Genomic DNA, 285,086 nt, shown 5'->3' on the forward strand with positions numbered 1-285,086 from the left:
CGCTCCTTCTGCCCCTGACTGGACGGGGAACCTGTCAGTCTCCCGCCTAAACCCCACCCCCTTGGCGCTGCTGCCTGCCCCTGACTGGACCGGGATCCTGTCAGTCTCCCGCAAGCACCCCACCCCCTTGGCGCTCCTTCTGCCCCTGACTGGACGGGACCCTGTCAGTCTCCCGCCAGAACCCCACCTCCTTGGCTCCCCTGCCAGCTCCTGACTCGGACCAAAAGCTGCCCGTCGTCAACCAGAACCCCGCATCCCTAGCTCCCCTGCCTGCCCCTGCCTGGACCAGGAACCTGTCAGTCTCCCGCCTAAACCCCAGCCCCTCGGCGCTCCTTCTGCCCCTGAGTGGACGGGGAACCTGTCAGTCTCCCGCCAGAAACCCACCCCCTTAGCTCCCCTGCCTGCCCCTGCCTGGACCGGGAACCTGTCAGTCTCCCGCCAGAAACCCACCCCCTTAGCTCCCCTGCCTGCCCCTGCCTGGACCGGGAACCTGTCAGTCTCCCGCCAGAAACCCACCCTTTAGGCTCCACTGCCTGCCACAAATTGGACCGGGATCCTGTCAGTCTCCCGCCTAAACCCCACCCCCTCGGCGCTCCTGCCCCTGACTGGACGGGGAACCTGTCAGTCTCCCGCCAGCACCCCACCCCTTTAGCGTTCCCCTGCCTGCCCTTGACTGGACGGGGAACTTCTCAGTCTCCCGACTAACCCCACCCACTTCACGGTGCTGCCTGCCCCTGACTGGACCGGGATCCTGTCAGTCTCCCGCCAGCACCCTACCCCTTTAGCGTTCCCCTGCCTGCCCCTGACTGGACGGGGAACCTGTCAGTCTCCCGCCAGCACCCCACCCTCTTGGCGCTATTTCTGGCCCTGACTGGACGCGGAACCTGTCAGTATCCCGCCTAAACCCCTCCCCTTTAGCGCTACTGCCTGTCCCTGACTGGACCGTGATCCTGTCAGTTTCCCGCATAAACCCCACCGCCTTGGCGCTCCTTCTGCCCCTGACTGGACGGGGAACCTGTCAGTCACCCGCCTAAACCCCACCCCCTTGGCGGTGCTGCCTTCCCGTGACTGGACGGGGAACCTGTCAGTCCCCCGCCTAAACCCCACCACCTTGGCGCTCCTTCTGCCCCTGACTGGACGGGGAACTTGTCAGTCTCCCGCCTAAACCCCACCCCCTTGGCGGTGCTGCCTGCCCCTGACTGGACCGGGATCCTGTCAGTCTCCCGCCAGCACCCCACCCCCTTAGCGCTCCTGCTGCCCCTGACTGGACCGGGAATCTGTCAGTCTCCCGCCTAAACCCCACCCCCTTAGCGCTCCTGCTGCCCCTGATTGGACGGGGTACCTGTCAGTCTCCCGCCAGCACCCCAGCCCCTTGGCGCTCCTTCTGCCCCTGACTGGACCGGGAATCTGTCAGTCTCCCGCCAGCACCCCACCCCCTTGGCGCTCCTTCTGCCCCTGACTGGACCGGGAATCTGTCAGTCTCCTGCCAGCACCCCACCCCCTTAGCGCTCCTGCTGCCCCTAACGCGACCCGGAAGCTGCCGGAGGGCGCCTCATCCCGCCCTCTGCACTGCCGCTAATGACTTTTTCCAGTGCGCGCTCAGAACGCCACCTCCTTCCTCGCCGGTGGCTGCCTGGCCTCCCTGGACGAGTGAGGCGCAGGTCTAGGTTCAGAACCTCGCCCTCTGCCCGGCCCTGAGTGGCTCTGCTGGATGAGGAGGAACAGTGCGGCCTGTCCCGCCCGTGCTGGGCGCGGGCAGGCAGCGTGGCAGAAGACAGGTTCTGGGCTCCTCCTGCGCGTTCCTCCTCCCAGACAAGGGCAGGCAGGGCCAAGCTACAGGGCGAGGTTCTGGCGGACGGACAGGCGGGTACGCGCCCGCTCAGGGGCTGCCAGGGACGTGCGGGACCCAGACCCGAAGCTGCCCCGTCCGGTCCGAGCTGGACATGGGCGGGACGACTGCCGCGTGGTGCGCGCAGACGTCACTTCCCGCGTCCAGTCAGGAGCCGCGAGGGGCGTGGCTCGAGGCGGTTCCTTTCCACACCATTTCCGCCCCGAGCCGCAGAAACAGGGCGACACAACCACTCAGCATCTGATTGGCAACGGAGTCTGAGACCGCGTGAAGCCAATGGCTGCCCGACCTGTCACTCAGACGAGCCCAGCCGCAGAGCGCCCTGCCGCTGAGGCTTTGGGGAGTTGTAGTCTCCCCGGTCCACCCTGTCCAAGCAGAGGGTGGCTGGGCAATGTGAAACCAGGAAATATGACCCGGATAAAAGGAAAATGATAGCTCAGGTCAGGAAAATTAGGCCTCACAGCTTTTTTTCAAAGAAGAGAAAGAAGACAGCTGGGTTGAAACACGGTTCCTTTCCACACCATTTCCGCCCCGAGCAGACGCCTCCGAAACAGGAAGCACACACCCACCCCACGTCTGAGTGGTCCGGAGTCTGAGACCGGGGAAGCCATTGGGTCGGCTACCTGTCACTCAGGCCAGTACAGCCCACACGTAGAGCGTCGCCGCCGCCGCTGAGGCTTCGGGGAGGTGTAGTATCCCCGCCCGGCTCTGTGTAAGCCGGAGGGAATCCATAGACTCGGATGGAGCCTTAGGAACCCAGATAGAGCCTTAGGAACTCGGATGGAGTCTTAGGGACCCGGATGGAGTTCAGAGACTCGGATGGAGCCTTAGGTACCCGGAAGGAGCCTTGAGACCCGGATGCAGCCAGAGACTCGCATGGAGCCCAGAGAACCCGATGGAATCCAGAGACCTGGAGGTGGCCCTGGGGACCCGGATGTGGCAATGGGGACTTGGATGTGGCCCGGAGACCCTGGTGGAGCCCAGAGACCTCGATGGAGCCTTAGGGACCTGGAGTGATCCTAGAGACTCGGAGGGAGCCTTATACACAAGATGGAGCCTTAAGAACCCGGATGGAGCGCAGAGAGTCGGATGGAGTCCAGAGATTCGAATGGAGCCCAGAGACCCAGATGGACACCAGAGACCCGGATGGAGCCCAGAGACTCGTATGGAGCCCTGAGACTAGGATGGAGCCCAGAGAAGAGGATGGAGCCTTAGGGACCCGGATGTAGCTCAGAGACCTGGAGAGAGCCCAGAGACTCGAATGGAGCTCAGAGAGCCCGATGTGGCCCAGAGACCCGGATGGAGCCCAGAGATCCGGATGGAGCCCAGTGACCCCGATGTGGCCCAGAGACCCGGATGGAGCCCAGTGACCCGGATGGAGCTCAGAGAGCCCGATGTGGCCCAGAGACCCGGATAGAGCCCAGAGACTCGGATGGGGCCCAGAGACCTGGATGGAGCCCAGAGACTCTAATGGAGCCCAGAGACCCAGATGGAGCGCAGTGACCCGGATGTGGCCCTGGAGACCCGGGTGGAGCACAGAGACCGGAATGGATCCTTAGCGACCCGGATTGAGCCCAGAGACCCGGATGGAGCCTTAGGGACGCGTATGGAGCCTTAGGGACCTGGATGGAGCCTTAGGGACCTGGATGGAGCCCAGAAACCCGGATGGAGTCTTAGGGTCCCGGATGGATCCCACAGACCCTAATGGAGCCCAGAGACCCGGATGGAGCCTAGAGACTCGGATGGAGCCTTAGGGACCCGGATGGAGCCTTAGGAACCCGGATGGATCCTAGGGACCTTGCTGGTGCCCAGAGACTCGGTTGGAGCCCAGACTCGGATGGAGCCTTATGGACACGGATGTAGCTCAGAGACCTGGAGGGAGCCCAGAGACTCGGAGAGAGCCCAGACACCCAGATGTTGCCCAGAGACCCGGATGGAGCCCAGTGACCCGGATGGAGCCCAGAGAGCCCGATGTAGCCCAGAGACCTCTTGGTGGCCCTGGGGATCCAGATGTGGCCCTTGGGACCCGGGTGGAGCCCTGGGACCCAGATGTAGCCTTGGAGGGAGCCCTGGAGACCCGGATGTGGCCCTGGAGACTTGGATGTGGCCCTGGACCTGGATGGAGCCCTGGAGACCCCAATGTGGGCCTGGAGACCCAGATGTGACCCTAGAGATTCTGATGTAGCCCTAGAGACCCGAATGTAGCCCTGGACACCTGAATGTGGCCCTGAGGATCCGGATATGCTGTGGAGATACGAATGTTGCCCTGGAGACAGGGGTGGAGCCCTGGAGACCCGGATAGAGCCCTTGAAACCCGAATGTGGCCCTGGAGGGAGCCCTGGAGACCCGGATGTGGTTCTGGAGACCCGGATTGGGCACTGGAGACCCCTATGTGGCCCTGGAGACCCGGGTGGAGCCCTGGAACCCAGATGTGGCCCTGGAGGGAGCCCTGGAGATAATGGATGTGGCCCTGGAGACTCGGATATGGCCCTAGAGACCCGGATATAGCCTTAGGGACCCGGATGGAGCCCAGAGACACGGATGGAGCCCAGAGACCCGGATGGAACCTTAGGGACCCAGATGGAACCTTAGGGACCCGGATGGAGCCCAGAGACTCGAATGGAACCCAGAGACACAGATAGAGTCCAGTGACCTGGATGGAGCCCAGTGACCCGGATGGAGCCCAGGGACCAGGATGGAACCCAGAGACCCGAATGGAGCCTTAGGGACAGGATGGAGCCTTAGGGACCCGGATGGAGCCCAGAGACTTGGATGGAGCCCAGAGACCCGGATGGTGCCTTACGGACCTGGATAGAGCCTTACGGACCCGGTTGGAGCCTTAGGGACCCGGATGGAGCCTTAGGGATCGGGATGGAGCCCAGAGACCCAGATGGTGCCTTAGGGACCCGGATAGAGCCTTACGGACCCGGTTGGAGCCTTAGGGACCCGGATGGAGCCTTAGGGATCAGGATGGAGCCCAGAGACCCGGATGAAGCCCAGAGACCCGGATGGAGCCCAGAGACTCGAATGGAGCCCATAGACTCAGATGGAGCCTTAGGGACCCGGATGGAGCCCAGAGACTTGGATGGAGCCCAGAGAACCGGATGGTGCCTTAGGGACCCGGTTGGAGCCTGAGGGACCCGGATGGAGCCTTAGGGATCGGGATGGAGCCCAGATACCCAGATGGTGCCTTAGGGACCCGGATAGAGCCTTACGGACCTGGTTGGAGCCTTAGGGTCCCGGATGGAGCCCAGAGACCCGGATGGAGCCCAGAGACTCAAATGGAGCCCATAGACTCAGATCGAGCCTTAGGGACCCGGATGGAGCCCAGAGACCCGAATGGAGCCTTAGGGACTGGATGGAACCTTAGGGACCCGGATGTGGCCCAGAGACCCGGATGGAGCCCAGAGACTCGGATGGAGCCCAGAGACCCAGATGTATCCCAGAGAACTGGATGTGGTCCTGAAGACACAGATGTGGCTCTGGGGACCCGGAAGTGGCCCTGGAGAACCGGAAAGTGGCTATGGGGACTCGGATGTGGCCCTTGGGCCCCGGGTGGAGCTCTGGGACCCAGATATGGCCCTGGAGGGAGCCCTGGAGATCCGGATGTGGCCCTGGACGCTGGTGTGGTCCTGGAGACCCGGGTGTGGCCCTGGAGACCTGGGTGTGGCCCTGCGGACCCAGATGTGGCCCTGGGAAACCCAGGTGGAGCCCTGGGAGACTGGATGTGGCCCTGGGGACCCAGATGTGGCCCTGGGGACCCGAATGTGGCCCTGGAGACCCAGGTGGAGCCCTGAGAAACAGATGTGGCCCTGGAGGGAGCCTTGGAGACCTGGATGTGGCCCTGGAGACCTGGATGTGTCCCTGGGAGACCCAGATGTGGCCCTGGGGACCTGGATGTGGCCCTGGAGTCCTGGATGTGGCCCTAGACACCTGGATATGAACCTGGGAGACCTGCATGTCGCCCTGGATACCCGGATGTGGCCCTGGGGATACGGATGTGGCCTTGGGGATCTAGGTATGGCCCTGGAGACCCGGGTGTGGCCCTGGAGGCAAGGTTGGGGCCCTGGAAGGAGTCCTGGAGACCCGGAGGTGGACCTAGAGACCCGTATGTGGCCCTGGAGACCCTGACGGAGCCCTGGGTCCCAGATGTGGTCTTGGAAACCCGGATGTGGTCCAGGGGAAACAGATGTGGCCCTGGGGACCCGGATGTGGCCCTGTAGACCTGAATGTGGCCCTGGAGACCCAGGTGGAGCCCTGAGAAACAGATGTGGCCCTGGAGGGAGCCTTGGAGACCTGGATGCGCCTGGAAACTGGATGTGGCCCTAGAGACCCGGATGTGCCCTGAAGACCCGAATGGAGCCCTGGAGACACAGATGTGGACCTAGAGACCCGGATGTGGCCCTGGAGACTCGGGTGGAGCCCTGGGACACAGATGTGGCCCTGGAGGGAGCCCTGGAGGCTCGGATGAGGCCTGGAGACCAGGATGTAGCCCTAAAGAATCGGATTTGGCCCTAAAGACCCAGATGTGGCCCTAGAGACCCAGAAGTGGCCCTGGAGACCCGGAATTGGCCCTGGAGACCCGGAATTGGCCTTGTGGACCTGGATGTGGTCCTAGAGACTCGGATGTTGCCCTAGACACCAGGATGTGGCCCTGGGCACACGGATGTGGTCCTGCGGACCTGGATGTGGCCCTGAAGACCTGGGTGTGGCCCTTGAAATCCAGTTGTGGCCCTGGAGACCCGGATGTGGCCCTGGGATACCACAATGTGGCCCTGGAGACCGGGGTGGGGCCCTGCATGGAGCTCTGCAGACCCAGATGTGTCCCTAGAAACACGGATGTGGACCTAGAGACCCAGAATTGGCCCTGGAGACCCGGAAGTGGCTCTGCAGACCCGGATGTGGCCCATGAGACCCAGATGTCGCCCTGGAGACCTGGATGTGGCCCTGGAGATCCGGATGTGGCCCTGGAGACCTGGATGTAGCCCTGGAGATCTGGATGTGGCGCTAGACACCCTGATGTGACCCTGGGAGACCTGGATGTGGCTCTGGACACTGGGATGTGGCCCTGGGTACCCGGATATGGCCCTGGAGACCTGGATGTGACCCTGAGGACCCAATGGGGCACTGGAGACCAGGGTGTGGACCTGGAGACCCGGGTGTGGCCCTGGAAACCTGGGTGGGGCCCTGGGGACGCGGATGTGGCCCTGGGGACCCAGGTGGAGCCCTGGGAGACCTGGATGTGGCCCTGGGGGACCCAGGTGGAGCCCTGGGAGACCCAGATGTGGCCCTGGGGACCCGGATGTGTCCCTGGAGACCCGGATGTGGCCCTGGGGACCCGGATGTGGTCCTGGAGACCTGGATGTGGCCCTGAAGACCCAATGGGGCACTGGAGACCCAGGTGTGGACCTGGGGAACCGAGTGGAGCCCTGGGAGACCTGGATGTGGCCCTGGGGACCCGGATGTGCCCCTGGAGAACCGGGTGGAGCCTTGGGACACAGAAGTGGCCCTGGAGGGAGCCCTGAAGACCTGGATGTGGCCCTGGAGACCCGGATGTGGCCCTGGAGACCCCGATGTAGCCCTTGAGATCCGGATGTGGCCCAGGAGACCCGGATGTGGCCCTGGAGACACTAAAGGAGCCCTGGGGACCCCGATGTAGCCCTCGGGACCCAGATGTGACCTGGGGACCCGGTGAAGCCCTGGGAGACCTGGATGTGGCCCTGGAGACAAGGATGTGGCCCTGGAGACCCGGATGTGGCCGTGGAGTCCCGGATGTGGCCCTGGAGACCTGGGTGGAGCCCTGGGACCAAGATGTGGCCCTTGAGTGAGCCCTGGAGACCTGGATGTGGCCCTGGGGGATCGAGATGTGTCCCTGGAGAGCCGGTTGCGGCCCTGAAGACCCGGATGTGGCCCTAGGGACCTGGATGTGGCCCTGGGACCCGGGTGTCGACCTGGGAACCGGATGTGGCCCTGGGAGAACCAGATGTGGCCCTGGAGACCTTATGTGGACCTGGATGGAGCCCTGGATGGGAGACCCGGATGTGGACTTGGGATGTGGACCTGGGGGACCCGGATGGAGCCCTGGGAGACCCGGATGTAGCGATGGAGACCCGGATGTGGCTCTGGAGACCCGGACGTGGACCTGGAGGCACGGAAGTGGCCCTAGGGACCCGGATGTGGCCCTAGAGACCCGGGTGTGGCCCTAGAGAGCCCCATGTGACTCTGGGGACCCGGATGTGGCCCTGGGATCCCGTATTTGGCCCTGGAGACCCAGAGTGACCCTGGAGACCTGGATGGTGCCCTGGAGACCCGGATGTGGCCATGGAGAGAACCCTAGAGACCTGGATGTGGCCCTGAGCATCCGGATGTGGCCCTGGAGACCCAGATGTGGCCCTGGAACCTGGGTGAAGCCCAGAGACTCGGATGGAGTCCAGAGACTTGGATGGAGCCCAGAGACCCGGATAGAGCCCAGAGTCTCGGATGGAGCCCAGAGACTCGGATGGAGCCCAGAGATCCGGATGGAGCCTAGAGACTTGGATGGTGTCCAGAGAGTGAGATAGAGCCTTATGGCTCGGATGGAGCCCAGAGACCCGGATGGAGCCCAGAGACCCGGATGGAGGCTTAGGGACTGGATGGAGCCTTAGGGACCCGGATGGAATCTTAGGGACTCAGATGGAACCCAGAGACCAGGATGGAGCCCAGAGACCCGGATGGAGCCTTAGGGACCCTGATGGAGCCCAGAGACCCGGATGGAGCCCAGAGACCCGGATGGAGCCCAGAGACCCAGATGGAGCCTTAGGGACCCCGATGGAGTCTTAGGGATCCGGATGGAGCCCAGAGACCTGGATGGAGCCTTAGGAACCTGGATGGAGCCCAGAGATCCAGATGGAGCCCAGAGACTTGGATGGAGCCCAGAGACCCGGATGGAGCCCAGAGACCCGGATGGAGCCCAGAGACCTGGATGGAGCCTTAGGAACCTGGATGGAGCCCAGAGATCCAGATGGAGCCCAGAGACTTGGATGGAGCCCAGAGACCCGGATGGAGCCGAGATATGTATGGAGTCCAGAGACTCGGATGGTGTCCAGAGAGTGAGATAGAGCCTTATGGCTCGGATGGAGCCCAGAGACTTGGAGGGAGCCCAGAGACCCGGATGGAGCCCAGAGACCCGGATGGAGGCTTAGGGACTGGATGGAGCCTTAGGGACCCGGATGGAATCTTAGGGACTCGGATGGAACCCAGAGACTCGGATGGAGCCTTAGGGACCCCGATGGAGCATTAGGGACCCGGATGGAGCCCAGAGACCCGGATGGAGCCCAGAGACCCGGATCGAGCCTTATGGACCCGGATGGAGCCTTAGGGACCCAGATGGAGCCCAGAGACTCGGAAGAGCCTTAGGGAACTGGATGGAGCCTTAGGGACCCGGATGGAGCCTTAGGAACCCAGATGGAGCCCAGAGACTTGGATGGAGCCCAGAGACCTGGATGGAGCCCAGAGACCCGGATGGAGCCTTAGGACTTGGATGGAGTCTTAGGGAATCGGATGGAGCCCAGAGACTCGCATAGAGCCCAGAGATGTGGATGGAGCCTTAGGGACCCAGATGGAGCCCAGAGATACGGATGGAGCCCAGAGACCTGGATGGAGCCCAGAGACCCGTATGGAGCCCAGGGACTCGGATGGAGCCAGGAGTCTCGGATGGATCCTTAGGGACCTGGATGGAGCCCAAAGACCCGGATGGAGCCCAGAGACTCGAATGGAGCCCATAGACTCAGATGGAGCCTTAAGGACCTGGATGGAGCCCAGAGACCCGCATGGAGCCTTAGGGATGCGGATAGAGCCTTAGTGACCCAGATGGAGCCCAGAGACTCGGACGGAGCCCAGAGACCAGGATGGAGCCCAGAGACCAGGATGGAGCCTTAGGGACCCAGATGTAGCTCAGAGACCTGGAGAGAGCCCAGAGACCCGGGTGGCGCCCTGGGACCCAGATATGGCCCTGGAGGGAGTCCTGGAAATCCGGATGTGGCCCTGGACCCTGGTGTGGCCCTGGAGACCCGGGTGTGGCCCTGGGGACCCAGATGTGGCCCTGGGGATCCGTATGTAGCCCTGGGAAACCCGGGTAGAGCCCTGGGAGACCGAATGTGGCCCTGGGGACCTGAATGTGGCCATGGAGACCTGGATGTGGCTCTGGGGACCCGGATGTAGCTCTGGACGCGGGTGGAGCCCTGGGACGCAGATGTGGCCCTGGAGGGAGCCCTGGAGACCTGGATGTGGCCATGGAGACCCGGATGTGGCCCTAGACACCACGATGTGGCCCTGGGGGACCCGGATGTGGCCCTGGAGACCCGGATAGAGCCCTGGGGAACCGGATGTGGCCCTGGAGACCCGGATGTGACCCTGGGGACCTGGATGTGGCCCTGGAGATCGGGGTGGAGCCCAGAGACTGGGATGGAGCCCAGAGACTCGGATGGAGCCCAGAGACTGGATGCAGCCTTAGGGACATGGTTGGAGCCCCGAAACCCGGATGGAGCCCAGAGACCCGGATGTGGTCCAGAGACCTGGATGGAGCCCAGAGACTCGGATGGAGCCTTAAGGACTTGGAAGGAACCTTAAGGACCCGGATGTAGCCTTAGTGACCCTGAAGGAGCACAGAGACCCGGATGGAGCCTTAGGGACCCGGATGTTTCCTTAGGGACCCGGATGGAGCCCAGAGATACAGATGGAGACCAGAGACCCCGATGGAGCCCAGAGACCTGTGTGGAGCCCAGAGACTCGGATGGAGCCAGGAGTCCCGGATGGAGCCCAGAGACCCGGATGGAGCCCTAGGGACCCAGATGGAGCCCAGAGACCTGGATGGAGCACTTAGACCCGGATGTGGCCCTGGGGACCAGGATGTGCCCCTGGGGACCTGGATGTGTCACTGCGGACATGAGTGGAGCCCTGGGGAGCCGGATATTGCCCTGGAGACCCGGATGTGGCCATGGGGACCCGGGTGTGGCCCTGGGATCCTGGTGGAGTGTGACTGGCTGCCAGTGGAGTCGGGGAGAACCCCCCCAGTGTCACTCAGGGCTGATTGACAGCCACCAGATGACAGAGCCCACCCCCTTGTCAGTGAACGGTGACTGACAGTGCAGGGAGACCCGGAGGTAGCCCCTGGGTTCCTCCACCAGCTCGCTCTGTCTTTTGACGGAACAATAAAAATCGTTTAAAATAAATGACTGGGACTGTGCCTAGGATGAGTTTATTCCATGAACAGGAAGCAGAGAAAGCCGGGGACGGCCGATTCTAGAATGTTCCGGAGCTTTCTAGAAATTCTGGGACGATCCAGACCATCTTGGATCAATCCAGAACGTTCTAGAATGTCCGGAGCATGCTAGCGCATTCGCATGTGGGAGGAGATGGTGAGGCGATCAGGGGCGGTTCTGGAATGGTCTAGAACGTTCTGGCACCTTCTCCAAGGGAGGCGTCCTCAGGGTGGACAGGTGTCTGTTGGAGAGAGAGGAAAGCCGAGTCAGCGCTGAGTCAGCGCTGAGTCAGCGCCGAGTCAGCCCGGAAGCCGCCAAGGCCTCACCTGTGTCGGCCACACGCCGGATGTACTTCCGCGGGATCCCATTCTGCTCCGTGAGCCTCGTGTAGTCGTCCAGCGCGTCATCGTTTATGAAATTCAATTTGGCTGTGGCAAGAGTGGGCGCCGACTGAGTACGCTCGCTTTAGTGTGCGCCTACTGCATACACTCGCTTTAGTGACTGTATACGCTCACCCCATCTAGCGAGCACCAACTGTATATGCTAGCGTTAGTGGGCACCGACTGTATATGCCCACCATGTCTAGTGGGCACTGACTGTATACACCCGCTTTATCCAGTGGGCACCGACTGTATATGCCTGGCCATGCAGCCCCCCTTTCCCCGTATACAGTCGGGCTCAGACTCTCGGGTCGTGGTGCGTATCCCTAGCGGGCACCGGCAGTGTACATGTGTGTGTGAGGGGGGCTCACCAGTGAGGAAGCTGAGGCGGCTGGTGGTGCCGCCGGATGCCATGTTATTGATGAAGACGATGAGGCTAGTGGGATCCAATTCCTGGAACTGGAAGGAGGTCTGGCCCTCGACTGTAGGGAGAGAGGTGGGTGTTCTGGATGTGCCGGGGCATGCTGGGACATTCTAGCGCATTCTGGAACATTCTAGAACATTGAGGAACTGGAGCATTCTGGGACATTTGCAACATCCTGGAACATTTCTGGGAACATTCTCGAACATTCTGGAACACACCGGACATTCCCTGGGGTCATCTGGAATTGTCTGGAACTTTCCGAAATGCTCTGTACTCACAGTCAGTGGTGTAGATGCCGTCTGCGTTCTTCTGGGCCACAACCGTGTGCGGGGTGCATACCTCGTTCTTCCTGAAGGAGAGACCGGGAACATGGCCGCTCGCTGTGGGCTCAACTGCTCCTGTCTGCTCTCCCTCTGGGCTCGCCTGGTCCACCATGGCCTGCTCTTTGACTCTGGGATCGGCTGGTCCTGTCTGCTCTCTCTCAGCTCCATTACTCCCCTCTAGCCCACCTGTTCTCTGACTCTGGGCTCAACTGCTCCTGTCTACTCTTTCTCTCTCTGGGCTCGGCTGGTCCACCATGGCCTGCTCTTTGACTCTGGGATCGGCTGGTCCTGTCTGCTCACTCTCAGCTCCATTACTCCCCTCTAGCCCACATGCTCTCTGACTCTGGGCTTAACTACTCCTGTCTGCTCACTCTCCCTGGGCTCGGCTGGTGCCCCCTGGCTTGCTCTTTGACTCTGGGCTCAAGTACTCCTGTCTGCTCTTTCTCAGCTCCATTACTTCCCTCTAGCCCACATGCTCTCTGACTCTGGGCTCAACTACTCCTGTCTGCTCTCCCTCTGGGCTCGCCTGGTCCACCATGGCCTGCTCTTTGACTCTGGGATCGGCTGGTCCTGTCTGCTCTCAGCTCCATTACTCCCCTCTAGCCCACATGCTCTCTGACTCTGGGCTCAACTACTCCTGTCTACTCTTTCTCTCTCTGGGTTCGGCTGGTCCACGATGGCCTGCTCTTTGACTCTGGGATCGGCTGGTCCTGTCTGCTCACTCTCAGCTCCATTACTCCCCTCTAGCCCACCTGTTCTCTGACTCTGGGCTCAACTACTCCTGTCTGCTCACTCTCCCTGGGCTCGGCTGGTGCCCCCTGGCTTGCTCTTTGACTCTGGGCTCAACTACTCCTGTCTGCTCTTTCTCAGCTCCATTACTCCCCTCTAGCCCACATGCTCTCTGACTCTGGGCTCAACTACTCCTGTCTGCTCTCTCTCTCTCTGGGCTCGGCTGGTCGCCCTGGCCTGCTCTCTCTCTCTCTCTCTGGGATCGATTGTGCTTGGTGGCGCCTGTCTTCCCCGCTCTCTGGGCTCGATTGCTCCCCCCTGGCTGTCTTTGGCCTCGGCTTGTCTCCCCTGGCCCCGCCCCTCACTTGACGTAGAAGAAGACGTTCAGGGCGTTGCAGTCCTCGTTGCACTCCATCTCGCGGAACAGCATCCGGAGTGGCCCATCCTTCAGGATCATTTCCAGGTTGTTGGAGGCCATGGCGGAGGTGCGCCAGGGCCCGGAGAGCTGGGGAGGTGAAGAAATGACGCGCATTAATGATACGGCTGAAGAAACAACACGAAGTAGTGATGCGAATTAGTGATGCGAAGTAATGATGTGAAGAAATGATATGAATTCATGACGAGAATTAATACTGGGAACTAATGATGCAAATTAATGATACCTGGGCGGGGTCGACGTCCGCACAGGCCACGCCCACCGTGAGGGCGAGGAGGAGAGCCTTCGTCACCGTCATCTTCATCACCATCGTCTTCGTCGTCGTCTGAGCCGGCGGGGACCGGGCGTCTATTTATTGCCAGGGCTGGGGGAGGAGTTGGCGGGGCCGAAGGTTGTGCAAACATCCTGGTGGATACCAGGGACGTTCCGGAACGGTCAGTGCTCCCAGGGAATTCTGGGAGAGTCTGTCGTGCGTTCTTGGGCCTTGGAATTTTCCAGAACCCCTGGTGCGTGTTTCCAGGATTCCAGAATGTTCTAGAATGCCCAGGGAATGTCCTTGGAATCGCGAGGAATTCTGTGGAATGTTCCGGAACGTTCTAGAACACGTCCAGAGAGCCCGGTGCACGTCCTCGGGGCCTTAGAGTATTCTAGAGCACCTGGTCTTGGAGTGTTCCGGAATACTGGTGGATGACGTAGAATTTTGTAGAATGTTCGTAGGATGCCCTGGACCGCTTGGAGAGTGTCTTTGGGGTCTTGGAATGTTGTAGAATGTTCCAGTATGTTCCAGAGAACCCAGCGAGCGTCCTGGGGGGTCTGAGACCCTCTGCCGATGTGCTGGAAGTTTCCGCAGCCCCGGTGGGCACGGGATGTCACGTCAATGTCCGCAGGGCCAGGCCGGCACCAGGACACCCGTCACACCCAGCCGGGAAACTTCTACTCAGACCCGTATCCCAGAATCCCCCCAGACTCACTTGGTGATGTTCTGGTACATTCTAGAACACCTCGGAAAAATTCTAGGGATCCCGGAACATTCTAGAACGTCCTAGGATGTTCCAGAACCTGGATTTTTTATTTTATTTTATTTTTTTTAGCTTTTTTCGTGCCCAGGCACCCAGACATGACCTTGAGAGCTCCAGGGAGGTCACTGTAGCTTCTGTCTCTCGATGGGAAAAACCGACTTGACCGGTTCTGCGTTGTGTAATCCTCTAATCTGGTTTTCTGCTCCACTCCACGGCTCAGGCTGGCTCTTCTCTCAGGGAGAGGAGGGTCATCAACGTGGCGTGTAGAGCACGCTGGACAAGGCAGATTCATAACTACGAAGTTTGCTCATCTTCTAATACCAAGACCCCCAATATCTCAGTTATTTTTTAATTTTTTTTTTGACAGGCAGTCAGATCCATCGGAAATGCCTTGAAAACATGGTCGTGTATAGACACGTTTGCTTCTTGAAAGGGTTTGCAGCTTCGTCGTCAGTACTGTCTCCTCAGTGACTTTAGAGCAGGAGAGAACAGGACACAGCGGACACTCTGAACAGCAACTTCAGTGAGTGAGTGATGAAGTGCCCAGACGAGGGAGGCGCAGTGGGTGACACGTCGATTCAGAAACGAGAGCAACTAGCCTGGGATTACCATGAGTGTGTTGGCAGAAGAATTAAAACTTGAAATAAGACTCCCGAAACGTACGCACGGTCTTCACCACCTTGAACGAGTCTTGGTTTTTGCTGATAGCCTCTTTTTTTTTTTTTGACAGGCAGGAGTGGACAGTGAGAGACAGAGAGACAGAGAGAAAGGTCTTCCTTTGCCGTTGGTTCACCCTCCAATGGCCGCCGCGGCCGGCGCACCGCGCTGATCCGATGGCAGGAGCCAGGTGCCTCTCCTGGTCTCCCATGGGGTGCAGGGCCCAAGCACTTGGGCCATCCTCCACTGCACTCCCTGGTCACAGCAGAGAGCTGGCCTGGAAGAGGGGCAACCGGGACAGAATCCGGTGCCCTGACCGGGACTAAAACCCGGTGTGCCGGCGCTGCAGGTGGAGGATTAGCCTGGTGAGCCGCGGCGCCGGCTTGTATGATTATTTTCATAAACTATGCTTTGAACAGGGACACAAGTGATTGAGCACAAGCCATGCAGTGTCCTCTGAGCCACTCAGTGATAGGTGAGGGTCTCCGTCCTTTATAGACTTCAAGTTGTGAGCCAGGTGTTAGTGTCTGAAGGCACACTACATGAAGAGGTAGGGAGAGATCACCTGTTGTGGGCCACTTTGTAAACCATCTTGAATGTCACACACTTGCCATCTGACCAGATGTGTGCACTGTCTGTTCTTCCCTAGTTTCTGCACCCAGCTGGACTTTCACATTCAGATATGGCGGAGAAACCACTCCCTTAGGATCCACTGAGTGCCCCTGACTGGATCAGGAACTGTCGCAGAGTGACAGGTTCTGGGTCAGTCAGGGGCAGGCAGGAGAGCTAAGGACTTGGGGTTCCTGCCGCAGACTGACAGGTTCCCGGTCCTGTCAGGGGCAGGCAGGGGAGCCAAAGACGGCGTTTCTGGCCCTAGACTGGCAAGCTACCAGTCCCATCAGCGGCAGGCAGGGGAGACAAGGAGGTGGGGTTCTGGCCCCAGACTGACAGGTTCCCAGTTCCATCAAGGGCCGGCAGGGGATCCAAGAGGTGGGGTTGTAGTCCGAGACTGTCCGGTTCTCAGGCCAGAAAGAGGCAGTCAGGGGAGCCAAGGAGGTGGGGTTCTGGCCGCAGAATGACAGGCTCTGGTTCCAGTCAGGGGCAGGCAGAGTAGTGTAAGAGGATGGTGTTCCTGCCACAGACATACAAGTTCCCTGTCTAGTCAGGGACAAGCCGGGGAGCTAAGCATGTGGGGTTCTGGCCGCACATGGACAGGCGTTCTGGCTAAGGTTCTGGCAGCAGCATGACAGGTTCCTGGTCCCATCGCGGGCAGTCAGGGGAGCCAAGGAGGTTGGTTCTGGCCACAGGAGGACAGGTTCAGGTCTATCAGGGGCAGGCAGGGGAGCTGAGGACATGGGGATCTGGCCACAGGCTGACAGGTTCCCGTTGCTGTCAGGGGAGCCCAATGAGGTGGGGTTCTGGCTACAGAGTGACAGGTTCCTGGCCCCCTCAGGGAAAGTCAGGGGAGCCACGCAGGTTAGGCTCTGGTCGAGACTGACAGGTTCCGAGTCCCGTCACAGGTAGGCAGGGGAGCCTAAGGAGGTGGGGTTCTGGCCACAGGTGACAGTTGCGGGTCCATCAAGGGTAGGTAGGGGTGCTGATGGGGTGGGGTTCTGGCTGCAGACTCACCAGTTCCTGGTCCAGTCAGGGGCGGGCAGCGTAGCCTACGGAGGTGGGGTTCTGGCCACAGAATGACAACAGGTCTCTGGTCCCATCAGGAGTAGGCAGGGAGCTAAGGACATGGGGTTCCTTCCGCAGACTGACTGACAGATTCCAGGTCCAGTCAGAGGCAGGCAGGGGAGCTAAGGGGTGGAGTTCTGGCCACAGACTGACAGGTTCCCGGTCCAGTCAGGGACAGTCAGAGGAGCCAAGGAGGTGGGGTCTGGCCAGAGGCTGAGAGGTTCTGGGTCCATTAGGGGGAAGTCAGTGGAACCAAGGATGTGGGGTTCTGGCCGCAGAGTGACGGATTCCACCTCCATCAGGGGCAGGCAGAGGAGCTAAAGCGGTTGGTTTCCGGTCACACACTGACAGGTTCCCATGCTGTCAGGGGCAGTCAGCGGAGCCAATGACATGGGGTTCTGTCAGCAGGCCGACAGGTTCCCGGTCCCGTCAGGGCCACTCAGTGGAGACTAAGGGTTGGGCTCTGGCTGCTGACCGACAGGTTCCTGGTCCCCTCAGGGGCAGGCAGGTGAGCCAAGGACGTGAGATTCCTGCCGCAGATGGAAAGGTTCCCAGGTTTGGCCACAGACGGAAAGGATCCTGGACCAAAATGTCCAGGCATGAGAGCTAAGGGGGAGTGTCTGGTCGCAGGCTGACAGGTTCCCTGTGCACTATGGCAAGGGGTAAGGTGAAAAGGTCATTAAGGTGAAGAGGTCATGTCAAGATAGCCACTGAGGGAAAAAGGTCATGCCAAGATGGCCGCCGAGGAGAAAAGGTCATGCCAAGATGGCCGCTGACCACAGAAATTGCCTGGCACCAGGCCGTGATTGGATGGCTTCTGAAACCACATGACAACAGAGGAAACCACACGACAACAGAGCCTGACTGACAGCCAGCCGGCCGTGATTGGATGCTTTCAGAAACCACATGACAACAGAGCCTGACTGATGGCGGGCCGTGACTGGATGGTTTCAGAACCTGCCTGGCACCAAGAGCCTGCCTGGCCACAGGCTGTGATAGGATGGCTTTGGAAACCGCCTGGCCACAGGCTGTGATTGGTGAGGGCCTAGACCGCCCCTTGACTGGATGGGCTGTCTTGGCCATAGAAGCAGCTGTAGCAACTGAAATAAACGAGTCAGTCTGCTGGCTGCCCGCCTCAGGACTGCTCTCACCCGCCTCCCGGCGTCCGTGCGGTGACTCCGCACCTCTTGCCCCCACCACGCTCATCCTCTCAGACCGCATCCTCTCAGGAAGAAGTAAACGTCCACAGTTTCTTGGCTCACCCGAGTGCCCCTGACTCGCCGAACGGGAACCTGTCAGTCTGTGGCCAGAACCCCACCTCCTTATCTGCTCTGCCTGCCCCTGCTGGACGAGGAATCTTTCTTTCTGCAGCCTGGACCCCACCTCGTCTCCTCTGCCTGCCCCGATGGGACCCGGAACCTCCAAGTCTGCAGCCAGAACCCCACCTCCTCAGCTCCCCTCCCTACCCCAGTGGACCTGGAACCTGTCAGTCTGCCACTCAAACCACAGCTCACTGGCTCCCCTGACTGCCACTGACGGGACCGGGAAGCTCTCAGTGGACGACCAGAAACCCACCACCTCAGCTCCTCTACCTGCCCCTGATGGACCCGCAACCTGTCAGTCTCCCGCCAGAACCCCACCTCCTTGGGTCCCCTTCCTGCCCTTGACTGGACCAGGAACCTGTCAGTTTGCGCCCAAACCCCAAGGCCTTAGCTCCCCTGCCGGCCCACAACTGCACCGGGAAACTGTCACTCTGCCGCCAGCACCCCACCCCCTTGGCGGTCCTGCCTGCCCCAGACTGGACGGGACCCTGTCAGTCTCCCGCCAGAACCCCACCTCCTTGGCTCCCCTGCCAGCTCCTGACTCGGACCAAAAGCTGCCCGTCGTCAAACAGAACCCCGCATCCCTAGCTCCCCTGCCTGCCCCTGCCTGGACCGGGAACCTGTCAGTCTCCCGCCAGAAACCCACCCGCTTAGCTCCCCTGCCTGCCCCTGCCTGGACCGGGAACCTGTCAGTCTCCCGCCAGAAACCCACCCTTTAGGCTCCACTGCCTGCCACAAATTGGACCGGGATCCTGTCAGTCTCCCGCCTAAACCCCACCACCTCGGCGCTCCTGCCCCTGACTGGACGGGGAACCTGTCAGTCTCCCGCCAGCACCCCATCCCTTTAGCGTTCCCCTGCCTGCCCTTGACTGGACGGGGAACTTCTCAGTCTCCCGACTAACCCCACCCACTTCACGGTGCTGCCTGCCCCTGACTGGACCGGGATCCTGTCAGTCTCCCGCCAGCACCCTACCCCTTTAGCGTTCCCCTGCCTGCCCCTGACTGGACGGGGAACCTGTCAGTCTCCCGCCAGCACCCCACCCTCTTGGCGCTATTTCTGGCCCTGACTGGACGCGGAACCTGTCAGTATCCCGCCTAAACCCCTCCCCTTTAGCGCTACTGCCTGTCCCTGACTGGACCGTGATCCTGTCAGTTTCCCGCATAAACCCCACCGCCTTGGCGCTCCTTCTGCCCCTGACTGGACGGGGAACCTGTCAGTCACCCGCCTAAACCCCACCCCCTTGGCGGTGCTGCCTTCCCCTGACTGGACGGGGAACCTGTCAGTCCCCCGCCTAAACCCCACCACCTTGGCGCTCCTTCTGCCCCTGACTGGACGGGGAACTTGTCAGTCTCCCGCCTAAACCCCACCCCCTTGGCGGTGCTGCCTACCCCTGACTGGACCGGGATCCTGTCAGTCTCCCGCCAGCACCCCACCCCCTTAGCGCTCCTGCTGCCCCTGACTGGACCGGGAATCTGTCAGTCTCCCGCCTAAACCCCACCCCCTTAGCGCTCCTGCTGCCCCTGATTGGACGGGGTACCTGTCAGTCTCCCGCCAGCACCCCTGCCCCTTGGCGCTCCTTCTGCCCCTGACTGGACCGGGAATCTGTCAGTCTCCCGCCAGCACCCCACCCCCTTGGCGCTCCTTCTGCCCCTGACTGGACCGGGAATCTGTCAGTCTCCTGCCAGCACCCCACCCCCTTAGCGCTCCTGCTGCCCCTAACGCGACCCGGAAGCTGCCGGAGGGCGCCTCATCCCGCCCTCTGCACTGCCGCTAATGACTTTTTCCAGTGCGCGCTCAGAACGCCACCTCCTTCCTCGCCGGTGGCTGCCTGGCCTCCCTGGACGAGTGAGGCGCAGGTCTAGGTTCAGAACCTTGCCCTCTGGCCGGCCCTGAGTGGCTCTGCTGGATGAGGAGGAACAGTCCGGCCTGTCCCGCCCGTGCTGGGCGCGGGCAGGCAGCGTGGCAGAAGACAGGGTCTGGGCTCCTCCTGCGCGTTCCTCCTCCCAGACAAGGGCAGGCAGGGCCAAGCTACAGGGCGAGGTTCTGGCGGACGGACAGGCGGGTACGCGCCCGCTCAGGGGCTGCCAGGGACGTGCGGGACCCAGACCCGAAGCTGCCCCGTCCGGTCCGAGCTGGACATGGGCGGGACGACTGCCGCGTGGTGCGCGCAGACGTCACTTCCCGCGTCCAGTCAGGAGCCGCGAGGGGCGTGGCTCGAGGCGGTTCCTTTCCACACCATTTCCGCCCCGAGCCGCAGAAACAGGGCGACACAACCACTCAGCATCTGATTGGCAACGGAGTCTGAGACCGCGTGAAGCCAATGGCTGCCCGACCTGTCACTCAGACGAGCCCAGCCGCAGAGCGCCCTGCCGCTGAGGCTTTGGGGAGTTGTAGTCTCCCCGCTCCACCCTGTCCAAGCAGAGGGTGGCTGGGCAATGTGAAACCAGGAAATATGGCCCACAGATGGTAAAAGGAAAATGATAGCTCAGGTCAGGAAAATTAGGCCTCAGAGCTTTTTTTCAAAGAAGAGAAAGAAGACAGCTGGGTTGAAACACGGTTCCTTTCCACACCATTTCCGCCCCGAGCAGACGCCTCCGAAACAGGAAGCACACACCCACCCCAGGTCTGAGCGGTCCGGAGTCTGAGACCGGGGAAGCCATTGGGTCGGCTACCTGTCACTCAGGCCAGTACAGCCCACACGTAGAGCGTCGCCGCCGCCGCTGAGGCTTCGGGGAGGTGTATTCTCCACGCCCGGCTCTGTGTAAGCCGGAGGGAATCCATAGACTCGGATGGAGCCTTAGGAACCCAGATAGAGCCTTAGGAACTCGGATGGAGTCTTAGGGACCCGGATGGAGTTCAGAGACTCGGATGGAGCTTTAGGTACCCGGAAGGAGCCAAGAGACCCGGATGCAGCACAGAGACTCGGATGGAGCCCAGAGAACCCGATGGAATCCAGAGACCTGGAGGTGGCCCCGGGGACCCGGATGTGGCAATGGGGACTCGGATGTGGCCCGGAGACCCTGGTGGAGCCCAGAGACCTCGATGGAGCCTTAGGGACCTGGATTGATCCTAGAGACTCGGAGGGAGCCTTATACACAAGATGGAGCCTTAAGAACCCGGATGGAGCGCAGAGAGTCGGATGGAGTCCATAGATTCGAATGGAGACCAGAGACCCGGATGGAGCCCAGAGACCGGAATGGAGCCTTAGGGACCCGGATGGAGCCCAGAGACTCGGATGGAGCCCAGAGACTCGGATGGAGCCCTGAGACTAGGATGGAGCCCAGAGAAGAGGATGGAGCCTTAGGGACCCGGATGTAGCTCAGAGACCTGGAGAGAGCCCAGAGACTCGAATGGAGCTCAGAGAGCCCGATGTGGCCCAGAGACCCGGATAGAGCCCAGAGACCCGGATGGAGCCAATGACCACGATGTGGCCCAGAGACCCGGATGGAGCCCAGTGACCCGGATGGAGCTCAGAGAGCCTGATGTGGCCCAGAGACCCGGATAGAGCCCAGAGACTCGGATGGGGCCCAGAGACCTGGATGGAGCCCAGAGACTCTAATGGAGCCCAGAGACCCAGATGGAGCGCAGTGACCCGGATGTGGCCCTGGAGACCCGGGTGGAGCACAGAGACCGGAATGGATCCTTAGCGACCCGGATTGAGTCCAGAGACCCGGATGGAGCCTTAGGGACGCGTATGGAGCCTTAGGGACCTGGATGGAGCCTTAGGGACCTGGATGGAGCCCAGAAACCCGGATGGAGTCTTAGGGTCCCGGATGGATCCCACAGACCCTAATGGAGCCCAGAGACTCGGATGGAGCCTTAGGGACCCGAATGGAACCTTAGGGACCCGGATGGAGCCTTAGGAACCCGGATGGATCCTAGGGACCTTGCTGGTGCCCAGAGACTCGGTTGGAGCCCAGACTCGGATGGAGCCTTATGGACACGGATGTAGCTCAGAGACCTGGAGAGAGCCCAGAGACTCGGAGAGAGCCCAGACACCCAGATGTTGCCCAGAGACCCGGATGGAGCCCAGTGACCCGGATGGAGCCCAGAGAACCCGATGTAGCCCGGAGACCTGTTGGTGGCCCTGGGGACCCAGATGTGGCCCTTGGGACCCGGGTGGAGCCCTGGGACCCAGATGTAGCCTTGGAGGGAGCCCTGGAGACCCGGATGTGGCCCTGGAGACCTGGATGTGGCCCTGGACCCGGATGGAGCCCTGGAGACCCCAATGTGGGCCTGGAGACCCAGATGTGACCCTAGAGATCCTGATGTAGCCCTAGAGACCTGAATGTAGCCCTGGACACCTGAATGTGGCCCTGAGGATCCGGATGTGGTGTGGAGACACGAATGTTGCCCTGGAGACAGGGGTGGAGCCCTAGAGACCCGGATAGAGCCCTTGAAACCCGAATGTGGCCCTGGAGGGAGCCCTGGAGACCCGGATGTGGCCCTGGAGACCCCTATGCGGCCCTGAGGAACCGAATGTGGCCCGGGAGACCCGGGTGGAGCCCTGGAACCCAGATGTGGCCCTGGAGGGAGCCTGGAGATAATGGATGTGGCCCTGGAGACTCGGATATGGCCCTAGAGACCCGGATGTAGCCTTAGGGACCCGGATGGAGCCCAGAGACTCGGATGGAGCATCAGGAACCCAGATGGAGCCCAGAGACCCGGGTGGAACCTTAGGGACCCAGATGGAACCTTAGGGACCCGGATGGAACCCAGAGACTCGAATGGAGCCCAGAGACACAGATAGAGTCCAGTGACCCGGATGGAGCCCAGAGACCCGGATGGAGCCCAGAGACCCGAATGGAGCCTTAGGGACCCTGATGGAGCCCAGAGACCCGGATGGAGCCCAGAGACCTGGATGGAGACCAGAGATTTGGATGGAGCTCTGGGACCCAGTTTTAGCGCTGGAGGGAGCCCTGGAGACCTGGATGTGGCTGTGGAGAGCCGGCTGGAGCCCTGGGGAGCCAGATGTGGCCCTGGAGACTCGGATGTGGCCCTGGGAAACCCAGATGCGGTCCTGGAGACCCAAATGTGGCCCTGGAGACCCAGGTGTAGCCCTGGGATTCAGATGTGGCCCTGGAGACCCGGATTTTTACATGGGGACCAGGATGTGGCCCTGGAAACCTGGATGGAGCCCTGGGGACCTGATATGACCGTGGAGACCCGGATGTGGCCCTGGAGATCCGGATGTGGCCCTGGAGACCCTGATGTAGCCCTAGAGGCCCGGGCTTGCCCCTGAGACCCCTATGTGGCCCTAGAGACCTGGGTGTGCCCCTGAGACCCCTATGTGGCCCTGGTAACCCGGATGAAGCCCTAGAGACCCGGATGTGTCCCTGGAGACCCGGATGGAGCCCTAGAGACCCGGATGTGGCCCTGAGACCCGGATGTGGCCCTGGAGACTTGGATGTGGCCCTGGAGATCCGGGTGTGGCCCTGGAGACCCCGATGTGGCCCTGGAGACACGGGTGGGGCCCTGGAGGGAGCCCTGGAGACCCAGTTGTGGCCCTAGAGACCCGGATGTGGCACTGGAGACCCGGATGTGGTCCTGGAGATCCGGATGGTGCCCTAGGGACATGGATGTGACTCTGGGGACCGAATGTGGCCCTTGGAGACCTGGATGTGGCCCTGGAGACCCGGATGTGCCCCTGGAGATCTGGATGTGGCCCGGAGACCCGGGTTGAGCCCAGAGACCCGGATGTGGCCCAGAGACCTGGATGGAGCCCAGAGACCTAAATGGAGCCCAGACCCGGATGGAGCCCAAAGACCCGGATGGAGCCCAGAGACTCAGATGGAGCCCAGAAACCCGGATGGAGCCCAGAGACCCAGATGTGGCCCTGAGGAACCGGATATGGCCCTAAGACCCCGATGTGTCCCTGGAGACTCAGATCTGGCCATGGAGACCTGGATGTGGCCCTGGACACCCAGATGGAGCCCTGGGGACTCGGATGCTGCCCTGGGGACCCGGATGTGGCCCTAGAGATATGGATGTGGCCCTGGGGGACCCGGATGTGGCCCTGGGGGACCCGGATGTGGCCCTGGAGACACGGATGTGGCCCTAGAGATGGGGATGTGGCCCTGGAGACCCAGAAGGAGCCCTGGGTACCCGGATGTGTCCCTAGAGACCCGGGTGGAGCCCTGGGGACTCGGGTGTGGCCAGGGGACCGGATGTGGCCCTGGGGACCCGATGGGGCACTGGAGACCCCGATGTAGCCCTGGAGACCCAGGTGGGGCCCTGGGGACGCGGATGTGGCCCTGGGGACCCGGTTGGAGCCCTGGGACACAGAAGTGGCCCTGGATGGCGCCCTGAAGACCCGGATGTGGCCCTGGAGACCAGGACGTGGCCCTGAAGCACCAGATATGGCCCTAAGACATTGATGTGTCCCTGGAGACTCGGATATTGCCATGGAGACCTGGATGTGGCCCTGGACACCCAGATGGAGCCCTGGGGACCCGGATGCAGCCTTGGGGACCCGGATGTGGCCCTAGAGATGGGGATGTGGCCCTGGAGACCCGGAAGGAGCCCTGGGGACCTGGATGTGGCCCTGGAGACCCGGGTGTGGTCCTGGAGACTCAGGTGTGGCCCTGGGGACGCAGATGTGGACCTGGGGATCCGGATGTGTCCCTAGAAACATGGGTGGAGCCCTAGGAGACCCGGATGTGGCCCTAGAGACCCGGATGTGGCCCTGGGGACCCGGATGTGGCCCTGTAGGGATCCCTAAAGACCCGGATGTGGCCCTGGAGACCCGGATGTGGCCCTGGAGACCTGGGTGGAGCCCTGGGATTGAGATGTGGCCCTGGAAACCTGCATGGAGCCCTGGGGATCCGGATGTGACACTAGACATCCGGATGTGGCCCTGGGGACCCGGATGTGGCCCTGTAGCGTTCCCTAAAGACCCAGATGTGGCCCTGGGGACCCGGATGTGGCCCTGGAGACCCGGGTGGGGCCCTGGAGGGAGCCTTGGTGACTCGGATGTGGCCCTAGAGACCCAGATGTGTTCCTGGAGACCCGGATGGAGCCCTAGAGACCCGGATGTGGCCCTGGAGATCCGGGTGTGGCCCTGGAGACATGGGTGGGGCCCTGGAGACCCCGATGTGGCCCTGGAGACCCCGATGTGGCCCTGGTTACATGGGTGGGGACCTGGAGGGAGCCCTAGAGAACCGGCTGTGGTCCTGGAGACCCGGATGGTGCCCTAGAGACCCGGATGCGGCCCTGGAGATCCGGATGTGGCCCTAGTCACCCAGATGTGACCCTGGGATCCCTGATGTGGCTCTAGACAATCAGATATTGCCCTGGGGCCGGAAGTGGCCCTGGAGACCCGGGTGTGGCCCTGGAGACCCAGATGGTACCCTAGGGACATGGATGTGACTCTGGGGACCGAATGTGGCCCTTGGAGACCTGGATGTGGCCCTGGAGACCTGGATGTGCCCCTTGGAGACCTGGATGTGGCCCTGGAGACCTGGATGTGTCCCTGGAGACCTGGATGTGGCCCTGGGGACCCGGATGTGGCCCTGTAGACCCGAATGTGGCCCTGGAGACCCAGGTGGAGCCCTGAGAAACAGATGTGGCCCTGGAGGGAGCCTTGGAGACCTGGATGTGGCCCTGGGGACCTGGATGTGTCCCTGGGAGACCCAGATGTGGCCCTGGGGACCTGGATGTGGCTCTGGAGTCCTGGATGTGGCCCTGGGGGACCTGGATGTGTCCCTGGGAGACCCAGATGTGGCCCTGGGGACCTGGATGTGGCCCTGGAGTCCTGGATGTGGCCTTAGACACCTGGATATGAACCTGGGAGACCTTCATGTCGCCCTGGATACCCAGATGTGGCCCTGGGGATACGGATGTGGCCTTGGGGATCTAGGTATGGCCCTGGAGACCCGGGTGTGGCCCTGGAGGCAAGGTTGGGGCCCTGGAAGGAGTCCTGGAGACCCGGAGGTGGACCTAGAGACCCTGACCTAGGTGGCCCTGGAGACCCTGACGGAGCCCTGGGTCCCAGATGTGGTCTTGGAAACCCGGATGTGGTCCAGGGGAAACAGATGTGGCCCTGGGGACCCGGATGTGGCCCTGTAGACCCGAATGTGGCCCTGGAGACCCAGGTGGAGCCCTGAGAAACAGATGTGGCCCTGGAGGGAGCCTTGGAGACCTGGATGTGCCTGGAAACTGGATGTGGCCCTAGAGACCCGGATGTGCCCTGAAGACCCGAATGGAGCCCTGGAGACACAGATGTGGCCCTAGAGACCCGGATGTGGCCCTGGAGACTCGGGTGGAGCCCTGGGACACAGATGTGGCCCTGGAGGGAGCCCTGGAGGCTCAGATGAGGCCTGGAGACCAGGATGTAGCCCTAAAGAATCGGATTTGGCCCTAAAGACCCAGATGTGGCCCTAGAGACCCAGAAGTGGCCCTGGAGACCCGGAATTGGCCCTGGGGACCCGGAATTGGCCTTGTGGACCTGGATGTGGCCCTGGAGACTTGGATGTGGCCCTGGGCACACGGATGTGGCCCTGGGCACACGGATGTGGTCCTGCGGACCCGCATGTGGCCCTGAAGACCTGGGTGTGGCCCTTGAAATCCGGTTGTGGCCCTGGAGACCTGGATGTGGCCCTGGGATACCACAATGTGGCCCTGGAGACCCCAATGTGGCCCTGGAGACCGGGGTGGGGCCCTGCATGGAGCTCTGGAGACCCAGATGTGTCCCTAGAAACCCGGATGTGGACCTAGAGACCCAGAATTGGCCCTGGAGACCCGGAAGTGGCTCTGCAGACCCGGATGTGGCCCATGAGACCCAGATGTCGCCCTGGAGACCTGGATGTGGCCCTGGAGATCCGGATGTGGCCCTGGAGACCTGGATGTGCCCCTTGGAGACCCGGATGTGGCCCTGGAGACCTGGATGTGTCCCTGGAGACCTGGATGTGGCCCTGGGGACCCGGATGTGGCCCTGGAGACCCGAATGTGGCCCTGGAGACCCAGGTGGAGCCCTGAGAAACAGATGTGGCCCTGGAGGGAGCCTTGGAGACCTGGATGTGGCCCTGGGGACCTGGATGTGTCCCTGGGAGACCCAGATGTGGCCCTGGGGACCTGGATGTGGCCCTGGAGTCCTGGATGTGGCCCTAGACACCTGGATATGAACCTGGGAGACCTGCATGTCGCCCTGGATACCCGGATGTGGCCCTGGGGATACGGATGTGGCCTTGGGGATCTAGGTATGGCCCTGGAGACCCGGGTGTGGCCCTGGAGGCAAGGTTGGGGCCCTGGAAGGAGTCCTGGAGACCCGGAGGTGGACCTAGAGACCCGTATGTGGCCCTGGAGACCCTGACGGAGCCCTGGGTCCCAGATGTGGTCTTGGAAACCCGGATGTGGTCCAGGGGAAACAGATGTGGCCCTGGGGACCCGGATGTGGCCCTGTAGACCCGAATGTGGCCCTGGAGACCCAGGTGGAGCCCTGAGAAACAGATGTGGCCCTGGAGGGAGCCTTGGAGACCTGGATGTGCCTGGAAACTGGATGTGGCCCTAGAGACCCGGATGTGCCCTGAAGACCCGAATGGAGCCCTGGAGACACAGATGTGGCCCTAGAGACCCGGATGTGGCCCTGGAGACTCGGGTGGAGCCCTGGGACACAGATGTGGCCCTGGAGGGAGCCCTGGAGGCTCAGATGAGGCCTGGAGACCAGGATGTAGCCCTAAAGAATCGGATTTGGCCCTAAAGACCCAGAAGTGGCCCTAGAGACCCAGAAGTGGCCCTGGAGACCCGGAATTGGCCCTGGGGACCCGGAATTGGCCTTGTGGACCTGGATGTGGCCCTGGAGACTTGGATGTGGCCCTGGGCACACGGATGTGGCCCTGGGCACACGGATGTGGTCCTGCGGACCCGCATGTGGCCCTGAAGACCTGGGTGTGGCCCTTGAAATCCGGTTGTGGCCCTGGAGACCTGGATGTGGCCCTGGGATACCACAATGTGGCCCTGGAGACCCCAATGTGGCCCTGGAGACCGGGGTGGGGCCCTGCATGGAGCTCTGGAGACCCAGATGTGTCCCTAGAAACCCGGATGTGGACCTAGAGACCCAGAATTGGCCCTGGAGACCCGGAAGTGGCTCTGCAGACCCGGATGTGGCCCATGAGACCCAGATGTCGCCCTGGAGACCTGGATGTGGCCCTGGAGATCCGGATGTGGCCCTGGAGACCTGGATGTGCCCCTTGGAGACCTGGATGTGGCCCTGGAGACCTGGATGTGTCCCTGGAGACCTGGATGTGGCCCTGGGGACCCGGATGTGGCCCTGGAGACCCGAATGTGGCCCTGGAGACCCAGGTGGAGCCCTGAGAAACAGATGTGGCCCTGGAGGGAGCCTTGGAGACCTGGATGTGGCCCTGGGGACCTGGATGTGTCCCTGGGAGACCCAGATGTGGCCCTGGGGACCTGGATGTGGCTCTGGAGTCCTGGATGTGGCCCTGGGGGACCTGGATGTGTCCCTGGGAGACCCAGATGTGGCCCTGGGGACCTGGATGTGGCCCTGGAGTCCTGGATGTGGCCCTAGACACCTGGATATGAACCTGGGAGACCTGCATGTCGCCCTGGATACCCGGATGTGGCCCTGGGGATACGGATGTGGCCTTGGGGATCTAGGTATGGCCCTGGAGACCCGGGTGTGGCCCTGGAGGCAAGGTTGGGGCCCTGGGAGGAGTCCTGGAGACCCGGAGGTGGACCTAGAGACCCGTATGTGGCCCTGGAGACCCTGACGGAGCCCTGGGTCCCAGATGTGGTCTTGGAAACCCGGATGTGGTCCAGGGGAAACAGATGTGGCCCTGGGGACCCGGATGTGGCCCTGTAGACCCGAATGTGGCCCTGGAGACCCAGGTGGAGCCCTGAGAAACAGATGTGGCCCTGGAGGGAGCCTTGGAGACCTGGATGTGCCTGGAAACTGGATGTGGCCCTAGAGACCCGGATGTGCCCTGAAGACCCGAATGGAGCCCTGGAGACACAGATGTGGCCCTAGAGACCCGGATGTGGCCCTGGAGACTCGGGTGGAGCCCTGGGACACAGATGTGGCCCTGGAGGGAGCCCTGGAGGCTCAGATGAGGCCTGGAGACCAGGATGTAGCCCTAAAGAATCGGATTTGGCCCTAAAGACCCAGATGTGGCCCTAGAGACCCAGAAGTGGCCCTGGAGACCCGGAATTGGCCCTGGGGACCCGGAATTGGCCTTGTGGACCTGGATGTGGCCCTGGAGACTTGGATGTGGCCCTGGGCACACGGATGTGGCCCTGGGCACACGGATGTGGTCCTGCAGACCCGCATGTGGCCCTGAAGACCTGCGTGTGGCCCTTGAAATCCGGTTGTGGCCCTGGAGACCTGGATGTGGCCCTGGGATACCACAATGTGGCCCTGGAGACCCCAATGTGGCCCTGGAGACCGGGGTGGGGCCCTGCATGGAGCTCTGGAGACCCAGATGTGTCCCTAGAAACCCAGATGTGGACCTAGAGACCCAGAATTGGCCCTGGAGACCCGGAAGTGGCTCTGCAGACCCGGATGTGGCCCATGAGACCCAGATGTCGCCCTGGAGACCTGGATGTGGCCCTGGAGACCTGGATGTGGCCCTGGAGATCTGGATGTGGCCCTGGGGACCCGGATGTGGCCCTGGGGACCCGAATGTGGCCCTGGAGACCCAGGTGGAGCCCTGAGAAACAGATGTGGCCCTGGAGGGAGCCTTGGAGACCTGGATGTGGCCCTGGGGACCTGGATGTGTCCCTGGGAGACCCAGATGTGGCCCTGGGGACCTGGATGTGGCTCTGGAGTCCTGGATGTGGCCCTGGGGGACCTGGATGTGTCCCTGGGAGACCCAGATGTGGCCCTGGGGACCTGGATGTGGCCCTGGAGTCCTGGATGTGGCCCTAGACACCTGGATATGAACCTGGGAGACCTGCATGTCGCCCTGGATACCCGGATGTGGCCCTGGGGATACGGATGTGGCCTTGGGGATCTAGGTATGGCCCTGGAGACCCGGGTGTGGCCCTGGAGGCAAGGTTGGGGCCCTGGGAGGAGTCCTGGAGACCCGGAGGTGGACCTAGAGACCCGTATGTGGCCCTGGAGACCCTGACGGAGCCCTGGGTCCCAGATGTGGTCTTGGAAACCCGGATGTGGTCCAGGGGAAACAGATGTGGCCCTGGGGACCCGGATGTGGCCCTGTAGACCCGAATGTGGCCCTGGAGACCCAGGTGGAGCCCTGAGAAACAGATGTGGCCCTGGAGGGAGCCTTGGAGACCTGGATGTGCCTGGAAACTGGATGTGGCCCTAGAGACCCGGATGTGCCCTGAAGACCCGAATGGAGCCCTGGAGACACAGATGTGGCCCTAGAGACCCGGATGTGGCCCTGGAGACTCGGGTGGAGCCCTGGGACACAGATGTGGCCCTGGAGGGAGCCCTGGAGGCTCAGATGAGGCCTGGAGACCAGGATGTAGCCCTAAAGAATCGGATTTGGCCCTAAAGACCCAGATGTGGCCCTAGAGACCCAGAAGTGGCCCTGGAGACCCGGAATTGGCCCTGGGGACCCGGAATTGGCCTTGTGGACCTGGATGTGGCCCTGGAGACTTGGATGTGGCCCTGGGCACACGGATGTGGCCCTGGGCACATGGATGTGGTCCTGCGGACCCGCATGTGGCCCTGAAGACCTGGGTGTGGCCCTTGAAATCCGGTTGTGGCCCTGGAGACCTGGATGTGGCCCTGGGATACCACAATGTGGCCCTGGAGACCCCAATGGGCCCTGGAGACTGGGGTGGGGCCCTGCATGGAGGTCTGGAGACCCAGATGTGTCCCTAGAAACCCGGATGTGGACCTAGAGACCCAGAATTGGCCCTGGAGACCCGGAAGTGGCTCTGCAGACCCGGATGTGGCCCATGAGACCCAGATGTCGCCCTGGAGACCTGGATGTGGCCCTGGAGATCCGGATGTATCCCTGGAGACCTGGATGTAGCCCTGGAGATCTGGATGTGGCGCTAGACACCCTGATGTGACCCTGGGAGACCTGGATGTGGCTCTGGACACTGGGATGTGGCCCTGGGTACCCAGATATGGCCCTGGGGACCCGGATGTGGCCCTGGAGACCTGGATGTGACCCTGAGGACCCAATGGGGCACTGGAGACCAGGGTGTGGACCTGGAGACCTGGGTGTGGCCCTGGAAACCTGGGTGGGGCCCTGGGTACGCGGATGTGGCCCTGGGGACCCAGGTGGAGTCCTGGGAGACCTGGATGTGGCCCTGGGGGACCCAGGTGGAGCCCTGGGAGACCCAGATGTGGCCCTGGGGACCTGGATGTGTCCCTGGAGACCCGGATGTGGCCCTTGGGACCCAGATGTGGCCCTGGAGACCCGGATGTGGCCCTCGAGACCTGGATGTGGCCCTGAAGACCCAATGGGGCACTGGAGACCCAGGTGTGGACCTGGGGAACCGAGTGGAGCCCTGGGAGACCTGGATGTGGCCCTGGGGACCCGGATGTGCCCCTGGAGAACCGGGTGGAGCCTTGGGACACAGAAGTGGCCCTGGAGGGAGCCCTGAAGACCTGGATGTGGCCCTGGAGACCCGGATGTGGCCCTGGAGACCCCGATGTAGCCCTTGAGATCCGGATGTGGCCCAGGAGACCCGGATGTGGCCCTGGAGACACTAAAGGAGCCCTGGGGACCCCGATGTAGCCCTGGGGACCCAGATGTGACCTGGGGACCCGGTGAAGCCCTGGGAGACCCGGATGTGGTCCTGGAGACCCGGATGTGGCCGTGGAGTCCCGGATGTGGCCCTGGAGACCTGGGTGGAGTCCTGGGACCAAGATGTGGCCCTTGAGTGAGCCCTGGAGACCTGGATGTGGCCCTGGGGGATCGAGATGTGTCCCTGGAGAGCCGGTTGCGGCCCTGAAGACCCGGATGTGGCCCTAGGGACCTGGATGTGGTCCTGGGACCCGGGTGTCGACCTGGGAACCCGGATGTGGCCCTGGGAGAACCAGATGTGGCCTTGGAGACCTTATGTGGACCTGGATGGAGCCCTGGATGGGAGACCCGGATGTGGACTTGGGATGTGGACCTGGGGGACCCGGATGGAGCCCAGCGAGACCCGGATGTAGCAATGGAGACCCGGATGTGGCTCTGGAGACCCGGATGTGGAGCTGGAGGCACGGAAGTGGCCCTAGGGACCCGGATGTGGCCCTAGAGACCCAGAAGTGGCCCTGGAGACCCGGAATTGGCCCTGGGGACCCGGAATTGGCCTTGTGGACCTGGATGTGGCCCTGGAGACTTGGATGTGGCCCTGGGCACACGGATGTGGCCCTGGGCACACGGATGTGGTCCTGCGGACCCGCATGTGGCCCTGAAGACCTGGGTGTGGCCCTTGAAATCCGGTTGTGGCCCTGGAGACCTGGATGTGGCCCTGGGATACCACAATGTGGCCCTGGAGACCCCAATGTGGCCCTGGAGACCGGGGTGGGGCCCTGCATGGAGCTCTGGAGACCCAGATGTGTCCCTAGAAACCCGGATGTGGACCTAGAGACCCAGAATTGGCCCTGGAGACCCGGAAGTGGCTCTGCAGACCCGGATGTGGCCCATGAGACCCAGATGTCGCCCTGGAGACCTGGATGTGGCCCTGGAGATCCGGATGTGGCCCTGGAGACCTGGATGTGCCCCTTGGAGACCTGGATGTGGCCCTGGAGACCTGGATGTGTCCCTGGAGACCTGGATGTGGCCCTGGGGACCCGGATGTGGCCCTGGAGACCCGAATGTGGCCCTGGAGACCCAGGTGGAGCCCTGAGAAACAGATGTGGCCCTGGAGGGAGCCTTGGAGACCTGGATGTGGCCCTGGGGACCTGGATGTGTCCCTGGGAGACCCAGATGTGGCCCTGGGGACCTGGATGTGGCTCTGGAGTCCTGGATGTGGCCCTGGGGGACCTGGATGTGTCCCTGGGAGACCCAGATGTGGCCCTGGGGACCTGGATGTGGCCCTGGAGTCCTGGATGTGGCCCTAGACACCTGGATATGAACCTGGGAGACCTGCATGTCGCCCTGGATACCCGGATGTGGCCCTGGGGATACGGATGTGGCCTTGGGGATCTAGGTATGGCCCTGGAGACCCGGGTGTGGCCCTGGAGGCAAGGTTGGGGCCCTGGGAGGAGTCCTGGAGACCCGGAGGTGGACCTAGAGACCCGTATGTGGCCCTGGAGACCCTGACGGAGCCCTGGGTCCCAGATGTGGTCTTGGAAACCCGGATGTGGTCCAGGGGAAACAGATGTGGCCCTGGGGACCCGGATGTGGCCCTGTAGACCCGAATGTGGCCCTGGAGACCCAGGTGGAGCCCTGAGAAACAGATGTGGCCCTGGAGGGAGCCTTGGAGACCTGGATGTGCCTGGAAACTGGATGTGGCCCTAGAGACCCGGATGTGCCCTGAAGACCCGAATGGAGCCCTGGAGACACAGATGTGGCCCTAGAGACCCGGATGTGGCCCTGGAGACTCGGGTGGAGCCCTGGGACACAGATGTGGCCCTGGAGGGAGCCCTGGAGGCTCAGATGAGGCCTGGAGACCAGGATGTAGCCCTAAAGAATCGGATTTGGCCCTAAAGACCCAGATGTGGCCCTAGAGACCCAGAAGTGGCCCTGGAGACCCGGAATTGGCCCTGGGGACCCGGAATTGGCCTTGTGGACCTGGATGTGGCCCTGGAGACTTGGATGTGGCCCTGGGCACACGGATGTGGCCCTGGGCACACGGATGTGGTCCTGCAGACCCGCATGTGGCCCTGAAGACCTGCGTGTGGCCCTTGAAATCCGGTTGTGGCCCTGGAGACCTGGATGTGGCCCTGGGATACCACAATGTGGCCCTGGAGACCCCAATGTGGCCCTGGAGACCGGGGTGGGGCCCTGCATGGAGCTCTGGAGACCCAGATGTGTCCCTAGAAACCCAGATGTGGACCTAGAGACCCAGAATTGGCCCTGGAGACCCGGAAGTGGCTCTGCAGACCCGGATGTGGCCCATGAGACCCAGATGTCGCCCTGGAGACCTGGATGTGGCCCTGGAGATCCGGATGTATCCCTGGAGACCTGGATGTAGCCCTGGAGATCTGGATGTGGCGCTAGACACCCTGATGTGACCCTGGGAGACCTGGATGTGGCTCTGGACACTGGGATGTGGCCCTGGGTACCCAGATATGGCCCTGGGGACCCGGATGTGGCCCTGGAGACCTGGATGTGACCCTGAGGACCCAATGGGGCACTGGAGACCAGGGTGTGGACCTGGAGACCTGGGTGTGGCCCTGGAAACCTGGGTGGGGCCCTGGGTACGCGGATGTGGCCCTGGGGACCCAGGTGGAGTCCTGGGAGACCTGGATGTGGCCCTGGGGGACCCAGGTGGAGCCCTGGGAGACCCAGATGTGGCCCTGGGGACCTGGATGTGTCCCTGGAGACCCGGATGTGGCCCTTGGGACCCAGATGTGGCCCTGGAGACCCGGATGTGGCCCTCGAGACCTGGATGTGGCCCTGAAGACCCAATGGGGCACTGGAGACCCAGGTGTGGACCTGGGGAACCGAGTGGAGCCCTGGGAGACCTGGATGTGGCCCTGGGGACCCGGATGTGCCCCTGGAGAACCGGGTGGAGCCTTGGGACACAGAAGTGGCCCTGGAGGGAGCCCTGAAGACCTGGATGTGGCCCTGGAGACCCGGATGTGGCCCTGGAGACCCCGATGTAGCCCTTGAGATCCGGATGTGGCCCAGGAGACCCGGATGTGGCCCTGGAGACACTAAAGGAGCCCTGGGGACCCCGATGTAGCCCTGGGGACCCAGATGTGACCTGGGGACCCGGTGAAGCCCTGGGAGACCCGGATGTGGTCCTGGAGACCCGGATGTGGCCGTGGAGTCCCGGATGTGGCCCTGGAGACCTGGGTGGAGTCCTGGGACCAAGATGTGGCCCTTGAGTGAGCCCTGGAGACCTGGATGTGGCCCTGGGGGATCGAGATGTGTCCCTGGAGAGCCGGTTGCGGCCCTGAAGACCCGGATGTGGCCCTAGGGACCTGGATGTGGTCCTGGGACCCGGGTGTCGACCTGGGAACCCGGATGTGGCCCTGGGAGAACCAGATGTGGCCTTGGAGACCTTATGTGGACCTGGATGGAGCCCTGGATGGGAGACCCGGATGTGGACTTGGGATGTGGACCTGGGGGACCCGGATGGAGCCCAGCGAGACCCGGATGTAGCAATGGAGACCCGGATGTGGCTCTGGAGACCCGGATGTGGAGCTGGAGGCACGGAAGTGGCCCTAGGGACCCGGATGTGGCCCTAGAGACCCGGGTGTGGCCCTAGAGAGCCCCATGTGACTCTGGGGACCCGGATGTGGCCCTGGGATCCCGTATTTGGCCCTGGAGACCCAGAGTGACCCTGGAGACCCGGATGGTGCCCTGGAGACCCGGATGTGGCCATGGAGAGAACCCTAGAGACCTGGATGTGGCCCTGAGCATCCGGATGTGGCCCTGGAGACCCGGATGTGGCCCTGGAACCTGGGTGAAGCCCAGAGACTCGGATGGAGTCCAGAGACTTGGATGGAGCCCAGAGACCTGGATGGAGCCCAGAGACTCGGATGGAGCCCAGAGACTCAGATGGAGCCCAGAGATCCGGATGGTGCCTAGAGACATGGATGGAGCCCAGAGAGTGAGATAGAGCCTTAGGGGCTCGGATGGAGCCCAGAGACCCGGATGGAGCCCAGAGATATGGATGGAGCCCAGAGACTCGAATGGTGTCCAGAGAGTGAGATAGAGCCTTATGGCTCGGATGGAGCCCAGAGACCCGGATGGAGCCCAGAGACCCGGATGGAGGCTTAGGGACTGGATGGAGCCTTAGGGACCCGGATGGAATCTTAGGGACTCGGATGGAACCCAGAGACTCGGATGGAACCTTAGGGACCCCGATGGAGCATTAGGGACCCAGAAGGAGCCCAGAGACCAGGATGGAGCCCAGAGACCCGGATGGAGCCTTAGGGACCCTGATGGAGCCCAGAGACCTGGATGGAGCCCAGAGACCCGGATGGAGCCCAGAGACCCGGATGGAGCCCAGAGACCCGGATGGAGCCTTAGGGACCGCGATGGAGTCCTAGGGATCCGGATGGAGCCCAGAGACTCGGATGGAGCCCAGAGACCTGGATGGAGCCTTAGGAACCTGGATGGAGCCCAGAGATCCAGATGGAGCCCAGAGACTTGGATGGAGCCTTAGGAACCTGGATGGAGCCCAGGGACCCGGATGGAGCCCAGAGACCTGGATGGAGCCCAGAGACCCGGATGGAGCCCAGAGACCTGGATGGAGCCCAGAGACCCGGATGGAGCCCAGAGACCTGGATGGAGCCTTAGGAACCTGGATGGAGCCCAGAGATCCAGATGGAGCCCAGAGACTTGGATGGAGCCCAGAGACCCGGATGGTGCCTAGAGACATGGATGGAGCCCAGAGAGTGAGATAGAGCCTTAGGGGCTTGGATGGAGCCCAGAGACCCGGATGGAGCCCAGAGATATGGATGGAGCCCAGAGACTCGAATGGTGTCCAGAGAGTGAGATAGAGCCTTATGGCTCGGATGGAGCCCAGAGACCCGGATGGAGCCCAGAGACCCGGATGGAGGCTTAGGGACTGGATGGAGCCTTAGGGACCCGGATGGAATCTTAGGGACTCGGATGGAACCTAGAGACTCGGATGGAGCCTTAGGGACCCCGATGGAGCATTAGGGACCCAGAAGGAGCCCAGAGACCAGGATGGAGCCCAGAGACCCGGATGGAGCCTTAGGGACCCGGATGGAGCCCAGAGACCAGGATGGAGCCCAGAGACCCGGATGGAGCCCAGAGACCCGGATGGAGCCTTAGGGACCCCGATGGAGTCTTAGGGATCCGGATGGAGCCCAGAGACTCGGATGGAGCCCAGAGACCTGGATGGAGCCTTAGGAACCTGGATGGAGCCCAGAGATCCAGATGGAGCCCAGAGACCTGGATGGAGCACAGAGACCTGGATGGAGCCCAGAGACCCGGATGGAGCCCAGAGACCTGGATGGAGCCTTAGGAACCTGGATGGAGCCCAGAGTCCAGATGGAGCCCAGAGACTTGGATGGAGCCCAGAGACCCGGATGGAGCCGAGATATCTATGGAGTCCAGAGACTCGGATGGTGTCCAGAGAGTGAGATAGAGCCTTATGGCTCAGATGGAGCCCAGAGACTTGGAGGGAGCCCAGAGACCCGGATGGAGCCCAGAGACCCGGATGGAGGCTTAGGGACTGGATGGAGCCTTAGGGACCCGGATGGAATCTTAGGGACTCGGATGGAACCCAGAGACCCGGATGGAGCCTTAGGGACCCCGATGGAGCATTAGGGACCCGGATGGAGCACGGAGACCCGGATGGAGCCCAGAGACCCGGATGGAGCCTTAGGGACCTTGATGGAGTCTTAGGGACCTGGATGGAGCCCAGAGACTTGGATGGAGCCTTAGGAACCCGGATGGAGCCCAGAGACCTGATAGAGCCCAGATATCCGGATGGAGCCTTAGGGACCCAGATGGAGCTCAGAGACCTGATGGAGCCTTAGGAATCCGGATGGAGCCCAGAGACTTGGATGGAGCCCAGAGATTGAGATAGAGCATTAGGGGCTCGGATGGAGCCCAGAGACCCGGATGGAGTCTTAGGAACCTGGATGGAGCTCAGAGATCCGGATGGAGCCCAGAGACTCTGATGGAACCCAGAGACTTGGATAAAGCCTTAGAGACCTGGATGGAGCCCTGGAGACCCGGATATGGCCCTAGGGACCTGGATGTGGCCCTGGGACCCGGGTGTGGACGTGGGGACCCGAATGTGGCCCTGGGAGAACTGGATGTGGCCCTGGGGACCTGATGTGGACCTGGATGGAGCCCTGGGAGACCCCGATGTGGCCTTGGCAACCCGGATGTGGACCTGGGGGACCCGGATGGAGCCCTGGGAGACCCAGATGTGGCCCTAGAGACCCGGGTGTGGCCCTGGAGACCCCCATGTGACTCTAAGGACCCGGATGTGGCCCTGGGAGCCCGTATGTGGCCCTGGAGATCCGGATGTGACCCTGGAGACCTGGATGGCGCCATAGAGAGCCAGATGTAGTGATGGAGACCTGGATGTGGCCCTGGAGAGAGCCCTAGAGACCCGGATGTGGCCCTGATCATGCTGATGTGGCCCTGGAGACCCAGATGTTCCTGGAGACCTGGATGGAGCCCTGGAGACCTGGATGTGGCCCTAGACCCGGATGTGGCCCTGGAGAACCGGTAATGGCCCGAGACACCTGGATGTGGCCCTGGGGACCCCGATATGTCCCTTGGGGAACCGGATGTGGCCCTGGGTCCCGTATGTGGAGCCCTGGGAGACCCGATGTGGCCCTGCAGACCCGGATGGAGCTCAGAGACCCGGATGGAGCCCAGAGACTCGGATGGAGCCCAGAGACTCGGATTGAGCCAAGAGACCGGATAGAGCCTTAAGGACTCGGATGGAGCCCAGAGACCCGGATGGAGCCTTAGGGACCCCGATGGAGTCTTAGGGACCCGGATGGAGCCCAGAGATCCGGATGGAGCCATAGGAACCCAGATGGAGCCCAGAGACCCAGGTGGAGCCCAGAGACCCAGATGGAGCCCAGAGATCCGGATGGAGCCTTGGGGACCCGGATGGAGCCCAGAGACCCAGATGGAGCCCAGAGACCAGGATGGAGCCCTAGGGACCCAGATGGAGCCCAGAGACCTGGATGGAGCCCAGAGACCCGGATGGAGCCCAGAGACTCGCATTGAGCCCAAAGACCCGGATGGAGCCTTATGGACCTGGATGGAGCCTTATGGACCCAGATGGAGCCCAGAGTCTCGGAAGAGCCTTAGGGAACTGGATGGAGCCTTAGGGACCCAGATGGAGCCTTAGGAACCCGGATGGAGCCCAGAGACTTGGATGGAGCCCAGAGACCTGGATGGAGCCCAGAGACCCGGATGGATCCTTAGGGACTTGGATGGAGTCTTAGGGAATTGGATGGAGCCCAGAGACTCGGATGGAGCCAGGAGTCCCGGATGGATCCTTAGGGACCCAGATGGAGCCCAGAGATATGGATGGAGCCCAGAGACCTGGATGGAGCCCAGAGACCTGTATGGAGCCCAGAGACTTGGATGGAGCCAGGAGTCCCGGATCGATCCTTAGGGACCTGGATGGAGCCCAAAGACCCGGATGGAGCCGAGACTCTAATGGAGCCCAGAGACTCAGATGGAGCCTTAAGGACCTGGATGGAGCCCAGAGACCCGCATGGAGCCTTAGGGATGCGGATGGAGCCTTAGGGACCCAGATGGAGCCCAGAGACTTGGGCAGAGCCCCGAGACCAGGATGGAGCCCAGAGACCCGTATGGAGCCCAGAGACTCAGATGGAGCCAGGAGTCCCGGTTGGATCCTTAGGGACCTGGATGGAGCTCAAAGACCCACATGGAGCCTTAGGGATGCGGATGGAGCCTTAGGGACCCGAATGGAGCCCAGAGACTCGGGCAGAGCCCCGAGACCAGGATGGAGCCCAGAGACCAGGATGGAGCCTTAGGGACCCGGATGTAGCTCAGAGACCTGGAGAGAGCCCAGAGACCCTGGGTGGAGCCCTGGGACCCAGATATGGCCCTGGAGGGAGCCCTGGAGATCCGGATGTGGCCCTGGAGACCCTGGTGTGGCCCTGGAGACCCTCGTGTGGCCCTGGAGACCTGGATGGAGCCCTGGGGAACCGGATGTGGCCCTGGAGACCCGGATGTGGCCCTGGGGACCTGGATGTGGCCCTGGAGATCGGGGTGGAGCCCAGAGACTCGGATGGAGCCCAGAGACTGGATGCAGCCTTAGGGACACTGTTGGAGCCCCGAAACCCGGATGGAGCCCAGAGACCCGGATGTGGTCCAGAGACCTGGATGGAGCCCAGAGACCTGGATGGAGCGTTAAGGACTCGGAAGAAACCTTAAGGACCCGGATGTAGCCTTAGTGACCCTGAAGGCGCACAGAGACCCGGATGGAGCCTTAGGGACCAGGATGTTTCCTTAGGGACCCAGATGGAGCCCAGAGATACAGATGGAGACCAGAGACCCCGATGGAGCCCAGAGACCTGTATGGAGCCCAGAGACTCGGATGGAGCCAGGAGTCCCGGATGGAGCCCAGAGACCCGGATGGAGCCCTTAGGGACCCAGATGGAGCCCAGAGACCCGGATGGAGCACTTAGACCCGGATGTGGCCCTGGGGACCAGGATGTGCCCCTGGGGACCTGGATGTGTCACTGCGGACATGAGTGGAGCCCTGGGGAGCTGGATATTGCCCTGGAGACCCGGATGTGGCCATCGGGACCCGGATGTGGCCCTGGGATCCTGGTGGAGTGTGACTGGCTGCCAGTGGAGTCGGGGAGAACCCCCCCAGTGTCACTCAGGGCTGATTGACAGCCACCAGATGACAGAGCCCACCCCCTTGTCAGTGAACGGTGACTGACAGTGCAGGGAGACCCGGAGGTAGCCCCTGGGTTCCTCCACCAGCTCGCTCTGTCTTTTGACGGAACAATAAAAATCGTTTAAAATAAACGACTGGGACTGTGCCTGGGATGAGTTTATTCCATGAACAGGAAGCAGAGAAAGCTGGGGACGGCCGATTCTAGAATGTTCCGAAGCTTTCTAGAAATTCTGGAACAATCCAGACCATCTTGGATCAATCCAGAATGCTCTAGAATGTTCCGGAGCATACTAGCGCGTTCGCAGGTGGGAGGAGATGGTGAGGCGATCAGGGGAGGAATCATTGTGCAGGAGGGGCGGTTCTGGAATGGTCTAGAACGTTCTGGCACCTTCTCCAAGGGAGGCGTCCTCAGGGTGGACAGGTGTCTGTTGGAGAGAGAGGAAAGCCGAGTCAGCGCCGAGTCAGCGCCGAGTCAGCCCGGAAGCCGCCAAGGCCTCACCTGTGTCGCCCACACGCCGGATGTACTTCCGCGGGATCCCATTCTGCTCCGTGAGCCTCGCGTAGTCCTCCAGCCGGTCGTCATTTATGACTCTCAATTTGACTGTGGCAAGAGTGGGTGCCGACTGAGTACGCTTGCTTTAGTGTGAGCCTACTGCATACACTCACTTTAGTGGCTGTATACGCTCACCCCATCTAGCGAGCGCCAACTGTATATGCTAGCGTTAGTGGGCACCGACTGTATATGCCCACCATGTCTAGTGGGCACTGACTGTATACACTCGCTTTATCCAGTGGGCACCGACTGTATCCCCCCTTTCCCTGTATACAGTTGGGCTCAGACTCTCGGGTCGTGGTGCGTATCCCTAGCGGGCACCGGCAGTGTACATGTGTGTGTGAGGGGGGCTCACCAGTGAGGAAGCTGAGGCGGCTGGTGGTGCCGCTGGACCCCATTTTATTGATGAAGACGAAGAGCCTAGCGGGATCCAATTCGTGGAACTGGAAGGAGGTCTGGCCCTCGACTGTAGGGAGAGAGGTGGGTGTTCTGGATGTGCCGGGGCATGCTGGGACATTCTAGCGCATTCTGGAACATTCTAGAACATTGAGGAACTGGAGCATTCTGGGACATTTGCAGCATCCTGGAACATTTCTGGGAACATTCTCGAACATTCTGGAACACACCGGACATTCCCTGGGGTCGTCTGGAATTGTCTGGAACTTTCCGAAATGCTCTGTACTCACAGTCAGTGGTGTAGATGCCGTCTGCGTTCTTCTGGGCCACAACCGTGTGCGGGGTGCATACCTCGTTCTTCCTGAAGGAGAGACTGGGAACATGGCCGCTCGCTGTGGGCTCAACTGCTCCTGTCTGCTCTCCCTCTGGGCTCGCCTGGTCCACCATGGCCTGCTCTTTGACTCTGGGATCGGCTGGTCCTGTCTGCTCACTCTTAGCTCCATTACTCCCCTCTAGCCCACCTGCTCTCTGACTCTGGGCTCAACTGCTCCTGTCTACTCTTTCTCTGGGCTCGGCTGGTCCACCATGGCCTGCTCTTTGACTCTGGGATCGGCTGGTCCTGTCTGCTCACAGCTCCATTACTCCCCTCTAGCCCACATGCTCTCTGACTCTGGGCTCAACTACTCCTGTCTGCTCACTCTCCCTGGGCTCGGCTGCTCCCCCCTGGCTTGCTCTTTGACTCTGGGCTCAACTACTCCTGTCTGCTCACTCTCAGCTCCATTACTCCCCTCTAGCCCACATGCTCTCTGACTCTGGGCTCAACTACTCCTGTCTGCTCACTCTCAGCTCCATTACTCCCCTCTAGCCCACATGCTCTCTGACTCTGGGCTCAACTACTCCTGTCTGCTATCTCTCTCTCTGGGCTCGGCTGGTCGCCCTGGCCTGCTCTGTCTCTCTCTGGGATCGATTTGGCTTGGCGGCGCCTGTCTTCCCCGCTCTCTGGGCTCGATTGCTCCCCCCTGGCTCTCTGTCTCTGGCCTCGGCTTGTCTCCCCTGGCCCCGCCCCTCACTTGACATAGAAGAAGACGTTCAGGGCGTTGCAGTCCTCGTTGCACTCCATCTCGCGGAACAGCATCCGGAGTGGCCCATCCTCCAGGATCATTTCCAGGTTGTCGGAGGCCATGGCGGAGGTGCGCCAGGGCCCGGAGAGCTGGGGAGTGTAGGACCCCAAAAGCGGTGTCCTCTTGTGACGACCCCAGAAACACAGACTCCAGACCAGACGATGCAATAGAGCAGGAGGTAATTTTTATTTCATTTGCGCAAATGGGCCCCCTACTGCTGCAAGCAGCAAGCAAGCGAGAGGAGCCCCGAGCAGCTATCTCACACAGCTTTTAAGGGGCAAAACCACAAAATTAACATACCATAGGGTGGCGTAAGTTTATTGGGTAACTACAAGGGGAGGAGGTCGTCGAGGAGGAGGAGAGAACAGAAACCGGGGCTACGTGCCCTACGTGTCTAAGCTTGGACAAGGGGAGGGGGTCCTTGAAGAGCAGAAAGGGGTGGCTACGTGCCCTACGTGTCTCGTGGTTTCTTTGTTAAGCTTGAACAAGCACAGGGGAGGGGGCTTATGTGCATACCAGGATGTTCTGTCGCCCTTATCTCTGGCTAGTAGCCCTTATCTCTGGCTAGTAGCTATCTGCTTTCTCTGTGAACTTAGTTTACTCCCCATTTCCCAGGACTGTTTTATTAAGGCCATTTTATGGCGGCTCTCGGCCGCTCCTTTCAGGGAGGTGAAGAAATGACGCGCATTAATGATACGGCTGAAGAAACAACGCAAAGTAGTGATGCGAATTAGTGATGCGAAGTAATGATGTGAAGAAATGATATGAATTCATGACGAGAATTAATACTGGGAACTAATGATGCAAATTTATGATACCTGGGCAGGGTCGATGTCCGCACAGGCCACGCCCACCGTGAGGGCGAGGAGGAGAGCCTTCGTCACCGTCATCTTCATCACCATCGTCTTCGTTGTCGTCTGAGCCGGCGGGGACCCGGCGTCTATTTATTGCCAGGGCTGGGGGAGGAGTTGGCGGGGCCGAAGGTTGTGCAAACATCCTGGTGGACACCAGGGACGTTCCGGAACGGTCAGTGCTCCCAGGGAATTCTGGGAGAGTCTGTCGTGCGTTCTTGGGCCTTGGAATTTTCCAGAACCCCTGGTGCGTGTTTCCAGGATTCCAGAATGTTCTAGAATGCCCAGGGAATGTCCTTGGAATCGCGAGGAATTCTGTGGAATGTTCCAGAATGTTCCAGAACACGTCCAGAGAGCCCGGCGCACGTCCTCGGGGCCTTAGAGTATTCTAGAGCGCCTGGTCTTGGAGTGTTCCGGAATACTGGCGGATGACGTAGAATTTTCTAGAATGTTCGTAGGATGCCCTGGACCGCTTGGTGAGTGTCTTTGGGGTCTTGAAATGTTGTAGAATGTTCCAGTATGTTCCAGAGAACCCAGCGAGCGTCCTGGGGGGTCTGAGACCCTCTGCCGACGTGTTGGAAGTTTCCGCAGCCCCGGTGGGCGCGGGATGTCACGTCAATGTCCGCAGGGCCAGGCCGGCACCAGGACACCCGTCACACCCAGCCGGGAAACTTCTACTCAGACCCGTATCCCAGAATCCCCCCAGACTCACTTGGTGATGTTCTGGTACATTCTAGAACACCTCGGAAAAATTCTAGGGATCCCGGAACATTCTAGAATGTCCTAGAATGTTCCAGAACCTGGATTTTTTTAGCGTTTTTCGTGCCCAGGCACCCAGACGTGACCTTGAGAGCTCCAGGGAGGTCACTCTAGTTTCTGTCTCTCGATGGGAAAAACCGACTTGACCGGTTCTGCGTTGTGTAATCCTTTAACCTGGTTTTCTGCTCCACTCACTCCATGGCTCAGGCTGGCTCTTCTCTCAGGGAGAGGAGGGTCATCAACGTGGCGTGTAGAGCACGTTGGACAAGGCAGATTCATAACTACAAAGTTTGCTCATCTTCTAATACCAAGACCCCCAATATCTCAGTTATTTTTTTTTTTATTTTTTTTTTGACAGGCAGTCAGATCCATCGGAAATGCCTTGAAAACATGGTCGTGTATAGACACGTTTGCTTCTTGAAAGGGTTTGCAGCTTCGTCGTCAGTACTGTCTCCTCAGTGACTTTAGAGCAGGAGAGAACAGGACACAGCGGACACTCTGAACAGCAACTTCAGTGAGTGAGTGATGAAGTGCCCAGACGAGGGAGGCGCAGTGGGTGACACGTCGATTCAGAAACGAGAGCAACTAGCCTGGGATTACCATGAGTGTGTTGGCAGAAGAATTAAAACTTGAAATAAGACTCCCGAAACGTACGCGCGGTCTTCACCACCTTGAACGAGTCTTGGTTTTTGCTGATAGCCTCTTTTTTTTTTTTTTTTTTGACAGGCAGGAGTGGACAGTGAGAGACAGAGAGACAGAGAGAAAGGTCTTCCTTTGCCGTTGGTTCACCCTCCAATGGCCGCCGCGGCCGGCGCACCGTGCTGATGCAATGGCAGGGGCCAGGTACTTCTTCTGGTCTCCCATGGGGTGCAGGGCCCAGGCACTTGGGCCATCCTCCACTGCACTCCCGGGCCACAGCAGAGAGCTGGCCTGGAAGAGGGGCAACCGGGACAGAATCCGGTGCCCTGACCGGGACTAAAACCCGGTGTGCTGGCGTCGCAGGTGGAGGATTAGCCTGGTGAGCCGCGGCGCCGGCTTGTATGATTATTTTCATAAACTATGCTTTGAACAGGGACACAAGTGATTGAGCACAAGCCATGCAGTGTCCTCTGAGCCACTCAGTGATAGCTGAGGGTCTCCGTCCTTTATAGACTTCAAGTTGTGAGCCAGGTGTTAGTGTCTGAAGGCACGCTACATGAAGAGGTAGGGAGAGATCACCTGTTGTGGGCCACTTTGTAAACCATCTTGAATGTCACACACTTGCCATCTGACCAGATGTGTGCACTGTCTGTTCTTCCCTAGTTTCTGCACCCAGCTGGACTTTCACATTCAGATATGGCGGAGAAACCACTCCCTTAGGATCCACTGAGTGCCCCTGACTGGATCAGGAACTGTCGCAGAGTGACAGGTTCTGGGTCAGTCAGGGGCAGGCAGGAGAGCTAAGGACTTGGGGTTCCTGCCGCAGACTGACAGGTTCCCGGTCCTGTCAGGGGCAGGCAGGGGAGCCAAAGACGGCGTTTCTGGCCCTAGACTGGCAAGCTACCAGTCCCATCAGCGGCAGGCAGGGGAGACAAGGAGGTGGGGTTCTGGCCGCAGAATGACAGGTTCCCAGTTCCATCAAGGGCCGGCAGGGGATCCAAGAGGTGGGGTTGTAGTCCGAGACTGTCCGGTTCTCAGGCCAGAAAGAGGCAGTCAGGGGAGCCAAGGAGGTGGGGTTCTGGCCGCAGAATGACAGGCTCTGGTTCCAGTCAGGGGCAGGCAGGGTAGTGTAAGAGGATGGTGTTCCTGCCACAGACATACCAGTTCCCTGTCTAGTCAGGGACAAGCCGGGGAGCTAAGCATGTGGGGTTCTGGCCGCACATGGACAGGTTCCCGGTCCATATGGCCAGGCAGGGAAGCTAAGGCGTTCTGGCTAAGGTTCTGGCAGCAGCATGACAGGTTCCTGGTCCCATCGCGGGCAGTCAGGGGAGCCAAGGAGGTTGGTTCTGGCCACAGACTGACAGGTTCAGGTCTATCAGGGGCAGGCAGGGGAGCTGAGGACATGGGGATCTGGCCACAGGCTGACAGGTTCCCGTTGCTGTCAGGGCAGCCCAATGAGGTGGGGTTCTGGCTACAGAGTGACAGGTTCCTGGCCCCCTCAGGGAAAGTCAGGGGAGCCACACAGGTTAGGCTCTGGTCGAGACTGACAGGTTCCGAGTCCCGTCACAGGTAGGCCGGGGAGCCTAAGGAAGCGGGGTTCTGGCCACTGGTGACAGTTGCAGGTCCATCAAGGGTAGGGAGGGGTGCTGATGGGGTGGGGTTCTGGCTGCAGACTCACAAGTTCCTGGCCCAGTCAGGGGCGGGCAGCGTAGCCTACGGAGGTGGGGTTCTGGCCACAGAATGACGACAGGTCTCTGGTCCCATCAGGAGTAGGCAGGGAGCTAAGGACATGGGGTTCCTTCCGCAGACTGACTGACAGATTCCAGGTCCAGTCAGGGGCAGGCAGGGGAGCTAAGGAGTGGAGTTCTGGCCACAGACTGCCAGGTTCCTGGTCCAGTCAGGGACAGTCAGAGGAGCCAAGGAGGTGGGGTTCTGGCCACAGACTGACAGGTTCCCAGTCCAGTCAGGGACAGTCAGAGGAGCCAAGGAGGTGGGGTTCTGGCCACAGACTGACAGGTTCCTGGTCTAGTCAGGGGCAGGCCTGGGAGCTAAGGGGTGGAGTTCTGTCCGCAGACTGAAAGGATCCCAGTCCCATCAGGGGGACTCACTGGAGCCTCAAGGTTGGGGTTCTGGCTGCAGACTGATGGGTTCCCGGTCCCATCAGTGGCAGTCAGGGGAGCCAAGGAGGGTGGTTCTGGCCTCAGAGTGACACGTTTCGGTCCAGTGACGCCAGGAAGGGGAGTTAGCTACGTGTGGTTCTGGCCACAGACTGACAGATTCCTGGTCCAGTATGGTCAGGCAAGGGAGCTAAGGGGGTGGAGTTTTGGCCGCAGACTGACTGGTGCCCGGTCCTGTCAGGAGCACTCAGCAGAGACTAGAGGGTGGGGTTCTGGCTGCAGACTGACAGGTTCCTGCTCCAGTTAGGGGCAAGTCAGGGGAGCAAAGAAGTTAGGGTTCTAGTGGCAGACTGACACATTCCGGGTCCATCTGGGGCGGGAAATGAGCCCAGGAGCTGGGCTTCTAGCCGCAGACTTACAGGTACTGGGTCCAACAGAGGCAGGCAGTGGAGCTAAGGATGTGGGGTTCTGGCTGCACACTGACAGGTTCCCGGTCCAGTCAGGGGCAGGAAGGGCAGCTAAGGACATGGGGTTCTGGCCGCAACTGACAGGTTCCCAGTCGCGTCAAGGGCAGGCAGGGGAGCCAAAGTGGGTGGGGTTCTGGCCACAGACTCACGGGTTCCATTTCCAACAGGGGTAGGCAGTGGAGCTAAGGATGTGGGGTTTGGCTGCACACTGACAGGTTCCTGGTCCAGTCAGGGGCAATAAGGGGAGCTAAGGACATGAAGTCTGCATGCAGACTGACAGGCTCCTGGTCCCATCAGGGGCAGCCAAAGGAGCTAAGGATGTGGGGTTCTGGCGGCAGACTTACAGGTTCCATGTGCGTGTGGAGTAGGACAGGGAGGCACGGTGGTGAGGTTCTTTCTGCAGACTACAGGTTCCAGGTCTATCAAAGGCGGGCGGGCAGCTAAGGACGTGGGGTTCTGGCCACAGACTGACAGGTTCCCGGTCCTGTCAAGAGCACTCAGTGGAGCCAAGCTGGGTGGGGCTTTGGCTGCAGACTGACAGGTTCCTGGTCCAGTCAGGGGCAGGCAGGGGAGCCTAAGGAGGTGTGGTTCTGGTCACAGTCTGACAGGTTCCTGGTCCTGTCATGGGCAGGCGAGGGAGCTCATGGTGTGGGGTTTGGGCTGCAGACCGACAGTTCCCCTGTCCAGTCAGGGGCAGGCAGGGAACCAAGAGGTGGGTTTCTGGCCGCAGACCAACAGGTTCCCATTCTCCTCGGGGGCAGGCAGGGGAGCTAAGCAGGTGCAGTTCTGGCGGCAGACTGACAGGTTCCTGTGCCAGTCAGGGGCGGGCAGGGGAGCCCAGGAGGTGGGGTTCTGGCGGGAGACTGGCAGGTTCCGGGTGCCGTTAGGGGCGTCAGGAGAGCTAAGGGGCTGGGTTTTGATAGCAAACTGACAGATTTCTGGTTCAGTCAGTGGACCCGCGAGGGAGCGAAGGGTGTGGGGTTCTGGCTGCAGACTGACAGGTTCCCTGTCCAGTCAGGGGTACTCAGTGGAGCTTAAGGGGGTGGGGTTATGGTGGCAGACTGACCGGTTCCTGGTCGTGAATGGATAGGCAGGGGAGCTAAGGGGGTGGAGTTCTGAACAGACTGAGGTTTCCTGGTCCCATCAGGGGCAGGCAGGGGAGCTGAGGATGTGGGGTTCTGGCCACAGACTGACGAGATCACAGTCCTCTCAGGGGCATGCTGGGGAACTAACAAGGTGGGGTTCTATGTGCTGACTGACAGGTGTCCGGTCCTGTCAGGGGCACTCAGTGGAGCCTAAGAGGGTGGGGGTTCTGGCTGCAGACTGACAGTATGGACGGCCCAGTATGGACAGGCAGGGGAACTAAGGACCCTGGTTTCCTGCCGCAGCCTGACAGTTCCAAGTACCGTCAGGGGCATGTGGGGAGCTGGCGAGTGGGGGTTCTAGATGCTAGCTAACAGGTTCCTCATCCAGTCAGGGGCATTCAGTGGATCCTAAGGCAGTGGGTTTCTGGCTGCAGACCGAGAGGTTCCCCGTCCCATCAGGGGCAGGCAGGGGAGCTAAGGGGGTGGGGTCCTGGCGGCAGACTGACAGGTTCCCCGTCCACTCGAGAGCAGGCAGTGGAGCCTCAGGGGGTGGGGTTCTGGGCGCAGAATGACGAGTTCACAGCCAATGGCTCCCCCCGTCTCAGACGCGGGGACCAATCAGACGCTGGGCGGGCGTGTGCTTCCTGTTTCAGCGGCTCGGGGCGGAAGTGGTGTTGAACCGCGATTCCACACAGCTCTCTTCTCTCTTTTCTTTTAAAAAAAAAAGCTCCTTGATCTAATTTTGCTGACCGAAATTATCATTTTGCTTCTATCATCTGTGGGCCATATGTCCTGGTTTCACACCGTCCAGCCACAGTAGGCTTGGACAGGGAGGAGCGGGAAGACTACAACTCCCAAACGGCTCAGCGAGAGCGTCGCTTTGCGTCTGGGCTGGACTCGCCTGGGTGACACGTCGGGCAGCCAATGGCTTCCCCCTGTCTCAGACCCGGGGGCCAATCACAGGCCGGGTTGGTGTGTGCGTCCTGTTTCTGCGACTCGGTGCAGACATGGTCTTGAAAGGAACCCCGTTTCAACACAGATCTCTCCCTTTCTTGGAAAAAAAAAAAAGGCTCTATGATCTAATTTTCCTGACCTAAGTTATCATTTTTCTTTTATCATCTGTGGGCCATATTCCCTGGTTTCACATTGTCCAGCCACGCTCGGCTTGCACAGAGCGGGGCGGGGAGACTTCCACCTCCCCGAAGCCTCAGCGGCGGCGGCGACGCTCTACGTGTGGGCTGTACTGGCCTGAGTGACAGGTAGCTGACCCAATGGCTTCCCCGGTCTCAGACTCCGGACCACTCAGACGTGGGGTGTGTGTGTGCTTCCTGTTTCGGAGGCGTCTGCTCGGGGCGGAAATGGTGTGGAAAGGAACCGTGTTTCAACCCAGCTGTCTTCTTTCTCTTCTTTGAAAAAAAGCTCTGAGGCCTAATTTTCCTGACCTAAATGATCATTTTTCGTCTGTCACCTGTGGGCCATATTTCCTGATTTCACATTGTCCAGCCGCCCTATGCTTGGACAGGGCGGAGCGGGGAGACTACAACTCCCGGAAGCCTCGCCGCCGACCTCGCCCTCCGTCTGGGCTGGACTCACCTGGGTGACACGTCAGGCAGCCAATGGCTTCCCCCTGTCTCAGACCCGGGGGCCAATCACAGGCCGGGTTGGTGTGTGCGTCCTGTTTCTGCGACTCGGGGCGGACATGGTCTTGAACCCAGCTCACTTCTCTCTTTTCTTATTTTTATTTTATTTTATTTTTTTAATTCTATTTTATTTTATTTTATTTTTTGAAGGCAGAGTGGACAGTGAGAGAGAGACAGAGAGAAAGGTCTTCCTTTGCCGTTGGTTCACCCTCCAATGGCTGCTGCGGCCGGCGCACCGCGCTGATCCGATGGCAGGAGCCAGGTGCTTTTCCTGGTCTCCCATGGGGTGCAGGGCCCAGGCACTTGGGCCATCCTCCACTGCACTCCCGGGCCACAGCAGAGAGCTGGCCTGGAAGAGGGGCAACCGGGACAGAATCCGGCGCCCCGACTGGGACTAGAACCCGGGTGCCAGCGCCGCTAGGCGGAGGATTAGCCTAGTGAGCCGCGGCGCCGCCTTTTATTTTTTTGACAGGCAGTGTGGACAGTGAGAGAGAGAGACAGAGAAAGGTCTTTCTTTTGCCGTTGGTTCACCCTCCAATGGCCGCTGCGGTGGGGCGCTGTGGCCAGTGCACAGTGCTGATGCGATGGTAGGAGCCAGGTGCTTAACCTGGTCTCCCATGGGGTGCAGGGCCCAACACTTGGGCCATCCTCCACTGCACTCCCGGGCCACAGCAGAGAGCTGGCCTGGAAGAGGGGCCACCGGGACAGAATCCGGCGCCCCGATCGGGACTAGAACCCGGTGTGCCGGCGCCGCAAGGCGGAGGATTAGCCTAGTGAGCCGCGGCGCTAGCCTTCTCTCTTTTCTTGAAAATAAAAGCTCTATCATCTAATTTTCCTGACCTAAGTTATCATTTTTCTTTTATCATCTGTGGGCCATATTCCCTGGTTTCACATTGTCCAGCCACGCTCGGCTTGCACAGAGCGGGGCGGGGAGACTACAACTCCCAGAAGCCTCAGCGGCGGCGGCGACGCTCTACGTGTGGGCTGTACTGGCCTGAGTGACAGGTAGCCGACCCAATGGCTTCCCCGGTCTCAGACTCCGGACCGCTCAGACGCGGGGTGGGTGTGTGCTTCCTGTTTCGGAGGCGTCTGCTCGGGGCGGAAATTCTATATGTAAGAGCTGAGAAAGCTTTCTTTTCTTTCAAAAAAAAAAAAAAGCTGTGAGGCCTAATTTTCCTGACCTGAGCTATCATTTTCCTTTTACCATCTGTGGGCCATATTTCCTGGTTTCACATTGCCCAGCCACCCTCTGCTTGGACAGGGTGTACCGGGGAGACTACAACTCCCCAAAGCCTCAGCGGCAGGGTGCTCTGCGGCTGGGCTCGTCTGAGTGACAGGTCGGGCAGCCATTGGCTTCACGCGGTCTCAGACTCCGTTGCCAATCAGATGCTGAGTGGTTGTGTCGCCCTGTTTCTGCGGCTCGGGGCGGAAATGGTGTGGAAAGGAACCGCCTCGAGCCACGCCCCTCGCGGCTCCTGACTGGACGCGGGAAGTGACGTCTGCGCGCACCACGCGGCAGTCGTCCCGCCCATGTCCAGCTCAGAACAGACCGGGCAGCTTCGGGTCTGTGTCCCGCACGTCCCTGGCAGCCCCTGAGCAGGCGCGTACCCGCCTGTCCGTCCGCCAGAACCTCGCCCTGTAGCTTGGCCCTGCCTGCCCTTGTCTGGGAGGAGGAACGCGCAGTAGGAGCCCAGACCCTGTCTTCTGCCACGCTGCCTGCCCGCGCCCAGCACGGGCGGGACAGGCCGGACTGTTCCTCCTCATCCAGCAGAGCCACTCAGGGCCGGGCAGAGGGCGAGGTTCTGAACCTAGACCTGCGCCTCACTCGTCCAGGGAGGCCAGGCAGCCACCGGAGAGGAAGGAGGTGGCGTTCTGAGCGCGCACTGGAAAAAGTCATTAGCGGCAGTGCAGAGGGCGGGAGGAGGCGCCCTCCGGCAGATTCCGGGTCGCGTTAGGGGCAGCAGGAGCGCTAAGGGGGTGGGGTGCTGGCTGGAGACTGACAGGTTCCCGGTCCAGTCAGGGGCAGAAGGAGCGCCAAGGGGGTGGGGTGCTGGCGGGAGACTGACAGGATCCCCGTCCAGTCAGGGGCAGAAGGAGAGCCAAGGGGGTGGGGTTTAGGCGGGAGACTGACAGGATCCCCGTCCAGTCAGGGGCAGGCAGCACCGCCAAGGGGGTGGGGTTTAGGAGGGAGACACACAGGATCCCCGTCCAGTCAGGGGCAGAAGGAGCGTCGAGGGGGTGGGGTTCAGGCGGGAGACTGACAGGTTCCCCGTCCAATCAGGGACAGAAGGAGCGCCAAGGGGGTGGGGTGCTGGCGGGAGACTACAGGATCCCGGTCCACTCAGGTGCAGCAGGAGCGCCAAGGGGGTGGGGTTTAGGAGGGAGACTGACAGGTTCCCCGTCCAGTCAGGGGCAGCAGGAGCCCCAAGGGGGTGGGGTGCTGGCGTGAGACTGACAGGATCACGGTCCAGTCAGTGGCAGGCAGCACCGCCTAGGGGGTGGGGTTTAGGCGGGAGACTGACAGGTTCCCCGTCCAGTCAGGGGCAGAAGGAGCGCCAAGGGGGTGGGGTGCTGTCGGGAGACTGACAGGATCACGGTCCAGTCAGGGGCAGGCAGCACCGCCAAGGGGGTGGAGTGTAGGCGGGAGACTGACAGGTTCCCCATCCATTCAGCGGTAGAAATAGCACCAAGAGGGTGTGGTTTAGGCGGGAGACTGACAGGTTCCCCGTCCAGGCAGGGGCAGGCAGGGGAGCTAAGGGTGTGGGCTTCTGGCGGGAGACTGACAGGTTCCCCGTCCAGTCAGGGGCAGAAGGAGCGCCGAGGGGCTGGGGTTTAGGCGGGAGACTGACAGGATCCCGGTCCAATCAGGGCCAGGCAGGGGAGCTAAGGGGGTGGGTTTCTGGCGGGAGACTGACAGGTTCCCGGTCCAGGCAGGGTCAGGCAGGGGAGCTAAGGGGGTGGGGTTCTGGCGAGAAACTGACAGGTTCCCGGTCCAGGCAGGGGCAGGCAGGGGAGCTAGGGATGCGGGGTTCTGGTTGACTACGGGCAGCTTTTGGTCCGAGTCAGGAGCTGGCAGGGGAGCCAAGGAGGTGGGGTTCTGGCGGGAGACTGACAGGGTCCCGTCCAGTCTGGGGCAGGCAGGACCGCCAAGGGGGTGGGGTTCTGGCAGCAGAGTGACAGTTTCCCGGTCCAGTTGTGGGCCGGCAGGGGAGCTAAGGCTTGGGGTTTGGGCGCAGACTGACAGGTTCCTGGTCCAGTCAGGGTCAGGAAGGGGACCCAAGGAGGTGGGGTTCTGGTGGGAGACTGACAGGATCCCCGTCCAGTCAGGGGCAGAAGGAACGCCGAGGGGGTGGGCTTTAGGCAGGAGACTGACAGGTTCCCCGTCCAGTCAGGGGCAGAAGGAGCGCCAAGGGGGTGTGGTTTGAGCGGCAGACTGACAGGATCCCGGTCCAGTCAGGGGCAGGCAGCACCGCCAAGGGGGTGGGGTTTAGGCGGAAGACTGACAGGTTCCCCGTCCAGTCAGGGGCAGGCAGGGGAACGCTAAAGGGGTGGGTTTCTGGCGGGAGACTGATAGGTTCCCCGTCCAGTCAGGGGCAGAAGAAGCGACGAGGGGGTGGGGTTTAGGCGGGAGACTGACAGGATTGGGGTCCAATCAGGGGCAGGCAGTAGAGCCTAAAGGGGTGGGTTTCTGGCGGGAGACTGACAGGTTCCCGGTCCAGGCAGGGGCAGGCAGGGGAGCTAAGGGTGTGGGCTTCTGGCGGGAGACTGACAGGTTCCCCGTCCAGTCAGGGGCAGAAGAAGCGACGAGGGGGTGGGGTTTAGGCGGGAGACTGACAGGATTGGGGTCCAATCAGGGGCAGGCAGTAGAGCCTAAAGGGGTGGGTTTCTGGCGGGAGACTGACAGGTTCCCGGTCCAGGCAGGGGCAGGCAGGGGAGCTAAGGGGGTGGGTTTCTGGCGGGAGACTGACAGGTTCCCCGTCCAATCAGGGGCAGAAGGAGCGCCAAGGGGGTGGGGTTTAGGCGGGAGACTGACAGGTTCCCCGTCCAGTCAGGGGCAGAAGGAGCGCCAAGGGGGTGGGGTTTAGGCGGGAGACTGACAGGTTTCCCGTCCGGTCAGGGGCAGAAATAGCGCCAAGAGGGTGCGGTTTCTGGCGGGAGACTGACAGGTTCCCCGTCCACTCAGGGGCAGAAGGAGCGCCGAGGGGCTGGGGTTTAGGCGGGTGACTGACATGATCCCGGTCCAATCAGGGGCAGGCAGGGGAGCTAAGGGGGTGGGTTTCTGGCGGGAGACTGACAGGTTCCCGGTCCAGGCAGGGGCAGGCAGGGGAGCTAGGGATGCGGGGTTCTGGTTGACGACGGGCAGCTTTTGGTCCGAGTCAGGAGCTGGCAGGGGAGCCAAGGAGGTGGGGTTCTGGCGGGAGACTGACAGGGTCCCGTCCAGTCTGGGGCAGGCAGGACCGCCCAGGGGGTGGGGTTCTGGCGGCAGAGTGACAGTTTCCCGGTCCAGTTGTGGGCCGGCAGGGGAGCTAAGGCCTTGGGGTTTGGGCGCAGACTGACAGGTTCCTAGTCCAGTCAGGGGCAGGAAGGGGAACCAAGGAGGTGGGGTTCTGGCGGGAGACTGACAGGTTGCGAGTCCATCAGGGGCAGGCAAGGGAGCTAAGAACATGGGGTTATGACTGAAGATTGACAGGGTCCGGTCTAGTAAGGCCAGGCAGGGGAACAAAGGAGATATGGTTCTGACTGCAGACTTACATGTTCCTGGTCCTTATGGCCTGGCAGGGAGGCTAAGAGTGTGGGGTTCTGGCCTCAGACTCACAGGTTCCTGATCCACTCATGGGCAGGCAGGGGAGCAAAAAGTTGGTGTGATGGCCACAGACAGACAGGTTTCCAGTCCCATCAGGAGCAGTCTGCGGACCTAAGGATGTGGGGTTCCTGTTACAGATTGACATGTACAGTCAATGCTACTCAGCACAGCCACAGGAAGTTGGGTTCTGGGCACAGGCTGTCAGGTCTAGGTACCATCAGGGCCACACAGGGCAGCCTCAGGGAGTGAGGTCCTGGCAGCAGACTGACAGGTTCCCGGTGAAGTCAAGGAAGTGGATTCTGGCTTCAGTACAGTAGAGATTGCTGAACAAAGTAACTCCCTGCATCCAAAGCTTCTGTGCTGTAAGCCCCCCTGTGACTCCCTGTATCCAAAGCTTCCATGTTGTATGTAACTCCGTTTTCCTGCTGATGTAGCCCTTTTTCCCTTTAAAAACTCTCCCTAAGAAAGATCGGGGCCTCACTCCTTCCTCTGCTGTGCTGGTTGGTTGGATGGGGTCCCTGTCGCGGCTTGTACTCCTGAATAAACCTTGCTTTTGCAGTTCGGTGTGATCGACACTCTGGGGGTCTCTGCAGGGATCTAATGATCTGGGCACAGCATACTTTTTGGTACCCAGCAGTTGAATTATTAATAAAGACCCTCCACGACATTGAGAAACTGAGGACTGGATGACTTCAATGCTGAACATGATCCAAAGAAAAATTGATTCCAATTGTTCTCAAGCTTTTGAAAACATGGATATTATCCCAGACTCCTTTTATGAGGCCAGCATCACCTAATTCTAAAACCAGACAAAGATACAATAAGGAAAGATAATTATAGAGCAATGTCTGATGAATATAGATGCAAAAGTCCTCAACAAAGTACGATATAATTAAATCCAACAATGTATCAGCAAGAATGTGCATCAGGACCAAGTCAAATTTATTCCTGGCATGCAGGAATCATTCAACTTATGAAAGTTTAGTAAAGAATGTAGCTAGAAAGAAGGGAAAACTTCTAATTTAGGCATTTTATCCATTTTATTTAACCAAAATATTTGCTGCGACAAGACTTTGCAACATGTGTATTGTGTAAATTATCTGTGAATGTTTTATTTTAACTTGTTTTGCAGGGAGGAAAACCAACATTAGGCAGAAAGTCATATTTGCATTGCTAAGAGACAAGTCCTCTTATGATGTCACAGTAACTCAGGACCATGGTGATGGCTGACATCAGCTAGTCTTGTGTAAGTCTACTAAAGCAACATTTGAGGCCTCAGTTCTCAAAACCAGGCAGAAGCCAAAGAAAAATTTATTTGAGATGGCCCAGGTTCCCTCAGAAGTTCAAGGTGTCTCTCCTCAGAGTGGAACAACTGATTCAGAAAACACCACTGAAGCTCCAGGCTGGTATCCCACAATTGATAATGACTTGGATTTAAGGTCTGTAGTTGAAGAAAATGCCTTTCAAGCTTTATCTGAAGGACCCTTGATAAAAAGACCACGCTATACACTTTGTATGTCTGACACCCCAGAAGGGAATGATTTTGTTTCTCTGACCTTTCCTGTAAAACTTTGGAAGATAGTTGAAAGTGATCAATTTAAGTCAATTTGGTGGGACGAAAATGGGACTTCTATTGTGATAAATGAAGAATACTTTAAGAAAGAAGTGTTGGAAAGAAAGACCCCTTTTAAGATATTTGAAGCAGACAGCATGAAAAGTTTAGTTCGACAGCTTAACCTTTATGGATTTAGAAAAATACGACAAGATTTCCAAAGCTCTGCATCCCTGACTGACTTTCTGGAAGAAGAAAACAACATACCTGTTTTTAGCAAGGTATTCAACATATTCACTTACAACTAATGTAGGCATCACAACTAAGTTTAGTTTGTACCTCACTTAATATATTTATTTATGGAGTAAGACACAAAGTTTAAAATTAGCTGGATCAACATTAAATTTTTATGAGAAGAAAGTTTGAAATTCAAAAATATAAGCAATGTTACTAGTTATTTTGAATCTTATCAATGAGCTCCACACAAAGAAGTTAAGGTCAGTTTAGTGGAACGGTTATCATATTTAAATGTTTGCTAACTTTTACATTTAGGAATAATCAAGTTTTATTTGTTGTAATTATGTTGAACCTGATATTTTAGATTTAATAATTTTATCTATTCATTTATTCATAGATTGCATATATTCATATATATTAATTTGTGACTCTTGGTTTGAAGTATCACTAAATGCTTTCTCCTTTGGTTTCAGTTACAGTTCTATCAGAATCCAAATTTTAAGCGAGGATGTCCCCAACTTCTAGTAAGAATGAAGCGCAGAGTTGGGATTAAACACACATCTCCACCATCTGCTTCTTTAGTTCACAATCTTGACAAGACATACCACAGTGCAGGCGAGTATGTGCATACTCAAAATCCTAGCTCATCTACAGAAACTAATGAAGAAAGGTTACTTTCAACTTCTACAAATTTAAATGTGCCTCCTACTAGCCACAGAATTGCTAATTCAAATGATCCAGTGACAAGTAATATTTTGACTCCATCATCAACTTTAATTGCACCATCAGTACAATTTGTAACAAATCAACATGCTCTTTTAAATCAAATGACCACTTCTCATAGGCATTCATATAGCACCTACTCTCAAGCACATGGCCATATCCTGAATGTTGTGACAACTACAACTTCTATTTCCCAATTTCAAATATTGTCTCCTGTACAGAATAATTATTTTGGACTGATGGCAAACCGTCCTGTTTTTGCACCTAGACATCCTTCTTTAGCAACAATTGTGGGTCCTTTTTCTAGCACGTTAACAGCAAGCAATCCATGGTTCACTATGCCAATGATAGCTAGTAGAACTGCTGCCTCCCCGCCAATGTCAACTAATCAACCATCCTCAATATACCAATATCCTAATTTTAACTGACCTTCGACTAAATGAAAATTAGACACGGAAAGGTGTTATGTTCATCAGTTCTGAAAAAATAACTGAAATTCTATTACTTGAACAATAAAATGACATGTTCAACTTTATGATTTTTTTTCTTTTCAAAATATAGTTTTATAGTAAATATTTTATATTGACAGGAGGCTAGTCTGCTATTAGTTGTATAGTTTATGAAGTTCCAGTCATTTGATATAAACTTCACATTGAATATTTGAAAGTTAACTTTATTTCATTTTATATTTTATAAAGAAATGTATTAATACATTGCATTCTCAGGGTCAAAGCAAATGCATTAATAATTGCTAGAACATAATTCTATTCAATTTTTTTAAGTTAGTCTGTTTTTTTTTTGTAGCTTTTATTTAATCAATATAAATTTCCCAAGTACAGCGTATGGATTACAATGGCTTCCCCCCCATAACATCCCTCCCACCCGCAACCCTCCCCTTTCTCTCTCCCTCTCCCCTTCCATTCACATCAAGATTCATTTTCGATTCTCTTTATATACAGAAGATCAGTTTAGCATACATTAAGTAAAGATTTCAGGCCAGCGCCGCGGCTCACTAGGCTAATCCTCCGCCTAGCAGCGCCGGCACACCGGGTTCTAGTCCCGGTCGGGGCGCCGGATTCTGTCCCGGTTGCCCCTCTTCCAGGCCAGCTCTCTGCTGTGGCCAGGGAGTGCAGTGGAGGATGGCCCAGGTGCTTGGGCCCTGCACCCCATGGGAGACCAGGAAAAGTATCTGGCTCCTGGCTCCTGCCATCGGATCAGCGCGGTGCGCCGGCCGCAGCGCGCCGGCCGCGGCGGCCATTGGAGGGTGAACCAACGGCAAAGGAAGACCTTTCTCTCTATCTCTCTCTCTCACTGTCCACTCTGCCTGTCAAAAAAAAAAAAATTAAAAAAAAAAGATTTCAATAGTTTGCTCCCACACAGAAACATAAAGTGAAAAATACTGTTTGAGTATTAGTTATAGCATTAAATCTCAATGTACAGCACACCAAGGACAGAGATCCTACATGAGGAGTAAGTGCACAGTGACTCCTGTTGTTGACTTAACAAATTGACACTCCTGTTTATGGTATCAGTAATCACCCTAGGCTCTAGTCATGAGTCGCCAAGGCTATGGAAGCCTTTTGAGTTTGCCGACTTCGATCTTGTTCGGACAGGGTCATAGTCAAAGTGGAAGTTCTCTCCTCCCTTCAGAGAAAGGTACCTCCTTCTTTGATGGCCCATTCTTTCCACTGGGATCTCACTCACAGAGATCTTTCATTTAGGTGTTTTTTTTTTTTTTCCAGAGTGTCTTGGCTTTCCATGCCTGAAATACTCTCATGGGCTCTTCAGCCAGATCTGAATGCCTTAAGGGCTGATTCTGAGGCCAGAGTGCTGTTAGGACATCTGCCATTCTATGAGTCTGCTGTGTATCCCGCTCCCCACATTGGATGGTTCTCTCCCTTTTTGATTATATCAGTTAGTATTAGCAGACACTAGTCTTGTTTGTGTGATCCCTTTGACTCTTAGACCTATCAGTGTGATCAATTGTGAACTGAAATTGATCACCGGGACTAGTGAGATGGCATTGGTACATGCCACCTTGATGGGATTGAATTGGAATCCCCTGGTATGTTTCTAACTCTACCGTTTGAGGTAAGTCAGCTTGAGCATGTCCCGAATTGCACATCTCTTCCCTCTCTTATTCCCACTCTTATGTTTAACAGTGATCACTTTTCAGTTAAGTTTCAGCACTTAAGAAGAATTGTGTGTTAATTACAGAATTCAACCAATAGTAATAGAACAAGAAAAGAAAAAATACTAAAATGGATAAAGTATTACATTGTACATCAACAGTCAGGACAAGAGCTGATCAAGTCACCGTTTCTCACAGTGTCCATTTCACTTCAACAGGTTTCCTCTTTGGTGCTCAGTCAGTTGTCACCGATCAGGGAGAACATATGATATTTGTCCCTTTGGGACTGGCCTATTTCACTCAGCATGATGTTTTCAAGGTTTCTCCATCTTGTTGCAAATGACTGGGTTTCATTGTTTTTGACTGCTGTATAGTATTCTATAGAGTACATGTCCCATAATTTCTTTATCCAGTCTACTGTTGATGGGCATTTGGGTTGGTTCCAGGTCTTAGCTATTGTGAATTGAGCTGCACTAAACATTAATGTGCAGACAGCTTGTTTGTTTGCCAATTTAATTTCCTTTGGGTAAATTCCAAGGAGTGGGATGGCTGGGTTGTATGGTAAGGTTATATTCAGGTTTCTGAGGAATCTCCAGACTGACTTCCATAGTGGCTTGACCAGTTTGCATTCCCACCAACAGGGGGTTAGTGTCCCTTTTTCCCCACATCCTCGCCAGCATCTGTTGTTGGTAGATTTCTGAATGTGAGCCATTCTAACTGGGGTGAGGTGAAACCTCATTGTGGTTTTGATTTGCATTTCCCTGAGTGCTAGTGATCCTGAACATTTAGGTTTTCTGTCTTCCTGGTTCAATTTAGGTAGATTGTATGTGTCCAGGAATCTCTCCATTTCTGATAGATTTCCCTGTTTGCTGGCATACAAGTCTGTGAGTCTAATTGGAGATCCTCTGAGAGTAATCTGACGTTTCTCTCTTGCACATTTTAGGATCTTTTCTTTATGTTTCACTGTGGTGAGTTTAATTACCACGTGTCGTGGTGAGGATCTCTTTTGGTCATGTTTATTGGGGGTTCTATGAGCTTCCTGTACTAGGATGTCTCTGTCCTTCTCCACACCCATAAAGTTCTCTGCTAGTATCTCACTAAAAAGGCCTTCTAATCCTTTCTCTCTCTCCATGCCTTCAGGAACTCCTAGAACTCGAATGTTGGTTTTTTCAATAGTATCCTGTAGATTCCCAACAATATTTTTTAGATTTCTAATTTCCTCTTCTTTTCTTTGGTTTGACTGTATGTTTTCCTGTGCTCTGTCTTCTAAGCCCAATATTCTCTCTTCTGTTTCACTGACTCTGTTTTTAAGGCTTTCTAATGTGTTTGTCATTTGATCTATTGAGCTCTTCATTTCATTTTGGTTTCGCCTCACTATCACACTTTCCTGTTCTACTAGTTTCTGTGTTTCATTTTGATTCTTCCTTAAAATTTCATTTTCATGAGAGAGATTTTCAATCCTGTCCAGTAAGGATTTCTGTAGTTCAAGGATTTGCTTTTGAAAACTTCTAAATGTTCTTATCATAAATTTTTTGAAATCTCTATCTTTCATTTCTTCTATCTCATCATCTTCATAATCTTGAATTGGGGTGTCTTGTTCATTTTGGGGGTGCCATAATGTCTTCCTTGATCTTGTTTCCTCGGTTTCTGCATTTGTTGCTTGGCATTGTGGATACTCTTTGGATGCTTCTTCCCTTGCTGTGGTGTTTTTTTCTTGTTATACTATGACTGTATTAAGTGGACTGTCTGCTTTTGATGGAGCCTTAGAGGCTTGAGATAGGTGTGGCCTGAGAGCCTGTTTGGTTCCTCAGGGTTAAGGGTATGCCAAAGGTGACACTCCCAGGTTAGGCATGGTAAATCTCTCTCTTTTTTTATTTATTATTTTTTTATTCAGAAGGGAAGTAATGCTGCACAGCTAAGCAGAATTGAAGGTAGTCAGCGTCCAATCTCTGGCTCCTGTGGGTATAACATTCATCTGCTCTTTCCCAAGGACCACACAGGTAATCAGTAGAGGGATTTGTCTGTGGAGAAAATCCTGAACAATCATACAACATTGAGTGGGAGAGAGGACCATCAGTACACACGGGTTGGGAGTAGAGCCACTGATGTTAGAGTAGAGGCTGTGATTACAAAGGAATGAGGCCCCAAGTGGGCTAGACAGGGTCTAGAAGAGTTACTAGTGGAGGACCTAAGGAAGCTGCTGTCTAAGCCACAAATAAGTTCTCTGATTGAGAGGCAAATAGAACCTGACAGAAGGGGCTTGATAATCTGCTGGGCTTTATGGTCCTGTCAGTTATGAGGCCCAGACTCATCTATCTCTTTACATGGGGTACATTTTAAGAGAGGTGTGAACCTCCTTGGGGAAGGCACCCTGTTGACTTCCATTACCAGCTGGCCTGGGAGGAGAGTTGGCCAGGTAAAGGCAGATGGCATCTCCAACAGGAAATTTACAGTTCTGCCTGTAATGTTGCAGACCCTGCTTGGCCACCCCTTCAGCAGCAGTGGTCACCTTGGAAGCTGGGCTGAGTGAAAGACTTTTCAGCTTAGAGCCAATAAGATCCATGACTCTCACCTGGGTATCCTTCAACTCCAGGGCAGGTCCATTTCCAGTGATCCAACTCTTGGCTGGCAGAGCTGCCAGGGCTCTTAATGAGCTGATTTCTATTAAAGTCCAGGCTTACCTCATTGAAAGCCACTGTGGTGGGCTGGCGCCGCGGCTCACTAGGCTAATCCTTCGCCTTGCAGCACTGGAACACCGGGTTCTAGTCCTGGTCGGGGCGCCGGATTCTGTCCCGGTTGCTCCTCTTCCAGGCCAGCTCTCTGCTGTGGCCCGGGAGTGCAGTGGAGGATGGCCCAGGTGCCTGGGCCCTGCACCCCATGGGAGACCAGGTTAAGCACCTGGCTCCTGCCATCGGATCAGCGTGGTGCGCTGGCCGCAGCGCGCCAACCATGGCGGCCATTGGAGGCAAAAGGAAAACCTTTCTCTCTGTCTCTCTCACTGTCCACTCTGCCTGTCCAAAAATTAAATAAATAAAAAAAATAACTTATAAAGTGTTACTCAGGTTCTATGTCAATTTCTCCAGGTTTAACTCGTCAACTAATTTTCTACTGCCAAATTTTATGTGCCTGGAGAGCAGGCACTGGGTCTGCTTCTACACCAAAAGACAGTGTATGACATTAGAAAGATAGATCATTAATTAATGTTCAAAAATACACAAGGGTCAATGAACTCATGGGATAGTAGGACTGATGGATAGTTGGACTAGTGGGTGGATGGAAGGATAGTTGTGTGGATGAATGGGTGGTTGTATGTGAGTGGATGAATGGGTGGATAGGTAGGTGACTGGTTGTGGATGGATGGGTAGTTGTTATGTTTGGATGAGTTGGTATGTTCATGAGTGTATGAATGGGTGGATAGGTAGGTGACTGGATTCTTGGATGACTTGATCAGATGGACTGAGAAGAAGCCAAGAAGTCTAGGAGGCTTAGGATTTCATGGAGATGCTTGACAGGATTCTGTGAGAATTTTTCCTCAAGTGGCTAAATGCAGATTTTCTAATCATCACTTAATATATGCAGAGCATATGTATAGAGGGTATTATCATGATCTAAAAGGACTAGAGTAGAAATGGAAGCTTCTAGTACATGTCATAATATGACTGTATTGTAACTTCAAATGATGATCAGAGGGCCCTGGAACAACCTGTCATAAAATAGGCACATCAGATGGCTTCTGGATCTTTAAAGTGGCTTGCTGTAAAGGCACTCTCCAATTGTCAGTCATATACAAAAGTCATACCATGGAATTATATTGAAATACCCTAGAGACCCCAACAATTATCAAGCTGAATAATCTCACATTAACATAGTACTTAAAGAGTTGGAAATGTCTTTCTATATGTATTTACTCATTTAATTTTCCCACCTTTTTGTGAGGCATGCACTAATCTCATTTTACAATGAAAATCGAGCATCAGATAGGTTGAGAGATATGCTTTAATAATGGATAAAACTGTTTACATGAATGAAGTCAAGGGCCATTTGTGTCTTTTCATCCTATATTGAGTGCCTTTTCTCTTTCCTGATACCTGTGGGTAGAGGAAATGTATAGTACAAAGTGCACACTGCAAAATCAATCCATGCAGGACTGATAAGTCAATGGGCAACACTGGGAACTTAAGTTTTTTGTCATACATTGTCTCATGTACAACACATCCCTATTTTTTTCCAGAGAACACACAGGAATGGAGAACAAAGTGTTCCATCCCAACCTCATTATTCTTTTGGCAAACCCAATAAAATTCTCTCCTCCTACAGAATCTGACAGGCACACAGATGAATGCACCAGTTCCTAAAGAAATTCTTTCTTTACTGTTCTGACATACTGAGTGTCCAGGCTTGCAAAATACCAGAGTGGAATGTACCCTGGCCCTTGCCTATACTGCTGCTGGCTCCTGACTTCAGAGCAGCACAGCACCGGCTGTTGTGACCATCTGGGGAGTGAACAAACGGTTCTCTGTCTCTCTCTCTAACTCTGCTTCTCAAATAAATAAAATCTATAAATTAAAAAAAAAAAAAGAAAGAAACCTGACAGAGTACTACAACCAAACCCACAGTCAGTCACAGGCAGGCATGGTCAATGAAAACTTAGACACAGAAAGCTAGAATTAATCAAACCCATACACACATAGCCACTCGAACCTGAGACAGACAAGTCAGAACAAATCTAAAGGAGAGAAAACAGCTCTGAGAGGCAGTAACACAGACGCAGCCATGGGCAATAAAACCTGAAACAGAGAGAAGGTAGAATCAGTTGAACCCACAGACTAACAGACGGGGGTAAGGCTAATGAAACCTCAGACAGACATACAGAAGTCAGAAAGTGGCACAGAGGCAGCCATGAGCAATCAAACTTGAGACAGTTACAGAGAGAGGTAGAGACAGAGAGAGAGGTCTTCCATCCACTGGTTCACTCCCTAGATGGCCACAACAGCCACAGCTGAGCAGATCTGAAGCCAGGAGCCAGGAGATTCCTCCGGGTCTCCCATGCGGGTGCAGGGGCCCAAGCACTTGGGCCATCTTCTACTGCTTTCCCAGGCCACAGCAGAGAGCTGGATCAGAAGAAGAGCAGCTGGGACTAGAACCAGCACCCATATGGGATGCCGGCACTGCAGCGGCGGCTTTACCCACTATGCCACAGCACTGGCACCATAAATTTATATTTTTCATTTCATTTCTTATTAATGTTGTGAAGTACACTGCCATTCTGCTGGGTATTTCAATTCAGAATAGTGTTACAATCCCAAGAGAGGCTCTCAGGGAAGTTTCCTGCTCACCCATCCATTCATTAAGCTGCTCAAGCTGCAACCATAGCAAGTTCCTGGGGACACTACAGGACCTTGTGCACTTGCTGCAACCACCTGGGAGACACACAAACCACATGGCTGAATCATATTTGTTTGCCAATCAATGGCAGAAAACTTTAAACAGTAAAATAACATGAGAGAAAACTGTTTATAAAGTTTTTCTCAGAGAAAATGCCTATGACAACTTGTAACCATGCATCTTCCAAATATTCCAAATGAGAACCGGTATGTTCTGAAGACTGTTTGAACTGTGAACACGTGATCTTTTTTGTATATCATGGGAGAAAACTTCCTGTAGCAAACGGATAAATGGTACACAGATGATAGAAAAATATCCATGAATGAAAGATATTTGCACTACTATGAGTATGACAGCTCAATTTATGATACCTCACATATAGAATCAATCAACTTATCCATCAACTCATGCTGAATTTTAAAATTCTGTTAAATATACACTATGGAATACTACTCATGCATAAAAAGGAATGAAAGCCTGTCTTTTTAACAAAATGGATGTGACTTGAGATCATGTTGCGTAATGAAATAAGGCAGTTCCTAAAAGACAAATATGTTTTATCTGATATACAGTACTCAGTGCAAAAACAATGCATAAAAATGAAACTTACATGTTTTTCATTGCTTTTTGAAGCAATAAGGAAATGTCCATCTCAAGCTCACCTTTTAGCTTTGGGTGGTTTGGGAATGGAATACAGGTGAATTCTATAGCAGTATATTATCATTTCAAATCCTTTCTTCTCAGCACCTGCAATCCTCAACTATTTTCTCCTCTCTCCTTGTCTCCTTTACTTCTGCATGTTTCCAACCATGGAGTCCCTCACCTTATTAACAATTCTGTCATCACACCCTGCCTTCTGGGGTTGGGCAGTTCCCTTGCCCTCTGGGAAAAGTGATGCCTTACTGCATTCTGAGATAATAAAGCTCCATTGTGTTCTTGGAAAATGAGGTTCCAGTCTTCTTGTGAAGACTGATGTCCCATTACATTGAAAATGACAGGAAGTTTTGTGTACACAGGAAGAATACCATACTCCAAGTTCAGGAAAAGATTTACAATTTTTTGGTTTAAAAAATTTACTAAGAAGTTAGTTTTCCACTTAAATACTGAATTCATCTGTTTATGAAGCTTAAAACTGGATTACAATGGATGACTGTTATAAATAAAATTTCACCTTTTAACATACTTTTCATAGAGTAAAAAATACTTGATGTACCTTACCATCTTGACAATTTTTCCATGCATGCTAAAGAAAATGGCATCAATTACTATGCTACTTCTTCCAGTTTCAATATACTATTTCTGGAGCCACAAGTCTTATAAATTCAAAACTGTAACATACATCCTTATTTTGAAAACTGCATTTTACAAATGGACTTACAAGGATGAAAACAAATAGTTACAAAAATATAAAAGGTAACAAACTCAGTATAAAAATACTTAAGCTGACACCATTCCAAAGTATATTTTGATCATTCTTAAATGTTATAGAGACCATAAATATATTTCTGAAAGATACAGAACAAGTCCATAGACTATAGAAATTAGTTAAATACTATTCCAGACAAATCTATGACTTTCAATTTTGATTTTCAATTCTGATTAAACATCAATTTCTTGCAACTGTGACTGTCAATGGTAGAAAAGGCATTTCTTTCTCTTTTTTAAAAATGTTTTATTTCTAAGTCTCATTATATAAAAAATAAAGAATTAATATGTCACCTAAGATGGTTCAACATCAATTTTTAAAGAAATATAGTATAGTAAATACATTAAAAAAAAAACGGAATTAAGACAATTTGTTTTAATAAACAATACTCATGGTAAATAAAGTTCTATTCTTCTTAAGTTGATGGTCAAAATTCCCAGTTAATGTCTTCAGAAAATGAAAACTAAATTCAATTTAGATCTGTAAATGAAAAGAAAGAGACCCATGAAGAAATAATTATTGTAACATAGGAATCTCTTCAGGATTACATGTCAAATTCCTTTTAAATGAAATAGATTATACATTAGATTTTCTCAATTCCTATCTACTATTAGTAAAATCTTTCTGTTTCAGATGTTCTACTATGGGAAATATCCTTAAAAGTTCAGTATACCCTTCTGTCCTTTAACAATTAGATGAGGCACAGTCCTACCCAAATCTGTTCTCTGAGTGATTAGTCACAGGAGCAAAATTATATAACCTATAAACCTCCCAGAAAAATGATCCAGAAGTTGTTAGGATTTTAGGTAATGAAGGAAAAGTAAAATCTTATAAAAATGCACAAATCTACCCTGAATCCATGATAGTTACACTTTTGATGCTTGACAAAGAAATTAACTGTTAATACTTTCTACCCTTGGGAATCCATCGTATCTAGGATCTGCAAAGGAAGTTCTGTATGTTTTAAGATAGATTAAGATATATAGTATAAAGTATATATTAAACTTATATAAAACCAGCAGATTACTTTGTGTTTAAAATTTTTTAATGCACATACACAAAGATACTAGCCTTCATAATTTTTGGAAACTCTGGTTATTATATTGCATGAACTTGGTCAAAAACAACTGCAAAAAATCATTTTGTGTTTTTCTATGTGTGCATTGTTTGTGTGTGCAACTATGCAGATTTTTTTTCTGAACTATTTTTGTTGCACTGTGGTAAGAAAAAATCTAGATTGAAATGTAAGCTATATAGTTATTTTAATAGATAAACAGAAAATCAGGATGTTTCATTTAAATTGAGTTAACAACAGAACAGTAGCAAGGCATTCAGTTCTGTGTCCTCATCACTTTTTTAAGTTTGCACAAAATAAGCATGCAACAAGACCAAACCAAGGATCTGGGCAATAACAATGCCTCACAAAGAAATTAGTATTTTCCTATTACATGCTCCATAATATCTGTCTCCACAATCAGGCTTTAAGAGTCTGCAGTAGGGCCAGCACACTGTGGAATAGTGGGCTAAGCTTCTGCCTTGAAGAGCAGTATCCATGCTGCTCCGTATCTGATCCAGCTACCTGCTAATGGCCTGTGAAATCCAGCTAAAGATGGCCCAAGCAGAAGGCCCTGCCACCCATATGGGAGATCCAAATGAAGCTACCTAGACCAGCACTGGCTGCTGCAGCTATCTGCAAATGGAAGATCCTGTCTCTCTCTGTCTCTCTTCACATCTCTTTCAAAATAAGTAAATTAGCCCCTGCACCACATGGAAAAAGCTCCTGGCTCCTGGCTTCAGCTCAGCACAGATGCAGCCATTGCAGACATTTGGGGAGTGAACCAGAAGATGGAAGACCTCTGTCTCTCTCTCTCATACCTCTCTGTAACTCTGCATCTCAAATAAACCTTTAAAAAAATGCAGCAATTTCAGTATCACTAAGTTAGTTCAAACAAAAATCTTCTACTATTTTATTTAACAGAAATATCTATTTAGATACTCTGCTTATACAAACTGTAACCATGCAATATCCACTGGGAAAGTTAATAATTACTTTTCAGAAAGTGCTTGTCCAAGTATAAACACCTAGATTGGCTAGATTGTTTCTAATAATATATTCAAATTCACAGCATTTCCATTATGCATTAAGCACTAAACATTATTAGCAAACACACCCCCTCAACTTTTAGGGTCATGTACTTACATCATCAATGTCTTCATCATCATCTCCAATATCATCAAACTGGATTTCATCATCATCTCCAGGACCAAATGTATCAGTTTCATTGATTTTAGCTAAATAAATAATAAATGCATAAAAAACATTCATTACACAATTAAAATGTTATTAAAATGAGTAACCGCAAGAGTCTTATTATAGGCCAACCTTCCATTCAACCAAAGTTCTGCTATTAGGAGCAAAATATATTGCTTTATGAAGCTATATAAAGCAATCTAACAACAAAATCCCCCAGAAATTCATCTATTCCTAAGTCATTACAACAGAGAATATATGTGCTGCACTTTTGTTCAGTGCAACATAATTTTAATAACATTTTAAAAATTTAACAATTTTAAAAACATCAAATGAGTATGACTAAACAACATGTAGTCACATGAAGTATAAAACATCATGAGATTAAAACAACTAGTTCTACAACTACTGGAGAAACTTAGCAAACCAGAGCAAGATTTAGTCAAATCATGTTTATCATTTAAGAAATAACAGTGACGCACAGCTGGTGCTGTGGCATACTGGGCTAAGCATCTGCCTGCAGCGACACCATCCCATATGGGCACCAGTTCGAGTCCTGGCTACTCCATTTCTGATCTAGCTCTCTGCTCTGGCCTGGGAAAGCAGTTGGAGATGGCTCAAGTCCTTGGGCCCCTGCACCCACATGGGAGACCCAGAGGAAGCTCCTGGCTCCTGGCTTCAGATCAGCACAGCTCTGGCCATTGCAGCCAATTGGAGAGTGAACGAGTGGGTGGAGGACCTCTCTCTCTCTGTCTCATCTCTATGTCTCTCTGTAATTTTGTCTTTCAAATAAATAAATAAATCTTTTTAAAATAAATACATAATAAAAGAGAAAAGGAGGTGCTAGACTAATTCACAGACATCGGCACTTCCTCAAATGCAAAGAATTTCAATTGATTTTCAGATCTTTCTCTGTGTCTCTCCCTCTCACTGTCTGCAACTCTACCTCTCAGATAAATAAATAAAATCTTTTTAAGAAAATGAAAACTATGAGTCGGCTGAGAAATGTTAAATGGAAAAATGCTAATAATGTGTTACTTTGACAGACGTTTATACAAATCCAGGTTTCAAAGTTTTGCAAACTTACAAACTCACCAGAAAGTGTATATATTTAATGTCACAGACAACTCCATGAAAATTCCTTCAACTAAACACAAAGAATGAAAATATCTATGACATAGCCGGCACCGCGGCTCAGTAGACTAATCCTCCGCCTTGCGGCGCCGGCACACCGGGTTCTAGTCCCGGTCTGGGTGCCGGATTCTGTCCCGGTTGCCCCTCTTCCAGGCCAGCTCTCTGCTGTGGCCAGGAGTGCAGTGGAGGATGGCCCAGGTGCTTGGGCCCTGCACCCCATGGGAGACCAGGAAAAGCACCTGGCTCCTGCCATCCCATCAGCGCGGTGCGCTGGCCGCAGCGGCCATTGGAGGGTGAACCAACGGCAAAGGAAGACCTTTCTCTCTGTCTCTCTCTCACTGTCCACTCTGCCTGCCAAAATAAATAAATAAATAAATAAATAAATAAATAAAATAAAAATAAAAAAAGAAAATATCTATGACAGAGTAGATTAATAATAATAGACATTACCATGTTCAGGAAGCTCGCCATATGCCTTCAGACTTCTAGCTTCATCTGCATTGTATTTTAAAATTACGTCTGCTTTGTTATCCTTAGAAATAAACAAACTTGTAAAACTCATAACACTGCACTGCTTTTCTTCCTTTACCCACCCGTACTCTAGTAAAAAATTCTAAAACAAATAGAAAAAAATATATAATTTTAAATAATTAAAAATATAGGACATCTGTAATTTCATCTGAATAAAGTAGGACAGGGAAACAATCTTCTATTTTTCATAAATCACTAAAAACAAGCAGTAGTAACAAAACATCATAATGACATACAAAATATTCAGTTTTGAAAAACAACAAATTATGACTTAAGAACAGGTTTTTGGAAAACTAAAGAGGCTGGGACAACCCTCAAATCCTATAGGAAAACTAGATTGAGTTTCAGGTTCCTGGCTTTGGCTTATTCCAGCTTTGACTGCTCTGTGCATTCTGCGAAGTTTTTTTCTTTTTTTTAAAGATTTATTTTATTTATTTGAAAGACAGATATACAGAGAAAGAGGAGGAGACAGAGACGTCTTCCAACGTTGGTTCACTCTCCAGTTGGCTGCAACAGCCAGAGCTGCACCTGGCTCCTGGATCGTGGAGCTCTGGCTGTTGCAGCCAACTGGACAGTGAACCAACGGATGGAAGATGTCTCTTTCTCTGCTTCTCTCTGTAAATCTTTCAAATAAAGGCCTTTCTTTCTCACTCACTGCTTCTGTCTCGGGCTCTCTGTAACTCTGCCTTTCAAATAAATAAATAAATATTTAAAATAAATACATATATAAATAGAAACTGTATTGACCAAGTCTTCTTACAAAAAATAAAAACAAATACACGATTAATAAATTGTAGTAAAAACACTATAGTGTTAAACAAAATGCAAACAGCAGAATGGTTAAAAACACACTGGCCTAGAATTGCCCAACAATGTTAATTCTGTGTTTCCTAACAATTAATGACTTGCTATGGAGGCTGCAACATAAATTTAAACTTAGTTTTTACCTGATACTCTCGGAGACCAATCAAAATAATGTCTGAGGTATTTATCCAAACCTATGAAACAGATTTTACAGCATATTATTTTCATTTGAAGATGATTTTAATGTTAAATGAATCTTTCCACAAAACACATACTACAAAGGGTTTTCCAACAGTTCAGAAAGAAATTAAAAAAGAAATTCTGGTACCCAAAATATGAAATCCACACATAGGAAGTCTCTTCAAAAGTGTTCAAGTGAAATGGATACTATCATTAAACAATGTATACATTTCAAAAGGAATCTATAGGACTTCACATTCAAATTTCTCATACCATTTGCAGTTCTATTTAACTAAAATGTAACACATAAACTGAATGAATTACCCATCTCTTTTGTCACTTTTAAAACTAAAAAATTGTTTTTTTCACATTAACATTTAGTTGAATGTAGTACTGTAGAAATCATTTATCATTTCTATATTAACTATCCAGTAAACATTTACAGCTACAATATATAATTCTTTATACAAATAGAATCTTTTGAGAAGTTTAATTTGTGTTCTCAAATAAATAACTGTTTCGTTTTAAGTCTTTGGCAATTTACAAAATTGAACTGCTTGGCAAACAGTTGTATACCTGAAGTAAAGTAATTCTTTGCAGCAAATTTTATAATAAAAGAAATCTATACACCTACCTTCTTTCTCAATTTTCCTCTAATATGGCATAATCGCTTTACACCATCAAAGCACATTGCTTCTAATCGTCCATTTCCCAGCATTTTGATTACTTGTGCATACTCTGAGGAGAATAAAAGAGTTGCAAAAAATGTTCTTTGTTCTCATAAAAATCTCAGTGATTTTTTTCAAGATTTATTTATTGAAAAGTCAGACTTACAGAGACAGAGAGAAACAGAGCCAGACAGAAATACAGAGAGATTGCCCTTTTGTTGCTTTATTTCCCCAAGGGCCACAAAAAACTCTAGGCTGAGTCATTTTCTACTGCTTCTCTCAACCAACAACATCGGGCCCAATTTCAGTAGAAACAAGCCTAGGAATAAGCAATCTGATACAGTGGGCTGGGTTGCCTATATCACATGCCAAAGTCATCACCGCTCCAGTTCTGATGCAGCTTCCTGTTAATGTACCTGATGACCACACAGGAGAGCTAAATGGTGTTCTTGGCTGCAGGCTTCCACCTACCCAAGCCCTGGCTGTTATAACCACTTGTTGAAAGAAGTGGTGGTGGAAGATGTCGTTCTCCATGTCACCCTCTCTCTTTCTCTCTGTGTTTCAAAGAAATCTTTAAGAACATGAGTGCAACAACAAATGGTAGCTCTTTCTCTTTTTCTCAAAAAAAAAGCCATTCTTTAAAAAAATCTGAGCCTGATTTAATTATTGCACATTTGTATATATGAATCTATTACCATACTATACCACAAAAATATGGGCAATTAAAACAATAATTTTAAAATAAAGAAAAAATAAAAATATGAATGATAGCACACAGCAATCTTCTAGAAATAATCAATAAACAAATAGAAGGGAAACAGATTACAAAATCCTCACAAGAGTAAAATTTCAGAACTCTATGACACAATATTGATGAATTTATAATTATATTTTCATTAATTTGAAAACCTAAATTGTGAAGTTTTCACATGTTAGCTGGTCACTTTTCCTGATTTCTGAGTTAACTGTCCAATGTGCATTTTTTTTAAAGATTTTATTTATGGGGCCAGCGCTGTGGTGCAGTGGTTTAACACCCTGGCCTACAATGCTAACATCCCATTTGAGCACCGGATTCTGTCCCGGTTGCCCCTCTTCCAGGCCAGCTCTCTGCTGTGGCCAGGAAGTGCAGTGGAGGATGGCCCAAGTGCTTGGGCCCTGCACCCCATGGGAGACCAGGAGAAGCACCTGGCTCCTGGCTTCGGATCAACGCGGTGCGCTGGCCGCAGCAGCCATTGGAGGGTGAACCAATGGCAAAGGAAGACCTTTCTCTCTGTCTCTCTCTCACTGTCCACTCTGCCTTCAAAAAAAACCAAAAAACAAAAAACAAAAAAAAACTTAAAGATTATACATTAGCTCATAGCTTCTTGTGAATAAAAACTTCTGTGTAACCCTTTCAAATACATAAATCTTTAAAAAAAAGATTACATTTATCTGAGAGGCAGAGTTATAGACCATGAGAGAGACACAGAGAGAAAGGTCTTTTCCGTTGGTTCACCCTCCAGTGGCCAAAGCGGAGGATTAGCCTAGTGAGCCGCGGCGCCGCCTTTTATTTTTTTGACAGGCAGCGTGGACAGTGAGAGAGAGAGACAGAGAAAGATCTTCCTTTTGCCGTTGGTTCACCCTCCAATGGCCGCTGCGGTCGGTGCGCTGTGGCCAGCGCACCGCGCTGATCCGATGGCAGGAGCCAGGTACTTTTCCTGGTCTCCCATGGGGTGCAGGGCCCAACACTTGGGCCATCCTCCACTGCACTCCCTGGCCACAGCAGAGAGCTGGCCTGGAAGAGGGGCAACCGGGACAGAATCCGGCGCCCCCACCGGGACTAGAACCCGGGGTGCCGGCGCCGCTAGCTGGAGGATTAGCCTAGTGAGCCGCGGCGCTGGCCTTCTCTCTTTTCTTGAAAATAAAAACTCTATGATCTAATTTTCCTGACCTAAGTTATCATTTTTCTTTTATCATCTGTGGGCCATATTCCCTGGTCTCACATTGTCCAGCCACGCTCGGCTTGCACAGAGCGGGGCGGGGAGACTACAACACCCAGAAGCCTCAGCGGCGGCGGCGACGCTCTACGTGTGGGCTGTACTGGTCTGAGTGACAGGTAGCCGACCCAATGGCTTCCCCGGTCTCAGACTCCGGACCGCTCAGACGCGGGGTGGGTGTGTGCTTCCTGTTTTGGAGGCGTCTGCTCGGGGCGGAAATTCTATATGTAAGAGCTGAGAAAGCTTTCTTTTCTTTCAAAAAAAAAAAAAAGCTGTGAGGCCTAATTTTCCTGACCTGAGCTATCATTTTCCTGTTATCATCTGTGGGCCATATTTCCTGGTTTCACATTGCCCAGCCACGCTAGGCTTGAACTGGGCGGAGCGGGGAGACCACAACTCCCAAACGGCTCAGCGAGAGCGTCGCTTTGCGTCTGGGCTGGACTCGCCTGAGTGACAGGTCCGCAAGCCAATGGCTTCACGCGTCTCAGACCCGGGGGCCAATCAGATGCTGGGTGGTTGCGGGCTTCCTGTTTCTGCGGCTCCCGACGGACGTGGTCTTGCAACAAACCACGTTCAACCCAACTCACTTCTCTCTTTTCTTGAAAATAAAAGCTCTATGATCTAATTTTCCGGACCTAAGTTATCATTTTTCTTTTATCATTTTTGGGCCATCTTTCCTGATTTCAAATTGTGCGGGCACACTTGCCTTGTCTGAACGCAGCCCTGAACTACAGCTGCCAGGAGCCCTAGCGGCGGCGGATGCGGCGCTCTACGACTGGGCTGGGCTCGTACGAGTGACAGGTAGCACAGCCTATGGCTTCTCCGGTCTCAGACTCGGGGACCAATCAGAGGCTGGGCGGGCGTGTGCTTCCTGTTTCAGCGGCTCGGGGCGGAAGTGGTGCTGAACCGCATTTCACACAGCTCTCTCCTCTCTTTTCTTTTCAAAAAAGCTCCTTGATCGAGCCGGCGCCGTGGCTCAATAGGCTAATCCTCCGCCTTGCGGCGCCGGCACGCCGGGTTCTACTCCCGGTGGGGGCGCCGGATTCTGTCCCGGTTGCCCCTCTTCCAGGCCAGCTCTCTGCTGTGGCCAGGGAGTGCAATGGAGGATGGCCCAGGTGCTTGGGCCCTGCACCCCATGGGAGACCAGGAAAAGTACCTGGCTCCTGCCATCGGATCAGCGCGGTGCGCCGGCCGCAGCAGCCATGGGAGGGTGAACCAACGGCAAAGGAAGACCTTTCTCTCTGTCTCTCTCTCACTGTCCACTCTGCCTTCAAACTAAGAAAAGAGAGAAGTGAGCTGGGTTCAAGACCATGTTGCCTGCCCCTGACTGGACCGGGATCCTGTCAGTCTGCCGCCAGCACCCCACCCCCTTGGCGCTCCTTCTGCCCCTGACTGGACGGGGAACCTGTCAGTCTCCCGCCTAAACCCCACCCCCTTGGCGCTCCTTCTGCCCCTGACTGGACCGGGAACCTGTCAGTCTCCCGCCAGCACCCCACCCACCCCCTTAGCGCTCCTGCTGCCCCTAACTCGACCCGGAAGCTGCCCGAGGGCGCCTCCTCCCGCCCTCTGCACTGCCGCTAATGACTTTTTCCAGTGCGCGCTCAGAACGCCACCTCCTTCCTCGCCGGTGGCTGCCTGGCCTCCCTGGACGAGTGAGGCGCAGGTCTAGGTTCAGAACCTCGCCCTCTGCCCGGCCCTGAGTGGCTCTGCTGGATGAGGAGGAACAGTGCGGCCTGTCCCGCCCGTGCTGGGCGCGGGCAGGCAGCGTGGCAGAAGACAGGTTCTGGGCTCCTACTGCGCGTTCCTCCTCCCAGACAAGGGCAGGCAGGGCCAAGCTACAGGGCGAGGTTCTGGCGGACGGACAGGCGGGTACGCGCCCGCTCAGGGGCTGCCAGGGACGTGCGGGACCCAGACCCGAAGCTGCCCGGTCGGGTCCGAGCTGGACATGGGCGGGACGACTGCCGCGTGGTGCGCGCAGACGTCACTTCCCGCGTCCAGTCAGGAGCCGCGAGGGGCGTGGCTCGAGGCGGTTCCTTTCCACACCATTTCCGCCTCGAGCCGCAGAAACAGGGCGACACAACCACTCAGCATCTGATTGGCAACGGAGTCTGAGACCGCGTGAAGCCAATGGCTGCCCGACCTGTCACTCAGACGAGCCCAGCCGCAGAGCGCCCTGCCGCTGAGGCTTTGGGGAGTTGTAGTCTCCCCGGTCCACCCTGTCCAAGCAGAGGGTGGCTGGGCAATGTGAAACCAGGAAATATGGCCCACAGGTGACAGACGAAAAATGATCATTTAGGTCAGGAAAATTAGGCCTCAGAGCTTTTTTTCAAAGAAGAGAAAGAAGACAGCTGGGTTGAAACACGGTTCCTTTCCACACCATTTCCGCCCCGAGCAGACGCCTCCGAAACAGGAAGCACACACCCACCCCAGGTCTGAGCGGTCCGGAGTCTGAGACCGGGGAAGCCATTGGGTCGGCTACCTGTCACTCAGGCCAGTGCAGCCCACACGTAGAGCGTCGCCGCTGCCGCTGAGGCTTCGGGAAGGTGTAGTATCCCCGCCCGGCTCTGTGTAAGCCGGAGGGAATCCATAGACTCGGATGGAGCCTTAGGAACCCAGATAGAGCCTTAGGAACTCGGATGGAGTCTTAGGGACCCGGATGGAGTTCAGAGACTCGGATGGAGCCTTAGGTACCCGGAATGAGCCAAGAGACCCGGATGCAGCACAGAGACTCGGATGAAGCACAGAGAACCCGATGGAATCCAGAGACCTGGAGGTGGCCCTGTGGACCCGGATGTGGCAATGGGGACTCGGATGTGGCCCGGAGACCCTGGTGGAGCCCAGAGACTCGGATGGAGCCCAGAGACCGGAATGGAGCCTTAGGGACCCGGATGGAGCCCAGAGACTCGGATGGAGCCCAGAGACTCGGATGGAGCCCTGAGACTAGGATGGAGCCCAGAGAAGAGGATGGAGCCTTAGGGACCCGGATGTAGCTCAGAGACCTGGAGAGAGCCCAGAGACTCGAATGGAGCTCAGAGAGCCCGATGTGGCCCAGAGACCCGGATAGAGCCCAGAGACCCGGATGGAGCCAATGACCACGATGTGGCCCAGAGACCCGGATGGAGCCCAGTGACCCGGATGGAGCTCAGAGAGCCTGATGTGGCCCAGAGACCCGGATAGAGCCCAGAGACTCGGATGGAGCCCAGAGACTCGGATGGAGCCCTGAGACTAGGATGGAGCCCAGAGAAGAGGATGGAGCCTTAGGGACCCGGATGTAGCTCAGAGACCTGGAGAGAGCCCAGAGACTCGAATGGAGCTCAGAGAGCCCGATGTGGCCCAGAGACCCGGATGGAGCCAATGACCCCGATGTGGCCCAGAGACCCGGATGGAGCCCAGTGACCCGGATGGAGCTCAGAGAGCCTGATGTGGCCCAGAGACCCGGATAGAGCCCAGAGACTCGGATGGGGCCCAGAGACCTGGATGGAGCCCAGAGACTCTAATGGAGCCAGAGACCCAGATGGAGCGCAGTGATCCGGATGTTGCCCTGGAGACCCGGGTGGAGCACAGAGACCGGAATGGATCCTTAGCGACCCGGATTGAGCCCAGAGACCCGGATGGAGCCTTAGGGACGCGTATGGAGCCTTAGGGACCTGGATGGAGCCTTAGGGACCTGGATGGAGCCCAGAAACCCGGATGGAGTCTTAGGGTCCCGGATGGATCCCACAGACCCTAATGGAGCCCAGAGACTCGGATGGAGCCTTAGGGACCCGAATGGAACCTTAAGGACCCGGATGGAGCCTTAGGAACCCGGATGGATCCTAGGGACCTTGCTGGTGCCCAGAGACTCGGTTGGAGCCCAGACTCGGATGGAGCCTTATGGACACGGATGTAGCTCAGAGACCTGGAGAGAGCCCAGAGACTCGGAGAGAGCCCAGACACCCAGATGTTGCCCAGAGACCCGGATGGAGCCCAGTGACCCGGATGGAGCCCAGAGAACCCGATGTAGCCCGGAGACCTCTTGGTGGCCCTGGGGACCCAGATGTGGCCCTTGGGACCCGGGTGGAGCCCTGGGACCCAGATGTAGCCTTGGAGGGAGCCCTGGAGACCCGGATGTGGCCCTGGAGACCTGGATGTGGCCCTGGACCCGGATGGAGCCCTGGAGACCCCAATGTGGGCCTGGAGACCCAGATGTGACCCTAGAGATCCTGATGTAGCCCTAGAGACCTGAATGTAGCCCTGGACACCTGAATGTGGCCCTGAGGATCCGGATATGGTGTGGAGACACGAATGTTGCCCTGGAGACAGGGGTGGAGCCCTAGAGACCCGGATAGAGCCCTTGAAACCCGAATGTGGCCCTGGAGGGAGCCCTGGAGACCCGGATGTGGCCCTGGAGACCCCTATGTGGCCCTGAGGAACCGAATGTGGCCCTGGAGACCAGGGTGGAGCCCTGGAACCCAGATGTGGCCCTGGAGGGAGCCCTGGAGATAATGGATGTGGCCCTGGAGACTCGGATATGGCCCTAGAGACCCGGATGTAGCCTTAGGGACCCGGATGGAATCTTAGGGACTCGGATGGAACCCAGAGACCCGGATGGAGCCTTAGGGACCCCGATGGAGCATTAGGGACCCGGATGGAGCCCAGAGACCCGGATGGAGCCCAGAGACCCGGATGGAGCCTTAGGGACCTTGATGGAGTCTTAGGGACCTGGATGGAGCCCAGAGACTTGGATGGAGCCTTAGGAACCCGGATGGAGCCCAGAGACCTGATAGAGCCCAGATATCCGGATGGAGCCTTAGGGACCCAGATGGAGCTCAGAGACCTGATGGAGCCTTAGGAATCCGGATGGAGCCCAGAGACTTGGATGGAGCCCAGAGAGTGAGATAGAGCATTAGGGGCTCGGATGGATCCCAGAGACCCGGATGGAGTCTTAGGAACCTGGATGGAGCTCAGAGATACGGATGGAGCCCAGAGACTCTGATGGAACCCAGAGACTTGGATAAAGCCTTAGAGACCTGGATGGAGCCCTGGAGACCCGGATATGGCCCTAGGGACCTGGATGTGGCCCTGGGACCCGGGTGTGGACGTGAGGACCCGAATGTGGCCCTGGGAGAACTGGATGTGGCCCTGGGGACCTGATGTGGACCTGGATGGAGCCCTGGGAGACCCCGATGTGGCCTTGGCAACCCGGATGTGGACCTGGGGGACCCGGATGGAGCCCTGGGAGACCCAGATGTGGCCCTAGAGACCCGGGTGTGGCCCTGGAGACCCCCATGTGACTCTAAGGACCCGGATGTGGCCCTGGGAGACCGTATGTGGCCCTGGAGATCCGGATGTGACCCCGGAGACCTGGATGGCGCCATAGAGAGCCGGATGTAGTGATGGAGACCTGGATGTGGCCCTGGAGAGAGCCCTAGAGACCCGGATGTGGCCCTGATCATGCTGATGTGGCCCTGGAGACCCAGATGTTCCTGGAGACCTGGATGGAGCCCTGGAGACCTGGATGTGGCCCTAGACCCGGATGTGGCCCTGGAGAACCGGTAATGGCCCGAGACACCTGGATGTGGCCCTGGGGACCCCGATATGTCCCTTGGGGAACCGGATGTGGCCCTGGGTCCCGTATGTGGAGCCCTGGGAGACCCGATGTGGCCCTGCAGACCCGGATGGAGCTCAGAGACCCGGATGGAGCCCAGAGACTCGGATTGAGCCAAGAGACCGGATAGAGCCTTAAGGACTCGGATGGAGCCCAGAGACCCGGATGGAGCCTTAGGGACCCCGATGGAGTCTTAGGGACCCGGATGGAGCCCAGAGATCTGGATGGAGCCATAGGAACCCAGATGGAGCCCAGAGACCCAGGTGGAGCCCAGAGACCCAGATGGAGCCCAGAGATCCGGATGGAGCCTTAGGGACCCGGATGGAGCCCAGAGACCCGGATGGAGCCCAGAGACCAGGATGGAGCCCTAGGGACCCAGATGGAGCTCAGAGATATGGATGGAGCCCAGAGACCCGGATGGAGCACAGAGACTCGCATTGAGCCCAAAGACCCGGATGGAGCCTTATGGACCCGGATGGAGCCTTATGGACCCAGATGGAGCCCAGAGTCTCGGAAGAGCCTTAGGGAACTGGATGGAGCCTTAGGGACCCGGATGGAGCCTTAGGAACCCGGATGGAGCCCAGAGACTTGGATGGAGCCCAGAGACCTGGATGGAGCCCAGAGACCCGGATGGATCCTTAGGGACTTGGATGGAGTCTTAGGGAATTGGATGGAGCCCAGAGACTCGGATGGAGCCAGGAGTCCCGGATGGATCCTTAGGGACCCAGATGGAGCCCAGAGATATGGATGGAGCCCAGAGACCTGGATGGAGCCCAGAGACCTGTATGGAGCCCAGAGACTCGGATGGAGCCAGGAGTCCCGGATCGATCCTTAGGGACCTGGATGGAGCCCAAAGACCCGGATGGAGCCCAGAGACTCTAATGGAGCCCAGAGACTCAGATGGAGCCTTAAGGACCTGGATGGAGCCCAGAGACCCGCATGGAGCCTTAGGGATGCGGATGGAGCCTTAGGGACCCAGATGGAGCCCAGAGACTCGGGCAGAGCCCCGAGACCAGGATGGAGCCCAGAGACCCGTATGGAGCCCAGAGACTCAGATGGAGCCAGGAGTCCCGGTTGGATCCTTAGGGACCTGGATGGAGCCCAAAGACCCGCATGGAGCCTTAGGGATGCGGATGGAGCCTTAGGGACCCGAATGGAGCCCAGAGACTTGGGCAGAGCCCCGAGACCAGGATGGAGCCCAGAGACCAGGATGGAGCCTTAGGGACCCGGATGTAGCTCAGAGACCTGGAGAGAGCCCAGAGACCCTGGGTGGAGCCCTGGGACCCAGATATGGCCCTGGAGGGAGCCCTGGAGATCCGGATGTGACCCTGGAGACCCTGGTATGGCCCTGGAGACCCTGGTGTGGCCCTGGAGACCCGATGGAGCCCTGGGGAACCGGATGTGGCCCTGGAGACCCGGATATGGCCCTGGGGACCTGGATGTGGCCCTGGAGATCGGGGTGGAGCCCAGAGACTCGGATGGAGCCCAGAGACTGGATGCAGCCTTAGGGACACTGTTGGAGCCCCGAAACCCGGATGGAGCCCAGAGACCCGGATGTGGTCCAGAGACCTGGATGGAGCCCAGAGACCTGGATGGAGCCTTAAGGACTCGGAAGAAACCTTAAGGACCCGGATGTAGCCTTAGTGACCCTGAAGGAGCACAGAGACCCGGATGGAGCCTTAGGGACCAGGATGTTTCCTTAGGGACCCAGATGGAGCCCAGAGATACAGATGGAGACCAGAGACCCCGATGGAGCCCAGAGACCTGTATGGAGCCCAGAGACTCGGATGGAGCCAGGAGTCCCGGATGGAGCCCAGAGACCCGGATGGAGCCCTTAGGGACCCAGATGGAGCCCAGAGACCCGGATGGAGCACTTAGACCCGGATGTGGCCCTGGGGACCAGGATGTGCCCCTGGGGACCTGGATGTGTCACTGCGGACATGAGTGGAGCCCTGGGGAGCCGGATATTGCCCTGGAGACCCGGATGTGGCCATGGGGACCCGGATGTGGCCCTGGGATCCTGGTGGAGTGTGACTGGCTGCCAGTGGAGTCGGGGAGAACCCCCCCAGTGTCACTCATGGCTGATTGACAGCCACCAGATGACAGAGCCCACCCCCTTGTCAGTGAACGGTGACTGACAGTGCAGGGAGACCCGGAGGTAGCCCCTGGGTTCCTCCACCAGCTCACTCTGTCTTTTGACGGAACAATAAAAATCGTTTAAAATAAACGACTGGGACTGTGCCTGGGATGAGTTTATTCCATGAACAGGAAGCAGAGAAAGCTGGGGACGGCCGATTCTAGAATGTTCCGAAGCTTTCTAGAAATTCTGGAACAATCCAGACCATCTTGGATCAATCCAGAATGCTCTAGAATGTTCTGGAGCATACTAGCGCGTTCGCAGGTGGGAGGAGATGGTGAGGCGATCAGGGGAGGAATCATTGTGCAGGAGGGGCGGTTCTGGAATGGTCTAGAACGTTGTGGCACCTTCTCCAAGGGAGGCGTCCTCAGGGTGGACAGGTGTCTGTTGGAGAGAGAGGAAAGCCGAGTCAGCGCCGAGTCAGCGCCAAGTCAGCCCGGAAGCTGCCGCAGCCTCACCTGTGTCGCCCACATGCCGGATGTACTTCTGCGGGATCCCATTCTGCTCCGTGAGCCTCGCGTAGTCCTCCAGCCGGTCGTCATTTATGACTCTCAATTTGACTGTGGCAAGAGTGGGTGCCAACTGAGTACGCTTGCTTTAGTGTGAGCCTACTGCATACACTCACTTTAGTGGCTGTATACGCTCACCCCATCTAGCGAGCGCCAACTGTATATGCTAGCGTTAGTGGGCACCGACTGTATATGCCCACCATGTCTAGTGGGCACTGACTGTATACACTCGCTTTATCCAGTGGGCACCGACTGTATCCCCCCTTTCCCTGTATACAGTCGGGCTCAGACTCTCAGGTCGTGGTGCGTATCCCTAGCGGGCACCGGCAGTGTACATGTGTGTGTGAGGGGGGCTCACCCACAAGGAAGCTGAGGCGGCTGGTGGTGCCGCTGGACCCCATGTTATTGATGAAGACGAAGAGCCTAGCGGGATCCAATACGTGGAACTGGAAGGAGGTCTGGCCCTCGACTGTAGGGAGAGAGGTGGGTGTTCTGGATGTGCCGGGGCATGCTGGGACATTCTAGCGCATTCTGGAACATTCTAGAACATTGAGGAACTGGAGCATCCTGGGACATTTGCAGCATCCTGGAACATTTCTGGGAACATTCTCGAACATTCTGGAACACACCGGACATTCCCTGGGGTCGTCTGGAATTGTCTGGAACTTTCCGAAATGCTCTGTACTCACAGTCAGTGGTGTAGATGCCGTCTGCGTTCTTCTGGGCCACAACCGTGTGCGGGGTGCATACCTCGTTCTTCCTGAAGGAGAGACCGGGAACATGGCCACTCGCTGTGGGCTCAACTGCTCCTGTCTGCTCTCCCTCTGGCCTCGCCTGGTCCACCATGGCCTGCTCTTTGACTCTGGGATCGGCTGGTCCTGTCTGCTCTCTCTCAGCTCCATTACTCCCCTCTAGCCCACCTGTTCTCTGACTCTGGGCTCAACTGCTCCTGTCTACTCTTTCTCTGGGCTCGGCTGGTCCACCATGGCCTGCTCTTTGACTCTGGGATCGGCTGGTCCTGTCTGCTCACTCTCAGCTCCATTACTCCCCTCTAGCCCACATGCTCTCTGACTCTGGGCTCAACTACTCCTGTCTGCTCACTCTCCCTGGGCTCGGCTGGTCCCCCCTAGCTTGCTCTTTGTCTCTGGGCTCAACTACTCCTGTCTGCTCACTCTCAGCTCCATTACTCCCCTCTAGCCCACATGCTCTCTGACTCTGGGCTCAACTACTCCTGTCTGCTATCTCTCTCTCTGGGCTCGGCTGGTCGCCCTGGCCTGCTCTGTCTCTCTCTCTGGGATCGCTTGGGCTTGGCGGCGCCTGTCTTCCCCGCTCTCTGGGCTCGATTGCTCCCCCCTGGCTCTCTGTCTCTGGCCTCGGCTTGTCTCCCCTGGCCCCGCCCCTCACTTGACATAGAAGAAGACGTTCAGGGCGTTGCAGTCCTCGTTGCACTCCATCTCGCGGAACAGCATCCGGAGTGGCCCATCCTCCAGGATCATTTCCAGGATGTCGGAGGCCATGGCGGAGGTGCGCCAGGGCCCGGAGAGCTGGGGAGGTGAAGAAATGACGCGCATTAATGATACGGCTGAAGAAACGACGCAAAGTAGTGATGCGAATTAGTGATGCGAAGTAATGATGTGAAGAAATGATATGAATTCATGACGAGAATTAATACTGGGAACTAATGATGCAAATTTATGATACCTGGGCGGGGTCGATGTCCGCACAGGCCACGCCCACCGTGAGGGCGAGGAGGAGAGCCTTCGTCACCGTCATCTTCATCACCATCGTCTTCGTCGTCGTCTGAGCCGGCGGGGACCCGGCGTCTATTTATTGCCAGGGCTGGGGGAGGAGTTGGCGGGCCGAAGGTTGTGCAAACATCCTGGTGGACACCAGGGACGTTCCGGAACGGTCAGTGCTCCCAGGGAATTCTGGGAGAGTCTGTCGTGCGTTCTTGGGCCTTGGAATTTTCCAGAACCCCTGGTGGGTGTTTCCAGGATTCCAGAATGTTCTAGAATGCCCAGGGAATGTCCTTGGAATCGCGAGGAATTCTGTGGAATGTTCCAGAATGTTCTAGAGAGCCCGGCGCACGTCCTCGGGGCCTTAGAATATTCTAGAGCGCCTGGTCTTGGAGTGTTCCGGAATACTGGTGGATGACGTAGAATTTTCTAGAATGTTCGTAGGATGCCCTGGACCGCTTGGAGAGTGTCTTTGGGGTCTTGGAATGTTGTAGAATGTTCCAGTATGTTCCAGAGAACCCAGCGAGCGTCCTGGGGGGTCTGAGACCCTCTGCCGACATGCTGGAAGTTTCCGCAGCCCCGGTGGGCGCGGGATGTCACGTCAATGTCCGCAGGGCCAGGCCGGCACCAGGACACCCGTCACACCCAGCCGGGAAACTTCTACTCAGACCCGTATCCCAGAATCCCCCCAGACTCACTTGGTGATGTTCTGGTACATTCCAGAACACCTCGGAAAAATTCTAGGGATCCCGGAACATTCTAGAACGTCCTAGAATGTTCCAGAACCTGGAGATATATATATATGTATTTTTTTTTTTACCTTTTTTCGTGCCCAGGCACCCAGATGTGACCTTGAGAGCTCCAGGGAGGTCACTCTAGTTTCTGTCTCTCGATAGGAAAAACCGACTTGACCCGTTCTGCGTTGTGTAATCCTTTAATCTGGTTTTCTGCTCCACTCACTCCACGGCTCAGGCTGGCTCTTCACTCAGGGAGAGGAGGGTCATCAACATGGCGTGTAGAGCACGCTGGACAAGGCAGATTCATAACTACAAAGTTTGCTCATCTTCTAATACCAAGACCCCCAATATCTCAGTTTTTTTTTTTTAATTTTTTTTTTGACAGGCAGTCAGATCCATCGGAAATGCCTTGAAAACATGGTCGTGTATAGACACGACTTCTTGAAAGGGTTTGCAGCTTCGTCGTCAGTACTGTCTCCTCAGTGACTTTAGAGCAGGAGAGAACAGGACACAGCAGACACTCTGAACAGCAACTTCAGTGAGTGAGTGATGAAGTGCCCAGACGAGGGAGGCGCAGTGGGTGACACGTCGATTCAGAAACGAGAGCAACTAGCCTGGAATTACCATGAGTGTGTTGGCAGAAGAATTAAAACTTGAAATAAGACTCCCGAAACGTACGCGCGGTCTTCACCACCTTGAACGAGTCTTGGTTTTTGCTGATAGGCTCTTTTTTTTTTTTTTTTTCACAGGCAGAGTGGACAGTGAGAGACAGAGAGACAGAGAGAAAGGTCTTCCTTTGCCGTTGGTTCACCCTCCAATGGCCGCCGCGGCCGGCGCACCGCGCTGATCTGATGGCAGGAGCCAGGTGCTTTTCCTGGTCTCCCATGTGGTGCAGGGCCCAGGCACTTGGGCCATCCTCCACTACATTCTCTGGTCACAGCAGAGAGCTGGCCTGGAAGAGGGGCAACTGGGACAGAATCCGGCGTCCCGACCGGGACTAGAACCCGGCGTGCCGGCACCGCAGGTGGAGGATTAGCCTGGTGAGCCGCGGCGCAGGCTTGTATGATTATTTTCATAAACTATGCTTTGAACAGGGACACAAGTGATTGAGCACAAGCCATGCAGTGTCCTCTGAGCCACTCAGTGAAAGCTGAGGGTCTCCGTCCTTTATAGACTTCAAGTTGTGAGCCAGGGGTTAGTGTCTGAAGGCACGCTACATGAAGAGGTAGGGAGAGATCACCTGTTGTGGGCCACTTTGTAAACCATCTTGAATGTCACACACTTGCCATCTGACCAGATGTGTGCACTGTCTGTTCTTCCCTAGTTTCTGCACCCAGCTGGACTTTCACATTCAGATATGGCGGAGAAACCACTCCCTTAGGATCCACTGAGTGCCCCTGACTGGATCAGGAACTGTCGCAGAGTGACAGGTTCTGGGTCAGTCAGGGGCAGGCAGGAGAGCTAAGGACTTGGGGTTCCTGCCGCAGACTGACAGGTTCCCGGTCCTGTCAGGGGCAGGCAGGGGAGCCAAAGACGGCGTTTCTGGCCCTAGACTGGCAAGCTACCAGTCCCATCAGCGGCAGGCAGGGGAGACAAGGAGGTGGGGTTCTGGCCCCAGACTGACAGGTTCCCAGTTCCATCAAGGGCCGGCAGGGGATCCAAGAGGTGGGGTTGTAGTCCGAGACTGTCCGGTTCTCAGGCCAGAAAGAGGCAGTCAGGGGAGCCAAGGAGGTGGGGTTCTGGCCGCAGAATGACAGGCTCTGGTTCCAGTCAGGGGCAGGCAGGGTAGTGTAAGAGGATGGTGTTCCTGCCACAGACACACAAGTTCCCTGTCTAGTCAGGGACAAGCCGGGGAGCTAAGCACGTGGGGTTCTGGCCGCACATGGACAGGTTCCCGGTCCATATGGCCAGGCAGGGAAGCTAAGGCGTTCTGGCTAAGGTTCTGGCAGCAGCATGACAGGTTCCTGGTCCCATCGCGGGCAGTTAAGGGAGCCAAGGAGGTTAGTTCTGGCCACAGACTGACAGGTTCAGGTCTATCAGGGGCAGGCAGGGGAGCTGAGGACATGGGGATCTGGCCACAGGCTGACAGGTTCCCGTTGCTGTCAGGGGAGCCCAATGAGGTGGGGTTCTGGCTACAGAGTGACAGGTTCCTGGCCCCCTCAGGGAAAGTCAGGGGAGCCACGCAGGGTAGGCTCTGGTCGAGACTGACAGGTTCCGAGTCCCGTCACAGGTAGGCAGGGGAGCCTAAGGAGGCGGGGTTCTGGCCACAGGTGACAGTTGCGGGTCCATCAAGGGTAGGGAGGGGTGCTGATGGGGTGGGGTTCTGGCTACAGACTCACAAGTTCCTGGTCCAGTCAGGGGCGGGCAGCGTAGCCTATGGAGGTGGGGTTCTGGCCACAGAATGACGACAGGTCTCTGGTCCCATCAGGAGTAGGCAGGGAGCTAAGGACATGGGGTTCCTTCCGCAGACTGACTGACAGATTCCAGGTCCAGTCAGGGGCAGGCAGGGGAGCTAAGGGGTGGAGTTCTGGCCACAGACTGACAGGTTCCCGGTCCAGTCAGGGACAGTCAGAGGAGCCAAGGAGGTGGGGTTCTGGCCACAGAATGACAGGTTCCCGGTCCTGTCAGGGGCAGGCAGGGGAGCCAAAGACGGCGTTTCTGGCCCTAGACTGGCAAGCTACCAGTCCCATCAGCGGCAGGCAGGGGAGACAAGGAGGTGGGGTTCTGGCCCCAGACGGACAGGTTCCCAGTTCCATCAAGGGCCGGCAGGGGATCCAAGAGGTGGGGTTGTAGTCCTCGACTGTCAGGTTCTCAGGCCAGAAAGAGGCAGTCAGGGAGCCAAGGAGGTGGGGTTCTGGCCACAGACTGACAGGTTCCTGGTCTAGTCAGGGGCAGGCCTGGGAGCTAAGGGGTGGAGTTCTGTCTGCAGACTGAAAGGATCCCAGTCCCATCAGGGGGACTCACTGGAGCCTCAAGGTTGGGGTTCTGGCTGCAGACTGACGGGTTCCCGGTCCCATCAGTGGCAGTCAGGGGAGCCAAGGAGGGTGGTTCTGGCCTCAGAGTGACACGTTTCGGTCCAGTGACGCCAGGAAGGGGAGTTAGCTACGTGTGGTTCTGGCCACAGACTGACAGATTCCTGGTCCGGTATGGTCAGGCAAGGGAGCTAAGGGGGTGGAGTTTTGGCCGCAGACTGACTGGTGCCCGGTCCTGTCAGGAGCACTCAGCAGAGACTAGAGGGTGGGGTTCTGGCTGCAGACTGACAGGTTCCTGCTCCAGTTAGGGGCAAGTCAGGGGAGCAAAGAAGTTAGGGTTCTAGTGGCAGACTGACACATTCCGGGTCCATCTGGGGCGGGAAATGAGCCCAGGAGCTGGGCTTCTAGCCGCAGACTTACAGGTACTGGGTCCAACAGAGGCAGGCAGTGGAGCTAAGGATGTGGGGTTCTGGCTGCACACTGACAGGTTCCCGGTCCAGTCAGGGGCAGGAAGGGCAGCTAAGGACATGGGGTTCTGGCCGCAACTGACAGGTTCCCAGTCCCGTCAAGGGCAGGCAGGGGAGCCAAAGTGGGTGGGGTTCTGGCCACAGACTCACGGGTTCCATTTCCAACAGGGGTAGGCAGTGGAGCTAAGGATGTGGGGTTTGGCTGCACACTGACAGGTTCCTGGTCCAGTCAGGGGCAATAAGGGGAGCTAAGGACATGAAGTCTGCATGCAGACTGACAGGCTCCTGGTCCCATCAGGGGCAGCCAAAGGAGCTAAGGATGTGGGGTTCTGGTGGCAGACTTTCAGGTTCCATGTCCGTGTGGAGTAGGACAGGGAGGCAGGGTGGTGGGGTTCTTTCTGCAGACTACAGGTTCCAGGTCTATCAAAGGCGGGCGGGCAGCTAAGGACGTGGGGTTCTGGCCACAGACTGACAGGTTCCCGGTCCTGTCAAGAGCACTCAGTGGAGCCAAGCTGGGTGGGGCTTTGGCTGCAGACTGACAGGTTCCGGGTCCAGTCAGGGGCAGGCAGGGGAGCCTAAGGAGGTGGGGTTCTGGCCACAGGATGACAGGTTCCCAGTTCTGTTCGGGGCAGGCAGGGGAGCTAAGGACGTGGGATTCCTGCCGCAGACTGACAGGTTCCAGGTCGAGTCAGGGGCAGACAGGTGAGCCTCTGGTCGCAGACTGACATGACCCGGTGCTGTTAGGGGCAGGCAGGGGAGCCTAAGGAGTTTGGGTTCTGGAGTCAGACTGGCAGGTCCCGGTGCAGGATGTCCAGGAAGGGGAGCAGATGGAGTGGGGTTCTGCTCAGAGACTGAGAGGTTCCTGGTCCCATCAGGGAAAGGCAGAGGAGCTAAGGAGGCGGGGTTCTGGATGCAGACTGACAGGGTTTCAGTTCTGTCTGTGGCAGTCAGGGAAGCCATGGAGGTGGGGTTCTGGTCGCAGACTGACAGGTTCCCAGTCCAGAACGGCCAGGCAGGGGAGCTAAGGGGTGGGGTTTTGGCGGCAGACTGACAGATTCCTGGTCCCATCAGGGGCAGGAAGGGGAGCCAAGGAGGTGGGGTCTGGCCAGAGGCTGAGAGGTTCTGGGTCCATTAGGGGGAAGTCAGTGGAACCGAGGATGTGGGGTTCTGGCCGCAGAGTGACGGATTCCACCTCCATCAGGGGCAGGCAGAGGAGCTAAAGCGGTTGGTTTCCGGTCACACACTGACAGGTTCCCATGCTGTCAGGGGCAGTCAGCGGAGCCAATGACGTGGGGTTCTGTCAGCAGGCCGACAGGTTCCCGGTCCCGTCAGGGCCACTCAGTGGAGACTAAGGGGGTGGGCTCTGGCTGCTGACCGACAGGTTCCTGGTCCCCTCAGGGGCAGGCAGGTGAGCCAAGGACGTGAGATTCCTGCCGCAGATGGAAAGGTTCCCAGGTTTGGCCACAGACGGAAAGGATCCTGGACCAAAATGTCCAGGCATGAGAGCTAAGGGGGAGTGTCTGGTCGCAGGCTGACAGGTTCCCTGTGCACTATGGCAAGGGGTAAGGTGAAAAGGTCGTTAAGGTGAAGAGGTCCTTTCAAGATAGCCACTGAGGGAAAAAGGTCATGCCAAGATGGCCGCCGAGGAGAAAAGGTCATGCCAAGATGGCCGCTGACCACAGAAATTGCCTGGCACCAGGCCATGATTGGATGGCTTCTGAAACCACATGGCAACAGAGGAAACCACATGACAACAGAGCCTGACTGACAGCCAGCCGGCCGTGATTGGATGCTTTCAGAAACCACATGACAACAGAGCCTGACTGATGGCGGGCCGTGACTGGATGGTTTCAGAACCTGCCTGGCACCAAGAGCCTGCCTGGCCACAGGCTGTGATCGGATGGCTTTGGAAACCGCCTGGCCACAGCCTGTGATTGGTCAGGGCCTAGACCGCCCCTTGACTGGATGGGCTGTCTTGGCCATAGAAGCAGCTGTAGCAACTGAAATAAACGAGTCAGTCTGCTGGCTGCCCGCCTCAGGACTGCTCTCACCCGCCTCCCGGCGTCCGTGCGGTGACTCCGCACCTCTTGCCCCCACCACGCTCCTCCTCTCAGAACGCATCCTCTCAGGAAGAAGTAAACGTCCACAGTTTCTTGGCTCACCCGAGTGCCCCTGATTCGACGAACGGGACCCTGTCAGTCTGTGGCCAGAACCCCACCTCCTTATCTGCTCTGCCTGCCCCTGCTGGACGAGGAATCTTTCTTTCTGCAGCCTGGACCCCACCTCGTCTCCTCTGCCTGCCCCGATGGGCCCCGGAACCTCCAAGTCTGCAGCCAGAACCCCACCTCCTCAGCTCCCCTCCCTACCCCAGTGGACCTGGAACCTGTCAGTCTGCCGCTCAAACCACAGCTCACTGGCTCCCCTGACTGCCACTGACGGGACCGGGAAGCTCTCAGTGGACGACCAGAAACCCACTACCTCAGCTCCTCTGCCTGCCCCTGATGGACCCGCAACCTGTCAGTCTCCCGCCAGAACCCCACCTCCTTGGTTCCCCTTCCTGCCCCTGACTGGACCAGGAAGCTGTCAGTCTGCGCCCAAACCCCAAGGCCTTAGCTCCCCTGCCGGCCCACAACTGCACCGGGAAACTGTCACTCTGCCGCCAGCACCCCACCCCCTTGGCGGTCCTGCCTGCCCCAGACTGGACGGGACCCTGTCAGTCTCCCGCCAGAACCCCACCTCCTTGGCTCCCCTGCCAGCTCCTGACTTGGAACAAAAACTGCCCGTCGTCAACCAGAACCCCGCATCCCTAGCTCCCCTGCCTGCCCCTGCCTGGACCGGGAACCTGTCAGTCTCCCGCCTAAACCCCAGCCCCTCGGCGCTCCTTCTGCCCCTGATTGGACGGGGAACCTGTCATTCTCCCGTCAGAAACCCACCCCCTTAGCTCCCCTGCCTGCCCCGCCTGGACCGGGAACCTGTCAGTCTCCCGCCAGAACCCCACCCCCTTAGCTCCCGTGCCTGCCCCTGCCTGGACCGGGAACCTGTCAGTCTCCCGCCAGAAACCCACCCCTTTAAGCTCCACTGCCTGCCACTGATTGGACCGGGATCCTGTCAGTCTCCCGCCTAAATCCCACCACCTCGGCGCTCCTGCCCCTGACTGGACGGGGAACCTGTCAGTCCCCCGCCTAAACCCCACCCCCTTGGCGCTCCTTCTGCCCCTGACTGGACGGGGAACCTGTCAGTCTCCCGCCTAAACCCCACCCCCTTGGCGGTCCTGCCTGCCCCTGACTGGACCGGCATCCTGTCAGTCTCCCGCCAGCACCCCACCCCCTTGGCGCTCCTTCTGCCCCTGACTGGACCGGGAATCTGTCAGTCTCCCGCCAGCACCCACCCCCTTAGCGCTCCTGCTGCCCCTAACGCGACCCGGAAGCTGCCGGAGGGCGCCTCCTCCCGCCCTTTGCACTGCAGCTAATGACTTTTTCCAGTGCGCGCTCAGAACGCCACCTCCTTCCTCGCCGGTGGCTGCCTGGCCTCCCTGGACGAGTGAGGCGCAGGTCTAGGTCCAGAACCTCGCCCTCTGCCCGGCCCTGACTGGCTCTGCTGGATGAGGAGGAACAGTGCGGCCTGTCCCGCCCGTGCTGGGCGCGGGCAGGCAGCGTCGCAGAAGACAGGTTCTGGGCTCCTACTGCGCGTTCCTCCTCCCAGACAAGGGCAGGCAGGGCCAAGCTACAGGGCGAGGTTCTGGCGGACGGACAGGCGGGTACGCGCCCGCTCAGGGGCTGCCAGGGACGTGCGGGACCCAGACCCGAAGCTGCCCCGTCCGGTCCGAGCTGGACATGGGCGGGACGACTGCCGCGTGGTGCGCGCAGACGTCACTTCCCGCGTCCAGTCAGGAGCCGCGAGGGGCGTGGCTCGAGGCGGTTCCTTTCCACACCATTTCCGCCCCGAGCCGCAGAAACAGGGCGACACAACCACTCAGCATCTGATTGGCAACGGAGTCTGAGACCGCGTGAAGCCAATGGCTGCCCGACCTGTCACTCAGACGAGCCCAGCCGCAGAGCGCCCTGCCGCTGAGGCTTTGGGGAGTTGTAGTCTCCCCGGTCCACCCTGTCCAAGCATAGGGTGGCTGGACAATGTGAAATCAGGAAAGATGGCCCACAGGTGACAGACGAAAAATGATCATTTAGGTCAGGAAAATTAGGCCTCAGAGCTTTTTTTCAAAGAAGAGAAAGAAGACAGCTGGGTTGAAACACGGTTCCTTTCCACACCATTTCCGCCCCGAGCAGATGCCTCCGAAACAGGAAGCACACACCCACCCCGCGTCTGAGCGGTTCGGAGTCTGAGACCGGGGAAGCCATTGGGTCGGCTACCTGTCACTCAGGCCAGTACAGCCCACACGTAGAGCGTCGCCGCCGCCGCTGAGGCTTCTGGGAGTTGTAGTCTCCCCGCCCCGCTCTGTGCAAGCCGAGCGTGGCTGGACAATGTGAAACCAGAGAATATGGCCCACAGATGATAAAAGAAAAATGATAACTTAGGTCAGGAAAATTAGATCATAGAGCTTTTATTTTCAAGAAAAGAGAGTAAACCCCACCCCCTCGGCGCTCCTTCTGCCCCTGACTGGACGGGGAACCTGTCAGTCTCCCGCCTAAACCCCACCCCTTTAGCGGTCCCCTGCCTGCCCCTGACTGGACGGGGAACCTGTCAGTCTCCCGCCTAAACCCCACCCCCTTGGGGGTGCTGCCGGCCCCTGACTGGACCGGGATCCTGTCAGTCTCCCGCCTAAACCCCACCCCCTTGGCGGTGCTGCCTGCCCCTGACTGGACCGGGATCCTGTCCGTCTCCCGCCAGCACCCTACCCCCTTGGCGCTCCTTCTGCCCCTGACTGGACGGGGAACCTGTCAGTCTCCCGCCTAAACCCCACCCCCTTGGCGGTGCTGCCTGCCCCTGACTGGACCGGGATCCTGTCAGTCCCTCGCCAGCACCCCACCCCCTTGGCGCTCCTTCTGCCCCTGACTGGACCGGGAACCTGTCAGTCTCCCGCCAGCACCCCACCCACCCCCTTAGCGCTCCTGCTGCCCCTAACTCGACCCGGAAGCTGCCCGAGGGCGCCTCCTCCCGCCCTCTGCACTGCCGCTAATGACTTTTTCCAGTGCGCGCTCAGAACGCCACCTCCTTCCTCGCCGGTGGCTGCCTGGCCTCCCTGGACGAGTGAGGCGCAGGTCTAGGTCCAGAACCTCGCCCTCTGCCCGGCCCTGAGTGGCTCTGCTGGATGAGGAGGAACAGTGCGGCCTGTCCCGCCCGTGCTGGGCGCGGGCAGGCACCGTGGCAGAAGACAGGTTCTGGGCTCCTACTGCGCGTTCCTCCTCCCAGACAAGGGCAGGCAGGGCCAAGCTACAGGGCGAGGTTCTGGCGGACGGACAGGCGGGTACGCGCCCGCTCAGGGGCTGCCAGGGACGTGCGGGACCCAGACCCGAAGCTGCCCGGTCGGGTCCGAGCTGGACATGGGCGGGACGACTGCCGCGTGGTGCGCGCAGACGTCACTTCCCGCGTCCAGTCAGGAGCCGCGAGGGGCGTGGCTCGAGGCGGTTCCTTTCCACACCATTTCCGCCCCGAGCCGCAGAAACAGGGCGACACAACCACTCAGCATCTGATTGGCAACGGAGTCTGAGACCGCGTGAAACCAATGGCTGCCCGACCTGTCACTCAGACGAACCCAGCCGCAGAGCGCCCTGCCGCTGAGGCTTTGGGGAGTTGTAGTCTCCCCGGTCCACCCTGTCCAAGCAGAGGGTGGCTGGGCAATGTGAAACCAGGAAATATGGCCCACAGATGATAAAAGGAAAATGATAAGGCCGGCGCCGTGGCTCAATAGGCTAATCCTCCACCTTGCGGCGCCGGCACACCGGGTTCTAGTCCCGGTCCGGGCGCCGGATTCTGTCCCGGTTGGCCCTCTTCCAGGCCAGCTCTCTCCTATGGCCAGGGAGTGCAGTGGAGGATGGCCCAGGTGCTTGGGCCCTGCACCCCATGGGAGACCAGGAAAAGCACCTGGATCCTGGCTCCTGCCATCGGATCAGCACGGTGCGCCGGCTGCAGCGGCGGCCATTGGAGGGTGAACCAACGGCAAAAGGAAGACCTTTCTCTCTCTGTCTCTCTCTCTCACTGTCCACTCTGCCTGTCAAAAAAAACAAAAAAAAAAAAAAAAGGAAAATGATAGCTCAGGTCAGGAATATTAGGCCTCACAGCTTTTTTTTTTTTTTTTGAAAGAAAAGAAAGCTTTCTCAGCTCTTACATATAGAATTTCCGCCCCGAGCAGACGCCTCCGAAAGAGGAAGCACACACCCACCCCGCGTCTGAGCGGTTCGGAGTCTGAGACCGGGGAAGCCATTGGGTCGGCTACCTGTCATTCAGGCGAGTACAGCCCACACGTAGAGGGACGCCGCCGCCGCTGAGGCTTCTGGGAGTTGTAGTCTCCCCGCCCCGCTCTGTGCAAGCCGAGCATGGCTGGACAATGTGAAACCAGAGAATATGGCCCACAGATGATAAAAGAAAAATGATAACTTAGGTCAGGAAAATTAGATCATAGAGCTTTTATTTTCAAGAAAAGAGAGTAAACCCCACCCCCTCGGCGCTCCTTCTGCCCCTGACTGGACGGGGAACCTGTCAGTCTCCCGCCTAAACCCCACACCTTTAGCGGTCCCCTGCCTGCCCCTGACTGGACCGGGATCCTGTTAGTCTCCCGCCAGCACCCCTGCCCCTTGGCGCTCCTTCTGCCCCTGACTGGACCGGGAATCTGTCAGTCTCCCGCCAGCACCCCACCCCCTTGGCGCTCCTTCTGCCCCTGACTGGACCGGGAATCTGTCAGTCTCCTGCCAGCACCCCACCCCCTTAGCGCTTCTGCTGCCCCTAACGCGACCCGGAACTGCCCGAGTGCGCCTCCTCCCGCCCTCTGCACTGCCGTTAATGACTTTTTCCAGTGCGCGCTCAGAACGCCACCTCCTTCCTCGCCGGTGGCTGCCTGGCCTCCCTGGACGAGTGAGGCGCAGGTCTAGGTTCAGATCCTCGCCCTCTGCCCGGCCCTGAGTGGCTCTGCTGGATGAGGAGGAACAGTGCGGCCTGTCCCGCCCGTGCTGGGCGCGGGCAGGCACCGTGGCAGAAGACAGGTTCTGGGCTCCTACTGCGCGTTCCTCCTCCCAGACAAGGGCAGGCAGGGCCAAGCTACAGGGCGAGGTTCTGGCGGACGGACAGGCGGGTACGCGCCCGCTCAGGGGCTGCCAGGGACGTGCGGGACACAGACCCGAAGCTGCCCGGTCTGTTCTGAGCTGGACATGGGCGGGACGACTGCCGCGTGGTGCGCGCAGACGTCACTTCCCGCGTCCAGTCAGGAGCCGCGAGGGGCGTGGCTCGAGGCGGTTCCTTTCCACACCATTTCCGCCCCGAGCCGCAGAAACAGGGCGACACAACCACTCAGCATCTGATTGGCAACGGAGTCTGAGACCGCGTGAAGCCAATGGCTGCCCGACCTGTCACTCAGACGAGCCCAGCCGCAGAGCGCCCTGCCGCTGAGGCTTTGGGGAGTTGTAGTCTCCCCGGTCCACCCTGTCCAAGCAGAGGGTGGCTGGGCAATGTGAAACCAGGAAATATGGCCCACAGATGATAAAAGGAAAATGATAGCTCAGGTCAGGAAAATTAGGCCTCACAGCTTTTTTTTTTTTTTTTGAAAGAAAAGAAAGCTTTCTCAGCTCTTACATATAGAATTTCCGCCCCGAGCAGACGCCTCCGAAACAGGAAGCACACACCCACCCCGCGTCTGAGCGGTTCGGAGTCTGAGACCGGGGAAGCCATTGGGTCGGCTACCTGTCACTCAGGCCAGTACAGCCCACACGTAGAGCGTCGCCGCCACCGCTGAGGCTTCTGGGAGTTGTAGTCTCCCTGCCCCGCTCTGTGCAAGCCGAGCGTGGCTGGACAATGTGAAACCAGAGAATATGGCCCACAGATGATAAAAGAAAAATGATAACTTAGGTCAGGAAAATTAGATCATAGAGCTTTTATTTTCAAGAAAAGAGAGTAAACCCCACCCCCTCGGCGCTCCTTCTGCCCCTGACTGGAAGGGGAACCTGTCAGTCTCCCGCCTAAACCCCACCCCTTTAGCGGTCCCCTGCCTGCCCCTGACTGGACGGGGAACCTGTCAGTCTCCCGCCTAAACCCCACCCCCTTGGCGGTGCTGCCTGCCCCTGACTGGACCGGGATCCTGTCACTCTCCCGCCAGCCCACCGCCTTGGCGCTCCTTCTGCCCCTGACTGGACGGGGAACCTGTCAGTCTCCCGCCTAAACCCCACCCCCTTGGCGGTGCTGCCTGCCCCTGACTGGACCGGGATCCTGTCAGTCTCTCGCCAGCACCCCACCCCCTTGGCGCCCCTTCTGCCCCTGACTGGACGGTGAACCTGTCAGTCTCCCGCCTAAACCCCACACTCTTGGCGCTATTTCTGCCCCTGACTGGACGGGGAACCTGTCAGTCTCCCGCCAGCACCCCACCCCCTTGGCGGTGCTGCCTGCCCCTGACTGGACCGGGATCCTGTCAGTCTCCCGCCAGCACCCTACCCCCTTGGCGCTCCTTCTGCCCCTGACTGGACGGGGAACCTGTCAGTCTCCCGCCTAAACCCCACCCCCTTGGCGGTGCAGCCTGCCCCTGACTGGACCGGGATCCTGTCAGTCTCCCGCCAGCACCCCACCCCCTTGGCGCTCCTTCTGCCCCTGACTGGACCGGGAATCTGTCAGTCTCCCGCCAGCACCCCACCCCCTTAGCGCTCCTGCTGCCCCTAACGCGACCCGGAAGCTGCCGGAGGGCGCCTCCTCCCGCCCTCTGCACTGCCGCTAATGACTTTTTCCAGTGCGCGCTCAGAACGCCACCTCCTTCCTCGCCGGTGGCTGCCTGGCCTCCCTGGACGAGTGAGGCGCAGGTCTAGGTTCAGATCCTCGCCCTCTGCCCGGCCCTGAGTGGCTCTGATGGATGAGGAGGAACAGTGTGGCCTGTCCCGCCCGTGCTGGGCGCGGGCAGGCAGCGTGGCAGAAGACAGGTTCTGGGCTCCTACTGCGCGTTCCTCCTCCCAGACAAGGGCAGGCAGGGCCAAGCTACAGGGCGAGATTCTGGCGGACGGACAAGCGGGTACGCGCCCGCTCAGGGGCTGCCAGGGACGTGCGGGACCCAGACCCGAAGCTGCCCGGTCCGGTCGAGCTGGACATGGGCGGGACGACTGCCGCGTGGTGCGCGCAGACGTCACTTCCCGTGTCCAATCAGGAGCCGCGAGGGGCGTGGCTCGAGGCGGTTCCTTTCCACACCATTTCCGCCCCGAGCCGCAGAAACAGGGCGACACAACCACTCAGCATCTGATTGGCAACGGAGTCTGAGACCGCGTGAAGCCAATGGCTACCCGACCTGTCACTCAGACGAGCCCAGCCGCTGAGCGCCCTGCCGCTGAGGCTTTGGGGAGTTGTAGTCTCCCCGGTCCACCCTGTCCAAGCATAGGGTGGCTGGACAATGTGAAACCAGGAAATATGGCCCACAGGTGACAGACGAAAAATGATCATTTAGGTCAGGAAAATTAGGCCTCAGAGCTTTTTTTCAAAGAAGAGAAAGAAGACAGCTGGGTTGAAACACGGTTCCTATCCACACCATTTCCGCCCCGAGCAGACGCCTCCGAAACAGGAAGCACACACCCACCCCGCGTCTGAGCGGTTCGGAGTCTGAGACCGGGGAAGCCATTGGGTCGGCTACCTGTCACTCAGGCCAGTACAGCCCACACGTAGAGCGTCGCCGCCGCCGCTGAGGCTTCTGGGAGTTGTAGTCTCCCTGCCCCGCTCTGTGCAAGCCGAGCGTGGCTGGACAATGTGAAACCAGACAATATGGCCCACAGATGATAAAAGAAAAATGATAACTTAGGTCAGGAAAATTAGATCATAGAGCTTTTATTTTCAAGAAAAGAGAGTAAACCCCACCCCCTCGGCGCTCCTTCTGCCCCTGACTGGAAGGGGAACCTGTCAGTCTCCCGCCTAAACCCCACCCCTTTAGCGGTCCCCTGCCTGCCCCTGACTGGACGGGGAACCTGTCAGTCTCCCGCCTAAACCCCACCCCCTTGGCGGTGCTGCCTGCCCCTGACTGGACCGGGATCCTGTCACTCTCCCGCCAGCCCACCGCCTTGGCGCTCCTTCTGCCCCTGACTGGACGGGGAACCTGTCAGTCTCCCGCCTAAACCCCACCCCCTTGGCGGTGCTGCCTGCCCCTGACTGGACCGGGATCCTGTCAGTCTCTCGCCAGCACCCCACCCCCTTGGCGCCCCTTCTGCCCCTGACTGGACGGGGAACCTGTCAGTCTCCCGCCTAAACCCCACACTCTTGGCGCTATTTCTGCCCCTGACTGGACGGGGAACCTGTCAGTCTCCCGCCAGCACCCCACCCCCTTGGCGGTGCTGCCTGCCCCTGACTGGACCGGGATCCTGTCAGTCTCCCGCCAGCACCCTACCCCCTTGGCGCTCCTTCTGCCCCTGACTGGACGGGGAACCTGTCAGTCTCCCGCCTAAACCCCACCCCCTTGGCGGTGCAGCCTGCCCCTGACTGGACCGGGATCCTGTCAGTCTCCCGCCAGCACCCCACCCCCTTGGCGCTCCTTCTGCCCCTGACTGGACCGGGAATCTGTCAGTCTCCCGCCAGCACCCCACCCCCTTAGCGCTCCTGCTGCCCCTAACGCGACCCGGAAGCTGCCGGAGGGCGCCTCCTCCCGCCCTCTGCACTGCCGCTAATGACTTTTTCCAGTGCGCGCTCAGAACGCCACCTCCTTCCTCGCCGGTGGCTGCCTGGCCTCCCTGGACGAGTGAGGCGCAGGTCTAGGTTCAGATCCTCGCCCTCTGCCCGGCCCTGAGTGGCTCTGATGGATGAGGAGGAACAGTGTGGCCTGTCCCGCCCGTGCTGGGCGCGGGCAGGCAGCGTGGCAGAAGACAGGTTCTGGGCTCCTACTGCGCGTTCCTCCTCCCAGACAAGGGCAGGCAGGGCCAAGCTACAGGGCGAGGTTCTGGCGGACGGACAGGCGGGTACGCGCCCGCTCAGGGGCTGCCAGGGACGTGCGGGACCCAGACCCGAAGCTGCCCGGTCCGGTCGAGCTGGACATGGGCGGGACGACTGCCGCGTGGTGCGCGCAGACGTCACTTCCCGTGTCCAATCAGGAGCCGCGAGGGGCGTGGCTCGAGGCGGTTCCTTTCCACACCATTTCCGCCCCGAGCCGCAGAAACAGGGCGACACAACCACTCAGCATCTGATTGGCAACGGAGTCTGAGACCGCGTGAAGCCAATGGCTACCCGACCTGTCACTCAGACGAGCCCAGCCGCTGAGCGCCCTGCCGCTGAGGCTTTGGGGAGTTGTAGTCTCCCCGGTCCACCCTGTCCAAGCATAGGGTGGCTGGACAATGTGAAACCAGGAAATATGGCCCACAGGTGACAGACGAAAAATGATCATTTAGGTCAGGAAAATTAGGCCTCAGAGCTTTTTTTCAAAGAAGAGAAAGAAGACAGCTGGGTTGAAACACGGTTCCTATCCACACCATTTCCGCCCCGAGCAGACGCCTCCGAAACAGGAAGCACACACCCACCCCGCGTCTGAGCGGTTCGGAGTCTGAGACCGGGGAAGCCATTGGGTCGGCTACCTGTCACTCAGGCCAGTACAGCCCACACGTAGAGCGTCGCCGCCGCCGCTGAGGCTTCGGGGAGTTGTAGTCTCCCCGCACCGCTCTGTGCAAGCCGAGCGTGGCTGGACAATGTGAAACCAGGGAATATGGCCCACAGATAATAAAAGAAAAATGTTAACTTAGGTCAGGAAAATTAGATCATAGAGCTTTTATTTTCAAGAAAAGAGAGTAAACCCCACCCCCTCGGCGGTGCTGCCTGCCCCTGACTGGACCGGGATCCTGTCAGTCTCCCGCCAGCACCCCACCCCCTTGGCGCTCCTTCTGCCCCTGACTGGACGGGGAACCTGTCAGTCTCCCGCCTAAACCCCACCCCTTTAGCGTTCCACTGCCTGCCCCAGACTGGACGGGGAACCTGTCAGTCTCCCGCCTAAACCCCACCCCCTTGGCGGTGCTGCCTGCCCCTGACTGGACCGGGATCCTGTTAGTCTCCCGCCAGCACCCCACCCCCTGGCGCTCCTTCTGCCCCTGACTGGACGGGGAACCTGTCAGTCTCCCGCCAGCACCCCACCCCCTTGGCGTTGCTGCCTGCCCCTGACTGGACCGGGATCCTGTCAGTCTCCCGCCAGCACCCTACCCCCTTGGCGCTCCTTCTGCCCCTGACTGGACGGGGAACCTGTCAGTCTCCCGCCAGCACCCCACCCCCTTGGCGGTGCTGCCTGCCCCTGACTGGACCGGGATCCTGTCACTCTCCCGCCAGCACCCCACCCCCTTGGCGCTCCTTCTGCCCCTGACTGGACCGGGAATCTGTCAGTCTCCCGCCAGCACCCCACCCCCTTAGCGCTCCTGCTGCCCCTAATGCGACCCGGAAGCTGCCGGAGGGCGCCTCCTCCCGCCCTCTGCACTGCCGCTAATGACTTTTTCCAGTGCGCGCTCAGAACGCCACCTCCTTCCTCGCCGGTGGCTGCCTGGCCTCCCTGGACGAGTGAGGCGCCGGTCTAGGTTCAGATCCTCGCCCTCTGCCCGGCCCTGACTGGCTCTGCTGGATGAGGAGGAACAGTCCGGCCTGTCCCGCCCGTGCTGGGCGCGGGCAGGCAGCGTGGCAGAAGACAGGTTCTGGGCTCCTACTGCGCGTTCCTCCTCCCAGACAAGGGCAGGCAGGGCCAAGCTATGGCGAGGTTCTGGCGGACGGACAGGCGGGTACGCGCCCGCTCAGGGGCTGCTAGGGACGTGCGGGACCCAGACCCGAAGCTGCCCCGTCCGGTCCGAGCTGGACATGGGCGGGACGACTGCCGCGTGGTGCGCGCAGACGTCACTTCACGCGTCCAGTCAGGAGCCGCGAGGGGCGTGGCTCGAGGCGGTTCCTTTCCACACCATTTCCGCCCCGAGCCGCAGAAACAGGGCGACACAACCACTCAGCATCTGATTGGCAACGGAGTCTGAGACCGCGTGAAGCCAATGGCTGCCCGACCTGTCACTCAGACAAGCCCAGCCGCAGAGCGCCCTGCCGCTGAGGCTTTGGGGAGTTGTAGTCTCCCCGCTCCACCCTGTCCAAGCAGAGGGTGGCTGGGCAATGTGAAACCAGGAAATTTGGCCTACAGATGATAAAAGGAAAATGATAGCTCAGGTCAGGAAAATTAGGCCTCACCGCTTTTTTTTTTTTTTTTGAAAGAAAAGAAAGCTTTCTCAGCTCTTACATATAGAATTTCCGCCCCGAGCAGACGCCTCCGAAACAGGAAGCACACACCCACCCCGCGTCTGAGCGGTTCGGAGTCTGAGACCGGGGAAGCCATTGGGTCGGCTACCTGTCACTCAGGCCAGTACAGCCCACACGTAGAGCGTCGCCGCCGCCGCTGAGGCTTCTGGGAGTTGTAGTCTCCCCGCCCCGCTCTGTGCAAGCCGAGCGTGGCTGGACAATGTGAAACCAGGGAATATGGCCCACAGATGATAAAAGAAAAATGATAACTTAGGTCAGGAAAATTAGATCATAGAGCTTTTATTTTCAAGAAAAGAAAGTAAACCCCACCCCCTCGGCGCTCCTTCTGCCCCTGACTGGACGGGGAACCTGTCAGTCTCCCGCCAGAACCCCACCCCCTTAGCGTTCCCCTGCCTGTACCTGACTGGACGGGGAACCTGTCAGTCTCCCGCCTAAACCCCACACTCTTGGCGCTATTTCTGCCCCTGACTGGACGGGGAACCTGTCAGTCTCCCGCCTAACCCCACCCCCTTGGGGGTGCTGCCTGCCCCTGACTTGTCCGGGATCCTGTCAGTCTCCCGCCTAAACCTCACTCCCTTAGCGCTCCTTCTGCCCCTGACTGGACCGGGATCCTGTCAGTCTCCCACCTATACCCCACCCCCTTGGCGGTGCTGCCTGCCCCTGACTGGTCCGGGATCCTGTCAGTCTCCCGCCAGCACCCCACCCCCTTAGCGCTCCTGCTGCCCCTAATGCGACCCGGAAGATGCCAGAGGGCGCCTCCTCCCGCCCTCTGCACTGCCGCTAATGACTTTTTCCAGTGCGCGCTCAGAACGCCACCTCCTTCCTCGCCGGTGGCTGCCTGGCCTCCCTGGACGAGTGAGGCGCAGGTCTAGGTTCAGAACCTCGCCCTCTGCCCGGCCCTGAGTGGCTCTGCTGGATGAGGAGGAACAGTGCGGCCTGTCCCGCCCGTGCTGGGCGCGGGCAGGCAGCGTGGCAGAAGACAGGTTCTGGGCTCCTCCTGCGCGTTCCTCCTCCCAGACAAGGGCAGGCAGGGCCAAGCTACAGGGCGAGGTTCTGGCGGACGGACAGGCGGGTACGCGCCCGCTCAGGGGCTGCCAGGGACGTGCGGGACCCAGACCCGAAGCTGCCCGGTCGGGTCCGAGCTGGACATGGGCGGGACGACTGCCGCGTGGTGCGCGCAGACGTCACTTCCCGCGTCCAGTCAGGAGCCGCGAGGGGCGTGGCTCGAGGCGGTTCCTTTCCACACCATTTCCGCCCCGAGCCGCAGAAACAGGGCGACACAACCACTCAGCATCTGATTGGCAACGGAGTCTGAGACCGCGTGAAGCCAATGGCTGCCCGACCTGTCACTCAGACGAGCCCAGCCGCAGAGCGCCCTGCCGCTGAGGCTTTGGGGAGTTGTAGTCTCCCCGGTCCACCCTGTCCAAGCAGAGGGTGGCTGGGCAATGTGAAACCAGGAAATATGGCCCACAGATGATAAAAGGAAAATGATAGCTCAGGTCAGGAAAATTAGGCCTCACAGCTTTTTTTTTTTTTTTTGAAAGAAAAGAAAGCTTTCTCAGCTATTACACATAGAATTTCCGCCCCGAGCAGACGCCTCCGAAACAGGAAGCACACACCCACCCCGCGTCTGAGCGGTTCGGAGTCTGAGACCGGGGAAGCCATTGGGTCGGCTACCTGTACTCAGGCCAGTACAGCCCACACGTAGAGCGTCGCCGCCGCCGCTGAGGCTTCGGGGAGTTGTAGTCTCCCCGCCCCGCTCTGTGCAAGCCGAGCGTGGCTGGACAATGTGAAACCAGAGAATGTGGCCCACAGATGATAAAAGAAAAATGATAACTTAGGTCAGGAAAATTAGATCATAGAGCTTTTATTTTCAAGAAAAGAGAGTAAACCCCACCCCCTCGGCGGTGCTGCCTGCCCCTGACTGGACCGGGATCCTGTCAGTCTCCCGCCTAAACCCCACCCCCTTGGCGCTCCTTCTGCCCCTGACTGGACAGGGAACCTGTCAGTCTCCCACCTAAACCCCACTCCCTTGGCGGTGCTGCCTGCCCCTGACTGGACCGGGATCCTGTCACTTTCCCGCCAGCACCCCACCCCCTTGGCGCTCCTTCTGCCCCTGACTGGACCGGGAATCTGTCAGACTCCCGCCAGCACCGCACCCCCTTAGCGCTTCTGCTGCCCCTAACGCGACCCGGAAGCTGCCCGAGTGCGCCTCCTCCCGCCCTCTGCACTGCCGCTAATGACTTTTTCCAGTGCGCGCTCAGAACGCCACCTCCTTCCTCGCCGGTGGCTGCCTGGCCTCCCTGGACGAGTGAGGCGCAGGTCTAGGTTCAGATCCTCGCCCTCTGCCCGGCCCTGAGTGGCTCTGCTGGATGAGGAGGAACAGTGCGGCCTGTCCCGCCCGTGCTGGGCGCGGGCAGGCAGCGTCGCAGAAGACAGGGTCTGGGCTCCTACTGCGTGTTTCTCCTCCCAGACAAGGGCAGGCAGGGCCAAGCTACAGGGCGAGGTTCTGGCGGACGGACAGGCGGGTACGCGCCCGCTCAGGGGCTGCCAGGGACGTGCGGGACCCAGACCCGAAGCTGCCCGGTCCGGTCGAGCTGGACATGGGCGGGACGACTGCCACGTGGTGCGCGCAGACGTCACTTCCCGTGTCCAATCAGGAGCCGCGAGGGGCGTGGCTCGAGGCGGTTCCTTTCCACACCATTTCCGCCCCGAGCCGCAGAAACAGGGCGACACAACCACTCAGCATCTGATTGGCAACGGAGTCTGAGACCGCGTGAAGCCAATGGCTACCCGACCTGTCACTCAGACGAGCCCAGCCGCTGAGCGCCCTGCCGCTGAGGCTTTGGGGAGTTGTAGTCTCCCCGGTCCACCCTGTCCAAGCATAGGGTGGCTGGACAATGTGAAACCAGGAAATATGGCCCACAGGTGACAGACGAAAAATGATCATTTAGGTCAGGAAAATTAGGCCTCAGAGCTTTTTTTCAAAGAAGAGAAAGAAGACAGCTGGGTTGAAACACGGTTCCTTTCCACACCATTTCCGCCCCGAGCAGACGCCTCCGAAACAGGAAGCACACACCCACCCCGCGTCTGAGCGGTTCGGAGTCTGAGACCGGGGAAGCCATTGGGTCGGCTACCTGTCACTCAGGCCAGTACAGCCCACACGTAGAGCGTCGCCGCCGCCGCTGAGGCTTCTGGGAGGTGTAGTCTCCCCGCCCGGCTCTGTGTAAGCCGGAGGGAATCCATGGACTCGGATGGAGCCTTAGGAACCCAGATAGAGCCTTAGGAACTAGGATGGAGTCTTAGGGACCCGGATGGAGTTCAGAGACTCGGATGGAGCCAATGACCCCGATGTGGCCCAGAGACCCGGATGGAGCCCAGTGACCCGGATGGAGCTCAGAGAGCCTGATGTGTCCCAGAGACCCGGATAGAGCCCAGAGACTCGGATGGGGCCCAGAGACCTGGATGGAGCCCAGAGACTCTAATGGAGCCCAGAGACCCAGATGGAGCGCAGTGACCGGGATGTGGCCCTGGAGACCCGGGTGGAGCACAGAGACCGGAATGGATCCTTAGCGACCCGGATTGAGTCCAGAGACCCGGATGGAGCCTTAGGGACGCGTATGGAGCCTTAGGGACCTGGATGGAGCCTTAGGGACCTGGATGGAGCCCAGAAACCCGGATGGAGTCTTAGGGTCCCGGATGGATCCCACAGACCCTAATGGAGCCCAGAGACTCGGATGGAGCTTTAGGGACCCGAATGGAACCTTAGGGACCCGGATGGAGCCTTAGGAACCCGGATGGATCCTAGGGACCTTGCTGGTGCCCAGAGACTCGGTTGGAGCCCAGACTCGGATGGAGCCTTATGGACACGGATGTAGCTCAGAGACCTGGAGAGAGCCCAGAGACTCAGAGAGAGCCCAGACACCCAGATGTTGCCCAGAGACCCGGATGGAGCCCAGTGACCCGGATGGAGCCCAGAGAACCCGATGTAGCCCGGAGACCTGTTGGTGGCCCTGGGGACCCAGATGTGGCCCTTGGGACCCGGGTGGAGCCCTGGGACCCAGATGTAGCCTTGGAGGGAGCCCTGGAGACCCGGATGTGGCCCTGGAGACCTGGATGTGGCCCTGGACCCGGATGGAGCCCTGGAGACCCCAATGTGGGCCTGGAGACCCAGATGTGACCCTAGAGATCCTGATGTAGCCCTAGAGACCTGAATGTAGCCCTGGACACCTGAATGTGGCCCTGAGGATCCGGATGTGGTGTGGAGACACGAATGTTGCCCTGGAGACAGGGGTGGAGCCCTAGAGACCCGGATAGAGCCCTTGAAACCCGAATGTGGCCCTGGAGGGAGCCCTGGAGACCCGGATGTGGCCCTGGAGACCCCTATGTGGCCCTGAGGAACCGAATGTGGCCCTGGAGACCCGGGTGGAGCCCTGGAACCCAGATGTGGCCCTGGAGGGAGCCCTGGAGATAATGGATGTGGCCCTGGAGACTCGGATATGGCCCTAGAGACCCGGATGTAGCCTTAGGGACCCGGATGGAGCCCAGAGACTCGGATGGAGCATCAGGAACCCAGATGGAGCCCAGAGACCCGGGTGGAACCTTAGGGACCCAGATGGAACCTTAGGGACCCGGATGGAACCCAGAGACTCGTATGGAGCCCAGAGACACAGATAGAGTCCAGTGACCCGGATGGAGCCCAGAGACCCGGATGGAGCCCAGAGACCCAAATGGAGCCTTAGGGACCCTGATGGAGCCCAGAGACCCGGATGGAGCCCAGAGACCTGGATGGAGACCAGAGATTTGGATGGAGCCCTGGGACCCAGTTTTAGCGCTGGAGGGAGCCCTGGAGACCTGGATGTGGCTGTGGAGAGCCGGCTGGAGCCCTGGGGAGCCAGATGTGGCCCTGGAGACTCGGATGTGGCCCTGGGAAACCCAGATGCGGTCCTGGAGACCCAAATGTGGCCCTGGAGACCCAGGTGTAGCCCTGGGATTCAGATGTGGCCCTGGAGACCCGGATTTTTACATGGGGACCAGGATGTGGCCCTGGAAACCTGGATGGAGCCCTGGGGACCTGATATGACCGTGGAGACCCGGATGTGGCCCTGGAGATCCGGATGTGGCCCTGGAGACCCTGATGTAGCCCTAGAGGCCCGGGCTTGCCCCTGAGACCCCTATGTGGCCCTAGAGACCTGGGTGTGCCCCTGAGACCCCTATGTGGCCCTGGTAACCCGGATGAAGCCCTAGAGACCCGGATGTGTCCCTGGAGACCTGGATGGAGCCCTAGAGACCCGGATGTGGCCCTGAGACCCGGATGTGGCCCTGGAGACTTGGATGTGGCCCTGGAGATCCAGGTGTGGCCCTGGAGACCCCGATGTGGCCCTGGAGACACGGGTGGGGCCCTGGAGGGAGCCCTGGAGACCCAGTTGTGGCCCTAGAGACCCGGATGTGGCACTGGAGACCCGGATGTGGTCCTGGAGATCCGGATGGTGCCCTAGGGCATGGATGTGACTCTGGGGACCGAATGTGGCCCTTGGAGACCTGGATGTGGCCCTGGAGACCCGGATGTGCCCCTGGAGATCTGGATGTGGCCCAGAGACCCGGGTTGAGCCCAGAGACCCGGATGTGGCCCAGAGACCTGGATGGAGCCCAGAGACCTAAATGGAGCCCAGACCCAGATGGAGCCCAAAGACCCGGATGGAGCCCAGAGACTCAGATGGAGCCCAGAAACCCGGATGGAGCCCAGAGACCCAGATGTGGCCCTGAGGAACCCGATATGGCCCTAAGACCCCGATGTGTCCCTGGAGACTCAGATCTGGCCATGGAGACCTGGATGTGGCCCTGGACACCCAGATGGAGCCCTGGGGACTCGGATGCTGCCCTGGGGACCCGGATGTGGCCCTAGAGATACGGATGTAGCCCTGGGGGACCCGGATGTGGCCCTGGGGGACCCGGATGTGGCCCTGGAGACACGGATGTGGCCCTAGAGATGGGGATGTGGCCCTGGAGACCCAGAAGGAGCCCTGGGTACCCGGATGTGTCCCTAGAGACCCGGGTGGAGCCCTGGGGACTCAGGTGTGGCCAGGGGACCGGATGTGGCCCTGGGAACCCGGTTGGAGCCCTGGGACACAGAAGTGGCCCTGGATGGCGCCCTGAAGACCCAGATGTGGCCCTAGAGACCCAGAAGTGGCCCTGGAGACCCGGAATTGGCCCTGGAGACCTGGATGTGTCCCTGGAGACCTGGATGTGGCCCTGGGGACCCGGATGTGGCCCTGGAGACCCAGGTGGAGCCCTGAGAAACAGATGAGGCCCTGGAGGGAGCCTTGGAGACCTGGATGTGGCCCTGGGGACCTGGATGTGTCCCTGGGAGACCCAGATGTGGCCCTGGGGACCTGGATGTGGCTCTGGAGTCCTGGATGTGGCCCTGGGGGACCTGGATGTGTCCCTGGGAGACCCAGATGTGGCCCTGGGGACCTGGATGTGGCCCTGGAGTCCTGGATGTGGCCCTAGACACCTGGATATGAACCTGGGAGACCTGCATGTCGCCCTGGATACCCGGATGTGGCCCTGGGGATACGGATGTGGCCTTGGGGATCTAGGTATGGCCCTGGAGACCCGGGTGTGGCCCTGGAGGCAAGGTTGGGGCCCTGGAAGGAGTCCTGGAGACCCGGAGGTGGACCTAGAGACCCGTATGTGGCCCTGGAGACCCTGACGGAGCCCTGGGTCCCAGATGTGGTCTTGGAAACCCGGATGTGGTCCAGGGGAAACAGATGTGGCCCTGGGGACCCGGATGTGGCCCTGTAGACCCGAATGTGGCCCTGGAGACCCAGGTGGAGCCCTGAGAAACAGATGTGGCCCTGGAGGGAGCCTTGGAGACCTGGATGTGCCTGGAAACTGGATGTGGCCCTAGAGACCCGGATGTGCCCTGAAGACCCGAATGGAGCCCTGGAGACACAGATGTGGCCCTAGAGACCCGGATGTGGCCCTGGAGACTCGGGTGGAGCCCTGGGACACAGATGTGGCCCTGGAGGGAGCCCTGGAGGCTCAGATGAGGCCTGGAGACCAGGATGTAGCCCTAAAGAATCGGATTTGGCCCTAAAGACCCAGAAGTGGCCCTAGAGACCCAGAAGTGGCCCTGGAGACCCGGAATTGGCCCTGGGGACCCGGAATTGGCCTTGTGGACCTGGATGTGGCCCTGGAGACTTGGATGTGGCCCTGGGCACACGGATGTGGCCCTGGGCACACGGATGTGGTCCTGCGGACCCGCATGTGGCCCTGAAGACCTGCGTGTGGCCCTTGAAATCCGGTTGTGGCCCTGGAGACCTGGATGTGGCCCTGGGATACCACAATGTGGCCCTGGAGACCCCAATGTGGCCCTGGAGACCGGGGTGGGGCCCTGCATGGAGCTCTGGAGACCCAGATGTGGCCCTTGAAATCCGGTTGTGGCCCTGGAGACCTGGATGTGGCCCTGGGATACCACAATGTGGCCCTGGAGACCCCAATGTGGCCCTGGAGACCGGGGTGGGGCCCTGCATGGAGCTCTGGAGACCCAGATGTGTCCCTAGAAACCCGGATGTGGACCTAGAGACCCAGAATTGGCCCTGGAGACCCGGAAGTGGCTCTGCAGACCCGGATGTGGCCCATGAGACCCAGATGTCGCCCTGGAGACCTGGATGTGGCCCTGGAGATCCGGATGTGGCCCTGGAGACCTGGATGTGCCCCTTGGAGACCTGGATGTGGCCCTGGAGACCTGGATGTGTCCCTGGAGACCTGGATGTGTCCCTGGGGACCCGGATGTGGCCCTGGAGACCCGAATGTGGCCCTGGAGACCCAGGTGGAGCCCTGAGAAACAGATGTGGCCCTGGAGGGAGCCTTGGAGACCTGGATGTGGCCCTGGGGACCTGGATGTGTCCCTGGGAGACCCAGATGTGGCCCTGGGGACCTGGATGTGGCTCTGGAGTCCTGGATGTGGCCCTGGGGGACCTGGATGTGTCCCTGGGAGACCCAGATGTGGCCCTGGGGACCTGGATGTGGCCCTGGAGTCCTGGATGTGGCCCTAGACACCTGGATATGAACCTGGGAGACCTGCATGTCGCCCTGGATACCCGGATGTGGCCCTGGGGATACGGATGTGGCCTTGGGGATCTAGGTATGGCCCTGGAGACCCGGGTGTGGCCCTGGAGGCAAGGTTGGGGCCCTGGGAGGAGTCCTGGAGACCCGGAGGTGGACCTAGAGACCCGTATGTGGCCCTGGAGACCCTGACGGAGCCCTGGGTCCCAGATGTGGTCTTGGAAACCCGGATGTGGTCCAGGGGAAACAGATGTGGCCCTGGGGACCCGGATGTGGCCCTGTAGACCCGAATGTGGCCCTGGAGACCCAGGTGGAGCCCTGAGAAACAGATGTGGCCCTGGAGGGAGCCTTGGAGACCTGGATGTGCCTGGAAACTGGATGTGGCCCTAGAGACCCGGATGTGCCCTGAAGACCCGAATGGAGCCCTGGAGACACAGATGTGGCCCTAGAGACCCGGATGTGGCCCTGGAGACTCGGGTGGAGCCCTGGGACACAGATGTGGCCCTGGAGGGAGCCCTGGAGGCTCAGATGAGGCCTGGAGACCAGGATGTAGCCCTAAAGAATCGGATTTGGCCCTAAAGACCCAGATGTGGCCCTAGAGACCCAGAAGTGGCCCTGGAGACCCGGAATTGGCCCTGGGGACCCGGAATTGGCCTTGTGGACCTGGATGTGGCCCTGGAGACTTGGATGTGGCCCTGGGCACACAGATGTGGCCCTGGGCACACGGATGTGGTCCTGCGGACCCGCATGTGGCCCTGAAGACCTGGGTGTGGCCCTTGAAATCCGGTTGTGGCCCTGGAGACCTGGATGTGGCCCTGGGATACCACAATGTGGCCCTGGAGACCCCAATGTGGCCCTGGAGACCGGGGTGGGGCCCTGCATGGAGCTCTGGAGACCCAGATGTGTCCCTAGAAACCCGGATGTGGACCTAGAGACCCAGAATTGGCCCTGGAGACCCGGAAGTGGCTCTGCAGACCCGGATGTGGCCCATGAGACCCAGATGTCGCCCTGGAGACCTGGATGTGGCCCTGGAGATCCGGATGTGGCCCTGGAGACCTGGATGTGCCCCTTGGAGACCTGGATGTGGCCCTGGAGACCTGGATGTGTCCCTGGAGACCTGGATGTGTCCCTGGGGACCCGGATGTGGCCCTGGAGACCCGAATGTGGCCCTGGAGACCCAGGTGGAGCCCTGAGAAACAGATGTGGCCCTGGAGGGAGCCTTGGAGACCTGGATGTGGCCCTGGGGACCTGGATGTGTCCCTGGGAGACCCAGATGTGGCCCTGGGGACCTGGATGTGGCTCTGGAGTCCTGGATGTGGCCCTGGGGGACCTGGATGTGTCCCTGGGAGACCCAGATGTGGCCCTGGGGACCTGGATGTGGCCCTGGAGTCCTGGATGTGGCCCTAGACACCTGGATATGAACCTGGGAGACCTGCATGTCGCCCTGGATACCCGGATGTGGCCCTGGGGATACGGATGTGGCCTTGGGGATCTAGGTATGGCCCTGGAGACCCGGGTGTGGCCCTGGAGGCAAGGTTGGGGCCCTGGAAGGAGTCCTGGAGACCCGGAGGTGGACCTAGAGACCCGTATGTGGCCCTGGAGACCCTGACGGAGCCCTGGGTCCCAGATGTGGTCTTGGAAACCCGGATGTGGTCCAGGGGAAACAGATGTGGCCCTGGGGACCCGGATGTGGCCCTGTAGACCCGAATGTGGCCCTGGAGACCCAGGTGGAGCCCTGAGAAACAGATGTGGCCCTGGAGGGAGCCTTGGAGACCTGGATGTGCCTGGAAACTGGATGTGGCCCTAGAGACCCGGATGTGCCCTGAAGACCCGAATGGAGCCCTGGAGACACAGATGTGGCCCTAGAGACCCGGATGTGGCCCTGGAGACTCGGGTGGAGCCCTGGGACACAGATGTGGCCCTGGAGGGAGCCCTGGAGGCTCAGATGAGGCCTGGAGACCAGGATGTAGCCCTAAAGAATCGGATTTGGCCCTAAAGACCCAGAAGTGGCCCTAGAGACCCAGAAGTGGCCCTGGAGACCCGGAATTGGCCCTGGGGACCCGGAATTGGCCTTGTGGACCTGGATGTGGCCCTGGAGACTTGGATGTGGCCCTGGGCACACGGATGTGGCCCTGGGCACACGGATGTGGTCCTGCGGACCCGCATGTGGCCCTGAAGACCTGGGTGTGGCCCTTGAAATCCGGTTGTGGCCCTGGAGACCTGGATGTGGCCCTGGGATACCACAATGTGGCCCTGGAGACCCCAATGTGGCCCTGGAGACCGGGGTGGGGCCCTGCATGGAGCTCTGGAGACCCAGATGTGTCCCTAGAAACCCGGATGTGGACCTAGAGACCCCGAATTGGCCCTGGAGACCCGGAAGTGGCTCTGCAGACCCGGATGTGGCCCATGAGACCCAGATGTCGCCCTGGAGACCTGGATGTGGCCCTGGAGATCCGGATGTGGCCCTGGAGACCTGGATGTGCCCCTTGGAGACCTGGATGTGGCCCTGGAGACCTGGATGTGTCCCTGGAGACCTGGATGTGTCCCTGGGGACCCGGATGTGGCCCTGGAGACCCGAATGTGGCCCTGGAGACCCAGGTGGAGCCCTGAGAAACAGATGTGGCCCTGGAGGGAGCCTTGGAGACCTGGATGTGGCCCTGGGGACCTGGATGTGTCCCTGGGAGACCCAGATGTGGCCCTGGGGACCTGGATGTGGCTCTGGAGTCCTGGATGTGGCCCTGGGGGACCTGGATGTGTCCCTGGGAGACCCAGATGTGGCCCTGGGGACCTGGATGTGGCCCTGGAGTCCTGGATGTGGCCCTAGACACCTGGATATGAACCTGGGAGACCTGCATGTCGCCCTGGATACCCGGATGTGGCCCTGGGGATACGGATGTGGCCTTGGGGATCTAGGTATGGCCCTGGAGACCCGGGTGTGGCCCTGGAGGCAAGGTTGGGGCCCTGGGAGGAGTCCTGGAGACCCGGAGGTGGACCTAGAGACCCGTATGTGGCCCTGGAGACCCTGACGGAGCCCTGGGTCCCAGATGTGGTCTTGGAAACCCGGATGTGGTCCAGGGGAAACAGATGTGGCCCTGGGGACCCGGATGTGGCCCTGTAGACCCGAATGTGGCCCTGGAGACCCAGGTGGAGCCCTGAGAAACAGATGTGGCCCTGGAGGGAGCCTTGGAGACCTGGATGTGCCTGGAAACTGGATGTGGCCCTAGAGACCCGGATGTGCCCTGAAGACCCGAATGGAGCCCTGGAGACACAGATGTGGCCCTAGAGACCCGGATGTGGCCCTGGAGACTCGGGTGGAGCCCTGGGACACAGATGTGGCCCTGGAGGGAGCCCTGGAGGCTCAGATGAGGCCTGGAGACCAGGATGTAGCCCTAAAGAATCGGATTTGGCCCTAAAGACCCAGAAGTGGCCCTAGAGACCCAGAAGTGGCCCTGGAGACCCGGAATTGGCCCTGGGGACCCGGAATTGGCCTTGTGGACCTGGATGTGGCCCTGGAGACTTGGATGTGGCCCTGGGCACACGGATGTGGCCCTGGGCACACGGATGTGGTCCTGCGGACCCGCATGTGGCCCTGAAGACCTGGGTGTGGCCCTTGAAATCCGGTTGTGGCCCTGGAGACCTGGATGTGGCCCTGGGATACCACAATGTGGCCCTGGAGACCCCAATGTGGCCCTGGAGACCGGGGTGGGGCCCTGCATGGAGCTCTGGAGACCCAGATGTGTCCCTAGAAACCCGGATGTGGACCTAGAGACCCCGAATTGGCCCTGGAGACCCGGAAGTGGCTCTGCAGACCCGGATGTGGCCCATGAGACCCAGATGTCGCCCTGGAGACCTGGATGTGGCCCTGGAGATCCGGATGTGGCCCTGGAGACCTGGATGTGCCCCTTGGAGACCTGGATGTGGCCCTGGAGACCTGGATGTGTCCCTGGAGACCTGGATGTGTCCCTGGGGACCCGGATGTGGCCCTGGAGACCCGAATGTGGCCCTGGAGACCCAGGTGGAGCCCTGAGAAACAGATGTGGCCCTGGAGGGAGCCTTGGAGACCTGGATGTGGCCCTGGGGACCTGGATGTGTCCCTGGGAGACCCAGATGTGGCCCTGGGGACCTGGATGTGGCTCTGGAGTCCTGGATGTGGCCCTGGGGGACCTGGATGTGTCCCTGGGAGACCCAGATGTGGCCCTGGGGACCTGGATGTGGCCCTGGAGTCCTGGATGTGGCCCTAGACACCTGGATATGAACCTGGGAGACCTGCATGTCGCCCTGGATACCCGGATGTGGCCCTGGGGATACGGATGTGGCCTTGGGGATCTAGGTATGGCCCTGGAGACCCGGGTGTGGCCCTGGAGGCAAGGTTGGGGCCCTGGGAGGAGTCCTGGAGACCCGGAGGTGGACCTAGAGACCCGTATGTGGCCCTGGAGACCCTGACGGAGCCCTGGGTCCCAGATGTGGTCTTGGAAACCCGGATGTGGTCCAGGGGAAACAGATGTGGCCCTGGGGACCCGGATGTGGCCCTGTAGACCCGAATGTGGCCCTGGAGACCCAGGTGGAGCCCTGAGAAACAGATGTGGCCCTGGAGGGAGCCTTGGAGACCTGGATGTGCCTGGAAAATGGATGTGGCCCTAGAGACCCGGATGTGCCCTGAAGACCCGAATGGAGCCCTGGAGACACAGATGTGGCCCTAGAGACCCGGATGTGGCCCTGGAGACTCGGGTGGAGCCCTGGGACACAGATGTGGCCCTGGAGGGAGCCCTGGAGGCTCAGATGAGGCCTGGAGACCAGGATGTAGCCCTAAAGAATCGGATTTGGCCCTAAAGACCCAGAAGTGGCCCTAGAGACCCAGAAGTGGCCCTGGAGACCCGGAATTGGCCCTGGGGACCCGGAATTGGCCTTGTGGACCTGGATGTGGCCCTGGAGACTTGGATGTGGCCCTGGGCACACGGATGTGGCCCTGGGCACACGGATGTGACCCGCATGTGGCCCTGAAGACCTGGGTGTGGCCCTTGAAATCCGGTTGTGGCCCTGGAGACCTGGATGTGGCCCTGGGATACCACAATGTGGCCCTGGAGACCCCAATGTGGCCCTGGAGACCGGGGTGGGGCCCTGCATGGAGCTCTGGAGACCCAGATGTGTCCCTAGAAACCCGGATGTGGACCTAGAGACCCAGAATTGGCCCTGGAGACCCGGAAGTGGCTCTGCAGACCCGGATGTGGCCCATGAGACCCAGATGTCGCCCTGGAGACCTGGATGTGGCCCTGGAGATCCGGATGTGGCCCTGGAGACCTGGATGTGCCCCTTGGAGACCTGGATGTGGCCCTGGAGACCTGGATGTGTCCCTGGAGACCTGGATGTGTCCCTGGGGACCCGGATGTGGCCCTGGAGACCCGAATGTGGCCCTGGAGACCCAGGTGGAGCCCTGAGAAACAGATGTGGCCCTGGAGGGAGCCTTGGAGACCTGGATGTGGCCCTGGGGACCTGGATGTGTCCCTGGGAGACCCAGATGTGGCCCTGGGGACCTGGATGTGGCTCTGGAGTCCTGGATGTGGCCCTGGGGGACCTGGATGTGTCCCTGGGAGACCCAGATGTGGCCCTGGGGACCTGGATGTGGCCCTGGAGTCCTGGATGTGGCCCTAGACACCTGGATATGAACCTGGGAGACCTGCATGTCGCCCTGGATACCCGGATGTGGCCCTGGGGATACGGATGTGGCCTTGGGGATCTAGGTATGGCCCTGGAGACCCGGGTGTGGCCCTGGAGGCAAGGTTGGGGCCCTGGGAGGAGTCCTGGAGACCCGGAGGTGGACCTAGAGACCCGTATGTGGCCCTGGAGACCCTGACGGAGCCCTGGGTCCCAGATGTGGTCTTGGAAACCCGGATGTGGTCCAGGGGAAACAGATGTGGCCCTGGGGACCCGGATGTGGCCCTGTAGACCCGAATGTGGCCCTGGAGACCCAGGTGGAGCCCTGAGAAACAGATGTGGCCCTGGAGGGAGCCTTGGAGACCTGGATGTGCCTGGAAACTGGATGTGGCCCTAGAGACCCGGATGTGCCCTGAAGACCCGAATGGAGCCCTGGAGACACAGATGTGGCCCTAGAGACCCGGATGTGGCCCTGGAGACTCGGGTGGAGCCCTGGGACACAGATGTGGCCCTGGAGGGAGCCCTGGAGGCTCAGATGAGGCCTGGAGACCAGGATGTAGCCCTAAAGAATCGGATTTGGCCCTAAAGACCCAGATGTGGCCCTAGAGACCCAGAAGTGGCCCTGGAGACCCGGAATTGGCCCTGGGGACCCGGAATTGGCCTTGTGGACCTGGATGTGGCCCTGGAGACTTGGATGTGGCCCTGGGCACACGGATGTGGCCCTGGGCACACGGATGTGGTCCTGCGGACCCGCATGTGGCCCTGAAGACCTGCGTGTGGCCCTTGAAATCCGGTTGTGGCCCTGGAGACCTGGATGTGGCCCTGGGATACCACAATGTGGCCCTGGAGACCCCAATGTGGCCCTGGAGACCGGGGTGGGGCCCTGCATGGAGCTCTGGAGACCCAGATGTGTCCCTAGAAACCCGGATGTGGACCTAGAGACCCAGAATTGGCCCTGGAGACCCGGAAGTGGCTCTGCAGACCCGGATGTGGCCCATGAGACCCAGATGTCGCCCTGGAGACCTGGATGTGGCCCTGGAGATCCGGATGTGGCCCTGGAGACCTGGATGTGCCCCTTGGAGACCTGGATGTGGCCCTGGAGACCTGGATGTGTCCCTGGAGACCTGGATGTGTCCCTGGGGACCCGGATGTGGCCCTGGAGACCCGAATGTGGCCCTGGAGACCCAGGTGGAGCCCTGAGAAACAGATGTGGCCCTGGAGGGAGCCTTGGAGACCTGGATGTGGCCCTGGGGACCTGGATGTGTCCCTGGGAGACCCAGATGTGGCCCTGGGGACCTGGATGTGGCTCTGGAGTCCTGGATGTGGCCCTGGGGGACCTGGATGTGTCCCTGGGAGACCCAGATGTGGCCCTGGGGACCTGGATGTGGCCCTGGAGTCCTGGATGTGGCCCTAGACACCTGGATATGAACCTGGGAGACCTGCATGTCGCCCTGGATACCCGGATGTGGCCCTGGGGATACGGATGTGGCCTTGGGGATCTAGGTATGGCCCTGGAGACCCGGGTGTGGCCCTGGAGGCAAGGTTGGGGCCCTGGGAGGAGTCCTGGAGACCCGGAGGTGGACCTAGAGACCCGTATGTGGCCCTGGAGACCCTGACGGAGCCCTGGGTCCCAGATGTGGTCTTGGAAACCCGGATGTGGTCCAGGGGAAACAGATGTGGCCCTGGGGACCCGGATGTGGCCCTGTAGACCCGAATGTGGCCCTGGAGACCCAGGTGGAGCCCTGAGAAACAGATGTGGCCCTGGAGGGAGCCTTGGAGACCTGGATGTGCCTGGAAACTGGATGTGGCCCTAGAGACCCGGATGTGCCCTGAAGACCCGAATGGAGCCCTGGAGACACAGATGTGGCCCTAGAGACCCGGATGTGGCCCTGGAGACTCGGGTGGAGCCCTGGGACACAGATGTGGCCCTGGAGGGAGCCCTGGAGGCTCAGATGAGGCCTGGAGACCAGGATGTAGCCCTAAAGAATCGGATTTGGCCCTAAAGACCCAGAAGTGGCCCTAGAGACCCAGAAGTGGCCCTGGAGACCCGGAATTGGCCCTGGGGACCCGGAATTGGCCTTGTGGACCTGGATGTGGCCCTGGAGACTTGGATGTGGCCCTGGGCACGCGGATGTGGCCCTGGGCACACGGATGTGACCCGCATGTGGCCCTGAAGACCTGGGTGTGGCCCTTGAAATCCGGTTGTGGCCCTGGAGACCTGGATGTGGCCCTGGGATACCACAATGTGGCCCTGGAGACCCCAATGTGGCCCTGGAGACCGGGGTGGGGCCCTGCATGGAGCTCTGGAGACCCAGATGTGTCCCTAGAAACCCGGATGTGGACCTAGAGACCCCGAATTGGCCCTGGAGACCCGGAAGTGGCTCTGCAGACCCGGATGTGGCCCATGAGACCCAGATGTCGCCCTGGAGACCTGGATGTGGCCCTGGAGATCCGGATGTGGCCCTGGAGACCTGGATGTGCCCCTTGGAGACCTGGATGTGGCCCTGGAGACCTGGATGTGTCCCTGGAGACCTGGATGTGTCCCTGGGGACCCGGATGTGGCCCTGGAGACCCGAATGTGGCCCTGGAGACCCAGGTGGAGCCCTGAGAAACAGATGTGGCCCTGGAGGGAGCCTTGGAGACCTGGATGTGGCCCTGGGGACCTGGATGTGTCCCTGGGAGACCCAGATGTGGCCCTGGGGACCTGGATGTGGCTCTGGAGTCCTGGATGTGGCCCTGGGGGACCTGGATGTGTCCCTGGGAGACCCAGATGTGGCCCTGGGGACCTGGATGTGGCCCTGGAGTCCTGGATGTGGCCCTAGACACCTGGATATGAACCTGGGAGACCTGCATGTCGCCCTGGATACCCGGATGTGGCCCTGGGGATACGGATGTGGCCTTGGGGATCTAGGTATGGCCCTGGAGACCCGGGTGTGGCCCTGGAGGCAAGGTTGGGGCCCTGGAAGGAGTCCTGGAGACCCGGAGGTGGACCTAGAGACCCGTATGTGGCCCTGGAGACCCTGACGGAGCCCTGGGTCCCAGATGTGGTCTTGGAAACCCGGATGTGGTCCAGGGGAAACAGATGTGGCCCTGGGGACCCGGATGTGGCCCTGTAGACCCGAATGTGGCCCTGGAGACCCAGGTGGAGCCCTGAGAAACAGATGTGGCCCTGGAGGGAGCCTTGGAGACCTGGATGTGCCTGGAAACTGGATGTGGCCCTAGAGACCCGGATGTGCCCTGAAGACCCGAATGGAGCCCTGGAGACACAGATGTGGCCCTAGAGACCCGGATGTGGCCCTGGAGACTCGGGTGGAGCCCTGGGACACAGATGTGGCCCTGGAGGGAGCCCTGGAGGCTCAGATGAGGCCTGGAGACCAGGATGTAGCCCTAAAGAATCGGATTTGGCCCTAAAGACCCAGATGTGGCCCTAGAGACCCAGAAGTGGCCCTGGAGACCCGGAATTGGCCCTGGGGACCCGGAATTGGCCTTGTGGACCTGGATGTGGCCCTGGAGACTTGGATGTGGCCCTGGGCACACGGATGTGGCCCTGGGCACACGGATGTGGTCCTGCGGACCCGCATGTGGCCCTGAAGACCTGGGTGTGGCCCTTGAAATCCGGTTGTGGCCCTGGAGACCTGGATGTGGCCCTGGGATACCACAATGTGGCCCTGGAGACCCCAATGTGGCCCTGGAGACCGGGGTGGGGCCCTGCATGGAGCTCTGGAGACCCAGATGTGTCCCTAGAAACCCGGATGTGGACCTAGAGACCCAGAATTGGCCCTGGAGACCCGGAAGTGGCTCTGCAGACCCGGATGTGGCCCATGAGACCCAGATGTCGCCCTGGAGACCTGGATGTGGCCCTGGAGATCCGGATGTGGCCCTGGAGACCTGGATGTGCCCCTTGGAGACCTGGATGTGGCCCTGGAGACCTGGATGTGTCCCTGGAGACCTGGATGTGTCCCTGGGGACCCGGATGTGGCCCTGGAGACCCGAATGTGGCCCTGGAGACCCAGGTGGAGCCCTGAGAAACAGATGTGGCCCTGGAGGGAGCCTTGGAGACCTGGATGTGGCCCTGGGGACCTGGATGTGTCCCTGGGAGACCCAGATGTGGCCCTGGGGACCTGGATGTGGCTCTGGAGTCCTGGATGTGGCCCTGGGGGACCTGGATGTGTCCCTGGGAGACCCAGATGTGGCCCTGGGGACCTGGATGTGGCCCTGGAGTCCTGGATGTGGCCCTAGACACCTGGATATGAACCTGGGAGACCTGCATGTCGCCCTGGATACCCGGATGTGGCCCTGGGGATACGGATGTGGCCTTGGGGATCTAGGTATGGCCCTGGAGACCCGGGTGTGGCCCTGGAGGCAAGGTTGGGGCCCTGGAAGGAGTCCTGGAGACCCGGAGGTGGACCTAGAGACCCGTATGTGGCCCTGGAGACCCTGACGGAGCCCTGGGTCCCAGATGTGGTCTTGGAAACCCGGATGTGGTCCAGGGGAAACAGATGTGGCCCTGGGGACCCGGATGTGGCCCTGTAGACCCGAATGTGGCCCTGGAGACCCAGGTGGAGCCCTGAGAAACAGATGTGGCCCTGGAGGGAGCCTTGGAGACCTGGATGTGCCTGGAAACTGGATGTGGCCCTAGAGACCCGGATGTGCCCTGAAGACCCGAATGGAGCCCTGGAGACACAGATGTGGCCCTAGAGACCCGGATGTGGCCCTGGAGACTCGGGTGGAGCCCTGGGACACAGATGTGGCCCTGGAGGGAGCCCTGGAGGCTCAGATGAGGCCTGGAGACCAGGATGGAGCCCTAAAGAATTGGATTTGGCCCTAAAGACCCAGAAGTGGCCCTAGAGACCCAGAAGTGGCCCTGGAGACCCGGAATTGGCCCTGGGGACCCGGAATTGGCCTTGTGGACCTGGATGTGGCCCTGGAGACTTGGATGTGGCCCTGGGCACACGGATGTGGCCCTGGGCACACGGATGTGGTCCTGCGGACCCGCATGTGGCCCTGAAGACCTGGGTGTGGCCCTTGAAATCCGGTTGTGGCCCTGGAGACCTGGATGTGGCCCTGGGATACCACAATGTGGCCCTGGAGACCCCAATGTGGCCCTGGAGACCGGGGTGGGGCCCTGCATGGAGCTCTGGAGACCCAGATGTGTCCCTAGAAACCCGGATGTGGACCTAGAGACCCAGAATTGGCCCTGGAGACCCGGAAGTGGCTCTGCAGACCCGGATGTGGCCCATGAGACCCAGATGTCGCCCTGGAGACCTGGATGTGGCCCTGGAGATCCGGATGTGGCCCTGGAGACCTGGATGTGCCCCTTGGAGACCTGGATGTGGCCCTGGAGACCTGGATGTGTCCCTGGAGACCTGGATGTGGCCCTGGGGACCCGGATGTGGCCCTGGAGACCCGAATGTGGCCCTGGAGACCCAGGTGGAGCCCTGAGAAACAGATGTGGCCCTGGAGGGAGCCTTGGAGACCTGGATGTGGCCCTGGGGACCTGGATGTGTCCCTGGGAGACCCAGATGTGGCCCTGGGGACCTGGATGTGGCTCTGGAGTCCTGGATGTGGCCCTGGGGGACCTGGATGTGTCCCTGGGAGACCCAGATGTGGCCCTGGGGACCTGGATGTGGCCCTGGAGTCCTGGATGTGGCCCTAGACACCTGGATATGAACCTGGGAGACCTGCATGTCACCCTGGATACCCGGATGTGGCCCTGGGGATACGGATGTGGCCTTGGGGATCTAGGTATGGCCCTGGAGACCCGGGTGTGGCCCTGGAGGCAAGGTTGGGGCCCTGGAAGGAGTCCTGGAGACCCGGAGGTGGACCTAGAGACCCGTATGTGGCCCTGGAGACCCTGACGGAGCCCTGGGTCCCAGATGTGGTCTTGGAAACCCGGATGTGGTCCAGGGGAAACAGATGTGGCCCTGGGGACCCGGATGTGGCCCTGTAGACCTGAATGTGGCCCTGGAGACCCAGGTGGAGCCCTGAGAAACAGATGTGGCCCTGGAGGGAGCCTTGGAGACCTGGATGTGCCTGGAAACTGGATGTGGCCCTAGAGACCCGGATGTGCCCTGAAGACCCGAATGGAGCCCTGGAGACACAGATGTGGCCCTAGAGACCCGGATGTGGCCCTGGAGACTCGGGTGGAGCCCTGGGACACAGATGTGGCCCTGGAGGGAGCCCTGGAGGCTCAGATGAGGCCTGGAGACCAGGATGTAGCCCTAAAGAATCGGATTTGGCCCTAAAGACCCAGATGTGGCCCGAGAGACCCAGAAGTGGCCCTGGAGACCCGGAATTGGCCCTGGGGACCCGGAATTGGCCTTGTGGACCTGGATGTGGCCCTGGAGACTTGGATGTGGCCCTGGGCACACGGATGTGGCCCTGGGCACACGGATGTGGTCCTGCGGACCCGATGTGGCCCTGAAGACCTGGGTGTGGCCCTTGAAATCCGGTTGTGGCCCTGGAGACCTGGATGTGGCCCTGGGATACCACAATGTGGCCCTGGAGACCCCAATGTGGCCCTGGAGACCGGGGTGGGGCCCTGCATGGAGCTCTGGAGACCCAGATGTGTCCCTAGAAACCCGGATGTGGACCTAGAGACCCAGAATTGGCCCTGGAGACCCGGAAGTGGCTCTGCAGACCCGGATGTGGCCCATGAGACCCAGATGTCGCCCTAGAGACCTGGATGTGGCCCTGGAGATCCGGATGTGGCCCTGGAGACCTGGATGTAGCCCTGGAGATCCGGATGTGGCGCTAGACACCCTGATGTGTCCCTGGGAGACCTGGATGTGGCTCTGGACACTGGGATGTGGCCCTGGGTACCCAGATATGGCCCTAGGGACCCGGATGTGGCCCTGGAGACCTGGATGTGACCCTGAGGACCCAATGGGGCACTGGAGACCAGGGTGTGGACCTGGAGACCTGGGTGTGGCCCTGGAAACCTGAGTGGGGCCCTGGGTACGCGGATGTGGCCCTGGGGACCCAGGTGGAGTCCTGGGAGACCTGGATGTGTCCCTGGGAGACCCAGGTGGAGCCCTGGGAGACCCGGATGTGGCCCTGGGGACCCGGATGTGTCCCTGGAGACCCGGATGTGGCCCTGGGGACCCGGATGTGGCCCTGGAGACCCGGATGTGGCCCCGGAGACCTGGATGTGGCCCTGAAGACCCAATGGGGCACTGGAGACTCAGGTGTGGACCTGGGGAACTGAGTGGAGCCCTGGGAGACCTGGATGTGGCCCTGGGGACCCGGATGTGCCCCTGGAGAACCGGGTGGAGCCTTGGGACACAGAAGTGGCCCTGGAGGGAGCCCCGAAGACCTGGATGTGGCCCTGGAGACCCGGATGTGGCCCTGGAGACCCCGATGTAGCCCTTGAGATCCGGATGTGGCCCAGGAGACCCGGATGTGGCCCTGGAGACACTAAAGGAGCCCTGGGGACCCCGATGTAGCCCTGGGGACCCAGATGTGACCTGGGGACCCGGTGAAGCCCTTGGAGACCCGCATGTGGTCCTGGAGACCCGGATGTGGCCATGGAGTCCCGGATGTGGCCCTGGAGACCTGGGTGGAGCCCTGGGACCAAGATGTGGCCCTTGAGTGAGCCCTGGAGACCTGGATGTGGCCCTGGGGGATCGAGATGTGTCCCTGGAGAGCCGGTTGCGGCCCTGAAGACCCGGATGTGGCCCTAGGGACCTGGATGTGGCCCTGGGACCCGGGTGTCGACCTGGGAACCCGGATGTGGCCCTGGGAGAACCAGATGTGGCCTTGGAGACCTTATGTGGACCTGGATGGAGCCCTGGGAGACCAGGATGTGGACTTGGGATGTGGACCTGGGGGACCCGGATGGAGCCCTGCGAGACCCGGATGTAGCAATGGAGACCCGGATGTGGCTCTGGAGACCCGGATGTGGACCTGGAGGCACGGAAGTGGCCCTAGGGACCCAGATGTGGCCCTAGAGACCCGGGTGTGGCCCTAGAGAGCCCCATGTGACTCTGGGGACCCGGATGTGGCCCTGGGATCCCGTATTTGGCCCTGGAGACCCAGAGTGACCCTGGAGACCCGGATGGTGCCCTGGAGACCCAGATGTGGCCATGGAGAGAACCCTAGAGACCTGGATGTGGCCCTGAGCATCCGGATGTGGCCCTGGAGACCCGGATGTGGCCCTGGAACCTGGGTGAAGCCCAGAGATCCGGATGGTGCCTAGAGACATGGATGGAGCCCAGAGAGTGAGATAGAGCCTTAGGGGCTCGGATGGAGCCCAGAGACCCGGATGGAGCCCAGAGATATGGATGGAGCCCAGAGACTCGAATGGTGCCCAGAGAGTGAGATAGAGCCTTATGGCTCGGATGGAGCCCAGAGACCCGGATGGAGCCCAGAAACCCGGATGGAGGCTTAGGGACTGGATGGAGCCTTAGGGACCCGGATGGAATCTTAGGGACTCGGATGGAACCCAGAGACTCGGATGGAGCCTTAGGGACCCCGATGGAGCATTAGGGACTCAGAAGGAGCCCAGAGACCAGGATGGAGCCCAGAGACCCGGATGGAGCCTTAGGGACCCTGATGGAGCCCAGAGACCTGGATGGAGCCCAGAGACCCGGATGGAGCCCAGAGACCCGGATGGAGCCCAGAGACCCGGATGGAGCCTTAGGGACCCCGATGGAGTCTTAGGGATCCGGATGGAGCCCAGAGACTCGGATGGAGCCCAGAGACCTGGATGGAGCCTTAGGAACCTGGATGGAGCCCAGAGATCCAGATGGAGCCCATAGACTTGGATGGAGCCTTAGGAACCTGGATGGAGCCCAGAGACCTGGATGGAGCCCAGAGACCCGGATGGAGCCCAGAGACCTGGATGGAGCCCAGAGACCCGGATGGAGCCCAGAGACCTGGATGGAGCCTTAGGAACCTGGATGGAGCCCAGAGATCCAGATGGAGCCCAGAGATATGGATGGAGCCCAGAGACTCGAATGGTGTCCAGAGAGTGAGATAGAGCCTTATGGCTCGGATGGAGCCCAGAGACCCGGATGGAGCCCAGAGACCCGGATGGAGGCTTAGGGACTGGATGGAGCCTTAGGGACCCGGATGGAATCTTAGGGACTCGGATGGAACCTAGAGACTCGGATGGAGCCTTAGGGACCCCGATGGAGCATTAGGGACCCAGAAGGAGCCCAGAGACCAGGATGGAGCCCAGAGACCCGGATGGAGCCTTAGGGACCCTGATGGAGCCCAGAGACCTGGATGGAGCCCAGAGACCCGGATGGAGCCCAGAGACCCGGATGGAGCCTTAGGGACCCCGATGGAGCCTTAGGGACCCCGATGGAGTCTTAGGGTTCCGGATGGAGCCCAGAGACTCGGATGGAACCCAGAGACCTGGATGGAGCCTTAGGAACCTGGATGGAGCCCAGAGATCCAGATGGAGCCCAGAGACCTGGATGGAGCCCAGAGACCCGGATGGAGCTCAGAGACCTGGATGGAGCCTTAGGAACCTGGATGGAGCCCAGAGATCCAGATGGAGCCCAGAGACTTGGATGGAGCCCAGAGACCCGGATGGAGCCGAGATATCTATGGAGTCCAGAGACTCGGATGGTGTCCAGAGAGTGAGATAGAGCCTTATGGCTCAGATGGAGCCCAGAGACTTGGAGGGAGCCCAGAGACCCGGATGGAGCCCAGAGACCCGGATGGAGGCTTAGGGACTGGATGGAGCCTTAGGGACCCGGATGGAATCTTAGGGACTCGGATGGAACCCAGAGACCCGGATGGAGCCTTAGGGACCCCGATGGAGCATTAGGGACCCGGATGGAGCACGGAGACCCGGATGGAGCCCAGAGACCCGGATGGAGCCTTAGGGACCTTGATGGAGTCTTAGGGACCTGGATGGAGCCCAGAGACTTGGATGGAGCCTTAGGAACCCGGATGGAGCCCAGAGACCTGATAGAGCCCAGATATCTGGATGGAGCCTTAGGGACCCAGATGGAGCTGAGAGACCTGATGGAGCCTTAGGAATCCGGATGGAGCCCAGAGACTTGGATGGAGCCCAGAGATTGAGATAGAGCATTAGGGGCTCGGATGGAGCCCAGAGACCCGGATGGAGTCTTAGGAACCTGGATGGAGCTCAGAGATACGGATGGAGCCCAGAGACTCTGATGGAACCCAGAGACTTGGATAAAGCCTTAGAGACCTGGATGGAGCCCTGGAGACCCGGATATGGCCCTAGGGACCTGGATGTGGCCCTGGGACCCGGGTGTGGACGTGAGGACCCGAATGTGGCCCTGGGAGAACTGGATGTGGCCCTGGGGACCTGATGTGGACCTGGATGGAGCCCTGGGAGACCCCGATGTGGCCTTGGCAACCCGGATGTGGACCTGGGGGACCCGGATGGAGCCCTGGGAGACCCAGATGTGGCCCTAGAGACCCGGGTGTGGCCCTGGAGACCCCCATGTGACTCTAAGGACCCGGATGTGGCCCTGGGAGCCCGTATGTGGCCCTGGAGATCCGGATGTGACCCTGGAGACCTGGATGGCGCCATAGAGAGCCGGATGTAGTGATGGAGACCTGGATGTGGCCCTGGAGAGAGCCCTAGAGACCCGGATGTGGCCCTGATCATGCTGATGTGGCCCTGGAGACCCAGATGTTCCTGGAGACCTGGATGGAGCCCTGGAGACCTGGATGTGGCCCTAGACCCGGATGTGGCCCTGGAGAACCGGTAATGGCCCGAGACACCTGGATGTGGCCCTGGGGACCCCGATATGTCCCTTGGGGAACCGGATGTGGCCCTGGGTCCCGTATGTGGAGCCCTGGGAGACCCGATGTGGCCCTGCAGACCCGGATGGAGCTCAGAGACCCGGATGGAGCCCAGAGACTCGGATTGAGCCAAGAGACCGGATAGAGCCTTAAGGACTCGGATGGAGCCCAGAGACCCGGATGGAGCCTTAGGGACCCCGATGGAGTCTTAGGGACCTGGATGGAGCCCAGAGACCCAGGTGGAGCCCAGAGACCCAGATGGAGCCCAGAGATCCGGATGGAGCCTTAGGGACCCGGATGGAGCCCAGAGACCCGGATGGAGCCCAGAGACCAGGATGGAGCCCTAGGGACCCAGATGGAGCTCAGAGATATGGATGGAGCCCAGAGACCCGGATGGACCCCACAGACTCGCATTGAGCCCAAAGACCCGGATGGAGCCTTATGGACCCGGATGGAGCCTTATGGACCCAGATGGAGCCCAGAGTCTCGGAAGAGCCTTAGGGAACTGGATGGAGCCTTAGGGACCCGGATGGAGCCTTAGGAACCCGGATGGAGCCCAGAGACTTGGATGGAGCCCAGAGACCTGGATGGAGCCCAGAGACCCGGATGGATCCTTAGGGACTTGGATGGAGTCTTAGGGAATTGGATGGAGCCCAGAGACTCGGATGGAGCCAGGAGTCCCGGATGGATCCTTAGGGACCCAGATGGAGCCCAGAGATATGGATGGAGCCCAGAGACCTGGATGGAGCCCAGAGACCTGTATGGAGCCCAGAGACTCGGATGGAGCCAGGAGTCCCGGATCGATCCTTAGGGACCTGGATGGAGCCCAAAGACCCGGATGGAGCCCAGAGACTCTAATGGAGCCCAGAGACTCAGATGGAGCCTTAAGGACCTGGATGGAGCCCAGAGACCCGCATGGAGCCTTAGGGATGCGGATGGAGCCTTAGGGACCCAGATGGAGCCCAGAGACTCGGGCAGAGCCCCGAGACCAGGATGGAGCCCAGAGACCCGTATGGAGCCCAGAGACTCAGATGGAGCCAGGAGTCCCGGTTGGATCCTTAGGGACCTGGATGGAGCCCAAAGACCCGCATGGAGCCTTAGGGATGCGGATGGAGCCTTAGGGACCCGAATGGAGCCCAGAGACTCGGGCAGAGCCCCGAGACCAGGATGGAGCCCAGAGACCAGGATGGAGCCTTAGGGACCCGGATGTAGCTCAGAGACCTGGAGAGAGCCCAGAGACCCTGGGTGGAGCCCTGGGACCCAGATATGGCCCTGGAGGGAGCCCTGGAGATCCGGATGTGGCCCTGGAGACCCTGGTGTGGCCCTGGAGACCCTGGTGTGGCCCTGGAGACCCGGATGGAGCCCTGGGGAACCGGATGTGGCCCTGGAGACCCGGATATGGCCCTGGGGACCTGGATGTGGCCCTGGAGATCGGGGTGGAGCCCAGAGACTCGGATGGAGCCCAGAGACTGGATGCAGCCTTAGGGACACAGTTGGAGCCCCGAAACCCGGATGGAGCCCAGAGACCCGGATGTGGTCCAGAGACCTGGATGGAGCCCAGAGACCTGGATGGAGCCTTAAGGACTCGGAAGAAACCTTAAGGACCCGGATGTAGCCTTAGTGACCCTGAAGGAGCACAGAGACCCGGATGGAGCCTTAGGGACCAGGATGTTTCCTTAGGGACCCAGATGGAGCCCAGAGATACAGATGGAGACCAGAGACCCCGATGGAGCCCAGAGACCTGTATGGAGCCCAGAGACTCGGATGGAGCCAGGAGTCCCGGATGGAGCCCAGAGACCCGGATGGAGCCCTTAGGGACCCAGATGGAGCCCAGAGACCTGGATGGAGCACTTAGACCTGGATGTGGCCCTGGGGACCAGGATGTGCCCCTGGGGACCTGGATGTGTCACTGCGGACATGAGTGGAGCCCTGGGGAGCCGGATATTGCCCTGGAGACCCGGATGTGGCCATGGGGACCCAGATGTGGCCCTGGGATCCTGGTGGAGTGTGACTGGCTGCCAGTGGAGTCGGGGAGAAACCCCCCCAGTGTCACTCAGGGCTGATTGACAGCCACCAGATGACAGAGCCCACCCCCTTGTCAGTGAACGGTGACTGACAGTGCAGGGAGACCCGGAGGTAGCCCCTGGGTTCCTCCACCAGCTCGCTCTGTCTTTTGACGGAACAATAAAAATCGTTTAAAATAAATGACTGGGACTGTGCCTGGGATGAGTTTATTCCATGAACAGGAAGCAGAGAAAGCTGGGGACGGCCGATTCTAGAATGTTCCGAAGCTTTCTAGAAATTCTGGAACAATCCAGACCATCTTGGATCAATCCAGAATGCTCTAGAATGTTCCGGAGCATACTAGCGCGTTCGCAGGTGGGAGGAGATGGTGAGGCGATCAGGGGAGGAATCATTGTGCAGGAGGGGCGGTTCTGGAATGGTCTAGAACGTTCTGGCACCTTCTCCAAGGGAGGCGTCCTCAGGGTGGACAGGTGTCTGTTGGAGAGAGAGGAAAGCCGAGTCAGCGCCGAGTCAGCGCCGAGTCAGCCCGGAAGCCGCCAAGGCCTCACCTGTGTCGCCCACACGCCGGATGTACTTCCGCGGGATCCCATTCTGCTCCGTGAGCCTCGCGTAGTCCTCCAGCCGGTCGTCATTTATGACTCTCAATTTGACTGTGGCAAGAGTGGGTGCCGACTGAGTACGCTTGCTTTAGTGTGAGCCTACTGCATACACTCACTTTAGTGGCTGTATACGCTCACCCCATCTAGCGAGCGCCAACTGTATATGCTAGCGTTAGTGGGCACCGACTGTATATGCCCACCATGTCTAGTGGGCACTGACTGTATACACTCGCTTTATCCAGTGGGCACCGACTGTATCCCCCCTTTCCCTGTATACAGTCGGGCTCAGACTCTCGGGTCGTGGTGCGTATCCCTAGCGGGCACCGGCAGTGTACATGTGTGTGTGAGGGGGGCTCACCCACAAGGAAGCTGAGGCGGCTGGTGGTGCCGCTGGACCCCATTTTATTGATGAAGATGAAGAGCCTAGCGGGATCCAATTCGTGGAACTGGAAGGAGGTCTGGCCCTCGACTGTAGGGAGAGAGGTGGGTGTTCTGGATGTGCCGGGGCATGCTGGGACATTCTAGCGCATTCTGGAACATTCTAGAACATTGAGGAACTGGAGCATTCTGGGACATTTGCAGCATCCTGGAACATTTCTGGGAACATTCTCGAACATTCTGGAACACACCGGACATTCCCTGGGGTCGTCTGGAATTGTCTGGAACTTTCCGAAATGCTCTGTACTCACAGTCAGTGGTGTAGATGCCGTCTGCGTTCTTCTGGGCCACAACCGTGTGCGGGGTGCATACCTCGTTCTTCCTGAAGGAGAGACCGGGAACATGGCCGCTCACTGTGGGCTCAACTGCTCCTGTCTGCTCTCCCTCTGGGCTCGCCTGGTCCACCATGGCCTGCTCTTTGACTCTGGGATCGGCTGGTCCTGTCTGCTCACTCTTAGCTCCATTACTCCCCTCTAGCCCACCTGCTCTCTGACTCTGGGCTCAACTGCTCCTGTCTACTCTTTCTCTGGGCTCGGCTGGTCCACCATGGCCTGCTCTTTGACTCTGGGATCGGCTGGTCCTGTCTGCTCACTCTCAGCTCCATTACTCCCCTCTAGCCCACCTGCTCTCTGACTCTGGGCTCAACTACTCCTGTCTGCTCACTCTCCCTGGGCTCAGCTGGTCCCCCCTAGCTTGCTCTTTGTCTCTGGGCTCAACTACTCCTGTCTGCTCACTCTCAGCTCCATTACTCCCCTCTAGCCCACATGCTCTCTGACTCTGGGCTCAACTACTCCTGTCTGCTATCTCTCTCTCTGGGCTCGGCTGGTCGCCCTGGCCTGCTCTGTCTCTCTCTCTGGGATCGCTTGGGCTTGGCGGCGCCTGTCTTCCCCGCTCTGTGGGCTCGATTGCTCCCCCCTGGCTCTCTGTCTCTGGCCTCGGCTTGTCTCCCCTGGCCCCGCCCCTCACTTGACATAGAAGAAGACGTTCAGGGCGTTGCAGTCCTCGTTGCACTCCATCTCGCGGAACAGCATCCGGAGTGGCCCATCCTCCAGGATCATTTCCAGGTTGTCGGAGGCCATGGCGGAGGTGCGCCAGGGCCCGGAGAGCTGGGGAGTGTAGGACCCCAAAAGCGGTGTCCTCTTGTGACGACCCCAGAAACACAGACTCCAGACCAGACGATGCAATAGAGCAGGAGGTAATTTTTATTTCATTTGCGCAAATGGGCCCCCTACTGCTGCAAGCAGCAAGCAAGCGAGAGGAGCCCCGAGCAGCTATCTCACACAGCTTTTAAGGGGCAAAACCACAAAATTAACATACCATAGGGTGGCGTAAGTTTATTGGGTAACTACAAGGGGAGGAGGTCGTCGAGGAGGAGGAGAGAACAGAAACCGGGGCTACGTGCCCTACGTGTCTAAGCTTGGACAAGGGGAGGGGGTCCTTGAAGAGCAGAAAGGGGTGGCTACGTGCCCTACGTGTCTCGCGGTTTCTTTGTTAAGCTTGAACAAGCACAGGGGAGGGGGCTTATGTGCATACCAGGATGTTCTGTCGCCCTTATCTCTGGCTAGTAGCCCTTATCTCTGGCTAGTAGCTATCTGCTTTCTCTGTGAACTTAGTTTACTCCCCATTTCCCAGGACTGTTTTATTAAGGCCATTTTATGGCGGCTCTCGGCCGCTCCTTTCAGGGAGGTGAAGAAATGACGCGCATTAATGATACGGCTGAAGAAACAACGCAAAGTAGTGATGCGAATTAGTGATGCGAAGTAATGATGTGAAGAAATGATATGAATTCATGACGAGAATTAATACTGGGAACTAATGATGCAAATTTATGATACCTGGGCAGGGTCGATGTCCGCACAGGCCACGCCCACCGTGAGGGCGAGGAGGAGAGCCTTCGTCACCGTCATCTTCATCACCATCGTCTTTGTTGTCGTCTGAGCCGGCGGGGACCCGGCGTCTATTTATTGCCAGGGCTGGGGGAGGAGTTGGCGGGGCCGAAGGTTGTGCAAACATCCTGGTGGACACCAGGGACGTTCCGGAACGGTCAGTGCTCCCAGGGAATTCTGGGAGAGTCTGTCGTGCGTTCTTGGGCCTTGGAATTTTCCAGAACCCCTGGTGGGTGTTTCCAGGATTCCAGAATGTTCTAGAATGCCCAGGGAATGTCCTTGGAATCGCGAGGAATTCTGTGGAATGTTCCAGAATGTTCCAGAACACGTCCAGAGAGCCCGGCGCACGTCCTCGGGGCCTTAGAGTATTCTAGAGCGCCTGGTCTTGGAGTGTTCCGGAATACTGGCGGATGACGTAGAATTTTCTAGAATGTTCGTAGGATGCCCTGGACCGCTTGGTGAGTGTCTTTGGGGTCTTGAAATGTTGTAGAATGTTCCAGTATGTTCCAGAGAACCCAGCGAGCGTCCTGGGGGGTCTGAGACCCTCTGCCGACGTGCTGGAAGTTTCCGCAGCCCCGGTGGGCGCGGGATGTCACGTCAATGTCCGCAGGGCCAGGCCGGCACCAGGACACCCGTCACACCCAGCCGGGAAACTTCTACTCAGACCCGTATCCCAGAATCCCCCCAGACTCACTTGGTGATGTTCTGGTACATTCTAGAACACCTCGGAAAAATTCTAGGGATCCCGGAACATTCTAGAATGTCCTAGAATGTTCCAGAACCTGGATTTTTTTAGCTTTTTTCGTGCCCAGGCACCCAGACGTGACCTTGAGAGCTCCAGGGAGGTCACTCTAGTTTCTGTCTCTCGATGGGAAAAACCGACTTGACCGGTTCTGCGTTGTGTAATCCTTTAACCTGGTTTTCTGCTCCACTCACTCCATGGCTCAGGCTGGCTCTTCTCTCAGGGAGAGGAGGGTCATCAACGTGGCGTGTAGAGCACGTTGGACAAGCCAGATTCATAACTACAAAGTTTGCTCATCTTCTAATACCAAGACCCCCAATATCTCAGTTATTTTTTTTTTATTTTTTTTTTGACAGGCAGTCAGATCCATCGGAAATGCCTTGAAAACATGGTCGTGTATAGACACGACTTCTTGAAAGGGTTTGCAGCTTCGTCGTCAGTACTGTCTCCTCAGTGACTTTAGAGCAGGAGAGAACAGGACACAGCGGACACTCTGAACAGCAACTTCAGTGAGTGAGTGATGAAGTGCCCAGACGAGGGAGGCGCAGTGGGTGACACGTCGATTCAGAAACGAGAGCAACTAGCCTGGAATTACCATGAGTGTGTTGGCAGAAGAATTAAAACTTGAAATAAGACTCCCGAAACGTACGCGCGGTCTTCACCACCTTGAACGAGTCTTGGTTTTTGCTGATAGGCTCTTTTTTTTTTTTTTTTTTCACAGGCAGAGTGGACAGTGAGAGACAGAGAGACAGAGAGAAAGGTCTTCCTTTGCCGTTGGTTCACCCTCCAATGGCCGCCGCGGCCGGCGCACCGCGCTGATCCGATGGCAGGAGCCAGGTGCTTTTCCTGGTCTCCCATGTGGTGCAGGGCCCAGGCACTTGGGCCATCCTCCACTACATTCTCTGGTCACAGCAGAGAGCTGGCCTGGAAGAGGGGCAACCGGGACAGAATCCGGCGTCCCGACCGGGACTAGAACCCGGCGTGCCGGCACCGCAGGTGGAGGATTAGCCTGGTGAGCCGCGGCGCAGGCTTGTATGATTATTTTCATAAACTATGCTTTGAACAGGGACACAAGTGATTGAGCACAAGCCATGCAGTGTCCTCTGAGCCACTCAGTGAAAGCTGAGGGTCTCCGTCCTTTATAGACTTCAAGTTGTGAGCCAGGGGTTAGTGTCTGAAGGCACGCTACATGAAGAGGTAGGGAGAGATCACCTGTTGTGGGCCACTTTGTAAACCATCTTGAATGTCACACACTTGCCATCTGACCAGATGTGTGCACTGTCTGTTCTTCCCTAGTTTCTGCACCCAGCTGGACTTTCACATTCAGATATGGCGGAGAAACCACTCCCTTAGGATCCACTGAGTGCCCCTGACTGGATCAGGAACTGTCGCAGAGTGACAGGTTCTGGGTCAGTCAGGGGCAGGCAGGAGAGCTAAGGACTTGGGGTTCCTGCCGCAGACTGACAGGTTCCCGGTCCTGTCAGGGGCAGGCAGGGGAGCCAAAGACGGCGTTTCTGGCCCTAGACTGGCAAGCTACCAGTCCCATCAGCGGCAGGCAGGGGAGACAAGGAGGTGGGGTTCTGGCCCCAGACGGACAGGTTCCCAGTTCCATCAAGGGCCGGCAGGGGATCCAAGAGGTGGGGTTGTAGTCCGAGACTGTCCGGTTCTCAGGCCAGAAAGAGGCAGTCAGGGGAGCCAAGGAGGTGGGGTTCTGGCCGCAGAATGACAGGCTCTGGTTCCAGTCAGGGGCAGGCAGGGTAGTGTAAGAGGATGGTGTTCCTGCCACAGACATACAAGTTCCCTGTGTAGTCAGGGACAAGCCGGGGAGCTAAGCATGTGGGGTTCTGGCCGCACATGGACAGGTTCCCGGTCCATATGGCCAGGCAGGGAAGCTAAGGCGTTCTGGCTAAGGTTCTGGCAGCAGCATGACAGGTTCCTGGTCCCATCGCGGGCAGTCAGGGGAGCCAAGGAGGTTGGTTCTGGCCACAGACTGACAGGTTCAGGTCTATCAGGGGCAGGCAGGGGAGCTGAGGACATGGGGATCTGGCCACAGGCTGACAGGTTCCCGTTGCTGTCAGGGGAGCCCAATGAGGTGGGGTTCTGGCTACAGAGTGACAGGTTCCTGGCCCCCTCAGGGAAAGTCAGGGGAGCCACACAGGTTAGGCTCTGGTCGAGACTGACAGGTTCCGAGTCCCGTCACAGGTAGGCCGGGGAGCCTAAGGAAGCGGGGTTCTGGCCACTGGTGACAGTTGCAGGTCCATCAAGGGTAGGGAGGGGTGCTGATGGGGTGGGGTTCTGGCTGCAGACTCACAAGTTCCTGGTCCAGTCAGGGGCGGGCAGCGTAGCCTACGGAGGTGGGGTTCTGGCCACAGAATGACGACAGGTCTCTGGTCCCATCAGGAGTAGGCAGGGAGCTAAGGACATGGGGTTCCTTCCGCAGACTGACTGACAGATTCCAGGTCCAGTCAGGGGCAGGCAGGGGAGCTAAGGAGTGGAGTTCTGGCCACAGACTGCCAGGTTCCTGGTCCAGTCAGGGACAGTCAGAGGAGCCAAGGAGGTTGGTTCTGGCCACAGACTGACAGGTTCCCAGTCCAGTCAGGAACAGTCAGAGGAGCCAAGGAGGTGGGGTTCTGGCCACAGACTGACAGGTTCCTGGTCTAGTCAGGGGCAGGCCTGGGAGCTAAGGGGTGGAGTTCTGTCCGCAGACTGAAAGGATCCCAGTCCCATCAGGGGGACTCACTGGAGCCTCAAGGTTGGGGTTCTGGCTGCAGACTGATGGGTTCCCGGTCCCATCAGTGGCAGTCAGGGGAGCCAAGGAGGGTGGTTCTGGCCTCAGAGTGACACGTTTCGGTCCAGTGACGCCAGGAAGGGGAGTTAGCTACGTGTGGTTCTGGCCACAGACTGACAGATTCCTGGTCCAGTATGGTCAGGCAAGGGAGCTAAGGGGGTGGAGTTTTGGCCGCAGACTGACTGGTGCCCGGTCCTGTCAGGAGCACTCAGCAGAGACTAGAGGGTGGGGTTCTGGCTGCAGACTGACAGGTTCCTGCTCCAGTTAGGGGCAAGTCAGGGGAGCAAAGAAGTTAGGGTTCTAGTGGCAGACTGACACATTCCGGGTCCATCTGGGGCGGGAAATGAGCCCAGGAGCTGGGCTTCTAGCCGCAGACTTACAGGTACTGGGTCCAACAGAGGCAGGCAGTGGAGCTAAGGATGTGGGGTTCTGGCTGCACACTGACAGGTTCCCGGTCCAGTCAGGGGCAGGAAGGGCAGCTAAGGACATGGGGTTCTGGCCGCAACTGACAGGTTCCCAGTCCCGTCAAGGGCAGGCAGGGGAGCCAAAGTGGGTGGGGTTCTGGCCACAGACTCACGGGTTCCATTTCCAACAGGGGTAGGCAGTGGAGCTAAGGATGTGGGGTTTGGCTGCACACTGACAGGTTCCTGGTCCAGTCAGGGGCAATAAGGGGAGCTAAGGACATGAAGTCTGCATGCAGACTGACAGGCTCCTGGTCCCATCAGGGGCAGCCAAAGGAGCTAAGGATGTGGGGTTCTGGCGGCAGACTTACAGGTTCCATGTGCGTGTGGAGTAGGACAGGGAGGCAGGGTGGTGAGGTTCTTTCTGCAGACTACAGGTTCCAGGTCTATCAAAGGCAGGCGGGCAGCTAAGGACGTGGGGTTCTGGCCACAGACTGACAGGTTCCCGGTCCTGTCAAGAGCACTCAGTGGAGCCAAGCTGGGTGGGGCTTTGGCTGCAGACTGACAGGTTCCTGGTCCAGTCAGGGGCAGACAGGGGAGCCTAAGGAGGTGTGGTTCTGGTCACAGTCTGACAGGTTCCTGGTCCTGTCATGGGCAGGCGAGGGAGCTCATGGTGTGGGGTTTGGGCTGCAGACCGACAGTTCCCCTGTCCAGTCAGGGGCAGGCAGGGAACCAAGAGGTGGGTTTCTGGCCGCAGACCAACAGGTTCCCATTCTCATCGGGGGCAGGCAGGGGAGCTAAGCAGGTGCAGTTCTGGCGGCAGACTGACAGGTTCCTGTGCCAGTCAGGGGCGGGCAGGGGAGCCCAGGAGGTGGGGTTCTGGCGGGAGACTGGCAGGTTCCGGGTGCCGTTAGGGGCGTCAGGAGAGCTAAGGGGCTGGGTTTTGATAGCAAACTGACAGATTTCTGGTTCAGTCAGTGGACCCGCGAGGGAGCAAAGGGTGTGGGGTTCTGGCTGCAGACTGACAGGTTCCCTGTCCAGTCAGGGTTACTCAGTGGAGCTTAAGGGGGTGGGGTTATGGTGGCAGACTGACCGGTTCCTGGTCGTGAATGGATAGGCAGGGGAGCTAAGGGGGTGGAGTTCTGAACAGACTGAGGTTTCCTGGTCCCATCAGGGGCAGGCAGGGGAGCTGAGGATGTGGGGTTCTGGCCACAGACTGACGAGATCACAGTCCTCTCAGGGGCATGCTGGGGAACTAACAAGGTGGGGTTCTATGTGCTGACTGACAGGTGTCCGGTCCTGTCAGGGGCACTCAGTGGAGCCTAAGAGGGTGGGGGTTCTGGCTGCAGCCTGACAGTATGGACGGCCCAGTATGGACAGGCAGGGGAACTAAGGACCCTGGTTTCCTGCCGCAGCCTGACAGTTCCAAGTACCGTCAGGGGCATGTGGGGAGCTGGCGAGTGGGGGTTCTAGATGCTAGCTAACAGGTTCCTCATCCAGTCAGGGGCATTCAGTGGATCCTAAGGCAGTGGGTTTCTGGCTGCAGACCGAGAGGTTCCCCGTCCCATCAGGGGCAGGCAGGGGAGCTAAGGGGGTGGGGTCCTGGCGGCAGACTGACAGGTTCCCCGTGCAGTCGAGAGCAGGCAGTGGAGCCTCAGGGGGTGGGGTTCTGGGCGCAGAATGACGAGTTCACAGCCAATGGCTCTCCCCGTCTCAGACGCGGGGACCAATCAGACGCTGGGCGGGCGTGTGCTTCCTGTTTCAGCGGCTCGGGGCGGAAGTGGTGTTGAACCGCGATTCCACACAGCTCTCTTCTCTCTTTTCTTTTAAAAAAAAAAGCTCCTTGATCTAATTTTGCTGACCGAAATTATCATTTTGCTTCTATCATCTGTGGGCCATATGTCCTGGTTTCACACCGTCCAGCCACAGTAGGCTTGGACAGGGAGGAGCGGGAAGACTACAACTCCCAAACGGCTCAGCGAGAGCGTCGCTTTGCGTCTGGGCTGGACTCGCCAGGGTGACACGTCGGGCAGCCAATGGCTTCCCCCTGTCTCAGACCCGGGGGCCAATCACAGGCCGGGTTGGTGTGTGCGTCCTGTTTCTGCGACTCGGGGCAGACATGGTCTTGAAAGGAACCCCGTTTCAACACAGATCTCTCCCTTTCTTGGAAAAAAAAAAAAAGGCTCTATGATCTAATTTTCCTGACCTAAGTTATCATTTTTCTTTTATCATCTGTGGGCCATATTCCCTGGTTTCACATTGTCCAGCCCCGCTCGGCTTGCACAGAGCGGGGCGGGGAGACTTCCACCTCCCCAAAGCCTCAGCGGCGGCGGCGACGCTCTACGTGTGGGCTGTACTGGCCTGAGTGACAGGGAGCCGACCCAATGGCTTCCCCGGTCTCAGACTCCGGACCACTCAGACGTGGGGTGTGTGTGTGCTTCCTGTTTCGGAGGCGTCTGCTCGGGGCGGAAATGGTGTGGAAAGGAACCGTGTTTCAACCCAGCTGTCTTCTTTCTCTTCTTTTAAAAAAAGCTCTGAGGCCTAATTTTCCTGACCTAAATGATCATTTTTCGTCTGTCACCTGTGGGCCATATTTCCTGATTTCACATTGTCCAGCCGCCCTATGCTTGGACTGGGCGGAGCGGGGAGACTACAACTCCCGGAAGCCTCGCCGCCGACCTCGCCCTCCTTCTGGGCTGGACTCACCTGGGTGAAACGTCAGGCAGCCAATGGCTTCCCCCTGTCTCAGACCCGGGGGCCAATCACAGGCCGGGTTGGTGTGTGCGTCCTGTTTCTGCGACTCGGGGCGGACATGGTCTTGAACCCAGCTCACTTCTCTCTTTTCTTATTTTTATTTTATTTTATTTTTTTAATTCTATTTTATTTTATTTTATTTTTTGAAGGCAGAGTGGACAGTGAGAGAGAGACAGAGAGAAAGGTCTTCCTTTGCCGTTGGTTCACCCTCCAATGGCTGCTGCGGCCGGCGCACCGCGCTGATCCGATGGCAGGAGCCAGGTGCTTTTCCTGGTCTCCCATGGGGTGCAGGGCCCAGGCACTTGGGCCATCCTCCACTGCACTCCCGGGCCACAGCAGAGAGCTGGCCTGGAAGAGGGGCAACCGGGACAGAATCCGGCGCCCCGACCGGGACTAGAACCCGGGTGCCAGCGCCGCTAGGCGGAGGATTAGCCTAGTGAGCCGCGGCGCCGCCTTTTATTTTTTTGACAGGCAGCGTGGACAGTGAGAGAGAGAGACAGAGAAAGGTCTTTCTTTTGCCGTTGGTTCACCCTCCAATGGCCGCTGCGGTGGGGCGCTGTGGCCAGTGCACAGCGCTGATGCGATGGCAGGAGCCAGGTGCTTAACCTGGTCTCCCATGGGGTGCAGGGCCCAACACTTGGGCCATCCTCCACTGCACTCCCGGGCCACAGCAGAGAGCTGGCCTGGAAGAGGGGCCACCGGGACAGAATCCGGCGCCCCGATCGGGACTAGAACCCGGTGTGCCGGCGCCGCAAGGCGGAGGATTAGCCTAGTGAGCCGCGGCGCTAGCCTTCTCTCTTTTCTTGAAAATAAAAGCTCTATGATCTAATTTTCCTGACCTAAGTTATCATTTTTCTTTTATCATCTGTGGGCCATATTCCCTGGTTTCACATTGTCCAGCCACGCTCGGCTTGCACAGAGCGGGGCGGGGAGACTACAACTCCCAGAAGCTTCAGCGGCGGCGGCGACGCTCTACGTGTGGGCTGTACTGGCCTGAGTGACAGGTAGCCCACCCAATGGCTTCCCCGGTCTCTGACTCCGGACCGCTCAGACGCGGGGTGGGTGTGTGCTTCCTGTTTCGGAGGCGTCTGCTCGGGGCGGAAATTCTATATGTAAGAGCTGAGAAAGCTTTCTTTTCTTTCAAAAAAAAAAAAAAAAAAAAGCTGTGAGGCCTAATTTTCCTGACCTGAGCTATCATTTTCCTGTTATCATCTGTGGGCCATATTTCCTGGTTTCACATTGCCCAGCCACCCTCTGCTTGGACAGGGTGGACCGGGGAGACTACAACTCCCCAAAGCCTCAGCGGCAGGGCGCTCTGCGGCTGGGCTCGTCTGAGTGACAGGTCGGGCAGCCATTGGCTTCACGCGGTCTCAGACTCCGTTGCCAATCAGATGCTGAGTGGTTGTGTCGCCCTGTTTCTGCGGCTCGGGGCGGAAATGGTGTGGAAAGGAACCGCCTCGAGCCACGCCCCTCGCGGCTCCTGACTGGACGCGGGAAGTGACGTCTGCGCGCACCACGCGGCAGTCGTCCCGCCCATGTCCAGCTCGGAACAGACCGGGCAGCTTCGGGTCTGTGTCCCGCACGTCCCTGGCAGCCCCTGAGCGGGCGCGTACCCGCCTGTCCGTCCGCCAGAACCTCGCCCTGTAGCTTGGCCCTGCCTGCCCTTGTCTGGGAGGAGGAACGCGCAGTAGGAGCCCAGACCCTGTCTTCTGCCACGCTGCCTGCCCGCGCCCAGCACGGGCGGGACAGGCCGGACTGTTCCTCCTCATCCAGCAGAGCCAGTCAGGGCCGGGCAGAGGGCGAGGTTCTGAACCTAGACCTGCGCCTCACTCGTCCAGGGAGGCCAGGCAGCCACCGGCGAGGAAGGAGGTGGCGTTCTGAGCGCGCACTGGAAAAAGTCATTAGCGGCAGTGCAGAGGGCGGGAGGAGGCGCCCTCTGGCAGCTTCCGGGTCGCGTTAGGGGCAGCAGGAGCGCTAAGGGGGTGGGGTGCTGGCGGGAGACTGACAGATTCCCGGTCCAGTCAGGGGCAGAAGGAGCGCCAAGGGGGTGGGGTGCTGGCGGGAGAGTGACAGGATCCCGGTCCAGTCAGGGGCAGGCAGCACCGCCAAGGGGGTGGGGTTTAGGCGGGAGACTGACAAGTTCCCCGTCCAGTCAGGGGCAGAAGGAGCGCCAAGGGGGTGGGGTGCTGGCGGGAGAGTGACAGGATCCCGGTCCAGTCAGGGGCAGGCAGCACCGCCAAGGGGGTGGGGTTTAGGCGGGAGACTGACAAGTTCCCCGTCCAGTCAGGGGCAGAAGGAGCGCCAAGGGGGTGGGGTTTAGGCGGGAGACTGACAGGATCCCGGTCCAGTCAGGGGCAGGCAGCACCGCCAAGGGGGTGGGGTTTAGGCGGGAGACTGACAGGTGCCCCGTCCAGTCAGGGCAGAAATAGCGCCAAGGGTGTGGGGTTTAGGCGGGAGACTGACAGGATCCCCGTCCAGTCAGGGGCAGGCAGGGGAACGCTACAGGGGTGGGGTTTAGACGGGATACTGACAGGTTCCCCGTCCAGTCAGGGGCAGAAGGAGCGCCGAGGGGGTGGGGTTTACTCTCTTTTCTTGAAAATAAAAGCTCTATGATCTAATTTTCCTGACCTAAGTTATCATTTTTCTTTTATCATCTGTGGGCCATATTCCCTGGTTTCACATTGTCCAGCCACGCTCGGCTTGCACAGAGCGGGGCGGGGAGACTACAACTCCCAGAAGCCTCAGCGGCTGCGGCGACGCTCTACGTGTGGGCTGTACTGGCCTGAGTGACAGGTAGCCGACCCAATGGCTTCCCCGGTCTCAGACTCCGGACCGCTAAGACGCGGGGTGGGTGTGTGCTTCCTGTTTCGGAGGTGTCTGCTCGGGGTGGAAATTCTATATGTAAGAGCTGAGAAAGCTTTCTTTTCTTTCAAAAAAAAAAAAAAAAAAAGCTGTGAGGCCTAATTTTCCTGACCTGAGCTATCATTTTCCTTTTATCATCTGTGGGCCATATTTCCTGGTTTCACATTGCCCAGCCACGCTAGGCTTGAACTGGGCGGAGCGGGGAGACCACAACTCCCCAACGGTTCAGCGAGAGCGTCGCTTTGTGTCTGGGCTGGACTCGCCTGAGTGACAGGTCCGCAAGCCAATGGCTTCACGCGTCTCAGACCCGGGGGCCAATCAGATGCTGGGTGGTTGCGGGCTTCCTGTATCTGCGGTCCCGACGGACGTGGTCTTGAAACACACCACGTTCAACCCAACTCACTTCTCTCTTTTCTTGAAAATAAAAGCTCTATGATCTAATTTTCCGGACCTAAGTTATCATTTTTCTTTTATCATTTTTGGGCCATCTTTCCTGATTTCAAATGGTGCAGGCACACTTGCCTTGTCTGAACGCAGCCCTGAACTATAGCTGCCAGGAGCGCTAGCGGCGGCGGATGCGGCGCTCTACGACTGGGCTGGGCTCGTACGAGTGACAGGTAGCACAGCCTATGGCTTCTCTGGTCTCAGACTCGGGGACCAATCAGAGGCTGGGGGGAAGTGTGCTTCCTGTTTCAGCGGCTCGGGCGGAAGTGGTGCTGAACCGCATTTCACACAGCTCTCTCCTCTCTTTTCTTTTAAAAAAAGCTCCTTGATCTAATTTTCCTGACCGAAATTATCATTTTGCTTTTATCATCTGTGGGCCATATGTCCTGGTTTCACACCGTCCAGCCACAGTAGGCTTGGACAGGGAGGAGCGGGAAGACTACAACTCCCAAACGGCTCAGCGAGAGCGTCGCTTTCCGTCTGGGCAGGACTCGCCTGGGTGACACGTCGGGCAGCCAATGGCTTCCCCCTGTCTCAGACCCGGGGGCCAATCACAGGCCGGGTTGGTGTGTGCGTCCTGTTTCTGCGACTCGGGGCAGACATGGTCTTCAAAGGACCCCGTTTCAACCCAGATCTCTCCTTTTCTTGGAAAAAAAAAAATAAAAGCTCTATGATCTAATTTTCCTGACCTAAGTTATCATTTTTCTTTTATCATCTGTGGGCCATATTCCCTGGTTTCACATTGTCCAGCCACGCTCGGCTTGCACAGAGCGGGGCGGGGAGACTTCCACCTCCCCGAAGCCTCAGTGGCGGCGGCGACGCTCTACGTGTGGGCTGTGCTGGCCTGAGTGACAGGTAGCCGACCCAATGGCTTCCCCGGTCTCAGACTCCGAACCGCTCAGACGCGGGGTGGGTGTGTGCTTCCTGTTTCGGAGGCGTCTGCTCGGGGCGGAAATGGTGTGGAAAGGAACCGTGTTTCAACCCAGCTGTCTTCTTTCTCTTCTTTGAAAAAAAGCTCTGAGGCCTAATTTTCCTGACCTAAATGATCATTTTTCGTCTGTCACCTGTGGGCCATATTTCCTGATTTCACATTGTCCAGCCACCCTCTGCTTGGACAGGGTGGACCGGGGAGACTACAACTCCCCAAAGCCTCAGCGGCAGGGCGCTCTGCGGCTGGGCTCGTCTGAGTGACAGGTCGGGCAGCCATTGGCTTCACGCGGTCTCAGACTCCGTTGCCAATCAGATGCTGAGTGGTTGTGTCGCCCTGTTTCTGCGGCTCGGGGCGGAAATGGTGTGGAAAGGAACCGCCTCGAGCCACGCCCTTCGCGGCTCCTGACTGGACGCGGGAAGTGACGTCTGCGCGCACCACGCGGCAGTCGTCCCGCCCATGTCCAGCTCGGACCGGACGGGGCAGCTTCGGGTCTGTGTCCCGCGCACGTCCCTGGCAGCCCCTGAGCGGGCGCGTACCCGCCTGTCCGTCCGCCAGAACCTCGCCCTGTAGCTTGGCCCTGCCTGCCCTTGTCTGGGAGGAGGAACGCGCAGTAGGAGCCCAGAACCTGTCTTCTGCCACGCTGCCTGCCCGCGCCCAGCACGGGCGGGACAGGCCGGACTGTTCCTCCTCATCCAGCAGAGCCAGTCAGGGCCGGGCAGAGGGCGAGGTTCTGAACCTAGACCTGCGCCTCACTCGTCCAGGGAGGCCAGGCAGCCACCGGCGAGGAAGGAGGTGGCGTTCTGAGCGCGCACTGGAAAAAGTCATTAGCGGCAGTGCAGAGGGCGGGAGGAGGCGCCCTCCGGCAGCTTCCGGGTCGCGTTAGGGGCAGCAGGAGCGCTAAGGGGGTGGGGTGCTGGCGGGAGACTGACAGCTTCCCGGTCCAGTCAGGGGCAGAAGGAGCGCCAAGGGGGTGGGGTTTAGGCGGGAGAGTGACAGGATCCCCGTCCAGTCAGGGGCAGAAGGAGAGCCAAGGGGGTGGGGTTTAGGCGGGAGACTGACAGGATCCCCGTCCAGTCAGGGGCAGGCAGCACCGCCAAGGGGGTGGGGTTTAGGAGGGAGACACACAGGATCCCCGTCCATTCAGGGGCAGAAGGAGCGTCGAGGGGGTGGGGTGCTGGCGGGAGACTACAGGATTCCGGTCCACTCAGGTGCAGCAGGAGCGCCAAGGGGGTGGGGTTTAGGAGGGAGACTGACAGTTTCCCCGTCCAGTCAGGGGCAGCAGGAGCCCCAAGGGGGTGGGGTGCTGGCGTGAGACTGACAGGATCACGGTCCAGTCAGTGGCAGGCAGCACCGCCTAGGGGGTGGGGTTTAGGCGGGAGACTGACAGGTTCCCCGTCCAGTCAGGGGCAGAAGGAGCGCCAAGGGGGTGGGGTGCTGTCGGGAGACTGACAGGATCACGGTCCAGTCAGGGGCAGGCAGCACCGCCAAGGGGGTGGAGTGTAGGCGGGAGACTGACAGGTTCCCCATCCATTCAGCGGTAGAAATAGCACCAAGAGGGTGTGGTTTAGGCGGGAGACTGACAGGTTCCCCGTCCAGTCAGGGGCAGGCATGCGAACGCTAAAGGGGTGAGGTTTAGGCGGGAGACTGACAGGTTCCCCGTCCAGTCAGGGGCAGAAGGAGCACCGAGGGGGTGGGGCTTACGCGGGATACTGACAGGAACCCCGTCCAATCAGGGGCAGGCATTGAGCCTAAAGGGGTGGGTTTCTGGCGGGAGACTGACAGGTTCCCGGTCCAGGCAGGGGCAGGCAGGGGAGCTAAGGGTGTGGGCTTCTGGCGGGAGACTGACAGGTTCCCCGTCCAGTCAGGGGCAGAAGGAGCGCCGAGGGGCTGGGGTTTAGGCGGGAGACTGACAGGATCACGGTCCAATCAGGGCCAGGCAGGGGAGCTAAGGGGGTGGGTTTCTGGCGGGAGACTGACAGGTTCCCGGTCCAGGCAGGGTCAGGCAGGGGAGCTAAGGGGGTGGGGTTCTGGCGAGAGACTGACAGGTTCCCGGTCCAGGCAGGGGCAGGCAGGGGAGCTAGGGATGCGGGGTTCTGGTTGACGACGGGCAGCTTTTGGTCCGAGTCAGGAGCTGGCAGGGGAGCCAAGGAGGTGGGGTTCTGGCGGGAGACTGACAGGGTCCCGTCCAGTCTGGGGCAGGCAGGACCGCCAAGGGGGTGGGGTTCTGGCAGCAGAGTGACAGTTTCCCGGTCCAGTTGTGGGCCGGCAGGGGAGCTAAGGCTTGGGGTTTGGGCGCAGACTGACAGGTTCCTGGTCCAGTCAGGGGCAGGAAGGGGACCCAAGGAGGTGGGGTTCTGGTGGGAGACTGACAGGATCCCCGTCCAGTCAGGGGCAGAAGGAACGCCGAGGGGGTGGGCTTTAGGCAGGAGACTGACAGGTTCCCCGTCCAGTCAGGGGCAGAAGGAGCGCCAAGGGGGTGTGGTTTGAGCGGCAGACTGACAGGATCCCGGTCCAGTCAGGGGCAGGCAGCACCGCCAAGGGGGTGGGGTTTAGGCGGAAGACTGACAGGTTCCCCGTCCAGTCAGGGGCAGAAATAGCGCCAAGAGGGTGGGGTTTAGGCGGGAGACTGACAGGTTCCCCTTCCATTCAGGAGCAGGCAGGGGAACGCTAAAGGGGTGGGTTTCTGGCGGGAGACTGACAGGTTCCCCGTCCAGTCAGGGGCAGAAGGAGCGCCAAGGGGGTGGGGTTTAGGCGGGAGACTGACAGGTTTCCCGTCCGGTCAGGGGCAGAAATAGCGCCAAGAGGGTGCGGTTTCTGGCGGGAGACTGACAGGTTCCCCGTCCACTCAGGGGCAGAAGGAGCGCCGAGGGGCTGGGGTTTAGGCGGGTGACTGACATGATCCCGGTCCAATCAGGGGCAGGCAGGGGAGCTAAGGGGGTGGGTTTCTGGCGGGAGACTGACAGGTTCCCGGTCCAGGCAGGGGCAGGCAGGGGAGCTAGGGATGCGGGGTTCTGGTTGACGACGGGCAGCTTTTGGTCCGAGTCAGGAGCTGGCAGGGGAGCCAAGGAGGTGGGGTTCTGGCGGGAGACTGACAGGGTCCCGTCCAGTCTGGGGCAGGCAGGACCGCCCAGGGGGTGGGGTTCTGGCGGCAGAGTGACAGTTTCCCGGTCCAGTTGTGGGCCGGCAGGGGAGCTAAGGCCTTGGGGTTTGGGCGCAGACTGACAGGTTCCTAGTCCAGTCAGGGGCAGGAAGGGGAACCAAGGAGGTGGGGTTCTGGCGGGAGACTGACAGGTTGCGGGTCCATCAGGGGCAGGCAAGGGAGCTAAGAACATGGGGTTATGACTGAAGATTGACAGGGTCCGGTCTAGTAAGGCCAGGCAGGGGAACAAAGGAGATATGGTTCTGACTGCAGACTTACATGTTCCTGGTCCTTATGGCCTGGCAGGGAGGCTAAGAGTGTGGGGTTCTGGCCTCAGACTCACAGGTTCCTGATCCACTCATGGGCAGGCAGGGGAGCAAAAAGTTGGTGTGATGGCCACAGACAGACAGGTTTCCAGTCCCATCAGGAGCAGTCTGCGGACCTAAGGATGTGGGGTTCCTGTTACAGATTGACATGTACAGTCAATGCTACTCAGCACAGCCACAGGAAGTTGGGTTCTGGGCACAGGCTGTCAGGTCTAGGTACCATCAGGGCCACACAGGGCAGCCTCAGGGAGTGAGGTCCTGGCAGCAGACTGACAGGTTCCCGGTGAAGTCAAGGAAGTGGATTCTGGCTTCAGTACAGTAGAGATTGCTGAACAAAGTAACTCCCTGCATCCAAAGCTTCTGTGCTGTAAGCCCCCCTGTGACTCCCTGTATCCAAAGCTTCCATGTTGTATGTAACTCCGTTTTCCTGCTGATGTAGCCCTTTTTCCCTTTAAAAACTCTCCCTAAGAAAGATCGGGGCCTCACTCCTTCCTCTGCTGTGCTGGTTGGTTGGATGGGGTCCCTGTCGCGGCTTGTACTCCTGAATAAACCTTGCTTTTGCAGTTCGGTGTGATCGACACTCTGGGGGTCTCTGCAGGGATCTAATGATCTGGGCACAGCATACTTTTTGGTACCCAGCAGTTGAATTATTAATAAAGACCCTCCACGACATTGAGAAACTGAGGACTGGATGACTTCAATGCTGAACATGATCCAAAGAAAAATTGATTCCAATTGTTCTCAAGCTTTTGAAAACATGGATATTATCCCAGACTCCTTTTATGAGGCCAGCATCACCTAATTCTAAAACCAGAAAAAGATACAATAAGGAAAGATAATTATAGAGCAATGTCTGATGAATATAGATGCAAAAGTCCTCAACAAAGTACGATATAATTAAATCCAACAATGTATCAGCAAGAATGTGCATCAGGACCAAGTCAAATTTATTCCTGGCATGCAGGAATCATTCAACTTATGAAAGTTTAGTAAAGAATGTAGCTAGAAAGAAGGGAAAACTTCTAATTTAGGCATTTTATCCATTTTATTTAACCAAAATATTTGCTGCGACAAGACTTTGCAACATGTGTATTGTGTAAATTATCTGTGAATGTTTTATTTTAACTTGTTTTGCAGGGAGGAAAACCAACATTAGGCAGAAAGTCATATTTGCATTGCTAAGAGACAAGTCCTCTTATGATGTCACAGTAACTCAGGACCATGGTGATGGCTGACATCAGCTAGTCTTGTGTAAGTCTACTAAAGCAACATTTGAGGCCTCAGTTCTCAAAACCAGGCAGAAGCCAAAGAAAAATTTATTTGAGATGGCCCAGGTTCCCTCAGAAGTTCAAGGTGTCTCTCCTCAGAGTGGAACAACTGATTCAGAAAACACCACTGAAGCTCCAGGCTGGTATCCCACAATTGATAATGACTTGGATTTAAGGTCTGTAGTTGAAGAAAATGCCTTTCAAGCTTTATCTGAAGGACCCTTGATAAAAAGACCACGCTATACACTTTGTATGTCTGACACCCCAGAAGGGAATGATTTTGTTTCTCTGACCTTTCCTGTAAAACTTTGGAAGATAGTTGAAAGTGATCAATTTAAGTCAATTTGGTGGGACGAAAATGGGACTTCTATTGTGATAAATGAAGAATACTTTAAGAAAGAAGTGTTGGAAAGAAAGACCCCTTTTAAGATATTTGAAACAGACAGCATGAAAAGTTTAGTTCGACAGCTTAACCTTTATGGATTTAGAAAAATACGACAAGATTTCCAAAGCTCTGCATCCCTGACTGACTTTCTGGAAGAAGAAAACAACATACCTGTTTTTAGCAAGGTATTCAACATATTCACTTACAACTAATGTAGGCATCACAACTAAGTTTAGTTTGTACCTCACTTAATATATTTATTTATGGAGTAAGACACAAAGTTTAAAATTAGCTGGATCAACATTAAATTTTTATGAGAAGAAAGTTTGAAATTCAAAAATATAAGCAATGTTACTAGTTATTTTGAATCTTATCAATGAGCTCCACACAAAGAAGTTAAGGTCAGTTTAGTGGAACGGTTATCATATTTAAATGTTTGCTAACTTTTACATTTAGGAATAATCAAGTTTTATTTGTTGTAATTATGTTGAACCTGATATTTTAGATTTAATAATTTTATCTATTCATTTATTCATAGATTGCATATATTCATATATATTAATTTGTGACTCTTGGTTTGAAGTATCACTAAATGCTTTCTCCTTTGGTTTCAGTTACTGTTCTATCAGAATCCAAATTTTAAGCGAGGATGTCCCCAACTTCTAGTAAGAATGAAGCGCAGAGTTGGGATTAAACACACATCTCCACCATCTGCTTCTTTAGTTCACAATCTTGACAAGACATACCACAGTGCAGGCGAGTATGTGCATACTCAAAATCCTAGCTCATCTACAGAAACTAATGAAGAAAGGTTACTTTCAACTTCTACAAATTTAAATGTGCCTCCTACTAGCCACAGAATTGCTAATTCAAATGATCCAGTGACAAGTAATATTTTGACTCCATCATCAACTTTAATTGCACCATCAGTACAATTTGTAACAAATCAACATGCTCTTTTAAATCAAATGACCACTTCTCATAGGCATTCATATAGCACCTACTCTCAAGCACATGGCCATATCCTGAATGTTGTGACAACTACAACTTCTATTTCCCAATTTCAAATATTGTCTCCAGTACAGAATAATTATTTTGGACTGATGGCAAACCGTCCTGTTTTTGCACCTAGACATCCTTCTTTAGCAACAATTGTGGGTCCTTTTTCTAGCACGTTAACAGCAAGCAATCCATGGTTCACTATGCCAATGATAGCTAGTAGAACTGCTGCCTCCCCGCCAATGTCAACTAATCAACCATCCTCAATATACCAATATCCTAATTTTAACTGACCTTCGACTAAATGAAAATTAGACACGGAAAGGTGTTATGTTCATCAGTTCTGAAAAAATAACTGAAATTCTATTACTTGAACAATAAAATGACATGTTCAACTTTATGATTTTTTTTCTTTTCAAAATATAGTTTTATAGTAAATATTTTATATTGACAGGAGGCTAGTCTACTATTAGTTGTATAGTTTATGAAGTTCCAGTCATTTGATATGAAACTTCACATTGAATATTTGAAAGTTAACTTTATTTCATTTTATATTTTATAAAGAAATGTATTAATACATTGCATTCTCAGGGTCAAAGCAAATGCATTAATAATTGCTAGAACATAATTCTATTCAATTTTTTTAAGTTAGTCTGTTTTTTTTTTTTGTAGCTTTTATTTAATCAATATAAATTTCCAAAGTACAGCGTATGGATTACAATGGCTTCCCCCCCATAACATCCCTCCCACCCGCAACCCTCCCCTTTCCCACTCCCTCTTCCCTTCCATTCACATCAAGATTCATTTTCGATTCTCTTTATATACAGAAGATCAGTTTAGCATACATTAAGTAAAGATTTCAGGCCAGCGCCGCGGCTCACTAGGCTAATCCTCCGCCTAGCAGCGCCGGCACACCGGGTTCTAGTCCCGGTTGGGGCGCCGGATTCTGTCCCGGTTGCCCCTCTTCCAGGCCAGCTCTCTGCTGTGGCCAGGGAGTGCAGTGGAGGATGGCCCAGGTGCTTGGGCCCTGCACCCCATGGGAGACCAGGAAAAGCACCTGGCTCCTGGCTCCTGCCATCGGATCAGCGCGGTGCGCCGGCCGCAGCGCGCCGGCCGCGGCGGCCATTGGAGGGTGAACCAACGGCAAAGGAAGACCTTTCTCTCTATCTCTCTCTCTCACTGTCCACTCTGCCTGTCAAAAAAAAAATTAAAAAAAAAAAAAGATTTCAACAGTTTGCTCCCACACAGAAACATAAAGTGAAAAATACTGTTTGAGTATTAGTTATAGCATTAAATCTCAATGTACAGCACACCAAGGACAGAGATCCTACATGAGGAATAAGTGCACAGTGACTCCTGTTGTTGACTTAACAAATTGACACTCCTGTTTATGGCATCAGTAATCACCCTAGGCTCTAGTCATGAGTCGCCAAGGCTATGGAAGCCTTTTGAGTTTGCCGACTTCGATCTTGTTCGGACAGGGTCATAGTCAAAGTGGAAGTTCTCTCCTCCCTTCAGAGAAAGGTACCTCCTTCTTTGATGGCCCATTCTTTCCACTGGGATCTCACTCACAGAGATCCTTCATGGAGGTCATTTTTTTTTTTGCCACCGTGTCTTGGCTTTCCATGCCTGAAATACTCTCATGGGCTCTTCAGCCAGATCTGAATGCCTTAAGGGCTGATTCTGAGGCCAGAGTGCTGTTAGGACATCTGCCATTCTATGAGTCTGCTGTGTATCCCGCTTCCCACATTGGATGGTTCTCTCCCTTTTTGATTATATCAGTTAGTATTAGCAGACACTAGTCTTGTTTGTGTGATCCCTTTGACTCTTAGACCTATCAGTGTGATCAATTGTGAACTGAAATAAATCACCGGGAGTAGTGAGATGGCATTGGTACATGCCACCTTGATGGGATTGAATTGGAATCCCCTGGTATGTTTCTAACTCTACCGTTTGAGGTAAGTCAGCTTGAGCATGTCCCGAATTGCACATCTCTTCCCTCTCTTATTCCCACTCTTATGTTTAACAGGGATCACTTTTCAGTTAAGTTTCAGCACTTAAGAAGAATTGTGTGTTAATTACAGAATTCAACCAATAGTAATAGAACAAAAAAAGAAAAAATACTGAAATGGATAAAGTATTACATTGTACATCAACAGTCAGGACAAGAGCTGATCAAGTCACCGTTTCTCACAGTGTCCATTTCACTTCAACAGGTTTCCTCTTTGGTGCTCAGTCAGTTGTCACCGATCAGGGAGAACATATGATATTTGTCCCTTTGGGACTGGCCTATTTCACTCAGCATGATGTTTTCAAGGTTTCTCCATCTTGTTGCAAATGACTGGGTTTCATTGTTTTTGACTGCTGTATAGTATTCTATAGAGTACATGTCCCATAATTTCTTTATCCAGTCTACTGTTGATGGGCATTTGGGTTGGTTCCAGGTCTTAGCTATTGTGAATTGAGCTGCACTAAACATTAATGTGCAGACAGCTTGTTTGTTTGCCAATTTAATTTCCTTTGGGTAAATTCCAAGGAGTGGGATGGCTGGGTTGTATGGTAAGGTTATATTCAGGTTTCTGAGGAATCTCCAGACTGACTTCCATAGTGGCTTGACCAGTTTGCATTCCCACCAACAGGGGGTTAGTGTCCCTTTTTCCCCACATCCTCGCCAGCATCTGTTGTTGGTAGATTTCTGAATGTGAGCCATTCTAACTGGGGTGAGGTGAAACCTCATTGTGGTTTTGATTTGCATTTCCCTGAGTGCTAGTGATCCTGAACATTTAGGTTTTCTGTCTTCCTGGTTCAATTTAGGTAGATTGTATGTGTCCAGGAATCTCTCCATTTCTGATAGATTTCCCTGTTTGCTGGCATACAAGTCTGTGAGTCTAATTGGAGATCCTCTGAGAGTAATCTGACGTTTCTCTCTTGCACATTTTAGGATCTTTTCTTTATGTTTCACTGTGGTGAGTTTAATTACCACGTGTCGTGGTGAGGATCTCTTTTGGTCATGTTTATTGGGGGTTCTATGAGCTTCCTGTACTAGGATGTCTCTGTCCTTCTCCACACCCATAAAGTTCTCTGCTAGTATCTCACTAAAAAGGCCTTCTAATCCTTTCTCTCTCTCCATGCCTTCAGGAACTCCTAGAACTCGAATGTTGGTTTTTTCAATAGTATCCTGTAGATTCCCAACAATATTTTTTAGATTTCTAATTTCCTCTTCTTTTCTTTGGTTTGACTGTATGTTTTCCTGTGCTCTGTCTTCTAAGCCCAATATTCTCTCTTCTGTTTCACTGACTCTGTTTTTAAGGCTTTCTAATGTGTTTGTCATTTGATCTATTGAGCTCTTCATTTCATTTTGGTTTCGCCTCACTATCACACTTTCCTGTTCTACTAGTTTCTGTGTTTCATTTTGATTCTTCCTTAAAATTTCATTTTCATGAGAGAGATTTTCAATCCTGTCCAGTAAGGATTTCTGTAGTTCAAGGATTTGCTTTTGAAAACTTCTAAATGTTCTTATCATAAATTTTTTGAAATCTCTATCTTTCATTTCTTCTATCTCATCATCTTCATAATCTTGAATTGGGGTGTCTTGTTCATTTTGGGGGTGCCATAATGTCTTCCTTGATCTTGTTTCCTCGGTTTCTGCATTTGTTGCTTGGCATTGTGGATACTCTTTGGATGCTTCTTCCCTTGCTGTGGTGTTTTTTTCTTGTTATACTATGACTGTATTAAGTGGACTGTCTGCTTTTGATGGAGCCTTAGAGGCTTGAGATAGGTGTGGCCTGAGAGCCTGTTTGGTTCCTCAGGGTTAAGGGTATGCCAAAGGTGACACTCCCAGGTTAGGCATGGTAAATCTCTCTCTTTTTTTATTTATTATTTTTTTATTCAGAAGGGAAGTAATGCTGCACAGCTAAGCAGAATTGAAGGTAGTCAGCGTCCAATCTCTGGCTCCTGTGGGTATAACATTCATCTGCTCTTTCCCAAGGACCACACAGGTAATCAGTAGAGGGATTTGTCTGTGGAGAAAATCCTGAACAATCATACAACATTGAGTGGGAGAGAGGACCATCAGTACACACGGGTTGGGAGTAGAGCCACTGATGTTAGAGTAGAGGCTGTGATTACAAAGGAATGAGGCCCCAAGTGGGCTAGACAGGGTCTAGAAGAGTTACTAGTGGAGGACCTAAGGAAGCTGCTGTCTAAGCCACAAATAAGTTCTCTGATTGAGAGGCAAATAGAACCTGACAGAAGGGGCTTGATAATCTGCTGGGCTTTATGGTCCTGTCAGTTATGAGGCCCAGACTCATCTATCTCTTTACATGGGGTACATTTTAAGAGAGGTGTGAACCTCCTTGGGGAAGGCACCCTGTTGACTTCCATTACCAGCTGGCCTGGGAGGAGAGTTGGCCAGGTAAAGGCAGATGGCATCTCCAACAGGAAATTTACAGTTCTGCCTGTAATGTTGCAGACCCTGCTTGGCCACCCCTTCAGCAGCAGTGGTCACCTTGGAAGCTGGGCTGAGTGAAAGACTTTTCAGCTTAGAGCCAATAAGATCCATGACTCTCACCTGGGTATCCTTCAACTCCAGGGCAGGTCCATTTCCAGTGATCCAACTCTTGGCTGGCAGAGCTGCCAGGGCTCTTAATGAGCTGATTTCTATTAAAGTCCAGGCTTACCTCATTGAAAGCCACTGTGGTGGGCCGGCGCCGCGGCTCACTAGGCTAATCCTTCGCCTTGCAGCACTGGAACACCGGGTTCTAGTCCTGGTCGGGGCGCCGGATTCTGTCCCAGTTGCCCCTCTTCCAGGCCAGCTCTCTGCTGTGGCCAGGGAGTGCAGTGGAGGATGGCCGAAGTGCCTGGGCCCTGCACCCCATGGGAGACCAGGAGAAGTACCTGGCTCCTGCCATTGGATCAGCGCGGTGCACCAGCCACGGCGGCCATCTTGGAGGGTGAACCAACGGCAAAAGGAAGACCTTTCTCTCTGTCTCTCTCTCTCACTGCCCACGCTGCCTGTCAAAAGAAGAAGAAGAAGAAGAAGAAGAAGAAGAAGAAGAAGAAGAAGAAGAAGAAGAAGAAAGAAAGAAAGCCACTGCAGTGGACTGGCCTGTTGGGTCTCTAATGGCAGATCACTGTACAGAGCTACATTTAATAGGCCTTCCACCCATCTTTACATTGCTTCTGAAGCCTAGCTCTCTTCCTTCCAGTTTTTGTTAAACCAGGCCAGAGGATGCAAGTCAAAGGGGGTGCTCAAGTCCCATCTCAAATCTGTAATTTACAGTCTGTAATTACAGACATGTTCTGATAAAGGTTTATTTCATGCCCATGAGGAAAGCTATGTCCTTACTTTACAACCTTTCTGGTCTGAAAGGGAGATTTTGACTGTTTACTGTGCTGATGGCAAAGTAATCCAAGCGATAAAATTATAATTTAAGCTTTAATTTTGGGTATGCTGTTACAGAATATATTTGCCATCCCTTTTATTATATGTAAAGATCAAATCGTGCATCCTAGAGAGTCCTTCAGTATAGTCAGTTTCCTACCTTGAAGAGAATAGAGAAATAAGGGAGCAAGTCCCAGATCACTTGCTGATGGTAACAATATCAAATGAAAACTTCTATACATTTTAATGATACTTGTATTTGGAAACATCTCTTAAATATCTAACATGGTATAGCTTTTTTAGCCAGTAAATTCAAGCACAAACATATAAAAATGGTGGGGGCTGGCACTGTGGCACAGTGAGTTAAAGCCTTGGCCTGCAGTGCTGGTATCCCACCAGTTCATGTCCTGGCTGCTCCTCTTCTGATCCAGCTCTCTGCTGTGGCCTGGGAAAGCAGTAGAAGTTGGCCCAAGTCCTTGGGCCCCTGCACCCACGTGGGAGACCTGGAAGAGGCTCCTGGCTCCTGGCTTTGGATGGGCGCAGCTCTGGCTGTTGCAGCCATCTGGGGAGTGATGCAGTGGGTAGAAGACCCTCTCTCTGTCACTACCTCTCTCTGTAACTCTTTCAAATAAATAAAATAAATCTTAAAAAAAAAAAACTGTGTTAGTTTCTTTCTACCACCAAGTTTAAAACATCTGATCCAGACTCAGGTCACATGAATCAAAATGTATCTGATTAATTTAGCAGTTTAAACTTATGAGCAATCTTTTATCTATAAGCCAATTAAAACAGAGTTCTTAATAAATTATCCCATGTAGACAAACAATATGTACACACATGTAACATAACATACAAGATAGGACAATAAAGCAGCTTCAGTAATAGCTTCTTAAACTCTTTGTTTTTTAAATTACTAATTGATTCAAATTACTTTCTGCTCTAAGTAGCCTGTATTAACCATGCTTTCTCTGAATTGGAACCTGTAGTGCATTATTGGCTTCATCTGTTTACAGAACCATCCCATAGTACTGAATACAATAGAAGTAACTGGAAAAAGTCCATCAGAAGCTATGGGAGGGCAGCTAAACACAGAATCAACAATGTTTTAGTTTCATGAGCAGAAAATCTGATATATAAAACTGTGGATGACAAGACTTCAAATAGCCATGTTTAAAATTATAAACACATCAACCAACAAGAGGCACTTGCTAACTCCACACAGTATTTTCAAAAGCACCTGTAGGATTTTAGAAAGCATCTAATCCTTTTAGACCTCAGGGCCTTTCTCATTAAGATGACCATTAATTTAGTAACACAAGATCATTAAACTTTTTAACATTCAGACATTTATATCAGTAGCATTTTATATTATAAAACTTAAAATTTAGCACCACTTCACATCTTGACAGTACTTCTAATATAATCCAAATAGCCTGATTAGTTGTGTCTCTCTATGATGAGACATATGTCTTTGAAATTTCCAGGAGCACATCTGGAATTGTCAAAGTGTAAATTTTTGGAATTTTGATTTTTTGAATGACTGTCAAGGATGTCAAGAAAGCTCAAAATCTAAAATATCTGGTTGAAATAAAATTCTTTAACATCATGACATTATATAGACCAAATCTGATCCTTGTTACAAGGTGACTATTCAAATGCTTGGAAAAAAAAAAAGCACATATTTAAATAACCCACAGCTCTAAATAAAAACTCAGCTATTTTTAAATAATTAGGATTTAACAGAGACATCAAGGGAACATAATAGATAGCTTTAACTCACTGCTTTAAGAATCATATCCTGGCTGGCACCGCGGCTCACTAGGCTAATCCTCCGCCTAGCGGCGCCGGCACACCGGGTTCTAGTCCCGGTGGGGGCGCCGGATTCTGTCCCGGTTGCCCCTCTTCCAGGCCAGCTCTCTGCTGTGGCCAGGGAGTGCAGTGGAGGATGGCCCAAGTGCCTGGGCCCTGCACCCCATGGGAGACCAGGTTAAGCACCTGGCTCCTGCCATCGGATCAGCGTGGTGCGCTGGCCGCAGCGCGCCAACCGTGGCGGCCATTGGAGGCAAAAGGAAAACCTTTCTCTCTGTCTCTCTCACTGTCCACTCTGCCTGTCCAAAAATTAAATAAATAAAAAAAATAACTTATAAAGTGTTACTCAGGTTCTATGTCAATTTCTCCAGGTTTATTTTAACTCGTCAACTAATTTTCTACTGCCAAATTTTATGTGCTTGGAGAGCAGGCACTGGGTCTGCTTCTACACCAAAAGACAGTGTATGACATTAGAAAGATAGATCATTAATTAATGTTCAAAAATACACAAGGGTCAATGAACTCATGGGATAGTAGGACTGATGGATAGCTGGACTAGTGGGTGGATGGAAGGATAGTTGTGTGGATGAATGGGTGGTTGTATGTGAGTGGATGAATGGGTGGATAGGTAGGTGACTGGTTGTGGATGGATGGGTAGTTGTTATGTTTGGATGAGTTGGTATGTTCATGAGTGTATGAATGGGTGGATAGGTAGGTGACTGGATTCTTGGATGACTTGATCAGATGGACTGAGAAGAAGCCAAGAAGTCTAGGAGGCTTAGGATTTCATGGAGATGCTTGACAGGATTCTGTGAGAATTTTTCCTCAAGTGGCTAAATGCAGATTTTCTAATCATCACTTAATATATGCAGAGCATATGTATAGAGGGTATTATCATGATCTAAAAGGACTAGAGTAGAAATGGAAGCTTCTAGTACATGTCATAATATGACTGTATTGTAACTTCAAATGATGATCAGAGGGCCCTGGAACAACCTGTCATAAAATAGGCACATCAGATGGCTTCTGGATCTTTAAAGTGGCTTGCTGTAAAGGCACTCTCCAATTGTCAGTCATATACAAAAGTCATACCATGGAATTATATTGAAATACCCTAGAGACCCCAACAATTATCAAGCTGAATAATCTCACATTAACATAGTACTTAAAGAGTTGGAAATGTCTTTCTATATGTATTTACTCATTTAATTTTCCCACCTTTTTGTGAGGCATGCACTAATCTCATTTTACAATGAAAATCGAGCATCAGATAGGTTGAGAGATATGCTTTAATAATGGATAAAACTGTTTACATGAATGAAGTCAAGGGCCATTTGTGTCTTTTCATCCTATATTGAGTGCCTTTTCTCTTTCCTGATACCTGTGGGTAGAGGAAATGTATAGTACAAAGTGCACACTGCAAAATCAATCCATGCAGGACTGATAAGTCAATGGGCAACACTGGGAACTTAAGTTTTTTGTCATACATTGTCTCATGTACAACACATCCCTATTTTTTTCCAGAGAACACACAGGAATGGAGAACAAAGTGTTCCATCCCAACCTCATTATTCTTTTGGCAAACCCAATAAAATTCTCTCCTCCTACAGAATCTGACAGGCACACAGATGAATGCACCAGTTCCTAAAGAAATTCTTTCTTTACTGTTCTCACATACTGAGTGTCCAGGCTTGCAAAATACCAGAGTGGAATGTACCCTGGCCCTTGCCTATGCTGCTGCTGGCTCCTGACTTCAGAGCAGCACAGCACCGGCTGTTGTGACCATCTGGGGAGTGAACAAATGGTTCTCTGTCTCTCTCTCTAACTCTGCTTCTCAAATAAATAAAATCTATAAATTAAAAAAAAAAAAAAGAAAGAAACCTGACAGAGTACTACAACCAAACCCACAGTCAGTCACAGGCAGGCATGGTCAATCAAAACTTAGACACAGAAAGCTAGAATTAATCAAACCCATACACACATAGCCACTCGAACCTGAGACAGACAAGTCAGAACAAATCTAAAGGAGAGAAAACAGCTCTGAGAGGCAGTAACACAGATGCAGCCATGGGCAATAAAACCTGAAACAGAGAGAAAGTAGAATCAGTTGAACCCACAGACTAACAGACGGGGGTAAGGCCAATGAAACCTCAGACAGACATACAGAAGTCAGAAAGTGGCACAGAGGCAGCCATGAGCAATCAAACTTGAGACAGTTACAGAGAGAGGTAGAGACAGAGAGAGAGGTCTTCCATCCGCTGGTTCACTCCCTAGATGGCCACAACAGCCACAGCTGAGCCACGAGCCAGGAGATTCCTCCGGGTCTCCCATGCGGGTGCAGGGGCCCAAGGACTTGGGCCATCTTCTACTGCTTTCCCAGGCCACAGCAGAGAGCTGGATCAGAAGAAGAGCAGCTGGGACTAGAACCAGCACCCATATGGGATGCCGGCACTGCAGCGGCGGCTTTACCCACTATGCCACAGCACTGGCACCATAAATTTATATTTTTCATTTCATTTCTTATTAATGTTGTGAAGTACACTGCCATTCTGCTGGGTATTTCAATTCAGAATAGTGTTACAATCCCAAGAGAGGCTCTCAGGGAAGTTTCCTGCTCACCCATCCATTCATTAAGCTGCTCAAGCTGCAACCATAGCAAGTTCCTGGGGACACTACAGGACCTTGTGCACTTGCTGCAACCACCTGGGAGACACACAAACCACATGGCTGAATCATATTTGTTTGCCAATCAATGGCAGAAAACTTTAAACAGTAAAATAACATGAGAGAAAACTGTTTATAAAGTTTTTCTCAGAGAAAATGCCTATGACAACTTGTAACCATGCATCTTCCAAATATTCCAAATGAGAACCGGTATGTTCTGAAGACTGTTTGAACTGTGAACACGTGATTTTTTTTGTATATCATGGGAGAAAACTTCCTGCAGCAAACGGATAAATGGTACACAGATGATAGAAAAATATCCATGAATGAAAGATATTTGCACTACTATGAGTATGACAGCTCAATTTATGATACCTCACATATAGAATCAATCAACTTATCCATCAACTCATGCTGAATTTTAAAATTCTGTTAAATATACACTATGGAATACTACTCATGCATAAAAAGGAATGAAAGCCTGTCTTTTTAACAAAATGGATGTGACTTGAGATCATGTTGCGTAATGAAATAAGGCAGTTCCTAAAAGACAAATATGTTTTCTCTGATATACAGTACTCAGTGCAAAAACAATGCATAAAAATGAAACTTACATGTTTTTCATTGCTTTTTGAAGCAATAAGGAAATGTCCATCTCAAGCTCACCTTTTAGCTTTGGGTGGTTTGGGAATGGAATACAGGTGAATTCTATAGCAGTATATTATCATTTCAAATCCTTTCTTCTCAGCACCTGCAATCCTCAACTATTTTCTCCTCTCTCCTTGTCTCCTTTACTTCTGCATGTTTCCAACCATGGAGTCCCTCACCTTATTAACAATTCTGTCATCACACCCTGCCTTCTGGGGTTGGGCAGTTCCCTTGCCCTCTGGGAAAAGTGATGCCTTACTGCATTCTGAGATAATAAAGCTCCATTGTGTTCTTGGAAAATGAGGTTCCAGTCTTCTTGTGAAGACAGATGTCCCATTACATTGAAAATGACAGGAAGTTTTGTGTACACAGGAAGAATACCATACTCCAAGTTCAGGAAAAGATTTACAATTTTTTGGTTTAAAAAATTTACTAAGAAGTTAGTTTTCCACTTAAATACTGAATTCATCTGTTTATGAAGCTTAAAACTGGATTACAATGGATGACTGTTATAAATAAAATTTCACCTTTTAACATACTTTTCATAGAGTAAAAAATACTTGATGTACCTTACCATCTTGACAATTTTTCCATGCATGCTAAAGAAAATGGCATCAATTACTATGCTACTTCTTCCAGTTTCAATATACTATTTCTGGAGCCACAAGTCTTATAAATTCAAAACTGTAACATACATCCTTATTTTGAAAACTGCATTTTACAAATGGACTTACAAGGATGAAAACAAATAGTTACAAAAATATAAAAGGTAACAAACTCAGTATAAAAATACTTAAGCTGACACCATTCCAAAGTATATTTTGATCATTCTTAAATGTTATAGAGACCATAAATATATTTCTGAAAGATACAGAACAAGTCCATAGACTATAGAAATTAGTTAAATACTATTCCAGACAAATCTATGACTTTCAATTTTGATTTTCAATTCTGATTAAACATCAATTTCTTGCAACTGTGACTGTCAATGGTTGAAAAGGCATTTCTTTCTCTTTTTTAAAAATGTTTTATTTCTAAGTCTCATTATATAAAAAATAAAGAATTAATATGTCACCTAAGATGGTTCAACATCAATTTTTAAAGAAATATAGTATAGTAAATACATTAAAAAAAAACGGAATTAAGACAATTTGTTTTAATAAACAATACTCATGGTAAATAAAGTTCTATTCTTCTTAAGTTGATGGTCAAAATTCCCAGTTAATGTCTTCAGAAAATGAAAACTGAATTCAATTTAGATCTGTAAGTGAAAAGAAAGAGACCCATGAAGAAATAATTATTGTAACATAGGAATCTCTTCAGGATTACATGTCAAATTCCTTTTAAATGAAATAGATTATACATTAGATTTTCTCAATTCCTATCTACTATTAGTAAAATCTTTCTGTTTCAGATGTTCTACTATGGGAAATATCCTTAAAAGTTCAGTATACCCTTCTGTCCTTTAACAATTAGATGAGGCACAGTCCTACCCAAATCTGTTCTCTGAGTGATTAGTCACAGGAGCAAAATTATATAACCTATAAACCTCCCAGAAAAATGATTCAGAAGTTGTTAGGATTTTAGGTAATGAAGGAAAAGTAAAATCTTATAAAAATGCACAAATCTACCCTGAATCCATGATAGTTACACTTTTGATGCTTGACAAAGAAATTAACTGTTAATACTTTCTACCCTTGGGAATCCATCGTATCTAGGATCTGCAAAGGAAGTTCTGTATGTTTTTTTTTTTTTTTTTGACAGGCAGAGTGGACAGTGAGAGAGAGAGACAGAGAGAAAGGTCTTCCTTTGCCGTTGGATCACCCTCCAATGGCCGCCGCTGCAGCCGGCGCACCACGCTGATCCGATGGCAGGAGCCAGGAGCCAGGTGCTTTTCCTGGTCTCCCATGGGGTGCAGGGCCCAAGCACCTGGGCCATCCTCCACTGCACTCCCTGGCCATAGCAGAGAGCTGGCCTGGAAGAGGGGCAACCGGGACAGAATCCGGCGCCCCAACCGGGACTAGAACCCGGTGTGCCGGCGCCGCAAGGTGGAGGATTAGCCTATTGAGCCACGGCGCCGGCCGGAAGTTCTGTATGTTTTAAGATAGATTAAGATATATAGTATAAACTATATATTAAACTTATATAAAACCAGCAGATTACTTTGTGTTTAAAATTTTTTAATGCACATACACAAAGATACTAGCCTTCATAATTTTTGGAAACTCTGGTTATTATATTGCATGAACTTGGTCAAAAACAACTGCAAAAAACCATTTTGTGTTTTTCTATGTGTGCATTGTTTGTGTGTGCAACTATGCAGATTTTTTTTCTGAACTATTTTTGTTGCACTGTGGTAAGAAAAAATCTAGATTGAAATGTAAGCTATATAGTTATTTTAATAGATAAACAGAAAATCAGGATGTTTCATTTAAATTGAGTTAACAACAGAACAGTAGCAAGGCATTCAGTTCTGTGTCCTCATCACTTTTTTAGGTTTGCACAAAATAAGCATGCAACAAGACCAAACCAAGGATCTGGGCAATAACAATGCCTCACAAAGAAATTAGTATTTTCCTATTACATGCTCCATAATATCTGTCTCCACAATCAGGCTTTAAGAGTTTGCAGTAGGGCCAGCACACTGTGGAATAGTGGGCTAAGCTTCTGCCTTGAAGAGCAGTATCCATGCTGCTCCGTATCTGATCCAGCTACCTGCTAATGGCCTGTGAAATCCAGCTAAAGATGGCCCAAGCAGAAGGCCCTGCCACCCATATGGGAGATCCAAATGAAGCTACCTAGACCAGCACTGGCTGCTGCAGCTATCTGCAAATGGAAGATCCTGTCTCTCTCTGTCTCTCTTCACATCTCTTTCAAAATAAGTAAATTAGCCCCTGCACCACATGGAAAAAGCTCCTGGCTCCTGGCTTCAGCTCAGCACAGATGCAGCCATTGCAGACATTTGGGGAGTGAACCAGAAGATGGAAGACCTCTGTCTCTCTCTCTCATACCTCTCTGTAACTCTGCATCTCAAATAAACCTTTAAAAAATGCAGCAACTTCAGTATATCACTAAGTTAGTTCAAACAAAAATCTTCTACTATTTTATTTAACAGAAATATCTATTTAGATACTCTGCTTATACAAACTGTAACCATGCAATATCCACTGGGAAAGTTAATAATTACTTTTCAGAAAGTGCTTGTCCAAGTATAAACACGTAGATTGGCTAGATTGTTTCTAATAATATATTCAAATTCACAGCATTTCCATTATGCATTAAGCACTAAACATTATTAGCAAACACACCCCCTCAACCTTTAGGGTCATGTACTTACATCATCAATGTCTTCATCATCATCTCCAATATCATCAAACTGGATTTCATCATCATCTCCAGGACCAAATGTATCGGTTTCATTGATTTTAGCTAAATAAATAATAAATGCATAAAAAACATTCATTACACAATTAAAATGTTATTAAAATGAGTAACCGCAAGAGTCTTATTATAGGCCAACCTTCCATTCAACCAAAGTTCTGCTATTAGGAGCAAAATATATTGCTTTATGAAGCTATATAAAGCAATCTAACAACAAAATCCCCCAGAAATTCATCTATTCCTAAGTCATTACAACAGAGAATATATGTGCTGCACTTTTGTTCAGTGCAACATAATTTTAATAACATTTTAAAAATTTAACAATTTTAAAAACATCAAATGAGTATGACTAAACAACATGTAGTCACATGAAGTATAAAACATCATGAGATTAAAACAACTAGTTCTACAACTACTGGAGAAACTTAGCAAACCAGAGCAAGATTTAGTCAAATCATGTTTATCATTTAAGAAATAACAGTGACGCACAGCTTGTGCTGTGGCATACTGGGCTAAGCATCTGCCTGCAGCGACACCATCCCATATGGGCACCAGTTCGAGTCCTGGCTACTTCATTTCTGATCTAGCTCTCTGCTCTGGCCTGGGAAAGCAGTTGGAGATGGCTCAAGTCCTTGGGCCCCTGCACCCACATGGGAGACCCAGAGGAAGCTCCTGGCTCCTGGCTTCAGATCAGCACAGCTCTGGCCATTGCGGCCAATTGGAGAGTGAACCAGTGGGTGGAGGACCTCTCTCTCTCTGTCTCATCTCTATGTCTCTCTGTAATTTTGTCTTTTAAATAAATAAATAAATCTTTTTAAAATAAATACATAATAAAAGAGAAAAGGAGGTGCTAGACTAATTCACAGACATCGGCACTTCCTCAAATGCAAAGAATTTCAATTGATTTTCAGATCTTTCTCTGTGTCTCTCCCTCTCACTGTCTGCAACTCTACCTCTCAGATAAATAAATAAAATCTTTTTAAGAAAATGAAAACTATGAGTCGGCTGAGAAATGTTAAATGGAAAAATGCTAATAATGTGTTACTTTGACAGACGTTTATACAAATCCAGGTTTCAAAGTTTTGCAAACTTACAAACTCACCAGAAAGTGTATATATTTAATGTCACAGACAACTCCATGAAAATTCCTTCAACTAAACACAAAGAATGAAAATATCTATGACATAGCCGGCACCGCGGCTCAGTAGACTAATCCTCCGCCTTGCGGCGCCGGCACACCGGGTTCTAGTCCCGGTCCGGGCGCCGGATTCTGTCCCGGTTGCCCCTCTTCCAGGCCAGCTCTCTGCTGTGGCCAGGGAGTGCAGTGGAGGATGGCCCAGGTGCTTGGGCCCTGCACCCCATGGGAGACCAGGAAAAGCACCTGGCTCCTGGCTCCTGCCATCGGATCAGCGCGGTGCGCCGGCCGCGGCGGCCATTGGAGGGTGAACCAACGGCAAAGGAAGACCTTTCTCTCTGTCTCTCTCTCACTGTCCACTCTGCCTGCCAAAATAAATAAATAAATAAATAAATAAATAAATAAATAAATAAATAAATAAATAAAATAAAATAAAAAGAAAAAAAAGAAAAAAAAAAGAAAATATCTATGACAGAGTAGATTAATAATAATAGACATTACCATGTTCAGGAAGCTCGCCATATGCCTTCAGACTTCTAGCTTCATCTGCATTGTATTTTAAAATTACGTCTGCTTTGTTATCCTTAGAAATAAACAAACTTGTAAAACTCATAACACTGCACTGCTTTTCTTCCTTTACCCACCCGTACTCTAGTAAAAAATTCTAAAACAAATAGAAAAAAATATATAATTTTAAATAATTAAAAATATAGGACATCTGTAATTTCATCTGAATAAAGTAGGACAGGGAAACAATCTTCTATTTTTCATAAATCACTAAAAACAAGCAGTAGTAACAAAACATCATAATGACATACAAAATATTCAGTTTTGAAAAACAACAAATTATGACTTAAGAACAGGTTTTTGGAAAACTAAAGAGGCTGGGACAACCCTCAAATCCTATAGGAAAACTAGATTGAGTTTCAGGTTCCTGGCTTTGGCTTATTCCAGCTTTGACTGCTCTGTGCATTCTGCGAAGTTTTTTTCTTTTTTTTAAAGATTTATTTTATTTATTTGAAAGACAGATATACAGAGAAAGAGGAGGAGACAGAGACGTCTTCCAACGTTGGTTCACTCTCCAGTTGGCTGCAACAGCCAGAGCTGCACCTGGCTCCTGGATCGTGGAGCTCTGGCTGTTGCAGCCAACTGGACAGTGAACCAACGGATGGAAGATGTCTCTTTCTCTGCTTCTCTCTGTAAATCTTTCAAATAAAGGCCTTTCTTTCTCACTCACTGCTTCTGTCTCGGGCTCTCTGTAACTCTGCCTTTCAAATAAATAAATAAATATTTAAAATAAATACATATATAAATAGAAACTGTATTGACCAAGTCTTCTTACAAAAAATAAAAACAAATACACGATTAATAAATTGTAGTAAAAACACTATAGTGTTAAACAAAATGCAAACAGCAGAATGGTTAAAAACACACTGGCCTAGAATTGCCCAACAATGTTAATTCTGTGTTTCCTAACAATTAATGACTTGCTATGGAGGCTGCAACATAAATTTAAACTTAGTTTTTACCTGATACTCTCGGAGACCAATCAAAATAATGTCTGAGGTATTTATCCAAACCTATGAAACAGATTTTACAGCATATTATTTTCATTTGAAGATGATTTTAATGTTAAATGAATCTTTCCACAAAACACATACTACAAAGGGTTTTCCAACAGTTCAGAAAGAAATTAAAAAAAAAATTCTGGTACCCAAAATATGAAATCCACACATAGGAAGTCTCTTCAAAAGTGTTCAAGTGAAATGGATACTATCATTAAACAATGTATACATTTCAAAAGGAATCTATAGGACTTCACATTCAAATTTCTCATACCATTTGCAGTTCTATTTAACTAAAATGTAACACATAAACTGAATGAATTACCCATCTCTTTTGTCACTTTTAAAACTAAAAAATTGTTTTTTTCACATTAACATTTAGTTGAATGTAGTACTGTAGAAATCATTTATCATTTCTATATTAACTATCCAGTAAACATTTACAGCTACAATATATAATTCTTTATACAAATAGAATCTTTTGAGAAGTTTAATTTGTGTTCTCAAATAAATAACTGTTTCGTTTTAAGTCTTTGGCAATTTACAAAATTGAACTGCTTGGCAAACAGTTGTATACTTGAAGTAAAGTAATTCTTTGCAGCAAATTTTATAATAAAAGAAATCTATACACCTACCTTCTTTCTCAATTTTCCTCTAATATGGCATAATCGCTTTACACCATCAAAGCACATTGCTTCTAATCGTCCATTTCCCAGCATTTTGATTACTTGTGCATACTCTGAGGAGAATAAAAGAGTTGCAAAAAATGTTCTTTGTTCTCATAAAAATCTCAGTGATTTTTTTCAAGATTTATTTATTGAAAAGTCAGACTTACAGAGACAGAGAGAAACAGAGCCAGACAGAAATACAGAGAGATTGCCCTTTTGTTGCTTTATTTCCCCAAGGGCCACAAAAAACTCTAGGCTGAGTCATTTTCTACTGCTTCTCTCAACCAACAACATCGGGCCCAATTTCAGTAGAAACAAGCCTAGGAATAAGCAATCTGATACAGTGGGCTGGGTTGCCTATATCACATGCCAAAGTCATCACCGCTCCAGTTCTGATGCAGCTTCCTGTTAATGTACCTGATGACCACACAGGAGAGCTAAATGGTGTTCTTGGCTGCAGGCTTCCACCTACCCAAGCCCTGGCTGTTATAACCACTTGTTGAAAGAAGTGGTGGTGGAAGATGTCGTTCTCCATGTCACCCTCTCTCTTTCTCTCTGTGTTTCAAAGAAATCTTTAAGAACATGAGTGCAACAACAAATGGTAGCTCTTTCTCTTTTTCTCAAAAAAAAAGCCATTCTTTAAAAAAATCTGAGCCTGATTTAATTATTGCACATTTGTATATATGAATCTATTACCATACTATACCACAAAAATATGGGCAATTAAAACAATAATTTTAAAATAAAGAAAAAATAAAAATATGAATGATAGCACACAGCAATCTTCTAGAAATAATCAATAAACAAATAGAAGGGAAACAGATTACAAAATCCTCACAAGAGTAAAATTTCAGAACTCTATGACACAATATTGATGAATTTATAATTATATTTTCATTAATTTGAAAACCTAAATTGTGAAGTTTTCACATGTTAGCTGGTCACTTTTCCTGATTTCTGAGTTAACTGTCCAATGTGCATTTTTTTTAAAGATTTTATTTATGGGGCCAGCGCTGTGGTGCAGTGGTTTAACACCCTGGCCTACAATGCTAACATCCCATTTGAGCACCGGATTCTGTCCCGGTTGCCCCTCTTCCAGGCCAGCTCTCTGCTGTGGCCAGGAAGTGCAGTGGAGGATGGCCCAAGTGCTTGGGCCCTGCACCCCATGGGAGACCAGGAGAAGCACCTGGCTCCTGGCTTCGGATCAACGCGGTGCGCTGGCCGCAGCTGCCATTGGAGGGTGAACCAACGGCAAAGGAAGACCTTTCTCTCTGTCTCTCTCTCACTGTCCACTCTGCCTTCAAAAAAAACCAAAAAACAAAAAACAAAAAAAAACTTAAAGATTATACATTAGCTCATAGCTTCTTGTGAATAAAAACTTCTGTGTAACCCTTTCAAATACATAAATCTTTAAAAAAAAAGATTACATTTATCTGAGAGGCAGAGTTATAGACCATGAGAGAGACACAGAGAGAAAGGTCTTTTCCGTTGGTTCACCCTCCAGTGGCCAAAGCGGCCAGCGCACCGCGCTGATGCGATGGCAGGAGCCAGGTACTTCTCCTGGTCTCCCATGGGGTGCAGGGCCAAGCACCTGGGCCATCCTTCACTGCACTCCCGGGCCACAGCAGAGAGCTGGCCTGGAAGAGGGGCAACCGGGACAGAATCCGGCGCCCCCACCGGGACTAGAACCCGGCGTGCCGGCGCCGCTAGGCGGAGGATTAGCCTAGTGAGCCGCAGCGCCGCCTTTTATTTTTTTGACAGGCAGCGTGGACAGTGAGAGAGAGAGACAGAGAAAGGTCTTCCTTTTGCCGTTGGTTCACCCTCCAATGGCCGCTGCGGTCGGTGCGCTGTGGCCAGCGCACCGCGCTGATCCGATGGCAGGAGCCAGGTACTTTTCCTGGTCTCCCATGGGGTGCAGGGCCCAACACTTGGGCCATCCTCCACTGCACTCCCTGGCCACAGCAGAGAGCTGGCCTGGAAGAGGGGCAACCGGGACAGAATCCGGCGCCCCCACCGGGACTAGAACCCGGTGTACCGGCGCCGCTAGCTGGAGGATTAGCCTAGTGAGCCGCGGCGCTGGCCTTCTCTCTTTTCTTGAAAATAAAAGCTCTATGATCTAATTTTCCTGACCTAAGTTATCATTTTTCTTTTATCATCTGTGGGCCATATTCCCTGGTCTCACATTGTCCAGCCACGCTCGGCTTGCACAGAGCGGGGCGGGGAGACTACAACTCCCCGAAGCCTCAGCGGCGGCGGCGACGCTCTACGTGTGGGCTGTACTGGCCTGAGTGACAGGTAGCCGACCCAATGGCTTCCCCGGTCTCAGACTCCGGACCGCTCAGACGCGGGGTGGGTGTGTGCTTCCTGTTTCGGAGGCGTCTGCTCGGGGCGGAAATTCTATATGTAAGAGCTGAGAAAGCTTTCTTTTCTTTCAAAAAAAAAAAAAGCTGTGAGGCCTAATTTTCCTGACCTGAGCTATCATTTTCCTTTTATCATCTGTGGGCCATATTTCCTGGTTTCACATTGCCCAGCCACGCTAGGCTTGAACTGGGCGGAGCGGGGAGACCACAACTCCCAAACGGCTCAGCGAGAGCGTCGCTTTGCGTCTGGGCTGGACTCGCCTGAGTGACAGGTCCGCAAGCCAATGGCTTCACGCGTCTCAGACCCGGGGGCCAATCAGATGCTGGGTGGTTGCGGGCTTCCTGTTTCTGCGGCTCCCGACGGACGTGGTCTTGAAACAAACCACGTTCAACCCAACTCACTTCTCTCTTTTCTTGAAAATAAAAGCTCTATGATCTAATTTTCCGGACCTAAGTTATCATTTTTCTTTTATCATTTTTGGGCCATCTTTCCTGATTTCAAATTGTGCAGGCACACTTGCCTTGTCTGAACGCAGCCCTGAACTACAGCTGCCAGGAGCCCTAGCGGCGGCGGATGCGGCGCTCTACGACTGGGCTGGGCTCGTACGAGTGACAGGTAGCACAGCCTATGGCTTCTCCGGTCTCAGACTCGGGGACCAATCAGAGGCTAGGCGGGCGTGTGCTTCCTGTTTCAGCGGCTCGGGGCGGAAGTGGTGCTGAACCGCATTTCACACAGCTCTCTCCTCTCTTTTCTTTTAAAAAAAGCTCCTTGATCGAGCCGGCGCCGTGGCTCAATAGGCTAATCCTCCACCTTGCGGCGCCGGCACACCGGGTTCTAGTCCCGGTGGGGGCGCCGGATTCTGTCCCGGTTGCCCCTCTTCCAGGCCAGCTCTCTGCTGTGGCCAGGGAGTGCAGTGGAGGATGGCCCAGGTGCTTGGGCCCTGCACCCCATGGGAGACCAGGAAAAGTACCTGGCTCCTGCCATCGGATCAGCGCGGTGCGCCGGCCGCAGCAGCCATGGGAGGGTGAACCAACGGCAAAGGAAGACCTTTCTCTCTGTCTCTCTCTCACTGTCCACTCTGCCTTCAAACTAAGAAAAGAGAGAAGTGAGCTGGGTTCAAGACCATGTTGCCTGCCCCTGACTGGACCGGGATCCTGTCAGTCTGCCGCCAGCACCCCACCCCCTTGGCGCTCCTTCTGCCCCTGACTGGACGGGGAACCTCTCAGTCTCCCGCCTAAACCCCACCCCCTCGGCGCTCCTTTTGCCCCTGACTGGACCGGGAACCTGTCAGTCTCCCGCCAGCACCCCACCCACCCCCTTAGCGCTCCTGCTGCCCCTAACTCGACCCGGAAGCTGCCCGAGGGCGCCTCCTCCCGCCCTCTGCACTGCCGCTAATGACTTTTTCCAGTGCGCGCTCAGAACGCCACCTCCTTCCTCGCCGGTGGCTGCCTGGCCTCCCTGGACGAGTGAGGCGCAGGTCTAGGTTCAGAACCTCGCCCTCTGCCCGGCCCTGAGTGGCTCTGCTGGATGAGGAGGAACAGTCCGGCCTGTCCCGCCCGTGCTGGGCGCGGGCAGGCAGCGTGGCAGAAGACAGGTTCTGGGCTCCTACTGCGCGTTCCTCCTCCCAGACAAGGGCAGGCAGGGCCAAGCTACAGGGCGAGGTTCTGGCGGACGGACAGGCGGGTACGCGCCCGCTCAGGGGCTGCCAGGGACGTGCGGGACCCAGACCCGAAGCTGCCCCGTCCGGTCCGAGCTGGACATGGGCGGGACGACTGCCGCGTGGTGCGCGCAGACGTCACTTCCCGCGTCCAGTCAGGAGCCGCGAGGGGCGTGGCTCGAGGCGGTTCCTTTCCACACCATTTCCGCCCCGAGCCGCAGAAACAGGGCGACACAACCACTCAGCATCTGATTGGCAACGGAGTCTGAGACCGCGTGAAGCCAATGGCTGCCCGACCTGTCACTCAGACGAGCCCAGCCGCAGAGCGCCCTGCCGCTGAGGCTTTGGGGAGTTGTAGTCTCCCCGGTCCACCCTGTCCAAGCAGAGGGTGGCTGGGCAATGTGAAACCAGGAAATATGGCCCGCAGGTGACAGACGAAAAATGATCATTTAGGTCAGGAAAATTAGGCCTCAGAGCTTTTTTTCAAAGAAGAGAAAGAAGACAGCTGGGTTGAAACACGGTTCCTTTCCACACCATTTCCGCCCCGAGCAGACGCCTCCGAAACAGGAAGCACACACCCACCCCAGGTCTGAGCGGTCCGGAGTCTGAGACCGGGGAAGCCATTGGGTCGGCTACCTGTCACTCAGGCCAGTACAGCCCACACGTAGAGCGTCGCCGCCGCCGCTGAGGCTTCGGGAAGGTGTAGTATCCCCGCCCGGCTCTGTGTAAGCCGGAGGAATCCATAGACTCGGATGGAGCCTTAGGAACCCAGATAGAGCCTTAGGAACTCGGATGGAGTCTTAGGGACCCGGATGGAGTTCAGAGACTCGGATGGAGCCTTAGGTACCCGGATGGAGCCCAGAGACTCGGATGGAGCCCAGAGACTCGGATGGAGCCCAGAGACTCGGATGGAGCCCTGAGACTAGGATGGAGCCCAGAGAAGAGGATGGAGCCTTAGGGACCCGGATGTAGCTCAGAGACCTGGAGAGAGCCCAGAGACTCGAATGGAGCTCAGAGAGCCCGATGTGGCCCAGAGACCCGGATGGAGCCAATGACCCCGATGTGGCCCAGAGACCCGGATGGAGCCCAGTGACCCGGATGGAGCTCAGAGAGCCTGATGTGGCCCAGAGACCCGGATAGAGCCCAGAGACTCGGATGGGGCCCAGAGACCTGGATGGAGCCCAGAGACTCTAATGGAGCCCAGAGACCCAGATGGAGCGCAGTGATCCGGATGTTGCCCTGGAGACCCGGGTGGAGCACAGAGACCGGAATGGATCCTTAGCGACCCGGATTGAGCCCAGAGACCCGGATGGAGCCTTAGGGACGCGTATGGAGCCTTAGGGACCTGGATGGAGCCTTAGGGACCTGGATGGAGCCCAGAAACCCGGATGGAGTCTTAGGGTCCCGGATGGATCCCACAGACCCTAATGGAGCCCAGAGACTCGGATGGAGCTTTAGGGACCCGAATGGAACCTTAGGGACCCGGATGGAGCCTTAGGAACCCGGATGGATCCTAGGGACCTTGCTGGTGCCCAGAGACTCGGTTGGAGCCCAGACTCGGATGGAGCCTTATGGACACGGATGTAGCTCAGAGACCTGGAGAGAGCCCAGAGACTCAGAGAGAGCCCAGACACCCAGATGTTGCCCAGAGACCCGGATGGAGCCCAGTGACCCGGATGGAGCCCAGAGAACCCGATGTAGCCCGGAGACCTGTTGGTGGCCCTGGGGACCCAGATGTGGCCCTTGGGACCCGGGTGGAGCCCTGGGACCCAGATGTAGCCTTGGAGGGAGCCCTGGAGACCCGGATGTGGCCCTGGAGACCTGGATGTGGCCCTGGACCCGGATGGAGCCCTGGAGACCCCAATGTGGGCCTGGAGACCCAGATGTGACCCTAGAGATCCTGATGTAGCCCTAGAGACCTGAATGTAGCCCTGGACACCTGAATGTGGCCCTGAGGATCCGGATGTGGTGTGGAGACACGAATGTTGCCCTGGAGACAGGGGTGGAGCCCTAGAGACCCGGATAGAGCCCTTGAAACCCGAATGTGGCCCTGGAGGGAGCCCTGGAGACCCGGATGTGGCCCTGGAGACCCCTATGTGGCCCTGAGGAACCGAATGTGGCCCTGGAGACCCGGGTGGAGCCCTGGAACCCAGATGTGGCCCTGGAGGGAGCCCTGGAGATAATGGATGTGGCCCTGGAGACTCGGATATGGCCCTAGAGACCCGGATGTAGCCTTAGGGACCCGGATGGAATCTTAGGGACTCGGATGGAACCCAGAGACCCGGATGGAGCCTTAGGGACCCCGATGGAGCATTAGGGACCCGGATGGAGCCCAGAGACCCGGATGGAGCCCAGAGACCCGGATGGAGCCTTAGGGACCTTGATGGAGTCTTAGGGACCTGGATGGAGCCCAGAGACTTGGATGGAGCCTTAGGAACCCGGATGGAGCCCAGAGACCTGATAGAGCCCAGATATCCGGATGGAGCCTTAGGGACCCAGATGGAGCTCAGAGACCTGATGGAGCCTTAGGAATCCGGATGGAGCCCAGAGACTTGGATGGAGCCCAGAGAGTGAGATAGAGCATTAGGGGCTCGGATGGATCCCAGAGACCCGGATGGAGTCTTAGGAACCTGGATGGAGCTCAGAGATACGGATGGAGCCCAGAGACTCTGATGGAACCCAGAGACTTGGATAAAGCCTTAGAGACCTGGATGGAGCCCTGGAGACCCGGATATGGCCCTAGGGACCTGGATGTGGCCCTGGGACCCGGGTGTGGACGTGGGGACCCGAATGTGGCCCTGGGAGAACTGGATGTGGCCCTGGGGACCTGATGTGGACCTGGATGGAGCCCTGGGAGACCCCGATGTGGCCTTGGCAACCCGGATGTGGACCTGGGGGACCCGGATGGAGCCCTGGGAGACCCAGATGTGGCCCTAGAGACCCGGGTGTGGCCCTGGAGACCCCCATGTGACTCTAAGGACCCGGATGTGGCCCTGGGAGCCCGTATGTGGCCCTGGAGATCCGGATGTGACCCTGGAGACCTGGATGGCGCCATAGAGAGCCGGATGTAGTGATGGAGACCTGGATGTGGCCCTGGAGAGAGCCCTAGAGACCCGGATGTGGCCCTGATCATGCTGATGTGGCCCTGGAGACCCAGATGTTCCTGGAGACCTGGATGGAGCCCTGGAGACCTGGATGTGGCCCTAGACCCGGATGTGGCCCTGGAGAACCGGTAATGGCCCGAGACACCTGGATGTGGCCCTGGGGACCCCGATATGTCCCTTGGGGAACCGGATGTGGCCCTGGGTCCCGTATGTGGAGCCCTGGGAGACCCGATGTGGCCCTGCAGACCCGGATGGAGCTCAGAGACCCGGATGGAGCCCAGAGACTCGGATTGAGCCAAGAGACCGGATAGAGCCTTAAGGACTCGGATGGAGCCCAGAGACCCGGATGGAGCCTTAGGGACCCCGATGGAGTCTTAGGGACCCGGATGGAGCCCAGAGATCTGGATGGAGCCATAGGAACCCAGATGGAGCCCAGAGACCCAGGTGGAGCCCAGAGACCCAGATGGAGCCCAGAGATCCGGATGGAGCCTTAGGGACCCGGATGGAGCCCAGAGACCAGGATGGAGCCCAGAGACCAGGATGGAGCCCTAGGGACCCAGATGGAGCTCAGAGATATGGATGGAGCCCAGAGACCCGGATGGACCCCACAGACTCGCATTGAGCCCAAAGACCCGGATGGAGCCTTATGGACCCGGATGGAGCCTTATGGACCCAGATGGAGCCCAGAGTCTCGGAAGAGCCTTAGGGAACTGGATGGAGCCTTAGGGACCCGGATGGAGCCTTAGGAACCCGGATGGAGCCCAGAGACTTGGATGGAGCCCAGAGACCTGGATGGAGCCCAGAGACCCGGATGGATCCTTAGGGACTTGGATGGAGTCTTAGGGAATTGGATGGAGCCCAGAGACTCGGATGGAGCCAGGAGTCCCGGATGGATCCTTAGGGACCCAGATGGAGCCCAGAGATATGGATGGAGCCCAGAGACCTGGATGGAGCCCAGAGACCTGTATGGAGCCCAGAGACTCGGATGGAGCCAGGAGTCCCGGATCGATCCTTAGGGACCTGGATGGAGCCCAAAGACCCGGATGGAGCCCAGAGACTCTAATGGAGCCCAGAGACTCAGATGGAGCCTTAAGGACCTGGATGGAGCCCAGAGACCCGCATGGAGCCTTAGGGATGCGGATGGAGCCTTAGGGACCCAGATGGAGCCCAGAGACTCGGGCAGAGCCCCGAGACCAGGATGGAGCCCAGAGACTCAGATGGAGCCAGGAGTCCCGGTTGGATCCTTAGGGACCTGGATGGAGCCCAAAGACCCGCATGGAGCCTTAGGGATGCGGATGGAGCCTTAGGGACCCGAATGGAGCCCAGAGACTTGGGCAGAGCCCCGAGACCAGGATGGAGCCCAGAGACCAGGATGGAGCCTTAGGGACCCGGATGTAGCTCAGAGACCTGGAGAGAGCCCAGAGACCCTGGGTGGAGCCCTGGGACCCAGATATGGCCCTGGAGGGAGCCCTGGAGATCCGGATGTGGCCCTGGAGACCCTGGTGTGGCCCTGGAGACCCTGGTGTGGCCCTGGAGACCCGGATGGAGCCCTGGGGAACCGGATGTGGCCCTGGAGACCCGGATATGGCCCTGGGGACCTGGATGTGGCCCTGAAGATCGGGGTGGAGCCCAGAGACTCGGATGGAGCCCAGAGACTGGATGCAGCCTAAGGGACACTGTTGGAGCCCCGAAACCCGGATGGAGCCCAGAGACCCGGATGTGGTCCAGAGACCTGGATGGAGCCCAGAGACCTGGATGGAGCCTTAAGGACTCGGAAGAAACCTTAAGGACCCGGATGTAGCCTTAGTGACCCTGAAGGAGCACAGAGACCCGGATGGAGCCTTAGGGACCAGGATGTTTCCTTAGGGACCCAGATGGAGCCCAGAGATACAGATGGAGACCAGAGACCCCGATGGAGCCCAGAGACCTGTATGGAGCCCAGAGACTCGGATGGAGCCAGGAGTCCCGGATGGAGCCCAGAGACCCGGATGGAGCCCTTAGGGACCCAGATGGAGCCCAGAGACCCGGATGGAGCACTTAGACCCGGATGTGGCCCTGGGGACCAGGATGTGCCCCTGGGGACCTGGATGTGTCACTGCGGACATGAGTGGAGCCCTGGGGAGCCGGATATTGCCCTGGAGACCCGGATGTGGCCATGGGGACCCGGATGTGGCCCTGGGATCCTGGTGGAGTGTGACTGGCTGCCAGTGGAGTCGGGGAGAACCCCCCCAGTGTCACTCAGGGCTGATTGACAGCCACCAGATGACAGAGCCCACCCCCTTGTCAGTGAACGGTGACTGACAGTGCAGGGAGACCCGGAGGTAGCCCCTGGGTTCCTCCACCAGCTCGCTCTGTCTTTTGACGGAACAATAAAAATCGTTTAAAATAAACGACTGGGACTGTGCCTGGGATGAGTTTATTCCATGAACAGGAAGCAGAGAAAGCTGGGGACGGCCGATTCTAGAATGTTCCGAAGCTTTCTAGAAATTCTGGAACAATCCAGACCATCTTGGATCAATCCAGAATGCTCTAGAATGTTCCGGAGCATACTAGCGCGTTCGCAGGTGGGAGGAGATGGTGAGGCGATCAGGGGAGGAATCATTGTGCAGGAGGGGCGGTTCTGGAATGGTCTAGAACGTTCTGGCACCTTCTCCAAGGGAGGCGTCCTCAGGGTGGACAGGTGTCTGTTGGAGAGAGAGGAAAGCCGAGTCAGCGCCGAGTCAGCGCCAAGTCAGCCCGGAAGCTGCCGCAGCCTCACCTGTGTCGCCCACACGCCAGATGTACTTCCGCGGGATCCCATTCTGCTCCGTGAGCCTCGCGTAGTCCTCCAGCCGGTCGTCATTTATGACTTTCAATTTGACTGTGGCAAGAGTGGGTGCCGACTGAGTACGCTTGCTTTAGTGTGAGCCTACTGCATACACTCACTTTAGTGGCTGTATACACTCACCCCATCTAGCGAGCGCCAACTGTATATGCTAGCGTTAGTGGGCACCGACTGTATATGCCCACCATGTCTAGTGGGCACTGACTGTATACACTCGCTTTATCCAGTGGGCACCGACTGTATCCCCCCTTTCCCTGTATACAGTTGGGCTCAGACTCTCGGGTCGTGGTGCGTATCCCTAGCGGGCACCGGCAGTGTACATGTGTGTGTGAGGGGGGCTCACCCACAAGGAAGCTGAGGCGGCTGGTGGTGCCGCTGGACCCCATGTTATTGATGAAGACGAAGAGCCTAGCGGGATCCAATACGTGGAACTGGAAGGAGGTCTGGCCCTCGACTGTAGGGAGAGAGGTGGGTGTTCTGGATGTGCCGGGGCATGCTGGGACATTCTAGGGCATTCTGGAACATTCTAGAACATTGAGGAACTGGAGCATCCTGGGACATTTGCAGCATCCTGGAACATTTCTGGGAACATTCTCGAACATTCTGGAACACACCGGACATTCCCTGGGGTCGTCTGGAATTGTCTGGAACTTTCCGAAATGCTCTGTACTCACAGTCAGTGGTGTAGATGCCGTCTGCGTTCTTCTGGGCCACAACCGTGTGCGGGGTGCATACCTCGTTCTTCCTGAAGGAGAGACCGGGAACATGGCCACTCGCTGTGGGCTCAACTGCTCCTGTCTGCTCTCCCTCTGGGCTCGCCTGGTCCACCATGGCCTGCTCTTTGACTCTGGGATCGGCTGGTCCTGTCTGCTCTCTCTCAGCTCCATTACTCCCCTCTAGCCCACCTGCTCTCTGACTCTGGGCTCAACTGCTCCTGTCTACTCTTTCTCTGGGCTCGGCTGGTCCACCATGGCCTGCTCTTTGACTCTGGGATCGGCTGGTCCTGTCTGCTCACTCTCAGCTCCATTACTCCCCTCTAGCCCACATGCTCTCTGACTCTGGGCTCAACTACTCCTGTCTGCTCACTCTCCCTGGGCTCGGCTGGTCCCCCCTAGCTTGCTCTTTGTCTCTGGGCTCAACTACTCCTGTCTGCTCACTCTCAGCTCCATTACTCCCCTCTAGCCCACATGCTCTCTGACTCTGGGCTCAACTACTCCTGTCTGCTATCTCTCTCTCTGGGCTCGGCTGGTCGCCCTGGCCTGCTCTCTCTCTCTCTCTGGGATCGATTGGGCTTGGCGGCGCCTGTCTTCCCCGCTCTCTGGGCTCGATTGCTCCCCCCTGGCTCTCTGTCTGTGGCCTCGGCTTGTCTCCCCTGGCCCCGCCCCTCACTTGACATAGAAGAAGACGTTCAGGGCGTTGCAGTCCTCGTTGCACTCCATCTCGCGGAACAGCATCCGGAGTGGCCCATCCTCCAGGATCATTTCCAGGATGTCGGAGGCCATGGCGGAGGTGCGCCAGGGCCCGGAGAGCTGGGGAGGTGAAGAAATGACGCGCATTAATGATACGGCTGAAGAAACAATGCAAAGTAGTGATGCGAATTAGTGATGCGAAGTAATGATGTGAAGAAATGATATGAATTCATGACGAGAATTAATACTGGGAACTAATGATGCAAATTAATGATACCTGGGCGGGGTCGATGTCCGCACAGGCCACGCCCACCGTGAGGGCGAGGAGGAGAGCCTTCGTCACCGTCATCTTCATCACCATCGTCTTCGTCGTCGTCTGAGCCGGCGGGGACCCGGCGTCTATTTATTGCCAGGGCTGGGGGAGGAGTTGGCGGGCCGAAGGTTGTGCAAACATCCTGGTGGACACCAGGGACGTTCCGGAACGGTCAGTGCTCCCAGGGAATTCTGGGAGAGTCTGTCGTGCGTTCTTGGGCCTTGGAATTTTCCAGAACCCCTGGTGGGTGTTTCCAGGATTCCAGAATGTTCTAGAATGCCCAGGGAATGTCCTTGGAATCGCGAGGAATTCTGTGGAATGTTCCAGAATGTTCTAGAGAGCCCGGCGCACGTCCTCGGGGCCTTAGAATATTCTAGAGCGCCTGGTCTTGGAGTGTTCCGGAATACTGGTGGATGACGTAGAATTTTCTAGAATGTTCGTAGGATGCCCTGGACCGCTTGGTGAGTGTCTTTGGGGTCTTGGAATGTTGTAGAATGTTCCAGTATGTTCCAGAGAACCCAGCGAGCGTCCTGGGGGGTCTGAGACCCTCTGCCGACGTGCTGGAAGTTTCCGCAGCCCCGGTGGGCGCGGGATGTCACGTCAATGTCCGCAGGGCCAGGCCAGCACCAGGACACCCATCACACCCAGCCGGGAAACTTCTACTCAGACCCGTATCCCAGAATCCCCCCAGACTCACTTGGTGATGTTCTGGTACATTCTAGAACACCTCGGAAAAATTCTAGGGATCCCGGAACATTCTAGAACGTCCTAGAATGTTCCAGAACCTGGAGATATATATATATGTATTTTTTTTTAGCTTTTTTCGTGCCCAGGCACCCAGATGTGACCTTGAGAGCTCCAGGGAGGTCACTCTAGTTTCTGTCTCTCGATAGGAAAAACCGACTTGACCCGTTCTGCGTTCTGTAATCCTTTAATCTGGTTTTCTGCTCCACTCACTCCACGGCTCAGGCTGGCTCTTCTCTCAGGGAGAGGAGGGTCATCAACATGGCGTGTAGAGCACGCTGGACAAGGCAGATTCATAACTACAAAGTTTGCTCATCTTCTAATACCAAGACCCGCAATATCTCAGTTTTTTTTTTTTTTAATTTTTTTTTTGACAGGCAGTCAGATCCATCGGAAATGCCTTGAAAACATGGTCGTGTATAGACACGACTTCTTGAAAGGGTTTGCAGCTTCGTCGTCAGTACTGTCTCCTCAGTGACTTTAGAGCAGGAGAGAACAGGACACAGCGGACACTCTGAACAGCAACTTCAGTGAGTGAGTGATGAAGTGCCCAGACGAGGGAGGCGCAGTGGGTGACACGTCGATTCAGAAACGAGAGCAACTAGCCTGGGATTACCATGAGTGTGTTGGCAGAAGAATTAAAACTTGAAATAAGACTCCCGAAACGTACGCGCGGTCTTCACCACCTTGAACGAGTCTTGGTTTTTGCTGATAGGCTCTTTTTTTTTTTGACAGGCAGGACTGGACAGTGAGAGAGAGACAGAGAGAAAGGTCTTCCTTTGCCGTTGGTTCACCCTCCAATGGCCGCCGCGGCCGGCGCACCGCGCTGATGCAATGGCAGGGGCCAGGTACTTCTCCTGGTCTCCCATGTGGTGCAGGGCCCAGGCACTTGGGCCATCCTCCACTGCACTCCCGGGCCACAGCAGAGAGCTGGCCTGGAAGAGGGGCAACCGGGACAGAATCCGGTGCCCTGACCGGGACTAAAACCCGGTGTGCTGGCGTCGCAGGTGGAGGATTAGCCTGGTGAGCCGCGGCGCCGGCTTGTATGATTATTTTCATAAACTGTGCTTTGAACAGGGACACAAGTGATTGAGCACAAGCCATGCAGTGTCCTCTGAGCCACTCAGTGATAGCTGAGGGTCTCCGTCCTTTATAGACTTCAAGTTGTGAGCCAGGGGTTAGTGTCTGAAGGCACGCTACATGAAGAGGTAGGGAGAGATCACCTGTTGTGGGCCACTTTGTAAACCATCTTGAATGTCACACACTTGCCATTAGACCAGATGTGTGCACTGTCTGTTCTTCCCTAGTTTCTGCACCCAGCTGGACTTTCACATTCAGATATGGCGGAGAAACCACTCCCTTAGGATCCACTGAGTGCCCCTGACTGGATCAGGAACTGTCGCAGAGTGACAGGTTCTGGGTCAGTCAGGGGCAGGCAGGAGAGCTAAGGACTTGGGGTTCCTGCCGCAGACTGACAGGTTCCCGGTCCTGTCAGGGGCAGGCAGGGGAGCCAAAGACGGCGTTTCTGGCCCTAGACTGGCAAGCTACCAGTCCCATCAGCGGCAGGCAGGGGAGACAAGGAGGTGGGGTTCTGGCCCCAGACTGACAGGTTCCCAGTTCCATCAAGGGCCGGCAGGGGATCCAAGAGGTGGGGTTGTAGTCCTAGACTGTCAGGTTCTCAGGCCAGAAAGAGGCAGTCAGGGGAGCCAAGGAGGTGGGGTTCTGGCCGCAGAATGACAGGCTCTGGTTCCAGTCAGGGGCAGGCAGGGTAGTGTAAGAGGATGGTGTTCCTGCCACAGACATACAAGTTCCCTGTCTAGTCAGGGACAAGCCGGGGAGCTAAGCATGTGGGGTTCTGGCCGCACATGGACAGGTTCCCGGTCCATATGGCCAGGCAGGGAAGCTAAGGCGTTCTGGCTAAGGTTCTGGCAGCAGCATGACAGGTTCCTGGTCCCATCGCGGGCAGTCAGGGGAGCCAAGGAGGTTGGTTCTGGCCACAGACTGACAGGTTCAGGTCTATCAGGGGCAGGCAGGGGAGCTGAGGACATGGGGATCTGGTCACAGGCTGACAGGTTCCCGTTGCTGTCAGGGGAGCCCAATGAGGTGGGGTTCTGGCTACAGAGTGACAGGTTCCTGGCCCCCTCAGGGAAAGTCAGGGGAGCCACGCAGGTTAGGCTCTGGTCGAGACTGACAGGTTCCGAGTCCCATCACAGGTAGGCAGGGGAGCCTAAGGAAGCGGGGTTCTGGCAACTGGTGACAGTTGCAGGTCCATCAAGGGTAGGGAGGGGTGCTGATGGGGTGGGGTTCTGGCTGCAGACTCACAAGTTCCTGGTCCAGTCAGGGCCGGGCAGCGTAGCCTACGGAGGTGGGGTTCTGGCCACAGAATGACAACAGGTCTCTGGTCCCATCAGGAGTAGGCAGGGAGCTAATGACATGGGGTTCCTTCCACAGACTGACTGACAGATTCCAGGTCCAGTCAGGGGCAGGCAGGGGAGCTAAGGGGTGGAGTTCTGGCCACAGACTGCCAGGTTCCTGGTCCAGTCAGGGACAGTCAGAGGAGCCAAGGAGGTGGGGTTCTGGCCACAGACTGACAGGTTCCCGGTCCAGTCAGGGACAGTCAGAGGAGCCAAGGAGGTGGGGTTCTGGCCACAGACTGACAGGTTCCTGGTCTAGTCAGGGGCAGGCCTGGGAGCCAAGGGGTGGAGTTCTGTCCGCAGACTGAAAAGATCCCAGTCCCATCAGGGGGACTCACTGGAGCCTCAATGTTGGGGTTCTGGCTGCAGACTGACGGGTTCCCGGTCCCATCAGTGGCAGTCAGGGGAGCCAAGGAGGGTGGTTCTGGCCTCAGAGTGACACGTTTCGGTCCAGTGACGCCAGGAAGGGGAGTTAGCTACGTGTGGTTCTTGCCACAGACTGACAGATTCCTGGTCCGGTATGGTCAGGCAAGGGAGCTAAGGGGGTGGAGTTTTGGCCGCAGACTGACTGGTGCCCGGTCCTGTCAGGAGCACTCAGCAGAGACTAGAGGTGGGGTTCTGGCTGCAGACTGACAGGTTCCTGCTCCAGTTAGGGGCAAGTCAGGGGAGCAAAGAAGTTAGGGTTCTAGTGGCAGACTGACACATTCCGGGTCCATCTGGGGCGGGAAATGAGCCCAGGAGCTGGGCTTCTAGCCGCAGACTTACAGGTACTGGGTCCAACAGAGGCAGGCAGTGGAGCTAAGGATGTGGGGTTCTGGCTGCACACTGACAGGTTCCCGGTCCAGTCAGGGGCAGTAAGGCCAGCTAGGGACATGGGGTTCTGGCCGCAACTGACAGGTTCCCAGTCCCGTCAAGGGCAGGCAGGGGAGCCAAAGTGGGTGGGGTTCTGGCCACAGACTCACGGGTTCCATTTCCAACAGGGGTAGGCAGTGGAGCTAAGGATGTGGGGTTTGGCTGCACACTGACAGGTTCCTGGTCCAGTCAGGGACAATAAGGGGAGCTAAGGACATGAAGTCTGCATGCAGACTGACAGGCTCCTGGTCCCATCAGGGGCAGCCAAAGGAGCTAAGGATGTGGGGTTCTGGCGGCAGACTTTCAGGTTCCATGTGCGTGTGGAGTAGGACAGGGAGGCAGGGTGGTGGGGTTCTTTCTGCAGACTACAGGTTCCAGATCTATCAAAGGCGGGCGGGCAGCTAAGGACGTGGGGTTCTGGCCACAGACTGACAGGTTCCCGGTCCTGTCAAGAGCACTCAGTGGAGCCAAGCTGGGTGGGGCTTTGGCTACAGACTGACAGGTTCCTGGTCCAGTCAGGGGCAGGCAGGGGAGCCTAAGGAGGTGGGGGGACCGGGCCACAGACTGACAGGTTCCCAGTTCTGTTCGGGGCAGGCAGGGGAGCTAAGGACATGGGATTCCTGCCGCAGACTGACAGGTTCCAGGTCGAGTCAGGGGCAGACAGGTGAGCCTCTGGTCGCAGACTGACATGACCCGGTGCTGTTAGGGGCAGGCAGGGGAGCCTAAGGAGTTTGGGTTCTGGAGTCAGACTGACAGGTCCCGGTGCAGGATGTCCAGGAAGGGGAGCAGATGGAGTGGGGTTCTGCTCAGAGACTGAGAGGTTCCTGGTCCCATCAGGGAAAGGCAGGGGAGCTAAGGAGGCGGGGTTCTGGACGCAGACTGACAGGGTTTCAGTTCTGTCAGTGGCAGTCAGGGAAGCCATGGAGGTGGGGTTCTGGTCGCAGACTGACAGGTTCCCAGTCCAGAACGGCCAGGCAGGGGAGCTAAGGGGTGGGGTTTTGGCGGCAGACTGACAGATTCCTGGTCCCATCAGGGGCAGGAAGGGGAGCCCAAGGAGGTGGGGTCTGGCCAGAGGCTGAGAGGTTCTGGGTCCATTAGGGGGAAGTCAGTGGAACCAAGGATGTGGGGTTCTGGCCGCAGAGTGACGGATTCCACCTCCATCAGGGGCAGGCAGAGGAGCTAAAGCGGTTGGTTTCCGGTCACACACTGACAGGTTCCCATGCTGTCAGGGACAGTCAGCGGAGCCAATGACGTGGGGTTCTGTCAGCAGGCCGACAGGTTCCCGGTCCCGTCAGGGCCACTCAGTGGAGACTAAGGGGGTGGGCTCTGGCTGCTGACCGACAGGTTCCTGGTCCCCTCAGGGGCAGGCAGGTGAGCCAAGGACGTGAGATTCCTGCCACAGATGGAAAGGTTCCCAGGTTTGGCCACAGACGGAAAGGATCCTGGACCAAAATGTCCAGGCATGAGAGCTAAGGGGGAGTGTCTGGTCGCAGGCTGACAGGTTCCCTGTGCACTATGGCAAGGGGTAAGGTGAAAAGGTCGTTAAGGTGAAGAGGTCCTTTCAAGATAGCCACTGAGGGAAAAAGGTCATGCCAAGATGGCCGCCGAGGAGAAAAGGTCATGCCAAGATGGCCGCTGACCACAGAAATTGCCTGGCACCAGGCCGTGATTGGATGGCTTCTGAAACCACATGGCAACAGAGGAAACCACATGACAACAGAGCCTGACTGACAGCCAGCCGGCCGTGATTGGATGCTTTCAGAAACCACATGACAACAGAGCCTGACTGATGGCGGGCCGTGACTGGATGGTTTCAGAACCTGCCTGGCACCAAGAGCCTGCCTGGCCACAGGCTGTGATCGGATGGCTTTGGAAACCGCCTGGCCACAGCCTGTGATTGGTCAGGGCCTAGACCGCCCCTTGACTGGATGGGCTGTCTTGGCCATAGAAGCAGCTGTAGCAACTGAAATAAACGAGTCAGTCTGCTGGCTGCCCGCCTCAGGACTGCTCTCACCCGCCTCCCGGCGTCCGTGCGGTGACTCCGCACCTCTTGCCCCCACCACGCTCCTCCTCTCAGAACGCATCCTCTCAGGAAGAAGTAAACGTCCACAGTTTCTTGGCTCACCCAAGTGCCCCTGACTCGACGAACGGGACCCTGTCAGTCTGTGGCCAGAACCCCACCTCCTTATCTGCTCTGCCTGCCCCTGCTGGACGAGGAATCTTTCTTTCTGCAGCCTGGACCCCACCTCGTCTCCTCTGCCTGCCCCGATGGGCCCCGGAACCTCCAAGTCTGCAGCCAGAACCCCACCTCCTCAGCTCCCCTCCCTACCCCAGTGGACCTGGAACCTGTCAGTCTGCCGCTCAAACCACAGCTCACTGGCTCCCCTGACTGCCACTGACGGGACCGGGAAGCTCTCAGTGGACGACCAGAAACCCACCACCTCAGCTCCTCTGCCTGCCCCTGATGGACCCGCAACCTGTCAGTCTCCCACCAGAACCCCACCCCCTTGGAGGTCCTGCCTGCCCCAACTGGACGGAACCCTGTCAGTCTCCCGCCAGAACCCCACCTCCTTGGCTCCCCTGCCAGCTCCTGACTCGGACCAAAAACTGCCCGTCGTCAACCAGAACCCCGCATCCCTAGCTCCCCTGCCTGCCCCTGCCTGGACCGGGAACCTGTCAGTCTCCCGCCAGAACCCCACCCCCTTAGCTCCCCTGCCTGCCCCAGATTGGACCGGGATCCTGTCAGTCTCCCGCCTAAACCAGAGCCCCTCGGCGCTCCTTCTGCCCCTGATTGGACGGGGAACCTGTCAGTCTCCCGTCAGAAGCCCACCCCCTTAGCTCCCCTGCCTGCCCCTGACTGGACCGGGAACCTGTCAGTCTCCCGCCAGAAACCCACCCCCTTAGCTCCCCTGCCTGCCCCTGCCTGGACCGGGAACCTGTCAGTCTCCCGACAGAAACCCACCCCTTTAGGCTCCACTGCCTGCCCCTGATTGGACCGTGATCCTGTCAGTCTCCCGCCTAAACCCCAGCCCCTCGACGCTCCTTCTGCCCCTGACTGGACGGGGAACCTGTCAGTCTCCCGCCTAAACCCCACCCCTTTAGCGTTCCCCTGCCTGCCCCTGACTGGACGGGGAACCTGTCAGTCTCCCGCCTAAACCCCACCCCCTTGGCGCTGCTGCCTGCCCCTGACTGGACCGGGATCCTGTCAGTCTCCCGCCTAAACCCCACCCCCTTGGCGCTCCTTCTGCCCCTGACTGGACGGGGAACCTGTCAGTCTCCCGCCTAAACCCCACCCCCTCGGCGCTCCTTCTTCCCCTGACTGGACCGGGAATCTGTCAGTCTCCCGCCAGCACCCCACCCCCTTAGCGCTCCTGCTGCCCCTAACGCGACCCGGAAGCTGCCCGAGTGCGCCTCCTCCCGCCCTCTGCACTGCCGCTAATGACTTTTTCCAGTGCGCGCTCAGAACGCCACCTCCTTCCTCGCCGGTGGCTGCCTGGCCTCCCTGGACGAGTGAGGCGCAGGTCTAGGTTCAGAACCTCGCCCTCTGCCCGGCCCTGAGTGGCTCTGCTGGATGAGGAGGAACAGTGCGGCCTGTCCCGCCCGTGCTGGGCGCGGGCAGGCAGCGTGGCAGAAGACAGGTTCTGGGCTCCTACTGCGCGTTCCTCCTCCCAGACAAGGGCAGGCAGGGCCAAGCTACAGGGCGAGGTTCTGGCGGACGGACAGGCGGGTACGCGCCCGCTCAGGGGCTGCCAGGGACGTGCGGTACCCAGACCCGAAGCTGCCCGGTCGGGTCCGAGCTGGACATGGGCGGGACGACTGCCGCGTGGTGCGCGCAGACGTCACTTCCCGCGTCCAGTCAGGAGCCGCGAGGGGCGTGGCTCGAGGCGGTTCCTTTCCACACCATTTCCGCCCCGAGCCGCAGAAACAGGGCGACACAACCACTCAGCATCTGATTGGCAACGGAGTCTGAGACCGCGTGAAGCCAATGGCTGCCCGACCTGTCACTCAGACGAGCCCAGCCGCAGAGCGCCCTGCCGCTGAGGCTTTGGGGAGTTGTAGTCTCCCCGGTCCACCCTGTCCAAGCATAGGGCGGCTGTACAATGTGAAATCAGGAAATATGGCCCACAGGTGACAGACGAAAAATGATCATTTAGGTCAGGAAAATTAGGCCTCAGAGCTTTTTTTCAAAGAAGAGAAAGAAGACAGCTGGGTTGAAACACGGTTCCTTTCCACACCATTTCCGCCCCGAGCAGACGCCTCCGAAACAGGAAGCACACACCCACCCCAGGTCTGAGCGGTCCGGAGTCTGAGACCGGGGAAGCCATTGGGTCGGCTACCTGTCACTCAGGCCAGTACAGCCCACACGTAGAGCGTCGCCGCCGCCGCTGAGGCTTCGGGGAGGTGGAAGTCTCCCCGCCCCGCTCTGTGCAAGCCTAACGTGGCTGGACAATGTGAAACCAGGGAATATGGCCCACAGATGATAAAAGAAAAATGATAACTTAGGTCAGGAAAATTAGATCATAGAGCCTTTTTTTTTTTCCAAGAAAGGGAGAGTTCTGTGTTGAAACGGGGTTCCTTTCAAGACCATGTCTGCCCCGAGTCGCAGAAACAGGACGCACACACCAACCCGGCCTGTGATTGGCCCCCGGGTCTGAGACAGGGGGAAGCCATTGGCTGCCCGACGTGTCACCCAGGCGAGTCCAGCCCAGACGCAAAGCGACGCTCTCGCTGAGCCGTTTGGGAGTTGTAGTCTTCCCGCTCCTCCCTGTCCAAGCCTACTGTGGCTGGACGGTGTGAAACCAGGACATATGGCCCACAGATGATAGAAGCAAAATGATAATTTCGGTCAGGAAAATTAGATCAAGGAGCTTTTTTTTTAAAAAGAAAAGAGAGAAGAGAGCTGTGTGGAATGAATCGCGGTTCAACACCACTTCCGCCCCGAGCCGCTGAAACAGGAAGCACACTCCCGCCCAGCGTCTGATTGGTCCCCGCGTCTGAGACGGGGGGAGCCATTGGCTGTGAACTCGTCATTCTGCGCCCAGAACCCCACCCCCTGTTGCTCCACTGCCTGCTCTCGACTGGACGGGGAACCTGTCAGTCTGCCGCCAGGGCCCCACCCCCTTAGCTCCCCTGCCTGCCCCTGATGGGACGGGGAACCTCTCAGTCTGCAGCCAGAAACCCACTGCCTTAGGATCCACTGAATGCCCCTGACTGGATGAGGAACCTGTTAGCTGGCATCTAGAACCCCCACTCGCCAGCTCCCACATGCCCCTGACGGTACTTGGAACTGTCAGGCTGCGGCAGGAAACCAGGGTCCTTAGTTCCCCTGCCTGTCCATACTGGGCCGTCCATACTGTCAGGCTGCAGCCAGAACCCCCACCCTCTTAGGCTCCACTGAGTGCCCCTGACAGGACCGGACACCTGTCAGTCAGCACATAGAACCCCACCTTGTTAGTTCCCCAGCATGCCCCTGAGAGGACTGTGAACTCGTCAGTCTGTGGCCAGAACCCCACATCCTCAGCTCCCCTGCCTGCCCCTGATGGGACCAGGAAACCTCAGTCTGTTCAGAACTCCACCCCCTTAGCTCCCCTGCCTATCCATTCACGACCAGGAACCTGTCAGTCTGCCACCATAACCCCACCCCCTTAAGCTCCACTGAGTACCCCTGACTGGACAGGGAACCTGTCAGTCTGCAGCCAGAACCCCACACCCTTCGCTCTCTCGCGGGTCCACTGACTGAACCAGGAATCTGTCAGTTTGCTATCAAAACCCAGCCCCTTAGCTCTCCTGACGCCCCTAACGGCACCCGGAACCTGCCAGTCTCCCGCCAGAACCCCACCTCCTGGGCTCCCCTGCCCGCCCCTGACTGGCACAGGAACCTGTCAGTCTGCCGCCAGAACTGCACCTGCTTAGCTCCCCTGCCTGCCCCCGAGGAGAATGGGAACCTGTTGGTCTGCGGCCAGAAACCCACGTCTTGGTTCCCTGCCTGCCCCTGACTGGACAGGGAAACTGTCCGTCTGCGGCCCAAACCCCACACCATGAGCTCCCTCGCCTGCCCATGACAGGACCAGGAACCTGTCAGACTGTGACCAGAACCACACCTCCTTAGACCCCTGCCTGTCCCTGATGGGAAGGGAATCTCTCAGTCTGCAGCAGCCAGAAACCACTCCCTTAGGATCCACTGAGTGCCCCTGACTGGATCAGGAACTGTCGCAGAGTGACAGGTTCTGGGTCAGTCAGGGGCAGGCAGGAGAGCTAAGGACTTGGGGTTCCTGCCGCAGACTGACAGGTTCCCGGTCCTGTCAGGGGCAGGCAGGGGAGCCAAAGACGGCGTTTCTGGCCCTAGACTGGCAAGCTACCAGTCCCATCAGTGGCAGGCAGGGGAGACAAGGAGGTGGGGTTCTGGCCCCAGACTGACAGGTTCCCAGTTCCATCAAGGGCCGGCAGGGGATCCAAGAGGTGGGGTTGTAGTCCTCGACTGTCAGGTTCTCAGGCCAGAAAGAGGCAGTCAGGGGAGCCAAGGAGGTGGGGTTCTGGCCACAGACTGACAGGTTCCTGGTCTAGTCAGGGGCAGGCCTGGGAGCCAAGGGGTGGAGTTCTGTCCGCAGACTGAAAGGATCCCAGTCCCATCAGGGGGACTCACTGGAGCCTCAAGGTTGGGGTTCTGGCTGCAGACTGACGGGTTCCCGGTCCCATCAGTGGCAGTCAGGGGAGCCAAGGAGGGTGGTTCTGGCCTCAGAGTGACACGTTTCGGTCCAGTGACGCCAGGAAGGGGAGTTAGCTACGTGTGGTTCTTGCCACAGACTGACAGATTCCTGGTCCGGTATGGTCAGGCAAGGGAGCTAAGGGGGTGGAGTTTTGGCCGCAGACTGACTGGTGCCCGGTCCTGTCAGGAGCACTCAGCAGAGACTAGAGGGTGGGGTTCTGGCTGCAGACTGACAGGTTCCTGCTCCAGTTAGGGGCAAGTCAGGGGAGCAAAGAAGTTAGGGTTCTAGTGGCAGACTGACACATTCCGGGTCCATCTGGGGCGGGAAATGAGCCCAGGAGCTGGGGTTCTAGCCGCAGACTTACAGGTACTGGGTCCAACAGAGGCAGGCAGTGGAGCTAAGGATGTGGGGTTCTGGCTGCACACTGACAGGTTCCCGGTCCAGTCAGGGGCAGTAAGGGCAGCTAGGGACATGGGGTTCTGGCCGCAACTGACAGGTTCCCAGTCCCGTCAAGGGCAGGCAGGGGGGCCAAAGTGGGTGGGGTTCTGGCCACAGACTCACGGGTTCCATTTCCAACAGGGGTAGGCAGTGGAGCTAAGGATGTGGGGTTTGGCTGCACACTGACAGGTTCCTGGTCCAGTCAGGGGCAATAAGGGGAGCTAAGGACATGAAGTCTGCATGCAGACTGACAGGCTCCTGGTCCCATCAGGGGCAGCCAAAGGAGCTAAGGATGTGGGGTTCTGGCGGCAGACTTTCAGGTTCCATGTCCGTGTGGAGTAGGACAGGGAGGCAGGGTGGTGGGGTTCTTTCTGCAGACTACAGGTTCCAGGTCTATCAAAGGCGGGCGGGCAGCTAAGGACGTGGGGTTCTGGCCACAGACTGACAGGTTCCCGGTCCTGTCAAGAGCACTCAGTGGAGCCAAGCTGGGTGGGGCTTTGGCTGCAGACTGACAGGTTCCTGGTCCAGTCAGGGGCAGGCAGGGGAGCCTAAGGAGGTGGGGGGACCGGGCCACAGACTGACAGGTTCCCAGTTCTGTTCGGGGCAGGCAGGGGAGCTAAGGACGTGGGATTCCTGCCGCAGACTGACAGGTTCCAGGTCGAGTCAGGGGCAGACAGGTGAGCCTCTGGTCGCAGACTGACATGACCCGGTGCTGTTAGGGGCAGGCAGGGGAGCCTAAGGAGTTTGGGTTCTGGAGTCAGACTGACAGGTCCCGGTGCAGGATGTCCAGGAAGGGGAGCAGATGGAGTGGGGTTCTGCTCAGAGACTGAGAGGTTCCTGGTCCCATCAGGGAAAGGCAGGGGAGCTAAGGAGGCGGGGTTCTGGACGCAGACTGACAGGGTTTCAGTTCTGTCAGTGGCAGTCAGGGAAGCCATGGAGGTGGGGTTCTGGTCGCAGACTGACAGGTTCCCAGTCCAGAACGGCCAGGCAGGGGAGCTAAGGGGTGGGGTTTTGGCGGCAGACTGACAGATTCCTGGTCCCATCAGGGGCAGGAAGGGGAGCCCAAGGAGGTGGGGTCTGGCCAGAGGCTGAGAGGTTCTGGGTCCATTAGGGGGAAGTCAGTGGAACCAAGGATGTGGGGTTCTGGCCGCAGAGTGACGGATTCCACCTCCATCAGGGGCAGGCAGAGGAGCTAAAGCGGTTGGTTTCCGGTCACACACTGACAGGTTCCCATGCTGTCAGGGGCAGTCAGCGGAGCCAATGACGTGGGGTTCTGTCAGCAGGCCGACAGGTTCCCGGTCCCGTCAGGGCCACTCAGTGGAGACTAAGGGGGTGGGCTCTGGCTGCTGACCGACAGGTTCCTGGTCCCCTCAGGGGCAGGCAGGTGAGCCAAGGACGTGAGATTCCTGCCGCAGATGGAAAGGTTCCCAGGTTTGGCCACAGACGGAAAGGATCCTGGACCAAAATGTCCAGGCATGAGAGCTAAGGGGGAGTGTCTGGTCGCAGGCTGACAGGTTCCCTGTGCACTATGGCAAGGGGTAAGGTGAAAAGGTCGTTAAGGTGAAGAGGTCCTTTCAAGATAGCCACTGAGGGAAAAAGGTCATGCCAAGATGGCCGCCGAGGAGAAAAGGTCATGCCAAGATGGCCGCTGACCACAGAAATTGCCTGGCACCAGGCCGTGATTGGATGGCTTCTGAAACCACATGGCAACAGAGGAAACCACATGACAACAGAGCCTGACTGACAGCCAGCCGGCCGTGATTGGATGCTTTCAGAAACCACATGACAACAGAGCCTGACTGATGGCGGGCCGTGACTGGATGGTTTCAGAACCTGCCTGGCACCAAGAGCCTGCCTGGCCACAGGCTGTGATTGGATGGCTTTGGAAACCGCCTGGCCACAGCCTGTGATTGGTCAGGGCCTAGACCGCCCCTTGACTGGATGGGCTGTCTTGGCCATAGAAGCAGCTGTAGCAACTGAAATAAACGAGTCAGTCTGCTGGCTGCCCGCCTCAGGACTGCTCTCACCCGCCTCCCGGCGTCCGTGCGGTGACTCCGCACCTCTTGCCCCCACCACGCTCCTCCTCTCAGAACGCATCCTCTCAGGAAGAAATACACGTCCACAGTTTCTTGGCTCACCCGAGTGCCCCTGACTCGACGAACGGGAACCTGTCAGTCTGTGGCCAGAACCCCACCTCCTTATCTGCTCTGCCTGCCCCTGCTGGACGAGGAATCTCTCTTTCTGCAGCCTGGACCCCACCTCGTCTCCTCTGCCTGCCCCGATGGGACCCGGAACCTCCAAGTCTGCAGCCAGAACCCCACCTCCTCAGCTCCCCTCCCTACCCCAGTGGACCTGGAACCTGTCAGTCTGCCGCTCAAACCACAGCTCACTGGCTCCCCTGACTGCCACTGACGGGACCGGGAAGCTCTCAGTGGACGACCAGAAACCCACCACCTCAGCTCCTCTGCCTGCCCCTGATGGACCCGCAACCTGTCAGTCTCCCGCCAGAACCCCACCTCCTTGGTTCCCCTTCCTGACCCTGACTGGACCAGGAACCTGTCAGTCTGCGCCCAAACCCCAAGGCCTTAGCTCCCCTGCCGGCCCACAACTGCACCGGGAAACTGTCACTCTGCCACCAGAACCCCACCCCCTTGGCGGTCCTGCCTGCCCCAGACTGGACGGGACCCTGTCAGTCTCCCGCCAGAACCCCACCTCCTTGGCTCCCCTGCCAGCTCCTGACTCGGAGCAAAAGCTGCCCGTCGTCAACCAGAACCCCGCATCCCTAGCTCCCCTGCCTGCCCCTGCCTGGACCGGGAACCTGTCAGTCTCCCGCCAGAAACCCACCCCCTTAGCTCCCCTGCCTGCCCCTGCCTGGATCGGGAACCTGTCAGTCTCCCGCCAGAAACCCACCCCTTTAGGCTCCACTGCCTGCCCCTGATTGGACCGTGATCCTGTCAGTCTCCCGCCTAAACCCCAGCCCCTCGACGCTGCTTCGGCCCCTGACTGGATGGGGAACCTGTCAGTCTCCCGCCAGCACCCCACCCCTTTAGCGTTCCCCTGCCTGCCCCTGACTGGACGGGGAACCTGTCAGTCTCCGGCCTAAACCCCACCCTCTTGGCGCTATTTCTGCCCCTGACTGGACGGGGAACCTGTCAGTCTCCCGCCAGAAAACCACCCCCTTAGCTCCCCTGCCTGCCCCTGATTGGACCGGCATCCTGTCAGTCTCCCGCCTAAACCCCAGCGCCTCGGTGGTCCTTCTGCCCCTGATCGGACGGGGAACCTGTCAGTCTCCCGCCAGCACCCCACCCTCTTGGCGCTATTTCTGCCCCTGACTGGACGGGGAACCTGTAAGTCTTCCGCCAGAATCCCACCCCCTTAGCTCCCCTGCCTGCCCCTGCCTGGACCGGGAACCTGTCAGTCTCCCGCATAAACCCCACCCTCTTGGCGCTATTTCTGCCCCTGACTGGACGGGGAACCTGTCAGTCTGCCGCCAGGACCCCACCCCCTTAGCTCCCCTGCCTGCCCCTGATGGGACGGGGAACCTCTCGGTCTGCAGCCAGAAACCCACTCCCTTAGGATCCACTGAATGCCCCTGACTGGATGAGGAACCTGTTAGCTAGCATCTAGAACCCCCCACTCGCCAGCTCCCCACATGCCCCTGACGGTACTTGGAACTGTCAGGCTGCGGCAGGAAACCAGGGTCCTTAGTTCCCCTGCCTGTCCATACTGGGCCGTCCATACTGTCAGTCTGCAGCCAGAATCCCCACCCTCTTAGGCTCCACTGAGTGCCCCTGACAGGACCGGACACCTGTCAGTCAGCACATAGAACCCCACCTTGTTAGTTCCCCAGCATGCCCCTGAGAGGACTGTGAACTCGTCAGTCTGTGGCCAGAACCCCACATCCTCAGCTCCCCTGCCTGCCCCTGATGGGACCAGGAAACCTCAGTCTGTTCAGAACTCCACCCCCTTAGCTCCCCTGCCTATCCATTCACGACCAGGAACCTGTCAGTCTGCCACCATAACCCCACCCCCTGAAGCTCCACTGAGTACCCCTGACTGGACAGGGAACCTGTCAGTCTGCAGCCAGAACCCCACACCCGTCGCTCCCTCGCGGGTCCACTGACTGAACCAGAAATCTGTCAGTTTGCTATCAAAACCCAGCCCCTTAGCTCTCCTGACGCCCCTAACGGCACCCGGAACCTGCCAGTCTCCTGCCAGAACCCCACCTCCTGGGCTCCCCTGCCCGCCCCTGACTGGCACAGGAACCTGTCAGTCTGCCGCCAGAACTGCACCTGCTTAGCTCCCCTGCCTGCCCCCGATGAGAATGGGAACCTGTTGGTCTGCGGCCAGAAACCCACGTCTTGGTTCCCTGCCTGCCCCTGACTGGACAGGGAAACTGTCCGTCTGCGGCCCAAACCCCACGCCATTAGCTCCCTCGCCTGCCCATGACAGGACCAGGAACCTGTCAGACTGTGACCAGAACCACACCTCCTTAGACCCCTGCCTGTCCCTGATGGGACGGGGAACCTCTCAGTCTGCAGCAGCCAGAAACCACTCCCTTAGGATCCACTGAGTGCCCCTGACTGGATCAGGAACTGTCGCAGAGTGACAGGTTCTGGGTCAGTCAGGGGCAGGCAGGAGAGCTAAGGACTTGGGGTTCCTGCCGCAGACTGACAGGTTCCCGGTCCTGTCAGGGGCAGGCAGGGGAGCCAAAGACGGCGTTTCTGGCCCTAGACTGGCAAGCTACCAGTCCCATCAGCGGCAGGCAGGGGAGACAAGGAGGTGGGGTTCTGGCCCCAGGCTGACAGGTTCCCAGTTCCATCAAGGGCCGGCAGGGCATCCAAGAGGTGGGCTTGTAGTCCTAGACTGTCAGGTTCTCAGGCCAGAAAGAGGCAGTCAGGGGAGCCAAGGAGGTGGGGTTCTGGCCGCAGAATGACAGGCTCTGGTTCCAGTCAGGGGCAGGCAGGGTAGTGTATGAGGATGGTGTTCCTGCCACAGACATACCAGTTCCCTGTCTAGTCAGGGACAAGCCGGGGAGCTAAGCATGTGGGGTTCTGGCCGCACATGGACAGGTTCCCGGTCCATATGGCCAGGCAGGGAAGCTAAGGCGTTCTGGCTAAGGTTCTGGCAGCAGCATGACAGGTTCCTGGTCCCATCGCGGGCAGTCAGGGGAGCCAAGGAGGTTGGTTCTGGCCACAGACTGACAGGTTCAGGTCTATCAGGGGCAGGCAGGGGAGCTGAGGACATGGGGATCTGGCCACAGGCTGACAGGTTCCCGTTGCTGTCAGGGGAGCCCAATGAGGTGGGGTTCTGGCTACAGAGTGACAGGTTCCTGGCCCCCTCAGGGAAAGTCAGGGGAGCTACGCAGGTTAGGCTCTGGTCGAGACTGACAGGTTCCGAGTCCCGTCACAGGTAGGCAGGGGAGCCTAAGGAGGTGGGGTTCTGGCCACAGGTGACAGTTGCGGGTCCATCGAGGGTAGGTAGGGGTGCTGATGGGGTGGGGTTCTGGCTGCAGACTCACAAGTTCCTGGCCCAGTCAGGGGCGGGCAGCGTAGCCTACGGAGGTGGGGTTCTGGCCACAGAATGACGACAGGTCTCTGGTCCCATCAGGAGTAGGCAGGGAGCTAAGGACATGGGATTCCTTCCGCAGACTGACTGACAGATTCCAGGTCCAGTCAGGGGCAGGCCTGGGAGCTAAGGGGTGGAGTTCTGGCCACAGACTGACAGGTTCCTGGTTCAGTCAGGGACAGTCAGAGGAGCCAAGGAGGTGGGGTTCTGGCCACAGACTGACAGGTTCCTGGTCTAGTCAGGGGCAGGCCTGGGAGCTAAGGGGTGGAGTTCTGTCCGCAGACTGAAAGGATCCCAGTCCCATCAGGGGGACTCACTGGAGCCTCAAGGGTTGGGGTTCTGGCTGCAGACTGACGGGTTCCCGGTCCCATCAGTGGCGGTCAGGGGAGCCAAGGAGGGTGGTTCTGGCCTCAGAGTGACATGTTTCGGTCCAGTGACGCCAGGAAGGGGAGTTAGCTACGTGTGGTTCTGGCCACAGACTGACAGATTCCTGGTCCAGTATGGTCAGGCAAGGGAGCTAAGGGGGTGGAGTTTTGGCCGCAGACTGACTGGTGCCCGGTCCTGTCAGGAGCACTCAGCAGAGACTAGAGGGTGGGGTTCTGGCTGCAGACTGAAAGGTTCCTGCTCCAGTTAGGGGCAAGTCAGGGGAGCAAAGAAGTTAGGGTTCTAGTGGCAGACTGACACATTCCGGGTCCATCTGGGGCGGGAAATGAGCCCAGGAGCTGGGGTTCTAGCCGCAGACTTACAGGTACTGGGTCCAACAGAGGCAGGCAGTGGAGCTAAGGATGTGGGGTTCTGGCTGCACACTGACAGGTTCCCGGTCCAGTCAGGGGCAGTAAGGGCAGCTAAGGACATGGGGTTCTGGCCGCAACTGACAGGTTCCCAGTCGCGTCAAGGGCAGGCAGGGGAGCCAAAGTGGGTGGGGTTCTGGCCACAGACTCACGGGTTCCATTTCCAACAGGGGTAGGCAGTGGAGCTAAGGATGTGGGGTTTGGCTGCACACTGACAGGTTCCTGGTCCAGTCAGGGGCATTAAGGGGAGCTAAGGACATGAAGTCTGCATGCAGACTGACAGGCTCCTGGTCCCCTCAGGGGCAGCCAAAGGAGCTGAGGATGTGGGGTTCTGGCGGCAGACTTTCAGGTTCCATGTGCGTGTGGAGTAGGACAGGGAGGCAGGGTGGTGGGGTTCTTTCTGCAGACTCCAGGTTCCAGGTCTATCAAAGGCGGGCGGGCAGCTAAGGACGTGGGGTTCTGGCCACAGACTGACAGGTTCCTGGTCCTGTCAAGAGCACTCAGTGGAGCCAAGCTGGGTGGGGCTTTGGCTGCAGACTGACAGGTTCCGGGTCCAGTCAGGGGCAGGCAGGGGAGCCTAAGGAGGTGGGGTCCTGGCCACAGACTGACAGGTTCCCAGTTCTGTTCAGGGCAGGCAGGGGAGCTAAGGACGTGGGATTCCTGCCGCAGACTGATAGGTTCCAGGTCGAGTCAGGGGCAGACAGGTGAGCCTCTGGTCACAGACTGACATGACCCGGTGCTGTTAGGGGCAGGCAGGGGAGCCTAAGGAGTTTGGGTTCTGGAGTCAGACTGACAGGTCCCGGTGCAGGATGTCCAGGAAGGGGAGCAGATGGAGTGGGGTTCTGCTCAGAGACTGAGAGGTTCCTGGTCCCATCAGGGAAAGGCAGGGGAGCTAAGGAGGCGGGGTTCTGGACGCAGGCTGACAGGGTTTCAGTTCTGTCAGTGGCAGTCAGGGAAGCCATGGAGGTGGGGTTCTGGTCGCAGACTGACAGGGTCCCAGTCCAGAACGGCCAGGCAGGGGAGCTAAGGGGTGGGGTTTTGGCGGCAGACTGACAGATTCCCGGTCCCATCAGGGGCAGGAAGGGGAGCCAAGGAGGTGGGGTCTGGCCAGAGGCTGAGAGGTTCTGGGTCCATTAGGGGGAAGTCATGGAACCAAGGATGTGGGGTTCTGGCCGCAGAGTGACGGATTCCACCTCCATCAGGGGCAGGCAGAGGAGCTAAGGCGGTTGGTTTCCGGTCACACACTGACAGGTTCCCATCCTGTCAGGGGCAGTGAGCGGAGCCAATGACGTGGGGTTCTGTCGGCAGGCCGACAGGTTCCCGGTCCCGTCAGGGCCACTCAGTGGAGACTAAGGGGGTGGGCTCTGGCTGCTGACCGACAGGTTCCTGGTCCCCTCAGGGGCAGGCAGGTGAGCCAAGGACGTGAGATTCCTGCCGCAGATGGAAAGGTTCCCAGGTTTGGCCACAGACGGAAAGGATCCTGGACCAAAACGTCCAGGCATGAGAGCTAAGGGGGAGTGTCTGGTCGCAGGCTGACAGGTTCCCTGTGCACTATGGCAAGGGGTAAGGTGAAAAGGTCGTTAAGGTGAAGAGGTCCTGTCAAGATAGCCACTGAGGGAAAAAGGTCATGCCAGGATGGCCGCCGAGGAGAAAAGGTCATGCCAAGATGGCCGCTGACCACAGAAATTGCCTGGCACCAGGCCGTGATTGGATGTCCTCTGAAACCACATGACAACAGAGGAAACCACATGACAACAGAGCCTGACTGACAGCCGGCCGTGATTGGATGCTTTCAAAAACCACATGACAACAGAGCCTGACTGATGGCGGGCCGTGACTGGATGGTTTCAGAACCTGCCTGGCACCAAGAGCCTGCCTGGCCACAGGCTGTGATTGGATGGCTTTGGAAACCGCCTGGCCACAGCCTGTGATTGGTCAGGGCCTAGACCGCCCCTTGACTGGATGGGCTGTCTTGGCCATAGAAGCAGCTGTAGCAACTGAAATAAACGAGTCAGTCTGCTGGCTGCCCGCCTCAGGACTGCTCTCACCCGCCTCCCGGCGTCCGTGCGGTGACTCCGCACCTCTTGCCCCCACCACGCTCCTCCTCTCAGAACGCATCCTCTCAGGAAGAAATAAACGTCCACAGTTTCTTGGCTCACCCGAGTGCCCCTGACTCGACGAACGGGAACCTGTCAGTCTGTGGCCAGAACCCCACCTCCTTATCTGCTCTGCCTGCCCCTGCTGGACGAGGAATCTCTCTTTCTGCAGCCTGGACCCCACCTCGTCTCCTCTGCCTGCCCCGATGGGACCCGGAACCTCCAAGTCTGCAGCCAGAACCCCACCTCCTCAGCTCCCCTCCCTACCCCAGTGGACCTGGAACCTGTCAGTCTGCCGCTCAAACCACAGCTCACTGGCTCCCCTGACTGCCACTGACGGGACCGGGAAGCTCTCAGTGGACGACCAGAAACCCACCACCTCAGCTCCTCTGCCTGCCCCTGATGGACCCGCAACCTGTCAGTCTCCCGCCAGAACCCCACCTCCTTGGTTCCCCTTCCTGACCCTGACTGGACCAGGAACCTGTCAGTCTGCGCCCAAACCCCAAGGCCTTAGCTCCCCTGCCGGCCCACAACTGCACCGGGAAACTGTCACTCTGCCGCCAGAACCCCACCCCCTTGGCGGTCCTGCCTGCCCCAGACTGGACGGGACCCTGTCAGTCTCCCGCCAGAACCCGACCTCCTTGGCTCCCCTGCCAGCTCCTGACTCGGACCAAAAGCTGCCCGTCGTCAACCAGAACCCCGCATCCCTAGCTCCCCTGCCTGCCCCTGCCTGGACCGGGAACCTGTCAGTCTCCCGCCTAAACCAAACCCCCTTAGCTCCCCTGCCTGCCCCTGATTGGACCGGCATCCTGTCAGTCTCCCGCCTAAACCCCACCCCTTCGGCGCTCCTTCTGCCCCTGACTGGACGGGGAACCTGTCAGTCTCCCGCCTAAACCACATCCCCTTGGCGGTGCTGCCTGCCCTTGCGTGGACCGGGAACCTGTCAGTCTCCCGCCAGAAACCCACCCCCTTAGCTCCCCTGCCTGCCCCTGATTGGACGGGGAACCTGTCAGTCTCCGCCTAAACCCCACCCCCTCGGCGCTCCTTCTGCCCCTGACTGGACGGGGAACCTGTCAGTCTCCCGCCACCACCAAACCCCTTTAGCGTTCCCCTGCCTGCCCCTGACTGGACGGGGAACCTGTCAGTCTCCGCCTAAACCCCACCCTCTTGGCGCTATTTCTGCCCCTGACTGGACGGGGAACCTGTCAGTCTCCCGCCTAAACCCCACCCCCTTGGCGGTGCTGCCTGCCCCTGACTGGACCGGGATCCTGTCAGTCTCCCGCCTAAACCCCACCCCCTTGGCGCGCCTTCTGCCCCTGACTGGACGGGGAACCTGTCAGTCACCCGCCTAAACCCCATCCCCTTGGCGGTGCTGCCTGCCCCGGACTGGACCGGGATCCTGTCACTCTCCCGCCAGCACCCCACCCCCGTGGCGCTCCTTCTGCCCCTGACTGGACGGGGAACCTGTCAGTCTCCCGCCTAAACCCCACCCCCTCGGCGGTGCTGCCTGCCCCTGATTGGACCGGGATCCTGTCAGTCTCCCGCCAGCACCCCACCCCCTTAGCGCTCCTGCTGCCCCTAACGCGACCCGGAAGCTGCTGGAGGGCGCCTCCTCCCGCCCTCTGCACTGCCGCTAATGACTTTTTCCAGTGCGCGCTCAGAACGCCACCTCCTTCCTCGCCGGTGGCTGCCTGGCCTCCCTGGACGAGTGAGGCGCAGGTCTAGGTTCAGAACCTCGCCCTCTGCCCGGCCCTGAGTGGCTCTGCTGGATGAGGAGGAACAGTCCGGCCTGTCCCGCCCGTGCTGGGCGCGGGCAGGCAGCGTGGCAGAAGACAGGTTCTGGGCTCCTCCTGCGCGTTCCTCCTCCCAGACAAGGGCAGGCAGGGCCAAGCTACAGGGCGAGGTTCTGGCGGACGGACAGGCGGGTACGCGCCCGCTCAGGGGCTGCCAGGGACGTGCGGGACACAGGCCCGAAGCTGCCCCGTCCGGTCCAAGCTGGACATGGGCGGGACGACTGCCGCGTGGTGCGCGCAGACGTCACTTCCCGCGTCCAGTCAGGAGCCGCGAGGGGCGTGGCTCGAGGCGGTTCCTTTCCACACCATTTCCGCCCCGAGCCGCAGAAACAGGGCGACACAACCACTCAGCATCTGATTGGCAACGGAGTCTGAGACCGCGTGAAGCCAATGGCTGCCCGACCTGTCACTCAGACGAGCCCAGCCGCAGAGCGCCCTGCCGCTGAGGCTTTGGGGAGTTGTAGTCTCCCCGGTCCACCCTGTCCAAGCAGAGGGTGGCTGGGCAATGTGAAATCAGGAAATATGGCCCACAGGTGACAGACGAAAAATGATCATTTAGGTCAGAAAATTAGGCCTCAGAGCTTTTTTTCAAAGAAGAGAAAGAAGACAGCTGGGTTGAAACACGGTTCCTTTCCACACCATTTCCGCCCCGAGCAGACGCCTCCGAAACAGGAAGCACACACCCACCCCACGTCTGAGTGGTCCGGAGTCTGAGACCGGGGAAGCCATTGGGTCGGCTACCTGTCACTCAGGCCAGTACAGCCCACACGTAGAGCGTCGCCACCGCCCCTGAGGCTTCGGGGAGGTGTAAGTCTCCCGGCCCCGCTCTGTGCAAGCCTAACGTGGCTGCACAATGTGAAACCAGGAAATATGGCCCACAGATGATAAAAGAAAAATGATAACTTAGGTCAGGAAAATTAGATCATAGAGTTTTTTTTTTTTTTTCCAAGAAAAGGAGAGATCTGGGTTGAAACGGGGTCCTTTTCAAGACCATGTCCGCCCCGAGTCGCTGAAACAGGACGCACACACCAACCCGGCCTGTGATTGGCCCCCGGGTCTGAGACAGGGGGAAGCCATTGGCTGCCTGAAGTGTCACCCAGGCGAGTCCAGCCCAGACGCAAAGCCACGCTCTCGCTGAGCCCTTTGGGAGTTGTAGTCTTCCCGCTCCTCCCTGTCCAAGCCTACTGTGGCTGGACGGTGTGAAACCAGGACATATGGCCCACAGATGATAAAAGCAAAATGATAATTTAGGTCAGGAAAATTAGATCAAGGAGCTTTTTTTAACAGAAAAGAGAGGAGAGAGCTGTGTGAAATGCGGTTCAGCACCACCTCCGCCCCGAGCCGCTGAAACAGGAAGCACACGCCCGCCCAGCGTCTGATTGGTCCCCGCGTCTGAGACCGGAGAAGCCATAGGCTGTGCTACCTGTCACTCGTACGTGCCCAGACCAGTCGTAGTGCGCCGCATCCGCCGCCGCTAGGGCTCCTGGCAGCTGTAGTTCAGGGCTGCGTTCAGACAAGGAAGTGTGCCTGCACAATTTGAAATCAGGAAAGATGGCCCAAAAATGATAAAAGAAAAATGATAACTTAGGTCCGGGAAATTAGATCATAGAGCTTTTATTTTCAAGAATAGAGAGAAGTGAGCTGGGTTGAACGTGGTTTGTTTCAAGACCACGTCCGTCCGGAGCCACAGAAACAGGAAGCCAGCAACCACCCAGCATCTGATTGGCCCCCCCGGGTCTGAGACACGTGAAGCCATTGGCTTGCGGACCTGTCACTCAGGCGAGTCCAGCTCAGACGCACAGCGACGCTCTCGCTGAGTCGTTTGGGAGTTGTGGTCTCCCCGCACCGCCCATTTCAAGCCTAGCGTGGCTGGGCAATGTGAAACCAGGAAATATGGCCCACAGATGATAAAAGGAAAATGATAGCTCAGGTCAGGAAAATTAGGCCTCACAGCTTTTTTTTTTTTTTTTGAAAGAAAAGAATGCTTTCTCAGCTCTTACATATAGAATTTCCGCCCCGAGCAGACGCCTCCGAAACAGGAAGCACACACCCACCCCGCGTCTGAGTGGTCCGGAGTCTGAGACCGGGGAAGCCATTGGGTCGGCTACCTGTCACTCAGGCCAGTACAGCCCACACGTAGAGCGTCGCCGCCGCCGCTGAGGCTTCTGGGAGTTGTAGTCTCCCGGCCCCGCTCTGTGCAAGCCGAGCGTGGCTGGACAATGTGAAACCAGGGAATATGGCCCACAGATGATAAAAGAAAAATGATAACTTAGGTCAGGAAAATTAGATCATAGAGCTTTTATTTTCAAGAAAAGAGAGAAGGCCAGCGCCGCGGCGCACTAGGCTAATCCTCCGCCTTGCGGCGCCGGCACGCCGGGTTCTAGTCCCGGTCGGGGCGCCGGATTCTGTCCCGGTTGCCCCTCTTCCAGGCCAGCTCTCTGCTGTGGCCAGGGAGTGCAGTGGAGGATGGTCCAAGTGCTTGGGCCCTGCACCCCATGGGAGACCAGGTTAAGCACCTGGCTCCTGCCATCGCATCAGCACGGTGCGCTGGTCACAGCGCACCGACCGCAGCGGCCATTGGAGGGTGAACCAACGGCAAAAGGAAGACCTTTCTCTCTGTCTCTCTCTCACTGTCCACTCTGCCTTTAAAAAATAAAAAAAATAAAATAAAATAAAAATAAGAAAAGAGAGAAGTGAGCTGGGTTCAAGACCATGTCCGCCCCGAGTCGCAGAAACAGGAGCACACACCAACCCGGCCTGTGATTGGCCCCCGGGTCTGAGACAGGGGGAAGCCATTGGCTGCCCGACGTGTCACCCAGGCGTGTCCAACCCAGACGGAGAGCGAGGTCGGCGGCGAGGCTTCCGGGAGTTGTCTCCCCGCTCCGCCCTGTCCAAGCCTACTGTGGCTGGACGGTGTGAAACCAGGACATATGGCCCACAGATGATAAAAGCAACATGATAATTTCGGTCAGGAAAATTAGATCAAGGAGCTTTTTTTAAAAGAAAAGAGAGAAGAGAGCTGTGTGGAATCGCGGTTCAACACCACTTCCGCCCCGAACCGCTGAAACAGGAAGCACACGCCCGCCCAGCGTCTCATTGGTCCCCGCGTCTGAGACGGGGGGAGCCATTGGCTGTGAACTCGTCATTCTGCGCCCAGAACCCCACCCCCTGAGGCTCCACTGCCTGCTCTCGACTGGACGGGGAACCTGTCAGTCTGCCGCCAGGACCCCACCCCCTTAGCTCCCCTGCCTGCCCCTGATGGGACGGGGAACCTCTCGGTCTGCAGCCAGAAACCCACTCCCTTAGGATCCACTGAATGCCCCTGACTGGATGAGGAACCTGTTAGCTAGCATCTAGAACCCCCCACTCGCCAGCTCCCCACATGCCCCTGACGGTACTTGGAACTGTCAGGCTGCAGCAGGAAACCAGGGTCCTTAGTTCCCCTGCCTGTCCATACTGGGCCGTCCATACTGTCAGTCTGCAGCCAGAACCCCCACCCCCATTGGCTCCCCTGACTGCCACTGACGGGACCGGGAAGCTCTCAGTGGACGACCAGAAACCCACCACCTCAGCTCCTCTGCCTGCCCCTGATGGACCCGCAACCTGTCAGTCTCCCGCCAGAACCCCACCTCCTTGGTTCCCCTTCCTGACCCTGACTGGACCAGGAACCTGTCAGTCTGCGCCCAAACCCCAAGGCCTTAGCTCCCCTGCCGGCCCACAACTGCACCGGGAAACTGTCACTCTGCCGCCAGAACCCCACCCCCTTGGCGGTCCTGCCTGTCCCAGACTGGACAGGACCCTGTCAGTCTCCAGCCAGAAGCCCACCCCCTTAGCTCCCCTGCCTGCCCCTGCCTGGATCGGGAACCTGTCAGTCTCCCGCCTAAACCCCACCCCTTTAGGCTCCACTGCCTGCCCCTGATTGGACTGGGATCCTGTCAGTCTCCCGTCTGAACCCCAGCCCCTCGGCGCTCCTTCTGCCCCTGACTGGACGGGGAACCTGTCAGTCTCCCGCCTAAACCCCACCCCCTTGGCCGTTCTGCCTGCCCTTGACTGGACCGGGATCCTGTCACTCTCCCGCCAGCACCCCACCCCCGTGGCGCTCCTTCTGCCCCTGACTGGACGGGGAACCTGTCAGTCTCCCGCCTAAACCCCACCCCTTTAGCGTTCCCCTGCCTACCCCTGACTGTACGGGGAACCTGTCAGTCGGTCGCCTAAACCCCACCCCCTTGGCCGTTCTGCCTGCCCTTGACTGGACCGGGATCCTGTCACTCTCCCGCAAGCACCCCACCCCCGTGGCGCTCCTTCTGCCCCTGACTGGACGGGGAACCTGTCAGTCTCCCGCCTAAACCCCACCCCCTTGGCGGTGCTGCCTGCCCCTGACTGGACCGGGATCCTGTCACTCTCCCGCCAGCACCCCACCCCCTTGGCGCTCCTTCTGCCCCTGACTGGACCGGGAATCTGTCAGTCTCCCGCCAGCACCCACCCCCTTAGCGCTCCTGCTGCCCCTAACGCGACCCGGAATCTGCCGGAGGGCGCCTCCTCCCGCCCTCTGCACTGCTGTTAATGACTTTTTCCAGTGCGCGCTCAGAACGCCACCTCCTTCCTCGCCGGTGGCTGCCTGGCCTCCCTGGACGAGTGAGGCGCAGGTCTAGGTTCAGAACCTCGCCCTCTGCCCGGCCCTGACTGGCTCTGCTGGATGAGGAGGAACAGTCCGGCCTGTCCCGCCCGTGCTGGGCGCGGGCAGGCAGCGTCGCAGAAGACAGGTTCTAGGCTCCTACTGCGCGTTCCTCCTCCCAGACAAGGGCAGGCAGGGCCAAGCTACAGGGCGAGGTTCTGGCGGACGGACAGGCGGGTACGCGCCCGCTCAGGGGCTGCCAGGGACGTGCGGGACACAGACCCGAAGCTGCCCCGTCCGGTCCGAGCTGGACATGGGCGGGACGACTGCCGCGTGGTGCGCGCAGACGTCACTTCCCGCGTCCAGTCAGGAGCCGCGAGGGGCGTGGCTCGAGGCGGTTCCTTTCCACACCATTTCCGCCCCGAGCCGCAGAAACAGGGCGACACAACCACTCGGCATCTGATTGGCAACGGAGTCTGAGACCGCGTGAAGCCAATGGCTGCCCGACCTGTCACTCAGACGAGCCCAGCCGCAGAGCGCCCTGCCGCTGAGGCTTTGGGGAGTTGTAGTCTGCCCGGTCCACCCTGTCCAAGCAGAGGGTGGCTGGACAATGTGAAATCAGGAAATATGGCCCACAGGTGATAGACGAAAAATGATCATTTAGGTCAGGAAAATTAGGCCTCAGAGCTTTCTTTAAAAGAAGAGAAAGAAGACAGCTGGGTTGAAACACGGTTCCTTTCCACACCATTTCCGCCCCGAGCAGATGCCTCCGAAACAGGAAGCACACACCCACCCCACGTCTGAGCGGTCCGGAGTCTGAGACCGGGGAAGCCATTGGGTCGGCTACCTGTCACTCAGGCCAGTACAGCCCACACGTAGAGCGTCGCCGCCGCCGCTGAGGCTTCGGGGAGGTGTAGTCTCCCGGCCCCGCTCTGTGCAAGCCGGAGGGAATCCATAGACTGGGATGGAGCCTTAGGAACCCAGATAGAGCCTTAGGAACTCGGATGGAGTCTTAGGGACCCGTATGGAGTTCAGAGACTCGGATGGAGCCATAGGTACCCGGAAGGAGCCAAGAGACCCGGATGCAGCTCAGAGACTCGGATGGAGCCCAGAGAACCCGACGGAATCCAGAGACCTGGAGGTGGCCCTGGGGACCCGGATGTGGCCCGGAGACCCTGGTGGAGCCCAGAGACCTCGATGGAGCCTTAGGGACCTGGATTGATCCTAGAGACTCGGAGGGAACCTTATACACAAGATGGAGCCTTAAGAACCCGGATGGAGCCCAGAGACCCGGATGGAGCCCAGAGACCCTGATGGAGGCTTAGGGACTGGATGGAGCCTTAGGGACCCGGATGGAATCTTAGGGACTCGAATGGAGCCCAGAGACCCTGATGGAGCCTTAGGGACCCTGATGGAGCATTAGGGACCCGGATGGAGCACAGAGACCCGGATGGAGCACAGAGACCCGGATGGAGCCTTAGGGACCCTGGTGGAGTCTTAGGGACCTGGATGGAGCCCAGAGACTTGGATGGAGCCCAGAGAGTGAAATAGAGCATTAGGGGCTCGGATGGAGCCCAGAGACCCAGATGGAGTCTTAGGAACCCGGATGGAGCCCAGAGATACGGATGGAGCCCAGAGACTCTGATGGAACCCAGAGACTTGGATAAAGCCTTAGAGGCCTTGATGGAGCCCTGGAGACCCTGATATGGCCCTAGGGACCTGGATGTGGTCCTGGGACCCGGGTGTGGACATGGGGACCAGAATGTGGCCCTGGGAGAACCGGATGTGGCCCTGGGGACCTGATGTGGACCTGGATGGAGCCTTGGGAGACCCCGATGTGGCCTTGGCAACCAGGATGTGGACCTGGGGGACCTGGATGCCGTCCTTGGAGACGCAGATGTGGCCCTAGAGACCCGGGTGTGGCCCTGGAGACCCCCATGTGACTCTAAGGACCCGGATGTGGCCCTGGGAGCCCGTATGTGGCCCTGGAGATCCGGATGTGACCCCGGAGACCCGGATGGCGCCATAGAGAGCCGGATATAGTGATGGAGACCTGGATGTGGCCCTGGAGAGAGTCCTAGAGACCCGGATGTGGCCCTGATCATGCTGATGTGGCCTTGGAGACCCAGATGTTCCTGGAGACCTGGATGTGGCCCTAGACCCGGATGTGGCCCTAGACACGGATGTGGCCCTGGAGAACCGGTAATGGCCTGAGACACCTGGATGTGGCCCTGGGGACCCCGATATGTCCCTTGGGGAACCGGATGTGGCCCTGGGTCCCGTATGTGGAGCCCTGGAGACCCGAATGGAGCCCAGAGACCCGAATGGAGCCCAGAGACCCGGATGGAGCCTTAGGGACCCCGATGGAGTCTTAGGGACCCGGATGGAGCCTAGACACTCGGATGCAGCCCATAGACGTGGATGGAGCCTTAGAGACCTGGATGGTGCCCAGAGACCCAGATGGAGCCCAGAGACCCGGATGGAGCCTTAGGGACCCGGATGGAATCCAGAGACCCGGATGGAGCCCAGAGACCCGGATGGAGCCTTAGGGACCCCGATGGAGTCTTAGGGACCCGGATGGAGCCTAGACACTCGGATGCAGCCCATAGACGTGGATGGAGCCTTAGAGACCTGGATGGTGCCCAGAGACCCAGATGGAGCCCAGAGACCCGGATGGAGCCTTAGGGACCCGGATGGAATCCAGAGACCCGGATGGAGCCCAGAGACCCAGATGGAGCCAGAGACCGGGATGGAGCCCTAGGGACCCAGATGGAGCTCAGAGATATGGATGGAGCCTTGAGACTCGGATGGAGCCAGAGACCGGGATGGAGTCCAGAGACCCGGATGGAGCCTTAGGGACCCAGATGGAGCCCAGAGATCCGGATGGAGCCATTGGAACCGGATGGAGCCCAGAGATCCGGATGGAGCCATAGGAACCGGATGGAGCCCAGAGACCCGGATGGAGCCCAGAGACCCGGATGGAGCCCAGAGACCCAGATGGAGCCAGAGACCGGGATGGAGCCCTAGGGACCCAGATGGAGCCCAGAGACTCGCATTGAGCCCAAAGACCCGGATGGAGCCTTATGGACCCGGATGGAGCCTTATGGACCCGGATGGAGCCTTAGGAACCCGGATGGAGCCCAGAGACCTGGATGGAGCCCAGAGACCTGGATGGAGCTTTAGGACTTGGATGGAGTCTTAGGGAATCGGATGGAGCCCAGAGACTCGGATAGAGCCCAGAGATGTGGATGGAGCCTTAGGGACCCAGATGGAGCCCAGAGATACGGATGGAGCCCAGACACCTAGATGGAGCCCAGAGACCCGTATGGAGCCCAGAGACTCGGATGGAGCCAGGAGTCCCGGATGGATCCTTAGGGACCTGGATGGAGCCCAGAGACCCGCATGGAGCCTTAGGGATGCAGATGGAGCCTTAGGGACCCAGATGGAGCCCAGAGACTCGGATGGAGCCCAGAGACCAGGATGGAGCTTTAGGGATCCGGATGTAGCTCAGAGACCTGGAGAGAGCCCAGAGACCTGGGTGGAGCCCTGGGACCCAGATATGGCCCTGGAGGGAGCCCTGGAGATCCGGATGTGGCCCTGGACCCTGGTGTGGCCCTGGGGACCCAGATGTGGCCCTGGGGACCCGTATGTAGCCCTGGGAAACCCGGGTAGAGCCCTGGGAGACTGGATGTGGCCCTGGGGACCTGGATGTGGCCATAGAGACCTGGATGTGGCTCTGGGGACCTGGATGTAGCCCTGGACCCGGGTGGAGCCCTGGGACACAGATGTTGCCCTGGAGGGAGCCCTGGAGACCTGGATGTGGCCATGGAGACCGGGATGTGGCCCTAGACACCACGATGTGGCCCTGGGGGACCCGGATGTGGCCCTGGAGACCCGGATGGAGCCCTGGGGAACCGGATGTGGCCCTGGAGACCCGGATGTGGCCCTTGGGACCTGGATGTGGCCCTTGGGACCTGGATGTGGCTCTGGAGATCAGGGTGGAGCCCAGAGACTGGGATGGAGCCCAGAGACTGGATGCAGCCTTAGGGACACGGTTGGAGCCCCGAAACCCGGATGGAGCCCAGCGACCCGGAAGTGGTCCAGAGACCTGGATGGAGCCTTAAGGACTCGGAAGGAACCTTAAGGACCCGGATGTAGCCTTAGTGACCCTGAAGGAGCACAGAGACCCGGATGGAGCCTTAGGGACCCGGATGTTTCCTTAGGGACCCGGATGGAGCCCAGAGACTTGGATTGAGCCCAGAGACCCGGATGGAGCCCAGAGATACAGATGGAGCCCAGAGACCCCGATGGAGCCCAGAGACTCGGATGGAGCCAGGAGTCCCGGATGGAGCCCAGAGACCCGGATGGAGCCCTAGGGACCCAGATGGAGCCCAGAGACCCGGATGGAGCACTTAGACCCGGATGTGGCCCTGGGGACCAGGATGTGCTCCTGGGGACCTGGATGTGTCACTGCGGACACAAATGGAGCCCTGGGGAGCCAGATATTGCCCTGGAGACCCGGATGTGGCCATGGGGACCCGGATGTGGCCCTGGGATCCTGGTGGAGTGTGACTGGCTGCCAGTGGAGTCGGGGAGAACCCCCCCAGTGTCACTCAGGGCTGTTTGACAGCCACCAGATGACAGAGCCCACCCCCTTGTCAGTGAACGGTGACTGACAGTGCAGGGAGACCCGGAGGTAGCCCCTGGGTTCCTCCACCAGCTCGCTCTGTCTTTTGACGGAACAATAAAAATCGTTTAAAATAAACGACTGGGACTGTGCCTGGGATGAGTTTATTCCATGAACAGGAAGCAGAGAAAGCTGGGGACGGCCGATTCTAGAATGTTCCGGAGCTTTCTAGAAATTCTGGAACAATCCAGACCATCTTGGATCAATCCAGAACGTTCTAGAATGTTCCGGAGCATGCTAGCGCATTCGCAGGTGGGAGGAGATGGTGAGGCGATCAGGGGCGGTTCTGGAATGGTCTAGAACGTTCTGGCACCTTCTCCAAGGGAGGCGTCCTCAGGGTGGACAGGTGTCTGTTGGAGAGAGAGGAAAGCCGAGTCAGCGCCGAGTCAGCGCCAAGTCAGCCCGGAAGCCGCCGAAGCCTCACCTGTGTCGGCCACACGCCGGATGTACTTCCGCGGGATCCCATTCTGCTCCGTGAGCCTCGCGTAGTCCTCTGGTGGGTCCTCATTTATGATATTCAATTTGACTGTGGCAAGAGTGGGCGCCGACTGAGTACGCTCGCTTTAGTGTGCGCCTACTGCATACACTCGCTTTAGTGACTGTATACGCTCACCCCATCTAGCGAGCGCCAACTGTATATGCTAGCGTTAGTGGGCACCGACTGTATATGCCCACCATGTCTAGTGGGCACTGACTGTATACACTCGCTTTATCCAGTGGGCACCGACTGTATATGCCTGGCCATGCAGCCCCCCTTTCCCCGTATACAGTCGGGCTCAGACTCTCGGGTCGTGGAGCGTATCCCTAGCGGGCACCGGCAGTGTACATGTGTGTGTGAGGGGGGCTCACCCACAAGGAAGCTGAGGCGGCTGGTCTTGCCTTTGGACCCCATGTTATTGATGAAGACGATTTGCCTAACGGGATCCAATTCGTGGAACTGGAAGGAGGTCTGGCCCTCGACTGTAGGGAGAGAGGTGGGTGTTCTGGATGTGCCGGGGCATGCTGGGACATTCTAGCGCATTCTGGAACATTCTAGAACATTGAGGAACTGGAGCATTCTGGGACATTTGCAGCATCCTGGAACATTTCTGGGAACATTCTCAAACATTCTGGAACACACCGGACAGTCCCTGGGGTCATCTGGAATTGTCTGGAACTTTCCGAAATGCTCTGTACTCACAGTCAGTGGTGTAGATGCCGTCTGCGTTCTTCTGGGCCACAACCGTGTGCGGGGTGCATACCTCGTTCTTCCTGAAGGAGAGACCGGGAACATGGCCGCTCGCTGTGGGCTCAACTGCTCCTGTCTGCTCTCCCTCTGGGCTCGCCTGGTCCACCATGGCCTGCTCTTTGACTCTGGGATCGGCTGCTCCTGTCTGCTCTCCCTCTGGGCTTGCCTGGTCCACCATGGCCTGCTCTTTGACTCTGGGATCGGCTGGTCCTGTCTGCTCTCTCTCAGCTCCATTACTCCCCTCTAGCCCACCTGTTCTCTGACTCTGGGCTCAACTGCTCCTGTCTACTCTTTCTCTCTCTGGGCTCAGCTGGTCCACCATGGACTGCTCTTTGACTCTGGGATCGGCTGGTCCTGTCTGCTCACTCTCAGCTCCATTACTCCCCTCTAGCCCACATGCTCTCTGACTCTGGGCTCAACTACTCCTGTCTGCTCACTCTCCCTGGGCTCGGCTGGTCCCCCCTGGCTTGCTCTTTGACTCTGGGCTCAACTACTCCTGTCTGCTCTTTCTCAGCTCCATTACTCCCCTCTAGCCCACATGCTCTCTGACTCTGGGCTCAACTATTCCTGTCTGCTCTCTCTCTGGGCTCGGCTGGTCGCCCTGGCCTGCTCTCTCTCTCTCTCTCTGGGATCGATTGGGCTTGGCGGCGCCTGTCTTCCCCGCTCTCTGGGCTCGATTGCTCCCCCCTGGCTCTCTGTCTCTGGCCTCAGCTTGTCTCCCCTGGCCCCGCCCCTCACTTGACGTAGAAGAAGACGTTCAGGGCGTTGCATTCCTCGTTGCACTCCATCTCGCGGAACAGCATCCGGAATGGCCCACCCTCCAGGATCATTTCCAGGTTGTCGGAGGCCATGGCGGAGGTGCGCCAGGGCCCGGAGAGCTGGGGAGGTGAAGAAATGACGCGAATTAATGATACGGCTGAAGAAACAACGCGAATTAGTGATGCGAAGTAATGATGTGAAGAAATGATATGAATTCATGACGAGAATTAATACTGGGAACTAATGATGCAAATTTATGATACCTGGGCGGGGTCGATGTCCGCACAGGCCACGCCCACCGTGAGGGCGAGGAGGAGAGCCTTCGTCACCGTCATCTTCATCACCATCGTCTTCGTTGTCGTCTGAGCCGGCGGGGACCCGGCGTCTATTTATTGCCAGGGCTGGGGGAAGAGTTGGCGGGGCCGAAGGTTGTGCAAACATCCTGGTGGACACCAGGGACGTTCCGGAACGGTCAGTGCTCCCAGGGAATTCTGGGAGAGTCTGTCGTGCGTTCTTGGGCCTTGGAATTTTCCAGAACCCCTGGTGGGTGTTTCCAGGATTCCAGAATGTTCTAGAATGCCCAGGGAATGTCCTTGGAATCGCGAGGAATTCTGTGGAATGTTCCGGAACGTTCTAGAACACGCCCAGAGAGCCCGGCGCACGTCCTCGGGGCCTTAGAGTATTCTAGAGCGCCTGGTCTTGGAGTGTTCCGGAATACTGGCGGATGACGTAGAATTTTCTAGAATGTTCATAGGAAGCCCTGGACCGCTTGGAGAGTATCTTTGGGGTCTTGGAATGTTGTAGAATGTTCCAGTATGTTCCAGAGAACCCAGCGAGCGTCCTGGGAGGTCTGAGACCCTCTGCTGACGTGCTGGAAGTTTCCACAGCCCCGGTGGGCGCGGGATGTCACGTCAATGTCCGCAGGGCCAGGCCGGCACCAGGACGCCCGTCACACCCAGCCGGGAAACTTCTACTCAGACCCGGATCCCAGAATCCCCCCAGACTCACTTGGTGATGTTCTGGTACATTCTAGAACACCTCGGAAAAATTCTAAAAAAAAATTCTCTTACTCACCTCGTGAAAGGTACGGGTGGCTTCCACATGGCAGCGGTAGGATGCAGGTGTCCATGAGAAAAGACCAGACTGTGTCCGAGGAGGAGGAGGAGGAGGAGGAGGAGGAGGAGCTGGAGTCTGAGTCGGATGCGGAGGTGGAATGCGACCTGAGCAACATGGAGATCACCGAGGAGCTGCGCCGGTACTTCGCGACGACTGAGAAGCACCGAGAAGAGCGACGTGAGTGCGCGCCTCTGTCTCCTCATCCCTCCTCTCTGCCCCGACATTTGCACTCTTTCTTCCCCGATATGTAAAGCTGTTTTATAGCTCCTCGTTTGGGGCACAGGTAATATTCCAAATCTGGCCCTAAGGCTGGGAACGGTGATGTAACGTTTCCGTTGTATTAGCTTCTAGACTTGTTTGAGTTCAAGGGACCTTCAAAAAAATTTATGGAAAAAGGATTGTGAAAAAACTACACATGGACTTCAATCTTTTTTTGCACCAAAATTCCATTCTCTATGAATTTTTTTTTGACAGGCAGAGTGGACAGTGAGAGAGAGAGACAGAGAGAAAGGTCTTCCTTTTGCCGTTGGTTTACCTTCCAAGATGGCCGCCGTGGCGGGAGCTGTGCCAATCCGATGGCGGGAGCCAGGTGCTTCTCCTGGTCTCCCATGGGGTGCAGGGGCCAAGCACTTGGGCCATCCTCCACTGCACTCCCTGGCCACAGCAGAGAGCCGGGCTGGAAGAGGGGCAACCGGGGCAGAATCCGGCGCCCCGACCGGGACTAGAACCCGGTGTGCCGGCGCCGCAAGGCGGAGGATTAGCCTAGTGAGCCGCTGCGCCGGCCTCTATGAATTTTTAAAAGCATGTTTGGCTTCATCTACTTGAAAGGCAGAGCAACAGCAGAGTGGGGGGGAATCTGCTCTCTGCTGGTTACTGGTCCACCCCCCAAATGCACACAATATACAGGGCTGGGCCAGGCCAAAGCCAGAGTGCCCAGGGGACACCCACATTCTGTTTCAGGATGCCAGTTCTAGTCCCGCCTCCACGTCCATTCCAGCTTCTGCTAACGCTCCTGGGAAGGCAGCAGGTGGTGGCCCAAGTCCTTGGGTCCCTGCCACCCACGTGGAAGACCCCAATGGAGTTCCACTCTCCTGGCTTCAGCCTAGCCCAGCCCTGGCTGTTGTGGACATAAGATTGATTGATTGATTTGAGAGGCAGAGTTATAGGGGCGGGGTTCCATCCATCCACTGGTTCACTCCCCAGATGGTCACAACCACCAGAGCTGGACTGATCCAAAGCCAGGAGCCAGGAGCTTCTTCTGAGTCTCCCACGCGGGTTCAGGGTCCCAAGGACTTGGGCCATCTTCCACTGCTTTCCAAGGCCACAGCAGAAAGCTGGATCAGAAGTGGAGCAGCTGGAACTCGAACCCGCGCCCATACGGGATGCCGGCGCCACAGGCAGAAGCTTAACGTGCTAACACCACAGCCCCAGGCTTATGTCACAGCTTTGGAAAAAGAAAAATGTTGGGCTTATTCCTGCTGTCCTTATCTACAGGTAGGATGACATGTTTTTCCTGCCAGAGATTGGTACTTTTTTAGTGGAAACTATAAGTAAGCATGAAAGCAAACCACAGTCATCTTAAAGGCCATTTGGAATTTTCTGCTTATTTAAAATAAACCGGGATAATTGTCAATTTTAAAAAAAGTGGTGTGAATGAAATGAAAATAAAATCATGAAATGTGTCCTGCAGCCAAAGAACAAAAGGCAGGAGGTAAGTTACGGATATGGTTAACAACCAGCCCTCTTCTTCTGTTTTGCCTTTACCAGGTAGGATTCTAAAGATGTAGGTAATAGGCCGGCGCTGCAGCTCACTAGGCTAATCCTCCGCCTAGCGGCGCCGGCACACCAGGTTCTAGTCCAGGTCGGGGCGCCGGATTCTGTCCCGGCTGCCCCTCATCCAGGCCAGCTCTCTGCTGTGGCCAGGGAATGCAGTGGAGGATGGCCCAAGTGCCTGGGCCCTGCACCCCATGGGAGACCAGGAAAAGCACCTGGCTCCTGCCATCGCATCAGCGCGGTGCGCCGGCCGCAGCAGCCATTGGAGGGTGAACCAACGGCAAAGGAAGACCTTTCTCTCTGTCTCTCTCTCACTGTCCACTCTGCCTGTCAAAAAATAAAATAAAAAAAATAAAATAAAGTAAAAATAAGAAAAGAGAGAAGTGAGCTGGGTTCAAGACCATGTGCGCCCCGAGTCGCAGAAACAGGACGCACACAGGCGAGTCCAGCCCAGACGGAGGGCGAGGTCGGCGGCGAGGCTTCCGGGAGTTGTAGTCTCCCCGCTCCGCCCTGTCCAAGCCTACTGTGGCTGGACGGTGTGAAACCAGGACATATGGCCCACAGATGATAAAAGCAAAATGATAATTTCGGTCAGGAAAATTAGATCAAGGAGCTTTTTCTAAAAGAAAAGAGAGAAGAGAGCTGTGTGGAATCGCGGTTCAGCACCACTTCCGCCCCGAGCCGCTGAAACAGGAAGCGCACGCCCGCCCAGCGTCTGATTGGTCCCCGGGTCTGAGACAGGGGGAAGCCATTGGCTGTGAACTCGTCATTCTGCGCCCAGAACCCCACCCCCTGAGGCTCCACTGCCTGCTCTCGACTGGACGGGGAACCTGTCAGTCTGCCGCCAGGACCCCACCCCCTTAGCCCCCCTGCCTGCCCCTGATGGGACGGGGAACCTCTCGGTCTGCAGCCAGAAACCCACTCCCTTAGGATCCACTGAATGCCCCTGACTGGATGAGGAACCTGTTAGCTAGCATCTAGAACCCCCACTCGCCAGCTCCCCACATGCCCCTGACGGTACTTGGAACTGTCAGGCTGCGGCAGGAAACCAGGGTCCTTAGTTGCCCTGCCTGTCCATACTGGGCCGTCCATACTGTCAGTCTGCAGCCAGAACCCCCACCCTCATTGGCTCCCCTGACTGCCACTGACGGGACCGGGAAGCTCTCAGTGGACGACCAGAAACCCACCACCTCAGCTCCTCTGCCTGCCCCTGATGGACCCGCAACCTGTCAGTCTCCCGCCAGAACCCTACCTCCTTGGTTTCCCTTCCTGACCCTGACTGGACCAGGAACCTGTCAGTCTGCGCCCAAACCCCAAGGTCTTAGCTCCCCTGCCGGCCCACCTCTGCACCGGGAAACTGTCACTCTGCCACCAGAACCCCACCCCCTTGGCGGTCCTGCCTGCCCCAGACTGGACGGGACCCTGTCAGTCTCCCGCCAGAACCCCACCTCCTTGGCTCCCCTGCCAGCTCCTGACTCGGACCAAAAGCTGCCCGTCGTCAACCAGAACCCCGCATCCCTAGCTCCCCTGCCTGCCCCTGCCTGGACCGGGAACCTGTCAGTCTCCCGCCAGGACCCCACCCCCTTAGCTCCCCTGCCTGCCCCTGATTGGACCGGGAACCTGTCAGTCTCCCGCCTAAACCCTAGCCCCTCGGCGCTCCTTCTGCCCCTGACTGGACGGGGAACCTGTCAGTCTGCCGCCAGGACCCCACCCCCTTAGCTCCCCTGCCTGCCCCTGATGGGACGGGGAACCTCTCGGTCTGCAGCCAGAAACCCACTCCCTTAGGATCCACTGAATGCCCCTGACTGGATGAGGAACCTGTTAGCTAGCATCTAGAACCCCCCACTCGCCAGCTCCCCACATGCCCCTGACGGTACTTGGAACTGTCAGGCTGCAGCAGGAAACCAGGGTCCTTAGTTGCCCTGCCTGTCCATACTGGGCCGTCCATACTGTCAGTCTGCAGCCAGAACCCCCACCCTCTTAGGCTCCACTGAGTGCCCCTGACAGGACCGGACACCTGTCAGTCAGCACATAGAACGCCACCTTGTTAGTTCCCCAGCATGCCCCTGAGAGGACTGTGAACTCGTCAGTCTGTGGCCAGAACCCCACATCCTCAGCTCCCCTGCCTGCCCCTGATGGGACCAGGAAACCTCAGTCTGTTCAGAACTCCACCCACTTAGCTCCACTGCCTATCCATTTACGACCAGGAACCTGTCAGTCTGCCACCATAACCCCACCCCCTGAAGCTCCACTGAGTACCCCTGACTGGACAGGGAACCTGTCAGTCTGCAGCCAGAACCCCACACCCTTCACTCCCTCGCGGGTCCACTGACTGAACCAGAAATCTGTCAGTTTGCTATCAAAACCCAACCCCTTAGCTCTCCTGATGCCCCTAACGGCACCCGGAACCTGCCAGTCTCCCGCCAGAACCCCACCTCCTGGGCTCCCCTGCCCGCCCCTGACGGGCACAGGAACCTGTCAGTCTGCCGCCAGAACTGCACCTGCTTAGCTCCCCTGCCTGCCCCCGAGGAGAATGGGAACCTGTTGGTCTGCGGCCAGAAACCCACCTCTTGGTTCCCTGCCTGCCCCTGACTGGACAGGGAAACTGTCCGTCTGCGGCCCAAACCCCACACCGTGAGCTCCCTCGCCTGCCCATGACAGGACCAGGAACCTGTCAGACTGTGACCAGAACCACACCTCCTTAGACCCCTGCCTGTCCCTGATGGGAAGGGAACCTCTCAGTCTGCAGCAGCCAGAAACCACTCCCTTAGGATCCACTGAGTGCCCCTGACTGGATCAGGAACTGTCGCAGAGTGACAGGTTCTGGGTCAGTCAGGGGCAGGCAGGAGAGCTAAGGACTTGGGGTTCCTGCCGCAGACTGACAGGTTCCCGGTCCTGTCAGGGGCAGGCAGGGGAGCCAAAGACGGCGTTTCTGGCCCTAGACTGGCAAGCTACCAGTCCCATCAGCGGCAGGCAGGGGAGACAAGGAGGTGGGGTTCTGGCCGCAGAATGACAGGTTCCCAGTTCCATCAAGGGCCGGCAGGGGATCCAAGAGGTGGGCTTGTAGTCCTAGACTGTCAGGTTCTCAGGCCAGAAAGAGGCAGTCAGGGGAGCCAAGGAGGTGGGGTTCTGGCCGCAGAATGACAGGCTCTGGTTCCAGTCAGGGGCAGGCAGGGTAGTGTAAGAGGATGGTGTTCCTGCCACAGACATACCAGTTCCCTGTCTAGTCAGGGACAAGCCGGGGAGCTAAGCATGTGGGGTTCTGGCCGCACATGGACAGGTTCCCGGTCCATATGGCCAGGCAGGGAAGCTAAGGCGTTCTGGCTAAGGTTCTGGCAGCAGCATGACAGGTTCCTGGTCCCATCGCGGGCAGTCGGGGAGCCAAGGAGGGTGGTTCTGGCCTCAGAGTGACACGTTTCGGTCCAGTGACGCCAGGAAGGGGAGTTAGCTACGTGTGGTTCTGGCCACAGACTGACAGATTCCTGGTCCAGTATGGTCAGGCAAGGGAGCTAAGGGGGTGGAGTTTTGGCCGCAGACTGACTGGTGCCCGGTCCTGTCAGGAGCACTCAGCAGAGACTAGAGGGTGGGGTTCTGGCTGCAGACTGACAGGTTCCTGCTCCAGTTAGGGGCAAGTCAGGGGAGCAAAGAAGTTAGGGTTCTAGTGGCAGACTGACACATTCCGGGTCCATCTGGGGCGGGAAATGAGCCCAGGAGCTGGGCTTCTAGCCGCAGACTTACAGGTACTGGGTCCAACAGAGGCAGGCAGTGGAGCTAAGGATGTGGGGTTCTGGCTGCACACTGACAGGTTCCCGGTCCCGTCAGGGGCAGTAAGGGCAGCTAAGGACATGGGGTTCTGGCCGCAACTGACAGGTTCCCAGTCCCGTCAAGGGCAGGCAGGGGAGCCAAAGTGGGTGGGGTTCTGGCCACAGACTCACGGGTTCCATTTCCAACAGGGGTAGGCAGTGGAGCTAAGGATGTGGGGTTTGGCTGCACACTGACAGGTTCCTGGTCCAGTCAGGGGCAATAAGGGGAGCTAAGGACATGAAGTCTGCATGCAGACTGACAGGCTCCTGGTCCCCTCAGGGGCAGCCAAAGGAGCTAAGGATGTGGGGTTCTGGCGGCAGACTTTCAGGTTCCATGTCCGTGTGGAGTAGGACAGGGAGGCAGGGTGGTGGGGTTCTTTCTGCAGACTACATACAGGTTCCAGGTCTATCAAAGGCAGGCGGGCAGCTAAGGACGTGGGGTTCTGGCCACAGACTGACAGGTTCCCGGTCCTGTCAAGAGCACTCAGTGGATTCAAGCTGGGTGGGGCTTTGGCTGCAGACTGACAGGTTCCTGGTCCAGTCAGGGGCAGGCAGGGGAGCCTAAGGAGGTGGGGTCCTGGCCACAGACTGACAGGTTCCCAGTTCTGTTCAGGGCAGGCAGGGGAGCTAAGGACGTGGGATTCCTGCCGCAGACTGACAGGTTCCAGGTCGAGTCAGGGGCAGACAGGTGAGCCTCTGGTCGCAGACTGACATGACCCGGTGCTGTTAGGGGCAGGCAGGGGAGCCTAAGGAGTTTGGGTTCTGGAGTCAGACTGACAGGTCCCGGTGCAGGATGTCCAGGAAGGGGAGCAGATGGAGTGGGGTTCTGCTCAGAGACTGCGAGGTTCCTGGTCCCATCAGGGAAAGGCAGGGGAGCTAAGGAGGTGGGGTTCTGGACGCAGGCTGACAGGGTTTCAGTTCTGTCAGTGGCAGTCAGGGAAGCCATGGAGGTGGGGTTCTGGTCGCAGACTGACAGGGTCCCGGTCCAGAACGGCCAGGCAGGGGAGGTAAGGGGTGGGGTTTTGGCGACAGACTGACAGATTCCCGATCCCATCAGGGGCAGGAAGGGGAGCCAAGGAGGTGGGGTCTGGCCAGAGGCTGAGAGGTTCTGGGTCCATTAGGGGGAAGTCATGGAACCAAGGATGTGGGGTTCTGGCCGCAGAGTGACGGATTCCACCTCCATCAGGGGCAGGCAGAGGAGCTAAAGCGGTTGGTTTCCGGTCACACACTGACAGGTTCCCATCCTGTCAGGGGCAGTCAGCGGAGCCAATGACGTGGGGTTCTGTCGGCAGGCCGACAGGTTCCCGGTCCCGTCAGGGCCACTCAGTGGAGACTAAGGGGGTGGGCTCTGGCTGCTGACCGACAGGTTCCTGGTCCCCTCAGGGGCAGGCAGGTGAGCCAAGGACGTGAGATTCCTGCCGCAGATGGAAAGGTTCCCAGGTTTGGCCACAGACGGAAAGGATCCTGGACCAAAACGTCCAGGCATGAGAGCTAAGGGGGAGTGTCTGGTCGCAGGCTGACAGGTTCCCTGTGCACTATGGCAAGGGGTAAGGTGAAAAGGTCGTTAAGGTGAAGAGGTCCTGTCAAGATAGCCACTGAGGGAAAAAGGTCATGCCAGGATGGCCGCCGAGGAGGAAAGGTCATGCCAAGATGGCCGCTGACCACAGAAATTGCCTGGCACCAGGCCGTGATTGGATGGCTTCTGAAACCACATGACAACAGAGGAAACCACATGACAACAGAGCCTGACTGACAGCCGGCCGGCCGTGATTGGATGCTTTCAGAAACCACATGACAACAGAGCCTGACTGATGGCAGGCCGTGACTGGATGGTTTCAGAACCTGCCTGGCACCAAGAGCCTGCCTGGCCACAGGCTGTGATCGGATGGCTTTGGAAACCGCCTGGCCACAGGCTGTGATTGGTGAGGGCCTAGACCGCCCCTTGACTGGATGGGCTGTCTTGGCCATAGAAGCAGCTGTAGCAACTGAAATAAACGAGTCTGCTGGCTGCCCGCCTCAGGACTGCTCTCACCCGCCTCCCGGCGTCCGTGCGGTGACTCCGCACCTCTTGCCCCCACCACGCTCCTCCTCTCAGAACGCATCCTCTCAGGAAGAAATACACGTCCACAGTTTCTTGGCTCACCCGAGTGCCCCTGACTCGACGAACGGGAACCTGTCAGTCTGTGGCCAGAACCCCACCTCCTTATCTGCTCTGCCTGCCCCTGCTGGACGAGGAATCTCTCTTTCTGCAGCCTGGACCCCACCTCGTCTCCTCTGCCTGCCCCGATGGGACCCGGAACCTCCAAGTCTGCAGCCAGAACCCCACCTCCTCAGCTCCCCTCCCTACCCCAGTGGACCTGGAACCTGTCAGTCTGCCGCTCAAACCACAGCTCATTGGCTCCCCTGACTGCCACTGACGGGACCGGGAAGCTCTCAGTGGACGACCAGAAACCCACCACCTCAGCTCCTCTGCCTGCCCCTGATGGACCCGCAACCTGTCAGTCTCCCGCCAGAACCCCACCTCCTTGGTTCCCCTTCCTGACCCTGACTGGACCAGGAACCTGTCAGTCTGCGCCCAAACCCCAAGGCCTTAGCTCCCCTGCCGGCCCACAACTGCACCGGGAAACTGTCACTCTGCCGCCAGCACCCCACCCCCTTGGCGGTCCTGCCTGCCCCAGACTGGACGGGACCCTGTCAGTCTCCCGCCAGAACCCCACCTCCTTGGCTCCCCTGCCAGCTCCTGACTTGGAGCAAAAGCTGCCCGTCGTCAACCAGAACCCCGCATCCCTAGCTCCCCTGCCTGCCCCTGCCTGGACCGGGAACCTGTCAGTCTCCCGCCAGAAACCCACCCCCTTAGCTCCCCTGCCTGCCCCTGCCTGGATCGGGAACCTGTCAGTCTCCCGCCAGAAACCCACCCCTTTAGGCTCCACTGCCTGCCCCTGATTGGACCGTGATCCTGTCAGTCTCCCGCCTAAACCCCAGCCCCTCGGCGCTGCTTCGGCCCCTGACTGGACGGGGAACCTGTCAGTCTCCCGCCAGCACCCCACCCCTTTAGCGGTCCCCTGCCTGCCCCTGACTGGACGGGGAACCTGTCAGTCTCCGGCCTAAACCCCACCCTCTTGGCGCTATTTCTGCCCCTGACTGGACGGGGAACCTGTCAGTCTCCCGCCAGAAAACCACCCCCTTAGCTCCCCTGCCTGCCCCTGATTGGACCGGCATCCTGTCAGTCTCCCGCCTAAACCCCAGCGCCTCAGCGGTCCTTCTGCCCCTGACCGGACGGGGAACCTGTCAGTCTCCCGCCAGCACCCCACCCTCTTGGCGCTATTTCTGCCCCTGACTGGACGGGGAACCTGTAAGTCTTCCGCCAGAATCCCACCCCCTTAGCTCCCCTGCCTGCCCCTGCCTGGACCGGGAACCTGTCAGTCTCCCGCATAAACCCCACCCTCTTGGCGCTATTTCTGCCCCTGACTGGACGGGGAACCTGTCAGTCTGCCGCCAGGACCCCACCCCCTTAGCTCCCCTGCCTGCCCCTGATGGGACGGGAACCTCTCGGTCTGCAGCCAGAAACCCACTCCCTTAGGATCCACTGAATGCCCCTGACTGGATGAGGAACCTGTTAGCTAGCATCTAGAACCCCCACTCGCCAGCTCCCCACATGCCCCTGACGGTACTTGGAACTGTCAGGCTGCGGCAGGAAACCAGGGTCCTTAGTTGCCCTGCCTGTCCATACTGGGCCGTCCATACTGTCAGTCTGCAGCCAGAACCCCCACCCTCTTAGGCTCCACTGAGTGCCCCTGACAGGACCGGACACCTGTCAGTCAGCACAGAGAACCCCACCTTGTTAGTTCCCCAGCATGCCCCTGAGAGGACTGTGAACTCGTCAGTCTGTGGCCAGAACCCCACATCCTCAGCTCCCCTGCCTGCCCCTGATGGGACCGGGAAACCTCAGTCTGTTCAGAACTCCACCCCCTTAGCTCCCCTGCCTATCCATTCACGACCAGGAACCTGTCAGTCTGCCACCATAACCCCACCCCCTGAAGCTCCACTGAGTACCCCTGACTGGACAGGGAACCTGTCAGTCTGCAGCCAGAACCCCACACCCGTCGCTCCCTCGCGGGTCCACTGACTGAACCAGAAATCTGTCAGTTTGCTATCAAAACCCAGCCCCTTAGCTCTCCTGATGCCCCTAACGGCACCCGGAACCTGCCAGTCTCCTGCCAGAACCCCACCTCCTGGGCTCCCCTGCCCGCCCCTGACTGGCACAGGAACCTGTCAGTCTGCCGCCAGAACTGCACCTGCTTAGCTCCCCTGCCTGCCCCCGAGGAGAATGGGAACCTGTTGGTCTGCGGCCAGAAACCCACCTCTTGGTTCCCTGCCTGCCCCTGACTGGACAGGGAAACTGTCCGTCTATGGCCCAAACCCCACGCCATTAGCTCCCTCGCCTGCCCATGACAGGACCAGGAACCTGTCAGACTGTGACCAGAACCACACCTCCTTAGACCCCTGCCTGTCCCTGATGGGACGGGGAACCTCTCAGTCTGCAGCAGCCAGAAACCACTCCCTTAGGATCCACTGAGTGCCCCTGACTGGATCAGGAACTGTCGCAGAGTGACAGGTTCTGGGTCAGTCAGGGGCAGGCAGGAGAGCTAAGGACTTGGGGTTCCTGCCGCAGACTGACAGGTTCCCGGTCCTGTCAGGGGCAGGCAGGGGAGCCAAAGACGGCGTTTCTGGCCCTAGACTGGCAAGCTACCAGTCCCATCAGCGGCAGGCAGGGGAGACAAGGAGGTGGGGTTCTGGCCCCAGGCTGACAGGTTCCCAGTTCCATCAAGGGCCGGCAGGGCATCCAAGAGGTGGGCTTGTAGTCCTAGACTGTCAGGTTCTCAGGCCAGAAAGAGGCAGTCAGGGGAGCCAAGGAGGTGGGGTTCTGGCCGCAGAATGACAGGCTCTGGTTCCAGTCAGGGGCAGGCAGGGTAGTGTAAGAGGATGGTGTTCCTGCCACAGACATACCAGTTCCCTGTCTAGTCAGGGACAAGCCGGGGAGCTAAGCATGTGGGGTTCTGGCCGCACATGGACAGGTTCCCGGTCCATATGGCCAGGCAGGGAAGCTAAGGCGTTCTGGCTAAGGTTCTGGCAGCAGCATGACAGGTTCCTGGTCCCATCGCGGGCAGTCGGGGAGCCAAGGAGGGTGGTTCTGGCCTCAGAGTGACACGTTTCGGTCCAGTGACGCCAGGAAGGGGAGTTAGCTACGTGTGGTTCTGGCCACAGACTGACAGATTCCTGGTCCAGTATGGTCAGGCAAGGGAGCTAAGGGGGTGGAGTTTTGGCCGCAGACTGACTGGTGCCCGGTCCTGTCAGGAGCACTCAGCAGAGACTAGAGGGTGGGGTTCTGGCTGCAGACTGACAGGTTCCTGCTCCAGTTAGGGGCAAGTCAGGGGAGCAAAGAAGTTAGGGTTCTAGTGGCAGACTGACACATTCCGGGTCCATCTGGGGCGGGAAATGAGCCCAGGAGCTGGGGTTCTAGCCGCAGACTTACAGGTACTGGGTCCAACAGAGGCAGGCAGTGGAGCTAAGGATGTGGGGTTCCGGCTGCACACTGACAGGTTCCCGGTCCAGTCAGGGGCAGTAAGGGCAGCTAAGGACATGGGGTTCTGGCCGCAACTGACAGGTTCCCAGTCCCGTCAAGGGCAGGCAGGGGAGCCAAAGTGGGTGGGGTTCTGGCCACAGACTCACGGGTTCCATTTCCAACAGGGGTAGGCAGTGGAGCTAAGGATGTGGGGTTTGGCTGCACACTGACAGGTTCCTGGTCCAGTCAGGGGCAATAAGGGGAGCTAAGGACATGAAGTCTGCATGCAGACTGACAGGCTCCTGGTCCCCTCAGGGGCAGCCAAAGGAGCTAAGGATGTGGGGTTCTGGCGGCAGACTTTCAGGTTCCATGTCCGTGTGGAGTAGGACAGGGAGGCAGGGTGGTGGGGTTCTTTCTGCAGACTGCAGGTTCCAGGTCTATCAAAGGCGGGCGGGCAGCTAAGGACGTGGGGTTCTGGCCACAGACTGACAGGTTCCCGGTCCTGTCAAGAGCACTCAGTGGAGCCAAGCTGGGTGGGGCTTTGGCTGCAGACTGACAGGTTCCGGGTCCAGTCAGGGGCAGGCAGGGGAGCCTAAGGAGGTGGGGTCCTGGCCACAGACTGACAGGTTCCCAGTTCTGTTCAGGGCAGGCAGGGGAGCTAAGGACGTGGGATTCCTGCCGCAGACTGACAGGTTCCAGGTCGAGTCAGGGGCAGACAGGTGAGCCTCTGGTCGCAGACTGACATGACCCGGTGCTGTTAGGGGCAGGCAGGGGAGCCTAAGGAGTTTGGGTTCTGGAGTCAGACTGACAGGTCCCGGTGCAGGATGTCCAGGAAGGGGAGCAGATGGAGTGGGGTTCTGCTCAGAGACTGCGAGGTTCCTGGTCCCATCAGGGAAAGGCAGGGGAGCTAAGGAGGTGGGGTTCTGGACGCAGGCTGACAGGGTTTCAGTTCTGTCAGTGGCAGTCAGGGAAGCCATGGAGGTGGGGTTCTGGTCGCAGACTGACAGGGTCCCAGTCCAGAACGGCCAGGCAGGGGAGCTAAGGGGTGGGGTTTTGGCGGCAGACTGACAGATTCCCGGTCCCATCAGGGGCAGGAAGGGGAGCCAAGGAGGTGGGGTCTGGCCAGAGGCTGAGAGGTTCTGGGTCCATTAGGGGAAGTCAGTGGAACCAAGGATGTGGGGTTCTGGCCGCAGAGTGACAGATTCCACCTCCATCAGGGGCAGGCAGAGGAGCTAAAGCGGTTGGTTTCCGGTCACACACTGACAGGTTCCCATCCTGTCAGGGGCAGTCAGCGGAGCCAATGACGTGGGGTTCTGTCGGCAGGCCGACAGGTTCCCGGTCCCGTCAGGGCCACTCAGTGGAGACTAAGGGGGTGGGCTCTGGCTGCTGACCGACAGGTTCCTGGTCCCCTCAGGGGCAGGCAGGTGAGCCAAGGACGTGAGATTCCTGCCGCAGATGGAAAGGTTCCCAGGTTTGGCCACAGACGGAAAGGATCCTGGACCAAAACGTCCCGGCATGAGAGCTAAGGGGGAGTGTCTGGTCGCAGGCTGACAGGTTCCCTGTGCACTATGGCAAGGGGTAAGGTGAAAAGGTCGTTAAGGTGAAGAGGTCATGTCAAGATAGCCACTGAGGGAAAAAGGTCATGCCAGGATGGCCTCCGAGGAGAAAAGGTCATGCCAAGATGGCCGCTGACCACAGAAATTGCCTGGCACCAGGCCGTGATTGGATGGCCTCTGAAACCACATGACAACAGAGGAAACCACATGACAACAGAGCCTGACTGACAGCCGGCCGGCCGTGATTGGATGCTTTCAGAAACCACATGACAACAGAGCCTGACTGATGGCAGGCCGTGACTGGATGGTTTCAGAACCTGCCTGGCACCAAGAGCCTGCCTGGCCACAGGCTGTGATCGGATGGCTTTGGAAACCGCCTGGCCACAGGCTGTGATTGGTGAGGGCCTAGACCGCCCCTTGACTGGATGGGCTGTCTTGGCCATAGAAGCAGCTGTAGCAACTGAAATAAACGAGTCTGCTGGCTGCCCGCCTCAGGACTGCTCTCACCCGCCTCCCGGCGTCCGTGCGGTGACTCCGCACCTCTTGCCCCCACCACGCTCCTCCTCTCAGAACGCATCCTCTCAGGAAGAAGTAAACGTCCACAGTTTCTTGGCTCACCCGAGTGCCCCTGACTCGCCGAACGGGAACCTGTCAGTCTGTGGCCAGAACCCCACCTCCTTATCTGCTCTGCCTGCCCCTGCTGGATGAGGGATCTTTCTTTCTGCAGCCTGGACCCCACCTCGTCTCCTCTGCCTGCCCCGATGGGACCCGGAACCTCCAAGTCTGCAGCCAGAACCCCACCTCCTCAGCTCCCCTCCCTACCCCAGTGGACCTGGAACCTGTCAGTCTGCCGCTCAAACCACAGCTCATTGGCTCCCCTGACTGCCACTGACGGGACCGGGAAGCTCTCAGTGGACGACCAGAAACCCACCACCTCAGCTCCTCTGCCTGCCCCTGATGGACCCGCAACCTGTCAGTCTCCCGCCAGAACCCCACCTCCTTGGTTCCCCTTCCTGACCCTGACTGGACCAGGAACCTGTCAGTCTGCGCCCAAACCCCAAGGCCTTAGCTCCCCTGCCGGCCCACAACTGCACCGGGAAACTGTCACTCTGCCGCCAGCACCCCACCCCCTTGGCGGTCCTGCCTGCCCCAGACTGGACGGGACCCTGTCAGTCTCCCGCCAGAACCCCACCTCCTTGGCTCCCCTGCCAGCTCCTGACTCGGAGCAAAAGCTGCCCGTCGTCAACCAGAACCCCGCATCCCTAGCTCCCCTGCCTGCCCCTGCCTGGACCGGGAACCTGTCAGTCTCCCGCCAGAAACCCACCCCCTTAGCTCCCCTGCCTGCCCCTGCCTGGATCGGGAACCTGTCAGTCTCCCGCCAGAAACCCACCCCTTTAGGCTCCACTGCCTGCCCCTGATTGGACCGTGATCCTGTCAGTCTCCCGCCTAAACCCCAGCCCCTCGGCGCTGCTTCGGCCCCTGACTGGACGGGGAACCTGTCAGTCTCCCGCCAGCACCCCACCCCTTTAGCGGTCCCCTGCCTGCCCCTGACTGGACGGGGAACCTGTCAGTCTCCGGCCTAAACCCCACCCTCTTGGCGCTATTTCTGCCCCTGACTGGACGGGGAACCTGTCAGTCTCCCGCCAGAAAACCACCCCCTTAGCTCCCCTGCCTGCCCCTGATTGGACCGGCATCCTGTCAGTCTCCCGCCTAAACCCCAGCGCCTCGGCGGTCCTTCTGCCCCTGACCGGACGGGGAACCTGTCAGTCTCCCGCCAGCACCCCACCCTCTTGGCGCTATTTCTGCCCCTGACTGGACGGGGAACCCGTATGTGGCCCTGGAGATCCGGATGTGACCCCGGAGACCCGGATGGCGCCATAGAGAGCCGGATATAGTGATGGAGACCTGGATGTGGCCCTGGAGAGAGTCCTAGAGACCCGGATGTGGCCCTGATCATGCTGATGTGGCCTTGGAGACCCAGATGTTCCTGGAGACCTGGATGTGGCCCTAGACCCGGATGTGGCCCTAGACACGGATGTGGCCCTGGAGAACCGGTAATGGCCTGAGACACCTGGATGTGGCCCTGGGGACCCCGATATGTCCCTTGGGGAACCGGATGTGGCCCTGGGTCCCGTATGTGGAGCCCTGGAGACCCGAATGGAGCCCAGAGACCCGAATGGAGCCCAGAGACTCGGATTGAGCTGAGAGACCGGATAGAGCCTTAAGGACTCGGATGGAGCCCAGAGACCCGGATGGAGCCTTAGGGACCCCGATGGAGTCTTAGGGACCCGGATGGAGCCTAGACACTCGGATGCAGCCCATAGACGTGGATGGAGCCTTAGAGACCTGGATGGTGCCCAGAGACCCAGATGGAGCCCAGAGACCCGGATGGAGCCTTAGGGACCCGGATGGAATCCAGAGACCCGGATGGAGCCAGAGACCGGGATGGAGCCCTAGGGACCCAGATGGAGCTCAGAGATATGGATGGAGCCTTGAGACTCGGATGGAGCCAGAGACCGGGATGGAGTCCAGAGACCCGGATGGAGCCTTAGGGACCCAGATGGAGCCCAGAGATCTGGATGGAGCCATTGGAACCGGATGGAGCCCAGAGATCCGGATGGAGCCATAGGAACCGGATGGAGCCCAGAGACCCGGATGGAGCCCAGAGACCCGGATGGAGCCAGAGACCGGGATGGAGCCCTAGGGACCCAGATGGAGCCCAGAGACTCGCATTGAGCCCAAAGACCCGGATGGAGCCTTATGGACCCGGATGGAGCCTTATGGACCCGGATGGAGCCTTAGGAACCCGGATGGAGCCCAGAGACCTGGATGGAGCCCAGAGACCTGGATGGAGCTTTAGGACTTGGATGGAGTCTTAGGGAATCGGATGGAGCCCAGAGACTCGGATAGAGCCCAGAGATGTGGATGGAGCCTTAGGGACCCAGATGGAGCCCAGAGATACGGATGGAGCCCAGACAGCTGGATGGAGCCCAGAGACCCGTATGGAGCCCAGAGACTCGGATGGAGCCAGGAGTCCCGGATGGATCCTTAGGGACCTGGATGGAGCCCAGAGACCCGCATGGAGCCTTAGGGATGCAGATGGAGCCTTAGGGACCCAGATGGAGCCCAGAGACTCGGATGGAGCCCAGAGACCAGGATGGAGCTTTAGGGACCCGGATGTAGCTCAGAGACCTGGAGAGAGCCCAGAGACCTGGGTGGAGCCCTGGGACCCAGATATGGCCCTGGAGGGAGCCCTGGAGATCCGGATGTGGCCCTGGACCCTGGTGTGGCCCTGGGGACCCAGATGTGGCCCTGGGGACCCGTATGTAGCCCTGGGAAACCCGGGTAGAGCCCTGGGAGACTGGATGTGGCCCTGGGGACCTGGATGTGGCCATAGAGACCTGGATGTGGCTCTGGGGACCCGGATGTAGCCCTGGAGCCGGGTGGAGCCCTGGGACACAGATGTTGCCCTGGAGGGAGCCCTGGAGACCTGGATGTGGCCATGGAGACCGGGATGTGGCCCTAGACACCACGATGTGGCCCTGGGGGACCCGGATGTGGCCCTGGAGACCCGGATGGAGCCCTGGGGAACCGGATGTGGCCCTTGAGACCCGGATGTGGCCCTTGGGACCTGGATGTGGCCCTTGGGACCTGGATGTGGCCCTGGAGATCAGGGTGGAGCCCAGAGACTGGGATGGAGCCCAGAGACTGGATGCAGCCTTAGGGACACGGTTGGAGCCCCGAAACCCGGATGGAGCCCAGCGACCCGGAAGTGGTCCAGAGACCTGGATGGAGCCTTAAGGACTCGGAAGGAACCTTAAGGACCCGGATGTAGCCTTAGTGACCCTGAAGGAGCACAGAGACCCGGATGGAGCCTTAGGGACCCGGATGTTTCCTTAGGGACCCGGATGGAGCCCAGAGACTTGGATTGAGCCCAGAGACCCGGATGGAGCCCAGAGATACAGATGGAGCCCAGAGACCCCGATGGAGCCCAGAGACTCGGATGGAGCCAGGAGTCCCGGATGGAGCCCAGAGACCCGGATGGAGCCCTAGGGACCCAGATGGAGCCCAGAGACCCGGATGGAGCACTTAGACCCGGATGTGGCCCTGGGGACCAGGATGTGCTCCTGGGGACCTGGATGTGTCACTGCGGACACAAATGGAGCCCTGGGGAGCCAGATATTGCCCTGGAGACCCGGATGTGGCCATGGGGACCCGGATGTGGCCCTGGGATCCTGGTGGAGTGTGACTGGCTGCCAGTGGAGTCGGGGAGAACCCCCCCAGTGTCACTCAGGGCTGTTTGACAGCCACCAGATGACAGAGCCCACCCCCTTGTCAGTGAACGGTGACTGACAGTGCAGGGAGACCCGGAGGTAGCCCCTGGGTTCCTCCACCAGCTCGCTCTGTCTTTTGACGGAACAATAAAAATCGTTTAAAATAAACGACTGGGACTGTGCCTGGGATGAGTTTATTCCATGAACAGGAAGCAGAGAAAGCTGGGGACGGCCGATTCTAGAATGTTCCGGAGCTTTCTAGAAATTCTGGAACAATCCAGACCATCTTGGATCAATCCAGAACGTTCTAGAATGTTCCGAGCATGCTAGCGCATTCGCAGGTGGGAGGAGATGGTGAGGCGATCAGGGGCGGTTCTGGAATGGTCTAGAACGTTCTGGCACCTTCTCCAAGGGAGGCGTCCTCAGGGTGGACAGGTGTCTGTTGGAGAGAGAGGAAAGCCGAGTCAGCGCCGAGTCAGCGCCAAGTCAGCCCGGAAGCCGCCGAAGCCTCACCTGTGTCGGCCACACGCCGGATGTACTTCCGCGGGATCCCATTCTGCTCCGTGAGCCTCGCGTAGTCCTCTGGTGGGTCCTCATTTATGATATTCAATTTGACTGTGGCAAGAGTGGGCGCCGACTGAGTACGCTCGCTTTAGTGTGCGCCTACTGCATACACTCGCTTTAGTGACTGTATACGCTCACCCCATCTAGCGAGCGCCAACTGTATATGCTAGCGTTAGTGGGCACCGACTGTATATGCCCACCATGTCTAGTGGGCACTGACTGTATACACTCGCTTTATCCAGTGGGCACCGACTGTATATGCCTGGCCATGCAGCCCCCCTTTCCCCGTATACAGTCGGGCTCAGACTCTCGGGTCGTGGAGCGTATCCCTAGCGGGCACCGGCAGTGTACATGTGTGTGTGAGGGGGGCTCACCCACAAGGAAGCTGAGGCGGCTGGTCTTGCCTTTGGACCCCATGTTATTGATGAAGACGATTTGCCTAACGGGATCCAATTCGTGGAACTGGAAGGAGGTCTGGCCCTCGACTGTAGGGAGAGAGGTGGGTGTTCTGGATGTGCCGGGGCATGCTGGGACATTCTAGCGCATTCTGGAACATTCTAGAACATTGAGGAACTGGAGCATTCTGGGACATTTGCAGCATCCTGGAACATTTCTGGGAACATTCTCAAACATTCTGGAACACACCGGACAGTCCCTGGGGTCATCTGGAATTGTCTGGAACTTTCCGAAATGCTCTGTACTCACAGTCAGTGGTGTAGATGCCGTCTGCGTTCTTCTGGGCCACAACCGTGTGCGGGGTGCATACCTCGTTCTTCCTGAAGGAGAGACCGGGAACATGGCCGCTCGCTGTGGGCTCAACTGCTCCTGTCTGCTCTCCCTCTGGGCTCGCCTGGTCCACCATGGCCTGCTCTTTGACTCTGGGATCGGCTGCTCCTGTCTGCTCTCCCTCTGGGCTCGCCTGGTCCACCATGGCCTGCTCTTTGACTCTGGGATCGGCTGGTCCTGTCTGCTCTCTCTCAGCTCCATTACTCCCCTCTAGCCCACCTGTTCTCTGACTCTGGGCTCAACTGCTCCTGTCTACTCTTTCTCTCTCTGGGCTCAGCTGGTCCACCATGGACTGCTCTTTGACTCTGGGATCGGCTGGTCCTGTCTGCTCACTCTCAGCTCCATTACTCCCCTCTAGCCCACATGCTCTCTGACTCTGGGCTCAACTACTCCTGTCTGCTCACTCTCCCTGGGCTCGGCTGGTCCCCCCTGGCTTGCTCTTTGACTCTGGGCTCAACTACTCCTGTCTGCTCTTTCTCAGCTCCATTACTCCCCTCTAGCCCACATGCTCTCTGACTCTGGGCTCAACTATTCCTGTCTGCTATCTCTCTGGGCTCGGCTGGTCGCCCTGGCCTGCTCTCTCTCTCTCTCTCTGGGATCGATTGGGCTTGGCGGCGCCTGTCTTCCCCGCTCTCTGGGCTCGATTGCTCCCCCCTGGCTCTCTGTCTCTGGCCTCAGCTTGTCTCCCCTGGCCCCGCCCCTCACTTGACGTAGAAGAAGACGTTCAGGGCGTTGCATTCCTCGTTGCACTCCATCTCGCGGAACAGCATCCGGAATGGCCCACCCTCCAGGATCATTTCCAGGTTGTCGGAGGCCATGGCGGAGGTGCGCCAGGGCCCGGAGAGCTGGGGAGGTGAAGAAATGACGCGAATTAATGATACGGCTGAAGAAACAACGCGAATTAGTGATGCGAAGTAATGATGTGAAGAAATGATATGAATTCATGACGAGAATTAATACTGGGAACTAATGATGCAAATTTATGATACCTGGGCGGGGTCGACGTCCGCACAGGCCACGCCCACCGTGAGGGCGAGGAGGAGAGCCTTCGTCACCGTCATCTTCATCACCATCGTCTTCGTCGTCGTCTGAGCCGGCGGGGACCCGGCGTCTATTTATTGCCAGGGCTGGGGGAGGAGTTGGCGGGGCCGAAGGTTGTGCAAACATCCTGGTGGACACCAGGGACGTTCCGGAACGGTCAGTGCTCCCAGGGAATTCTGGGAGAGTCTGTCGTGCGTTCTTGGGCCTTGGAATTTTCCAGAACCCCTGGTGGGTGTTTCCAGGATTCCAGAATGTTCTAGAATGCCCAGGGAATGTCCTTGGAATCGCGAGGAATTCTGTGGAATGTTCCGGAACGTTCTAGAACACGCCCAGAGAGCCCGGCGCACGTCCTCGGGGCCTTAGAGTATTCTAGAGCGCCTGGTCTTGGAGTGTTCCGGAATACTGGCGGATGACGTAGAATTTTCTAGAATGTTCATAGGAAGCCCTGGACCGCTTGGAGAGTATCTTTGGGGTCTTGGAATGTTGTAGAATGTTCCAGTATGTTCCAGAGAACCCAGCGAGCGTCCTGGGAGGTCTGAGACCCTCTGCCGACGTGCTGGAAGTTTCCGCAGCCCCGGTGGGCGCGGGATGTCACGTCAATGTCCGCAGGGCCAGGCCGGCACCAGGACGCCCGTCACACCCAGCCGGGAAACTTCTACTCAGACCCGGATCCCAGAATCCCCCCAGACTCACTTGGTGATGTTCTGGTACATTCTAGAACACCTCGGAAAAATTCTAAAAAAAAATTCTCTTACTCACCTCGTGAAAGGTACGGGCGGCTTCCACATGGCAGCGGTAGGATGCAGGTGTCCATGAGAAAAGACCAGACTGTGTCCGAGGAGGAGGAGGAGGAGGAGGAGGAGGAGGAGCTGGAGTCTGAGTCGGATGCGGAGGTGGAATGCGACCTGAGCAACATGGAGATCACCGAGGAGCTGCGCCGGTACTTCGCGACGACTGAGAAGCACCGAGAAGAGCGACGTGAGTGCGCGCCTCTGTCTCCTCATCCCTCCTCTCTGCCCCGACATTTGCACTCTTTCTTCCCCGATATGTAAAGCTGTTTTATAGCTCCTCGTTTGGGGCACAGGTAATATTCCAAATCTGGCCCTAAGGCTGGGAACGGTGATGTAACGTGTCCGTTGTATTAGCTTCTAGACTTGTTTGAGTTCAAGGGACCTTCAAAAAAATTTATGGAAAAAGGATTGTGAAAAAACTACACATGGACTTCAATCTTTTTTTGCACCAAAATTCCATTCTCTATGAATTTTTTTTTGACAGGCAGAGTGGACAGTGAGAGAGAGAGACAGAGAGAAAGGTCTTCCTTTTGCCGTTGGTTTACCTTCCAAGATGGCCGCCGTGGCGGGAGCTGTGCCAATCCGATGGCGGGAGCCAGGTGCTTCTCCTGGTCTCCCATGGGGTGCAGGGGCCAAGCACTTGGGCCATCCTCCACTGCACTCCCTGGCCACAGCAGAGAGCCGGGCTGGAAGAGGGGCAACCGGGGCAGAATCCGGCGCCCCGACCGGGACTAGAACCCGGTGTGCCGGCGCCGCAAGGCGGAGGATTAGCCTAGTGAGCCGCTGCGCCGGCCTCTATGAATTTTTAAAAGCATGTTTGGCTTCATCTACTTGAAAGGCAGAGCAACAGCAGAGTGGGGGGGAATCTGCTCTCTGCTGGTTACTGGTCCACCCCCCAAATGCACACAATATACAGGGCTGGGCCAGGCCAAAGCCAGAGTGCCCAGGGGACACCCACATTCTGTTTCAGGATGCCAGTTCTAGTCCCGCCTCCACGTCCATTCCAGCTTCTGCTAACGCTCCTGGGAAGGCAGCAGGTGGTGGCCCAAGTCCTTGGGTCCCTGCCACCCACGTGGAAGACCCCAATGGAGTTCCACTCTCCTGGCTTCAGCCTAGCCCAGCCCTGGCTGTTGTGGACATAAGATTGATTGATTGATTTGAGAGGCAGAGTTACGGGGGGGGGGGCGGGGTTCCATCCATCCACTGGTTCACTCCCCAGATGGTCACAACCACCAGAGCTGGACTGATCCAAAGCCAGGAGCCAGGAGCTTCTTCTGAGTCTCCCACGCGGGTGCAGGGTCCCAAGGACTTGGGCCATCTTCCACTGCTTTCCAAGGCCACAGCAGAAAGCTGGATCAGAAGTGGAGCAGCTGGAACTCGAACCCGCGCCCATACGGGATGCCGGCGCCACAGGCAGAGGCTTAACGTGCTAACACCACAGCCCCAGGCTTATGTCACAGCTTTGGAAAAAGAAAAATGTTGGGCTTATTCCTGCTGTCCTTATCTACAGGTAGGATGACATGTTTTTCCTGCCAGAGATTGGTACTTTTTTAGTGGAAACTATAAGTAAGCATGAAAGCAAACCACAGTCATCTTAAAGGCCATTTGGAATTTTCTGCTTATTTAAAATAAACCGGGATAATTGTCAATTTTAAAAAAAGTGGTGTGAATGAAATGAAAATAAAATCATGAAATGTGTCCTGCAGCCAAAGAACAAAAGGCAGGAGGTAAGTTACGGATATGGTTAACAACCAGCCCTCTTCTTCTGTTTTGCCTTTACCAGGTAGGATTCTAAAGATGTAGGTAATAGGCCGGCACTGCAGCTCACTAGGCTAATCCTCCGCCTAGCGGCGCCGGCACACCAGGTTCTAGTCCAGGTCGGGGCGCCGGATTCTGTCCCGGCTGCCCCTCATCCAGGCCAGCTTTCTGCTGTGGCCAGGGAATGCAGTGGAGGATGGCCCAAGTGTCGGGCCCTGCACCCCATGGGAGACCAGGAAAAGCACCTGGCTCCTGCCATCGCATCAGCGCGGTGCGCCGGCCGCAGCAGCCATTGGAGGGTGAACCAACGGCAAAGGAAGACCTTTCTCTCTGTCTCTCTCTCACTGTCCACTCTGCCTGTCAAAAAATAAAATAAAAAAAATAAAATAAAGTAAAAATAAGAAAAGAGAGAAGTGAGCTGGGTTCAAGACCATGTGCGCCCCGAGTCGCAGAAACAGGACGCACACAGGCGAGTCCAGCCCAGACGGAGGGCGAGGTCGGCGGCGAGGCTTCCGGGAGTTGTAGTCTCCCCGCTCCGCCCTGTCCAAGCCTACTGTGGCTGGACGGTGTGAAACCAGGACATACGGCCCACAGATGATAAAAGAAAAATGATAATTTAGGTCAGGAAAATTAGATCAAGGAGCTTTATTTAAAAGAAAAGAGAGAAGAGAGCTGTGTGGAATCGCGGTTCAGCACCACTTCCGCCCCGAGCCGCTGAAACAGGAAGCACACGCCCGCCCAGCGTCTGATTGGTCCCCGCGTCTGAGACGGGGGGAGCCATTGGCTGTGAACTCGTCATTCTGCGCCCAGAACCCCACCCCCTGAGGCTCCACTGCCTGCTCTCGACTGCACCGGGAACCTGTCAGTCTGCCGCCAGGACCCCACCCCCTTAGCTCCCCTGCCTGCCCCTGATGGGACGGGGAACCTCTCGGTCTGCAGCCAGAAACCCACTCCCTTAGGATCCACTGAATGCCCCTGACTGGATGAGGAACCTGTTAGCTAGCATCTAGAACCCCCCACTCGCCAGCTCCCCACATGCCCCTGACGGTACTTGGAACTGTCAGGCTGCGGCAGGAAACCAGGGTCCTTAGTTCCCCTGCCTGTCCATACTGGGCCGTCCATACTGTCAGTCTGCAGCCAGAACCCCCACCCTCTTAGGCTCCACTGAGTGCCCCTGACAGGACCGGACACCTGTCAGTCAGCACATAGAACCCCACCTTGTTAGTTCCCCAGCATGCCCCTGAGAGGACTGTGAACTCGTCAGTCTGTGGCCAGAACCCCACATCCTCAGCTCCCCTGCCTGCCCCTGATGGGACCAGGAAACCTCAGTCTGTTCAGAACTCCACCGCCTTAACTCCCCTGCCTATCCATTCACGACCAGGAACCTGTCAGTCTGCCACCATAACCCCACCCCCTTAAGCTCCACTGAGTACCCCTGACTGGACAGGGAACCTGTCAGTCTGCAGCCAGAACCCCACACCCTTCGCTCCCTCGCGGGTCCACTGACTGAACCAGGAATCTGTCAGTTTGCTATCAAAACCCAGCCCCTTAGCTCTCCTGACGCCCCTAACGGCACCCGGAACCTGCCAGTCTCCCGCCAGAACCCCACCTCCTGGGCTCCCCTGCCCGCCCCTGACGGGCACAGGAACCTGTCAGTCTGCCGCCAGAACTGCACCTGCTTAGCTCCCCTGCCTGCCACCGATGACAATGGGAACCTGTTGGTCTGCGGCCAGAAACCCACGTCTTGGTTCCCTGCCTGCCCCTGACTGGACAGGGAAACTGTCGGTCTGCGGCCCAAACCCCACACCATGAGCTCCCTCGCCTGCCCATGACAGGACCAGGAACCTGTCAGACTGTGACCAGAACCACACCTCCTTAGACCCCTGCCTGTCCCTGATGGGATAGGGAACCTCTCAGTCTGCAGCAGCCAGAAACCACTCCCTTAGGATCCACTGAGTGCCCCTGACTGGATCAGGAACTGTCGCAGAGTGACAGGTTCTGGGTCAGTCAGGGGCAGGCAGGAGAGCTAAGGACTTGGGGTTCCTGCCGCAGACTGACAGGTTCCCGGTCCTGTCAGGGGCAGGCAGGGGAGCCAAAGACGGCGTTTCTGGCCCTAGACTGGCAAGCTACCAGTCCCATCAGCGGCAGGCAGGGGAGACAAGGAGGTGGGGTTCTGGCCCCAGACGGACAGGTTCCCAGTTCCATCAAGGGCCGGCAGGGGATCCAAGAGGTGGGGTTGTAGTCCTAGACTGTCAGGTTCTCAGGCCAGAAAGAGGCAGTCAGGGGAGCCAAGGAGGTGGGGTTCTGGCCGCAGAATGACAGGCTCTGGTTCCAGTCAGGGGCAGGCAGGGTGGTGTAAGAGGATGGTGTTCCTGCCACAGACATACAAGTTCCCTGTCTAGTCAGGGACAAGCCGGGGAGCTAAGCATGTGGGGTTCTGGCCGCACATGGACAGGTTCCCGGTCCATATGGCCAGGCAGGGAAGCTAAGGCGTTCTGGCTAAGGTTCTGGCAGCAGCATGACAGGTTCCTGGTCCCATCGCGGGCAGTCAGGGGAGCCAAGGAGGTTGGTTCTGGCCACAGACTGACAGGTTCAGGTCTATCAGGGGCAGGCAGGGGAGCTGAGGACATGGGGATCTGGCCACAGGCTGACAGGTTCCCGTTGCTGTCAGGGCAGCCCAATGAGGTGGGGTTCTGGCTACAGAGTGACAGGTTCCTGGCCCCCTCAGGGAAAGTCAGGGGAGCCACGCAGGTTAGGCTCTGGTCGAGACTGACAGGTTCCGAGTCCCGTCACAGGTAGGCAGGGGAGCCTAAGGAGGCGGGGTTCTGGCCACAGGTGACAGTTGCGGGTCCATCAAGGGTAGGTAGGGGTGCTGATGGGGTGGGGTTCTGGCTGCAGACTCACAAGTTCCTGGTCCAGTCAGGGGCGGGCAGCGTAGCCTACGGAGGTGGGGTTCTGGCCACAGAATGACGACAGGTCTCTGGTCCCATCAGGAGTAGGCAGGGAGCTAAGGACATGGGTGGGGTTCCTTCCGCAGACTGACTGACAGATTCCAGGTCCAGTCAGGGGCAGGCCTGGGAGCTAAGGGGTGGAGTTCTGGCCACAGACTGACAGGTTCCTGGTCCAGTCAGGGACAGTCAGAGGAGCCAAGGAGGTGGGGTTCTGGCCACAGACTGACAGGTTCCTGGTCTAGTCAGGGGCAGGCCTGGGAGCTAAGGGGTGGAGTTCTGTCCGCAGACTGAAAGGATCCCAGTCCCATCAGGGGGACTCACTGGAGCCTCAAGGGTTGGGGTTCTGGCTGCAGACTGACGGGTTCCCGGTCCCATCAGTGGCGGTCAGGGGAGCCAAGGAGGGTGGTTCTGGCCTCAGAGTGACACGTTTCGGTCCAGTGACGCCAGGAAGGGGAGTTAGCTACGTGTGGTTCTGGCCACAGACTGACAGATTCCTGGTCCAGTATGGTCAGGCAAGGGAGCTAAGGGGGTGGAGTTTTGGCCGCAGACTGACTGGTGCCCGGTCCTGTCAGGAGCACTCAGCAGAGACTAGAGGGTGGGGTTCTGGCTGCAGACTGACAGGTTCCTGCTCCAGTTAGGGGCAAGTCAGGGGAGCAAAGAAGTTAGGGTTCTAGTGGCAGACTGACACATTCCGGGTCCATCTGGGGTGGGAAATGAGCCCAGGAGCTGGGGTTCTAGCCGCAGACTTACAGGTACTGGGTCCAACAGAGGCAGGCAGTGGAGCTAAGGATGTGGGGTTCTGGCTGCACACTGACAGGTTCCCGGTCCAGTCAGGGGCAGTAAGGGCAGCTAAGGACATGGGGTTCTGGCCGCAACTGACAGGTTCCCAGTCCGTCAAGGGCAGGCAGGGGAGCCAAAGTGGGTGGGGTTCTGGCCACAGACTCATGGGTTCCATTTCCAACAGGGGTAGGCAGTGGAGCTAAGGATGTGGGGTTTGGCTGCACACTGACAGGTTCCTGGTCCAGTCAGGGGCAATAAGGGGAGCTAAGGACATGAAGTCTGCATGCAGACTGACAGGCTCCTGGTCCCATCAGGGGCAGCCAAAGGAGCTAAGGATGTGGGGTTCTGGCGGCAGACTTTCAGGTTCCATGTCCGTGTGGAGTAGGACAGGGAGGCAGGGTGGTGGGGTTCTTTCTGCAGACTGCAGGTTCCAGGTCTATCAAAGGCAGGCGGTCTGCTACGGACGTGGGGTTCTGGCCACAGACTGACACGTTCCCGGTCCTGTCAAGAGCACTCAGTGGAGCCAAGCTGGGTGGGGCTTTGGCTGCAGACTGACAGGTTCCTGGTCCAGTCAGGGGCAGGCAGGGGAGCCTAAGGAGGTGGGGGGACCGGGCCACAGACTGACAGGTTCCCAGTTCTGTTCGGGGCAGGCAGGGGAGCTAAGGACGTGGGATTCCTGCCGCAGACTGACAGGTTCCAGGTCGAGTCAGGGGCAGACAGGTGAGCCTCTGGTCGCAGACTGACATGACCCGGTGCTGTTAGGGGCAGGCAGGGGAGCCTAAGGAGTTTGGGTTCTGGAGTCAGACTGACAGGTCCCGGTGCAGGATGTCCAGGAAGGGGAGCAGATGGAGTGGGGTTCTGCTCAGAGACTGAGAGGTTCCTGGTCCCATCAGGGAAAGGCAGGGGAGCTAAGGAGGCGGGGTTCTGGACGCAGACTGACAGGGTTTCAGTTCTGTCAGTGGCAGTCAGGGAAGCCATGGAGGTGGGGTTCTGGTGGCAGACTGACAGGTTCCCGGTCCAGAACGGCCAGGCAGGGGAGGTAAGGGGTGGGGTTTTGGCGGCAGACTGACAGATTCCCGGTCCCATCAGGGGCAGGAAGGGGAGCCAAGGAGGTGGGGTCTGGCCAGAGGCTGAGAGGTTCTGGGTCCATTAGGGGGAAGTCAGTGGAACCAAGGATGTGGGGTTCTGGCCGCAGAGTGACGGATTCCACCTCCATCAGGGGCAGGCAGAGGAGCTAAGGCGGTTGGTTTCCGGTCACACACTGACAGGTTCCCATGCTGTCAGGGGCAGTCAGCGGAGCCAATGACGTGGGGTTCTGTCAGCAGGCTGACAGGTTCCCGGTCCCGTCAGGGCCACTCAGTGGAGACTAAGGGGGTGGGCTCTGGCTGCTGACCGACAGGTTCCTGGTCCCCTCAGGGGCAGGCAGGTGAGCCAAGGACGTGAGATTCCTGCCGCAGATGGAAAGGTTCCCAGGTTTGGCCACAGACGGAAAGGATCCTGGACCACAATGTCCAGGCATGAGAGCTAAGGGGGAGTGTCTGGTCGCAGGCTGACGGGTTCCCTGTGCACTATGGCAAGGGGTAAGGTGAAAAGGTCGTTAAGGTGAAGAGGTCCTGTCAAGATAGCCACTGAGGGAAAAAGGTCATGCCAAGATGGCCGCCGAGGAGAAAAGGTCATGCCAAGATGGCCGCTGACCACAGAAATTGCCTGGCACCAGGCCGTGATTGGATGGCTTCTGAAACCACATGACAACAGAGGAAACCACATGACAACAGAGCCTGAGTGATGGCAGACCGTGACTGGATGGTTTCAGAACCTGCCTGGCACCAAGAGCCTGCCTGGCCACAGGCTGTGATTGGATGGCTTTGGAAACCGCCTGGCCACAGGCTGTGATTGGTGAGGGCCTAGACCGCCCCTTGACTGGATGGGCTGTCTTGGCCATAGAAGCAGCTGTAGCAACTGAAATAAACGAGTCTGCTGGCTGCCCGCCTCAGGACTGCTCTCACCCGCCTCCCGGAGTCCGTGGGGTGACTCCGCACCTCTTGCCCCCACCACGCTCCTCCTCTCAGAACAGGTTCCCCGTCCAGTCGAGAGCAGGCAGTGGAGCCTCAGGGGGTGGGGTTCTGGGCGCAGAATGACGAGTTCACAGCCAATGGCTCCCCCCGTCTCAGACGCGGGGACCAATCAGACGCTGGGCAGGCGTGTGCTTCCTGTTTCAGCGGCTCGGGGCGGAAGTGGTGCTGAACCGCGATTCCACACAGCTCTCTTCTCTCTTTTCTTTTAAATAAAGCTCCTTGATCTAATTTTCCTGACCTAAATTATCATTTTGCTTTTATCATCTGTGGGCCAAATGTCCTGGTTTCACACCGTCCAGCCACAGTAGGCTTGGACAGGGCGGAGCGGGGAGACTACAACTCCCGGAAGCCTCGCCGCCGACCTCGCCCTCCGTCTGGGCTGGACTCGCCTGGGTGACACGTCGGGCAGCCAATGGCTTCCCCCTGTCTCAGACCCGGGGGCCAATCACAGGCCGGGTTTGTGTGTGCGTCCTGTTTCTGCGACTCCGGGCGGACATGGTCTTGAAGCCAGCTCACTTCTCTCTTTTCTTACTTTTACTTCATTTTATTTATTTTTTTATTTTATTTTTTGACAGGCAGAGTGGACAGTGAGAGAGAGAGACAGAGAGAAAGGTCCTCCTTTGCCATTGGTTCACCCTCCAATGGCTGCTGCGGCCAGCGCACCGCGTTGATCTGATGACAGGAGCCAGGTGCTTCTCCTGGTCTCCCATGGGGTGCAGGGCCCAAGGACCTGGGCCATCCTCCACTGCACTCCCGGGCCACAGCAGAGAGCTGGCCTGGAAGAGGGGCAACCGGGACAGAATCCGGTGCTCAAATGGGATGTTAGTATTGTAGGCCAGGGTGTTAAACCACTGCACCACAGCACTGGCCCCATAAATAAAATCTTTAAAAAAATGCACATTGGACAGTTAACTCAGAAATCAGGAAAAGTGACCAGCTAACATGTGAAAACTTCACAATTTAGGTTTTCAAATTAATGAAAATATAATTATAAATTCATCAATATTGTGTCATAGAGTTCTGAAATTTTACTCTTGTGAGGATTTTGTAATCTGTTTCCCTTCTATTTGTTTATTGATTATTTCTAGAAGATTGCTGTGTGCTATCATTCATATTTTTATTTTTTCTTTATTTTAAAATTATTGTTTTAATTGCCCATATTTTTGTGGTATAGTATGGTAATAGATTCATATATACAAATGTGCAATAATTAAATCAGGCTCAGATTTTTTTAAAGAATGGCTTTTTTTTGAGAAAAAGAGAAAGAGCTACCATTTGTTGTTGCACTCATGTTCTTAAAGATTTCTTTGAAACACAGAGAGAAAGAGAGAGGGTGACATGGAGAAGGACATCTTCCACCACCACTTCTTTCAACAAGTGGTTATAACAGCCAGGGCTTGGGTAGGTGGAAGCCTGCAGCCAAGAACACCATTTAGCTCTCCTGTGTGGTCATCAGGTACATTAACAGGAAGCTGCATCAGAACTGGAGCGGTGATGACTTTGGCATGTGATATAGGCAACCCAGCCCACTGTATCAGATTGCTTATTCCTAGGCTTGTTTCTACTGAAATTGGGCCCGATGTTGTTGGTTGAGAGAAGCAGTAGAAAATGACTCAGCCTAGAGTTTTTTGTGGCCCTTGGGGAAATAAAGCAACAAAAGGGCAATCTCTCTGTATTTCTGTCTGGCTCTGTTTCTCTCTGTCTCTGTAAGTCTGACTTTTCAATAAATAAATCTTGAAAAAAATCACTGAGATTTTTATGAGAACAAAGAACATTTTTTGCAACTCTTTTATTCTCCTCAGAGTATGCACAAGTAATCAAAATGCTGGGAAATGGACGATTAGAAGCAATGTGCTTTGATGGTGTAAAGCGATTATGCCATATTAGAGGAAAATTGAGAAAGAAGGTAGGTGTATAGATTTCTTTTATTATAAAATTTGCTGCAAAGAATTACTTTACTTCAGGTATACAACTGTTTGCCAAGAAGTTCAATTTTGTAAATTGCCAAAGACTTAAAATGAAACAGTTATTTATTTGAGAACACAAATTAAACTTCTCAAAAGATTCTATTTGTATAAAGAATTATATATTGTAGCTGTAAATGTTTACTGGATAGTTAATATAGAAATGATAAATGATTTCTACAGTACTACATTCAACTAAATGTTAATGTGAAAAAAACAATTTTTTAGTTTTAAAAGTGACAAAAGAGATGGGTAATTCATTCAGTATATGTGTTACATTTTAGTTAAATAGAACTGCAAATGGTATGAGAAATTTGAATGTGAAGTCCTATAGATTCCTTTTGAAATGTATACATTGTTTAATGATAGTATCCATTTCACTTGAACACTTTTGAAGAGACTTCCTATGTGTGGATTTCATATTTTGGGTACCAGAATTTCTTTTTTAATTTCTTTCTGAACTGTTGGAAAACCCTTTGTAGTATGTGTTTTGTGGAAAGATTCATTTAACATTAAAATCATCTTCAAATGAAAATAATATGCTGTAAAATCTGTTTCATAGGTTTGGATAAATACCTCAGACATTATTTTGATTGGTCTCCGAGAGTATCAGGTAAAAACTAAGTTTAAATTTATGTTGCAGCCTCCATAGCAAGTCATTAATTGTTAGGAAACACAGAATTAACATTGTTGGGCAATTCTAGGCCAGTGTGTTTTTAACCATTCTGCTGTTTGCATTTTGTTTAACACTATAGTGTTTTTACTACAATTTATTAATCGTGTATTTGTTTTTATTTTTTGTAAGAAGACTTGGTCAATACAGTTTCTATTTATATATGTATTTATTTTAAATATTTATTTATTTATTTGAAAGGCAGAGTTACAGAGAGCCCGAGACAGAAGCAGTGAGTGAGAAAGAAAGGCCTTTATTTGAAAGATTTACAGAGAGAAGCAGAGAAAGAGACATCTTCCATCCGTTGGTTCACTGTCCAGTTGGCTGCAACAGCCAGAGCTCCACGATCCAGGAGCCAGGTGCAGCTCTGGCTGTTGCAGCCAACTGGAGAGTGAACCAACGTTGGAAGACGTCTCTGTCTCCTCCTCTTTCTCTGTATATCTGTCTTTCAAATAAATAAAATAAATCTTTAAAAAAAAGAAAAAAACTTCGCAGAATGCACAGAGCAGTCAAAGCTGGAATAAGCCAAAGCCAGGAACCTGAAACTCAATCTAGTTTTCCTATAGGATTTGAGGGTTGTCCCAGCCTCTTTAGTTTTCCAAAAACCTGTTCTTAAGTCATAATTTGTTGTTTTTCGAAACTGAATATTTTGTATGTCATTATGATGTTTTGTTACTACTGCTTGTTTTTAGTGATTTATGAAAAATAGAAGATTGTTTCCCTGTCCTACTTTATTCAGATGAAATTACAGATGTCCTATATATTTCTTTTTTTTTTTTGACAGGCAGAGTGGACAGTGAGAGAGAGAGACAGCGAGAAAGGTCTTCCTTTGCCGTTGGTTCACCCTCCAATGGCCGCCGCTGCAGCCGGCGCACCGTGCTGATCCGATGGCAGGAGCCAGGATCCAGGTGCTTTTCCTGGTCTCCCATGGGGTGCAGGGCCCAAGCACCTGGGCCATCCTCCACTGCACTCCCTGGCCATAGCAGAGAGCTGGCCTGGAAGAGGGGCAACCGGGACAGAATCAGGCGCCCCGACCGGGACTAGAACCCGGTGTGCCGGCGCCGCAAGGCGGAGGATTAGCCTATTGAGCCACGGCGCCGGCTCAGATGTCCTATATTTTTAATTATTTAAAATTATATATTTTTTTCTATTTGTTTTAGAATTTTTTACTAGAGTACGGGTGGGTAAAGGAAGAAAAGCAGTGCAGTGTTATGAGTTTTACAAGTTTGTTTATTTCTAAGGATAACAAAGCAGACGTAATTTTAAAATACAACGCAGATGAAGCTAGAAGTCTGAAGGCATATGGCGAGCTTCCTGAACATGGTAATGTCTATTATTATTAATCTACTCTGTCATAGATATTTTCTTTTTTTTCTTTTTTTATTTTTCTTTTATTTATTTATTTATTTATTTATTTATTTATTTATTTATTTATTTATTTTGGCAGGCAGAGTGGACAGTGAGAGAGAGACAGAGAGAAAGGTCTTCCTTTGCCGTTGGTTCACCCTCCAATGGCTGCTGCGGCCGGTGCACCGCGCTGATCCGATGGCAGGAGCCAGGATCCAGGTGCTTCTCCTGGTCTCCCATGGGGTGCAGGGCCCAAGCACTTGGGCCATCCTCCACTGCACTCCCGGGCCACAGCAGAGGGCTGGCCTGGAAGAGGGGCAACCGGGACAGAATCCAGCGCCCCGACCGGGACTAGAACCCGGTGTGCCGGCGCCGCAAGGCGGAGGATTAGTCTACTGAGCCGCGGTGCCGGCTATGTCATAGATATTTTCATTCTTTGTGTTTAGTTGAAGGAATTTTCATGGAGTTGTCTGTGACATTAAATATATACACTTTCTGGTGAGTTTGTAAGTTTGCAAAACTTTGAAACCTGGATTTGTATAAACGTCTGTCAAAGTAACACATTATTAGCATTTTTCCATTTAACATTTCTCAGCCGACTCATAGTTTTCATTTTCTTAAAAAGATTTTATTTATTTATCTGAGAGGTAGAGTTGCAGACAGTGAGAGGGAGAGACACAGAGAAAGATCTGAAAATCAATTGAAATTCTTTGCATTTGAGGAAGTGCCGATGTCTGTGAATTAGTCTAGCACCTCCTTTTCTCTTTTATTATGTATTTATTTTAAAAAGATTTATTTATTTATTTGAAAGACAAAATTACAGAGAGACATAGAGATGAGACAGAGAGAGAGAGGTCCTCCACCCACTGATTCACTCTCCAATTGGCCGCAATGGCCAGAGCTGTTCTGATCTGAAGCCAGGAGCCAGGAGCTTCCTCTGGGTCTCCCATGTGGGTGCAGGGGCCCAAGGACTTGAGCCATCTCCAACTGCTTTCCCAGGCCAGAGCAGAGAGCTAGATCAGAAATGGAGTAGCCAGGACTCGAACTGGTGCCCATATGGGATGGTGTCGCTGCAGGCAGATGCTTAGCCCAGTATGCCACAGCACCAGCTATGCGTCACTGTTATTTCTTAAATGATAAACATGATTTGACTAAATCTTGCTCTGGTTTGCTAAGTTTCTCCAGTAGTTGTAGAACTAGTTGTTTTAATCTCATGATGTTTTATACTTCATGTGACTACATGTTGTTTAGTCATACTCATTTGATGTTTTTAAAATTGTTAAATTTTTAAAATGTTATTAAAATTATGTTGCACTGAACAAAAGTGCAGCACATATATTCTCTGTTGTAATGACTTAGGAATAGATGAATTTCTGGGGGATTTTGTTGTTAGATTGCTTTATATAGCTTCATAAAGCAATATATATATTTTTTTTTTTGACAGGCAGAGTGGACAGTGAGAGAGAGAGACAGAGAGAGAAAGGTCTTCCTTTGCCGCTGGTTCACCCTCCAATGGCCGCCGCTGCAGCCGGCGCACCGCGCTGATCCTGGCAGGAGCCAGGAGCCAGGTGCTTTTCCTGGTCTCCCATGGGGTGCAGGGCCCAAGCACCTGGGCCATCCTCCACTGCACTCCCTGGCCATAGCAGAGAGCTGGCCTGGAAGAGGGGCAACCGGGACAGAATCCGGCGCCCCGACCGGGACTAGAACCCGGTGTGCCGGCGCCGCAAGGTGGAGGATTAGCCTATTGAGCCACGGCGCCGGCTCTAAAGCAATATATTTTGCTCCTAATAGCAGAACTTTGGTTGAATGGAAGGTTGGCCTATAATAAGACTCTTGCGGTTACTCATTTTAATAACATTTTAATTGTGTAATGAATGTTTTTTATGCATTTATTATTTATTTAGCTAAAATCAATGAAACCGATACATTTGGTCCTGGAGATGATGATGAAATCCAGTTTGATGATATTGGAGATGATGATGAAGACATTGATGATGTAAGTACATGACCCTAAAAGTTGAGGGGGTGTGTTTGCTAATAATGTTTAGTGCTTAATGCATAATGGAAATGCTGTGAATTTGAATATATTATTAGAAACAATCTAGCCAATCTAGGTGTTTATACTTGGACAAGCACTTTCTGAAAAGTAATTATTAACTTTCCCAGTGGATATTGCATGGTTACAGTTTGTATAAGCAGAGTATCTAAATAGATATTTCTGTTAAATAAAATAGTAGAAGATTTTTGTTTGAACTAACTTAGTGATATACTGAAATTGCTGCTTTTTTTAAAGGTTTATTTGAGATGCAGAGTTACAGAGAGGTATGAGAGAGAGAGACAGAGGTCTTCCATCTTCTGGTTCACTCCCCAAATGTCTGCAATGGCTGCATCTGTGCTGAGCTGAAGCCAGGAGCCAGGAGCTTTTTCCATGTGGTGCAGGGGCTAATTTACTTATTTTGAAAGAGATGTGAAGAGAGACAGAGAGAGACAGGATCTTCCATTTGCAGATAGCTGCAGCAGCCAGTGCTGGTCTAGGTAGCTTCATTTGGATCTCCCATATGGGTGGCAGGGCCTTCTGCTTGGGCCATCTTTAGCTGGATTTCACAGGCCATTAGCAGGTAGCTGGATCAGATACGGAGCAGCATGGATACTGCTCTTCAAGGCAGAAGCTTAGCCCACTATTCCACAGTGTGCTGGCCCTACTGCAGACTCTTAAAGCCTGATTGTGGAGACAGATATTATGGAGCATGTAATAGGAAAATACTAATTTCTTTGTGAGGCATTGTTATTGCCCAGATCCTTGGTTTGGTCTTGTTGCATGTTTATTTTGTGCAAACTTAAAAAAGTGATGAGGACACAGAACTGAATGCCTTGCTACTGTTCTGTTGTTAACTCAATTTAAATGAAACATCCTGATTTTCTGTTTATCTATTAAAATAACTATATAGCTTACATTTCAATCTAGATTTTTTCTTACCACAGTGCAACAAAAATAGTTCAGAAAAAAAATCTGCATAGTTGCACACACAAACAATGCACACATAGAAAAACACAAAATGATTTTTTGCAGTTGTTTTTGACCAAGTTCATGCAATATAATAACCAGAGTTTCCAAAAATTATGAAGGCTAGTATCTTTGTGTATGTGCATTAAAAAATTTTAAACACAAAGTAATCTGCTGGTTTTATATAAGTTTAATATATACTTTATACTATATATCTTAATCTATCTTAAAACATACAGAACTTCCTTTGCAGATCCTAGATACGATGGATTCCCAAGGGTAGAAAGTATTAACAGTTAATTTCTTTGTCAAGCATCAAAAGTGTAACTATCATGGATTCAGGGTAGATTTGTGCATTTTTATAAGATTTTACTTTTCCTTCATTACCTAAAATCCTAACAACTTCTGGATCATTTTTCTGGGAGGTTTATAGGTTATATAATTTTGCTCCTGTGACTAATCACTCAGAGAACAGATTTGGGTAGGACTGTGCCTCATCTAATTGTTAAAGGACAGAAGGGTATACTGAACTTTTAAGGATATTTCCCATAGTAGAACATCTGAAACAGAAAGATTTTACTAATAGTAGATAGGAATTGAGAAAATCTAATGTATAATCTATTTCATTTAAAAGGAATTTGACATGTAATCCTGAAGAGATTCCTATGTTACAATAATTATTTCTTCATGGGTCTCTTTCTTTTCACTTACAGATCTAAATTGAATTCAGTTTTCATTTTCTGAAGACATTAACTGGGAATTTTGACCATCAACTTAAGAAGAATAGAACTTTATTTACCATGAGTATTGTTTATTAAAACAAATTGTCTTAATTCCGTTTTTTTTTTAATGTATTTACTATACTATATTTCTTTAAAAATTGATGTTGAACCATCTTAGGTGACATATTAATTCTTTATTTTTTATATAATGAGACTTAGAAATAAAACATTTTTAAAAAAGAGAAAGAAATGCCTTTTCTACCATTGACAGTCACAGTTGCAAGAAATTGATGTTTAATCAGAATTGAAAATCAAAATTGAAAGTCATAGATTTGTCTGGAATAGTATTTAACTAATTTCTATAGTCTATGGACTTGTTCTGTATCTTTCAGAAATATATTTATGGTCTCTATAACATTTAAGAATGATCAAAATATACTTTGGAATGGTGTCAGCTTAAGTATTTTTATACTGAGTTTGTTACCTTTTATATTTTTGTAACTATTTGTTTTCATCCTTGTAAATCCATTTGTAAAATGCAGTTTTCAAAATAAGGATGTATGTTACAGTTTTGAATTTATAAGACTTGTGGCTCCAGAAATAGTATATTGAAACTGGAAGAAGTAGCATAGTAATTGATGCCATTTTCTTTAGCATGCATGGAAAAATTGTCAAGATGGTAAGGTACATCGAGTATTTTTTACTCTATGAAAAGTATGCTAAAAGGTGAAATTTTATTTATAACAGTCATCCATTGTAATCCAGTTTTAAGCTTCATAAACAGATGAATTCAGTATTTAAGTGGAAAACTAACTTCTTAGTAAATTTTTTAAACCAAAAAATTGTAAATCTTTTCCTGAACTTGGAGTATGGTATTCTTCCTGTGTACACAAAACTTCCTGTCATTTTCAATGTAATGGGACATCTGTCTTCACAAGAAGACTGGAACCTCATTTTCCAAGAACACAATGGAGCTTTATTATCTCAGAATGCAGTAAGGCATCACTTTTCCCAGAGGGCAAGGGAACTGCCCAACCCCAGAAGGCAGGGTGTGATGACAGAATTGTTAATAAGGTGAGGGACTCCATGGTTGGAAACATGCAGAAGTAAAGGAGACAAGGAGAGAGGAGAAAATAGTTGAGGATTGCAGGTGCTGAGAAGAAAGGATTTGAAATGATAATATACTGCTATAGAATTCACCTGTATTCCATTCCCAAACCACCCAAAGCTAAAAGGTGAGCTTGAGATGGACATTTCCTTATTGCTTCAAAAAGCAATGAAAAACATGTAAGTTTCATTTTTATGCATTGTTTTTGCACTGAGTACTGTATATCAGAGAAAACATATTTGTCTTTTAGGAACTGCCTTATTTCATTACGCAACATGATCTCAAGTCACATCCATTTTGTTAAAAAGACAGGCTTTCATTCCTTTTTATGCATGAGTAGTATTCCATAGTGTATATTTAACAGAATTTTAAAATTCAGCATGAGTTGATGGATAAGTTGATTGATTCTATATGTGAGGTATCATAAATTGAGCTGTCATACTCATAGTAGTGCAAATATCTTTCATTCATGGATATTTTTCTATCATCTGTGTACCATTTATCCGTTTGCTGCAGGAAGTTTTCTCCCATGATATACAAAAAAGATCACGTGTTCACAGTTCAAACAGTCTTCAGAACATACCGGTTCTCATTTGGAATATTTGGAAGATGCATGGTTACAAGTTGTCATAGGCATTTTCTCTGAGAAAAACTTTATAAACAGTTTTCTCTCATGTTATTTTACTGTTTAAAGTTTTCTGCCATTGATTGGCAAACAAATATGATTCAGCCATGTGGTTTGTGTGTCTCCCAGGTGGTTGCAGCAAGTGCACAAGGTCCTGTAGTGTCCCCAGGAACTTGCTATGGTTGCAGCTTGAGCAGCTTAATGAATGGATGGGTGAGCAGGAAACTTCCCTGAGAGCCTCTCTTGGGATTGTAACACTATTCTGAATTGAAATACCCAGCAGAATGGCAGTGTACTTCACAACATTAATAAGAAATGAAATGAAAAATATAAATTTATGGTGCCAGTGCTGTGGCATAGTGGGTAAAGCCGCCGCTGCAGTGCCGGCATCCCATATGGGTGCTGGTTCTAGTCCCAGCTGCTCTTCTTCTGATCCAGCTCTCTGCTGTGGCCTGGGAGAGCAGTAGAAGATGGCCCAAGTGCTTGGGCCCCTGCACCCGCATGGGAGACCTGGAGGAATCTCCTGGCTCCTGGCTTCAGATCTGCTCAGCTGTGGATGTTGTGGCCATCTAGGGAGTGAACCAGCGGATGGAAGACCTCTCTCTCTGTCTCTACCTCTCTCTGTAACTGTCTCAAGTTTGATTGCTCATGGCTGCCTCTGTGCCACTTTCTGACTTCTGTATGTCTGTCTGAGGTTTCATTGGCCTTACCTCCGTCTGTTAGTCTGTGGGTTCAACTGATTCTACCTTCTCTCTGTTTCAGGTTTTATTGCCCATGGCTGCGTCTGTGTTACTGCCTCTCAGAGCTGTTTTCTCTCCTTTAGATTTGTTCTGACTTGTCTGTCTCAGGTTCGAGTGGCTATGTGTGTATGGGTTTGATTAATTCTTGCTTTCTGTGTCTAAGTTTTGATTGACCATGCCTGCCTGTGACTGACTGTGGGTTTGGTTGTAGTACTCTGTCAGGTTTCTTTCTTTTTTTTTTTTTTAATTTATAGATTTTATTTATTTGAGAAGCAGAGTTAGAGAGAGAGACAGAGAACCGTTTGTTCACTCCCCAGATGGTCACAACAGCCGGTGCTGTGCTGCTCTGAAGTCAGGAGCCAGCAGCAGTATAGGCAAGGGCCAGGGTACATTCCACTCTGGTATTTTGCAAGCCTGGACACTCAGTATGTCAGAACAGTAAAGAAAGAATTTCTTTAGGAACTGGTGCATTCATCTGTGTGCCTGTCAGATTCTGTAGGAGGAGAGAATTTTATTGGGTTTGCCAAAAGAATAATGAGGTTGGGATGGAACACTTTGTTCTCCATTCCTGTGTGTTCTCTGGAAAAAAATAGGGATGTGTTGTACATGAGACAATGTATGACAAAAAACTTAAGTTCCCAGTGTTGCCCATTGACTTATCAGTCCTGCATGGATTGATTTTGCAGTGTGCACTTTGTACTATACATTTCCTCTACCCACAGGTATCAGGAAAGAGAAAAGGCACTCAATATAGGATGAAAAGACACAAATGGCCATTGACTTCATTCATGTAAACAGTTTTATCCATTATTAAAGCATATCTCTCAACCTATCTGATGCTCGATTTTCATTGTAAAATGAGATTAGTGCATGCCTCACAAAAAGGTGGGAAAATTAAATGAGTAAATACATATAGAAAGACATTTCCAACTCTTTAAGTACTATGTTAATGTGAGATTATTCAGCTTGATAATTGTTGGGGTCTCTAGGGTATTTCAATATAATTCCATGGTATGACTTTTGTATATGACTGACAATTGGAGAGTGCCTTTACAGCAAGCCACTTTAAAGATCCAGAAGCCATCTGATGTGCCTATTTTATGACAGGTTGTTCCAGGGCCCTCTGATCATCATTTGAAGTTACAATACAGTCATATTATGACATGTACTAGAAGCTTCCATTTCTACTCTAGTCCTTTTAGATCATGATAATACCCTCTATACATATGCTCTGCATATATTAAGTGATGATTAGAAAATCTGCATTTAGCCACTTGAGGAAAAATTCTCACAGAATCCTGTCAAGCATCTCCATGAAATCCTAAGCCTCCTAGACTTCTTGGCTTCTTCTCAGTCCATCTGATCAAGTCATCCAAGAATCCAGTCACCTACCTATCCACCCATTCATACACTCATGAACATACCAACTCATCCAAACATAACAACTACCCATCCATCCACAACCAGTCACCTACCTATCCACCCATTCATCTACTCACATACAACCACCCATTCATCCACACAACTATCCTTCCATCCACCCACTAGTCCAGCTATCCATCAGTCCTACTATCCCATGAGTTCATTGACCCTTGTGTATTTTTGAACATTAATTAATGATCTATTTTTCTAATGTCATACACTGTCTTTTGGTGTAGAAGCAGACCCAGTACCTGCTCTCCAGGCACATAAAATTTGGCAGTAGAAAATTAGTTGACGAGTTAAAATAAACCTGGAGAAATTGACATAGAACCTGAGTAACACTTTATAAGTTATTTTTTTTATTTATTTAATTTTTGGACAGGCAGAGTGGACAGTGAGAGAGACAGAGAGAAAGGTTTTCCTTTTGCCTCCAATGGCCGCCACGGTTGGCGCGCTGCGGCCAGCGCACCACGCTGATCCGATGGCAGGAGCCAGGTGCTTAACCTGGTCTCCCATGGGGTGCAGGGCCCAGGCACTTGGGCCATCCTCCACTGCACTCCCTGGCCACAGCAGAGAGCTGGCCTGGAAGAGGGGCAACCGGGACAGAATCCGGCGCCCCCACCGGGACTAGAACCCGGTGTGCCGGCGCCGCTAGGCGGAGGATTAGCCTAGTGAGCTGCGGTGCCAGCCAGGATATGATTCTTAAAGCAGTGAGTTAAAGCTATCTATTATGTTCCCTTGATGTCTCTGTTAAATCCTAATTATTTAAAAATAGCTGAGTTTTTATTTAGAGCTGTGGGTTATTTAAATATGTGCTTTTTTTTTTTTCCAAGCATTTGAATAGTCACCTTGTAACAAGGATCAGATTTGGTCTATATAATGTCATGATGTTAAAGAATTTTATTTCAACCAGATATTTTAGATTTTGAGCTTTCTTGACATCCTTGACAGTCATTCAAAAAATCAAAATTCCAAAAATTTACACTTTGACAATTCCAGATGTGCTCCTGGAAATTTCAAAGACATATGTCTCATCATAGAGAGACACAACTAATCAGGCTATTTGGATTATATTAGAAGTACTGTCAAGATGTGAAGTGGTGCTAAATTTTAAGTTTTATAATATAAAATGCTACTGATATAAATGTCTGAATGTTAAAAAGTTTAATGATCTTGTGTTACTAAATTAATGGTCATCTTAATGAGAAAGGCCCTGAGGTCTAAAAGGATTAGATGCTTTCTAAAATCCTACAGGTGCTTTTGAAAATACTGTGTGGAGTTAGCAAGTGCCTCTTGTTGGTTGATGTGTTTATAATTTTAAACATGGCTATTTGAAGTCTTGTCATCCACAGTTTTATATATCAGATTTTCTGCTCATGAAACTAAAACATTGTTGATTCTGTGTTTAGCTGCCCTCCCATAGCTTCTGATGGACTTTTTCCAGTTACTTCTATTGTATTCAGTACTATGGGATGGTTCTGTAAACAGATGAAGCCAATAATGCACTACAGGTTCCAATTCAGAGAAAGCATGGTTAATACAGGCTACTTAGAGCAGAAAGTAATTTGAATCAATTAGTAATTTAAAAAACAAAGAGTTTAAGAAGCTATTACTGAAGCTGCTTTATTGTCCTATCTTGTATGTTATGTTACATGTGTGTACATATTGTCTGTCTACATGGGATAATTGATTAAGAACTCTGTTTTAATTGGCTTATAGATAAAAGATTGCTCATAAGTTTAAACTGCTAAATTAATCAGATACATTTTGATTCATGTGACCTGAGTCTGGATCAGATGTTTTAAACTTGGTGGTAGAAAGAAACTAACACAGTTGTTTTTTTTTTTTTTTAAGATTTATTTTATTTATTTGAAAGAGTTACAGAGAGAGGTAGTGACAGAGAGAGGGTCTTCTACCCACTGCATCACTCCCCAGATGGCTGCAACAGCCAGAGCTGCGCCCATCCAAAGCCAGGAGCCAGGAGCCTCTTCCAGGTCTCCCACGTGGGTGCAGGGGCCCAAGGACTTGGGCCAACTTCTACTGCTTTCCCAGGCCACAGCAGAGAGCTGGATCAGAAGAGGAGCAGCCAGGACATGAACTGGTGGGATACCAGCACTGCAGGCCAAGGCTTTAACTCACTGTGCCACAGTGCCAGCCCCCACCATTTTTATATGTTTGTGCTTGAATTTACTGGCTAAAAAAGCTATACCATGTTAGATATTTAAGAGATGTTTCCAAATACAAGTATCATTAAAATGTATAGAAGTGAGCCGGCGCCGTGGCTCAATAGGCTAATCCTCCACCTTGCGGCGCCGGCACACCGGGTTCTAGTCCCGGTCGGGGCGCCGGCTTCTGTCCCGGTTGTCCCTCTTCCAGGCCAGCTCTCTGCTATGGCCAGGGAGTGCAGTGGAGGATGGCCCAGGTGCTTGGGCCCTGCACCCCATGGGAGACCAGGAAAAGCACCTGGATCCTGGCTCCTGCCATCGGATCAGCGCGGTGCGCCGGCTGCAGCGGCGGCCATTGGAGGGTGAACCAACGGCAAAGGAAGACCTTTCTCTCTCTGTCTCTCTCTCTCACTGTCCACTCTGCCTATCAAAAATAAAAAATAAATAAAAAAAATAAAAAAATATTAAAAAAAAAAGACAAAAAATGTATAGAAGTTTTCATTTGATATTGTTACCATCAGCAAGTGATCTGGGACTTGCTCCCTTATTTCTCTATTCTCTTCAAGGTAGGAAACTGACTATACTGAAGGACTCTCTAGGATGCACGATTTGATCTTTACATATAATAAAAGGGATGGCAAATATATTCTGTAACAGCATACCCAAAATTAAAGCTTAAATTATAATTTTATCGCTTGGATTACTTTGCCATCAGCACAGTAAACAGTCAAAATCTCCCTTTCAGATCAGAAAGGTTTTAAAGTAAGGACATAGCTTTCCTCATGGGCATGAAATAAACCTTTATCAGAACATGTCTGTAATTACAGACTGTAAATTACAGATTTGAGATGGGACTTGAGCACCCCCTTTGACTTGCATCCTCTGGCCTGGTTTAACAAAAACTGGAAGGAAGAGAGCTAGGCTTCAGAAGCAATGTAAAGATGGGTGGAAGGCCTATTAAATGTAGCTCTGTACAGTGATCTGCCATTAGAGACCCAACAGGCCAGTCCACTGCAGTGGCTTTCTTTCTTCTTCTTCTTCTTCTTCTTCTTCTTCTTCTTCTTCTTCTTCTTCTTCTTCTTCTTCTTCTTCTTCTTCTTCTTTTTTTTGACAGGCAGCATGGGCAGTGAGAGAGAGAGACAGAGAGAAAGGTCTTCCTTTGCCATTGTTCACCCTACAATGGCCACCACGGCCGGCGCACTGCACTGATCTGAAAGCAGGAGCCAGGTACTTATTCTGGTCTCCCATGGGGTGCAGGACCCAAGTACTTGGGCCATCCTCCACTGCACTCCCTGGCCACAGCAGAGAGCTGGCCTGGAAGAGGGGCAACTGGGTCAGAATCCAGCGCCCTGACCGGGACTAGAACCTGGTGTGCCGGTGCCGCAAGGTAGAGGATTAGCCTAGTGAGCCGTGGCGCCTGCCTGTATGAAGCTTTAAAAGGCCCTGACACAGACTCACTTAAAGGATATCAATGGCTAACAAGAGGGCATCGCACAAAATATCAGATACTATTGTTAGACTGATATAAAGCAACTCTTTTTTTTTTTTGACAGGCAGAGTGGACAGTGAGAGAGAGAGACAGAGAGAAAGGTCTTCCTTTGCTGTTGGTTCACCCTCCAATGGCCGCCGTGGCTGGTGCACCGCGCTGATCCAATGGCAGGAGCCAGGTACTTCTCCTGGTCTCCCATGGGGTGCAGGGCCCAGGCACTTGGGCCATCCTCCACTGCACTCTCTGGCCACAGCAGAGAGCTGGCCTGGAAGAGGGGCAACTGGGACAGAATCCGGCGCCCCGACCAGGACTAGAACCCGGTGTTCCAGTGCTGCAAGGCAAAGGATTAGCCTAGTGAGCCGTGGCGCCGGCCCACCACAGTGGCTTTCAATGAGGTAAGCCTGGACTTTAATAGAAATCAGCTCATTAAAAGCCCTGGCAGCTCTGCCAGCCAAGAGTTGGATCACTGGAAATGGACCTGCCCTGGAGTTGAAGGATACCCAGGTGAGAGTCATGGATCTTATTGGCTCTAAGCTGAAAAGTCTTTCACTCAGCCCAGCTTCCAAGGTGACCACTGCTGCTGAAGGGGTGGCCAAGCAGGGTCTGCAACATTACAGGCAGAACTGTAAATTTCCTGTTGGAGATGCCATCTGCCTTTACCTGGCCAACTCTCCTCCCAGGCCAGCTGGTAATGGAAGTCAACAGGGTGCCTTCCCCAAGGAGGTTCACACCTCTCTTAAAATGTACCCCATGTAAAGAGATAGATGAGTCTGGGCCTCATAACTGACAGGACCATAAAGCCCAGCAGATTATCAAGCCCCTTCTGTCAGGTTCTATTTGCCTCTCAATCAGAGAACTTATTTGTGGCTTAGACAGCAGCTTCCTTAGGTCCTCCACTAGTAACTCTTCTAGACCCTGTCTAGCCCACTTGGGGCCTCATTCCTTTGTAATCACAGCCTCTACTCTAACATCAGTGGCTCTACTCCCAACCTGTGTGTACTGATGGTCCTCTCTCCCACTCAATGTTGTATGATTGTTCAGGATTTTCTCCATAGACAAATCCCTCTACTGATTACCTGTGTGGTCCTTGGGAAAGAGCAGATGAATGTTATACCCACAGGAGCCAGAGATTGGACGTTGACTACCTTCAATTCTGCTTAGCTGTGCAGCATTACTTCCCTTCTGAATAAAAAAATAATAAATAAAAAAAGAGAGAGATTTACCATGCCTAACCTGGGAGTGTCACCTTTGGCATACCCTTAACCCTGAGGAACCAAACAGGCTCTCTGGCCACACCCATCTCAAGCCTCTAAGGCTCCATCAAAAGCAGACAGTCCACTTAATACAGTCATAGTATAACAAGAAAAAAACACCACAGCAAGGGAAGAAGCATCCAAAGAGTATCCACAATGCCAAGCAACAAATGCAGAAACCGAGGAAACAAGATCAAGGAAGACATTATGGCACCCCCAAAATGAACAAGACACCCCAATTCAAGATTATGAAGATGATGAGATAGAAGAAATGAAAGATAGAGATTTCAAAAAATTTATGATAAGAACATTTAGAAGTTTTCAAAAGCAAATCCTTGAACTACAGAAATCCTTACTGGACAGGATTGAAAATCTCTCTCGTGAAAATGAAATTTTAAGGAAGAATCAAAATGAAACACAGAAACTAGTAGAACAGGAAAGTGTAATAGTGAAGAGAAATCAAAATGAAATGAAGAGCTCAATAGATCAAATGACAAACACATTAGAAAGCCTTAAAAACAGAATGGGTGAAGCAGAAGAGAGAATATCGGACTTAGAAGATAGAGCACAGGAAAACATACAGTCAAACCAAAGAAAAGAAGAGGAAATTAGAAATCTAAAAAATATTGTTGGGAATCTACAGGATACTATTGAAAAAACCAACATTCGAGTTCTAGGAGTTCCTGAAGGCATGGAGAGAGAGAAAGGATTAGAAGGCCTTTTTAGTGAGATACTAGCAGAGAACTTTCCAGGTTTGGAGAAGGACAGAGACATCCTAGTACAGGAAGCTCATAGAACCCCCAATAAACATGACCAAAAGAGATCCTCACCACGACACGTGGTAATTAAACTCACCACAGTGAAGCATAAAGAAAAGATCCTAAAATGTGCAAGAGAGAAACGTCAGATTACTCTCAAAGGATCTCCAATTAGACTCACAGACTTGTATGCCAGCAAACAGGGAAATCTATCAGAAATGGAGAGATTCCTGGACACATACAATCTACCTAAATTGAACCAGGAAGACAGAAAACCTAAATGTTCAGGATCACTAGCACTCAGGGAAATGCAAATCAGAACCACAATGAGGTTCCACCTCACCCCGGTTAGAATGGCTCACATTCAGAAATCTACCAACAACAGATGCTGGCGAGGATGTGGGGAAAAAGGGACACTAACCCACTGTTGGTGGGAATGCAAACTGGTCAAGCCACTATGGAAGTCAGTCTGGAGATTCCTCAGAAACCTGAATATAACCTTACCATACAACCCAGCCATCCCACTCCTTGGAATTTACCCAAAGGAAATTAAATTGGCAAACAAACAAGCTGTCTGCACATTAATGTTTAGTGCAGCTCAATTCACAATAGCTAAGACCTGGAACCAACCTAAATGCCCATCAACAGTAGACTGGATAAAGAAATTATGGGACATGTACTCTATAGAATACTATACAGCAGTCAAAAACAATGAAACCCAGTCATTTGCAACAAGATGGAGAAACCTTGAAAACATCATGCTGAGTGAAATAGGCCAGTCCCAAAGGGACAAATATCATATGTTCTCCCTGATCGGTGACAACTGACTGAGCACCAAAGAGGAAACCTGTTGAAGTGAAATGGACACTGTGAGAAATGGTGACTTGATCAGCTCTTGTCCTGACTGTTGATGTACAATGTAATACTTTATCCATTTTAGTATTTTTTCTTTTTTTGTTCTATTACTATTGGTTGAATTCTGTAATTAACACACAATTCTTCTTAAGTGCTGAAACTTAACTGAAAAGTGATCCCTGTTAAACATAAGAGTGGGAATAAGAGAGGGAAGAGATGTGCAATTCGGGACATGCTCAAGCTGACTTACCTCAAACGGTAGAGTTAGAAACATACCAGGGGATTCCAATTCAATCCCATCAAGGTGGCATGTACCAATGCCATCTCACTAGTCCCGGTGATCAATTTCAGTTCACAATTGATCACACTGATAGGTCTAAGAGTCAAAGGGATCACACAAACAAGACTAGTGTCTGCTAATACTAACTGATATAATCAAAAAGGGAGAGAACCATCCAATGTGGGAAGCAGGATACACAGCAGACTCATAGAATGGCAGATGTCCTAACAGCACTCTGGCCTCAGAATCAGCCCTTAAGGCATTCAGATCTGGCTGAAGAGCCCATGAGAGTATTTCAGGCATGGAAAGCCAAGACACTCTGGAAAAAAAAAAAAAAAACACCTAAATGAAAGATCTCTGTGAGTGAGATCCCAGTGGAAAGAATGGGCCATCAAAGAAGGAGGTACCTTTCTCTGAAGGGAGGAGAGAACTTCCACTTTGACTATGACCCTGTCCGAACAAGATCGAAGTCGGCAAACTCAAAAGGCTTCCATAGCCTTGGCGACTCATGACTAGAGCCTAGGGTGATTACTGATGCCATAAACAGGAGTGTCAATTTGTTAAGTCAACAACAGGAGTCACTGTGAACTTACTCCTCATGTAGGATCTCTGTCCTTGGTGTGCTGTACATTGAGATTTAATGCTATAACTAATACTCAAACAGTATTTTTCACTTTATGTTTCTGTGTGGGAGCAAACTGTTGAAATCTTTTTTTTTTTAATTTTGTTTTTTTGACAGGCAGAGTGGACAGTGAGAGAGAGAGATAGAGAGAAAGGTCTTCCTTTGCCGTTGGTTCACCCTCCAATGGCCGCCGCGGCCGGCGCGCTGCGGCCGGCGCACCGCGCTGATTCGATGGCAGGAGCCAGGAGCCAGGTGCTTTTCCTGGTCTCCCATGGGGTGCAGGGCCCAAGCACCTGGGCCATCCTCCACTGCACTCCCTGGCCACAGCAGAGAGCTGGCCTGGAAGAGGGGCAACCGGGACAGAATCCGGCGCCCCGACCGGGACTAGAACCCGGTGTGCCGGTGCCGCTAGACGGAGGATTAGCCTAGTGAGCCGCGGCGCTGGCCTGAAATCTTTACTTAATGTATGCTAAACTGATCTTCTGTATATAAAGAGAATCGAAAATGAATCTTGATGTGAATGGAAGGGGAGAGGGAGTGGGAAAGGGGAGGGTTGTGGGTGGGAGGGATGTTATGGGGGGGAAGCCATTGTAATCCATACGCTGTACTTTGGAAATTTATATTGATTAAATAAAAGCTACCAAAAAAACCAGACTAACTTAAAAAATTGAATAGAATTATGTTCTAGCAATTATTAATGCATTTGCTTTGACCCTGAGAATGCAATGTATTAATACATTTCTTTATAAAATATAAAATGAAATAAAGTTAACTTTCAAATATTCAATGTGAAGTTTCATATCAAATGACTGGAACTTCATAAACTATACAACTAATAGCAGACTAGTCTCCTGTCAATATAAAATATTTACTATAAAACTATATTTTGAAAAGAAAAAAATCATAAAGTTGAACATGTCATTTTATTGTTCAAGTAATAGAATTTCAGTTATTTTTCCAGAACTGATGAACATAACACCTTTCCGTGTCTAATTTTCATTTAGTCAAAGGTCAGTTAAAATTAGGATATTGGTATATTGAGGATGGTTGATTAGTTGACATTGGCGGGGAGGCAGCAGTTCTACTAGCTATCATTGGCATAGTGAACCATGGATTGCTTGCTGTTAACGTGCTAGAAAAAGGACCCACAATTGTTGCTAAAGAAGGATGTCTAGGTGCAAAAACAGGACGGTTTGCCATCAGTCCAAAATAATTATTCTGTACAGGAGACAATATTTGAAATTGGGAAATAGAAGTTGTAGTTGTCACAACATTCAGGATATGGCCATGTGCTTGAGAGTAGGTGCTATATGAATGCCTATGAGAAGTGGTCATTTGATTTAAAAGAGCATGTTGATTTGTTACAAATTGTACTGATGGTGCAATTAAAGTTGATGATGGAGTCAAAATATTACTTGTCACTGGATCATTTGAATTAGCAATTCTGTGGCTAGTAGGAGGCACATTTAAATTTGTAGAAGTTGAAAGTAACCTTTCTTCATTAGTTTCTGTAGATGAGCTAGGATTTTGAGTATGCACATACTCGCCTGCACTGTGGTATGTCTTGTCAAGATTGTGAACTAAAGAAGCAGATGGTGGAGATGTGTGTTTAATCCCAACTCTGCGCTTCATTCTTACTAGAAGTTGGGGACATCCTCGCTTAAAATTTGGATTCTGATAGAACAGTAACTGAAACCAAAGGAGAAAGCATTTAGTGATACTTCAAACCAAGAGTCACAAATTAATATATATGAATATATGCAATCTATGAATAAATGAATAGATAAAATTATTAAATCTAAAATATCAGGTTCAACATAATTACAACAAATAAAACTTGATTATTCCTAAATGTAAAAGTTAGCAAACATTTAAATATGATAACCGTTCCACTAAACTGACCTTAACTTCTTTGTGTGGAGCTCATTGATAAGATTCAAAATAACTAGTAACATTGCTTATATTTTTGAATTTCAAACTTTCTTCTCATAAAAATTTAATGTTGATCCAGCTAATTTTAAACTTTGTGTCTTACTCCATAAATAAATATATTAAGTGAGGTACAAACTAAACTTAGTTGTGATGCCTACATTAGTTGTAAGTGAATATGTTGAATACCTTGCTAAAAACAGGTATGTTGTTTTCTTCTTCCAGAAAGTCAGTCAGGGATGCAGAGCTTTGGAAATCTTGTCGTATTTTTCTAAATCCATAAAGGTTAAGCTGTCGAACTAAACTTTTCATGCTGTCTGTTTCAAATATCTTAAAAGGGGTCTTTCTTTCCAACACTTCTTTCTTAAAGTATTCTTCATTTATCACAATAGAAGTCCCATTTTCGTCCCACCAAATTGACTTAAATTGATCACTTTCAACTATCTTCCAAAGTTTTACAGGAAAGGTCAGAGAAACAAAATCATTCCCTTCTGGGGTGTCAGACATACAAAGTGTATAGCGTGGTCTTTTTATCAAGGGTCCTTCAGATAAAGCTTGAAAGGCATTTTCTTCAACTACAGACCTTAAATCCAAGTCATTATCAATTGTGGGATACCAGCCTGGAGCTTCAGTGGTGTTTTCTGAATCAGTTGTTCCACTCTGAGGAGAGACACCTTGAACTTCTGAGGGAACCTGGGCCATCTCAAATAAATTTTTCTTTGGCTTCTGCCTGGTTTTGAGAACTGAGGCCTCAAATGTTGCTTTAGTAGACTTACACAAGACTAGCTGATGTCAGCCATCACCATGGTCCTGAGTTACTGTGACATCATAAGAGGACTTGTCTCTTAGCAATGCAAATATGACTTTCTGCCTAATGTTGGTTTTCCTCCCTGCAAAACAAGTTAAAATAAAACATTCACAGATAATTTACACAATACACATGTTGCAAAGTCTTGTCGCAGCAAATATTTTGGTTAAATAAAATGGATAAAATGCCTAAATTAGAAGTTTTCCCTTCTTTCTAGCTACATTCTTTACTAAACTTTCATAAGTTGAATGATTCCTGCATGCCAGGAATAAATTTGACTTGGTCCTGATGCACATTCTTGCTGATACATTGTTGGATTTAATTATATCGTACTTTGTTGAGGACTTTTGCATCTATATTCATCAGACATTGCTCTATAATTATCTTTCCTTATTGTATCTTTTTCTGGTTTTAGAATTAGGTGATGCTGGCCTCATAAAAGGAGTCTGGGATAATATCCATGTTTTCAAAAGCTTGAGAACAATTGGAATCAATTTTTCTTTGGATCATGTTCAGCATTGAAGTCATCCAGTCCTCAGTTTCTCAATGTCGTGGAGGGTCTTTATTAATAATTCAACTGCTGGGTACCAAAAAGTATGCTGTGCCCAGATCATTAGATCCCTGCAGAGACCCCCAGAGTGTCGATCACACCGAACTGCAAAAGCAAGGTTTATTCAGGAGTACAAGCCGCGACAGGGACCCCATCCAACCAACCAGCACAGCAGAGGAAGGAGTGAGGCCCCGATCTTTCTTAGGGAGAGTTTTTAAAGGGAAAAAGGGCTACATCAGCAGGAAAACGGAGTTACATACAACATGGAAGCTTTGGATACAGGGAGTCACAGGGGGGCTTACAGCACAGAAGCTTTGGATGCAGGGAGTTACTTTGTTCAGCAATCTCTACTGTACTGAAGCCAGAATCCACTTCCTTGACTTCACCGGGAACCTGTCAGTCTGCTGCCAGGACCTCACTCCCTGAGGCTGCCCTGTGTGGCCCTGATGGTACCTAGACCTGACAGCCTGTGCCCAGAACCCAACTTCCTGTGGCTGTGCTGAGTAGCATTGACTGTACATGTCAATCTGTAACAGGAACCCCACATCCTTAGGTCCGCAGACTGCTCCTGATGGGACTGGAAACCTGTCTGTCTGTGGCCATCACACCAACTTTTTGCTCCCCTGCCTGCCCATGAGTGGATCAGGAACCTGTGAGTCTGAGGCCAGAACCCCACACTCTTAGCCTCCCTGCCAGGCCATAAGGACCAGGAACATGTAAGTCTGCAGTCAGAACCATATCTCCTTTGTTCCCCTGCCTGGCCTTACTAGACCGGACCCTGTCAATCTTCAGTCATAACCCCATGTTCTTAGCTCCCTTGCCTGCCCCTGATGGACCCGCAACCTGTCAGTCTCCCGCCAGAACCCCACCTCCTTGGGTCCCCTTCCTGCCCCTGACTGGACCAGGAACCTGTCAGTCTGCGCCCAAACCCCAAGGCCTTAGCTCCCCTGCCGGCCCACAACTGGACCGGGAAACTGTCACTCTGCCGCCAGCACCCCACCCCCTTGGCGGTCCTGCCTGCCCCAGACTGGACGGGACCCTGTCAGTCTCCCGCCAGAACCCCACCTCCTTGGCTCCCCTGCCAGCTCCTGACTCGGACCAAAAGCTGCCCGTCGTCAACCAGAACCCCGCATCCCTAGCTCCCCTGCCTGCCCCTGCCTGGACCGGGAACCTGTCAGTCTCCCGCCAGACACCCACCCCCTTAGCTCCCCTGCCTGCCCCTGATTGGACCGGGATCCTGTCAGTCTCCCGCCTAAACCCCCAGCCCCTCGGCGCTCCTTCTGCCCCTGACTGGACGGGGAACCTGTCAGTCTCCCGCCAGAACCCCACCTCCTTGGCTCCCCTGCCAGCTCCTGACTCGGACCAAAAGCTGCCCGTCGTCAACCAGAACCCCGCATCCCTAGCTCCCCTGCCTGCCCCTGCCTGGACCGGGAACCTGTCAGTCTCCCGCCTAAACCCCACCCCCTTGGCGGTGCTGCCTGCCCCTGACTGGACCGGGATCCTGTCAGTCTCCCGCCAGCACCCCACCCCCTTGGCGCTCCTTCTGCCCCTGACTGCACGGGGAACCTGTCAGTCTTCCGCCTAAACCCCACCCCCTTGGCGGTGCTGCCTGCCCCTGATTGGACCGGGATCCTGTCACTCTCCCGCCTAAACCCCACCCCCTTGGCGCTCCTTCTGCCCCTGACTGGACCGGGAACCTGTCAGTCTCCCGCCTAAACCCCACCCCCTTGGCGGTGCTGCCTGCCCCTGACTGGACCGGGATCCTGTCAGTCTCCCGCCAGCACCCCACTCCCTTGGCGCTCCTTCTGCCCCTGACTGGACGGGGAATCTGTCAGTCTCCCGCCAGCACCCCACCCCCTCAGCGCTCCTGCTGCCCCTAACGCGACCCGGAAGCTGCCGGAGGGCGCCTCCTCCCGCCCTCTGCACTGCCGCTAATGACTTTTTCCAGTGCGCGCTCAGAACGCCACCTCCTTCCTCGCCGGTGGCTGCCTGGCCTCCCTGGACGAGTGAGGCGCAGGTCTAGGTTCAGAACCTCGCCCTCTGCCCGGCCCTGACTGGCTCTGCTGGATGAGGAGGAACAGTCCGGCCTGTCCCGCCCGTGCTGGGCGCGGGCAGGCAGCGTCGCAGAAGACAGGTTCTGGGCTCCTCCTGCGCGTTCCTCCTGCCAGACAAGGGCAGGCAGGGCCAAGCTACAGGGCGAGGTTCTGGCGGACGGACAGGCGGGTACACGCCCGCTCAGGGGCTGCCAGGGACGTGCGGGACCCAGACCCGAAGCTGCCCGGTCGGGTCCGAGCTGGACATGGGCGGGACGACTGCCGCGTGGTGCGCGCAGACGTCACTTCCCGCGTCCAGTCAGGAGCCGCGAGGGGCGTGGCTCGAGGCGGTTCCTTTCCACACCATTTCCGCCCCGAGCCGCAGAAACAGGGCGACACAACCACTCAGCATCTGATTGGCAACGGAGTCTGAGACCGCGTGAAGCCAATGGCTGCCCGACCTGTCACTCAGACGAGCCCAGCCGCAGAGCGCCCTGCCGCTGAGGCTTTGGGGAGTTGTAGTCTTCCCGGTCCACCCTGTCCAAGCAGAGGGTGGCTGGACAATGTGAAACCAGGGAATATGGCCCACAGATGATAAAAGAAAAATGATCATTTAGGTCAGGAAAATTAGGCCTCAGAGCTTTTTTTTTTTTTTTTGAAAGAAAAGAAAGCTTTCTCAGCTCTTACATATAGAATTTCCGCCCCGAGCAGACGCCTCCGAAACAGGAAGCACACACCCACCCCGCGTCTGAGCGGTTCGGAGTCTGAGACCGGGAAAGCCATTGGGTCGGCTACCTGTCACTCAGGCCAGTACAGCCCACACGTAGAGCGTCGCCGGCGCCGCTGAGGCTTCCGGGAGTTGTAGTCTCCCCGCCCCGCTCTGTGCAAGCCGAGCGTGGCTGGACAATGTGAAACCAGGGAATATGGCCCACAGATGATAAAAGAAAAATGATAACTTAGGTCAGGAAAATTAGATCATAGAGCTTTTATTTTCAAGAAAAGAGAGTAAACCCCACCCCCTCGGCGCTCCTTCTGCCCCTGAGTGGACGGGGAACCTGTCAGTCTCCCGCCTAAACCCCACCCCTTTAGCGCTCCCCTTCCTGCACCTGACTGGACGGGGAACTTGTCAGTCTCCCGCCTAAACCCCACCCTCTTGGCGCTATTTCTGCCCCTGTGGACGGGGAACCTGTCACTCTCCCGCCTAAACCCCACTCTCTTGGCGCTATTTCTGCCCCTGACTGGACGGGGATCCTGTCACTCTCCCGCCTAAACCCCACCCCCTTGGCGCTCCTTCTGCCCCTGACTGGACGGGGAACCTGTCAGTCTCCCGCCTAAACCCCACCCCTTTGGCGGTGCTGCCTGCCCCTGACTGGACGGGGAACCTGTCAGTCTCCCGCCTAAACCCCACCCCCTTGGAGGTGCTGCCTGCCCCTGACTGGACCGGGATCCTGTCAGTCTCCCGCCAGCACCCCACCCCCTTAGCGCTCCTTCTGCCCCTGACTGGACCGGGAATCTGTCAGTCTCCCGCCTAAACCCCACCCCCTTAGCGCTCCTGCTGCCCCTAACGCGACCCGGAAGCTGCCGGAGGGCGCCTCCTCCCGCCCTCTGCACTGCCGCTAATGACTTTTTCCAGTGCGCGCTCAGAACGCCACCTCCTTCCTCGCCGGTGGCTGCCTGGCCTCCCTGGACGAGTGAGGCGCAGGTCTAGGTTCAGAACCTCGCCCTCTGCCCGGCCCTGACTGGCTCTGCTGGATGAGGAGGAACAGTCCGGCCTGTCCCGCCCGTGCTGGGCGCGGGCAGGCAGCGTCGCAGAAGACAGGTTCTGGGCTCCTCCTGCGCGTTCCTCCTCCCAGACAAGGGCAGGCAGGGCCAAGCTACAGGGCGAGGTTCTGGCGGACGGACAGGCGGGTACGCGCCCGCTCAGGGGCTGCCAGGGACGTGCGGGACACAGACCCGAAGCTGCCCCGTCCGGTCCGAGCTGGACATGGGCGGGACGACTGCCGCGTGGTGCGCGCAGACGTCACTTCCCGCGTCCAGTCAGGAGCCGCGAGGGGCGTGGCTCGAGGCGGTTCCTTTCCACACCATTTCCGCCCCGAGCCGCAGAAACAGGGCGACACAACCACTCAGCATCTGATTGGCAACGGAGTCTGAGACCGCGTGAAGCCAATGGCTGCCCGACCTGTCACTCAGACGAGCCCAGCCGCAGAGCGCCCTGCCGCTGAGGCTTTGGGGAGTTGTAGTCTCCCCGGTCCACCCTGTCCAAGCAGAGGGTGGCTGGGCAATGTGAAACCAGGAAATATGGCCCACAGATGATAAAAGGAAAATGATAGCTCAGGTCAGGAAAATTAGGCCTCACAGCTTTTTTTCTAAGAAGAGAAAGAAGACAGCTGGGTTGAAACACGGTTCCTTTCCACACCATTTCCGCCCCGAGCAGACGCCTCCGAAACAGGAAGCACACACCCACCCCACGTCTGAGTGGTCCGGAGTCTGAGACCGGGGAAGCCATTGGGTCGGCTACCTGTCACTCAGGCCAGTACAGCCCACACGTAGAGCGTCGCCGCCGCCGCTGAGGCTTCGGGGAGGTGTAGTATCCCCGCCCGGCTCTGTGTAAGCCGGAGGGAATCCATAGACTCGGATGGAGCCTTAGGAACCCAGATAGAGCCTTAGGAATTCGGATGGAGTCTTAGGGACCCGGATGGAGGTCAGAGACTCGGATGGAGCCTTAGGTACCCGGAAGGAGCCAAGAGACCCGGATGCAGCCCAGAGACTCGGATGGAGCCCAGAGAACCCGATGGAATCCAGAGACCTGGAGGTGGCCCTGGGGACCCGGATGTGGCAATGGGGACTCGGATGTGGCCCGGAGACCCTGGTGGAGCCCAGAGACCTCGATGGAGCCTTAGGAACCTGGAGTGATCCTAGAGACTCGGAGGGAGCCTTATACACAAGATGGAGCCTTAAGAACCCGGATGGAGCCCAGAGCATCGGATGGAGTCCAGAGATTTGAATGGTGCCCAGAGACCCGGATGGAGCCCAGAGACCCGGATGGAGCCCAGTGACCCCGATGTGGCCCAGAGACCCGGATGGAGCCCAGTGACCCGGATGGAGCTCAGAGAGCCCGATGTGGCCCAGAGACCCGGATAGAGCCCAGAGACTCGGATGGGGCCCAGAGACCTGGATGGAGCCCAGAGACTCTAATGGAGCCCAGAGACCCAGATGGAGTGCAGTGACCCAGATGTGGCCCTGGAGACCCGGGTGGAGCACAGAGACCGGAATGGATCCTTAGCGACCCGGATTGAGCCCAGTTACCAGAATGGAGCCTTAGGGACCTGGATGGAGCCTTAGGGACCTGGATGGAGCCCAGAAACCCGGATGGAGTCTTAGGGTCCCGGATGGATCCTTAGGGACCCTAATGGAGCCCAGAGACCCGGATGGAGCCCAGAGACTCGGATGGAGCCTTAGGGACCCGAATGGAGCCTTAGGGACCCGGATGGAGCCCAGAGACTTGGATGGAGCCCAGAGACCCGGATGGTGCCTTAGGGACCCGGATAGAGCCTTACGGACCCGGTTGGAGCCTTAGGGACCCGGATGGAGCCTTAGGGATCGGGATGGAGCCCAGATACCCAGATGGTGCCTTAGGGACCCGGATAGAGCCTTACGGACCCGGTTGGAGCCTTAGGGACCTGGATGGAGCCTTAGGGATTGGGATGGAGCCCAGAGACCCAGATGGTGCCTTAGGGACCCGGATAGAGCCTTACGGACCCGGTTGGAGCCTTAGGGACCCGGATGGAGCCTTACGGATCGGGATGGAGCCCAGAGACCAGGATGAAGCCCAGAAACCCGGATGGAGCCCAGAGACTCGAATGGAGCCCATAGACTCAGATGGAGCCTTAGGGACCCGGATGGAGCCCAGAGACCCGAATGGAGCCTTTGGGACTGGATGGAACCTTAGGGACCCAGATGTGGCCCAGAGACCCAGATGGAGCCCAGAGACTCGGATGGAGCCCAGAGACCCAGATGTATCCCAGAGAACTGGATGTGGTCCTGAAGACCCAGATGTGGCCCTGGGGACCCGGAAGTGGCCCTGGAGAACCGGAAAGTGGCTATGGGGACTCGGATGTGGCCCTTGGGCCCCGGGTGGAGCTCTGGGACCCAGATATGGCCCTGGAGGGAGCCCTGGAGATCCGGATGTGGCCCTGGACGCTGGTGTGGTCCTGGAGACCCGGGTGTGGCCCTGGAGACCTGGGTGTGGCCCTGCGGACCCAGATGTGGCCCTGGGAAACCCAGGTGGAGCCCTGGGAGACCGATGTGGCCCTGGGGACCCAGATGTGGCCATGAAGACCTGGATGTGGCTCTGGGGACCCGGATGCAGCCCTGGACCCGGGTGGAGCCCTGGGACGCAGATGTGGCCCTGGAGGGAGCCCTGGAGACCCAGATGTGGTCATGGAGACCCGGAGGTTGCCCTAGACACCACGATGTGGCCCTGGGGGACCCGGATGTGGCCTGGAGGCCCGGATGGAGCCCTGGGGAACTGGATGTGGCCCTGGAGACCCGGATGTGGCCCTGCGGACCCGGATGGAGTCTTAGGGATCAGGATGGAGCCCAGAGACCCGGATGGAGCCCAGAGACCTGGATGGAGTCCAGAGATTTGGATGGAGCCCTGGGACCCAGTTTTAGCACTGGAGGGAGCCCTGGAGACCTGGATGTGGCTGTGGAGAGCCGGGTGGAGCCCTGGGGAGCCAGATGTGGCCCTGGAGATTCGGATGTGGCCCTGGGAAACCCGGATGCGGTCCTGGAGACCCAGATGTGGCCCTGGAGACCCAGGTGTAGCCCTGGGATTCAGATGTGGCCCTGGAGACCCGGATTTTTACATGGGGACCAGGATGTGGCCCTGGAAACCTGGATGGAGCCCTGGGGACCTGATATGACCGTGGAGACCCGGATGTGGCCCTGGAGATCCGGATGTGGCCCTGGAGACCCTGATGTGGCCCTAGAGACCCGGGTTTGCCCCTGAGACCCCTATGTGGCCCTAGAGACCTGGGTGTGCCCCTGAGACCCCTATGTGGCCCTGGAGACACGGGTGGGGCCCTGGAGGGAGCCCTGGAGACCCAGTTGTGGCCCTAGAGACCCGGATGTGGCACTGGAGACCCGGATGTGGTCCTGGAGATCCGGATGGTGCCCTAGGGACATGGATGTGACTCTGGGGACCGAATGTGGCCCTTGGAGACCTGGATGTGGCCCTGGAGACCTGGATGTGCCCCTGGAGATCTGGATGTGGCCCGGAGACCCGGGTTGAGCCCAGAGACCCGGATGTGGCCCAGAGACCTGAATGGAGCCCAGGGACCTAAATGGAGCCCAGACCCAGATGGAGCCCAAAGACCCGGATGGAGCCCAGAGACTCGGATGGAGCCCAGAAACCCGGATGGAGCCCAGAGACCCAGATGTGGCCCTGAGGAACCGGATATGGCCCTAAGACCCCGATGTGTCCCTGGAGACTCAGATCTGGCCATGGAGACCTGGATGTGGCCCTGGACACCCAGATGGAGCCCTGGGGACTCGGATGCTGCCCTGGGGACCCTGATGTGGCCCTAGAGACACGGATGTGGCCCTGGGGGACCCGGATGTGGCCCTGGGGACCCGGATGTGGCCCTGGAGACACGGATGTGGCCCTAGAGATGGGGATGTAGCCCTGGAGACCCAGAAGGAGCCCTGGGTACCCGGATGTGTCCCTAGAGACCCGGGTGGAGCCCTGGGGACTCGGGTGTGGCCAGGGGACCCGGATGTGGCCCTGGGGACCTGATGGGGCACTGGAGACCCCGATGTGGCCCTGGAGACCCAGGTGGGGCCCTGGGGACGCGGATGTGGCCCTGGGGACCCGGTTGGAGCCGTGGGAGACCTGGATGTGGCCCTGGGGACCCAGATGTGGCCCTGGAGACACAAATGTGCCCCTGGAGAACCGGTTGGAGCCCTGGGACACAGAAGTGGCCCTGGATGGCGCCCTGAAGACCCGGATGTGGCCCTGGAGACCAGGACGTGGCCCTGAAGCACCAGATATGGCCCTAAGACATTGATGTGTCCCTGGAGACTTGGATATTGCCATGGAGACCTGGATGTGGCCCTGGACACCCAGATGGAGCCCTGGGGATCCGGATGCAGCCCTGGGGAACCGGATGTGGCCCTAGAGACGGGGATGTGGCCCTGGAGACCCGGAAGGAGCCCTGGGGACCTGGATGTGGCCATGGAGACCCGGATGTGGCCCTGAGGACCCGATGGGGCACTGGAGACCCGGGTGTGGCCCTGGAGACTCAGGTGTGGCCCTGGGGACGCGGATGTGGACCTGGGGATCCGGATGTGTCCCTAGAAACCCGGGTGGAGCCCTAGGAGACCCGGATGTGGCCCTGGGGTCCCGGATGTGGCCCTGTAGGGATCCCTAAAGACCCAGATGTGGCCCTGGAGACCCGGATGTGGCCCTGGAGACCCGGGTGGAGCCCTGGGATCGAGATGTGGCCCTGGAAACCTGGATGGAGCCCTGGGGATCCGGATGTGACACTAGACATCCGGATGTGGCCCTGGGGACCCGGATGTGGCCCTGGAGACCCGAGTGTGCCCCTGAGACCCCGATGTGGCCCTGGAGACCCGGGTGGGGCCCTGGAGGGAGCCTTGGTGACTCGGATGTGGCCCTAGAGACCCAGATGTGTTCCTGGAGACCCAGATGGAGCCCTAGAGACCTGGATGTGGCCCTGGAGATCCGGGTGTGGCCCTGGAGACATGGGTGAGGCCCTGGAGACCCCGATGTGGCCCTGGAGACCCCGATGTGGCCCTGGTTACATGGGTGGGGACCTGGAGGGAACCCTAGAGAACCGGCTGTGGTCCTGGAGACCCGGATGGTACCCTGGAGACCCGGATGCGGCCCTGGAGATCCGGATGTGACCCTGGGATCCCTGATGTGGCTCTAGACAATCAGATATTGCCCTGGGGCCGGAAGTGGCCCTGGAGACCCGGGTGTGGCCCTGGAGAGCCGGATGGTGCCCTAGGGACATGGATGTGACTCTGGGGACCGAATGTGGCCCTTGAAATCCGGTTGTGGCCCTGGAGACCCGGATGTGGCCCTGGGATACCACAATGTGGCCCTGGGGACCTGGATGTGGCCCTGGATACCCCAATGTGGCCCTGGAGACCGGGGTGGGGCCCTGCATGGAGCTCTGGAGACCCATATGTGTCCCTAGAAACCCGGATGTGGACCTAGAGACCCAGATGTGGCCCTGGAGACCAGGACGTGGCTCTGCAGACCCGGATGTGGCCCATGAGACCCAGATGTCACCCTGGAGATCCGGATGTGGCCCTGGAGACCTGGATGTAGCCCTGGAGATCCGGATGTGGCGCTAGACACCCTGATGTGACCCTGGGAGACCTGGATGTGGCTCTGGACACTGGGATGTGGCCCTGGGTACCCGGATATGGCCCTGGGGACCCGGATGTGTCCCTGGAGACCTGGATGTGACCCTGAGGACCCAATGGGGCACTGGAGACCAGAGTGTGGACCTGGAGACCCTGGTGTGGCCCTGGAAACCTGGGTGGGGCCCTGGGGATGCGGATGTGGCCCTGGGGACCCAGGTGGAGCCCTGGAAGACCTAGATGTGGCCCTGGGGGACCTGGATGTGGGCCTGGGGGACCCAGGTGGAGCCCTGGGAGACCCAGATGTGGCCCTGGGGACCCGGGATGTGGCCCTGGGGACCCGGATGTGGCCCTGGAGACCTGGATGTGGCCCTGGAGACCTGGATGTGGCCCTGGAGACCCGATGGGGCACTGGAGACCCAGGTGTGGACCTGGGGAACCGAGTGGAGCCCTGGGAGACCTGGATGTGGCCCTGGGGACCCGGATGTGTCCGTGGAGAACCGGGTGGAGCCTTGGGGCACAGAAGTGGCCCTGGCGGGAGCCCTGAAGACCTGGATGTGGCCCTGGAGACCCGGATGTGGCCCTGGAGACCCCAATGTAGCCCTTGAGATCCGGATGTGGCCCAGGAGACCCGGATGTGGCCCTGGAGACCTGGGTGGAGCCCTGGGACCAAGATGTGGCCCTTGAGTGAGCCCTGGAGACCCGGATGTGGCCCTGGGGGATCGAGATGTGTCCCTGGAGAGCCGGTTGCGGCCCTGGAGACCCGGATGTGGCCCTAGGGACCTGGATGTGGCCCTGGGACCCGGGTGTGGACCTGGGAACCCGGATGTGGCCCTGGGAGAACCGGATGTGGCCCTGGAGACCTTATGTGGACCTGGATGGAGCCCTGGGAGACCCGGATGTGGACTTGGGAACCCGGATGTGGACCTGGGGGACCCGGATGGAGCCCTGGGAGACCCGGATGTAGCGATGGAGACCCGGATGTGGCTCTGGAGACCCGGGTGTGGACCTGGAGGCACGGAAGTGGCCCTAGGGACCTGGATGTGGCCCTAGAGACCCGGGTGTGGCCCTAGAGAGCCCCATGTGACTCTGGGGACCCGGATGTGGCCCTGGGATCCCGTATTGGGCCCTGGAGACCCAGAGTGACCCTGGAGACCCGGATGGTGCCCTGGAGACCCGGATGTGGCCATGGAGAGAACCCTAGAGACCTGGATGTGGCCCTGAGCATCCGGATGTGGCCCTGGAGACCCGGATGTGGCCCTGGAACCCGGGTGAAGCCCAGAGACTCGGATGGAGTCCAGAGACTTGGATGGAGCCCAGAGACCCGGATGGAGCCCAGAGACTTGGATGGAGCCCAGAGATCCGGATGGAGCCTAGAGACTTGGATGGAGCCCAGAGAGTGAGATAGAGCCTTAGGGGCTCAAATGGAGCCCAGAGACCCGGATGGAGCCTTAGGAATCCGGATGGAACCCAGAGACTTGGATGGAGCCCAGAGAGTGAGATAGAGCATTAGGGGCTCGGATGGAGCCCAGAGACCGGATGGAGTCTTAGGAACCCGGATGGAGCCCAGAGATATGGACGGAGCCCAGAGACTCTGATGGAACCCAGAGACTTGGATAAAGCCTTAGAGACCTGGATGGAGCCCTGGAGACCCGGATATGGCCCTAGGGACCTGGATGTGGCCCTGGGACCCGGGTGTGGACGTGGGGACCTGAATGTGGCCCTGGGAGAACCAGATGTGGCCCTGGGGACCTGATGTGGACCTGGATGGAGCCCTGGGAGACCCCAATGTGGACTTGGGAACCCGGATATGGACCTGGGGGACCCGGATGGAGCCCTGGGAGACCCAGATGTGGCCCTAGAGACCCGGGTGTGGCCCTGCAGATCGGGGTGGAGCCCAGAGACTGGGATGGAGCCCAGAGACTCGGATGGAGCCCAGAGACTGGATGCAGCCTTAGGGACACGGTTGGAGCCCCGAAACCCGGATGGAGCCCAGAGACCCGGATGTGGTCCAGAGACCTGGATGGAGCCCAGAGACTCGGATGGAGCCTTAAGGACTCGGAAGGAACCTTAAGGACCCGGATGTAGCCTTAGTGACCCTGAAGGAGCACAGAGACCCGGATGGAGCCTTAGGGACCAGGATGTTTCCTTAGGGATCCAGATGGAGCCCAGAGATACAGATGGAGACCAGAGACCCCGATGGAGCCCAGAGACCTGTATGGAGCCCAGAGACTTGGATGGAGCCAGGAGTCCCGGATGGAGCCCAGAGATCCGGATGGAGCCCTAGGGACCCAGATGGAGCCCAGAGAGCTGCATGGAGCACTTAGACCCGGATGTGGCCCTGGGGACCAGGATGTGTCCCTGGGGACCTGGATGTGTCACTGCTGACATGAGTGGAGCCCTGGGGAGCCGGATATTGCCCTGGAGACCCGGATGTGGCCATGGGGACCCGGATGTGGCCCTGGGATCCTGGTGGAGTGTGACTGGCTGCCAGTGGAGTCGGGGAGAACCCCCCCAGTGTCACTCAGGGCTGATTGACAGCCACCAGATGACAGAGCCCACCCCCTTGTCAGTGAACGGTGACTGACAGTGCAGGAAGACCCGGAGGTAGCCCCTGGGTTCCTCCACCAGCTCACTCTGTCTTTTGACGTAACAATAAAAATCGTTTAAAATAAACGACTGGGACTGTGCCTGGGATGAGTTTATTCCATGAACAGGAAGCAGAGAAAGCCGGGGACAGCCGATTCTAGAATGTTCCGGAGCTTTCTAGAAATTCTGGAACAATCCAGACCATCTTGGATCAATCCAGAACGTTCTAGAATGTTCCGGAGCATGCTAGCGCATTCGCAGGTGGGAGGAGATGGTGAGGCGATCAGGGGCGGTTCTGGATTGGTCTAGAACGTTCTGGCACCTTCTCCAAGGGAGGCGTCCTCAGGGTGGACAGGTGTCTGTTGGAGAGGGAGGAAAGCCGAGTCAGCGCCGAGTCAGCGCCGAGTCAGCCCGGAAGCCGCCGAAGCCTCACCTGTGTCGGCCACACGCCGGATGTACTTCCGCGGGATCCCATTCTGCTCCGTGAGCCTCGCGTAGTCCTCCGGCGGGTCGTCGTTTATGATTCTCAATTCGACTGTGGCAAGAGTGGGCGCCGACTGAGTACGCTCGCTTTAGTGTGAGCCTACTGCATACACTCGCTTTAGTGGCTGTATCCACTCACCCCATCTAGCGAGCGCCAACTGTATATGCTAGCGTTAGTGGGCACCGACTGTATATGCCCACCATGTCTAGTGGGCACTGACTGTATACACTCGCTTTATCCAGTGGGCACCGACTGTATATGCCTGGCCATGCAGCCCCCCTTTCCCCATATACAGTCGGGCTCAGACTCTCGGGTCGTGGAGCGTATCCCTAGCGGGCACCGGCAGTGTACATGTGTGTGTGAGGGGGGCTCACCCACAAGGAAGCTGAGGCGGCTGGTCTTGCCTTTGGACCCCATGTTATTGATGAAGACGATTTGCCTAACGGGATCCAATTCGTGGAACTGGAAGGAGGTCTGGCCCTCGACTGTAGGGAGAGAGGTGGGTGTTCTGGATGTGCCGGGGCATGCTGGGACATTCTAGCGCATTCTGGAACATTCTAGAACATTGAGGAACTGGAGCATTCTGGGACATTTGCAGCATCCTGGAACATTTCTGGGAACATTCTCGAACATTCTGGAACACACCGGACATTCCCTGGGGTCATCTGGAATTGTCTGGAACTTTCCGAAATGCTCTGTACTCACAGTCAGTGGTGTAGATGCCGTCTGCGTTCTTCTGGGCCACAACCCTGTGCGGGGTGCATACCTTGTTCTTCCTGAAGGAGAGACCGGGAACATGGCCGCTCGCTGTGGGCTCAACTGCTCCTGTCTGCTCTCCCTCTGGGCTCGCCTGGTCCACCATGGCCTGCTCTTTGACTCTGGGATCGGCTGGTCCTGTCTGCTCACTCTCAGCTCCATTACTCCCCTCTAGCCCACCTGCTCTCTGACTCTGGGCTCAACTGCTCCTGTCTGTCTACTCTTTCTCTCTCTGGGCTCGGCTGGTCCACCATGGCCTGCTCTTTGACTCTGGGATCGGCTGGTCCTGTCTGCTCACTCTCAGCTCCATTACTCCCCTCTAGCCCACATGCTCTCTGACTCTGGGCTCAACTACTCCTGTCTGCTCACTCTCCCTGGGCTCGGCTGGTCCCCCCTAGCTTGCTCTTTGACTCTGGGCTCAACTACTCCTGTCTGCTCTCTCTCTCTCTGGGCTCGGCTGGTCGCCCTGGCCTGCTCTCTCTCTCTCTCTCTCTCTCTCTCTCTCTCTCTCTCTGGGATCGATTGGGCTTGGCGGTGCCTGTCTTCCCCGCTCTCTGGGCTCGATTGCTCCCCCCTGGCTCTCTGTCTCTGGCCTCGGCTTGTCTCCCCTGGCCCCGCCCCTCACTTGACGTAGAAGAAGACGTTCAGGGCGTTGCATTCCTCGTTGCACTCCATCTCGCGGAACAGCATCGGGAGTGGCCCATCCTTCAGGATCATTTCCAGGTTGTCGGAGGCCATGGCGGAGGTGCGCCAGGGCCCGGAGAGCTGGGGAGGTGAAGAAATGACGCGAATTAATGATACGGCTGAAGAAACGACGCGAAGTAGTGATGCGAATTAGTGATGCGAAGTAATGATGTGAAGAAATGATATGAATTCATAATGAGAATTAATACTGGGAACTAATGATGCAAATTAATGATACCTGGGCGGGGTCGACGTCCGCACAGGCCACGCCCACCGTGAGGGCGAGGAGGAGAGCCTTCGTCACCGTCATCTTCATCACCATCGTCTTCGTCGTCGTCTGAGCCGGCGGGGACCCGGCGTCTATTTATTGCCAGGGCTGGGGGAGGAGTTGGCGGGGCCGAAGGTTGTGCAAACATCCTGATGGACACCAGGGACGTTCCGGAACGGTCAGTGCTCCCAGGGAATTCTGGGAGAGTCTGTCGTGCGTTCTTGGGCCTTGGAATTTTCCAGAACCCCTGGTGCGTGTTTCCAGGATTCCAGAATGTTCTAGAATGCCCAGGGAATGTCCTTGGAATCGCGAGGAATTCTGTGGAATGTTCCGGAACGTTCTAGAACACGTCCAGAGAGCCCGGTGCACGTCCTCGGGGCCTTAGAGTATTCTAGAGCGCCTGGTCTTGGAGTGTTCAGGAATACAGGCGGATGACGTAGAATTTTCTAGAATGTTCGTAGGAAGCCCTGGACCGCTTGGTGAGTGTCTTTGGGGTCTTGGAATGTTGTAGAATGTTCCAGTATGTTCCAGAGAACCCAGCGAGCGTCCTGGGGGGTCTGAGACCCTCTGCCGACGTGCTGGAAGTTTCCGCAGCCCCGGTGGGCGCGGGATGTCACGTCAATGTCCGCAGGGCCAGGCCGGCACCAGGACGCCCGTCACACCCAGCCGGGAAACTTCTACTCAGACCCGTATCCCAGAATCCCCCCAGACTCACTTGGTGATGTTCTGGTACATTCTAGAACACCTGGGAAAAATTCTCCAAAAAAATTCTCTTACCTCGTGAAAGGTATGGGCGGCTTCCACATGACAGCGGTAGCATGCAGGTGTCCATGAGAAAAGACCAGACTGTGTCCGAGGAGGAGAAGGAGGAGGAGGAGCTGGAGTCTGAGTCGGATGTGGAGGTGGAATGCGACCTGAGCAACATGGAGATCACCGAGGAGCTGCGCCGGTACTTCGCGACGACGGAGAAGCACCGAGAAGAGCGACGTGAGTGCGCGCCTCTGTCTCCTCATCCCTCCCTTCTGCCCCGACATTTGCACTCTTTCTTCCCCGATATGTAAAGCTGTTTTATAGCTCCTCGTTTGGGGCACAGGTAATATTCCAAATCTGGCCCTAAGGCTGGGAACGGTGATGTAACGTTTCCGTTGTGTTAGCTTCTAGACTTGTTTGAGTTCAAGGGACCTTCAAAAAAATTTATGGAAAAAGGATTGTGAAAAAACTACACATGGACTTCAATCTTTTTTTGCACCAAAATTCCATTTTCTATGAATTTTTTTTTCACAGGCAGAGTGGACAGTGAGAGAGAGAGACAGAGAGAAAGGTCTTCCTTTGCCGTTGGTTTACCTTCCAAGATGGCCGCCGTGGCGGGAGCTGTGCCAATCCGATGGCGGGAGCCAGGTGCTTCTCCTGGTCTCCCATAGGGTGCAGGGGCCAAGCACTTGGGCCATCCTCCACTGCTCTCCCTGGCCACAGCAGAGAGCTGGCCTGGAAGAGGGGCAACCGGGACAGAATCCGGCGCCACGACCGGGACTAGAACCCGGCGTGCCGGCGCCGCAAGGCAGAGGATTAGCCTAGTGAGCCGCGGCACCGGCCTCAATGAATTTTTAAAAGCATGTTTGGCTTCATCTACTTGAAAGGCAGAGCAACAGCAGAGTGGGGGGGAATCTGCTCTCTGCTGGTTACTGGTCCACCCCCCAAATGCACACAATATACAGGGCTGGGCCAGGCCAAAGCCGGAGTGCCCAGGGGACACCCACATTCTGTTTCAGGATGCCAGTTCTAGTCCCGCCTCCACGTCCATTCCAGCTTCTGCTAACACTCCTGGGAAGGCAGCAGGTGGTGGCCCAAGTCCTTGGGTCCCTGCCACCCACGTGGAAGACCCCAATGGAGTTCCACTCTCCTGGCTTCAGCCTAGCCCAGCCCTGGCTGTTGTGGACATAAGATTGATTGATTGATTTGAGAGGCAGAGTTACGGGGGGGGGGGTTCTGTCGCTCCCCCTCTTCGTGGAGGAACGACACAGGACCCTGCGCTGTTCTTTCATCTGCTCGGCCCTCCCCGGGTTTGCTGCTGGTTCTTCCCGGGTTGGCTACTGTCCCTTCCACCTCCGTGGAAGGGCAGTTCCCCCTGCCACATTCCCCACTTCCGCAGGGGGGTGGCACACCGCCGGCCGGCTCTCTGGGGGCTGCACAGGTGTTCCCCTTAGATGTTCCCCTTAGATGTTCCTCTTAGATGTTCCTGGTGCATGCCGTCTCTCTCCTCCTTTATAGTCCTCCTCCGCCAATCCTAACTCGTCTGCCCACACCCCGAGTACGCTGCTCTCCTCCAATCAGGAGCAAGTCCTACAGTTTATTGGCTGAACTGGAGGCAGCTGTGTAGAAGCTGTTTTCTTCTCTCCCAGCGCCATATTGTGGGAGAGCAGATGCATAGAATAAGTCTTAATTCCAGTAACAGTCTAGTCCGAGTTGCTCCCCACAGGTTCCATCCATCCACTGGTTCACTCCCCAGATGGTCACAACCACCAGAGCTGGACTGATCCAAAGCCAGGTGCCAGGAGCTTCTTCTGAGTCTCCCACGCGGGTGCAGGGTCCCAAGGACTTGGGCCATCTTCCACTGCTTTCCCAGGCCACAGCAGAGAGCTGGATCAGAAGTGGAGCAGCTGGGACTCGAACCCGCGCCCATACGGGATGCCGGCGCCACAGGCAGAGGCTTAACGTGCTAACACCACAGCCCCAGGCCTATGTCACAGCTTTTGAAAAAGAAAAATGTTGGGCTTATTCCTGCTGTCCTTATCTACAGGTAGGATGACATGTTTTTCCTGCCAGAGATTGGTACTTTTTTAGTGGAAACTATAAGTAAGCATGAAAGCAAACCACAGTCATCTTAAAGGCCATTTGGAATTTTCTGCTTATTTAAAATAAACCGGGATAATTGTCAATTTTAAAAAAAGTGGTGTGAATGAAATGAAAATAAAATCATGAAATGTGTCCTACAGCCAAAGAACAAAATGCAGGAGGTAAGTTACGGATATGGTTAACAACCAGCCCTCTTCTTCTGTTTTGCCTTTATCAGGTAGGATTCTAAAGATGTAGGTAATAGGCCGGCGCCGCAGCTCACAAGGCTAATCCTCCGCCTAGCGGCGCCGGCACACCGGGTTCTAGTCCCGGTCGGGGCGCCGGATTCTGTCCCGGTTGCCCCTCTTCCTGGCCAGCTCTCTGCTGTGGCCCGGGAGTGCAGTGGAGGATGGCCCAAGTGCCTGGGCCCTGCACCCCATGGGAGACCAGGAAAAGCACCTGGCTCCTGCCATCGCATCAGCGCGGTGCGCCGGCCGCAGCGGCCATTGGAGGGTGAACCAACGGCAAGGAAGACCTTTCTCTCTGTCTCTCTCTCTCACTGTCCACTCTGCCTGTCAAAAAATAAAATAAAAAAATAAATAAAATGAAGTAAAAGTAAGAAAAGAGAGAAGTGAGCTGGGTTCAAGACCATGTCCGCCCCGAGTCGCAGAAACAGGACGCACACACCAACCCAGCCTGTGATTGGCCCCCGGGTCTGAGACAGGGGGAAGCCATTGGCTGCCTGACGTGTCACCCTGGCGAGTCCAGCCCAGACGGAGGGCGAGGTCGGCGGCGAGGCTTCCGGGAGTTGTAGTCTCCCCGCTCCGCCCTGTCCAAGCCTACTGTGGCTGGACGGTGTGAAACCAGGACATATGGCCCACAGATGATAGAAGCAAAATGATAATTTAGGTCAGGAAAATTAGATCAAGGAGCGTTTTTTAAAAGAAAAGAGAGGAGAGATATGTGTGGAATCGCGGTTCAACACCACTTCCGCCCCGAGCCGCTGAAACAGGAAGCACACGCCCGCCCAGCTTCTGATTGGTCCCCGCGTCTGAGACGGGGGGAGCCATTGGCTGTGAACTCGTCATTCTGCGCCCAGAACCCCACCCCCTGAGGCTCCACTGCCTGCTCTCGACTGCACGGGGAACCTGTCAGTCTCCCGCCAGAAACCCACCCCCTTAGCTCCCCTGCCTGCCCCTGATGGGACGGGGAACCTCTCAGTCTGCAGCCAGAAACCCACTCCCTTAGGATCCACTGAATGCCCCTGACTGAATGAGGAACCTGTTAGCTAGCATCTAGAACCCCCACTCGCCAGCTCCCCACATGCCCCTGACGGTACTTGGAACTGTCAGGCTGCGGCAGGAAACCAGGGTCCTTAGTTGCCCTGCCTGTCCATACTGGGCCGTCCATACTGTCAGGCTGCAGCCAGAACCCCCACCCTCTTAGGCTCCACTTAGTGCCCCTGACAGGACCGGACACCTGTCAGTCAGCACATAGAACCCCACCTTGTTAGTTCCCCAGCATGCCCCTGAGAGGACTGTGAACTCGTCAGTCTGTGGCCAGAACCCCACATCCTCAGCTCCCCTGCCCGCCCCTGACTGGCACAGGAACCTGTCAGTCTGCCGCCAGAACTGCACCTGCTTAGCTCCCCTGCCTGCCCCTGATGAGAATGGGAACCTGTGAGTCTGCGGCCAGAAACCCACCTCTTGGTTCCCTGCCTGCCCCTGACTGGACAGGGAAACTGTCGGTCTGCGGCCCAAACCCCACACCATTAGCTCCCTCGCCTGCCCATGACAGGACCAGGAACCTGTCAGACTGTGACCAGAACCACACCTCCTTAGACCCCTGCCTGTCCCTGATGGGAAGGGAACCTCTCAGTCTGCAGCAGCCAGAAACCACTCCCTTAGGATCCACTGAGTGCCCCTGACTGGATCAGGAACTGTCGCAGAGTGACAGGTTCTGGGTCAGTCAGGGGCAGGCAGGAGAGCTAAGGACTTGGGGTTCCTGCCGCAGACTGACAGGTTCCCGGTCCTGTCAGGGGCAGGCAGGGGAGCCAAAGACGGCGTTTCTGGCCCTAGACTGGCAAGCTACCAGTCCCATCAGCGGCAGGCAGGGGAGCCAAGGAGGTGGGGTTCTGGCCCCAGACGGACAGGTTCCCAGTTCCATCAAGGGCCAGCAGGGGATCCAAGAGGTGGGGTTGTAGTCCTAGACTGTCAGGTTCTCAGGCCAGAAAGAGGCAGTCAGGGGAGCCAAGGAGGTGGGGTTCTGGCCGCAGAATGACAGGCTCTGGTCCAGTCAGGGGCAGGCAGGGTAGTGTAAGAGGATGGTGTTCCCGCCACAGACATACAAGTTCCCTGTCTAGTCAGGGACAAACCAGGGAGCTAAGCATGTGGGGTTCTGGCCGCACATGGACAGGTTCCCGGTCCATATGGCCAGGCAGGGAAGCTAAGGCGTTCTGGCTAAGGTTCTGGCAGCAGCATGACAGGTTCCTGGTCCCATCGCGGGCAGTCAGGGGAGCCAAGGAGGTTGGTTCTGGCCACAGACTGACAGGTTCAGGTCTATCAGGGGCAGGCAGGGGAGCTGAGGACATGGGGATCTGGCCACAGGCTGACAGGTTCCCGTTGCTGTCAGGGGCTGTCAGGGGAGCCTAATGAGGTGGGGTTCTGGCTACAGAGTGACAGGTTCCTGGCCCCCTCAGGGAAAGTCAGGGCAGCCACGCAGGTTAGGCTCTGGTCGAGACTGACAGGTTCCGAGTCCCGTCACAGGTAGGCAGGGGAGCCTAAGGAGGTGGGGTTCTGGCCACAGGTGACAGTTGCGGGTCCATCAAGGGTAGGTAGGGGTGCTGATGGGGTGGGGTTCTGGCTGCAGACTCACCAGTTCCTGGTCCAGTCAGGGACGGGCAGCGTAGCCTATGGAGGTGGGGTTCTGGCCACAGAATGACGACAGGTCTCTGGTCCCATCAGGAGTAGGCAGGGAGCTAAGGACATGGGGTTCCTTCCGCAGACTGACTGACAGATTCCAGGTCCAGTCAGGGGCAGGCAGGGGAGCTAAGGGGTGGAGTTCTGGCCACAGACTGACAGGTTCCTGGTCCAGTCAGGGACAGTCAGAGGAGCCAAGGAGGTGGGGTTCTGGCCACAGACTGACAGGTTCCTGGTCTAGTCAGGGGCAGGCCTGGGAGCTAAGGGGTGGAGTTCTGTCCGCAGACTGAAAGGATCCCAGTCCCATCAGGGGGACTCACTGGAGCCTCAAGGTTGGGGTTCTGGCTGCAGACTGACGGGTTCCCGGTCCCATCAGTGGCAGTCAGGGGAGCCAAGGAGGGTGGTTCTGGCCTCAGAGTGACACGTTTCGGTCCAGTGACGCCAGGAAGGGGAGTTAGCTACGTGTGGTTCTGGCCACAGACTGACAGATTCCTGGTCCAGTATGGTCAGGCAAGGGAGCTAAGGGGGTGGAGTTTTGGCCGCAGACTGACTGGTGCCCGGTCCTGTCAGGAGCACTCAGCAGAGACTAGAGGGTGGGGTTCTGGCTGCAGACTGACAGGTTCCTGCTCCAGTTAGGGGCAAGTCAGGGGAGCAAAGAAGTTAGGGTTCTAGTGGCAGACTGACACATTCCGGGTCCATCTGGGGCGGGAAATGAGCCCAGGAGCTGGGGTTCTAGCCGCAGACTTACAGGTACTGGGTCCAACAGAAGCAGGCAGTGGAGCTAAGGACATGGGGTTCTGGCCGCAACTGACAGGTTCCCAGTCCCGTCAAGGGCAGGCAGGGGAGCCAAAGTGGGTGGGGTTCTGGCCACAGACTCACGGGTTCCATTTCCAACAGGGGTAGGCAGTGGAGCTCAGGATGTGGGGTTTGGCTGCACACTGACAGGTTCCTGGTCCAGTCAGGGACAATAAGGGGAGCTAAGGACATGAAGTCTGCATGCAGACTGACAGGCTCCTGGTCCCATCAGGGGCAGCCAAAGGAGCTAAGGATGTGGGGTTCTGGCGGCAGACTTTCAGGTTCCATGTCCGTGTGGAGTAGGACAGGGAGGCAGGGTGGTGGGGTTCTTTCTGCAGACTGCAGGTTCCAGGTCTATCAAAGGCAGGCGGGCAGCTAAGGACGTGGGGTTCTGGCCACAGACTGACAGGTTCCCGGTCCTGTCAAGAGCACTCAGTGGAGCCAATCTGGGTGGGGCTTTGGCTGCAGACTGACAGGTTCCGGGTCCGGTCAGGGGCAGGCAGGGGAGCCTAATGAGGTCTGGTTCTGGCCACAGACTGACAGGTTCCCAGTTCTGTTCCGGGCAGGCAGGGGAGCTAAGGACGTGGGATTCCTGCCGCAGACTGACAGGTTCCAGGTCGAGTCAGGGGCAGACAGGTGAGCCTCTGGTCGCAGACTGACATGACCCGGTGCTGTTAGGGGCAGGCAGGGGAGCCTAAGGAGTTTGGGTTCTGGAGTCAGACTGACAGGTCCCGGTGCAGGATGTCCAGGAAGGGGAGCAGATGGAGTGGGGTTCTGCTCAGAGACTGAGAGGTTCCTGGTCCCATCAGGGAAAGGCAGGGGAGCTAAGGAGGCGGGGTTCTGGACGCAGACTGACAGGGTTTCAGTTCTGTCAGTGGCAGTCAGGGAAGCCATGGAGGTGGGGTTCTGGTCGCAGACTGACAGGTTCCCGGTCCAGAACGGCCAGGCAGGGGAGCTAAGGGGTGGGGTTTTGGCGGCAGACTGACAGGTTCCCGGTCCCATCAGGGGCAGGAAGGGGAGCCAAGGAGGTGGGGTCTGGCCAGAGGCTGAGAGGTTCTGGGTCCATTAGGGGGAAGTCAATGGAACCAAGGATGTGGGGTTCTGGCCGCAGAGTGACGGATTCCACCTCCATCAGGGGCAGGCAGAGGAGCTAAAGCGGTTGGTTTCCGGTCACACACTGACAGGTTCCCATCCTGTCAGGGGCAGTCAGCGGAGCCAATGACGTGGGTTCTGTCGGCAGGCCGACAGGTTCCCGGTCCCGTCAGGGCCACTCAGTGGAGACTAAGGGGGTGGGCTCTGGCTGCTGACCGACAGGTTCCTGGTTCCCTCAGGGGCAGGCAGGTGAGCCAAGGACGTGAGATTCCTGCCGCAGATGGAAAGGTTCCCAGGTTTGGCCACAGACGGAAAGGATCCTGGTCCAAAATGTCCAGGCATGAGAGCTAAGGGGGAGTGTCTGGTCGCAGGCTGACAGGTTCCCTGTGCACTACGGCAAGGGGTAAGGTGAAAAGGTCGTTAAGGTGAAGAGGTCATGTCAAGATAGCCACTGAGGGAAAAAGGTCATGCCAAGATGGCCGCTGACCACAGAAATTGCCTGGCACCAGGCCGTGATTGGATGGCTTCTGAAACCACATGACAACAGAGGAAACCACATGACAACAGAGCCTGACTGATGGCAGGCCGTGACTGGATGGTTTCAGAACCTGCCTGGCACCAAGAGCCTGCCTGGCCACAGGCTGTGATTGGATGGCTTTGGAAACCGCCTGGCCACAGCCTGTGATTGGTCAGGGCCTAGACCGCCCCTTGACTGGATGGGCTGTCTTGGCCATAGAAGCAGCTGTAGCAACTGAAATAAACGAGTCTGCTGGCTGCCCGCCTCAGGACTGCTCTCACCCGCCTCCCGGCGTCCGTGCGGTGACTCCGCACCTCTTGCCCCCACCACGCTCCTCCTCTCAGAACGCATCCTCTCAGGAAGAAATAAACGTCCACAGTTTCTTGGCTCACCCGAGTGCCCCTGACTCGACGAACGGGAACCTGTCAGTCTGTGGCCAGAACCCCACCTTCTTATCTGCTCTGCCTGCCCCTGCTGGACGAGGAATCTTTCTTTCTGCAGCCTGGACCCCACCTCGTCTCCTCTGCCTGCCCCGATGGGACCCGGAACCTCCAAGTCTGCAGCCAGAACCCCACCTCCTCAGCTCCCCTCCCTACCCCAGTGGACCTGGAACCTGTCAGTCTGCCGCTCAAACCACAGCTCATTGGCTCCCCTGACTGCCACTGATGGGACCGGGAAGCTCTCAGTGGATGACCAGAAACCCACCACCTCAGCTCCTCTGCCTGCCCCTGATGGACCCGCAACCTGTCAGTCTCCCGCCAGAACCCCACCTCCTTGGTTCCCCTTCCTGCCCCTGACTGGACCAGGAAGCTGTCAGTCTGCGCCCAAACCCCAAGGCCTTAGCTCCCCTGCCGGCCCACAACTGGACCGGGAATCTGTCACTCTGCCGCCAGAACCCCACCCCCTGGGCAGTCCTGCCTGCCCCAGACTGGACGGGACCCTGTCAGTCTCCCGCCAGAACCCCACCTCCTTGGCTCCCCTGCCAGCTCCTGACTCGGAGCAAAAGCTGCCCGTCGTCAACCAGAACCCCGCATCCCTAGCTCCCCTGCCTGCCCCTGCCTGGACCGGGAACCTGTCAGTCTCCCGCCAGAAACCCACCCCCTTAGCTCCCCTGCCTGCCCCTGATGGGACGGGGAACCTCTCGGTCTGCAGCCAGAAACCCACTCCCTTAGGATCCACTGAATGCCCCTGACTGGATGAGGAACCTGTTAGCTTGTAGGACCCCAAAAGCGGTGTCCTCTTGTGACGACCCCAGAAACACAGACTCCGGACCAGACGATGCAATAGAACAGGAGGTAATTTATTTCATTTGTACAAATGGGCCCCCTACTGCTGCAAGCAGCAAGCAAGTGAGAGGAGCCCCGAGCAGCTATCTCACACAGCTTTTAAAGGGCAAAACCACAAAATTAACATATTATAGGCTGGCGTAAGTTCATTGGATAATTTTCAGTAGCGGGCCTTGTATGGCAGTCTAAAGTGGTAATGTCGGTGGAAAAGTACTAGGTCAAAGGGATACATTAGGGGAGGGGGTTTCTAGGAGAGAGGAATAGGTTGCTATGTGCCTTGTAGCTTTTTTAGTTAACCTTGAGCAAGCGTAGGGAAGGGGCTTATCTACAAGGCAGGTGTTCTGTGTATCTCTGGTTAGTAGCTGACTGCTTTCTCTGTGAACCGGTTTACTCCCCATTTTCCAAGGCCGTCTCTGGAACGGTTTGTCTCAGGAGCCCCATTTTTTTATGGTGGCTCTTGGCTCCTTTCATTCCCCCATTTTCTCTTTGAACTAATTTTAATCCTAAAATTGTGTGCCGTTAATGAGGGGTTTCAATACGGTCACTGGTGGCCAGGGCTTGATACTGTTGCGTGAGGACTAATGCCAATGATCAGCAAGCCAGGCCTTAGCATGTGGGCCCATGGCCAGCCATGGGTTTTTATATATATATATATATATATATATATATATATATATATATATATATATATATTTAAATTGAGAATGGCCTCTGTCTTAGGTTGCCCTCAGTCATCTCTGTCCTTACCCGTCATCGGTAACTCTGGCAGCTTGGCCTAGAGCCCTGTCTTAGGTTGGTACAGGATT

At 56.0% G+C, this 285,086-nt stretch overlaps 3 protein-coding genes across 3 annotated transcripts; 2 read left to right on the top strand and 1 right to left on the bottom strand.

The window, feature by feature from the left end:
* The first annotated feature begins 56,233 nt into the window (after positions 1 to 56,233).
* LOC149119105 (heat shock transcription factor, Y-linked-like) lies at positions 56,234 to 145,830 on the top strand. Its single transcript, XM_089325263.1, has 3 exons — positions 56,234 to 56,746; positions 57,176 to 57,674; positions 145,823 to 145,830. Exons 1-3 carry the CDS (start codon positions 56,234 to 56,236, stop codon positions 145,828 to 145,830), a joined length of 1,020 nt encoding a protein of 339 aa, XP_089181389.1.
* Positions 145,831 to 146,549: 719 nt separating this feature from the next.
* LOC149119106 (heat shock transcription factor, Y-linked-like) lies at positions 146,550 to 202,383 on the top strand. The gene is made up of 3 exons (XM_089325264.1): positions 146,550 to 147,062; positions 147,492 to 147,995; positions 202,363 to 202,383. The coding sequence occupies exons 1-3, from the start codon at positions 146,550 to 146,552 to the stop codon at positions 202,381 to 202,383; spliced, it is 1,038 nt and encodes a 345-aa protein (XP_089181390.1).
* Positions 202,384 to 254,356: 51,973 nt separating this feature from the next.
* Positions 254,357 to 259,978, bottom strand: LOC149119107 (heat shock transcription factor, Y-linked-like). The gene is made up of 3 exons (XM_089325266.1): positions 259,466 to 259,978; positions 258,533 to 259,036; positions 254,357 to 254,362 (listed from the first exon to the last, which is right to left on the bottom strand). Exons 1-3 carry the CDS (start codon positions 259,976 to 259,978, stop codon positions 254,357 to 254,359), a joined length of 1,023 nt encoding a protein of 340 aa, XP_089181392.1.
* Between the last annotated feature and the right edge of the window lie 25,108 nt (positions 259,979 to 285,086).

The sequence above is a fragment of the Oryctolagus cuniculus genome, chromosome Y, assembly GCF_051225735.1.
Source record: "Oryctolagus cuniculus isolate XC-2025 breed Fujian yellow rabbit chromosome Y, ASM5122573v1, whole genome shotgun sequence".
Lineage (NCBI taxonomy): Eukaryota > Metazoa > Chordata > Mammalia > Lagomorpha > Leporidae > Oryctolagus > Oryctolagus cuniculus.

Excerpts from the sequence above, each read along its gene's own strand:
- LOC149119106 (XM_089325264.1), top strand. The coding sequence starts at position 146,550 with ATGGCCCAGGTTCCCTCAGAAGTTCAAGGTGTCTCTCCTCAGAGTGGA. Across the intron at positions 147,063-147,491 it reads ACATACCTGTTTTTAGCAAG|TTACTGTTCTATCAGAATCC; the intron begins GTATTCAACATA and ends CTTTGGTTTCAG. Across the intron at positions 147,996-202,362 it reads GACTGATGGCAAACCGTCCT|CGTTCCCCTGCCTACCCCTG; the intron begins GTTTTTGCACCT and ends CCACCCCTTTAG.
- LOC149119107 (XM_089325266.1), bottom strand. The coding sequence starts at position 259,978 with ATGGCCCAGGTTCCCTCAGAAGTTCAAGGTGTCTCTCCTCAGAGTGGA. Across the intron at positions 259,037-259,465 it reads ACATACCTGTTTTTAGCAAG|TTACTGTTCTATCAGAATCC; the intron begins GTATTCAACATA and ends CTTTGGTTTCAG.
- LOC149119105 (XM_089325263.1), top strand. The coding sequence starts at position 56,234 with ATGGCCCAGGTTCCCTCAGAAGTTCAAGGTGTCTCTCCTCAGAGTGGA. Across the intron at positions 56,747-57,175 it reads ACATACCTGTTTTTAGCAAG|TTACAGTTCTATCAGAATCC; the intron begins GTATTCAACATA and ends CTTTGGTTTCAG.